We start from the raw sequence: 219,936 nt of genomic DNA, 5'->3' as shown, positions 1-219,936 counted from the left end.
TTCTTTTAATCATATCCACAGAAACAAATCCAGCCAAGATAGCTGGAAAAGAACAACCAATAAAAAAAAGATAATTACTGGGAGCAGAGAAGAGCTGATTTTAATTTAAAATTTGGCAGAGATTGTGACAGATTGTGTTTCTCACAAATTTCAAATTCTTGGTAATAAGCCTCAAGGCCAGATTATTTTTTTCTTCTTCTTTTACTTACACATGTTGAAGCAAAGAGAAAATTATGGAAGAGTTTGCCAAGATACCATGTATGATCACCACAGCAAAAAAACAAAACAAAAAAGAAAACACAGGCAAATTTAGTCCATATCTCTCAGTTTTATTAAATCCCACAAAACCTATTTATTTAATGGCAATTTTCAGTCGAACACCCTTCTTCAGAATTTGGTTCAATGAGCATTATTGAGTAATTTTGTCACCAACTGGTGATCAATGTGTTATGTACCACCAATAAATCTATCCTAAATTGTTTCAAGAAAGCATAATGGGTCCCCTTCAATAGTTTAAATGTGTTTATGCAGCTTCTATATTTAAAAGTTTTATCCTTTTCTTCCAGGATTAAAAGAGCAAATCAATCACCAAAAGTCAAGGTCTAAAGTGGTTCCAGTTTTCAGATGTGGAGTTTATTTAATATGACAGATCCATGACACATTATTTTACCATAAAGTTTAGTGCTAACAAAGAGAAGATTGTACTTCTTGGCTTTCTTGAAATGTTGAAACAGGGCCTGGCTGTTTGCCTAGAGGTGCGAGATTGAGTGATAAAAAACTAAATAGATTCCCAAGAATGTTGTCCTTGTGTAAGCCGTATCTTTTTCTCAGCCTGTAAAAGGTAATGATTGTCAACTTGCAGTCAGTCATGCACACGCCCTCTTTTGTGCAGAGACAGGCAGAGATAAGAACATGCAGGTCTTCAACTTTTTAAAAGGGGCTCTGCTAAGAAAGTTTTAAACTTCAGCACATCAAGATATCTTTCATCAATGTTGCTTGAATTAAAATGGCTTATGTTAAACATAACATTAGCACATGATCTTTGTCAAAAAATAATTAACTGAATATTTTACCCAAGGATTTGGCAAAAGAAAAAAATGAATTGGGAAATAAGAAAAAAATGAATTGGGAAATAAGACACTCTTAACACACACTGGCAATATTCTAAAGATCCTGCAGCTGAATCATAAAATTTGTCAAATCATTGCTAGAATACATAGAAATAAAAAAAAAACTGTTCTACCCATAAAATGAAAAATAGGTGAGATGCATTTATGTCAGATGCATTTATGTCAGATAGATAAATTAGACAGAGGTTTCCAAAATAAGCAATTGTCCCAAAAAACATTTGACAAAATTGTGATCATTTTGTAAATGTACACTAGGCATTGCTTAAGAGCAACATCCCTCATTTTAAGTTAAACTTAGAATATTCTTTTCTAAAAATTAAAAACCTTAGAATATATAAAACAAAGGCTGTTTCTTTATAAATATAATTTCATAATCAAAGGTCATATGCTGCTTTCAAGGGTCAACAAATCAAGTCTTGGAGCAGCAGAGAGTCAAGACCAAATTGAAAAATGGTCCAATTGTGCAATTGTTTGCACAATTGCACAGGTTCAAACAACCTAAAACATTCAAACATAAAAATCAAGATTAAATGCAAGAAAATAATGCAAGAAAACATTGTGCCTTCACAAAAATGTTTTGTGCCTGTCAAGGCTTGCTTGTTTTCCTGCAGTTTTGTTGAAAAAGAGTCTTGAATATTTGCCAACAGGGGCAAGACCGGGTGACACAGAGCTGAATAAATGTGGACTTTTCATTAACAATTAACCAAAAAAAGACTTTGCTCTTATCAATAATTAACTACATGCTTTAGTAAATGTTGTGACATCTGGTAAAGTATCTGTTTTAAGTCTCGTCATCACTTCTGCTTTATTTCCCCAACTTAGACATAGTGCAGAAAGTAAGAGAAATTAGAAGAACATGGAAAATGGATAAATGAGACAAAATAATACACATTGAAGAGTAAGAGTGAAAATTGGTAGAGTGGATGGAAAGACACATTATTGAAGAACAAAATAATTCAAAATAAGTAGAAAAACAAAATCCTGGATAATATAAGAGTCACCAGGGCAGGGGGTGAACAAGGACATGAACAAAAATAATCTCAAAGTAGTATTTAATAGTATTAGCTGTATTGTAGCTGTTCTAATGCATCATGCTTTGTTACTCAGATGACAACTGGGTAATTGTAGCTCCTCTAGTTTTGAAGATGATTCTCATTGTTTTGAGTTGCTCATTCCCTTGGTTCAAATTGTATGACCTGACTTCATTAATTGGCAACATAAAACACTTTACTTGTTTATTGAAAGTATTGCCTCCCTCTTTATTTGTTCAGTGTCTAACCTACATTCCAGAAGGACTGGCAATAATTACCAACTCCTTGAGGAAAGACTATGGTCCATTGTATTCGAAACGGCTCTTGTCCTTAAGAATAACTAGTAACTAACTCACAGTAACTAATGCTGGGTCAATTTGTAACTTTTATCCTACCTCCATGCCGCCTTTCCTCTGTGACTTAATTACAATAAGTTGCAGACACCCAGCTACGGTCCTGGTTGTGTAAGTTACAGACACCTTTAAGTTTAAGTTTGGCTTTCAAAGGCAACACTGAGATTGCGTTAGTCTATTTGATCTCAGTGGTATGAAACTGTGGATCACACTACTTTGTTAAATGAGCTGAAGATTCTAGCTGAAGACTCACATTTGGGGATTGTTGTGCATGAATTCGCTTATCTTTTGCTTATCATTTAGGAATTGACTAATTTTGCTTTAAAATTAAAAAAATGTGAAGATATGTGAATGAGGACAGCTGTTTTGGAAATTCTGCCATCATAAAATTGTTTTTGGGCAACAGCAAAGAATGGTGTACTATGAATATGCATAATTTCATTTGAATCCAGTTGAACTAAACTTAGAAATGAATAGCACAAGACTTTATCAAGCATGAAACCAGCACATTTTAAATGAAGACCATCACACTGTACCAGTAATTTCATACATTACTGCTCAAAACTATGGCTTCCAAACAATGCTACAAGTAAACTAGCGCTATTCTGCCTGCTTTTGGTGGTCAGGTCGTGCTGAACTGAAAGTGATGGCAAAAGCATATTTGTAAAAGACAACTCCATAAATAGGATTTTCTCTGTAACAACAGCATTTTGTTTCTTTCTGTATGCCATTGTTATGGTCAGTGACCTCTTGTCTGTGAGCTGACTGTTTGTGGGGACTTAAATGATTTTGCTGTGAGCATATTGGGAAGAATATGCTTACTCTACTTCTAACTGAAGTAGAGTTTCTATTCACAGTGGAGGCTGGTAGGGGGTCTCTGTTTTGTACTTTTTTCAGTTCAAGAAAGTGATTTTTAATTTATAATTAAAAGGGGGGGTGTTTTGTTTGTTTTTTCCTTGGAGACTCTGAAACTTAAAGCTTTCGTGTATTTTCTGCCTCCTGTGATTGAGGTTTTACCTGAACTGTAAAATAAACTTTCTTCTGCTACTGACATCAACTATTTAGATGAATGATTTTTGTGTTACACCCAGTGCCAGAATTTGGGGAGGGGTTGTAACAGCCATTCCTAACATTCCTAACATTTCAGTACAAAACGGACACCCTGACTTATGTGTTGGTTCCACAAATAATGGAACACATACTTGATTTAAATTTGAATTCTCTGAACATTGTCGAGATCAATTTTACAGCTATTTTGACATCCAAACTGTCTTAGATTAGCTATTGCAAAATCTCTGAATTCTGTATTTTCCAAATAAGGAGTTGAGAATACTGTTTGATTCAGAACTTGTCAAATTCTTTTATCTTCACACCCACATTGGGTGATCTGATGACTAGTTCAACCTGAATGTAAACTTGTCTAAAGTCCAAAAAGCTGTGTAACATAGCTTTTTCTCCCTTTCATTTAATAATCTGACTTATGCAGGTTGTTGACAAAAGTTTTGATAAATAAATAAAAGTTAATTAATTTAAAACTACTGGTGGGTAAAATCAACGTGCATGCAGCAAATAAAATGTAAAGACTGCAATTTAAATATAGATCAATGTAAAAACCAGTGCAGTCAGTAAAGGCTATTCACTTGTTGAACTTCAAAAATTGAAGGTGAAAAAATGGTCAGAATAATTTGAAAACCTGTCCATGACCAGATCGAAAAAATGGTTAAGGACGTTTTCTTTATGCTGTTCAACAGTTTTCTAAATTGTGTGGGGCTGAACTGAAAAATCTTGTTAAAATTTTAACCCAGAACATGGATTATTATCCAGTAATATTTGACTGCAATTAAGCCATACAAAAAATATGAATAGATTTACACCCACTCCTTAACTTGGGCATTATTGTTTGAAGAGACTTAAGAATCACATCAAAGTTATTCTGATATTTTAGTTTTTGCATTGAGAAAACATACGTCACTCTTGAGATATTACATAAGTCATCTTACTGCGTTCAGAGGAGTGGTTGGACCTGGTTCTCCTTTAAATACAGACCCACACCCTCTTAAGAGGAAGTGTTCTGAGTTACAGTTACAGTTCAAGTTCCAGTTCAAGTTCAAGGTCAAGTTCGCTTGCTCTGTGTTCATGGACTTCAGATGAAGGTATTGCAAAATGATTAAGTCATTTACATTTAATGCATGATTGCAAGTTGACATTGCCAGGCAACTGGCAACTGTCATTGCCAGATCAGCAAAGTTGTGAGGCTATCTAAAATGCAATAAAATTTTTTTAAAACTTAGCACAGCCAAATATTTGCATGTGCAAATTTACCTCATCTCATTTCAGTGCTGTGAAGTGGCTTCTCTCATCTCTCTTGTCAAACTGCACATTCATGACAGAAGATCCTCTGACTGAGCTCTGAGCCAATCCATCTGAAACTGGTAAAATTATTTACTTTGCATATTTTTTAAAATGTTAACACATGCTCACAATAAGATGAAGTTACACTGTTACTTTGTGTTTTGTCTCGTTTTTTTTTTTTTTTATGAAATATTAGCCAGCAAAGTGAAAGCATTTTTTAAAAGAAAATATTGTTACAATAATTATGCTTTGTTATCATTCTTACATTAGCAGTTTTACGAGTTTGCTTTTCATTTTAAGGTTTAGTATTCAGACCCCAGAGAGGAATTTGTTAAGCAAAATTTGCTTTTTCTCTAAACCTTGAAGCTCCAGCTGTTTTATTTTCTTGGAATAGTCCTTGCTGACTGTGTGTGTAGGATGTTAGTTTCTTCTTCCCCTTTCTTTGACTTTCTTTCACATTCCATTCTATTTTCTCCTGCTTAATAAACACAGGCTCTGCTGCTGAGTCAGAACATGTTAAGCTGTTCGAAAGAGCAGGTCTCACTTTTGCCAAAGGCTTGATAGAAAAACTAATAAACGTTGTCTGTGGTTTTCTTTTTATGTAGGTTGAGAAAATACTTATCAACTATTATCTCTGCGTTCAAAGTTTCACAACATTTTATTACTAATGTAGCAGAATAATGCCACTGACATCCCTCTGTCACTCTTAACCCAAACGAACATGAGTTCACTCTTGTGCAAAAGCTCCTAAGAGTTTGAATTCAGTCAGAAAGTGAAAACAATAAACTATCGGTCTAAACCACTTTTGAATGATTTTGTGAAAGTTTGATCTTGATCTCTATTGTGGGTTTTTCTGTTATTAACACGGAGATACCAACAATTTTGTCCAAGTGTGTGGGAGGCTTGTCTAACAATGGAAAACATTTTTTTTTTCAGTATGCAAGCTGTTACTTTCATCATAATTTATGATATTGGTCATTTTTTATCTAGTATTGCTTCATTATGTCAAGAAACTTTCTGCACTGACTAACGTACTGCACTGTCCCTTCCTGTCATGGAAAGAAAGAAAAAAAAAACAGTTTTCTATTGAAAATATAAAATAGATTTTTTTTTTCATAAAAATAAAAAACTAACTTGAACCCACTTTAATCAGCACTAACAAAACGGGTGTGATATGAACTGACACAATTGTAGTTCTTTATTTAATAGGAAAAATGTGTCTAATTATTTATTTAATTTCAAATTCAAATCGATTTAACATTACTTTAAAAATTATAAAACCCAATATTAGTTTGTTTAATGAATTAGCTGGTTTAGGAAAAGTACATTCATTATAACACAAAGTCTATTTTTGTAATAATCTACGCCAGTTGTAATTATGAGATTTTTTTATCAGAGTTTGATCTGTTTTTCTATGTTATTAACAGTAAGTTAATAAAAAATGTAATTAGACCCTGAGGAAGAGTCTTCAACAATGTTTTTTAAACCATTCAAGTGCCAAATGCCAGTATTTTGGAGACAATATAAAATTGCTGTTGCTGGTTTTTGCACAGCAAATACATGTAGATTTGTAATGTAACAGATGTTTTTTTTTCTTATCTTTCAGGTAGACACCTGTTGCACAAGCTGACTGTTACGTAAGTTGAAAATACATTTTTAAAAATGGGAAACGTGCCATCAGAAGCGAACATGGGTGACAGGCTCAGGTGCTACAAGTGTAGCAGAGTCTTGCCTCCATGTCGGTCCTTCGATAACTTAAGACAAGATGTCATCCATGGGCAGCATGTGCATGTATTCAATGGAGGGGAATACTACAGACAAGTTGGCTATAATGAGCTATACCAGTGTCCAGATTGCTTTTATAAGCCGATCAGAGACGCAGAACGCATGAGGGAAGAAGAAGAGAAAAGAAGAAGGGAGGAGGAGAGACAGAGAGAAGAGGAGAGGAGAAGAGAGGAGGAACGTAGGAGAGAGGAGGAAAGGAAAAGGGAAGAGGAAGAGAGAAAGAGAGAAGAGGAGAGAAAGAGACAAGAGGAGGAGAGGAGAAAAGAGGAGCAAAAAAAGACAGAGGCAGAGAGAAAAAGGATAGAGGAGGAGAGAAGAAGACAAGAAGAACAACAAAGGCAAGAAGAGGAGAGAAAGAAAGAGGAGTTGAGTCAAAGAATATCAGAATCAAAGGATCGAGCCAAAGAGCAGTATGAGAAACAGCAGAGAAGTAGACAAGAGCAGCAGTCCAAACATAATGTTCTGATTGGGCACATGGATGAATTTGAAGCCGATTATACATCTTACGGGGGTAAAGATGAGCTTCTAGAAATCCTCTCTCTGAAATGTAACATAGAAGCTTCTGATCTCACTCTCACTGCTCCAAAAGCTGATCTGCTGGGTAAGATCCTCTCTGCTCTGGACACACTCCTGTTTGATGAGTGGATAAATGATCCGCCATCTAGCAGCACCCTGCAGCACGCTCAGGTGTACATCACAGAGCTGTGTGCGCTGTCTGTAGAGATACCAGAAGAGGTCTCCCAAGAAAATATCTCCAATCATGTGCAGTCCTTAGTTGGGTCCTTAAGCCAATCAGCATGCAATATTTCTGAGAGTCTTGAGTTGACCCAAGCCTTGTATCTTACTCTGATGTTCTACATCGGTGACAAGGACAAATCTGATGCTGATGCTGTCATTATAGCAAAGAAATGGGTCAAAGAAGAGCTCACTATGGAGCAGCTTTTTCCTATTGAGTTCCTGAGCATCCTCATTTCATCAATGCATGGTACGGTTGGCAAAGCCTCTATATTCATCTTAAAAATGGAAATTCAATGTCTGAAACTTCTAATGTCGACTCTCGTCAACCTGAATAGTAAAGAGAGCCACTGTGCATCAACTGAGATGATACTTGAACTTGTAGAAAAAGACCAATGGACACCAATGGAAGCAGTGAATCTGCTCAAAGCACTCTCATTAAAATGCACTGAAGATGTTTCAGTTGCAAAAGTCCTAAAGTTGGTCGAGGTTTATGACATATCACCAAGCTGGACAGATGATTCTGGACACTCTCTTATTCAGGCTCTCGACAATGCTAATTCAGAAAGTTTCTATCAGGATTTCCATAAGATTCTCAAAAAGAGGGATGAAAGCAGTCTAGACGCAGCTCTAGAAAACATAAAAATGTCACAGAAGTTGGATGACTCCAGGATTAATGAGATAAAAACAGTAATCACTGGTGTTTTCCAGTTTTCAGAAAATGCAACCAAGGGATCTTTAAACTTTGAAACTTTTGACACAAAGAATTTACAGAACTGTCTGTCTCAGCTCTGCAAAGCAGTTTTTGATGCAAAGAGTTGGTGGCCCACAGTGAAACACATGGTGCAGTGGTGTGTGCTGGTGCTAACCGGGAAGAAAAACATCCCACGACTGGTTTCTTCTGAAGATCCATGTGTCATTGCCCTGTTTGCTGCAGCACAATTCTATATGGGGAACAAAATGGACATTATGCTGAACTCTGACACTGACACTGAAACTCACATTAAGGAATGGTCTGATTTCTATAAGAACCTTGGAATATCTGTCAGAACAAACATCAGAAAAGAAACTGACACAACTTTTATGTCCATCTATGAAGCTGATGTCATCTATGGCACACTTCAAGACTTTGTGTCTGACTATTTCATGTACTGGAAAGAGGTCATTGAAACCCAGATTCCTCATCTCATACGAGGATTTATCATTGAAGAAAAATATCTCATTGCATCACAAACTCTTGATCTGCCAAGGCTGAAGGATAGTGAACCCCTTGCTTGTTCTGCAGAAGCCCTACAAAACCTCACGGGAAGATTACAGTCAGAGAACATGGAAGACAGAGAGAAGTTCATCAAGGCTATTTTTCAAGCTCTACAGTCAAATTTAAAAGAAAGTTCAAGTACAGAAGCAAAAATTGTAAAAATCCTTAAGAAGATAAGCGGAAAGGAAATTCTTCCGAAAGACATGTTCTGTCTGACGTTTCTTGAGAATCTTCTCAAAGTGGTTAGCAGTGAAAATGGAGGACAAAGTATGACGTCCATTGCTGAAACATGGTGCTTAGAGAGCATTTTAGAGCAAATTAGAGCCTCAAGTAAAGAAACCACTGAAGTCTTTCAAATGGCTTCAAATCTTGCAGACAAACATCTTTGGTCACCACTGGAACTCCTCAACCTTCTTGGAGCATTAATCAATCACCATCATGGTGAGGGATGCATTTCAATCATGAAAATCTTACATCTGATGGAAACATATAGGATGTCTTCCAAGTGGACAGATGAGCAAAATCAATCTGTCATTAGTTTACTAGAGTCATATAAAACAGAAAATCTGATCCAGCATTTAGGGAAAAGCCTTGGAAATGAGCAAATTAAAGACATTGGCACCCTTATTGATGAAATACGACAGATGAAAGACATTGATGAGGAAACATTGAACAAATCACAGAAGATAGTTGCTCATGTGACAGAACTCATCGAAAAAGAAGAAATCAAGAAACATAATGACATAAAAAAGGCTAAACAACTCAGCAACAGCACAGAAACAGCTGATCTTCAGGAGGTCTTGGCAGTGTTATGCAATGCTGTTCATGATGAAAAAAAGTATTACCCCAGAGCCACTCAGATGATAAGTTGGTGCCTCTTGGCCTTGTCCAACACTGGGAAACTCCTGGAAATGGGAACTGGAGAAGGAAAGTCTTGTGTCATAGCAATGTTTGCGGCACTGCGTGTGTTCAGGGATGAAAAGGTAGATGTGGTGTCCAGCTCTTCGGTTTTGTGTCAAAGAGATGCGGCAGAATGGGAAAACTTCTACAAGAAATTTGTCATTACTGTTGACACAAACACAAATAAAACTGATGACAGCAGTCGAAAAGAGTGCTACAAAAAAGACATTATCTATGGAACAATTGAAACCTTCGCTGCTGATCATCTTCGCCAGATATTTGAGATGAAAGATGTCAGGCCTGATCGCAGCTATCAGTGCATCATCATTGATGAAGTGGATTCTCTGCTGTTGGATCAGGGAGTGCAGCTCACCTACCTGTCCAGCCCCCTGGTCTCCATGGAGCACCTGAATACTATTCTAGCAATGATCTGGGGACATGTCCAGCAGTATGGCTTCCTGACATCAGAACACCAGACATTTGTCCAGGGTCCACCTGCTTCATTCTTCAGGGCCATCTTTGACTCAATAAACACAGAAGAAAGCGAAATTAATGATCCGCTGGACATTTTACACATTGCAGAAGAAACCAACATTGTACCACAAGGATTTACAGATGACAAGAACGACATCCTCAATAAGCTGAAAATTGTGAGTCAAGATGATGTGATAAATTTTTTTGAAGAAATGGAGGAGTATGTCCCCTATGGTTTTACAGTTTACACATTAAATGAGGAAGGACTGCTTTGTCCAAGAAAACTCAGTCCTTACAACACCAATCAAATACCAGACCTAAAGTTTCTTGTCTTGGGTGAAGGATTGTGTTGTCCTCTCTACAACTCAGAAGAAGTCCTCATCAAGCCCATTGCAGAGTTAATCTCAGAGAAGATTCAGTACACTCCTTGCACAGACAATACTGACAAAATTAGCATTCCTGGATTCTTGAGGAATCTCATTGAGACCAAAATGTGTTTGTGGGTGGAGAATGCCTTTCTGGCAAAGCAATTGAAGGAAGGACGGGACTATGTTGTAGAGAATGAGAATATCTGTCCAGTAGACTTCAGATCCACTGGTATCATTGAACTGAATAAGAAATGGGGGGATGGTCTGCAGCAGTTTGTGGAGATTAAGCATCAAGTCAAATTGAGCACAATTTCAGCAGTGACAAACTACGTTTCTAACATCTCCTTTTTTCAAAAGTACCATGGCAAAATATATGGGACCACAGGAACACTCGGTACTCAAAAGGACATTCTGTTTTTGCAGGATTTATATCCAAGTCTGTCTGCATGCAGAATGCCAACATTCAACAGGAAGAAACTATATGAGGTCAAAGGAACTCTGAAAAAAACTTCTAAAGAGTGGAAATCAGAAATAAAACAAGTTGTCATGTCTCAGATTTCCTCAAATTCATACAGAGAGGGAAGAGCCGCCCTGGTGATCTGTGAAACTATCAACACAGCCAAAGAAATCTATGAAGAACTGAAAAGCAGCATTAAAGGTAAAATCATCCTCTACAGTCGAAGTGACAAAGAAAGTTTGAGCAAAATCGACAAGGAGCTGGAGCCTGGGGATGTTATTGTTGCCACAAACCTTGCTGGTCGTGGCACTGACATTAAAGTGTCCAAAAAGGTGAACAGTAATGGAGGATTATTTGTCATCCTCTCCTTCCTCTCCGAAAACACTAGAGTAGAACTCCAGGCTTTTGGTCGAACAGCACGCAAAGGGAAACCTGGCTCTGCTCAGATCATTGCATGCACTGAACACCTGCAGCACGACTTCAGGTCAGCTACGTCTCTGGAGGAAGCCAAGATCACGAGGGACAGACTTGCAGCAGAAAAGATAAGTTCCATGATGGATGACGTTTCTGAGATGAATTTGCGTGAGGACCTGTTTTCTGAGTACTGTGAGACTCTTCATGATATTTACAAGAAAACAGATGGAGATGATAGAAAAGTTATTGTTGCCATCATGAATGAGTTCTGGGGAATCTGGCTGCAAATTAAATCAGAAGACATTGAGCAGCGGAAGAAGAGTGAACTTCAGCAAAGTCTAAAGAAGGATTTATCTGTGGCAAGGCAAGAGTCTTCATCTCAAACTTCCCCATGTTCAAGCATTTATCACTACATCAATTTTGGAAACATTTTTTTGGATGACAAAAAATGGGAAAATAGTGCCAGGCTGTTCGATAAAGCTATGAAACAAGATAAAAGTTGGGCAGCCATTGCCTTTTACAGTCATGCATACTGCACTATTCAACTGTCAAAGGGAGATTACCTGACTCAAGCGAAAGAAGATCTACAAAAGGCACAAGAGTCCCTCAAGTATCTGTGTGAAGAATGCCTTGTCTGTTTGCAGTTCATTAAAATGGCCTCTGTGGACTCAGGCAAAGGTGAACCATCCAGCCTTGAAAAACAGATGACATCCAAGTGCAGCATGTACAGGTTCTTTGATAAAAACATCACTGAGGCTATCCAAAAGATTGATGAAATCAAAGAAAAGGGGAGGGATGCAATAGCCAAAAAATCCCCCGTTTTCTCCTTGGTGTCGGATGCTGATGAAGCTCTCCAGTTAGAAGCTGATAACCTCTACAGTCGCGGTCTAAAATATGTATTTTCTGTTGAGGAGAAGCCTCGTTTCTGCTGGGAGGGCCTGGTGGTTTTCTTGCTTGGAGTTTTGCAGATTGTTGCTGGAGCACTGCTCACTGTATTTACAGTTGGTACCTTGGCTCAAATCGGAATGGGTCTCATTTCAGAAGGCATATCTGACTGCATTGAAGGTATTACAGCCATGGTGACAGGAGAGTTCAGCTGGAAAGAATGGGCCATCGGAAAAGCCATTTCCATCGGTGTTTCTATCATATCATTCGGAGTTGGAAAAATAATTTCGAAGGGATTCAAGGCTGCCAAGACAGCGATCAAAGCCATAGGTAAAAAACTGAAGTCATTGCCAAAGTTTCTCTCCAAGCAGGTAAAACAGAGTTTAAGCACCGTTACAAAAACAAACATGAAAAATGCTGTAAAACATACAGCAAAAAAGATTGCTGAGGAATTACTGTTCTATGGACTTGAGAAAGCAGAAGAGAAAGCACTTGAAAAAATATTAGAAGGCATCAAAAATGAGGTAACAAAGGGAATTGTTAAAGACGTAAAAAACAACCTGGAAAAAGAACCGCTGGCTACATTGGTGGATCATGTTGTACTGTTAGATCTTCTAAATAAAGACCAACTGCGCCACGTCCTGGAAGACAAAGACATAAAGAAACACCTACTTTCCACTTACAAACAGTTGGGGAAATCTGCATTACAACCACTATATGCAGACCTTAGTTGGCAGAACAAGCTTAATTCATCAATCATCAAAGTGCTTGACAGCGCAGCAGAAGGCACAAAAGGAAAAACTCGTGCAATTTTGACAGCTATTCAAACTGCCCACCATGTTATTCTTGCAGGAGATGCCATCGGTGAAGTACTCACCCTCTCCAAAAAGTTTTTCTCAAGCTTTGAGAAAGAGCTGAACACTTTTATTGAAGAAAAACCTTTGAAAGTGAAGCGAGATGAGCTAACTTTCTCAGAAACTGACATGCTGAAAATATTCAAGCAAGACTTGGCCGAAACCCTCAGTACTTTACTGGCTGATGCCTTAGTAGAAGTGTTTCATCAGAAGTTTTTCAGTCACCTTGTTTCTCGTGCACAGAAAGAAGCACATGAGGCCATGAGACGACATGTCAAATCTGGCTTAAAGAGTGAGAGGACAGAGGAAATACTTAAAGCTGGACAACTCAACAACTACATAGTAAATATGCCAGTAAATCCAAATGCCAAACTTTCTGCTAATTCTGGTCGACTCGCAAAATCACATGCTGAAAAGATCAAGGACAACAAAGCTGCTGGTACTATTCTCGACATCAGAGTCCTGTCTGAAGCCACTGGTACTAGAGTTGTTGTTCTTACAGAAAACAAGCATGGAAAACTCACCAAAATGCAGGAAGTTAGTCCAAGCACCATATCTGCCAGTGAAACAGTGACTTTGATCTACAGGCCAAAGAGCACCCAAAACCCTAATGGTCACTATGATGCGTTCATCGACAATAAGGCAGTGAGCATAGACAGCAAACAAAAGAGTTCTCTGTTCCATGCTATGGCAAGAGGCATGAAACCAAAAGCCAGTGATTCAGAGATTGCTTCTGAGGCAAATCGCCTGAGGTCTGTGGAGGCCAACATGCTCCTCAAACAACCAGGGCAATGGGAACCTTTTATGAAGCGCAAAGAGTTAACCGAAACAATAAGAGGAGGAGACTGGTACATGGCAGAGGCAGGTAGACCAGAAAGATTTATAAAGGAAAACAAAACCCTGCTGCAGAAAATAACTGGAAAGATTGAACAATACAAAGGATATTTGAAAAAACCAGCTATTCCAACAGTAGAAAAAACTGTCAATGCAAATCAGCAGCCTTCAAACGGTACCATAGTAGAAGCTAACAAACTGAACCAGAAGAGCAAATTGGCTGTGGCAATGTTGCAAGCGAGAAAATATCTGTCTGGCTCAAACACCAGCAAAACGTCTGGTGTGGAGAAACAAGAAGACCAAAAGCTACCAACTGATCTCAACCTTAAAGATGTCGTTGATGATATATCTTCTCCAGAGCCAAGAGCTTTAAAATCATGCTTAGCTACCATGATAAGCAAAGATGATGTTGTTGGAACCTTTAAACTGATGACATTTAGTGCAAGGATCAGATGCCAGCTGACTGACACCAAGAATGTTCAAAACAAGAAGAGTAAAACCCGGGTTGCCATGTTTGAGAAGAGTTTTCAAGAAAACAGTACACAGATGGCGCAGAAATGGTACAACCTGCTTCAAGGCAAGGGTGTCATGACAAATGACCATCTAACAACAATCACACAATGGATCAACAGCCAGGGCTACAAGGACAAAAACGATCCACACAGGAAACAGGTGTCCGGCGTCCTCTCATGAAGGGGTAAGAATATTTTTTTTATGTTTTTTCAAACAATCATTTGCTCACAAAAAAGAGTAAACTAGAAATTTAGAGTAAAAGACATTCATAATTCTGCATTAATCTATTTTTTTTTTATTCCTATTTGTTTTATATTGTAGGTGGAAGAGAAACAAACTTTTTTGTAAATCATTTACTGGTAGTCTCTTTAGTGTTTTACATTATTCTTTCACATTATTGCACTATGATATTTTCTGAAACTCCATTTGAAATAAACATCTAGAAAACTGATTCAATTTCCCTGGTCAACAAACATAACAATAAACTTCAAAATAAAACACATAGATTCTTATTGCTCCATTTATAAAGGTAAAAAAAACAACAACAACTTCTTTATATAAATAATCAATCAAATTTCTGGCGTAGTTAAAATTTTATGCTTGATGGCTGTTTTTGCTGAGTTTGTGATACAGTTTAATTTGTACATTTTGAGAACTGTTAAGATTGAACATAGTTAAAATCCCTGACTGTTTTAACACTGTCAATGTCAGAAAGTTCAACTTGAGAAGCTAACCAATCCTAATCTCAGTGAACTGCCAAATAATTCACTATTGTGATAAGAAGCGTTAGTACTATTATGAATATTGTTCACTGTATTTTCTTACAATAGCAGGGCTTAAGTGGCACTACAAATTGGCTCTGGAATCAACCACAGCTCTTTAAAGAGGACGCAAAGGCACACAACATACCAAAGGATATGTGGAAATGTTGTGTTGTTTCAAAAATTACAATAAAATGCAGCAGAGGGCAACCATTTAAAAAATGGATAAAATCTTTCTTTACTCTGGATCTTCATCCTGGGAGAGATGACCACAGTCTCAAAATTCCCATCTTTAAGAAACACAACTAGAGACTTCTTTTGAGTTTTATAAAATTCACAGTTCAGACTAAAAAACAATTACATCCATAATAAGCCAATACACAATATTTCAATAATATTTTATGACCATTATTATTATAATAATGGATTTGGCTGAACAATTAAATGTTTGTATGAAAATGTATTTCATGTATCATTTAAATGATCAGTGTTTTTTTTTTTCCTGCACAGTGAAAACTCTGGATGATTCTGGTTAACGAGAAGAATTGAAACTACACATCACTTTGGTCTGCCTAATCATCAAAGAGAGACTTCGATTATTGACGATATTAAACTGTCAAGCGAATTCTACAGGCAACTTTTGATTATTTTTAATTCAGGTCTGTTGCTAATGTCCCTTTTGTCTGATTTCAATAATAGTATAGATTTGATCCATTTTTTTTTTTTTTTTTTTTTTTTACTTTCTATCAAGTTTCTCTTATTTGTCTCTTAGAAAGTTAGATTAAGCCAAGCCAAACAATTTGGCAGTAATACTACTCAGGCTGAATAATTTACTTTTGGGTATTTTCTGAAGTTAATTGTGAAATATTATCTTTGCCCTCTAGAGATTTGTTCCCATTAAGTAAAAATCAAAAATTCATTTGATTTTACTCCTCGAAATATTCACATTTTATTGTCTTATTTTGTTATGACTTTATGCAATTGAATTTTAGCAGCTGTTGAATTTTAACAAAATCTGATTGTGAAAATAGTAAATAAATAAATAAAAAATAGACATTAGGCTTAGATAAAGTAATTCTTTCTTGAAATATTTTTGTAGATTTATTGTTTTAAGTACTGAAACTCTGGTTTTTGGTGTTCAAAACAGAATCACATTCCAAATAAAGGCATGAATAGATTCTTTGTAAATCTTGACCAAAAACAGTAGATACAAAATGTAGATAAATTCACATAGCCATTGCTGATTGTAATCTTGAAAATTGTGAAAATTCAAATTTCTTGCTTGATTCCAAATCTTTTCTAGTGACAAAAAGCAGACAACCACCAGGAAAATTATGAAAGTTATGTTAGAGACAACAATATATTATACCTATGCAACATGTTTATCTTTTTTGTGTTTTATTACATTTTAGTAAAATTTTTAGTCATCTGGGGCTATGGCTACGTTTATTAATTATTTTGGGGGATGTCAAATTAATTAGTTGGGTGGCAGTCTAATATGGTAAAATTTAAGTAACCTGAGTAATTCATTGTGTTTCTTTTTTATCAAAACATCTGCTTCAAATATTCAGATTTATTATTTTGAGTGTTTTGTTTATGGTGGCGGTAATAACATGAAATCACTGATTTCAAACAAGTACTATTATGAAAATATATTTTAATTTCTATTGTCATTGTTTCATTATTAAATTTCAAAGCTTGTTTTTACTGAATTTAAGAAAATATTTAATACATTGAGGCTATAAAATGAATATGGTGATTGATATATGGTGTGCTTTGTGGACAATAATTTACACATTTAATAAATAATTCACAATGATAAAAGGATTAAAAAATCTCTACGAAAGAAGCAGAGCTTTATATCTTACCTTGCATGATAAATTCACATTTAAACTCACATAAATTGCTTATAAAGACAACATTTAAAAATTTCATGTCGGGGGTTTTATATATTTTATTAAAAACTTTTTTCTTTTTGCACCTTTTTTCATGTTGTTCCAAAATGTGGTATTAATCAAGTGATGAAGACATTCCATGTTTTCCTTGAATTGATGACAGTAATCTTGGAAAGATAGGGAGGTTGTTTGCATCTTGGAGTATTATAGAAACAAGATCTAAAAGGAATTTGTATTCAGGTTTCAAGTCGTCTTTTCAATGTTAATTTCTGACTTGAATGTGTGTGGTAAAATAAAGTTTTTTTTCCTTGAAACTGGCCATCTCTCTCCAGCTGCTTTTGAACAATATGTTCCCTCCTTGATGACTTTCTTACATAACCCAGTTAAAGAGTGAGATAGAGTTAATTAAAAAAACCTGATTTAAAGATCGCTTGGATCTGAGACCAAACACAAAAGCTGCAAACCACAGCAAGAAAACTTAACCTAGAAATCTGGAAATTTCATACTTTTTATCTTTGAATCCGTATGCTACCAGAGCAAATAAATCCAAAAATACCGCTACCAAAAATATTGATGGTGAAGATCAATATTCTGCCAGTCCGAACACACCAGCCTGCAGAACTGAGTCAGAACCAGCATAGATAGTTCAGCTTTTCTCATCTGGACTTTAAAATCAGTAATCAGAGACTTCCTGCTTCGGCTACAGGAATGGAAAGACAGCATTGATCACAGATCACATGACAGAGACTTCCTTCAGAAGTAGTTAGGAGATCGAGTGCCATCTGGTGGTAAAACAGCATATTACACACTTCAATGTGTAATTAAAAAATCTAAATTACACATTGAAGTGTGTAATATGCTGTTTCAACAAAATGCTGAAACTCTGGTTTCAGCATTTTGTGGAAGAGTTTAAGATTAAACTCTTCCATTTGAGCCCAGTGGGATTATTAGTAAAAGATTTGAGACCATCAGTTGTAAGTGCGCTGTTAAAACAATAAGGGTACCACAATTAAAAAAAAAAATTATATATATAATACTGGCACCCTGTGCATGGTACAACCCCCCTCTCACTGATAAGCCCCTGGAAGTGCGTACCAGCCAGCACAGTTATGTGCAGATTAAATAAATCAGATACCGTCTCATAATATGGAAACATAAAGTGGGTGAAAGGGTTGTTTGTTTGTTCAAACAGCCATAACGCAGGACCCCTGATCCATCTTTATATTTATTTAAGTAGTATTATTATTTCAATATTATGATGGAAGCTGATACCATTATCAGATTTATTATTGAATGTCTCACATGTATGAATATTTTTTTGAAACTTTTTAATTTTTTAAATGTGACACCTATTGCTTTTGTGCCCCACATGCTATTATGCCTTTAGATCAGTGTTTCTCAACTATTTTCTGTCATGCCCCCCCCTAGGGATTTTAAGTTTTTTTTCTCTCCCACCACCACCACCTCAGTGCCTTTCCCTCCATCCATCCATCCATTTTCTGATCACCTTCTCCCTAACGGGGTCGGGAGGTGCTGGTACCTATCTCCAGCTCCGTTCTGGGCGAGAGGCAGGGTCAGACAAAAACAGGACAAACAACCATGCACACACACTCACACCTAGGGAGAATTTGGGAAGGCCAATTTACCTGACAGTCATGTTTTTGGACTGTGGGAGGAAGCTGGAGAACCCGGAGAGAACCCACGGAGAACATGCAAACTCCGTGCAGAAAGACCCCGAGCCGGGAATCGAACCCAAGGCAACAGCGCTACCCACTGCGCCACTGTGCAGCCCTGCCTTTCCCTCCCCAGAATTTAAATACTGTTGCAAATCTGATAATATTTCACAATTTGTCTCTGTAACTAAGTAGCAAGCCTCTATTCAAGGACTTCAAACATGCCTGTTGCTGAGATTATCTGGATATGAGTTGAACTGCTCCCCAAAGCCTCACTCTGTAATTAGCAACACAGATTACGGGAAGGGAGTAGTTTGATTACATCTTATTTGGAATTTATTTTGAATCTAAAATTGATTATTGATTCGATGAAGGTGCTTAGCCCTGCTTAAAAGCTTACTTAATAAAGATACATTAAAAAATCTAAAATGAGTTGTGGACAATCAAATGATGTGGGTCATTTTCTGAGAAAAGTTCTTTTAATTTATGTAAAAATAAATGATGGGTAGTTCTAAAATTATGGAGGTTTTCACCTTAGCTGATTTTAAACAACACCATACTTATGTTAAACTACTAAAAATACTCGAGCCTAATAACAAGTGCTTGTTGTTAATTAGAGAGAAGAACTGCTATTAATAGGTGTGGCTTTTGCAGTGATGAAACAAGAGGGCAAGATTAAGTGCTGATTTATTTTGCCTACTTATGTTTAACTGAAGTTTATTGTTACACTTTTTTTGCTTTTGATTCTGTTTAAAGATTTCCTTTCTGCTATGGTTATTTCATTACCAAATAATGAAATGAACACATTTTATTACATTACAATTCATTACAATTCTTCAATAAATGGAGGGTTTGTGGTGGAGGACTGTGACATAAACTTTGAGCTTTAAGAAGTAAAAACTTTGTGGTGTGGATTCACTTCGAATGAGAAACTCTAGTGTTATTTTGGAACTATGTGCAAAACGATCTGATAATTGGACACTAACCGGAACGAGGAAATGAAGCTCAACAGCTGTGAAACTTGTTTCTTGGACTTATTTCTCTCTCATCTGAATAAGTTCAGCAGGTGGAGGATTGACAACGTTATTGTTTAAAAACTTCCTTGTACTTTTTGGTTTCACTTTCAGCCTTAGTGAGAATCTTTAAAATGCTGTTATGGCATTTTGAATAAACACAATGACAAAATGCATTTGGTTGTTCATGTTTGTTCTTGATTGACTTAGTACCTCATATTAAATAGGATTATTAATAATGTTCACAAAATAAAATGGTCATGTCCTCAGTCTTTCAGCATACACAGTTTTTGTTTTTATACAAATGAACCAATTCTCCCATAGACATATTTTCTTGTGAGACTTTGAACTTTTATAAACAGGGACCTTTGATTCTTTGCTACTATCTACCAATTACTTTGATAAAATTCTTAAGTTTTCATTGGGATCTTTATACCTTTCTAAATAGTCACGTTTGTGCTTTGTTCTTATCTGAGAATTTAGGTGTTTTGCATAGCGCATGGAGCAATATTTGTGTATTTGTTCCTTTAAGAAACTTATTTTTGTTTCATGTTTTTAAATCTTTATTCACAGTTTGAAGATTAAGTGCTGATTTATTTTGCCTACTTATGTTTAACTGAAGTTTATTGTTACACTTTTTTTGCTTTTGATTCTGTTTAAAGTTTTCCTTTCTGCTATGGTTATTTCATTACCAAATAATGAAATGAACACATTTTATTACATTAAAATTCATTACAATTCTTCAATAAATGGAGGGTTTGTGGTGGAGGACTGTGACATAAACTTTGAGCTTTAAGAAGTAAAAACTTTGTGGTGTGGATTCACTTCGAATGAGAAACTAGTGTTATTTTGGAACTATGTGCAAAACGATCTGATAATTGGACACTAACCGGAACGAGGAAATGAAGCTCAACAGCTGTGAAACTTGTTTCTTGGACTTATTTCTCTCTCATCTGAATAAGTTCAGCAGGTGGAGGATTGACAACTTTATTGTTTAAAAACTTCCTTGTACATTTTGGTTTCACTTTCAGCCTTAGTGAGAATTGCTTGCGTTTCCTCGAAAAACCTTTTGTGTTCTCTTGCAGTAATGTTCTGATTACTTCGTGCAGCATATTGTAAGCCTTTCTTATGGTGCCCTTTCTACTTTCTGTTTTAATATAGCCTAAGGCTATCGTGAGGTTTTTTCATGTATTATTCCGTTGTAAAATATATTAAGTTTATACTAAGTCTTTTTTTAAGATAGAAATGGACCCTAAGTAGGAAAGAAAGAAAAAATACATCCAAACTATGTAGTCTGTTTCAGAGTTATTATCCCAGGTAATCAGTCATCTGACAGATTTTATCTCTTTTGTGTTTGTAGTCTGAATGGTTTAAAGGGTTGTTTTCAGTGCAGTTCCGTCTCAGCCTTACACAAAAAGACATAAAATGACTTATTGCGAGCGAACGCAAAAGTTTTGCAAGGTCACGCAAAAGAAAAATATGTTCCCATATCCCCCGGGGTGCTCCCTACAACAATGACACCTTCTGATCAATTATGCTTTTATTTTGAAGAACGACCTATTTCTTTTTCATGTGCAGAGATGGTAACAAGTCAGTGTTTTGCCAGTTTCAAGTAAGTCTCCAGTCTTATCCTGATGTCCTGAGTCAAGTTTCTTGTACAAGTCAAGTCTCAAATCAAGACGGGCAAAGGCCGAGTCAAGTCCCAAGTCCTAAACTTGAGTCTTCCAGTGATGAGGATAAGATGAGGAAAGCAAAACTGCTGTATTCTACAACATGAAGATGGCTAACATCAACTGTCTCATAGCAAAAGAAAAGAATTACGTACAGTTCTTTGTACAACTTGAATTGTCAAACAAAGTTATACGTTATATTTACATCTGAGATCCTCTTCTTGCAGCTTTTGCATGTTGCCCTCTGTTTTTTGTTGGATGCTTCGTAATTGATGCACCCAAAGAAAATTTGTCACGTTTTTGCTTTAAGTGTTTTATTTTTCTTGCTTTTTTTTTTTTTTTCAATCTTGATCATTTGATTGGTGTTGGAAAACAGAGGGACAGTCTGTGTGTGTTAATACGGAATGAGTAAAATGAATTAATGGGGCCCACTTGATAATTAATTTTGGATAAAACATCAAGTGTTCTCAAGTAAACAGGCTCAAGTCCAATTCAAATCTGAAGTGACTGAGTCAAAGCCATGTGACTTGAGTCTCCACCTCTAGCTGTGTGATATGCTGCACCTCCTTGCTAACCAAGCACAATTAGATAGTGTAAGATCCCGAAGGAACCAGACGCAAAGGTTTAAAATAGCACACTTGGAAACAAGAATGAGGTAAAAATATTAACTATGGTGATTTGTGATAAGAAATATTACTTGTTTATTTAAGAAGCAGTAGAACACAGTTGTTTGTGTATTTGCTTAATGTTAACATGTTTTATTTTATATGAGAGATAGAATATCTTGTTGTATACTTGGTTTAAAAGGCTCTTGAGGATATTTATTTATATTCTTAATGATTAAGCCTTGAAAATGATTTTTACTAAACATGTCCAACAATGCTACATCATTTCATTTTATGCTACAGTCTTCACGGTGTCTATGAAAAGAAGAGACCAGATTAAACTGCACCCATTTGGAAGTCCCTGCATCTGGCTGTATCACTACAACTGGCTGCTGCAGCATTTGATGTTGTACTCTACAGAATGAGGTAGAATGAACATGTTAACAATAACTAAAAAATGGTTCCAGTGAAACCCCATCTTTAAGAAACATTTTTGTTTAACTTAAAAACAAAGATGTTTGCAACTTTGTTTGGCTAGATGAGTTTTGTTATGTTTGTCATATTCACAGTTGAGACAGTTGTGAAAAACACACTTTTTATGTTTATGTCATGATTTGCAAACATTGTAAAGTTTTCGCAATAGTGGAGAAACTTATTTTAGTCATGAGAAACTGAAGCTACTCAAAAACATCAACTTGTTTTTGCTTGATATATTATTCCTGGTAAACTAACAGAGTATAAATAATAATTTCAATTTCACCTTTAAATAATTTAAGAAAATGCAAGTTAGCATTGTGCTGGACTATAAAGCTCTAGATTACTCTGCCTTACAAAAACACAAGTAACAGAGTACATTGTCTTCTTATTCTCTGCTGTTATTTCCCATCCTGTCAGTTTTGGTAAATTACCATCTGGTAGGTTTGCAGTTGTCTTACTTTCCATATGACGCACTCAAAAGACTGTGTTAGATGTAATGTCAAAAGTACAAACACCTTGTTCTTTTAATATATGAAAGTACTTGTTATTTACTTGTTTGCACAGAAAACTGTTTGTACAACATCAAAGTATTCATAGTACTTTGATGTAGTAAGAGTAAAAGGTGAATTTATACTTAAACACACATACACTATTATAGCAAAATCATTTGACAACCATTTGGTGTCCAAAGACAATTACTTTGTTGAGTTCAGTAGAAAGTAAAAGCTGAATGAATGTGCAAATTTATCCATTTTAGAACAGGGCAACCTGAAATGTCTTCTAAACAGTGAACCTCCTCAGACAGGATGTGAGAAGATTCTGTTGTAATTCATTTTAAAGCCTAACACTGGATATGTGTAAAATTGTCACTGAAAAAGCATCTGCAAATGTTGTCCAGTAATCTTAGAATAAGCATTAAGTTGTCTTAAAATCCCACTCTTTAGTTAAATAAAGAAAATATATAAATATATTATCAAATATATAAGTAACAAAACAATTCATACAGAATCAACTCTTCAATTATGTTATAAAAGTTCAAAGTCTCACAAGAAAATATGTCTATGGGAGAATTGATTAATTTGTATAAAATAAAAACTGTGTATGCTGAAAGACTGAGGACATGACCATTTTATTTTGTGAACATTATTAATAATCCTATTTAATATGAGGTACTAAGTCAATCAAGAACAAACATGAACAACCAAATGCATTTTGTCATTGTGTTTATTCAAAATGCCATAACAGCATTTTAAAGATTCTCACTAAGGCTGAAAGTGAAACCAAAAAGTACAAGGAAGTTTTTAAACAATAAAGTTGTCAATCCTCCACCTGCTGAACTTATTCAGATGAGAGAGAAATAAGTCCAAGAAACAAGTTTCACAGATGTTGAGCTTCATTTCCTTGTTTCTGTTAGTAATTATCAGATCGTTTTGCACATATAATAACACTAGAGTTCCTCATTTGAAGTGAATCAACATCATAAGGTTTTCACACCTTAAAGATCAAGCTCAAAGCTCATTTCATAGTCCTCCAATTCCTCAATAAATTCCTCAATTTATCCAGGAATTATAAAGAAATGTTTTGTTCATTTTATTATTTTGGTAATGAAATGACACAACAGAATGGAAAACTTTAAACAGAATCAAAAGCAAAAAAAAGTGTAACAAAAAACTTCTGTAAATCATGAGAAGGCAAAGTAAAACAGCACTTAATCTTCAAACTGTGAATAAAGATTTAAAAAGACAAAACAAAAATATGTTTCTTAAAAGAGCAAATGCATACACATGAATACTGCCCCATGGGCTATGCAAAACACCTACATTCTCAAACAAGAACTAAGCACAAACGTGAATGCTAAGAAAGGTACAAAGATCCCCATTAAAACTTAATAATTACTTTGATAAAATTCTGAAGTATTTTTACAGAATCAAAAGTTCTTGTTTTAAAAGGTCAAAAAAATAAATATTTTGATCCGAGTATGAGAACTTTTGTAAGGCACTGTATATCTAGATACACATTAATATAGTGTGTTCTCTTTATTGCCTTTCCATGAATACTGTTGTTTATTTGTTGCTTATTTAGTTTATTTATTGATTTAATCAAGTATAAAATATTTCATTTCTGTTTTCAAATGTGATTTTTTTTTCTTTCCTCGTAGGACAGCTTGAGTCTGCATAAAATTTTTGTCGTGAGTCCTCCATAAATGTTTCCAAGATGGGAAACACATCACCAAAGGAAAGTAACATGGGCGACTCCCTGAAGTGCTGCAAGTGTTACAAAGTATTGCCTCCCTGTATGACCTTTGATGATTTCTACAATGATATTGTCCATGGGCGAAATGTCTACGTCTACAATAGAGGACAATATTACAAACCAGTTGGCTATGATGATCATTATGAGTGTGGAAACTGCTTCCATGAGCCAATCAGGGAAGAACAAAGGAGAGAAGAGGAAAGAAGGAGAGAAGAGGAAAGAAGGAGAGAAGAGGAAAGAAGGAGAGAGGAGAGGAAAAAAAGAAAAGAAGAAGAGTTGAATCGAAACTCCAAACATCCCTCGAATAAGCTGAAAAGCAGCATGAGAAACAGCTAAATGAATTGTCAGAAGAAAAAAGAGACCAGGCAAAATGCTCTAATTAGGCCATTGATCAGTTCAAAAACGACACTCACAGTGGCAAAGATGAGTGGCAAATTAAAAAATCTAAATTACACATTGAAGTGTGTAATATGCTGTTTCAACAAAATGCTGAAACTCTGGTTTCAGCATTTTGTGGAATAGTTTAAGATTAAACTCTTCCATTTGAGCCCAGTGGGAGTATTAGTAAAAGATTTGAGACCATCAGTTGTAAGTGCGCTGTTAAAACAATAAGGGTACCACAATTAAAAAAAAAATTATATATATAATACTGGCACCCTGTGCATGGTACAACCCCCCTCTCACTGATAAGCCCTGGAAGTGCGTACCAGCCAGCACAGTTATGTGCAGATTAAATAAATCAGATACCGTCTCATAATATGGAAACATAAGTGGGTGAAAGGGTTGTTTGTTTGTTCAAACAGCCATAACGCAGGACCCTGATCCATCTTTATATTTATTTAAGTAGTATTATTATTTCAATATTATGATGGAAGCTGATACCATTATCAGATTTATTATTGAATGTCTCACATGTATGAATATTTTTTGAAACTTTTTAATTTTTTAAATGTGACACCTATTGCTTTTGTGCCCCACATGCTATTATGCCTTTAGATCAGTGTTTCTCACTATTTTCTGTCATGCCCCCCCCCTAGGGATTTTAAGTTTTTTTTTCTCTCCCACCACCACCACCTCAGTGCCTTTCCCTCCATCCATCCATCCATTTCTGATCACCCTTCTCCCTAACGGGGTCGGGAGGTGCTGGTACCTATCTCCAGCTCCGTTCTGGGCGAGAGGCAGGTCAGACAAAAACAGGACAAACAACCATGCACACACACACTCACACCTAGGGAGAATTTGGGAAGGCCAATTTACCTGACAGTCATGTTTTTGGACTGTGGGAGGAAGCTGGAGAACCCGGAGAGAACCCACGGAGAACATGCAAACTCCGTGCAGAAAAACCCCAAGCCGGGAATCGAACCCAAGGCAACAGCGCTACCCACTGCGCCACTGTGCAGCCCTGCCTTTCCCTCCCCAGAATTTAAATACTGTTGCAAATCTGATAATATTTCACAATTTGTCTCTGTAACTAAGTAGCAAGCCTCTATTCAAGGACTTCAAACATGCCTGTTGCTGAGATCACTTACTATCTGGATATGAGTTGAACTGCTCCCAAAGCCTCACTCTGTAATTAGCAACACAGATTACGGGAAGGGAGTAGTTTGATTACATCTTATTTGGAATTTATTTTGAATCTAAAATTGATTATTGATTCGATGAAGGTGCTTAGCCCTGCTCAAAAGCTTACTTAATAAAGATACATTAAAAAATCTAAAATGAGTTGTGGACAATCAAATGATGTGGGTCATTTTCTGAGAAAAGTTCTTTTAATTTATGTAAAAATAAATGATGGGTAGTTCTAAAATTATGGAGGTTTTCACCTTAGCTGATTTTAAACAACACATACTTATGTTAAACTACTAAAATACTCGAGCCTAATAACAAGTGCTTGTTGTTAATTAGAGTAAAGAACTGCTATTAATAGGTGTGGCTTTTGCAGTGATGAAACAAGAGGGCAACTCAGTTGATTGCTTCATTAGCTGGTGCCCGCATTGTAGGTAGTTATTGGCTTGATGAGTCCCTCTTGATACCAGTTTAATTAGTAATCCCAATATCCAAATCATAGAGTAAATACAGTGAGACTGCAGGGGTTTGGCGGTTTTTCTGACCAGTTTAGAATTTTCACAAAAGTAAAATGATCGTTTTTGTGGCGCATCTGTATCTTTTTTTAAGGGATATATGTAAACGTTGCCATAACGACCAGAATCAAAGTGCTTCAGGCAGTGGTCAAGACCAAACTTATTTTTGTCAACAGCTGTCAATGTTTTTTTTTTAATCTTTATTCACAGTTTGAAGATTAGGTGCTGATTTATTTTGTCTACCAGCACTTATGCTTTACTGAAGTCTTTTGTAGCGTTTTTTTTTTTTTTTTTTTTTTTGCTTTGATTCTGTTTAAAGTTTTCCTTTCTGCTATGGTTATTTCATTACCAAATAATGAAATGAACACATTTTATTACATTACAATTCATTACAATTCTTCAATAAATGGAGGGTTTGTGGTGGAGGACTGTGAAATAAACTTTGAGCTTTAAGAAGTAAAAACTTTGTGGTGTGGATTCACTTCGAATGAGAAACTCTAGTGTTATTTTGGAACTATGTGCAAAACGATCTGATAATTGGACACTAACCGGAACGAGGAAATGAAGCTCAACAGCTGTGAAACTTGTTTCTTGGACTTATTTCTCTCTCATCTGAATAAGTTCAGCAGGTGGAGGATTGACAACGTTATTGTTTAAAAACTTCCTTGTACTTTTTGGTTTCACTTTCAGCCTTAGTGAGAATCTTTAAAATGCTGTTATGGCATTTTGAATAAACACAATGACAAAATGCATTTGGTTGTTCATGTTTGTTCTTGATTGACTTAGTACCTCATATTAAATAGGATTATTAATAATGTTCACAAAATAAAATGGTCATGTCCTCAGTCTTTCAGCATACACAGTTTTTGTTTTTATACAATGAACCAATTCTCCCATAGACATTTTCTTGTGAGACTTTGAACTTTTATAACAAGGACCTTTGATTCTTTGCTACTATCTACCAATTACTTTGATAAAATTCTTAAGTTTTCATTGGGATCTTTATACCTTTCTAAATAGTCACGTTTGTGCTTTGTTCTTATCTGAGAATTTAGGTGTTTTGCATAGCGCATGGAGCAATATTTGTGTATTTGTTCCTTTAAGAAACTTATTTTTGTTTCATGTTTTTAAATCTTTATTCACAGTTTGAAGATTAAGTGCTGATTTATTTTGCCTACTTATGTTTAACTGAAGTTTATTGTTACACTTTTTTGCTTTTGATTCTGTTTAAAGTTTTCCTTTCTGCTATAGTTATTTCATTACCAAATAATGAAATGAACACATTTTATTACATTACAATTCATTACAATTCCTCAATAAATGGAGGGTTTGTGGTGGAGGACTGTGACATAAACTTTGAGCTTTAAGAAGTAAAAACTTTGTGGTGTGGATTCACTTCGAATGAGAAACTAGTGTTATTTTGGAACTATGTGCAAAACGATCTGATAATTGGACACTAACCGGAACGAGGAAATGAAGCTCAACAGCTGTGAAACTTGTTTCTTGGACTTATTTCTCTCTCATCTGAATAAGTTCAGCAGGTGGAGGATTGACAACTTTATTGTTTAAAAACTTCCTTGTACTTTTTGGTTTCACTTTCAGCCTTAGTGAGAATTGCTTGCGTTTTCTCGAAAACCTTTTGTGTTCTCTTGCAGTAATGTTCTGATTACTTCGTGCAGCATATTGTAAGCCTTTCTTATGGTGCCCTTTCTACTTTCTGTTTTAATATAGCCTAAGGCTATCGTGAGGTTTTTTCATGTATTATTCCGTTGTAAAATATATTAAGTTTATACTAAGTCTTTTTTTAAGATAGAAATGGACCCTAAGTAGGAAAGAAAGAAAAAATACATCCAAACTATGTAGTCTGTTTCAGAGTTATTATCCCAGGTAATCAGTCATCTGACAGATTTTATCTCTTTTGTGTTTGTAGTCTGAATGGTTTAAAGGGTTGTTTTCAGTGCAGTTCCGTCTCAGCCTTACACAAAAAGACATAAAATGACTTATTGCGAGCGAACGCAAAAGTTTTGCAAGGTCACGCAAAAGAAAAATATGTTCCCATATCCCCCCGGGGTGCTCCCTACAACAATGACACCTTCTGATCAATTATGCTTTTATTTTGAAGAACGACCTATTTCTTTTTCATGTGCAGAGATGGTAACAAGTCAGTGTTTGCCAGTTTCAAGTAAGTCTCCAGTCTTTATCCTGATGTCCTGAGTCAAGTTTCTTGTACAAGTCAAGTCTCAAATCAAGACGGGCAAAGGCCGAGTCAAGTCCCAAGTCCTAAACTTGAGTCTTCCAGTGATGAGGATAAGATGAGGAAAGCAAAACTGCTGTATTCTACAACATGAAGATGGCTAACATCAACTGTCTCATAGCAAAAGAAAAGAATTACGTACAGTTCTTTGTACAACTTGAATTGTCAAACAAAGTTATACGTCATATTTACATCTGAGATCCTCTTCTTGCAGCTTTTGCATGTTGCCCTCTGTTTTTTGTTGGATGCTTCGTAATTGATGCACGAAAGAAAATTTGTCACGTTTTTGCTTTAAGTGTTTTATTTTTCTTGCTTTTTTTTTTTTCAATCTTGATCATTTGATTGGTGTTGGAAAACAGAGGGACAGTCTGTGTGTGTTAATACGGAATGAGTAAAATGAATTAATGGGGCCCACTTGATAATTAATTTTGGATAAAACATCAAGTGTTCTCAAGTAAACAGGCTCAAGTCCAATTCAAATCTGAAGTGACTGAGTCAAAGCCATGTGACTTGAGTCTCCACCTCTAGCTGTGTGATATGCTGCACCTCCTTGCTAACCAAGCACAATTAGACAGTGTAAGATCCCGAAGGAACCAGACGCAAAGGTTTAAAATAGCACACTTGGAAACAAGAATGAGGTATAAATATTAACTATGGTGATTTGTGATAAGAAATATTACTTGTTTATTTAAGAAGCAGTAGAACACAGTTGTTTGTGTATTTGCTTAATGTTAACATGTTTTATTTTATATGAGATAGAATATCTTGTTGTATACTTGGTTTAAAAGGCTCTTGAGGATATTTATTTATATTTCTTAATGATTAAGCCTTGAAAATGATTTTTACTAAACATGTCCAACAATGCTACATCATTTCATTTTATGCTACAGTCTTCACGGTGTCTATGAAAGAAGAGACCAGATTAAACTGCACCCATTTGGAAGTCCCTGCATCTGGCTGTATCACTACAACTGGCTGCTGCAGCATTTGATGTTGTACTCTACAGAATGAGGTAGAATGAACATGTTAACAATAACTAAAAAATGGTTCCAGTGAAACCCCATCTTTAAGAAACATTTTTGTTTAACTTAAAAACAAAGATGTTTGCAACTTTGTTTGGCTAGATGAGTTTTGGTATGTTTGTCATATTCACAGTTGAGACAGTTGTGAAAACACACTTTTTATGTTTATGTCATGATTTGCAAACATTGTAAAGTTTTCGCAATAGTGGAGAAACTTATTTTAGTCATGAGAAACTGAAGCTACTCAAAAACATCAACTTGTTTTTGCTTGATATATTATTCCTGGTAAACTAACAGAGTATAAATAATAATTTCAATTTCACCTTTAAATAATTTAAGAAAATGCAAGTTAGCATTGTGCTGGACTATAAAGCTCTAGATTACTCTGCCTTACAAAAACACAAGTAACAGAGTACATTGTCTTCTTATTCTCTGCTGTTATTTCCCATCCTGTCAGTTTTGGTAAATTACCATCTGGTAGGTTTGCAGTTGTCTTACTTTCCATATGACGCACTCAAAAGACTGGTGTTAGTTGTAATGTCAAAAGTACAAACCTTGTTCTTTTAATATATGAAAGTACTTGTTATTTACTTGTTTGCACAGAAAACTGTTGTACAACATCAAAGTATTCATAGTACTTTGATGTAGTAAGAGTAAAAGGTGAATTTATACTTAAACACACATACACTATTATAGCAAAATCATTTGACAACCATTGGTGTCCAAAGACAATTACTTTGTTGAGTTCAGTAGAAAGTAAAAGCTGAATGAATGTGCAAATTTATCCATTTTAGAACAGGGCAACCTGAAATGTCTTCTAAACAGTGAACCTCCTCAGACAGGATGTGAGAAGATTCTGTTGTAATTCATTAAAGCCTAACACTGGATATGTGTAAAATTGTCACTGAAAAAGCATCTGCAAATGTTGTCCAGTAATCTTAGAATAAGCATTAAGTTGTCTTAAAATCCCACTCTTTAGTTAAATAAAGAAAATATATAATATATATTATAAATATATAAGTACAAAACAATTCATACAGAATCAACTCTTCAATTATGTTATAAAAGTTCAAAGTCTCACAAGAAAATATGTCTATGGGAGAATTGATTCATTTGTATAAAATAAAAACTGTGTATGCTGAAAGACTGAGGACATGACCATTTTATTTTGTGAACATTATTAATAATCCTATTTAATATGAGGTACTAAGTCAATCAAGAACAAACATGAACCAAATGCATTTTGTCATTGTGTTTATTCAAAATGCCATAACAGCATTTTAAAGATTCTCACTAAGGCTGAAAGTGAAACCAAAAAGTACAAGGAAGTTTTTAAACAATAAAGTTGTCAATCCTCCACCTGCTGAACTTATTCAGATGAGAGAGAAATAAGTCCAAGAAACAAGTTTCACAGATGTTGAGCTTCATTTCCTTGTTTCTGTTAGTAATTATCAGATCGTTTTGCACATATAATAACACTAGAGTTCCTCATTTGAAGTGAATCAACATCATAAGGTTTTCACACCTTAAAGATCAAGCTCAAAGCTCATTTCATAGTCCTCCAATTCCTCAATAAATTCCTCAATTTATCCAGGAATTATAAAAGAAATGTTTTGTTCATTTTATTATTTTGGTAATGAAATGACACAACAGAATGGAAAACTTTAAACAGAATCAAAAGCAAAAAAGTGTAACAAAAAACTTCTGTAAATCATGAGAAGGCAAAGTAAAACAGCACTTAATCTTCAAACTGTGAATAAAGATTTAAAAAGACAAAACAAAAATATGTTTCTTAAAAGAGCAAATGCATAAACATGAATACTGCCCCATGGGCTATGCAAAACACCTACATTCTCAAACAAGAACTAAGCACAAACGTGAATGCTAAGAAAGGTACAAAGATCCCCATTAAAACTTAATAATTACTTTGATAAAATTCTGAAGTATTTTTACAGAATCAAAAGTTCTTGTTTTAAAAGGTCAAAAAAATAAATATTTTGATCCGAGTATGAGAACTTTTGTAAGGCACTGTATATCTAGATACACATTAATATAGTGTGTTCTCTTTATTGCCTTTCCATGAATACTGTTGTTTATTTGTTGCTTATTTAGTTTATTTATTGATTTAATCAAGTATAAAATATTTCATTTCTGTTTTCAAATGTGATTTTTTTTTTCTTTCCTCGTAGGACAGCTTGAGTCTGCATAAAATTTTTGTCGTGAGTCCTCCATAAATGTTTCCAAGATGGGAAACACATCACCAAAGGAAAGTAACATGGGCGACTCCCTGAAGTGCTGCAAGTGTTACAAAGTATTGCCTCCCTGTATGACCTTTGATGATTTCTACAATGATATTGTCCATGGGCGAAATGTCTACGTCTACAATAGAGGACAATATTACAAACCAGTTGGCTATGATGATCATTATGAGTGGAAACTGCTTCCATGAGCCAATCAGGGAAGAACAAAGGAGAGAAGAGGAAAGAAGGAGAGAAGAGGAAAGAAGGAGAGAAGAGGAAAGAAGGAGAGAGGAGAGGAAAAAAGAAAAGAAGAAGAGTTGAATCGAAAACTCCAAACATCCCTCGAATAAGCTGAAAAGCAGCATGAGAAACAGCTAAATGAATTGTCAGAAGAAAAGAGACCAGGCAAAATGCTCTAATTAGGAACATTGATCAGTTCAACAACGACACTCACAGTGGCAAAGATGAGTGGCAAATTAAAAAATCTAAATTACACATTGAAGTGTGTAATATGCTGTTTCAACAAAATGCTGAAACTCTGGTTTCAGCATTTTGTGGAATAGTTTAAGATTAAACTCTTCCATTTGAGCCCAGTGGGATTATTAGTAAAAGATTTGAGACCATCAGTTGTAAGTGCGCTGTTAAAACAATAAGGGTACCACAATTAAAAAAAAAAATTATATATAATACTGGCACCCTGTGCATGGTACAACCCCCCTCTCACTGATAAGCCCCTGGAAGTGCGTACCAGCCAGCACAGTTATGTGCAGATTAAATAAATCAGATACCGTCTCATAATATGGAAACATAAAGTGGGTGAAAGGGTTGTTTGTTTGTTCAAACAGCCATAACGCAGGACCCCTGATCCATCTTTATATTTATTTAAGTAGTATTATTATTTCAATATTATGATGGAAGCTGATACCATTATCAGATTTATTATTGAATGTCTCACATGTATGAATATTTTTTGAAACTTTTTAATTTTTTAAATGTGACAGCTATTGCTTTTGTGCCCCACATGCTATTATGCCTTTAGATCAGTGTTTCTCAACTATTTTCTGTCATGCCCCCCCCCTAGGGATTTTAAGTTTTTTTTTCTCTCCCACCACCACCACCTCAGTGCCTTTCCCTCCATCCATCCATCCATTTTCTGATCACCCTTCTCCCTAACGGGGTCGGGAGGTGCTGGTACCTATCTCCAGCTCCGTTCTGGGCGAGAGGCAGGGTCAGACAAAAACAGGACAAACAACCATGCACACACACACTCACACCTAGGGAGAATTTGGGAAGGCCAATTTACCTGACAGTCATGTTTTTGGACTGTGGGAGGAAGCTGGAGAACCCGGAGAGAACCCACGGAGAACATGCAAACTCCGTGCAGAAAAACCCCAAGCCGGGAATCGAACCCAAGGCAACAGCGCTACCCACTGCGCCACTGTGCAGCCCTGCCTTTCCCTCCCCAGAATTTAAATACTGTTGCAAATCTGATAATATTTCACAATTTGTCTCTGTAACTAAGTAGCAAGCCTCTATTCAAGGACTTCAAACATGCCTGTTGCTGAGATCACTTACTATCTGGATATGAGTTGAACTGCTCCCCAAAGCCTCACTCTGTAATTAGCAACACAGATTACGGGAAGGGAGTAGTTTGATTACATCTTATTTGGAATTTATTTATCTAAAATTGATTATTGATTCGATGAAGGTGCTTAGCCCTGCTCAAAAGCTTACTTAATAAAGATACATTAAAAAATCTAAAATGAGTTGTGGACAATCAAATGATGTGGGTCATTTTCTGAGAAAAGTTCTTTTAATTTATGTAAAAATAAATGATGGGTAGTTCTAAAATTATGGAGGTTTTCACCTTAGCTGATTTTAAACAACACCATACTTATGTTAAACTACTAAAAATACTCGAGCCTAATAACAAGTGCTTGTTGTTAATTAGAGTAAAGAACTGCTATTAATAGGTGTGGCTTTTGCAGTGATGAAACAAGAGGGCAACTCAGTTGATTGCTTCATTAGCTGGTGCCCGCATTGTAGGTAGTTATTGGCTTGATGAGTCCCTCTTGATACCAGTTTAATTAGGTAATCCCAATATCCAAATCATAGAGTAAATACAGTGAGACTGCAGGGGTTTGGCGGTTTTTCTGACCAGTTAGAATTTTCACAAAAGTAAAATGATCGTTTTTGTGGCGCATCTGTATCTTTTTTTAAGGGATATATGTAAACGTTGCCATAACGACCAGAATCAAAGTGCTTCAGGCAGTGGTCAAGACCAAACTTATTTTTGTCAACAGCTGTCAATGTTTTTTTTTAATCTTTATTCACAGTTTGAAGATTAGGTGCTGATTTATTTTGTCTACCAGCACTTATGCTTTACTGAAGTCTTTTGTTGCGTTTTTTTTTTTTTTTTTGCTTTTGATTCTGTTTAAAGTTTTCCTTTCTGCTATGGTTATTTCATTACCAAATAATGAAATGAACACATTTTATTACATTACAATTCATTACAATTCTTCAATAAATGGAGGGTTTGTGGTGGAGGACTGTGACATAACTTTGAGCTTTAAGAAGTAAAAACTTTGTGGTGTGGATTCACTTCGAATGAGAAACTCTAGTGTTATTTTGGAACTATGTGCAAAACGATCTGATAATTGGACACTAACCGGAACGAGGAAATGAAGCTCAACAGCTGTGAAACTTGTTTCTTGGACTTATTTCTCTCTCATCTGAATAAGTTCAGCAGGTGGAGGATTGACAACGTTATTGTTTAAAAACTTCCTTGTACTTTTTGGTTTCACTTTCAGCCTTAGTGAGAATCTTTAAAATGCTGTTATGGCATTTTGAATAAACACAATGACAAAATGCATTTGGTTGTTCATGTTTGTTCTTGATTGACTTAGTACCTCATATTAAATAGGATTATTAATAATGTTCACAAAAATAAAATGGTCATGTCCTCAGTCTTTCAGCATACACAGTTTTTGTTTTTATACAAATGAACCAATTCTCCCATAGACATATTTTCTTGTGAGACTTTGAACTTTTATAACAAGGACCTTTGATTCTTTGCTACTATCTACCAATTACTTTGATAAAATTCTTAAGTTTTCATTGGGATCTTTATACCTTTCTAAATAGTCACGTTTGTGCTTTGTTCTTATCTGAGAATTTAGGTGTTTTGCATAGCGCATGGAGCAATATTTGTGTATTTGTTCCTTTAAGAAACTTATTTTTGTTTCATGTTTTTAAATCTTTATTCACAGTTTGAAGATTAAGTGCTGATTTATTTTGCCTACTTATGTTTAACTGAAGTTTATTGTTACACTTTTTTTGCTTTTGATTCTGTTTAAAGTTTTCCTTTCTGCTATGGTTATTTCATTACCAAATAATGAAATGAACACATTTTATTACATTACAATTCATTACAATTCTTCAATAAATGGAGGGTTTGTGGTGGAGGACTGTGACATAAACTTTGAGCTTTAAGAAGTAAAAACTTTGTGGTGTGGATTCACTTCGAATGAGAAACTCTAGTGTTATTTTGGAACTATGTGCAAAACGATCTGATAATTGGACACTAACCGGAACGAGGAATGAAGCTCAACAGCTGTGAAACTTGTTTCTTGGACTTATTTCTCTCTCATCTGAATAAGTTCAGCAGGTGGAGGATTGACAACGTTATTGTTTAAAAACTTCCTTGTACTTTTTGGTTTCACTTTCAGCCTTAGTGAGAATCTTTAAAATGCTGTTATGGCATTTTGAATAAACACAATGACAAAATGCATTTGGTTGTTCATGTTTGTTCTTGATTGACTTAGTACCTCATATTAAATAGGATTATTAATAATGTTCACAAAATAAAATGGTCATGTCCTCAGTCTTTCAGCATACACAGTTTTTGTTTTTATACAAATGAACCAATTCTCCCATAGACATATTTTCTTGTGAGACTTTGAACTTTTATAACAAGGACCTTTGATTCTTTGCTACTATCTACCAATTACTTTGATAAAATTCTTAAGTTTTCATTGGGATCTTTATACCTTTCTAAATAGTCACGTTTGTGCTTTGTTCTTATCTGAGAATTTAGGTGTTTTGCATAGCGCATGGAGCAATATTTGTGTATTTGTTCCTTTAAGAAACTTATTTTTGTTTCATGTTTTTAAATCTTTATTCACAGTTTGAAGATTAAGTGCTGATTTATTTTGCCTACTTATGTTTAACTGAAGTTTATTGTTACACTTTTTTTGCTTTTGATTCTGTTTAAAGTTTTCCTTTCTGCTATGGTTATTTCATTACCAAATAATGAAATGAACACATTTTATTACATTAAAATTCATTACAATTCTTCAATAAATGGAGGGTTTGTGGTGGAGGACTGTGACATAAACTTTGAGCTTTAAGAAGTAAAAACTTTGTGGTGTGGATTCACTTCGAATGAGAAACTAGTGTTATTTTGGAACTATGTGCAAAACGATCTGATAATTGGACACTAACCGGAACGAGGAAATGAAGCTCAACAGCTGTGAAACTTGTTTCTTGGACTTATTTCTCTCTCATCTGAATAAGTTCAGCAGGTGGAGGATTGACAACTTTATTGTTTAAAAACTTCCTTGTACTTTTTGGTTTCACTTTCAGCCTTAGTGAGAATTGCTTGCGTTTTCTCGAAAAACCTTTTGTGTTCTCTTGCAGTAATGTTCTGATTACTTCGTGCAGCATATTGTAAGCCTTTCTTATGGTGCCCTTTCTACTTTCTGTTTTAATATAGCCTAAGGCTATCGTGAGGTTTTTTCATGTATTATTCCGTTGTAAAATATATTAAGTTTATACTAAGTCTTTTTTTAAGATAGAAATGGACCCTAAGTAGGAAAGAAAGAAAAAATACATCCAAACTATGTAGTCTGTTTCAGAGTTATTATCCCAGGTAATCAGTCATCTGACAGATTTTATCTCTTTTGTGTTTGTAGTCTGAATGGTTTAAAGGGTTGTTTTCAGTGCAGTTCCGTCTCAGCCTTACACAAAAAGACATAAAATGACTTATTGCGAGCGAACGCAAAAGTTTTGCAAGGTCACGCAAAAGAAAAATATGTTCCCATATCCCCCCGGGGTGCTCCCTACAACAATGACACCTTCTGATCAATTATGCTTTTATTTTGAAGAACGACCTATTTCTTTTTCATGTGCAGAGATGGTAACAAGTCAGTGTTTTGCCAGTTTCAAGTAAGTCTCCAGTCTTTATCCTGATGTCCTGAGTCAAGTTTCTTGTACAAGTCAAGTCTCAAATCAAGACGGGCAAAGGCCGAGTCAAGTCCCAAGTCCTAAACTTGAGTCTTCCAGTGATGAGGATAAGATGAGGAAAGCAAAACTGCTGTATTCTACAACATGAAGATGGCTAACATCAACTGTCTCATAGCAAAAGAAAAGAATTACGTACAGTTCTTTGTACAACTTGAATTGTCAAACAAAGTTATACGTCATATTTACATCTGAGATCCTCTTCTTGCAGCTTTTGCATGTTGCCCTCTGTTTTTTGTTGGATGCTTCGTAATTGATGCACGAAAGAAAATTTGTCACGTTTTTGCTTTAAGTGTTTTATTTTTCTTGCTTTTTTTTTTTTCAATCTTGATCATTTGATTGGTGTTGGAAAACAGAGGGACAGTCTGTGTGTGTTAATACGGAATGAGTAAAATGAATTAATGGGGCCCACTTGATAATTAATTTTGGATAAAACATCAAGTGTTCTCAAGTAAACAGGCTCAAGTCCAATTCAAATCTGAAGTGACTGAGTCAAAGCCATGTGACTTGAGTCTCCACCTCTAGCTGTGTGATATGCTGCACCTCCTTGCTAACCAAGCACAATTAGACAGTGTAAGATCCCGAAGGAACCAGACGCAAAGGTTTAAAATAGCACACTTGGAAACAAGAATGAGGTAAAAATATTAACTATGGTGATTTGTGATAAGAAATATTACTTGTTTATTTAAGAAGCAGTAGAACACAGTTGTTTGTGTATTTGCTTAATGTTAACATGTTTTATTTTATATGAGAGATAGAATATCTTGTTGTATACTTGGTTTAAAAGGCTCTTGAGGATATTTATTTATATTTCTTAATGATTAAGCCTTGAAAATGATTTTTACTAAACATGTCCAACAATGCTACATCATTTCATTTTATGCTACAGTCTTCACGGTGTCTATGAAAGAAGAGACCAGATTAAACTGCACCCATTTGGAAGTCCCTGCATCTGGCTGTATCACTACAACTGGCTGCTGCAGCATTTGATGTTGTACTCTACAGAATGAGGTAGAATGAACATGTTAACAATAACTAAAAAATAGTTCCAGTGAAACCCCATCTTTAAGAAACATTTTTGTTTAACTTAAAAACAAAGATGTTTGCAACTTTGGCTAGATGAGTTTTGTTATGTTTGTCATATTCACAGTTGAGACAGTTGTGAAAAACACACTTTTTATGTTTATGTCATGATTTGCAAACATTGTAAAGTTTTCGCAATAGTGGAGAAACTTATTTTAGTCATGAGAAACTGAAGCTACTCAAAAACATCAACTTGTTTTTGCTTGATATATTATTCCTGGTAAACTAACAGAGTATAAATAATAATTTCAATTTCACCTTTAAATAATTTAAGAAAATGCAAGTTAGCATTGTGCTGGACTAAAGCTCTAGATTACTCTGCCTTACAAAAACACAAGTAACAGAGTACATTGTCTTCTTATTCTCTGCTGTTATTTCCCATCCTGTCAGTTTTGGTAAATTACCATCTGGTAGGTTTGCAGTTGTCTTACTTTTCCATATGACGCACTCAAAAGACTGGTGTTAGATGTAATGTCAAAAGTACAAACACCTTGTTCTTTTAATATATGAAAGTACTTGTTATTTACTTGTTTGCACAGAAAACTGTTGTACAACATCAAAGTATTCATAGTACTTTGATGTAGTAAGAGTAAAAGGTGAATTTATACTTAAACACACATACACTATTATAGCAAAATCATTTGACAACCATTTGGTGTCCAAAGACAATTACTTTGTTGAGTTCAGTAGAAAGTAAAAGCTGAATGAATGTGCAAATTTATCCATTTTAGAACAGGGCAACCTGAAATGTCTTCTAAACAGTGAACCTCCTCAGACAGGATGTGAGAAGATTCTGTTGTAATTCATTTTAAAGCCTAACACTGGATATGTGTAAAATTGTCACTGAAAAAGCATCTGCAAATGTTGTCCAGTAATCTTAGAATAAGCATTAAGTTGTCTTAAAATCCCACTCTTTAGTTAAATAAAGAAAATATATAATATATATTATAAAATATATAAGTAACAAAACAATTCATACAGAATCAACTCTTCAATTATGTTATAAAAGTTCAAAGTCTCACAAGAAAATATGTCTATGGAGAATTGATTCATTTGTATAAAATAAAAACTGTGTATGCTGAAAGACTGAGGACATGACCATTTTATTTTGTGAACATTATTAATAATCCTATTTAATATGAGGTACTAAGTCAATCAAGAACAAACATGAACAACCAAATGCATTTTGTCATTGTGTTTATTCAAAATGCCATAACAGCATTTTAAAGATTCTCACTAAGGCTGAAAGTGAAACCAAAAGTACAAGGAAGTTTTTAAACAATAAAGTTGTCAATCCTCCACCTGCTGAACTTATTCAGATGAGAGAGAAATAAGTCCAAGAAACAAGTTTCACAGATGTTGAGCTTCATTTCCTTGTTTCTGTTAGTAATTATCAGATCGTTTTGCACATATAATAACACTAGAGTTCCTCATTTGAAGTGAATCAACATCATAAGGTTTTCACACCTTAAAGATCAATCTCAAAGCTCATTTCATAGTCCTCCAATTCCTCAATAAATTCCTCAATTTATCCAGGAATTATAAAGAAATGTTTTGTTCATTTTATTATTTTGGTAATGAAATGACACAACAGAATGGAAAACTTTAAACAGAATCAAAAGCAAAAAAAAGTGTAACAAAAAACTTCTGTAAATCATGAGAAGGCAAAGTAAAACAGCACTTAATCTTCAAACTGTGAATAAAGATTTAAAAAGACAAAACAAAAATATGTTTCTTAAAAGAGCAAATGCATACACATGAATACTGCCCCATGGGCTATGCAAAACACCTACATTCTCAAACAAGAACTAAGCACAAACGTGAATGCTAAGAAGGTACAAAGATCCCCATTAAAACTTAATAATTACTTTGATAAAATTCTGAAGTATTTTTACAGAATCAAAAGTTCTTGTTTTAAAAGGTCAAAAAAATAAATATTTTGATCCGAGTATGAGAACTTTTGTAAGGCACTGTATATCTAGATACACATTAATATAGTGTGTTCTCTTTATTGCCTTTCCATGAATACTGTTGTTTATTTGTTGCTTATTTAGTTTATTTATTGATTTAATCAAGTATAAAATATTTCATTTCTGTTTTCAAATGTGATTTTTTTTTCTTTCCTCGTAGGACAGCTTGAGTCTGCATAAAATTTTTGTCGTGAGTCCTCCATAAATGTTTCCAAGATGGGAAACACATCACCAAAGGAAAGTAACATGGGCGACTCCCTGAAGTGCTGCAAGTGTTACAAAGTATTGCCTCCCTGTATGACCTTTGATGATTTCTACAATGATATTGTCCATGGGCGAAATGTCTACGTCTACAATAGAGGACAATATTACAAACCAGTTGGCTATGATGATCATTATGAGTGTGGAAACTGCTTCCATGAGCCAATCAGGGAAGAACAAAGGAGAGAAGAGGAAAGAAGGAGAAGAGGAAAGAAGGAGAGAAGAGGAAAGAAGGAGAGAAGAGGAAAGAAGGAGAGAAGAGGAAAGAAGGAGAGAGGAGAGGAAAAAAAGAAAAGAAGAAGAGTTGAATCGAAAACTCCAAACATCCCTCGAATAAGCTGAAAAGCAGCATGAGAAACAGCTAAATGAATTGTCAGAAGAAAAAGAGACCAGGCAAAATGCTCTAATTAGGCACATTGATCAGTTCAACAACGACACTCACAGTGGCAAAGATGAGTGGCAAATTAAAAAATCTAAATTACACATTGAAGTGTGTAATATGCTGTTTCAACAAAATGCTGAAACTCTGGTTTCAGCATTTCGTGGAATAGTTTAAGATTAAACTCTTCCATTTGAGCCCAGTGGGATTATTAGTAAAAGATTTGAGACCATCAGTTGTAAGTGCGCTGTTAAAACAATAAGGGTACCACAATTAAAAAAAAAATTATATAATACTGGCACCCTGTGCATGGTACCCCCCCTCTCACTGATAAGCCCCTGGAAGTGCGTACCAGCCAGCACAGTTATGTGCAGATTAAATAAATCAGATACCGTCTCATAATATGGAAACATAAAGTGGGTGAAAGGGTTGTTTGTTTGTTCAAACAGCCATAACGCAGGACCCCTGATCCATCTTTATATTTATTTAAGTAGTATTATTATTTCAATATTATGATGGAAGCTGATACCATTATCAGATTTATTATTGAATGTCTCACATGTATGAATATTTTTTTGAAACTTTTTAATTTTTGAAATGTGACACCTATTGCTTTTGTGCCCCACATGCTATTATGCCTTTAGATCAGTGTTTCTCAACTATTTTCTGTCATGCCCCCCCCTAGGGATTTTAAGTTTTTTTTTCTCTCCCACCACCACCTCAGTGCCTTTCCCTCCATCCATCCATCCATTTTCTGATCACCCTTCTCCCTAACGGGGTCGGGAGGTGCTGGTACCTATCTCCAGCTCCGTTCTGGGCGAGAGGCAGGGTCAGACAAAAACAGGACAAACAACCATGCACACACACTCACACCTAGGGAGAATTTGGGAAGGCCAATTTACCTGACAGTCATGTTTTTGGACTGTGGGAGGAAGCTGGAGAACCCGGAGAGAACCCACGGAGAACATGCAAACTCCGTGCAGAAAGACCCCGAGCCGGGAATCGAACCCAAGGCAACAGCGCTACCCACTGCGCCACTGTGCAGCCCTGCCTTTCCCTCCCAAGAATTTAAATACTGTTGCAAATCTGATAATATTTCACAATTTGTCTCTGTAACTAAGTAGCAAGCCTCTATTCAAGGACTTCAAACATGCCTGTTGCTGAGATTATCTGGATATGAGTTGAACTGCTCCCCAAAGCCTCACTCTGTAATTAGCAACACAGATTACGGGAAGGGAGTAGTTTGATTACATCTTATTTGGAATTTATTTTGAATCTAAAATTGATTATTGATTCGATGAAGGTGCTTAGCCCTGCTTAAAAGCTTACTTAATAAAGATACATTAAAAAATCTAAAATGAGTTGTGGACAATCAAATGATGTGGGTCATTTTCTGAGAAAAGTTCTTTTAATTTATGTAAAAATAAATGATGGGTAGTTCTAAAATTATGGAGGTTTTCACCTTAGCTGATTTTAAACAACACCATACTTATGTTAAACTACTAAAAATACTCGAGCCTAATAACAAGTGCTTGTTGTTAATTAGAGAGAAGAACTGCTATTAATAGGTGTGGCTTTTGCAGTGATGAAACAAGATGGCAACTCAGTTGATTGCTTCATTAGCTGGTGCCCGCATTGTAGGTAGTTATTGGCTTGATGAGTCCCTCTTGATACCAGTTTAATTAGGTAATCCCAATATCCAAATCATAGAGTAAATACAGTGAGACTGCAGGGGTTTGGCGGTTTTCTGACCAGTTAGAATTTTCACAAAAGTAAAATGATCGTTTTTGTGGCGCATCTGTATCTTTTTTAAGGGATATGTAAACGTTGCCATAACGACCAGAATCAAAGTGCTTCAGGCAGTGGTCAAGACCAAACTTATTTTTGTCAACAGCTGTCAATGTTTTTTTTTTAATCTTTATTCACAGTTTGAAGATTAGGTGCTGATTTATTTTGTCTACCAGCACTTATGCTTTACTGAAGTCTTTTGTTGCGTTTTTTTTTTTTTTTTTGCTTTTGATTCTGTTTAAAGTTTTCCTTTCTGCTATGGTTATTTCATTACCAAATAATGAAATGAACACATTTTATTACATTACAATTCATTACAATTCTTCAATAAATGGAGGGTTTGTGGTGGAGGACTGTGAAATAAACTTTGAGCTTTAAGAAGTAAAAACTTTGTGTGGATTCACTTCGAATGAGAAACTCTAGTGTTATTTTGGAACTATGTGCAAAACGATCTGATAATTGGACACTAACCGGAACGAGGAAATGAAGCTCAACAGCTGTGAAACTTGTTTCTTGGACTTATTTCTCTCTCATCTGAATAAGTTCAGCAGGTGGAGGATTGACAACGTTATTGTTTAAAAACTTCCTTGTACTTTTTGGTTTCACTTTCAGCCTTAGTGAGAATCTTTAAAATGCTGTTATGGCATTTTGAATAAACACAATGACAAAATGCATTTGGTTGTTCATGTTTGTTCTTGATTGACTTAGTACCTCATATTAAATAGGATTATTAATAATGTTCACAAAATAAAATGGTCATGTCCTCAGTCTTTCAGCATACACAGTTTTTTGTTTTTATACAAATGACCAATTCTCCCATAGACATATTTTCTTGTGAGACTTTGAACTTTTATAACAAGGACCTTTGATTCTTTGCTACTATCTACCAATTACTTTGATAAAATTCTTAAGTTTTCATTGGGATCTTTATACCTTTCTAAATAGTCACGTTTGTGCTTTGTTCTTATCTGAGAATTTAGGTGTTTTGCATAGCGCATGGAGCAATATTTGTGTATTTGTTCCTTTAAGAAACTTATTTTTGTTTCATGTTTTTAAATCTTTATTCACAGTTTGAAGATTAAGTGCTGATTTATTTTGCCTACTTATGTTTAACTGAAGTTTATTGTTACACTTTTTTTGCTTTTGATTCTGTTTAAAGTTTTCCTTTCTGCTATGGTTATTTCATTACCAAATAATGAAATGAACACATTTTATTACATTACAATTCATTACAATTCTTCAATAAATGGAGGGTTTGTGGTGGAGGACTGTGACATAAACTTTGAGCTTTAAGAAGTAAAAACTTTGTGGTGTGGATTCACTTCGAATGAGAAACTAGTGTTATTTTGGAACTATGTGCAAAACGATCTGATAATTGGACACTAACCGGAACGAGGAAATGAAGCTCAACAGCTGTGAAACTTGTTTCTTGGACTTATTTCTCTCTCATCTGAATAAGTTCAGCAGGTGGAGGATTGACAACTTTATTGTTTAAAAACTTCCTTGTACTTTTTGGTTTCACTTTCAGCCTTAGTGAGAATTGCTTGCGTTTCCTCGAAAAACCTTTTGTGTTCTCTTGCAGTAATGTTCTGATTACTTCGTGCAGCATATTGTAAGCCTTTCTTATGGTGCCCTTTCTACTTTCTGTTTTAATATAGCCTAAGGCTATCGTGAGGTTTTTTCATGTATTATTCCGTTGTAAAATATATTAAGTTTATACTAAGTCTTTTTTTAAGATAGAAATGGACCCTAAGTAGGAAAGAAAGAAAAAATACATCCAAACTATGTAGTCTGTTTCAGAGTTATTATCCCAGGTAATCAGTCATCTGACAGATTTTATCTCTTTTGTGTTTGTAGTCTGAATGGTTTAAAGGGTTGTTTTCAGTGCAGTTCCGTCTCAGCCTTACACAAAAAGACATAAAATGACTTATTGCGAGCGAACGCAAAAGTTTTGCAAGGTCACGCAAAAGAAAATATGTTCCCATATCCCCCCGGGGTGCTCCCTACAACAATGACACCTTCTGATCAATTATGCTTTTATTTTGAAGAACGACCTATTTCTTTTTCATGTGCAGAGATGGTAACAAGTCAGTGTTTTGCCAGTTTCAAGTAAGTCTCCAGTCTTTATCCTGATGTCCTGAGTCAAGTTTCTTGTACAAGTCAAGTCTCAAATCAAGACGGGCAAAGGCCGAGTCAAGTCCCAAGTCCTAAACTTGAGTCTTCCAGTGATGAGGATAAGATGAGGAAAGCAAAACTGCTGTATTCTACAACATGAAGATGGCTAACATCAACTGTCTCATAGCAAAAGAAAAGTTTACAAAAAAAGTGTACAAAAAGTACAGTTCTTTGTACAACTTGAATTGTCAAACAAAGTTATACGTCATATTTACATCTGAGATCCTCTTCTTGCAGCTTTTGCATGTTGCCCTCTTTTTTGTTGGATGCTTCGTAATTGATGCACGAAAGAAAATTTGTCACGTTTTTGCTTTAAGTTTTTTATTTTTCTTGCTTTTTTTTTTCAATCTTGATCATTTGATTGGTGTTGGAAAACAGAGGGACAGTCTGTGTGTGTTAATACGGAATGAGTAAAATGAATTAATGGGGCCCACTTGATAATTAATTTTGGATAAAACATCAAGTGTTCTCAAGTAAACAGGCTCAAGTCCAATTCAAATCTGAAGTGACTGAGTCAAAGCCATGTGACTTGAGTCTCCACCTCTAGCTGTGTGATATGCTGCACCTCCTTGCTAACCAAGCACAATTAGACAGTGTAAGATCCCGAAGGAACCAGACGCAAAGGTTTAAAATAGCACACTTGGAAACAAGAATGAGGTAAAAATATTAACTATGGTGATTTGTGATAAGAAATATTACTTGTTTATTTAAGAAGCAGTAGAACACAGTTGTTTGTGTATTTGCTTAATGTTAACATGTTTTATTTTATATGAGAGATAGAATATCTTGTTGTATACTTGGTTTAAAAGGCTCTTGAGGATATTTATTTATATTTCTTAATGATTAAGCCTTGAAAATGATTTTTACTAAACATGTCCAACAATGCTACATCATTTCATTTTATGCTACAGTCTTCACGGTGTCTATGAAAAGAAGAGACCAGATTAAACTGCACCCATTTGGAAGTCCCTGCATCTGGCTGTATCACTACAACTGGCTGCTGCAGCATTTGATGTTGTACTCTACAGAATGAGGTAGAATGAACATGTTAACAATAACTAAAAAATAGTTCCAGTGAAACCCCATCTTTAAGAAACATTTTTGTTTAACTTAAAAACAAAGATGTTTGCAACTTTGGCTAGATGAGTTTTGTTATGTTTGTCATATTCACAGTTGAGACAGTTGTGAAAAAACACTTTTTATGTTTATGTCATGATTTGCAAACATTGTAAAGTTTTCGCAATAGTGGAGAAACTTATTTTAGTCATGAGAAACTGAAGCTACTCAAAAACATCAACTTGTTTTGCTTGATATATTATTCCTGGTAAACTAACAGAGTATAAATAATAATTTCAATTTCACCTTTAAATAATTTAAGAAAATGCAAGTTAGCATTGTGCTGGACTATAAAGCTCTAGATTACTCTGCCTTACAAAAACACAAGTAACAGAGTACATTGTCTTCTTATTCTCTGCTGTTATTTCCCATCCTGTCAGTTTTGGTAAATTACCATCTGGTAGGTTTGCAGTTGTCTTACTTTCCATATGACGCACTCAAAAGACTGGTGTTAGTTGTAATGTCAAAAGTACAAACACCTTGTTCTTTTAATATATGAAAGTACTTGTTATTTACTTGTTTGCACAGAAAACTGTTGTACAACATCAAAGTATTCATAGTACTTTGATGTAGTAAGAGTAAAAGGTGAATTTATACTTAAACACACATACACTATTATAGCAAAATCATTTGACAACCATTTGGTGTCCAAAGACAATTACTTTGTTGAGTTTAGTAGAAAGTAAAAGCTGAATGAATGTGCAAATTTATCCATTTAGAACAGGGCAACCTGAAATGTCTTCTAAACAGTGAACCTCCTCAGACAGGATGTGAGAAGATTCTGTTGTAATTCATTTTAAAGCCTAACTGGATATGTGTAAAATTGTCACTGAAAAAGCATCTGCAAATGTTGTCCAGTAATCTTAGAATAAGCATTAAGTTGTCTTAAAATCCCACTCTTTAGTTAAATAAAGAAAATATATAATATATATTATAAAATATATAAGTAACAAAACAATTCATACAGAATCAACTCTTCAATTATGTTATAAAAGTTCAAAGTCTCACAAGAAAATATGTCTATGGGAGAATTGATTCATTTGTATAAAACAAAAACTGTGTATGCTGAAAGACTGAGGACATGACCATTTTATTTTGTGAAACATTATAAAGATTAATAATCCTATTTAATATGAGGTACTAAGTCAATCAAGAACAAACATGAACCAAATGCATTTTGTCATTGTGTTTATTCAAAATGCCATAACAGCATTTAAAGATTCTCACTAAGGCTGAAAGTGAAACCAAAAAGTACAAGGAAGTTTTTAAACAATAAAGTTGTCAATCCTCCACCTGCTGAACTTATTCAGATGAGAGAGAAATAAGTCCAAGAAACAAGTTTCACAGATGTTGAGCTTCATTTCCTTGTTTCTGTTAGTAATTATCAGATCGTTTTGCACATATAATAACACTAGAGTTCCTCATTTGAAGTGAATCAACATCATAAGGTTTTCACACCTTAAAGATCAATCTCAAAGCTCATTTCATAGTCCTCCAATTCCTCAATAAATTCCTCAATTTATCCAGGAATTATAAAGAAATGTTTTGTTCATTTTATTATTTTGGTAATGAAATGACACAACAGAATGGAAAACTTTAAACAGAATCAAAAGCAAAAAAAAGTGTAACAAAAAACTTCTGTAAATCATGAGAAGGCAAAGTAAAACAGCACTTAATCTTCAAACTGTGAATAAAGATTTAAAAAGACAAAACAAAAATATGTTTCTTAAAAGAGCAAATGCATACACATGAATACTGCCCCATGGGCTATGCAAAACACCTACATTCTCAAACAAGAACTAAGCACAAACGTGAATGCTAAGAAAGGTACAAAGATCCCCATTAAAACTTAATAACTTTGATAAAATTCAGAAGTATTTTTACAGAATCAAAAGTTCTTGTTTTAAAAGGTCAAAGAAAATAAATATTTTGATCCGAGTATGAGAACTTTTGTAAGGCACTGTATATCTAGATACACATTAATATAGTGTGTTCTCTTTATTGCCTTTCCATGAATACTGTTGTTTATTTGTTGCTTATTTAGTTTATTTATTGATTTAATCAAGTATAAAATATTTCATTTCTGTTTTCAAATGTGATTTTTTTTTCTTTCCTCGTAGGACAGCTTGAGTCTGCATAAAATTTTTGTCGTGAGTCCTCCATAAATGTTTCCAAGATGGGAAACACATCACCAAAGGAAAGTAACATGGGCGACTCCCTGAAGTGCTGCAAGTGTTACAAAGTATTGCCTCCTGTATGACCTTTGATGATTTCTACAAGGATATTGTCCATGGGCGAAATGTCTACATCTACAATAGAGGACAATATTACAGACCAGTTGGCTATGATGATCATTATGAGTGTGGAAACTGCTTCCATGAGCCAATCAGGGAAGAACAAAGGAGAGAAGAGGAAAGAAGGAGAGAAGAGGAAAGAAGGAGAGAAGAGGAAAGAAGGAGAGAAGAGGAAAGAAGGAGAGAGGAGAGGAAAAAAAGAAAAGAAGAAGAGTTGAATCGAAAACTCCAAACATCCCTCGAACAAGCTGAAAAGCAGCATGAGAAACAGCTAAATGAATTGTCAGAAGAAAAAGAGACCAGGGTAAATGTTCTAATTAGGCACATTGATCAGTTCAACAAACGACACTCACAGTGGCAAAGATGAGTTTCTAGAAATTCTGTCACTGAAATATAATATTGAGATTTCAGATCTCAGTATCACCAAGGTAACAGATAACCAGCTACTGAAGATCGTCTTGGCGCTGGACAATCTTCTCAGTGATGAATGGAGAAATAATCCCCCATCCCTCAGCACTCTGCAGCATGTACAAGTTTACGTCACAGAGCTTTGTGCCGTGTCTCTGGAATTACCAGAGGAGGCATCGCGGGAAAATGTCTTCAATCATCTGCAGTCCTTGGTTGGGATTATCAGTGAATCAGCAAGTAATGTTTCAGAGAGTTTCCAGTTGACTCATGCGCTATATACTACCCTGATGCACTTCATCACTAAAAGTGAAATCTCTGACTGTGATGCAGTCATTGTAGCCAAAAGATGGTCAGAAGAAGAGCTCACTATGGTGCAACTTTTTCCTACACAATTTCTGAACGTCCTTGCATCATCATTTGAAGATGCTCCTGGTAGAAACTCTGTTGCAACTTCAAATGTGGAAATGCAAAGTTTTAGACTCCTCTTATCAAGGCTCACATATTCAATGACAAGAAAAACTACAGTGAAACCATTGAGATGATCCATAGACTTGTGCAGAGAGAGCAATGGACACCAACTAAGGCCTTGAATCTGCTCAAAGCAATGTCATTAAAATGGCAAGAGGATGTTTCTATAGCTAAAGTCCTTTCATTGGTAAACGTTTATGAGATATCACCAGGCTGGACAGATGATTCAGGATGTTCTCTCACACAGTTCTTCACCTTGCTGATTTTGAAAGTTACTATCACGATTTTCAAGCAGTTTTCCGAAAGAAGGAAGTTAGCAATGTAGATGCAACTCTGGCTGACATAAAGGTGTCAGAGAACTTAGATGACTCTACAATTAATGGAATGAAAAAATTGATTATTGCTGTTTTGACAGTTTTAAAAGATGGACCAAAAGAGTAATATTCATAAAAGATTCTTTAAAAAGTGAAATATTTGACATAGAATATCAACAAAATGCCTGTTTCAGATCTGCAAAGCAGTTTTTGATGCAAAAGGCTGGTGGCCCACATCAAACACATGGTGCAGTGGTGTCTGCTGCTTCCAATTAAGGAAACTGAAATACCGCAGCTGTTTTTTGCTGAACAAGACTCATGTGTCATAGCCATGATTTCAGCATTACATTTCTACCTGGGAAACAAAGTGGACATTGTGCTGAACTCTGACCCTGAAGATCAAACTAAGGAGTGGTCTGACTTCTACAAGAACCTTGGAATATCTGTCAGGACAAATATCAGGGAACAAACCGATTCATCCTTTAGGAAAATCTATGAGGCTGACATTGTGTATGGTTCCCTCGATGACTTTGTGTCTGACTACTTGTATCTGCAGGTTGCGAATAAAACTCAGATTCTTCAGCTTAACAGAGGATTTATAATTGAGGAGAATGTCTCTCTGCATTCCATCATTTTGATCTGTTAAAACTAAAGAAAAATGATTTTCTGAACATTCCCACTGACATCCTGCAAAACATCTTGAGTAAATTCTGCAGTGAAGATTTGGAACAAACAAAAATATTTACAACTGCTCTTTTTCAGACTCTTCATGCAAACCTAAACAAAGATGCATGCACTAAGAGTAGGATGTTTGGTATCCTGAAGAAAATCACAGGAAAGGAAATTTCCCTCATGAGGTCATCCTGACCTTTATTGAAAACCTTCTGAGAGTGGTTTCTCATAAAACTAAAACCACAAAGCATTGCATCAACTTGTTTGGAGAGTTTATTTGCCTACAGCCTGCAGACCTGGACCTTCAAATGGACATCATCCGAAGCGTTTCAAATCTTGAGGAACAGAAAACTTTGGTTGCCATATGAGCTCTTTATTCTCATTGCAACATTAACTGAACATCATCATGATGAGGGCTGGATATCAATCATGAAGATATTGCATTTAATAGAAACATATCAAGTTTCCGCCAAGTGGCACAATGAGGAAAATGAATCTTTAATTAAACTCTTGGAGTCAAAGAAAACAAAACATCTAATCAATCATTTACAAGAACGCTGGAAGATGAGAAAATCAAAAACATTGACACGCTTTTTGATGAAATAAGGCAGATGAATGACATTGATGAGGAAACATTGAATAAATCACAGAAGATAGTTGCTCATGTGACAGAACTCATCGAAAAAGAAGAAATCAAGAAACATAATGACATAAAAAAGGCTAAACAACTCAGCAACAGCACAGAAACAGCTGATCTTCAGGAGGTCTTGGCAGTGTTATGCAATGCTGTTCATGATGAAAAAAAGTATTACCCCAGAGCCACTCAGATGATAAGTTGGTGCCTCTTGGCCTTGTCCAACACTGGGAAACTCCTGGAAATGGGAACTGGAGAAGGAAAGTCTTGTGTCATAGCAATGTTTGCGGCACTGCGTGTGTTCAGGGATGAAAAGGTAGATGTGGTGTCCAGCTCTTCAGTTTTGTGTCAAAGAGATGCAGCAGAATGGGAAAACTTCTACAAGAAATTTGTCATTACTGTTGACACAAACACAAATAAAACTGATGACAGCAGTCGAAAAGAGTGCTACAAAAAAGACATTGTCTATGGAACAATTGAAACCTTCGCTGCTGATCATCTTCGCCAGATATTTGAGATGAAAGATGTCAGGCCTGATCGCAGCTATCAGTGCATCATCATTGATGAAGTGGATTCTCTGCTGTTGGATCAGGGAGTGCAGCTCACCTACCTGTCCAGCCCCCTGGTCTCCATGGAGCACCTGAATACTATTCTAGCAATGATCTGGGGACATGTCCAGCAGTATGGCTTCCTGACATCAGAACACCAGACATTTGTCCAGGGTCCACCTGCTTCATTCTTCAGGGCCATCTTTGACTCAATAAACACAGAAGAAAGCGAAATTAATGATCCGCTGGACATTTTACACATTGCAGAAGAAACCAACATTGTACCACAAGGATTTACAGACGACATCCATAAGGGAGACAAGAACGACATCCTCAATAAGCTGAAAATTGTGAGTCAAGATGATGTGATAAATTTTTTGGGAGAAATGGAGGAGTATGTCCCCAATGGTTTTACAGTTTACACATTAAATGAGGAAGGACTGCTTTGTCCAAGAAAACTCAGTCCTTACAACACCAATCAAATACCAGACCTAAAGTTTCTTGTCTTGGGTGAAGGATTGTGTTGTCCTCTCTACAACTCAGAAGAAGTCCTCATCAAGCCCATTGCAGAGTTAATCTCAGAGAAGATTCAGTACACTCCTTGCACAGACAATACTGACAAAATTAGCATTCCTGGATTCTTGAGGAATCTCATTGAGACCAAAATGTGTTTGTGGGTGGAGAATGCCTTTCTGGCAAAGCAGTTGAAGGAAGGACGGGACTATGTTGTAGAGAATGAGAATATCTGTCCAGTAGACTTCAGATCCACTGGTATCATTGAACTGAATAAGAAATGGGGGATGGTCTGCAGCAGTTTGTGGAGATTAAGCATCAAGTCAAATTGAGCACAATTTCAGCAGTGACAAACTACGTTTCTAACATCTCCTTTTTTCAAAAGTACCATGGCAAAATATATGGGACCACACAGGAACACTCGGTACTCAAAAGGACATTCTGTTTTTGCAGGATTTATATCCAAGTCTGTCTGCATGCAGAATGCCAACATTCAACAGGAAGAAACTATATGAGGTCAAAGGAACTCTGAAAAAAACTTCTAAAGAGTGGAAATCAGAAATAAAACAAGTTGTCATGTCTCAGATTTCCTCAAATTCATACAGAGAGGGAAGAGCCGCCCTGGTGATCTGTGAAACTATCAACACAGCCAAAGAAATCTATGAAGAACTGAAAAGCAGCATTAAAGGTGAAATCATCCTCTACAGTCGAAGTGACAAAGAAAGTTTGAGCAAAATCGACAAGGAGCTGGAGCCTGGGGATGTTATTGTTGCCACAAACCTTGCTGGTCGTGGCACTGACATTAAAGTGTCCAAAAAGGTGAACAATAATGGAGGATTATTTGTCATCCTCTCCTTCCTCTCTGAAAACACTAGAGTAGAACTCCAGGCTTTTGGTCGAACAGCACGCAAAGGGAAACCTGGCTCTGCTCAGATCATTGCATGCACTGAACACCTGCAGCACGACTTCAGGTCAGCTACGTCTCTGGAGGAAGCCAAGATCACGAGGGACAGACTTGCAGCAGAAAAGATAAGTTCCATGATGGATGACGTTTCTGAGATGAATTTGCGTGAGGACCTGTTTTCTGAGTACTGTGAGACTCTTCATGATATTTACAAGAAAACAGATGGAGATGATAGAAAAGTTATTGTTGCCATCATGAATGAGTTCTGGGAATCTGGCTGCAAATTAAATCAGAAGACATTGAGCAGCGGAAGAAGAGTGAACTTCAGCAAAGTCTAAAGAAGGATTTATCTGTGGCAAGGCAAGAGTCTTCATCTCAAACTTCCCCATGTTCAAGCATTTATCACTACATCAATTTTGGAAACATTGCTTTGCATGATGGTAAATGGGACCTTGGTGCCAAACTGTTTGAAAAAGCCATGACAAAAGATGAATGTTGGGCAGCCATTGCTTTTTACAATCATGCATACTGTACCATAAAGGAGAGGAAACCGATTACCTGGACAAGGCTATAGAAGATCTAAGAAAGGCACAGGAGTCATTAAAGTATCTCAATGAGGAATGCATGATCTGTTTGCAATTTGTAAAAATGTCTTCTATAGACACAGCAAACTCTGACCCGACCCCTCTTGATAAACAGTTAACTACCAAGTGTAACATGTATGACCTTTTTGGTAAAAACATCGATGAAGCCATCGAAAAACTTGATGAAATCCAAAAAAAGGGTAGAGATGCCTTAGCCAAAAAATCTTCAGTTTTTTCTTTCATTTCACTCGCTGATGAAGCTCTCCAAGAAGAAGCCTACATCCTCTACAATCGAGGTCTGAAATATGTGTTTGCTGTTGAGGAGAAGCCCCGTTTCTGCTGGGAGGGTCTGCTGGTTTTCTGTTTAGGAATTTTGCAGATTATTGGAGGAACTTTACTCACTGCATTTACAGTTGGTACCTTGGCTCAAATTGGAATTGGTCTCATTTCAGAAGGACTATCTGACTGCACTGAAGGTATTACAGCCATGATAAAAGGAGAGTTCAGCTGGAAAGAATGGGGTATTGGAAAAGCCATTTCCATCGGTGTTTCCATCTTATCATTTGGAGTTGGAAAAATAATTTCAAAGGGATTCAAGGCTGCCAAGGCAGCAATCAAAGCCATAGGTAAAAAACTGAAGCCATTGCCAAAGTTTCTCTCCAATCAGGCTAAAAATGGTTTAAGCACTGTCACAAAGACAAACATGAAAAATGCTCTAAAACTTACAGCAAAGAAAATTGTGGAGAAAGCAGCATCCTATGGACTTGGAAAAGCAGAGGAGAAATTACTTGAACAAATACTAAAAGGAATTAAAAATGAAGTGACGAAGGGAATTACTGAAAAAGTAAAATCCAAATTGGAAGAAGAGCCATTAGTGAACTCCATTATTCTTTCACATGTTGAGGACAGAGAACAACTTTGTGATCTACTTAACAATGAAGAGAAAAGGAAGAAACTGCAGGACATTTTTGTTAAGTATAGCAATACTTCCATAGAACCATTGAGACCAGACCTGAGGTGGGAGGACAAGTTTAATTCATCTCTTACAGAAATATTGGACTCAGCTGTAGATGAGGCTAAGAAAGCTATAAAGGTAGCTAAACTTAACAATGATTCAGCTAGAAAATGTTCTCTGAAGAAAACAAACCTAGTTCTCAAAGCAATTCAAGTAACCCACTATGCTGCACTTGCAGCAGATGCCATCCACACAGTGTCTACCATGTTAGGAAAGTTCTTTTCAAATTTTGAAAAAGAATTGGATATATATAAAAAGGAAGTTTTGTTTTCAGAGAAACAAAACTCCCTTCAATCAAGAATATTTAACTTTTTCAATAAAAAGATTACATTAACTGATCTTACTTCATCAGACACTGAGCTGCTGAGCGCTTTCAAACAGGACTTGGCTGAAACCATCAGTGGTCTTTTGGCTGATGCTTTGGTGGAAGTGTTTCACCAGAAGTTTTCCAGTCATATGGTTTCTATTGCTCACAAGAAAGTAAACCAATTTATCAGCTCAACTTTAAACACTGACAGAACAAACGCAAAACTTACCGCTGGGCAGAACAACAGTTACATTGCTCATATGCCATTGGATCCAGGTTCCACACGTTCAGCAAATCCTTGTAATCACTCAAATTTGCACGCTGTCAAAATCAAGAACCCAGAGACACCAGGTACAATTTTTGATGTCAGAGTCCTATCAGAGGCCACTGCCACAAAAGTTATTATTCATGTAGAGAACAAACATGGACAACTCACCAAATTACAGGAGATAATTCCAGGTAGCAAAGCTACCATTGACACTGTGGCACTGATCTACAGACCAAGGAGTACAAACCACCCAAATGGCCACTACGATGTTCTTATCAACAACAAGATAATAACCATAGACAGCAAAGACAAAAGTTCCCTGTTTCATGCTTTTGCCCGAGGCAACAAACCAGATGCCAATGAAACAACAATTTCTTCAGAGGCAGTCCGCCTCAGATCTGTGGAGGCCGACACACTCCTCAAAAACCCAAGCCAATGGGAGCCTTTTGCCAAGCGGAAAAAGTGGATGGAAAAGATCAGAGGAGGAGATTGGTACATGGCAGAGGCAGATGGGCCAGAAAGAAAGATAGAAGAAAATAGATCACTTCTAAGGAAAGCGGTTGATAGGTTAACAAAAAAGAAATCACCTTCACAAGAATCTTCCACTGATGTAGATGAACCAACAGATCTACAAGATCTGGAAGATTTGCTACATTTTGAAGATCATCTATATTTCGAAGATCTAGTAGAATATCTATTCTAGTAGATCCAAAGCCACAGATCTTTAGCGTACTGGTAAGAGGACATCTAATATTATTTTTTCATAGTTTAAATTGTATTTCTTGATCGTCCTTTTTTCTTATTATGCTTTGTTGTGTCAATTTTTTGTATCCGTCAATGCAAATACTTGTGCTAATAGATTTATGTATTAACAGTGATTTCATAATATTAGTACTGTTTTAAGTTTTAAGGTAGGTCTACATATTTTGCAAGAAAAAGCAAGATAGCTTTAAATATACTTAATATTTATTATGTGGTATTTTTCTCATGCTATGTTTAAACACAAACATTAGATAAGGATAAACAAATTCAATTGCAATTGTATTTTGCACACCCCTGGCACTCAGGGGTGTGTTTCTATAAGAATGTGAAACCATAATAGTTGAGGATGTTAAATCTATGATCAGTTTGGAATAAGTGAAGAAAACCAAAGTCACCTGGACTTATACTCTAGGAAATATGAATAGTAAAAGGACATATATATCTTCTGGAGGGAGACAAGATTGAAATAAATTCTGCAAAATTTTTTGGAAGGCAAAGCAATGCAAAAGGCATTTAAAAATATTTACATGTTTTAATTTGACTGAGGCTGAAGCTAAAATATTTAAGATCAGGAGACAAAGAAGCTCACCAGTTGGGAGGAGTGATAAGGACAAAGTAAAGAACAGAGACAAAGCACACAAAGAAAATCACCACTCAGAGCCTCAGTTCCTGACAAACAACAAAAACAGCCTTAATAAAACAGTGATGTCACAATACTTAAATACATGGACATCGAATAGTTCTTCAGTTCATTGAAATGATCCAGTCAAGGCCCCAGGCACAATGAAGATTGAATGAGTTGTAGAGAGACAATTATTTTCTTACTAATACATTATGAACTCTGTTGAAACTCAACCACTAACCAAAATATATGTTATGTTTTTACAGTGAGAACACAAGCATGCTGGTTCAAAAGATGAACAAAAATTTTGGCATTCTTCAGCTGATCATCATTCATGCAATGCATATATAAATTCCTTTTTGTCTTTAGTTTGATTATTTTTTTATTAAGGAAAGTCTAAAACATTGTGTTTTTTGCTTCATGCATATGTAGTTTTTTTAATCCGTCTTTGTAACATGCTTTTAACATATTTCACATTTTGTGGATTTTAGTAACACGAGTTTCAAATGTGTCTAAAATATATGTAAAATATTTATTTTATTTCTGTCAATTTAGTGAAGGGTTTCCTTATTTCTATTATTTTCAATCTATAACAAAATATTACTAAAGAAATATTCTTACCTTTTTCTCTTTTGAAAAAAAGAAAAATGTCAAATGTAAAATTTATATCAAGATTTCACTTAATTTTACAAAATATGTTACGCATGTATGTATGTTTAACTTATATTGCAATAATGGGCATTTTCATATTCTATGTTTTCAGTATAATCTAAATGAAATAATCAAATATAAATTAGTCCTTACAGCAGGGAGGCATGTCTTGTTCTCCAGGAGACAAAATAAAAAAAAATTATTAATTTTTTTCCTTGAAAGTGTAGAAGTCAAAACTGGATCCTTTGTTTTAATGATTCAGATTATCTTTCTCCTTTCTTGAATTTGTAATGGGTATCCAGCATGTGGAAACTGTATTTTTATTTTTTATTTTACTAATGAAAGTAACTTTGCAAGAACAAGGGAACATCTCAGTCCAGGTCCACTGTAGGGACTGGCTTTGCACGTGCCTTGGAACAGTTTCTTTTACTGTTCATGTCGATTCCTATACTTTTTTTCCTTTTTTTTAATTTAAAATAGATTTTGTTGTTTTAAATTACACAAAGAAGGAAGTTGTGTTTTTTGCTTAGAAAACATACACCGCAACTGTGAGAATGCAACTTGTGAAACTTATTTAATAAGTTGAGAACATGGAAAGATATCAATCCAATCATAAAAAAAGTGACACAGATTTGTTGTTTGTCTTCATTTTGCTAAATATGCTAAAGTCTCAGTACTCTTTGTAATCCATTTTGTTTCTTTTTTGTCTAAACATCTCCATCAAATGTTCAGATTTATTTTTTTGACCAGTTTACAGAATGTTTTGAGTGTTTTGTTTTTTTATGCTAAGGTAATAACATTAAATCACTTATATTTCAGTTCGGGTACTATAATGGAAATATATTTTCATTTTGATTGTCATTGTTTCATTGTGAAATTTCAAAGCTTGTTTTACTGAATTTAAGAAAACATTTAATACCTTTAGGATAAAACTAAATAATACTTATGGATATTATTCTTTGGAGACCATAATTTACACATTTAATAAATAATAAAAATTGATGAAAGGATTAAAAAATCTCTACGAAAGAAGCAGAGTTTTATATCTTACCTAGAATGATAAAGTCACATTTAAACTCACATATATTGCTTATGAAGCCAAAATTTAAAAATTGCATGATGGGGGTTTTACATATTTTATTAAAAACCTTTTTCTTTGTGCATCTTTTTTATGTTTGTTGGATAAATTGTGAGGTTATTGATCAAATATTTGTTATTCTCATGTATCTTTATAATGTATATTATAAAGATACATGCTTATATGCTTTTATTGTTTAATTTCATCTTAGAGTTAAGGATGTTTCTGTATTGTTGAATTACTCTGATTCCTTTCTCAGAAGGCCTCACTGAAGAAAAGCAGTGACAACAGATTTCTGCAGGGTTATCTCTCGGCGGGAAGCAAAACCTCTTTGACCGGCTCGATTGCTATAAAACTATGACAATTTGTATTCAGGTCACATAGTGAAGATGTACAACTTGCTGTTTAACCCTGTATCTTTAACGAGACTATCAAGTGCAAGATACCTTGTGTTTTAGTTAGTGATTGTCATTGGCGCTGTAGCTTTGTGATGAAGTGTTTTCCCCTCCCTTTAGAGTTACAGCGTTCTTTGTGATTAGGGATCCTAAAAACAATAAAAAGAAAGGAGCAGGCAAATGTGGTTTCAGAGTGGGAGGCGATTGTAACTAAAAGCACATCACTGTCTGTTCTCCTCGCACGTAAGAAAGAACCTAACTCTCTTGTCTTTCCTGTGTTTGTTTAATCTGAGGTGTTAAACCTGACAATGTTGTTTCAAAATGTGATATTAATCAAGTGATAAAGATGTTTCATGTTTTCCTTGAATTGATGACAGTAATCTTGGAAAGACAAGGGAGGTTGTTTGCATCTTGGTGGATTATCTAAGAGGAATTTGTATTCAGGTTTCAAGCTGTCTTTTCAATGTTAATGTCTGACTGGATTGTGTCTGGTAAAATAGAGAAAACTGGCTCTCTCTCTCCAGCTGCTTTTGAACAATATGTTCCCTCTTTGATGAATTTCTAACCAGTTAAAGAGTGAGACAGTTAATAAAAAGAACCTGATTTAAAGATCGCTTGAATCTGAGACCAAACACAGAAGCTGCAAACCACAGCAAGAAAACTTAACCTAGAAATCTGGAAATTTCATACTCTTCTGATCATCTTTGAGTACACAAGCTAATGAAGAACAAATAAATCCAAAAATACCGCTGCCAAAAATATTGATGGTGAAGATCAAATATTCTGCCAGTCCGAACACACCAGCCTGCAGAACTGAGGCAGAACTGAGTCAGAACCAGCATAGATAGTTCAGCTTTTCTCATCTGGACTTTAAAATCAGTAATCAGAGACTTCCTGCTTCGGCTACAGGAATGGAAAGACAGCATTGATCACAGATCACATGACAGAGACTTCCTTCAGAAGTAGTTAGGAGATCGAGTGCCATCTGGTAGTAAAACAGCATATTACACATTGAAGTATCAATGGAAGAGTTGAAAATTATTCCACTATGAGCCCAGTGGCATTATTAGTAAAAAATGTGAGACCATCAGTTGTATGTGCATTATAGGATGAGAACTTTGCACCCACTGATCTAGTTGGGAGTTCCTCATTTTGTAACAAGTGGCGCATGTAAGTTTTTTAATCCTGATTTTAAATACAATAAAATCCAACAGAGAAGCCCAGTGATTTGATTTAACTAATCATTATGTCAAATCACAATGATTAAACATAATGATTTAATGTTTAACGTTGATGTTTAAACATTATAATTTTAAACATAATGTTTATGTTTAAGACATAAACATTATTGTATACATTGTTCATACAAGATAATGTATGAACAATGTGTTCTTTATACATTTCATGGTTATTGCTGCTGAATTAGTTTTACATTTTGCAGACTGATGTTTGGTCCAGTAGGGAATGTGTGGTGATTAAAATGATCATCACACAAACAGCTTCAGAATCCATTTTCACATTTACAGTTTCCACTGTTAAAAGAATCAGTGTGAAACAATAACATTATTTTTATTTATGTAATACTGGCAACATGTGCATGGTACAACCTGTCTCTGACTGATAAGCCCCTGGAAGTAGGCATCAGCCAGCATAGGTATGTGCAGATTAAATAATTCTACCATACGGGAGATTAAATAAATCAGGAAAATGAAGAATATACAGGATAGGACAAAAAGTCCCCAAACAGACTGGACAAGATAAAGATCTTGATTCAGAGCTGGAGCTTGTTACAACACTCTTCCTGGAATGTTCCTTGGATTTATCAGTAGCCAGATGTCATGTTTGTGGCTTGATAGTGGTGGATATGAGCTGAATGATTGAAACAACATGATTCAACATGTTCAACATAACGAGTATAGTGGATAAAGCTGGGATATTCTGGACATTGTGGCTGAACTTGGTTTCACAAAAACACTAGCACAAAATTTACCATGATTTATCCTGTGCGGCATGCTAAAGACCAGGCTAACAGCCAGGCTTAGTTAATCCTAATGCTTTGTCTGTTCAGCCAAAGTCAATCAGGAACCAACATGGTTGACGTCACAGAGCTTTGTATTATGTCTCTGGAGTTACCAGAGGATGCATCGCTGGAAAATGTCTTCAATCATCTGCAGTCCTTATATTATCAGAGAATCAGTATGTAATGTTTCAGAGAGTTTTCAGTTGACTCATGCCCTATGTGTTACCCTGATACACTTCATCACTTAAAGTGAAATCTCTCATTGTGGGGCAGTCATTGTAGTCCAAAGAATGTCAGAAGAAAAGCTCACTATGGTGTGACTTTTTCCTACACAGTTTCTGAACGTCCTGTCATCATTTGAAGATGCTCCTGGTAGAAACTCTGTTGTAACTCCAAATGTTGAAACGCAAAGTTTTAGACTCCTCTTATTATGCCTCACATAGTAAATTCAATAATTCTTCAACAATGATAATTTTGGTTACTTAGTTTTTCTCAATAAATTACAAATGCAACATGAATTTTCATTGGTATATTACCATTATAAATGGTAATATATTAATGATTTCTGGTTAGCATATATTCCATATACACATATGTACTTGCACACATGCATGCAGTACACATGCATATACATGTATGTTCTTACACACATATAATCACACACTACTCACCCTTTTATCTTATGAAAATTAACTTTCATTTCATCACATTCTTCTGATTATTCTTAACACACAAACTATCATAAAAAGCTAAGAAAAAAGTGCTTAGTATTGTAGATCAAAGAAACATCAAGTTTCTTCAATTTAGTCGGTGGAAAAGAGGGAACAGGTGATTTTGGGAGAAAATGGAATTTGAGATTTTGTAGCAAAAGCAGAAATGTAAAAAACATATTTCGCAATTTGATAGGTCACAGTCTGAATAGTAAAAAGGAAAGAGGTTGAGCTGGCAAATGGTTTAGGTGACGTCCTGCAGTCAAAAGGTGATTTTGGAAGACACAGTAATGGCAGTGATATGAGGGGGATAACCAACTAAGAGTTTAACGTGAGAGAAAATCTGAAAACAACGAATGGAGCAAAGTCACACAAATTGCTGTGGAGTGTTGCCTGAATCCTTGATGACAAGGCAAGTAAATTATCCCAATATAATTTGAGGACAAAACAGAAACATTAGTAAACAACGAGGAAGGCATGTAATGTATTTAATGAAGACCCTTTTGCTCGCTGCACTGGCTGAAGCACACAGGAACAGAGCGTGAGAGTGAAAAACAGGAACTCTGCCTACATGTGGGTACAAGTTCATTGTTTGAGATTTCAAGATTTTATGAAAACTGTGAAGATAAGACATACTTTTACATGGTCCTGTTTGTAAAAATAAAAACAGCACATTCTTCTGTCCACAAGTGCAGTTGAAACACATGCACTTTTTATTTTGAGGCTGGAGTTTTCAGCAGATAAAACAGAAAAGCAAGAGAAATTTTCCACTCTTTGACAATGTTGGAATAATATGTCAAAACCACTGTGTCGAAATGTCTGACTTAAATTTCAGACAGATGGTAAATGAAAGAAGAAAACAAGTATCAGTACCCACCAGCTGGACCCGAACAGTTTAGATAGTTCTGAATACCTCACAATAGACAATCTTCACTATTGAGATTTTACTTGTAGCATTTTTGGTTGATTCTATAAAGTTGCTTAAATATACGGATGTTTATTTGATCACGTCTGATTGAATTTTTTTGTAAATTTTTTTCTCCCAAAAAGCTTTATGTAAAGAGTCTAGTCTTGGAATCTTGGAGTAAAATTTCCCTGATTCCTCAACCCTTGTGCAAAGTGTCAAACTGCATAAAATATATAATGAGAAAATAATTCACAAAACATGTTAAGTCAGTTCTTGAAAAATATTATCTTCTCATGTAACAATTTATTAAAATTTTTAAATTAAATTCTGGTTTTCCAACATATAGAGTGTAATTAGTTACATTTCAGGTTTATTTAACCAGCAACCAGTTTGTTTACATGCTGCTCCACTCCACAAGAAATGTATTTTTGGCTATTGTAATCACGTTTTAAGATGCTGTCATGAATGTGTGTTTAAAATGGACATGTTATTATTTTATCAATGGCTTGAATGATTAATAAGTGGAGATTATTTTGCTGTATTTGCAGTTTTGTGTGTTTGGTTTGCATTGTCTTAATGACTCCCTGCTATTCATTATTCATACATTCTCACCTTAACACCTCACAGAATGGAAAGGTATGACCAAACTGAAAGACATGCAGTGATTTTACACCAAACATCTGATGAGGTAAGAAAATAAATATGAGAAGCAAAAGAATAATTTTTATTAAAAAAAAAAACACTCACTGGTCGACTGAACATTTCTGAAAATATCTGATGCAAAGAAGTGATGCAAAGTAGAAAAAATGTGGAAATGTCACAAGCAAAAACTGGAAATTAATGTCATCATATTGATTCCCACACGGGTTGTGACATGAGTAGAAATTCAACTACAACAAAAGTATAAGGATAACAAACATTTGCTTTGTCCACACGATTAGATTTTATCAATACTATTGCAACTTCTGCAGATAATGATTGCTAAAATTGATTTCTAGATGGACGAACAGACAAAACAGACAGACATTGTTTTGCCCACTTATTGTTGCCTTTTGGGAAGTTGGTGGTGCAATTAGATTTCTACACCCCTTTGTGACAATATGGTCAAATACCAAGACTCATTTTGCCACAGCCCATGTCAGCACAAACATAGAAGTTGCACCATTACATGACAATCTCTCTTCCTGTTGTTTCTGCAGCAATTTTACTCCTTTCAACAACACTTTTCAACTTGAAAACGCAGTGGCGAGCTGCCATGGACTCTTTTCATAAAAGCCCCTGCGTTCTCCAAGATATAAGGAAGTAATGGTCAATTAAAAGTCTAGGCTTTTGAGGAAACTAATTTGAAAACAACTAAAGTTGTCAGCGGAAAGCTTCTCTGTGATATACCAAGTTCTAAACCCAAAATGCACGTAGAAAAACAAAAACAAAACAATAACCAGGAATCTGATACAATAAAACACTGTCAATAATAAAAAAGCTCAAAGATAACAACAACAACAATAATAATAATAATATCAATTTAATTAAAATGTGTTAAACTTTGAAGGAACACTTTCCTGCTTCATTAATAATGCACTGAAAACTAAAATATAAAACAATGTCTTCAAACAAAAACAATAACAGAATGACCGTGGTACTGTGGTAATACTGCAGTTGTTTACCATATAGATTATCTGAAAGGTAGTTTAAATGTAACGCTTTTTGGTGTTTGTTGATAATGTCCATTTAAAAAGAAAAATAGTTTCTCATTATTAATGTCTGTGATGAACAAATGTAGCATTTCTGCTTTTACCTTTACATTGACTAAAAGTCAGTTAACCAAAGTTTATATTTCAAATGTAATATTTGAACTATAATTTGTCTTTGGTCACAACATGGTTGTGACTGTAATCGGTGTAGAGATAGACACAAACTTTCTTATTTCCACATTCTGCATTGCTTCACCAAAAACATCAGATATTGTATGTCTTCAGAAGTAACAAACGTTCGATTCATGGAAAAATCTCTGACGCCTTTTGATTGAGTAAGGTTGGTTCTATCGAAACTTCCTCTTTGTTCACATGCAAGTGTTTGGCTGCTAGTGTATATAAACACCTTTACAGCCTTCAGTTTCTCAGCCATGGAGAAGTTTCTACTGTTGGGCCTGTTGTTTCTGCAGGTTTTTCTGCTCTCTACAGCATTCCCATCTTCGGAGAAACCTGCTGTCCTTCAAGATGATCAACAGCTGACTGATCTGGTAAGATGACAGGAAGTCTCACTGAAATGCTTAAGACATAAAGTGCTGTGAATTTTATTTACATTTCTGATATAACATAACTAAATGGTAGATTTCTTTTCCATTTGGTCACAGAAGGAAGAAGGCAAAGGGGTGGAGAGGATGGCATTTCCAAGAGCCATAGGCTGTGGGTGGAAGATTGGGTCCTGTAATTCTTTCAAAGTGGTAAGCTTTTCTTTCATCAAGAACAAAACAACAAAACCTAAAAAGGCTCAATTAAAGTAACTCCTAAATTCTCAATGTACTCATCAATGTGAGGCAGAACCTTTGTTGATGATCCTGTGTTGATCTAACTATCTTTCTTTTGTTATTTAGAAACCAAAAAGGAAATTCTGATCTTGACGAAAGCATGATGGATGATAGAAACAACTTGCCAACACATAAAAATCCAAAAATATTTGTCCTTATTAACTTTCTTATTTGCAATACCTCAAGTAAATCTTTGCTTTGCATCCTAATGAAATGCTTCAAGGAAATACGTCTGTTATTTTTTCATGCTTATTATATTAAAAACACATTTTAAATGATTGTTGGGTGATTATTTTTAAGGGTGCTTATCACATTTAGGAGGTTTTGGCGCAAATACCCATCTCAAGGCAGTGAGTACACATAATCAGGCATTCATCAACTTCCTCCTAAATGCAATAGTCTTAAAATCCAATAAACCAAAGTGCATTAATTTGGATTAAAGGGAACAACAGTAACAATATTTAATTTATTCCATTTTGAAAATTGATTACATTCCTCTTATCAGCTTTAGTATACTAGATTTTATTCAGTGACTACTGTCACTTTGCTGATTTTTATCTGTGAAAAGTGCTGTACAGATAATATTTTTATCAAAATTGCAAACTTAAAAGGAAGCTGGAAATTCTCTGAACTGGAAAACAAAATAAAACAGCACAGCACAGAGTAGGAAACTTGGAAACGCCTTTATGATTACAGATGGAAAAAAATCCAGACACCACAGTTTTAATAGGAGAGATGCTGTACTGTTTACTGTGACAGACAATTAGTCATGCCTTTAAAACAATAGATTACTAAAGGTAGTTAGAAAATACATCAGAATGACAGATAAAGAGATAAACTAATAAAGTAAAAATAGTTAGACTTTAGTGTATCCCACCTGGTTGGGTACAATAAAGTCGATGGGTCCCCACTTGGGTTTCTCCTGGTCACGGAAACAAAACAGAGACTTGATAAGCAAGAAAAAAAACACATTTGAAAGTTTCCACCATGTATAAATCCATGGATAAACATTGTCTATAAATGTCAGGATTAAGAATATTTACTCTTTCATCCAAGTTGGGTTTTTTGTGGTTCTTCCACCCTTTTAGGGAAAGAAAAAAAAGAACCTGAATTATGTTGTTATGTTTGCAGAAACATGAATGCTGTCAGCAGACATATAAAATGTGAATTATTTTTTTTATTGTTCAGTGAAGCCGGAATATCTGATTTCTTGTAAATATACAATCTGAGACAGAAAACCACATACTTCTTATAAATTTATTTTAATCAGGATTGTTAATGTAAAAGAAAGATGTCAGTTTGTGAATGCACTTCTTACCAGAGCAATCATGAAAATCACTGCACTGGGGGCCATAAAATCTGGGTATAGGTCTGTTCATTCCCTGAACGTTGTTCAATCTCTGTAGTAAAATCAAAATAGTCAAGACAGTCCTGTGGAGTTTATTTTGCACAGAGTTGAGCATCTGCTAATATTTATCCCCAAAAAAAAAGACTTGTTCTCAAAAAACACTGGATGACTGCCTTTAACTCAACTTTACTCTTTAAGCTCATAAAGCTGATTAATATCCTTTGAGTTTTCCTTTAGTTCAAGAGTAATTTCTAAACATTATTTTTAATGATTTGTCCAAAAAACATTGATAAACTTCTCAAACTTTAGTTCTCTACAACATTAACACGACTGCAGCTGCTTCTCCAGGCTTTTTACCTCCGGAAAAGGCCGATAACCTCATCCATCATTGTTCAGCACAGCGGCTGCATCTGCAGAGCTGAAGGCAGCGGTGAGCAGGAAGACCTGCACACCAAACAGGAGGAGCAGCACAGATCTGTCCATGATGAACTGCTGAGTCTGACGGAGCTGAGGAACGATTGAGTTTTTATACAGGTACTGATAGCTATTTCCATACTTACATAAGGAAGTTACATAACAAATCTACACAAACGGTCACGTGTAATTCTTCTCAAACGGGGGAAAAAATAGAACCCTGCTGTCGCAGAAAGACTCATCAACCTTCCAACATTGTTTGCACACAGAATAATTTCTTCTGGTCGTTCTCTGAGGAAAACTTGACAGAATACAGAAAAAATAATCCAGATGCACCAAAAGATGTTAAGAGAACATAATCAGAAATTTCTTTAAAAAAAAAAAATTATGAATCTTCCCAAACACAGAGGAACAAGCTTACAACTAAGGCCTTAATGCATTAAGTGTGTAAAAAAACAGAAGAGAAGAAGGACTAAAAACTTCCAGGAAGGGGATTTGTCCACAAATATAATCTAATGTCCCTTTTCCACTGGCTCTACTTTAGCAGCCCCATGTTTCACGTCAGAAACATAGTCCTGAAACGATTTGTCAGAATTGACAAATCGTTTAATTCCCTTTATGCTCTGTCCTTTAAGAAAGACAGAGCGTAAAGTTTAAAGTGGTTCTGTATTAAGAGGAGGTGTGTGACCTGACGTTAAGATGCGGTGCTAATTTGAGTTGACTGGATGTGCCTGGATTTCTCTGTTGGGATCTGTTGTCTTTCTCAAGATTTAAAAAATTCAGGATTAAAAATCTTACATACGCCACCGATCTTATCCCATAATGCACATATAACTGATGCTGTCAAAATGTCTGCTGATAATCCCACTGCACTCATAGTGGAATAATTTAAGATCTTCCACCTAAATTTGAAGGATGTGTGATATTTTTTTTTAACACCAGATGGCAGTAGATCTCCTAATTACTTTTGAACAAAGGTAATTAATATAAATGAAACCAAATGATTGAAATGCTCCTGTTGGTTCGATGGTCCAACAGTGACACATGGTGTTCATTTGTGGTTTTATTTTGAAGAGTTGTGTTTTTTTGTGGCATGGTGCACTTTCTGTTTTTACCAAGCACATTGACAAGCAAGAGTTACTAAAAGTACCAGAAGAAAATCTTGAAAATAGCCCATTTGGAAAGCAGAATAAGGTATAAATTTGCACAGTTGTGTTTTGTGATAACGGTAATTTGTTTATTTGAAAAGAGACTTAATCTCGTTAGTTTATTTGTTTAAAAAGGAAAACTGCATATCCTGAAAGGTTAGACACTACGTTTTCTTTTTGTGATAACTGATTGGTATAATTTTATTTGTTTGGTTTTATATTGTTTTTAAAGGCTCTCAATGAAAATGAGAGCCTTTATATTTTACCGTGACTAAACTTTGTTTAGTTTTTGTTGGATTAGACATGTCCAAGCACAGACGAGATTAAACTTCACCTGACTGGAGCTCCCTGAATTTGGCTGTATTATTCCAAGTGGTTGCTACAAAGAAAGTTTTAATAAGGAATGATTGTTGGTTTAATTTGGTCCAAAAAGCAAAGATTTTCCATTAATTATGACATGGCATTACTGATAAAAAAAAATATGTCTATATCATTATTAAAATCACTTGTTTTTACTCAGTTACATTTTTTACTTTTATGGAAGTTAAATTACATCTTTAGTCACATCTTTACATCAGTTTTGTTATTACCTCCATCTCAATCTTTAACTGGAAATGTAAGCAACTCATCAGCACAGCCTGTTCTTAAATGTTGAACACCTGCATGTTCTTTACAAATCTCTGCATGTCTCTGCACAAAAGAGAGTTTGTGTATCACTGACTACAAATCAACCATCATTAACTTTTACATGCTGAGATACAGATATGGTTTAAACAAGAACAAAATTCTTGGAAATCTATTTTTCTTGGAAATCTTTTTGTCACTCAGTCTCAACCCTCAAGGCAAACCATCGAGCTCCTGCTTCAACTTGTGATGTCAGGAAAGCTAGAGAACACAAGCTGCTCTTTGTCAGCTCTAAATGTTATGGTGAAATAATTGTGACTTCACTTTCTCCAATAATGTATCCTGGATCTGTCATATTAATCAAACTCCACATCTGAAAACTGGAACCACTTTAGGCCTTGACTTTTGGTAACTGGTTTGCTCTGTTAATCCTGGTAGAAAAGGATAAAACTTTCAAATATGGAAGCTGCATAAAAACAGTAAAACTATTGAAGGGGACCCATTATGCTTCCTTGAAACAATTTAGGATAGATTTATTGGTTATTCATAACTCATATTTTTGAGAGGAGGAAGCTGGCAACATGACAAATTTAGCAGACCAACACAGAGCTTTCCTAGCATGTACCTCACGAGGGCGCTGTACTACACAACCACTGAAACTGTAATGCGTCTTTATCTTCTCCAAATTTGTAATTACTGTCAATCCACACCCTCTGCCACTGGTAATACTTCTCCCTATTGCCGTTAGACTCAAATTCCCAGAACTAAGCGTCTGTCTGATTCACCAAACACGAATCTGAGATCAAAGCAATATTTACTTTCATGCCTTCAGGCATCACTTTAGGCCCTGATAGAAAGTAAACATCAACTGTTTACTTTCTATCTTAGAGAATTGAAAAAGTAAAATAATAAAATGTGCATCTCAAATACGTTCTTCAGTCCTATTTTGTATGCACTGAATGTTTCAGAAATAAATAAAAAAATGTGTATTTTGGAATTTCTTCTGAATTCACTGAAGCTTTGTTTTCATTGACTGTGTGTGTGTATACTGTATCAACATGAGGAAGATATGTAATCCCAGTCTGAGGCTGCAGCAGAATATCTAACACAATTTAATCTGATATGAAAATATATAACTTTGAATTTTAGTGACTACAACTTAAAATTCTAGCTTTTACATCAAGGTTTAAGAATTAAAAATCCCGCCAGATTTCAGCTTCAGGTGAAAAACTCCATTTTCTTTTCAAACAAAACCTTCTTGCACATGTCTCTGTTAGCAAGTCTGTTACATAGTGATTTACTTGGAGTTAGACTTAGCTGTCTTTCTGGAATGGAAAACTACCATTTAAGTTCAACATACTCAGAGTTTCACAGAACCCGCTTTCTGGAATGCCCTCCTGCACAAATGTTTTTTTGCTTATTTGTCGCAAGTACACATTATTGCTATAAAATTAAATCACTTGCCCATTCAAGCAGATTAAAAACATAAATGCCAAAACCTGACATGTTAAAATTTCCTCGTGTTACAAGTTTAATCCATGGCTAATACCAAATTCAACCTAAAAAAAAAAAGAGTTGCATTATAAATTGAAACATTAATTCAAACTTCATCTGCTCACTGCTGTATGAACCTCAATTGCAGCCTATCAGAATTGTTCCACGGCTCATCAATGCCAATCATCAAGCAAGTCTCCATTTATAAGGCCCTCCATCAATGGCTTTACAAGTTGGTGACAATAATACTCAATAATGCTCATCATTGAACAAAATTCTCCAAAAGATGTTTGACTAAAAATTGCCATTAAATAAATAATTTCTGTGGGATTTATAGATAAAACTGAGATATGAACTAAATTTTCCTGTTTTCTTTCTTTCTTTTTTGTTTTCGCTGTGGTGATCTGACATGGTACCTTGGCAAACTCTTCTACAATTGCAACTTTGCTTCAACATGTCTGAGTAAACAAAAAAAAAGAAAACAAAATACCTGGCCTTGAGTAATATTACCAAGAATCACAAATTCGTGGAAACACATCCTGTCACTTTATCTCTGTCAAAATGTCAATTAAAATCATTCCTTCACTGCCCTCATTCCTTCTTTCTTTTTTATGGCTTGTTCTTTCCCATCTATCTTGCCTGTTTATATCTGTTTCTGCGGGTGTAAGACCAACAATTTTTATTTGTTGGTCTGATGCAATATTCAGATCTTGAATGTCATGTTTTTATCAGTTGCAGGAATGAAATCATCAATAACAGAAATAAACGCTTTGAAACATTAGTCTGTGTGGAATGAATCTATATAATGTGTTTGATTTGTAAACTGAGATACTGAAATACATAAATTCTTCATTAATTTTCAATTTATTGAATATAACTGTAGATCTAGCTGGATCTGTAAAGCGTCTCTCAGAAAATTAGCAGTCATTAAATGTTTTCTTAAATTTGATCATCTAGAGTCTGACCTGAATACCCTCCTTAAGCAGGTCTTGCCTTTAATGCCCTGAACTCGGCGGCTACTTTGGCTTCACATCACAGAAGAACATTTAATCTCTACCTTTCAAGTTCCTGTTTTCTAACTCTTTCTTCAAGCTCTAAATAATATTGATGCTGCAACATTAATAGTTATTTCTGCTGTTAAAGCAGACTCAGTTCCTACCGCTAACATTTCTTCAAGGCCATCTTCTACAATCAACACTGTTCCATATTAGCTCTTTTTTCTTTTTACATGATTTCCATCCAAAAGTAGTAATGATTACAGCTCTATTTATAAACTTCTGAATGATCCATTGAGTGGCATTGACACAAAATCAGAAAGTGAGGGAAGGAAACACAATTTCATCATAAACAACTTATTGTTTTGGCGTCCCTTCCTGAAATGGGCGGAGCTATGGAGCTGTCAGTGAGGATAAAAAGCCTTGAATGTTCCTCAGCTTCATCAGACTCTTTACTTCACCATGAATAAATCTGTGCTGCTCCTGTTCAGTCTGCAGGTATTCCTGCTCATCACTGCCTCCAGCTCTGCAGATGCAGCCGCTGTGGTGACCAGGGACGAACAAAAGCGGGAGATTTTGGACGTGGTAAGAACATTGGAGCAGCTGCAGCAGTAATGTGTTAATGTTGGAGATTGTCTGTGTCATAAGTTGAAGCTCAGTAAGAGTAAAACACTGTTTGGTTGGGGGGAAAAAAGTTTTTTGTTTTTTATTCTTTCTGATGAGGCCATCTTTTTTCTTTTTTTCTCCTTTGGCAAAGGGAACAAGCGAGGATGTGAGAAGCCAAAGAGCCAAACGTCAAGCACCTTGGTGCGCAAAATTTATGGGAGGATGTTCGGTATGTGGTTTGGAGAGAGCAGGAGAATAATCCATGTCAATTTATTCTCTAGGCTGTGATTTTATTAATTAAGATAGTTTCTCACCATCTTACTTCTTTCTTTTGCAGTCGATCGAGACGCTGACAAAAACGGTAAAATGATATGGAATCATTCAAAAGAAAGGATAAAAGTTTCTGAAATCAATGTTTGTGCTGCAAACAAATAAAGGATGAAAGGAGCAAGCAAATTGCAGTTTAGGTCTCTGCAGGAACATTTCATGTTATTGTAGAGAGAAGAAAACTAAATCAGTTTCCTCTCTTTGCTTCTGTTGAAATTACAGAATCCACCACCCAAATATTCATGACCTGTGACAAAATAAGGTAAATCTTTTTAGATTTTGACATTATGTTCCTACAGCCAGATCTTTGTCTTTATCTTACTGAGAAACTCTCTTTTTTGTTTCAGTGAACAAAAGAAAGGGGAGGATGTTCGGTATGTGACTATTTGACCCAAAGGACAGAAGATGACAATCCGCAGCGATGAAGTCCAATTTAAAACTTCCTCTCATCAGCAAATGATCTGTGTTTTAATTTGATATAAGCAAAAAATCATCATAAATAAAGGATTTAAACATTTAAGAACAAGTTTCCAATCATTTTCTCGTTTACTGAATATGATTGTAAATGTTTCCTTGTGTGATCCTTTTTATTATGGACTCTTCTTCTGTGAGTTTAGAAATTTAACACATCAAATTAGAAAGTAAAAACTACACCATAGATTGTTCATGGGTTCCAATCTGTCTCCTCTGTCTAACTTTAATTATTTGTTTTGTTGATGTTTTGTCTCTACATCTCCAAATTGGTTTTAGGTTCCCATCTTTGAATCATGGCAACCATCGCATTGGTGTGTGTGGGGAAAAAAACTTACTAAGTTACAAAATATGATATAAATTCTGGTTTCAATAAAAAATGATCTTTTTATTTTACTGCATTCCGTCAATGAAAGACTTTTAAATTTGAAAACTACATCAAAAAGACAGATAATCCAAAGCGCTGTCATATGTAAGGAGGGATTTATCATGCATCTGCTTCTTCTGCCAACAATGACACTGCAGTTTTTATGCAAAACCATAAAACCTCTACAAGGGAAAAAAGGCATACGAAAATAAAAGGATGAAAAATATCACCTCAAACTAAATACACCAGTTTATTGGGAAACATTCTTTTCAGTCATGTGAAACACTGTAACATAACCACTATGTTTTGTTTTTCTCAGCAAATATAATAAATGTTAAAAAGGCCAAGCTGTCTAGTGGAACAGTTGTGGATTTCATTATAAATAAAAACATAAGAAAAAATGTCGAAGTTCCACTTATAAAAAAAAACTGATGTTGGGTAAATCATGTTTGGGGCCAGGTGTGTGGGAATTAGAGATAAAAAGGGGGCGTGTGCGCCGGAAGGCGCGGCGCAATTTGTAAGAAAGACGCTCGTGTCGAACTGTGCAGCGGGAGTTTTGGCCTTATCCTTAGTGTCTGTTTAATCCAAAGAAAAGTAACAAAAAGATAAAACATCGATTAAGGTTCGATTAAGGTTCGTCCCAGCGCCACAGATCGGGCCCGGAAGCCTGGACCGGAGGGTGCACCGAGGGAACGCCGCCCGGTGCAGAAGGACGACGACAGTCCATGGAGGAAACCACCGGGGGGAAAAGGGACGCTCCCGGTGAGATCTGGACTTTATTTTTCTTTTGGGGGGTTTTTGGGGTGGTACCACTCTTCTTTTTTCTCATCTTTTTGGGGTTCATTTTTGACGTTTTGGATTTTTCTTCGGGAAGAAGACGGGGATTAATACGGAGCGACGCTTTCAGGTCGTGGTTAGATTTGGATGTATGGGACTCCTTTATGGACAAAATATAAAAAAGGAACAGGACTTTTGGGATTTTCTATTTTTTAAGTGTGGTTTGTGAATCGGCTTGACAAGACAAATCAGACTCTTGATATTTTGGGTGGGTTTTGATGTTGATTTAGGTTGATTAACTATTCAAATTTTGGGTTTCTGAATAAATTATTTCTGGTGCAAACCTATTAATTTCATACTGAGTGGGTGAACCTTTGTTTTTTATCAAACTGATTCTGGTAACACTTTTAACCTTTACCTGGAACAAGATCCCCCTTGTGTGTTTCTTTGTGAGTTCTGCTTTAATCAAACCGGAATATTACAACACTGCCCTCTTGTGGCCAAATACTTCATCAAAAAAAAAGAAGCAATTTTAAGTTTCTCTGTCTCTCTTCTCTTCACAGTATCCACATGGATAACAAGGAGAGTTTAAAGCCTTAAATGTTATTTGGGTGATCTGTGCTGCTCTTCCTGTTCAGTTTGCAGTTTCTTCCTGTTCATCACTCATATTTAATTACACACAACTGGTTTATGGAAGATTCATTTATCGGCTTCTGTATTCTGGTTAATATCAATAAACATTTTGTCTCTGTTGCTCTGTCAGTCAATTCAACATCTAAATAAACGTCTTCTATTTACTTTTATACATCCTCCTATGGCTATCTTAAGACTTAAGTGAATAATTTGATCTTCATCAGTTTATCTGATTAAGGTATCATTTGAACTTACAGTTCAGGTCATCCTATGAACTGAACTGCCTAATTGTCGTTCTTTCAGGTAATTTTTTCGTTTTATTTTATTTTGAAAAGCCAAATGTTTAAGACCTTTTTTTATTTATTTTTTTTTATCTTTATGACTTCTGACAAACTTACAGCTGTAGATGCTTGGATTGCAGCCATCTTGACCCATTTATTAAACAAAATTTACTAAACAATTGCATGTTATCACAGTGTTTATATATATTAATCTCCTGTTTAAATGATTATTAGAACCTGCATAATGAACTGATAAAGAGGATCAGCTGTTTATTTTTATTGTTTTTCAGTTTGGAAACAGAAAGACTGCAGACCAGAGCAACACTGCCTCCTGGTGCCCAAAAAGAGGAACAGATTGGACAGTGTCAAAAACTGAAAGCAACCACAAAAAGAGAAAAAATAAATCCTTTGTTATATAAAATCTTTATACACTTTTATAAAATATTGCCTTTTTACAAATTGAGAACTTGGTTGCACCTCCGTTGCATGAATGAGAGCAAAAAGTAAAGTTGACAAACATGTCACATCTCTGCCCAAATTATCATTAACAAAGGAAACTTAACAAAAAACATTTATCTTCGTTCTTCCTTCATGAGAAATTTATTTTCAAATCATTCCCAAAGTCTCCCATGAACTTTGCTTCATAAACATCTCAAAATTTCCTGTCAACATTTTTATCCAACAGTTTGTCAGAAAAACATTTGTCCTTTCTATGAGTTTTCCATTAATTTTCTCAGATTCAGCAGCAGTTGCATAGTCTTCTTCTTTTCAGTGATCTTTTATGACTTCTCCTGGGTCAGCAGGAGAATGGCACTTCAAACATATCTCTCTAATAAATATACTTGATATATAACTTTAAGCTTTTTTGTTGAATTACTGAGACATAAATTATTTATCTGCATCGGTATAAATGAGCAGCGTGTGTGCAAATCACAACATTCCTGTATAATTCAGCAGTTTATTTTTGTTGCTTTGGACAGGAAATCACTAAGGAGGGACGGCAAAGGAAGGAGGTGAAGATAAACATACTTAAAGTAAATGTTAGGGTTATGTAGGGTACATCAAAATAAATTCTAGAAATTTCTTCATGAGCACACACCCAGTTTAATAGTTTCCTGGTTTACTTAAAATGCAAATGAAATCTGTTGCAGGAGAGGATATTAAGACATACATGTCTTATAGCTGATTCAGTCTCCTCAGATCATCCATTATGGACAAACGTTTGCTGCTGGCTCTGTTGTGCCTGCAGGTTTTCCTGCTCATCACAGCTACAGAGACGCAGATGGAGGCAGAGACTCCGCAGGACCCTCCAGTAATAAGTCGTACTTAAACACTTTTTAAAATAATGTTTTCTTTTCAATTTATGCAAATCTGAAAAATGTTGATTCTGCATTTTTACAGGTGGCCAAAAAAGCTGGAGCTCCCGGAGGAACCCCGTGTTTGCGGATTGGCCGTAAATGTCCACGCAAACGTGTGGTGAGACCAAACTCAATCTTTTATGGTTTTGCGTTGTGTTTGAGAAACTGTGGTACAAAAATGTATTTGTGTATTTTATCTAATAATGTTTTTTTGTGTGTGCAATCAGTCAACTTCTAAAGTTCTGTGAACTTCTTTATTCATTTGTGTTACAGAAGGGGCAAGAACCAACACGCAAACCTCCTTCATACAAGTAATCAGTTTTTTGGACACCAGCATCTAATGTTTTTAACTTAATTTGAACTGAACATGGAAAGACTCTAAATGTAAAATATGTTTTAAAATGAGCCATACATTTTTTCTGTTTTTTGTTGCAGCACTGGTGCCTTCAGTTCTATTATGACAACTTAAAGCCAAGTGGACACCGGACGAATCAGTGGTGTGAGTAAGCCAAATAAAAAATAAAAAAACATGATGATGACAAATAAACCTGGATGATGGATTTGCAGATTGATACTAGAAATATTCTATTTCCTCTTTCTTAGTCACAATCTCCCCCACTGTCTGCTTGCCATATGGAAAGAAAAGGGAGAGCTATAAGGAGCTGGCAGACGGAGACGATTTCTCAGCTTTTCTGCTAATTTTAAAAGAATTATTTTTGCACATGTCGCAAGATTATTTTCTGTATAATCTATCAGATGTATTATCTGCATTTAAAACATGTATTTTAAACAGCATTTTGTTACAAAGAATCACAGCGTTGCTCCTGTGTTGCATGCTGTGTTGCATGCTGTGCAGAGGAAGTCATAAATAAATACCTCAAAGCTTCCTGTTAAGATTTCTGCTTCTTGAATAAGTTGTTTTGTCAAAGCTTTTGTGCATGTCAAATAAAGCTTATATTTCAACTAATTTGTGTCAATATACACACATTTTATTAATTTGATCAGTTAATCAGTAACTGAGTCGACTTTTAACAAAATAGTATTTTACTCTTACTTGAGTCATTTCTTCGATGTTTACGTTTTACAAGAGTAAAACCTTTGGGTACTTTGTCCACCTCTGGATGTTCTGAGCCATCACCTGCTTAAACTTTTTCAGGGCCAGGACAATTTAACTAATTTAACAAACAGTCACCACCTGGCTTGAAATTGCCCCCACGATAACGCATATTAATATATAATGCAAACTGAAATGAAAATATTAGTCTCTTGACTCACGTATTGTTTTCTTTGTTCATCCTAATGACAACAGTGGTGCTATTTGGTGTATAACAAAGCTAGACCTACTTGGGCATTTTGAGCTATTTACAGATTCTGAAAGTGTCTAAGCTTTCCAATGATGCTCACATGGAAATAAAAGAGTTGTTCTTTACTATGTGCTTTAATAACATTTAAGACTATTTGTGATTTAGAAGCACAATTAAAGAATAGAACTGAGTTGCTTTAACAGAAACAAACCATTAAATAAAATTAACTAACTTATTTATTTCATTTTATTTATTTTTTATTAAATAAAGATCACATTGGCTATTAACCTGAAAGCAGAGCATCATTCAAAAGTCGTAAAAACACAAATAGTTCTAATAGGAGGGATTCCTATCACTAACCCTAAAGAGGAACCAATGACTAATGAACAACATTAGCAGCTATAACTGATATTCCTCTGATCATATTGTAGTCATAGTGTATTCTATCCACTGGTATTTGCAGCTTTTCTTTTCTTTTTATCCAGTTTTCCATTTTAAACACAATCTTGTGGTAAGCCAGCTGCAGCACTTTGCAGTACATGCAGTACCTCGCCGATCACTGGGGGGCGCTCGCGTTCCACAGTTTGTGAAAGTGATGTTGACAGATCTATGTTCAGATATATAAGAGGAAAACAGTATTTTATTCCACATCTGGTCAACATTTTTCCACTTTATATTGAAAACTGGAAGAAATTAAATATGTGCCACATACAAAGTTGTTTTGAACTGTAACCTAGAACATGTGGATAAATAATAGTTTGAATTCCTTTTTTCATTGAAGCTATTTTTATTCAGTGAAAAACAAAGTTGTGCTTCACTGTTACCAGACTGAATGACAGATGGACCTTCATGGAGCTAAGTGGGGCTCATAAAGTTTATTAAAAAGAAAAGAAAATGTTCAAACAGAAAAAAAAATTAAACTAAAAGTAAACCTGAAAAGTACGTTTTAATCTCTTTTTCAGTTTCAGATGATTGTTTCAGTTTCAAAAATTATTCTTCGGCTTCAATTTTTTATTTTTTTTTTAGTGTCAAACAAAAAGTTTTTGACCAAACTTTTTGGCCCCAATTTATCCTCATGGTCTCAATTTTGATTCAAAAGATAATCTGAATCAATACAAAATCCAGTTTTATATTTAAGCCTGGGCTTTGTAAAAAAAAAAAAAAAAAAAAAAACCATTGCCACATAAACTTATTATCTGGTTGTTACCTGGTCTAATTGCCCTCATCATTTTTGATAACTGTCATATTGATAACCGGCAAATTAGTCTTTCACATCTGTGGAGAAGTTTTGTCCCAGTCTTCTTTGTCGAACTGAACCACAGTACCATCCTATCTGAGGTCACACTGAAGTACCTCAGTCAGATTTAAGTCTGGACTTTGACTAGGCCCGTTTAAAGCTATCCTTTCTTTAACATCCTAATAGGTTTTTGGTTGTGTGTTTTGGATGTCTGTTCTGCTGCACAATCCTTTGTGAGCTCATTTTGTGAGCTTGAGAACCAGAGCAGCCCCAGGCCATCACACTACTGTCACTGTGTTCAACAATCTGTGAACGATATTCTTTTAAATTATGTGTTACTTTCAAGCTCGATGTACCGTCATCTAAAAACACAGCACTGTAGTTCAACCCTGCACAGTGGGAACAATGGCTAAGTAATAACACTAAAACTGTGTTTGTTTATTGAAAGTTTATCAGAGTAACATGTGACACACAGATGTGTGTTTTGGAGTTTGAACTTTCATGCACTGAATCTGTCTGCTTTCTGTTAATATTTGTTCCAGTGCGGTTTTGAAATGTTATCACCTGGCATTAAAAAAATTGCTGTGAAAGTGTAATGTTAGACATAGAGGAGGTTCATGTCTAATAAAAAACATTTTTAATGAGGCGCTCAGGTTTAGAGTGCTTGTAAATATTGTGTCATGTCTGTGAGAAACTCGGCTGGAGGAGCTTTCTCCAATCTCCGCCCACATGTTCCACGCCATAAACTGAATCAAGGCGACCCAGTTCTGCAGAGCACAGAGAGCAGACGTGTGAAAAACAGAAAACCTACAGCTAAATCCAAACGCAGTGAGTATCTTACAAATTAATATGCGTGGATTAAAACAATTGTTCATCTTTTTAGTTCTTAATAATTCATTTCAGTGACAGACTATGAGAAATCTGTCACAGTTTAGTATTTATTTAGTAAATAAAGTCCTAAATGTGGCTGTCACTATATAAACCTGTGGCTGTATTTGATTTTATTACTTCAGCATTTTCCTTTTTTGAAAATCATCAAACTTTTCATTTCCACAGTTACTTTGTGTTTTTCATCACATAACATCTCAGTTAAAACCAATTAAGTTTGAATTGTGGTAAGACAAAATATGGAAACATACAAGTGTAAATAATTATGCCAGGCACTATAAAAATCACAAAGATCGTTTTGGGAAACAAGTCGTCACTATGTTATAATAAGGCTTCCTTATTATTTTAATTCCTGTGATGAAGCAGAACATCTGACTTTGCTGAAACACTGTCATAAAAATCACTTGGTATGTTGTCAGTGTCACGTGGTCATGAGTTCAGTGATTCAGGGATTTTTCCTCCTGGTGATTGTCCTGTTGAGTATCACGTCTCATTCAGTCTCCAAGTTAAGGAACCATTTAAACTAGTATTTTTTTTTTTAAACAACCAGATAATAGGTTTATGTGGGAATGTTTTTACAAATCCCAGGTTTAAATATAAAACTGGATTTTGTATTGATTCAGATTATCTTTTGATACTGTGGCCTGAAATATTTCAGTGAAACAAAAATACAGCAAATCTCTCAGAGGAAACTCTTTTCACAGCACAATAAACTTGCCTACAAGTTAAAATGTAATCAAAATTAAGACCATGGGAATAAATTGGGGCCAAAATGTTTGGTCAAAAAACTTTTTGTATGACACTGAAAAAAAAATAAATTTGAAGCCGAAGAATAATTTTTGAAACTGAAACAATCATCTGAAACTGAAAAAGAGATTAAAACCTACTTTTCAGGTTTACTTTTAGTTTAAATTTTTTTTCTGTTTGAACACTTTCTTTTCTTTTTAATAAACTTTATGAGCCCCACTTAGCTCCACATAGGTCCATCTGTCATAATTACATCCTATACGTTTCTACCAGAAGCTGCATGTTTTCTAAGGCTATCATTTCAGCGCTGAAGTGTATGTTTGTCAGAGTTTTGTCATCCTTTTATGCCTTTCAAATTGACATTTGCTCTGTACTAAGGTCTTCAGCAGCATGCGCTATGATTGATGCTCCCTGCATTGATGAGCCTTGAACATTAATGCTGCTGTTTTTGGTGGCTCTACCACTTGTGCTTTTCATGGCAGCAATTAGCAAGTACTTGCTTCTTTTCCAGGCTCAGGAATCTCGCTGTTACCATTTGGCTTCTATCAAAGTTGTTTTGCCAGTCTATGGCATTTCCTAAACATAACTTCAAAAACTGACTCATATCCTCCAAGTCACCTTTGACAGATTTGCAGACTGTTTGTTCTTTCTGGAAGCTTCATTATGTTGAAGTCTGAAGTTCTGATGAATTGTTTTTGTTACATCTCATTTTGAGGGTGAGGTAAAGTATCACATCTTTTGATTTCTTGATAAACACGCATCACTGGATTTGAAACATCTTTTCATTCATTGTTTGTTTGAATAGTGTTTTCATTTCTGCTGAACCCAAACCAGCTTGGATGCTAATTTGCTACAGGATGTTGTGATTATCATGCAGGTTAGGTCCTGCCTGGAGCTCCAAATAAACCCCATGCATTGCAAAACCTCATACCATGCCAGCTCCTATTCAATGCTTTGCATGTGCAAACCACCAACTACAGCCATTCAACTTTTCTGCACCTTAAAAACACAAAACTGTTTTATTTGGTTATGCTCTTGCTTAATGCTTCTGGTGTTTTCTGGCCCCTCAAGTCCTCTCTTCCTTTTAATTATCAACAGCTGCAGTTCCTCAGCAGCAACGTGATCGCTGATGTTTTGCGTTTTCCTTTCCAAACTCATGTTAAGATCTACAGATTTGTACGCACCCTTAATAAAGACAGAAGAAAAGCATTAAAACAAATCAATGTTCAACTGCAGTAGCGTTAATTTTCAACAAATCCCTATAGCGTTTAAAAGTTGATCAGGATTTCCGATCAAAACCATTGGGCTTGTTTCTCTTCCAAGGTTCGGGGATCCTTACAATGGCATCATGAGGTGGCTGAAATGCCAGGATATTTTAAATGCAAGACTTCCACTTCGCCTGCAAAGAAACCTATTAACCGGTATTGAAAATTAAATGCTATCTTATTGGCAACAGGAGCTGGTCTTCAGCCGTTTGTACGGAATATCAACAGCTGCTCTCAAGATGTTTTAAATAAAGAAATCTTCAAGATAAACAGGGCAACATTTCAATAACATACTGTGTTATAAAAAATATTTCATATTATATTAGAAAATGTGCAAATTATACAAATATCTTTCTGTAAAATAATGTTTCAATAACTTTTAACTTTCCCAGTGAACCACATTTTCTGCTGATAGAAATTTTTCCCAAATAAAAAGAGTGATAAAATTTGATTAAATGCACCATAGTGTGAATAAATCGAGGATACCTAAGAGAATCTTAGGTATTTTGTTTTCAGTCTCTACATGTGGAAATGTTATCCTCTGTTCTGGACTTTACTTTTATGGAAATAGTCAGGTCTGAACAGGACAAACAGATGCTGACACAATCCTGCCAGCAGCATCGGCAGATCTCAGTTTTAATTCTTTGACAGATTTGAACTGAACCGGATGAAGTTCCTTGTGTGCATTTATATTACTGCAGGGCGTGCTCCACATTCGACTCAGACTGAAGAGCTGTATTACCTGTTATGTCTGAAATAATGCCACTAAATTATCTCTGATGTTTCACAGTTTTTAAATGTTTAAATATTCTAACCTGTCCATGCATTCCAAGACGACTGGGAAATTTGTTTCCTCTCATCATTTCTCCTGTTTTTTTCATGGATATTTCTAAAACCCCAGCTGCAGTTCTTAAACACAGCTCTTATCAAGGTTCCTAAATTCTTTTGGTATTTATTTTTTCTTAACGCCCACTGGCATCTCCTTCCTTGGACAGATGTTTTTACAGTTGTGTTTGAGCTAGGTGCGATTACTCAACTCAGTCACGTTGCATCACCAGAAGCGCTATATTTAATCCACAACCACTGCATGCTCTAACTATAAATGGTACTGTTTCTTTTGTGTCCCTCAGAAAAACAAGATAAAATAAAAATGTTTGATTAGTTTGAAGGACAAGTATTTAAAAATATTTTTTTTTTCTATGTGAGAGAAAAGTCAGCAGAGTGAAGCATTTAGATTGTTTTCAGGCTAATGGTGTCAAGCTAATAATTGAGACAGTATGTTGTTCATTTTCCAGTGGGCCAAAAAGGATAAATCTATTTATATTTATATACCTATTCAAACTGCAGATAAAAAGTTTTGTGTTTTAGAAAAAAACTTTAAATCACATCTTCGTTTTGAGTGTTTTATTGCTGATGAGAACATTGAAAACCTACATTTACACAGATCATTTGTGATCTTTATTGAATTTCCAGAATGTAGACGTCATTTTCCTCAACATTTAAATAAAAAGTTGCAGATAAAATCTTTGAAGGTGGGGACAATATATAAACAATGACATAAGCTGATGATCCAAACATGCTGCATCTGGTTTTAATGGGTCATGGAAAAGCTGAGATCCTTGAATAAAATCGTAATTAAGCTGCTTTTTACAGTTTCTGCCAAGACAATTTTGTCTTTTAGTTTTTTTTCCCCGAGTAAGTTGTAAATATGTTCAACGCACTTTGGCTCAATTGGCATATTTTAAACTGTAACAGGCCTCTCCTCCCGCCCCCAAGTCACAACACAACATGTAAATTATCTTGTCCAAATCTTGATGGAATTTCCAGTTCCAAATCCAAACTGGCCTGAATCAACACCAGCAGAATCTTATCAAATTAAGTCGCACCCAGAACATGTGGCAAAGCTTTAACACAATCAGCCCTGATGAACTAGCGACCTGCGTCATAGCCTTTTCCCCACAGGACATTTTTTGTTGTTGTTTTTCTTCTTCATCACAGAGAAATTGGCATATTTAATTGTTTCATCACTGAGGTTCTCAAAAGTTATTTAGAAAAATATTTTAAAAGATGTTTGATCTTTAAACGCAGGGGAAAACTCAGCCCAGCTTTTATCAGTGAGAATAGTTAGTCATTTAAATCTTCCTGTAGCCAAAGTAAAGCATCTTTCTTCAAATAACACATTTATTAAATGTTCTGTTTGCATGAAATAAAGGCGGTTGAATGTTAAGCATCATATTTTCTTCTAATCAAAACATTACAGAAGTTCTCATAGGGCTCAATACTGAATGTTCGTGTTAAACTTCTAAATGTGAAACAGCTATCAATCACTAGAATGGAAACAAAAATGAAACTTCTAAATAAAAAAAAACCTATAGATAAATACAGAAATTATCTGCCAAACTTTCCACTGAATCTAAAACTTGCAGCAAAATGGCCTGTTGGAGTGAAAAACTGCAATAAAGTCCCTTAAAAGGCATGTAAATTATTATTCCTTTTTTCTGCAACAACTCTCCCTTGCAGATGCGCGACAAGCCTTGTTAAAATAATGGAAATCATTCATCAGATTCAGTCATTTTAACTTGTGAATAATGGGATGGATTAAATGTTTGGGAACCAGTACGACTTATAGAGTTATGAAGTAGCTGATTGGCTACAGGAGCTAAAATGTTAATGCTACAGATTCCTGTATTTTTTCATTGACCAACAACATTTTAACTATATTGAATAAATCATGTTGCAACAAACTGTGATTGCTTCAATATCAAGGTTAATTCAAAATGTCCTTTCTTTTTCATAGCAGCCATGGATGCCTCACATGAGCTCGACTACTACTATCACGACAACACCAGCTTCAACTACAGCTATGAGGATTACCCAGCCTTGTGTGAGAAGGGCGATGTCCGGTCCTTCGCAGCCTTCTTCCTCCCCATCGTGTATACTGTGTGTTTAGTTGCGGGACTGACGGGAAACATTCTGGTCCTGGCCGTCTACGCCTACCACAAACGGCTGAAGACCATGACAGACTCTTTCCTGAGCCACTTGGCCGTGGCCGACTTGCTGCTCCTCTTCACGCTGCCTTTCTGGGCCGCTGATGCTGCCAGGGGCTGGGAGTTGGGGAACGCAGTCTGTAGGATTGTGTCGGCCTGCTACACGTTGAACTTCACCTGCTGCATGCTGCTGTTGGCCTGCATCAGCCTGGACCGCTACCTGGCGGTTCTCAGAGTGCAGGGTGGAGATGACAGAGGCAGGCTGCAGCAGCTTTTCAACAGGAGGCATTGCTGGAAGTGGTGCTCAGCTGTCTGGGGAACGGCCTTTCTGCTCGGTCTGCCTGATTTAATCTTCTCAGAAGTGGTGTGGACATCCAACCGGAACATCTGCATAGCCATTTACCCTTCATCTATGGCTCGGAGTGGTAAAGCTGTGCTGGAGGTGGCCGAGGTGCTGCTAGGATTCCTTCTTCCTCTCCTGGTCATGGTGATCTGCTATTGGTCTGTCGGCCGAGTGTTGAGAAACCTTCCCATCGAGAGCCGAGGCAAGAAGTGGAAAGCCCTTCGTGTTCTTCTAATAGTAGTGGGGGTGTTTGTTGTCACTCAGCTGCCATACAATGTGCTAAAACTGCACCGTGCCGTAGATTCAGTGTACATTTTTGTAACCCATTGCCAGACAAGCAAGGTACTGGATCAGGCAACCCAGGTGGCGGAAAGCCTGGCTCTCATTCACTGCTGCATCAACCCGATCCTTTACGCCTTCATGGGGTCCTCCTTCAGGCAGCATATGGTGAAAGTCGCTAAGAAGTTTGGACAAAAGAGGAGGAGGAGGAGCCGGAGGACACAAGAGACTCCAGCAGATGGTGAAGAGATGGATATGTCGTTTAACTCTCATAGCGCAACCCAGGAGACAAACTCATTCTCAGTCTGAGTGAATCCAATGGTTCTCCAGCTGTGGTTCAAGGGCTTTTCATGGTCTTTAGATGTCAGCCCAAAGGCTAATTATGTTTCATGTAGAGCTACTAAACCACAGCCAAGAAGAAGCATGTGTTTATGTACAATTGGAGTTTTGCTGCAAAAAGAGACTTCTTAAGAGACGTCAAAGGAGAACATATGAGAATTCAAATATTGAATTGAAGTGGAAAACAGTGAGCAAAGAACACGTAGTGGCTACTTGTTTTGGAACAGTCATAACAACAATGACTGTTGTTGTTTTGAGGGATATGATGGCCCTTTGGCCTTTTTGTACATGAATGTCAGACTTAGAGAAGCAACGAGAAAACACTTCCTAACACAGACAAGTAAAAACACTCTCAAATGGGTTGAGACTTTATTCTCAGCTCTAAAATCTGAGTTGAGAATTAATTAAGCTGTTCAAATCAAACAGCATAATTTTTGTGCTCAGTGATAAGCGAACACTATTAGTAATAGAAGTGTTAACTCTGTGTACAACTTCACAGTTTATGTATTCAATAACTACATGAACATGTTTACTGACAGAAGTACTTCCATAATCTGTGTGGAAAAAATATGAAAGCCAAACTGTCAGAAGTGCAAATAAATAATTTGATATTGCATGTATGAGCTTATTTTCAACGCACTGCAGTTATATTGGATTTTTTAATTGATTGTGGTGAGACAATCAATTGTGGTTCTCACTGGGAGCCCTTACTTAAAAGAAACTACCTGTTTATTTTTGTATCTTAGACTGGGGATCTTTTTTCCCTCTCTGTTTTTTGTAAAATAAATTTAAAAAAAAAATCTAAATCTTGTTTTGTTATTGGTTTGGTATCAGTGGCGGGATTGTTTAGGCCATCTTAAGGTTGTTTTATGTCCTTCTAACACTTTTTGTTGAAACAGAAAGTGTTTTATTACTAAAACAAAATCAAAGCAAATAGTTAAAATTGGATTCTTGCTAAAATGTCTTTTTGTTGTTTTCTTTCTCTGGTAAAGGGTGTGTCAATTTAGACACAACCTTTACCAGGTTGCTGCATTATTTATCAGAACACAGTAATCCCAATAGCATGCTAACCTGCTAAGCAGGAAGGGAATGATAACACGTTTTTATCTGAGTCTAAAGTAATGGACGAACCATGATTCTTAATCTGCACAACCTTTGTTTTTCTGTCTTCGCTGAAACACCATTTAATGAACTGATGCACTTACATTTACATTGTATTAGTCAGAGATATTTCTCCTGATTTTCACTGGAAATATTTGCCTCCCACGCAACCCACACAGTTTAAAGTATGCACAAGGTGAAATTCTTCCACTTTAGATTCTCTAACAAAACCAGGCTGTTTTTTAGAAAAGAGTTACATTCTGGTAATTAACTGCTCATTTTAATTATAGTCAGCATGAATAAATACAGCAGGTCTCCTTGATGGTGCACATATGTACTCCTGCTAACCAGACACACATGCATGCACATCTCAATCTGAGTTCAGCTCATTTGTCTTTCTGGGTTGCTGTTGTTGAAATATTTTCTCTGAGGTTGCTTCAGTTTTCAATTTGATATTTGATGCTGCAGCAAACAAAAAGAGAAATCCTTCAGGTTTCACATCCTGAGGGATTTCTGTGTCTTACGGGAAAATCTCATGTGTCATTTCCTGACCTTTTGAACATCTGAAGGAGTGCTTTCTGTACACGCCTTGAAATTCCTTCTCAGCAAACAGCAACAACACAACTAAAACCACTTCCAGTAACGTTGTTTTTGAGCAGAGCTATGGGAGTAGAAGCGTGCATTTAAACGGCAGAGCAATGAGGTTTAAATATTTACTACGCAGTTTTTCGTCCAGAAGCCGCAGCTATCGGCTGCAATCTGTTGTTTTACATTTGAGTTTGTTTGATCACGAAATCTCTTGAGACATCATTTATACAAATCGAGGCCATTAACCCCTAAATGTTTGGATTTGCAGGAAAGTGTTTTTTCTTCCTTGCTGGATTCCATCTGATTTGGGTCAAATGATGGGTTGTGCTTCAGAAGATTGTTTGTGGAAACCATCTTTCTGAAGCAAAAAAGACCCAATTTTGGGTTTGAAATGTACAAATGTAACAAACACAGTTATACATCAAAGCAGTCATTTCAAAAAGAAGTCTGTAATGACAAAAGAAGCATTTTCCTATTAAATGCCTGACAGTTCTTCTGCTTAGAACATTGCAGTGCCGTTGATCAGATCCTGTGTATTTTTAGGTCCAGTTTATTTTAGTTTTATCATTTATTCAATATGAATACACTGAGATGCTCAGAAAAAAATAACAGAATCATCAAAATTCTGACTGAAACAAAGGGTTACCTTGGTAAAGACTTAATACCTACGACCCTGTGCTCATGTTGTTTACTTCATTATCGAGCTTTTAGGTGGTTTTCCTCCTCACTCTAAGATGATTTTTAAAAATCAGAAACTGTGAAGAGCTTCGTCATCAAGTTTATGTCGTGAACATGTACATAAAAAGAAATATGAGCTTTGTAAATTATATATTTATTTTTTGATAGGCTGAAAATTTAAAGATTCTAGCTAATTGAAAATGAGCTCAAGTTATCTAACAAAGTGTATAGTTTGCTCCACTATACAGTGGTCAGAATTATATATGTAAAAAAGTCCATTTGTGATTATTTTACTAACACAAAAATTGTAGTGGTAATAGCAAAGTAAAGTGCATATAAAAAGAAATTATAAAGTGGCAGCAAACATGAGGAAGTTTGAAGTCTTTGTTTTTGCAACTTATGTGCAAAAACAAAGTTTATAAAATGTATTTTTACTTTTATTTCTCAAAAACAAAAAAACTAAAGTGATTGATAAAAGTCAAAACTGGAACAATTGGAATAGCACACTTTAGACTGGTTGCAAAGCTAATCTTCCTCCAACATAGCAACGCAATCAGTCCCACCATCAAACTTCAGTCAGAAAAAACTATTTTTAAAAATGACTATGTGCAACGAAACATGACTTTTTTTAATTAGAAAACATAAATACACAGAAATGTCATTCAAGGCTCTGAGTAGTCATCAATTTAGAAAAATGGCAAACTCAGTTATTTAAATGAAGACATTTAACCTAGTTTCAGTTACAAAACACGAGAACAAATAGCCTTTCGTTACTTAAATTAAGTATAAAATGTAGTTAAATATACAGCTGTGAAAAAGGGAGGCCTAAACTGGCAGTGTCATTAATATAGAACAGTTTCTGGCTTTTTTCCCCTCAATAATAAGGTAACAAAATAATGGTAAAACATGTCTTCCTTAAATATCAGATGTTTCTGAATCAGAACTGTAAAAAAAGAGCTTGCATTCCCAACATTGGTTGAAATAAAAAAAATAAATAAAACCAGACGCAAAAGAAGAAGAAGAAAAATAGGCAAAATAAAAGCCTGTGGATGTGGAAAAATATAATGAGGCTGTAGGATTAATCTTACTTTACTTCTAAGACACGTTACCTATCTGGAATTTTTTATTTACCCAGAAAACCATTAAAGTCTTAGTAAAGACACAACATGCGGTTTCCTTAAAAATATGTATATATCTGATGAAGAACGCATTCAGGTGCCAGGTGTCATGACAAAAGCCAGAGTATCCTGTCTGGTGCACAGCTGTGCAGTCTAAAGATGTGACTTTTTTTTTTTAAGGCAACAATATGAAGTACTGACTGTGCAATAACAACATAACGGGAAATATTTCTTGGAGGTGTGTGGAATGAGGGCGGCAGAGTTGTGGCAGGCAGCAGAGATCAGTAATTGAGGATCTGCACATCAAACAGGTCACACACTCCTGCACCATCATCCAGATTGAAGCTGTAGTCTATACCTGTTCATAGGAGTAACAGAATCTGTGAGATAATCTGGGAAGTATGTCTGTTATTACAAACACATGCAATGCATCACACACTTTCAGACATCAGAAAAAGCCCCAGGAAAGAAAATCTGGTGCCAGTTTCACACCTGCGCTGTAGACCTCCAATGTTTCTATTTATCCTTTCATCAGAAGAGTGGCATGACTCAGCATGCCTTAATTTTTAGTACTCATTTCAGATTTCTAAAAGACATTTTTGGGGTAAAAATGAAATGAAAGTAAAAATCATGTTCAAATTCTGCTGAGAATGTGGGAATCAGTTGCTGCTTTTCACTACGCTGGATTTGCTGAGATACATGTGGTATTAATAACATAATCACGATCATCTATCTTATTCAACAGAATCTCTAAGCACATGCAGTCTGCTAAAGTTCAGGCCGTCAGATTTGATCTGTGGCACAAAGTTATTTTCCTTTTAAGTGAAAGAATATTCAGCTTTAAATCGTTTCCAGAATTTAAGTATGGATAAAATAATCATAAATAACATAGATAATCAAGTTCTGAAATGATTTAAAGCTATTAGTACATTATGTCATAGAACATAAAGCAAAAATTTAAAAACTGATAGTGCACTGATAGTGCACACACCACTAAAAACGAAACCAAAGTATGTGTGTGTAAAACAAATGCATATAATCCTGGTAAAAGGGTGACTGCAAACAGACCAATCAGGTTTCTTTAAACTCTGTGAGGTATTAAGATCTAACTAAACAAATTCAGAAGTTTGTGATGCAGGTGTTAAAATCCTCACCATTAGAAGACATTAGTTCATCAATAAGGTCAACAGCTCCTATGAGAGAATAAAAAAAGAAGAGTTTAAAATAAAGATTTTACTGATTTAATGTAAATCAATCCACCCCAACCTTCCACAATAAAACAGGTTTAATAATTTCTGTAGAAGTCACAATAAGCATCTTTGTAACTTGTATTGTGTTTCCGAGTTTCAGGTGTGACTACTACTGTTGGAACAACACTTTATTGTACCTTGAGATACAGCAACTGAAACATAACTTTAAAATAATAAATGTATACCAAATTAGCAAGTTCAAGGTTCCCCAAACACTGAATGATTTACAGGATCTGATGTTATTGACCGGCAGAACTTTATCAGTTGGGTTGCTGCTTGGTTCAAATATAGCTCAGTTGGCTCCAACCACAGACCATACTGGTCTCCATTCATCCTCTTTTCTAATATTTGGTTGCCAGAAGAAGCACTTCAGCTGACTCTTCAATGCAAAGCCGATTCATCATTCATCAACTCCAACTCTTCAGAAAGAGCCTGAACCTAAAGGAAGCAATCCAACTTCATCCACTGAGAACCATGACCTCCGACTATGGCCTTGTTTACTGGTGAAAACTGAAGAGTTTTTTGTTGAGGTTGTACTGCACATTTCTGCGAAAATAGCAAAAATTTTCTCTGACAACGGCACAATTTGAAAATAGTCCTAAAACGTTCCGGTGTCTGTTGTCTTGTACAGAAAATATGTAACTGTCATCCTTGTTTTTGCTCTGGTGTATCTTTTCATCATCTGAGAAAAGATTCCCACACCAGACACCCTGCTCTGCTGAAGCGTCACCTTGAGATCAATTTAGCATAGCATTTTTAATGTGCACAAAATAAAGATGAATTTAGGACAAAAAAATATATATTTTTTTTGCCTTTTTTCTAACCAATCTAGATGGATCAGATTTGGCTCAACACATTGTTAGGTTTAAGGCCAATTTTGTAGCCGTAGTTGGAGGATAATTATCAATTATGTTCATGATAAAAACAGAGAAATTTACGCTTTTTGGAAATGAGTGCAAGATACCAGGCACAACATATTTGAAACATGGTTATGAATATAGACTAAGTTAACAATTGGATGAAAAAAATGGATAATAATTAGTTAATAATGTAATTTTGTGCTGATAAAATTTTATCCAATAACATTAGAGATGGGAGAGGTTTTCCAACCCATTAGGAGGGTTTATTGTTGGAGTGTGGTCTTATCTTATGATCACTGTAAACACTTTAAGCAACCTAGCGAAGCAAACATTAAACCACCTAGCGAAGCAAACATTAAACCACCCATGATCGTTATCTGTGCATGTGGTGTCCAGCACGGCGCCTCACCCTCTCGGTCGTCCCTCATGCTGTCAGCGCCTGTGCTGAGCCGCAGCAGGCTGCTAACATCCAGAACAGACTGGAACTCTGGATCCTCCAGGTCTATTTGATGCTGCTCCAACACTGCTGCTGCTGACTCGCTGTGACACTCTGCAGAAACGCGATAGCAGCCAGGAATGCTGTTAGAAAACTCACTTCTGTATGTGCTTAAAACCTTTTCCAACTTTCATATCCATCCTAAAACTAATTTAAAACCAGCAGGTGAAGTACTTAGTTTGGTATATACAGCAAACTAGCACCTCAGGACTTTTTACCACAATCTATAATTCGTCACAGTTTTGTTTCTTTTTTGTTTCCTTGTTGTATAACAAGGAAACAAAACTAAAAATCTTCTGTTTTTGCCATTTCCTCATTTATTCCAGTAATGAAGGTCTGCATCGGTTTCGCTTTGAGAATGGCATCAGCTGAACTTGCATGATTACAGAAACACAGGCAATCTAACAGTTATTTTCTAAATCACTTTCACAATGAAAAATAATGGTTTCTTATGACTTGTGGGGAAAAATCTGGCTGCTGCAGAACAGTAAATACAGCAATTATTAAAAGCATTACTAAATTCATGCAACTTTCTCTCCAAACAAATAAAACTGGCAAAAACAATAGCACTCCAAAGGGGAGCATTAACAACAAAAAGTTAATTAAAAAAGGCAAGATTTTTGGACTTTCTGTAGACGACTTTATTGTCTTCAGCAACTCTGTCTTAATTAAGCAGATGGTAGCTGTAACGAGTCAAACATTTATAATATAAATCTCCATTGTGAGGTCTGACCCCCAGGGTTCAGTTCACATAAGCAGATCAAACTGCACATTATGACTCTCATAGCATTTTCATTTTAGTTGCAAGACATTGTCACATATCACTTTCATGTCCTGGCATGTTGAAAAATAAAAAGCTGTGACATCTGATATTCCTGGGATGAGTTTTGTGACTTGCACCACAGGAGTCAGTCCAGTCAGGTAACAAGGCCGTGTGTGCTTTCAGTATACACAACAGGGATTGCAGAACCAAACAGGTTCTGTCCAACTCAGCAGCACGTCCCTGAATCCTCCATGTTATCATTTTACAACCACAAACTTATGTTTTACTGAGACAAAAATCTATTCATGTTTTTTCTATTTTATTGTTTAATAGAAACAAATTCAGAAGTGTTGTGTGCAACACTTCTGTAAGAGCGTAGATCATTACTTCTGAAGGACTCTAATGTGGCAACTCAAACATGAATATTCTTGGACACCAACCGGCTCTGGTGTTGTAGCTGTGGAGCTCTCTGCCAGTATTTCCTTACAGCTTCCTCTAAAGATCTTCTATCAACTCAGCTAAAGAAACATACATCTTCTCGGCATGATGCTGACATCACCATATTTCACCATAGGGGTGGTACGTTCAGTGTGTTGTAAGATTCTGTGGCTTTTTCTGCCGAGTTCTGATTTTTTTTGAGACACTTTTCCAAGAAGTGACCAACAGATCCACCATCAGCAGATTGTCTCACCTCAGCTATGAATCTCTGCAGCTCCTCCACAGACACCATGGGGTTCTGACTAATAGTCTCCTTTCCCAGCCTGTCAGTTTCGGTGGCTGGTCAGGTTATAGTAGGTTTGGACTTGTGCCATAAGATCTCCGAATCTTGGCTATTTTTAAACCAACTTATCGGCAGCTTTATCCCCGACCCGTCCACTGTCTTTGTTAAACGTTTTCCAACTAATGTCTCAGTCCTTTACAGAATAGCCAGAGTTACACTGAGTTTAAATTATACACAGGTGGACTACATAATAAGGTGATTTTAAGTCAGATTGCTATATTCGATTTTATCTAGGCATATAAGAGTAAAGGCAGCAGATTTATGCAGTACTTTGTGTTGGTTATTAAAAATCTCAATAATGTACAATAAAGTTTATGACTTATGAAAATGTGAAAAAGTTAAATTTTACAAAGGTGGTAAAGATTTTGCTAAGGTTTGTGCTGTGTGCTATATATACATCAGAGGTCATGCATTACACACAAGCTTAGTCGATAAATGTCAGTGTTCAGTAATTGTTTATACTTAACAATTGTCAAACAATAAAGAAAGAAAGTTCTAGTTGCTATCGTGGATCACACATGGAATCCACTTCAAACACTCAGTCCTTTTAAATAATTTCCTATGCTTACAGGAAGCATGTAGAGCATTAAAATTTGAAATTAATATTTAGTCACTCACCCATTTGCACGTCACCAGGGGTGGAAGATGGAGTCAGCTCTTCATCAAGGTCTGGCAGCACCATCTGCTGGTCTGAGGAGACAGAGTCCTGGCTGCAGCAGGAGGAGGAGGTGGGGTTGGGTGTAGTAGCAGCACAGTTTAGGAGGGGGAACTTCTGCAGGCTGGCGGGCGTGCTGGGCGGGGTTGGCATCAGACAAACGTCGTCGGTGGGTGGTACAGGAAAGACCACAGGGACTCTGGAGCCGGACTCTCTGTTGATGAGCATCACTTGGATGGGAGCAGAGTGACTCCGCAGGTTCACTTGGTATTTCTTCTGACCACTTTTACTCTGTGAAAACGGTCAATAGAAGCTTACTGTATCAAAGAAACTTTATCAACAGGTTTATGTAGATTTAGTTTTCAGGAAACACCGAACAGCCTGCGATGAAAGGTCTGCTTTAACACAACAAAAAGCCTGAAAGAACCGTTTATCTGTTGAACTTTCTAGTCAATGTTGCCATAAAGGAAGAAAATTTTAATTTCTATTCAAGCTGGTAAATCACTCTACCCTTTCAGGAAGTGGCACCTCCAGCTGGGTTCCAGAGGGAGCCACAACAGCCAGAAGAGTGTCTCCAGTAAAAGAATTGCAGATGTCCTCATGTGTCACAAATTTATAGGTGGAGAGATGTTAAAGAAACAGGACTAACTTCAAGAGAAAAAAGGAGACAATAAAAGGGAAAAACAAAGGCTTTAGGCATTGTGAGAGTCTGGCTGCTTTTTCGCCGAATGACAATAGTGATTATGTTTTTAATCCTCCTTTTATTGCCTCTTTCTGTTCAACAGAAAAACAAAGCTGAAAGGATCCGACAGGGGCTTCTTTCATATGACACAAATTAAATGAGCCTTGGAATAATTCAGAGTTAAAACGTTAAAACTACATAAATTTTTCTTGGAAAGAAATCAAATGAAAAGACTTTGTGACAAATGTAAACACTTGAGCTGAAAAAACCCCCCTGAAATTTCTTTTAAAAGTGTTAGAAAACATAAATGAAATGTTAGAATGTTAAAAATAAGGATTAACAATTAACAATTTTAAACAACAACATAGAAAAAAATTTTTTTTTAAAGAGCCAAAGGATATCCACGGATGTCTGGATCATGGTTGAGGTGTTTGATTGTCTCTTCCACCCAGGCCTTCTGGTCATCCAGCTCCTTCTCTTGAACCTCGAGCTCAGAGATGTGGGCTTTTAAAACTCTGATCTGCTCCAACATCTCCTTACTTTGGCTCCCGTTGTTCTGCCCCCTGATCACAGGGAGAAAAAAGGAACGTTTTAGAGAATGCAGAACCACTGCTTGTCAATTCTAACTTAAATATTCAAAGATCAAAGATTCACCAGCCTGCAGTTGCCCTTTTGAGTTTGCTCATTTTAAAAAATAAGCAAATATTTGCAAACCTCCACTGGATTATGTTCTTGTTTTTCTTCTCAATTAGCCCCACACCTTCCAGGACGTTCGTGATGTCATAAATCCTCCGCTTCTGCTTCACTGCCAAACTGTCTGCAGCCTGTTGATTCAGGGAGACAGAGACATAAGTCGCACACATATAAGAGGCCTTATCTAAAAGCAACACATGCACAACACTGAAATATTGCCCAAATCCTTCCAAGAAAAAAACAACTAATGTTTAAAAAAGAAAAAAAACTTTTAAAATAAAGTAACAATGGAGGAAGGAGGGGAGAGAGTCTAAGAAACATCCAATGTAACCATTAACCAGGTTTGGCGCACACGAAAAGAGGGAAAAATAGAAGCATGGATAGAATTGGAAGATACAATTTAATGGATTCTTTGGGAAGCATGTGCTAATACATGTTAACATTTTAACCAGGATTCCTGAAATGAAAATGCAATGCAAAAAAACCTATAGTTATTTGTGGGTCTTTCTCATTAAAAACATTTTCATACCAACTTCACTACAAAATTGTTGGCTTGTGCTACTGAAAGCAGAACAGTAAAGTAAAACATATTATATTGAAGAATTTACCTGTTAATATAAGTTTGACCCTAATGGTGTCACAAATTTTATTAAAAACGTGTAAGCCTGTATTTACCAATAAGTCACCTCATAATAAAGGTTTTTTTATTTCAAAATGTGTCATTTTGGCAAATGTTCCCTCTATTTTTATTTTTTTATTTTTTTACTTTATCATTTAAATCACAAGAACTTAAACACAAGTTTATATTTTGTTGTGAGTAATGACAACATTTTCACAAATTACATCAGCTAGTCAGGATTCACAACTTCAGTCGCCAAATACTTTGATAATTTTTTGGAATACATTTAACCTCTGTGAAAAAATATATGAAAGAAGGGATTCTTCTACAAGAGCACAAATGTTGGCTCCAGTAATCAGTCTATACGTTTCGTTAAAGTAAATTCCTGAGGGAGAAAAAATAATTTCAGCTTACTATTTAAATTTACCTTTAGAAACACTTCAATAATTTTAGACATTTTTCTATTACAGAAATAGGTAAACAACGAAGGTCTGTGGTAAGGAATTCTGGAACAAACTGACTTTTTGAAAGTTTCAGATGCTCTCAAACACAAGCATGCATAGGAATTCCTATTCCAGTGCTAAAGATGCTGAACCTGTAAACAATAGGTGTGATTAACGTTTTCATCATAGTGCAAGTTGTGTTTCTTTCATTTGTTTCTGACGGGTTTACAATGGGCCGAGCCTAATGGCGGACTCCTGGTGCACCTGTTCCATACATAAATACACCTGACGACTTGTGTCGGACAGCCCTTTGTTAAAACTAGCAGCAGAAACTGCGGGGGCAGCACAGCCCCGACCCCAACATACACTCAACATAACGTGAAAGTGTCGTCTCTCGGTGTCACTGACCACTTTTAAATCAAGAACGCCATCCTCAGCTTCTTGCAGCAGACTGACAAACTTCATCGTGAGGAGCCCCAAACTTTTTTCATGGCGACTCGAGGTCGAGCGTTCAGTCACCGTCCTTTCCAACTCCATCTTCTCTCTAGAAAGAGAAGCTCCCACTTTCTTTCTTTTATTGTCTTTTAAATCAGTTGCTTGCGTTGAACTACAGCGACCATTACTCTCAACTAACAGATTACACGTCTGTTACCGTAACAGGACCAGCATTTGCTCTGCCTCTGTGGTCTTTTTAAATGAACGGACGTTACGTTGGGTTACGGTTGCCGTGGCAACCCCTGTCCACCTCGTGCCCTCCTGCCCTTAGACTCCGCCCCCAAACAATGCGGAGCGACAGCGCCAACCAATCAGATCATTTGACCCAGTTTAAGCAACTACAGCAGAAAATACATTACACACTTGACATACTAAAAGTCTCACTAGAAATATAACATGACAGAGACACTCATGTTCATAAATGTATGTAAAAATGTTCATTTTTAACTGGTCACAACATAGCTTTGCTAAGCAATTACATATCGGACGTTTCGACATTAAACACATTTATGCTGTTTTGCTGGTAGCCTTTACCATACTTTAAATTATAAATTAGTAAAACAAACATTTGCATTTTAATGTTTGTTAGGAAAGACGTTTCAATGTCCCTTTATAATTTATTTGTAAACTGCTGGGCTTTTAACACTTTTGAACTTAAATCCCTGCTGCGTTCCAATTTATATTATACTAGAAAGCACAAATTGGGACCTGTTTATCCAACTATATAATAAAATACAATAGTTAACTGGATGAATGTAAAGGGTACTTAACTGATTTCGTTTTAGACTTTGACTAGGACACCGTAAGCCATTTAGGGTCACCATCCTGAGGTAAAGTGAACGTCGCAGCCGTAGAAGGAACACTTACCTATAGTATAATACAGCCACTGCCGTGTTTTATAGTGGAGACAGTGTATTCAGGGTTTTAATTTCTCTGTACATTTTCACCAAAGCACATTTTTAACAAGTGTATAATAATAGCTAACCTTGTTGGACCACATTACTACATTGTATTAATTGATCTGGACAAAATCACATTTGTTACATTTCAACTCATAAAACTTAATTTGTTGTAAAATAGTGCAATATTAGGCAAATGAACTGTGAGAATAAAACATTAGCTTTTCAATATAATATCTAATCTTCATAAATGTATATATTTAAAATAAAATTTATTTGATAAGACATACAAAAAATAATTTTACAAATATATGAACATTTACAACAAAAAAGAAATACAAATGTATCTGTGAAAATAAATTTAGCGTAAAAACTGTCCTGTGGTCATGTTGATATTTTATGTGTCAAAGTCTTTTAGCACATTTGTAAGGCGCTTCATTTTTTCCTCCATGACTTTCTTGTTGGCCTCTGTCTCCTTCAGGAGTTGACGCATCTCTTCCTCTACTTCATATACCTAAATGGGGAAAAAAAAAAATCACAGACAATTACAAAATAAAACTATATTACAGTTCTTCGTAAATTGAAATTATTGCACCTACTGCATCCTTATCAATTATTAGCACCATTGAAAAAATGTTAAGTATGTGTAGTTTTAATATTTTACTTTCACGGCATAATCAAAAACATTTTAATTTGAGTGTTTTATATAGAAGAAAAAAATCTTAAATTTTATAAAAAGATCAACTGCTGACAAACATATCTTTTAAAAATTATCATTGGTTTTCTAGAATATAAATATGACACTAATATGACCCAGAGAAATTGTTAAATTTAAAGAATTGTATCAGCTTGTATCTTTCACCCACAAAAATGTAGCTCTTGTTCTTCCCACCTTGACGACAATTTATGCAGAAATAAAATCCGTATTTTACCTTTAGATTAGCTTGTTCTATGTGTTTTTGCTTTTCACTAGTCAGCTGCAGCAGCTCGGCTTGATGTGCGGCCTGGACAGACTCCAGCTGCCGACGAAAAGCATCATCCACACAGCGCAACTTGTCCACAGCATCTCTGCATAAGAGGCAACAATACCAAATGAAGCAAGTTATTTATGTGGAAGACCTAATGTTTAAAATGAAACACAAGTGTTCAACTTTCTAGTTCAGTTGCAACAGATAAATTATGTTTCATGCAATAATATTCACTATCTTTTTATTCGTAATAGAATAAAAGTGATTGAGAAAATACTTTTTTAATAAATTTGTATTAACAGAAAGTTATTGCAAAGGTGAGTAACATCTGGCAACAAATGCAGAAACATTATGTAAACAGTGCTTCCGAACAACAGAACAGATATCTGCTGAAGTTACTTGTGCGCCTCTGATGCTTTCTCTCTTTCTTCCAGCAGCAGACGCTCTTTGGAATCAAAATTTTCCTTCATACGCTTCACTTGGCTTTCAAGTCGAGTTAGCAGCTCTGCCTTCTCCTGCCACTTCTTGCTTGAATCACTAATGAAGTATGAGACACATAGAAAACAGGTTTCATTAGAAAACAGATATCCCTGTATCTAACACAAGAAGCAAAAATAATCTGAAACATTTATCATGAAATATGTGTCCTATTTCAGCAGAAAACAGTAGAGAAACTACTTGCATACAGAGTTGTTTTCATCTAAATCTGATCAAATTCTTTGTATTTCACCTCACTTTTAAACATGTTATCAGACACACATTATCTTGATTTAGATTTGCCTGTAAACTCTTTTGATATCCTCCAGCTCTGCTTCCTTGTCTTCCAGCTGCTGTTTCAGTTCCTCTTTACGCAGGCTAAGATGTACCAGCTGCTCTTTCAGCTCAGCCTGCTGGCTTGTTTCACCCTCCAGCTGCTGCTGAAACTTTTTTTGGGTCTGCACAGCCTCCTCCTTCAACCTGCGGATCAGATCGTCACGCTCCTGCAATGACTGAACAGCAGGAAGGCAATGGATGACAACAGATCCAGAGTCTCTTGCTTAAGGCTATTCTGCGTCAAATACAATGTTATTTTTCTCATGCTTCCCAAAGAGATGAGATAAATAATTGCAATGTGAAAAATCTGCTAGAAGAGTAGAGATTTTAGTAAATATCAACGCACCTCTTTTAGTTTGCGAATGGTCTCAGTTTGGTCATCCACGATTTTGGCTTTGATTCTAAGGGCATCGTGGTCTCTGTCGTTCTGTTTTCTCTGAGTCTCCATCTCAGCAGTCAGCACCTCTATCCTGGCCTCCAAACGTCCACGATCCTGAGCCAACGACGCACCTGGGAGAGAGAAATAAGTACAAGCAGAAATTTAATTATATCTCTCATATTACTCATATTATTGCTTATATCGTTTTGCTTATTTGACAGTGAATTGTGATAGACTAACATAAGATGGAACATATTTGTGAGGAGTTAGGCTGAAAAGTTTTAGTCTCATTTGACCAGACACAAAGGTCCGATTTATAGCACAATCAACTAACAATATGACTTGAAAGAAAATAGACTTCCTAAGTCCATGCCTTGTTAAAAAGCTTCTGCTCTTTCCAACCATCAGCACATCTTAACAACAGTGCTCTTCTACTATATTGCACAACCGTTTGACTGAGGAATAGTTTGTATGATAAGGTCAGCAGATACACAGTTCCACCAGGTGTTTGTTAGTTGCTGCTGCTGGTAGTCTGGAGGAGATGAGAGGGGAAGGCGCGGGCGAGGGGTGTTCTGTGAAGCAGAAGCTCGTCTGGTGACAGCAGCTCCAGGAGGAGCTATAAGGGAGAAATTGTTTAGACACCCCATAATGGCTGCTATGTGAGATTCAAGGATCCCTCAAGCGTGTAGGAAAGAATCAAAACAACATTACGGGTATGTTTTTGATGAGGGAATGAACTATAATATGAGGCAAAGCTCAAAAAAGTCTATTTTACATTATGTCCCTCAAAACCCCATTTAAATTGCTTATATAAAGACCATATTTTTGGTATGCAGGCTAGTAGTTATATTGCCTTTTTAAATGCAAAATACACAAAGAACATTGCGGTATTGTAAGTAAGAAAATGCCTTAAAAGAAATTGTTCTTCTTTACTTTGTAGTTGCTAATATCAAAAATGACCACTGGATGGCAAAGTTACTCTCAAACCTTCATTTCAGCTCCACAAGCTTTTTTATTGTGGATTTACAGGTATATAAAGCCTAAATGTGCATTTCATTGTCTTCACTGCCAAGTGAAATACATTCCAGGTATTTTCCTGGATCTCCCTCACCCTGCTGAGCCAGCTCCTGGCCCCAAATCTTCCTCTCAGCCCGCAAGCCGTCAATGACCGACTCCTGAGCTGTGAGCTGAGACACAAGCCGTGCCTTTTCTTTCTTCAGCATCTCGAGCTGCAGCCCTAAACGCTGGCTTTGCTCTCCCTCTGCTTCCAGGTAATGCACACGGTTCTGGCAGAGGAACAGACACAGACTGGATTAATGATCACTATCAATCTTTTTAAGTCTGGCAGACGGTAAAACAGCAGGATCATTCAGGATTCATTGTAGCTCAAAGTACTTCATTTCCTAGATGAGACAGGTTTTGAAAAGAGGCCAGATAATACTGGCCTGCTTGTCCAACACGTAATATTTCCATTCTAATCAGGTAATGATGTTATCTGAAAATAAAAATCCAAATTTTGCTTCACACCTTGAGCTCAGCAACAGCATCTTTCTTGGCTTTGATGAGCTCAGACATTCGGGTCTTCTGTTCTTTCACCATTGCGGTGAGTTCCTGCACCAGAGCGCCTGATTTCTTCTCCTTTTGCTGGGACTGAGCAAGGCTTGTCTTGAGCTCCATCAGCTCTGCTGTCATATGATCACAAGCCTCCTTAACCTGCGGAAGAAAAAGTTGAGCGTTTAAACATCAGAGAAGTTTTTATTTAATCTTTGCCAGACTTGACATTTCATCGTAAGTCTCAACTTGTGCCCGGCAAAAGCAGTTTCTACATTCATTAATTTGCCACAAAGCTATGTTTCAGAAATGCGTCCAGCAATCTGTTTCTCATTCAGACGTTTCTTGAAGGTGAACAGCTCGAGTGACGTCAAGGACAAAATTGTGCAAGTGGTGGCAATCAGGGAAAAAATGATTGCATTTTGTTCAGAGTTTGAATTGATTCAAATGTGGTCCTTCTGTAAAGCTTCCCTCCAGTGGCAATCAAAGACTACTTTTCCTGAAACAAATGATCCCAACTGAGTCTGAGCTTTTATCTGCAGTCTTTAAAAACTGAGGTCAGTACAGTTCAATCACTTTGAAAAAGCCAAGTAATAATTTACAGTTTAAGACAGAAAATGTCTAAAATTCAGGATAGTATAAAGGCTCTAGCAATATTCCAGCTTTTTTCATTATTCCGTGCAAGTTCCCTTTTTTATATACGAGATCATTTCAAAAATGCTGCTGCAATAATTACTTTCAAATAAAACACATTTTGGGGATTAGTCTCTGCTTCAGGTGGAGTTATCACTGGTGTCTTTTTCAGCAGTGATAGTAAGGCTGTTCACCAGGACTGCAGGTTTAAATTACTGAAGACTCTTCATCCACCTCTTGTGAATAATTAGAAACATAACAAAAGGTTATTCTCTTTTTGTTACAATTTTTTAAAACCCCTATCAGTGCCGACCCACATGGTTTAATATATAAGTGGTAGAAAATCAGACAAAACTTTTCCGTTTTATGTCCGAGGCTTGATCTCATGTCTGATGTTTTTTATTTACTGATTTAGTATTTGATTAAAAACTCAGCCCCATATGTGCCTCCAACTAAAACTAAAAACTCAGAATCTTACAAAGCCAAGATAGCATCAACTGGGCTTTTCCCAAATTCTTAAACACTTGATACAGGCATATTTTTTTAAAATTTGTAGAACGTAAAAGAAAAACGCCTGTCATTATTGCATCTAACAATTGTTATCCCACTGTTGCCAACTCAGCGACTTTCTTGCAATATTTATCAATATTTCGGACTAGAAAAATTGCTATCAGCCAAATCGAAATCGGCAGGTCAGGCTTTTTAGGATTTGTGATCAGCAATCATTCAGAAAACTGCAATCAGTGCTTTGCTACTCTTTTAGAAGAAAGAATAACTTATGTCCTTCATACTTACAATGGGGCTAAGATTCCTTGAGTAAAATTAAACCAGTAAATCCACTCCATTCTCAGAAAGAATCAAAAAATTCTATTAATAATAACATTAACATAACACCTTTTCAATTAAATAAAGCAAATCGGTTGCAGGCTAATGACGGGAGAACTGCTGAAAACCAGGTCAATTTGATAAAAATGTTGGATGCATTATGGCATCTTAGTAAGACCAGACCTCGGAGAAGCGTTTTGCCTCGATGGTCAGCGCCAAACGGAACTCGTCCTCCAGAGCAGCGTACAGCTTCCTGCCCTCTGCCAGCTTCTCCTGCAGCTCCGCCTCCCTCTGCTGATGTCTCTGTTCCACTGTTGCTACTTCCTTTAACACTGCCTGCTGGAAATCTGCCCCGCCGGGCTGCAGCCGCAGCTCCAGCTGTTTTCTGATGGAAGATGAGAATCGGAAGACAACATTGACATGTATACATCACTACAAAATCCTTAACATAAGAATATTACCATGTGTTTTACTTTAAGCTAAAAGAGCCTAAAACAAAATCAAAAACAATTAAATGCATTGTTTTATCAGATATATTTCCAACTCCATCATAACCGTATTGTGTAAAAGATTATTTTTTCAATGTTGCATAATACCACAATGATCCATTTTAGGACCACTACCTTTCTCCATACATATCTGGTAATTTACTACCAGTAATTTTCTGGTAGTACCAGAAACTAAATTACCATAAAGTTGTAATAGTGTTGCAGATAATGCTGGTGTTATTATGCAGAAGCAAAAACTCTACATGAGGCTGCAAATCATTTTCTGACTGTTTCATGATCAGACATGGACAAATGGAAAAGATTTACTATAGCTTTTTATCTAGAGATATTTTTACACAAATATGAATTGTGGTCCTGTTTGCAGGATATAAACAGGAAGAATTTTGTGTGTGTTTTGAAATAAGCAATTTTCAAAGTGAGAACTAGATATAATGTTTCCATCAGGTGTACCTGTGCTCCTGCTCCCTGGATGCTAGCAGTTCATGCAGCTGCTGCAGTTTGTCTTTGTGTTGTTGGACAGAAACTCTCTGGATATCCAGCTCTCTCTTCAGAGCTGCTGCCTTGTTCTCCAGCTCCTGGTGATGTTTCATCTGAGGAACGTCAGATCGTGTTTTGTAGCATCTCACATTGTTTATGTATTTGTATTTAAATACCCCAAATAAAATCCAGTCCAACAAACTACCTTCAGAAATCAGGATTATAAATGAAACACTGTAAATCAGTATGAATCCAGCTGTTCAATTTGTTAGAGAATATAAGTGAAGAAGCCCACCAAGATGCAACAGAGCAACCAAACATTTGAGGGTGGACTGATTCAGATCACACTTTTTGTTGCCTTCAGACTGCATCTGACGCCGTGGATGGGAAATAAAAAGTCAAACATGCATGCAGCAATTTCTGTCATTACAGCTCAAGATGGATTTACAAAGTATTGATACACATGGCCTGATATTGATGCAAGCCACAGTTTTCTGATTTTTATTTTTAAAGGCTTTTTATCATTTTTCTTCCACTTCACATTTACAGTCACACAAAAAAACATCAAAATAATGCTATAGTCACTCAACAAGCAGAATGTGTACCTCCTCAGCCTGCTGGCGAGCCCTGAGAGTGTCTCCATGGGAGACGGTTTCCTCCAGTCTTTGCAGCACAGCCCTGTGTTGTTCCTCACCGCTCCGGGCCTGCTCCAGCTGCCGGCTAAGAGTCTGACACCTTGTCTCCAGCTCCTCAACACGAGCCTGCAGCTCAGAGCGTCCCGATCTCTCTTTCAGCAGCAGCTCCTTCAGTCTGGTTAGTGCAGAACATCAAGAGTTACAAGCTGAGTTTATCATTTATATGGGTTGAAATTAGGTTAGAAAAACAAACAATTTGACTCAAAATTTGGAAAAGAACAAATATATAATGCAGGTGAAATGTAAATCATAAATAACTAAGGGAAGGAAATGCGTAATGTACATGACATGCCTCTAAACTGCAAAATCTCGTGCACAGCAAATGAATCTCAGAACTGATGAGTCACTACTTGGTAATCTGTCTGCTGAAGAGTGTCGATGGTGACAGGAACAGCTGTGTTTATTGTTTCATAGTGACAGCTGAGACTGATTTGTGTAATACTGCTGACATAAACATGCCACAAACCTGTAATTACACCATCACGCAAATTTATGTAAATGGGAAACAATGCAAACAAGAAAAATGCTGCACACAGCTATACCTGTTTGTGCAGAGGAGACACAAAATAGACAGCCTCATGTGCAACAACACCTGAAATTAGAACTGGAGAATATACATTCCTGTTGAATAGTTTCTTCTCCTTTAACAATTCTTTCTATTTTTTGCTCATTTTAATTTTATATATGGAATAAACAGTTTTTATTTGATTATTTCATTCATCAAGGGAAAAATGCCACCGGTACAACCTGCCGCCCCTTGTAAGATCATAAATTAACCTTCACTCAACGTTTTTTTAGAAATCTAAACTCAGTTTCACAGCTTGATTGGTACCGCACAAACACATACAGTAAATGATTTAGATAGAACATCTCTGATGACTGAAACATACCAATGCAACACATCAGCGAAACACAATCTGAAAGTCCCTGACATCAATCAGTCAGAAAAGGGTAATGAAGCCATCTCCACTACTTTGGGACACCAGAGAACCAAACAGAGCAATAACCTATCATTGGAGAAAGCGATTTAGCAGTGATGAAGCTTCCCAGGAGAAGCCAGTCAGCCAAGAGAAGCAGGGGCACATCAGTGATTCAATCACAATGTCCCAAAACACTGCAAGCCTCATGCAGTTCAGGAGATCAAGATTTCATAAGAAAAAGGATCAGCAAAATACTGGTGACAATAAAATATGTAAAGGCCCATCTTACATTTGTCTGAAAAATATTGATGATCTCAAAGGGTTTAGCAAAATAACGAGACAAAATTTAAACCTTTTGGAAGAGGAGAATCATGAAAAAATGCCTGCCATTCCTTGTTCTAAGAATGGCAGGAGGAGTTATTAGGATTAGGGAATAATAACTTGTCCCAATAAGGCCGTTTTTTTCTCCTCATGGATAAAAACATAATTTGAAAATGTCTATTTTCAAATTATCTTTATCTGATTAGTTTTAATTAAAACCATCTATAAGGAAAAAACACTTATCACAGCAGTGAAAATAACATGGATGGATGGACAAATAAATCATCTTTGTAGGATCACAATGCAAGTTCTGCTTAGTTTTCCTCATTTCATTTCAAATCTTGTTTTTGTGCTGCTGTTTGTGTGCAGAGCCTTCATGTCCACCTGCGCTTCCCTCCTACCTGTCTGTGGTGTGCAGAGCCATACTCTGAAGGTCTTTTTCCTCGCTGACTTTTGTCTGCAGGCACTTCAGCTCCTCTGTCAGCTTCCTCACAGCTTGTTCTGCCTTCCAACGCCTCTCCATTTCCTGATCGCGCTCCTCCATGATTATCTGAGCAGCACAATTAAAGGAAAAAGGGGCTGGGTGATCTGAATAAGTGTGCACATGTATATCATTGCTTACTGCCATGCTATGTCTCTCTAACTCCCACGTTCACTTCAACCTTTGTATCTAACATATATATTTTTCATTTATTTATTTTTAACTATCTCGTGTCATCTTGCCTAAAGACATTTGGACACATAGACAGCCTCCCTGCCCCCCAACTGAGTAAAGAGGAACACCACCAATTTTAGCCCTTCAGTCTGTCACTGGGATAGGAGGAGGTTTCTATATACGTTGCTTCAGATTTCTACTGCTGTTGTTTGAGAAATGAAGACACTGAAACAAAAGGGACAATTTTGGTTTGTGAAATGCTCCTTTAAGTGACACAAAAATAAGTATATATCAATAAATTAGAACATTATAAAACCTTATTTATTTCAACATTTATTTCCATCATTTAAAAAAAAAGTGTCCATCTGTTTCAGTCACTTTGCTGTTGTGCCCTTGGGCAAGATACTGTCCCTACTCTACCTGCTGCTGCTGGTGGTCAAAGGGCCAGTGGCGCCGGTTGGGTGGCATCCTATCTTCGGTCATTCTGCCCCAGGGCAGCTGTGGTTACTGTATAGCTCACCACCTTCAGTGTGCGAGTGTGTATGCATGTGTGTAAAGCGCTTTAATGTCCCTGGTCTTAATAAGGTGCAATAAAAATGCAGACAATTCACCATTTACACATGAAATTATTTACACCATAAGCAGCATGCACTCCATTTTCTTCATGAACACATGAGTCTTAGTGGCATCTCATTCTCAGGCAATTGACTTGAATGTAATGATGGCCCACCTTTTAACACCCTTAGCTCTTCTGGGATATATGAAATACATCACTCTGAGTACTGAATTAATTAAAAATGTTATTTTTCAATTAAATTATTGAGAGAATCTACATTTTCAATGACATTCTAACTTACAGAAAAGTAGTTTGGTAACTGTAGTTTCTCTCAATTTAAAAGTTAGAAGTGAAACTATTTCTGCAGTGGCTCAGAGCAACCATCTGATAAATCAAAGCTAGAGCTCTGATGAAATCTGATCAGGATGTTTGCAATATTGTGCTCAAGACAAATAACCAAAAGATGCAGCTCCTTGGCAAAACCATAAATATGTTTGGATCATTTGTTTTTTTTTTTAAAGTGTAATAACCAAGCAGATATTGGACTTTGCTGCTAGAAATATAGCTGGGTTATTATTAGGTTTCTGAGTAAAAGTAAGAACAAAATAGGACAATTTGTTTTTGTTTTGTACAGGAGACATATTCTTCTGTCTTTATTTTCTTATTGCGTTTACAATATATTCACTTACTAAAAAATTATAGCATTCATCCAAACAGATGAAGTATGCAGAACATACCCTATAGGTTTCTTCTTCTTGAGAGGACTTGACTGTTACACCGCCAGAGGTCTTAGCTGCTCTCAGAGGTCGCTTGCAGGTTTGGGAAATGGACTGTGCAGCTCTGGCTCCAGCTGCCTTTCTTCTGGTCCCCACAGCAGACTTTGACATGTTCAGTTTATGATTCTCCTGATCGCTACAAAATAAAAACAATATAAAACACAGGAATTGAAGTGCCTCTAAAACTGAAGCAGAGCAGATCTCCAGAGAATGTCTGGAGTTAAAGCTTGAAATCCTATGTAAAATATGAGTTAAATTGGAGTGGACAGATTTTAGCCTGCAGAACATGGCGCACAAGTCATCAGCAACTGATGAAGAGAGATGAGGGAGGACAACCTTGTTATTAATGATGGAAGTAATGTGTTGAGTCATTAATATCACCATTCTCCTGGTTTAGTTATCAAGGTGACTGATTATTGAAGTCAAAACATAATAGGATAATACCCTCAGCTGCATTCTATATGGCTATTAAAGATGCAAATTTTTAAAATGACTACTCCTACATTTCCACAGACTTTCCACAGGTGATTAAAATGTTTCATATGCAAATAAAATATATCCACTACAAAAAAATGTAAGATCTATGAATCTGTTCAACCATAGCCTCACCTGTCTGATCTTGTGCTCTTGGACTCCTGGGTGGTCGTGCTTGTTGTCGTTGTGTTATGGATTTTGGAAATTCTGGTGTGTTTTTTGTTTTCTTTCCCGTCACATTCGCTTTCTGATGTCTGGTCTGTGTCCCTCTTGGCTTTGCGTACCTTCGTCTGAGCATAAGTAGAGATACCTACTCTTTCACCTGCAGGGGCCTTCCCAAATATAGAGGAAATATACATGTTAGAGAGGATTCTGATTAAGTGACAGACATTAGGACAACATATTTCAATGTATTTTATTGATATTTTATGAGATAGACCAACATAAATTAGTGCATAACTGTTACAAGCAAGGACGACATACTTTTTATCACTTTTAGCATCAAGTCTCAAAAGTTAGGCTTGCATTTATATTCTGTATTCTGTCCTTGATTATCCAAACCAACTGCCATCAAAAGACAATATGTTTGTGCTATATAATCTCAGCTGTAAACACGGACGTCATGAATACAAAGATACAAAGTAAACTGGTAAGGGATGAAGCGGTGGAGATGTCTGAGCATCCAAAATATTAAAGAGCATGGCATAACTGAAAAACTACAATCAACCTCAGAGGGCCTTGAGGGGCATTTTTAACAAGGGAAGCAGTCAGCAGACACTGGGCAGATAAGAACAAAACAGATTTTTTTGGCCTAATTTAAAAAGATTAGTTTGTGGCCTGAACTAATATTGCACATGTCCCCGAACTAATATTGCACATGTCCCCGAACACACCATCACCACATTGTAACATAGTGGTGGCAGCATCATGCTGTGGCTAAATGTTTGCTTTGCAAGGACAAGGAAGCGTGTCAGAGCTGATGACAAGACAAATGGAGCTAAAAACAGGAAAAACCTGGAAAATATTTGTTGGAGGCTAAAAAGAGACTTCACCTCCCAACAAGATAACATTAAACAAAATGCCAGACTTACAGTACAATGGAACGGTGTAAATTAAATCAGGGTTTATACACTTCTTCAATATAAAAAATCCATACTTAAGCTGACTGAGCTTCAGCTAAAAGGAGGAAGGGCAAAGATTTATGCCTCTAGATATGTGAAGCTGGCAGAGGGATACCACAGAAAACTTGTGAATGATGTTGCAATAAAAGTTGACTCTACAATGTATTGGCTCAAGGGGATTGAATATTTCAAATGCCACACTTTTCATTTTTTTATTCATAAAAATGTGAAATAATTTAGAATGTCTCCTTACTACCTTCACAATTATGCACTTTCTTGTGTTTGTCTCCAATGTAAAAATTCCAACGTTGAATGGTACGAATACTTTCGCAAAGTACCGTTTGATTTATAAGTTAATATGTGAAATCCTAAAATATTTCCACAGAACTGGATAATATATTGAGTTGGGATACCGCCTTGATAAGTCATGCCAGTGATCGAATCATCAGTAAAGTCTAATATGCAAAAATACTTCCTAATGCGTCTTAATGGTTTTTATCCGTTACCTGCTGGATGAGCTGCGACACCTGGTGCTCCAGCTTCCTGATGCGCTCTTCATTGATGGAGTCAGGTGAAACAGTAACAGTGGGACAAACTGGCTGAGAGTTCTGATGAACTGGTTGGGTAACTGAACCAGTGGCTGCGTCTGTTGTTTTTTCTGAGGCGATCTGCTCCCGAAACTGAGTTAGTGTCTTGTCGATGCGTGGCGTGGTGACATCACCCTTAACCTGCAATTATATTTTTATTTAGGATTTCAAGTTTTCTTTAGGCACAAATTAAATTTTTATGGCTTTGCACGACATGATGTGTATATTGCACCCTAGAGTGTCATCTAACAGCACTGTCAGTCCATGATATGCCTCCTCACTCAGAGCGACATCTAATCACCGGTGGCAAGAGCCAAGTATATAGATGGGGATGTCTCAAGGGTTTTGCAGACACCTCTGTTTGCTGTATGTCAAGACTTTTGAATATAAAGAACAGGTGATGGTTATGCATCCTTCAAAATAAAAACTAAAAAATACTTTTAATAATATTGTAAATGGCCTTACAGTAACCCAAAAATGTCAACCTGTGATTTTGATTAACTTTAATGTGCTAAAAAAATTTTAATATGCAAATTCCAACAGAATTAAAGTGAACTTATTTAGCTTTGTACCTGGATTGACAATTTTAGGTGAGGCAGCCACTGTAATGCTAATAAATGATCTTTTTGGAAGTACTAAAAATGATCAGTAACAGCAGAATAGGACTGCTTGATATTAGGAGCACAAACTGTGTTTTTATCTTTAAATATCATGTTAACAATAAGGGTTGTGAATAACACACAATTTTTTTCTCTTTTCCACCATCAAAACGACCCTAAAAATTGAGCTTTAGCATCTTAGTCACTGAAAACTATATAGGATCAGAAAGATGACCAAAAAAGTCAAAATCTGGCCAAATGTTTTAGTGACAACCAAAGCAAAAGTCCATGCCCCTCGGAGTAGCATAATCTAGCCTACCAAGTGTATTCAAGTGTTTGTGTGCAAATGCAATATCATGCAACAAATTGGAGAAAAATGAAGTACAAATAAGTAACAGTGGAATAAAATGACAGATTACCGCTTCACCGTGGCTTGTATCGGAGGAAAGCAAAAAATCCACATAGTCATCCAGTCCAGGGATGTCGCTGCTTATACCTGGAGACATTGGATGTCTGAGCCGGTCCAGGCCATCCAGGACAGAAATCTGTGGCAACGACTCCATAATAATTTCCCAGTATCCTGCAATAAAGCAGAAACACAGTTGTTTTGGAAAAACCTGTACAGCATTATGATAAAATTTAAAAAAAAAACATTAAACTGTTACTGTCTTAAATATATTTTATTTACTTAATATCCTCATTTGCACAACTTATGTGGCTTGAATCACAGGAGAACCTCTTGAATGAGAATATCTGTATATAAAGTAATACAAAGTAATAAAAAAATATAATTTTCATAAAAATTAAGACAGCTCATTTTATTGATGCAGGCCGCAAATTAATCGTGAGCAGAGAAAAAGATAACTGGAATATTTTGACTACTAAAAAGACAGAGCTGAAAAGAAATAGAAATAACAGATTATAGTTAATAAGGCTATCAGTTTTATAATGACAAACTCAAGATGAGCTTATTAAATAAAAAAAAGATTAATATTAATCTGTTTACAGCTATCAAACTATAGAACTAATCAACTGGTCAATTTTGTACCACATGTAAAATAGTGTTAATTTTTGCTTATATAGCACTTTTAATGCGCTGGGAAAATAAAAAATAAAATATGTATGATTAATATAGGAAATTACACAAAATGGGGTAATCTGGCAAGGTCATGTTCTTGTTTTTTAGATTGAATATTTTTTTAATAATGAGGTAAGCAAAATAAAATCCCACAATTTAGTGGAAATATCTGTTGGTCTTGCATGGATAACACAAGTTAGCCTTCAATAATGTTTACCAAAACAGCTGGGAGGGCAGAGAAGGGGAAAAAAAAGAAACAGTCTAGTCCTTAGGCTGAACTTCTCTTCTTATTTTCAGAAAACCATACACAAACCTCCAGCATGTTTACAAAAACTACTTTCTTTGAGGCTTTCAACAAAACTAACAGCAGCACAAATATTGCATAAACACCAACCTTGACTGTCCAGCTCACATCACTGGATATTTTTCCAGTACCTCGCATTAATAATTTGTACACCCTATATGATCCTCCTCATAGTCAATATTCTTATACACACTGTGAGTTGTTGCAGCAACTATGATGTGAATCATATTTTTTAAACTTCCAAACAGACTAAGAAAATTTTACCAGCTAAGTATCTGTACTTCTGTTCCACACAATGTGAATAAAACCTCAGTAAACAAAAGACTGCTGGCAATTATAGAATATCTCTGTGGATAATAATGAAATGATGCATTTTTAAATTAAACTTCAGACCATTCAAGGAGCAACTAAACCATAAGCTTTGCCATATTGCAAGATTAAAAGTGTTTCATTCTGCAATATTTGACAAAAAAATGTCTTATTTGTAGTTGCTCTTCAATCCTCCCTGGTTGAAGAGCAACTACAGTTGAGATTTTCTATTGGTTGCAACAATACAGAGTGATTGATGTGTATGACACTACCCCATGTTCAAATAAAACATGCGCCCCCATGGTGTGTTAGAAGCACGGTGAGCATTGATCAATAGCGCTTCTCAGCTTTGATTCATTTGGAATGTGGACCTGGAGTGGAATGGGTCTCTTATCTGCTCTGAAAGCACAATAACACAGATAGAAGTCACTAAATTTGTCAAAAGTCCCAAGAGGAGTCTGAAATCACCACATATTGCAATAAAGTTGCTACGTTCGCAGCAGTGCTTGCCCACAGTCTCACTTAATCCCCTCTGCTAAACCTTACACTTGACCACACCCTTTGTGTCTCAAAATAAAAAATTGTCTGTAGGTGGGCAGAGTTATCCATTCATGCAGACATTAGCTAAACTTCAACACCATTTTGTTTTTTTGTGTTTGTTTGTTGTGGTCTAAAATTGCAGAAACTGAGTCTACAGAGAGGTTAAGAAAATAGAAATTCTAAGCGGTCAAAGAAAAACCAAAAGGTCATGAAAAGACATCCTGCATGCCAATTATATCTTAAGCCTGTTAGATCTATTCTTGTAGCAGTAAATGCCCACATAGGACCCAAAATATAGTTGCTAAGGTGATAAGAGCTCACCAAGTGTCAGAAACAATGCAAAATAGCAATAATAATAATAATAATAATACAGACAAGAGAAATTTATGGCAGCCTATGCTGTTATTGCAAGATTTTTCTAACAATGCACAGGCACAGCTCTACAAAGGTCCAACTAAAACACTTTTTAGTGTGACAAAGATTTGTTTAAAAAAATAAAATCAGAACAACCGCAAAAGTTGCACAAAGTCATCCTTCATATTGGCAAAATGTAATCATGGATAACTATTTTAAAACATTTTCTTGGATTAGATCACTACATTAAATACAGACCCAAGCAGGATGAAAAGACAGCTCACTGAACAACTACTGTTTTCTTTATCTGACTTTCTTTATTAGAAATACGGTAAATACTTGTTTACTTCTTTACCTATTCAGGTTTCAGTTTTTTGTTAAGACAGAAGCTTTTATATTTCCTCTTCTGTATTTTCATCAACCTCATGGTGTACAAAGGTAGTATTTCTATTCCAACCTGGTGCAATGCAGATGGGGTTGTCTCCACCATCCTGGTTTAACGTGACGCTACGTAAGCCTTGTAACCCCAGTAGGCACTGCAGAAGATGATCGATGCTGTCTATGAGGTTGGCATGAAGACTCAGGTGCTTCAGTTTGTACTCAGTGCCATGAAGATACAGCAGACCTGAAAAAAATGAGTTAAGGAATAGTTAACATGAAATGTATTACTCAGTGCAGATAGATCAGAAATCTTCACAAGCAGTACTCAACCCACCTGTGACATTATTTATTTGATTGTAGGACAAGTTTAATTTCTTCAAGTTCACAAGGCCATTCAATCCTGAAAAAGGTGCAACGTTGAAAACTGATTTGAAGAATGAATAATTACTTCAAGAACTTGTAAGGAGCTCAAACATTTTGGTTAGTAAGGGAATATTTGAAAGAAAAACACTCACCTTCAACCTTTGTGATTAAGTTGGATGATAAATTCAGAGTCCTGAGGGAGGTGAGGGAACTCAGACCCTCAATCTTACATATGCGATTGGAAGAAAGGTCTAAGTGGTGCAAATGCCAAGCATAGGACAGGCCCTCGATCCTCGGGATGTGATTGCAGTGCAGATTAAGAGATGTAACAGCAGGAGTCAGGGGAACATCTTTTAAACTACACAGGAGGAAGCGATGTCACAGTTACAGTACGACAAAACTTTAATTCAATTACGTTCTTCAATGTATTTCTGGTTGTAGATACATTTATAATCTGTAATTGCTTTTTTGTTCAGGTTCAACATGTCCGTTTCAAATTTGACAGATTCAGTTTTTATTTTCCGGGCACTAAAACATATAATAGGAGAAAGTGTTGTTGTTTTTTTTAATAGAGATAGTTTTAAATTCAACATGAAATACGAGATTATACTTATAGGAGCATAAGTTCCAGACTTCTGTTCTTAATATATTCAAAAGTGTTTATTAAAGTACATGTTAATACCTGACACATTTAGAAACAGGAAAGGGTGGGAATTCCCATTGATCGGGGGAAATCCACATACTTATTAATAATAAACACAACATGGATTCCGATTGAAACATGTAAGAGACATATCAAGCCTAAACTGACGCCACTTAGGCAGAAATTGAATTGTTTTCCTTTTTTTAGCATGGCACTATCAACCACGTTATATTTATTCAAATGTACTAACTTTTGTTGACCTTATTACTGAACAAATTTTAAATTGGCAGTTAGGTAATACTAAAAAAAATGTGCTACGATTCAAATCTAACTGTGCTTTTAAATGCATGCTTTATTTGAAAAGCAATACTGAAATACATCGCATCAATGCAAATAAATAAATAAATAAAGTAATAAATAATGTAATGATGTTTTCTATTGTTATTCAACGTTACCTGGTCAACTGCTTGTCAATAAGGCTGAGCTCTTTATCTCCCATGGTAACAGTATCTAGCCAGTTCAGTTTGTCGGACTCCTCATTATGAAGTTAGCTCAGAGGAATAACAGCCAACCGCTGTCAAACTCCGCGAACTGTGCAGAAAACTGTATTGAAATCAGCGAAAACATCCCCAACGTCTTCAGGCCAGAAATCAAGTAGCCTAGCATAGCCGAAATGTAGCTTCCACCAGTAGCTGGGGGCTAAAAGAAGTCAAAGTATTACCAACTCATCCACAGACAGCAGTCAAAACTACTGGAACAATCCAATAGCTCACGGATACGTTCATTTAAATATACTGAAACGACACGCTGTGAGTTTATGACCATATTTAATGTACCTGTACGGCTGAGCAAAATTAAACTCGCCGCGTCTGAGTTCGCACTTCCTGTTTACATGACGTTGCTAACGGCAACATCCGGGTAAGTTTTCTGTTCTCCACCCACAAGCCATAGTTCTAAAACAGCGTCAAGGCCGAGAGGAAGTTCTTATGTTAATTTTAGTGGTAGACAGGAAAGATATTTTAGATTTTAAAAAATGCCATTGATAATTGGTGGTTGATCGTAATCATTATAGAGGTGCTTACTTGACTTCACAAGTTTTTCCATTGTGTTAATGCCCTTCAAAGAAATTAACTTTCTGGTATCAAAAGTAACTCACTTATAACAAAAAATTTCCTGGTGTGTTTTAGACAGTAATAAATCTGATTGCACTATTTTAACTTGTACATTGTATTTTTTTTTTTACATATTTTTGGAGTAAAAATAAAAAAGAGCAGGAAACCAAGAGCAGGACGTGAGCCGAGGATAATCCTTTGCAACAATCATTGCAAAGAATTTTACAGAATCCCAACTTTAAATTTTTTAAAAGAGAAAACAAGAGTGAAAAGGACAAAACAAAAGAGAAACTCACATATAATGTAATGTGAAGCATCTTTTTTCCTTCCTGTCAGGATGATGCATGACTAAATTGTTTTGCAGACATAACAAATGTGTAACAAAAGCACATGACAGAATAAAACAAATCTAACAAAATAAAATAAAAACAAGAGCATGAAAAACGCGTTGTTTCCTTTCACTTTAAACACACCTCCCTGATCAACAGCATGTTGCTGGTATCCATTCTCACAACGCCTTTGCAGATGGAAAAAGAAAATAAAATTAACAAAGTGCTTTAAAATGTAGCATTTTAGTAACAGGAGAAATTTGAAATGATTAGCAGAGCTTTGATGAATTAAACATTGATGCATTGTTTTTGCTTTATTCTCCTCTGATAATATTCATAGCACTGAAAGTTTAGAGCTATTGGACAAAGCTTGGAGCATGCTTTGCTTTCTTTGTATGACCTTCAGTTAATCACAGCTGAATCATAAAGGTCCTGACCCCTATTATGCTCATAATTCCTCCAGCAGCTTTGCAGCCTGGTGAGAGATTTAGTGCATCACATCTGAACATCTTCCATATTATAGGAGCTGAATGACTGATCACTGTACTCACTGGCTCCTGGCCAGCTGTGATTGAACCAATTAAACCTGCAAACCAGCCCGTGGCCCACTTTGACCTGTGAAAATGATGATGTGGTGCTAATGAAGTGACTGAATTAGAAATGCCATCTGTTGCTGCCAGGCCACCACATTTCTCAACGACTACGATTCATAAGGGCTCTTTGTTAAAAATAAAGTGACCTCTCAATTCCAATTAGGTACCAGGTCTAATGTGAATGAGTAATCTAAGTCATCCATAGAAAATTTGTTCCTTTAGCGCAGCAATGTGTCTTTTTAAACATTGCTTTTCCCTGTAGTTTGTTGAAAAATGGTTACAATAAATCCTGCAGTAAAATTGTGATTTAGGGACACCTCTGCAAATGCCTGCTAAATAAGATCCAATTTAAATCTATAAACCTTTAAACCTTTTGTTTGTATATTTGTGACATAACTAATTTATAACATTATGCAATATTTTACTATGGCATTACATTTTTCTCATCAAATCTGAATTTTGACATTCACATTCAGTTATGTTTTTCATGACGTATTTCTGATCTGGAGAGCAGTAGCATTTGCAGACTCAGTAATGGTGGCTGCAGTTTAGATTTTGTATCTCTATTGTCATTTACTGACCTAATATTAAGATATTAGGTGGATATATCTGATACAGCAGTGGATTGGTTTTCTTATTTTCTGTCTAGAAATACTTTTGATGCTAAATCTAAAGGTGAACCATTGTTTAAGCATAGTGTGTTTCAAGATTCTGTCTTGGATTTATGCTTTTGTTATTTACTTCCCTTGTATTGTCTTTTAAGAATGTTTAGTGTTAACTCCTTTTAGAAATGCCATTTCTACACAGATGATATTCAGAAATGTTCCCTTTAATTTTCTGACATGTCAGTCTAAATGAGTCCATGGAAATAAACATTTCTTTCAGTTGGATGATGATAAAAGAAAGAGTTTCCAATTTGTGTTCCAGGTCTTTTCTCAAAAACTTGTTTGCTTTTGACCCAAAAAGAACAGTGGAAATGTCTAGCAAGACCAAAGACAAAGGTAAATAAGTGTACTGTCACCACTTAAACACTATGAACGGCCAACATTGTTTAATATAGTTGTAAGTACTGTTTCTCTATCTGTTCTGTTTGTAGATATTTGTAAATATTTCTGTACCATTGCTACTTATTTTAATTTCTGAATATAATTAAATACCCAATGTGTGATCCTGTCCACATCTATGGGAGCCATTGCCTGGACTGCTGGAGATCAAGGTTTGTCTTCTATTTAAGCTGTTTAAAAAGTGGATGTGCTTTTGTGTTTCAATATACTGCACCATAGTAACATTATACTTCCTATGAAATCGCTGGGTTGCATTTTTTTATGGAATGTGTCTCCAGTTTAGTGAAGAAAAACAGAAAAAAGTATTATTTTTTTCACTAAATACATAAATTTCTCCAACAGTTTCAGTGCCACATTATTTTATTTTATGGCTTTTGATACTATCTGTGCTAATGGTGAAAATAAGTATGGAAGATGTCAGTAAATGCTGCAACCTTTAGCAAAAAAATAATTGTTTTTTAAGCTTATGATGTGTGAAATATTTTAAAATAAGACTCCAAAATCTATCCTAAATATAACTGTCACAAAGTGCGGAGTAGCTCTGTCAAAACAAAATCAGTGATCCCAGTTTGAGTCTATTTCCTCTGTAATTTGCTGTTTTCAGAGAATAATACCAACACAGTTGTTCCAAACACAAGAGAAACTCTACAATGTGAAAAATAAGCACATTTTCAAGGATGGGAGGCAGATTTATTTCAAAAATTCTTATCATCCATGACTGTACAAATTGTCTGTAATAGTCACACCTTGAACATGCTGAAAACAATTAGTCATCTTCAGATCACTATGAGAAGAATATAAATAAATTTTTAAAAGCTCCTTATTGTGAACAACAAATGAGAAACATGGTATGCGTCCAATACAGCGTGAAACACAGCATAAATCATGTGTAGATTTCACCCAAATGAACAATTAAAACAAATCACATCGTCATCAGGTGCCAAAAAATACAAGTTTAACTTACATTCATATTCATCTCTCCCTGCAGTGTGGCTGACTCACAGAAACATGAACATACAGCAAAGTACAACAAAAAGAGACCATTTTATGTTCTTCAGTTCACATAACTGAACTTATATGCACAATACAGAACAATAGATGATAAGCACACAATATACTGCGTTTGTCTGCATTTTTTAGAAAAGCAACCGTTCTGACTTGAGAATATTCAATGCTCTTTGCATCTTGCAGTAGTCTGGAGAATATTTATATCCTGCATTTTGATAAAGCACACATCAGGAGTGTGATGTTTGGATGAGGCAAACAAGCTGCAACACGTCTGAAAACATCTTCCTCTGCTGTCAGTCACTTCCCGCGTTGTTTCCTTTCACTTTAAACACACCTCCCTGATCAACAGGATGTTGCTGGTATCCACTGTCACAATGCCTTTGCTGATGGAAAAAGAAAATAAAATTAACAAAGTGCTTTGAAATGTGTTATTTTAGTGACATATAAATGGTGGCTAACTTGTGAGACTCTCTTGTCTCAAACCTTTTACTATTCAAGGTTTTTACCAATAAAGGATGCCCCTGGTCATTCTGACCATTCTCCCAGATAAAGTCTGGTTTTAAAAGCGATGAGCTGCTCCTGCATGACTTTAAACAAGAAAATATGCAAAGTACAAAAGGCCAAAGTCTGTCTATATCTACGTACGTATGAATATTTAAAATGCATTCACATTTAATTAATAACTTCATATCAGTTTGGAAAACTGAAGAAAGTAACTTTCAATTTGATTTGTAAAACATTTTAAAAAGCAGTTTCTGGGAAGAAGTTAAATTTGGACACTCCCACATTTATTCACACTTTCAAGTGACTTCAATCAGCTGCTCAAAATGACTTTTCATAGCCATTTTGAGGGGGGATTTCCCTTTTTAAGCTTTTAAATATTTAGTTTGGTGTGACTGCTGAAGTGAGAGTGAATTTAATGGTAACATTCAGAGAGATCACTGTGGCCATTAGAAAGAAGATTTCACAAGTTTAGAAGTGTTGTGGAAAAAATTATTTTACCAAGCACTGTCAGGTGAAATCACACACTCAGGTTTATTGTGTATTGTGCACAATACAGAGTTATAGCTCAATCAATAATGAAGCAGGTCTGGATGAAAAAATCACCCAGAGACAACACATGAGTTTTATACCAAAGATAAGGAATTCAAAACAAGGGGTGAAACAGTCTGGTTCTGATGCAGTTGTAGAAAACAAAGCCCAGCTTTGTACATGTAACCCAAGTAGTTCTTTTGGTGAGAGTTCACAAGCATTTCATGTAACTTGATCAGCAGATGTTAAATTTTAGCAATTTTACACCACATAAGCTTTTAAGGGATTAAAAGTGGCCTCAATTGTTTCTTAAATCACCCATTTCACTATATTTCATATATATTTGTAAATCTAGAAATCAAGATCAAAACTTCCAACTAAAAAAGCTAAACTGATCCGAGCGTCTAAACCTGTGGAAAGAGAATCCTAAGATAAAAGATTTCTGTTCTCAGGCACTTGAGTATAAGAGGAACAAAATGTCAGGCAAGCGTTAGATTGACTCTGATCCCCATTTGTTCCCATAAAGAAAATCAGTGTAAATTTAAATCTCATTTGATGAAAAGTGCAGATGTTAGAGGGTCATATTCATCCTTATTCCCAGACAGCCATCAGTGATAGCTGGAGAAAAATGGGCCTTACATTTTCTCCCATATGAATAAAACATACACTGAGCAAAGACTCAAGATATTTAATTCAAATTCTCCGTCTCCTTTAAGATAGATTTAAACCTTTAAAAGCTTGAATTGTTTCTGTGACTGACATTATCTGTAGTCACCTACAGGCACTTTTCAAAAGAAATTTCAAAAGAAATAAGTGAGAGTTATGTTGATAAAAAGGATGTAAATACTGACCTTATTCAGTTGTCAATGTCCGATATGTGATTCTCTATCTGCAATACAAGCAATTGAGGCATCAGTGCAATAATCTATAGAAATAGACATTCTGATATATAACATTTTATTTAGCTATAATTTTACTGTTTTATATGATCAGGCTGCAGATGTAAAATTAACTGAAAATACAATGAGAGACTCCTTTATGAAACAAATTCATCATTTTTGTTTAGGAAGCAGACAGGCATCCTCACTGTACCAACATCTATTACTTCTCAATTTGACGTAATGCTTTTACAAGGTCATCAAGAATTTCAAAACTTCCTGAAGACATGGAGCATTTGACATGACCAGGTCGAAATTCACAAATATGTGCTTTGTCAAACTATGTGAGGAGTTGTTTTATTGGTAAATATTATCATAAAAAATAACTGGTAAAGAAACCACTGCTTAACATTTATGCAACTGGATGGCTTCAGGTTGTGCCTCCGATCAAACAGTTTTTATCTTGTCTTAGTTTGAGGATGTATTAATATCAAAAAAGCATTGAAATCACTTCCTCTTTGTGTTTTCAGAAATTCAATAAAAGGTTTCATGATCTCAAATTGTGTCTATAAGAATATATATTTTAAACTGTACAAAGAAAAGCATCAGATCACACAAAAGCATAAAATAATTCTGTTTTAGTTACAATTTTTTATGATCGGCCTTTGTCCCACTTGGTATAGCTTTGATATGAGTGACTGGGCACAGACTCAACTCAGTCGACAATTTCTGCTCATAGCCAAAGACGGTGCATTGCTTTCATTTGAGAAAGTGAACAACCCACTCACTCCTCGCAGAGAGAGAGAGACTGCCTGCTTCGGCTCCTCACCATGTCGCTGGTTCCTTCATCTTCAAAGTCATCCTCTCCTCCGTCCGTCATCTCTCCTGCCTCTACCTCCACTGTTCCCTCCACCTCCTCTCCCCCGGAGTGGTCTTCGGCATCACCATGGAGACGATCACACACCTCCTCCTGTTTCCTCTGCATCTCTGGCAAAAGACAACGCCGACAGTGAGAGACCGATGCCAGAACAAAACAGTTTGTTTTGTTTTGTCTCAGTTTTATAGAAGCACACATCTCCAAATTAGTTTGCCTCTTTTGTTTGTGTGTCTTTGTTCAATACTTTAAATTATGCAAACACTTATTGTCTCTTTCGGTTGATATATTATTCACAGGCGCTCCCACAGCAGACAGGTTCTGCCCTCCCTCTCTGTTGCTTCTTACCGGTCTCGGAGCGATGTTGCCTCTCAATCTTGTCCAGCCTTCCCAGCAGTGAGTCGATCTTTGTCTTGATCTGCGACAGCTCCTTCTTGATGGTTAGGAGCTGGTCTGTCTTCACTGTGAGCACACAGACATAAAGTTACAAAACATAGTTAATGTGAGACATTAACTTCACCAAATGCACATCAAAGACCTTTTAAAACCCTTTAAGACCTAAGTTTCAAATCTCTGCAAATCAAACATTTGATTTGATGTGTGACTGTTTTTGAATATTTGATTTCTTTATTGCAGGTTAACGGTTTACCAGCAGTAAAAAAGAATTTTGAACAACCTTATTGTGAAAAAATAGAAAGAAGTGGAGCAAAGAGAATGTAAGTCTGGTCTTTTTCTAAGTGAATTTAACTCAGTTTTGACATGAAGTGAACGTTACCACCAATATACTGTATTTACAATAACACACTATAACTTTAACAAACAGCATTTCAAAGAAGTGTTTAAATCTAGCCATTTTTTATCACCACACAACAGTAGAAATTAGAAAGATAGAGAGCAGAACCGCTAGTTTCAGCAAGTCACCGAAGTCAAGAATCCATGAATCCACATAAAATGGGAGCTGGACGGTTGCACCAGAGTATCAGGTCATAGAGAGAGAATATGATTCATGGCCTGTGAATTATTGCAGTAAAGTCATATAGTTTGAACTGGAGCAGAAAACAACTACTGAAAATACTGTGCGGCGTGTGCATATCTAAAGACACAGCAGCCCAGAAGGCCACCATTACACTTGACTTGTGCAAATGTTGTTCTGCTAGTTTTATGTCAGATGCAACAAATTTTATCATAAAACTAACAGACAACTTTGAGAGAGTTTCCCTTTTGTTTCATCAGACTACGGAATATTTCCTCCAAATTCGTGTGGATTATCAAGATGTTTCTTGAGAAAAGTGTTCACACAAGCAAACAGAAAAAATGCTAAGTGAATGCTATATTACATAACGAATACCTCATAGTTACTAACATATACCATTAAGCCTGATTAAATTCTTGTTTATTGCATTTTTTTACGTAGCTTCTGTGACTTATCATTCAAAAATATTTTTTTATCTTTATATCACTATGTAGATAAAAGTTATTTCAAGGAAAACAGATCAAAATAACTGGGAAAGAGTTTATGAAAATGGTCAAATACTGCTATAAATATTAGTAATTTTCTTCACCTTAGTATTTTACTCAAATTTACTTACTTTTTTTCATTTGCAAAGCCTTTGTTCCCTGGTCACAGCTTTTACTTTGGCGAGTACATTCTTTTAAGGAAAACAACACAAACAACACCAAAGTTGTAGCAAGCCATAATAATTAACTCTCTCCAAGCAAAGCAGAAAAAATTAATTAGTGGAATGAAAAAGGGGGAGAAAAAGCAAACATACGTTTGGGACCAGTGATGGACGAGCCAATGTTGATTGCTCGGGAGGATGTAGAGGAGGAGGAAGAGGAAGAAGAACAGGCTCTGACCGGAAAGGAGGATTTGGCTCTGCGATTGGACGGAACAACTAGCCGAGAACGTTTAATGGGGATGACGGCTCGGGTCGGGGGCACAACGCGGCCGTGGTACTCGAAAAGTCTGAAGGCACAAGAAACCATCAAGCTGGGAAACCGAAATGTTTAAACAATTCTAAAATGTAAAAAAAAAAAGATGTCTAACATGGAGAAAAGTAACTCATGGTTGACTATAAACAAAAAAATGCTGTTTATTGCCTCATTCACTAAGACTGAACAGAATGAAAGACTCACAAAGTGTCACGATAGACTTTAAAACTGCCACATTTTTCAATAAAATCCACCTCAGCTTGTTAAAACAAGCCAAATTCCCATTAATTTTCATGGAAAGCTGCAGATTTCAACTCTCCTATAAATAAGAAACCAGGGAGGAAGTAAGCAATCTGCTTAAAATGTCAAAAGTAGGGAACAGTCTCTGCCTTGCTGCCGCAAATGACCAGCCAGGGGACTATCTGACATTCTACAGATAAAAGCATCATTAGCAAGCCCAACGGAGAGGAGGAAAAAAAACCCCTCCTCAATATGACATTCATTAAGGCTATGATAATGCATTTACTTCTCAGATGGAAATGAGGGTTATTCTGCACAAAAAACAGAAAATTGGCAGGAAGGATTTGTTCACTAAAGGGCAAAAATATCACAAGAGAGGCACTTGCTGACAAAGAAGTGATAGGTTGAAGCTTTTTACATACCTGCTGTAGAAATCATCTCTGTAGTAGTCATAGTCAAACTCATAGCCACTGTGGACAAAAATAAAACAAGCATTGTTTTCATTGTGTTCTGTGCACACAAGAAAAAAAGAGAAAAAAAAACATAAAAATGGAGGTAAAATCTGGAACATTGACATTTACGCTGAATAATGTATTCAGTGGTGTTTTTAAAGTAAGAGGCTGACATTTTGGAAAAATATCATCGTCTTATTAAAGGTTTCATTAGAGAAGATGCTTGATTTGAGTATACCTGGGGTGTACTGTCACTCAAAAGGGTTTTCAAAGAATATGTTATTTTATTCATGTAGACCACTTCTTTTGTTACTATGATTAATATAGCATTAATAATATTTGAAAAACTTGAGGAAGACTATTGGTTACTGAAGTGACAAAGGGCCTAATGGTGGTCACAAAGACACAGCTCCAGGTTTAACATGTGAAATAATCAAGAATGTGGCCAGACAGACACGGTAGTCTGGTTGAATTTAACAGAAATACAACCGAGAGATTGTAGGATTGTGAGAAACAAAGTTTTAGGCTGAACGCCAAACATCATTCTAGGAGAAAAACACACAAAACTCACCACCTGGCTAACACCATTTCTACTGTGAAGCATGGTGGTGGCAGCATCATGCTGAGATTGTGGAGGATTTTTGTACAGAAACTGATAAATCAGTCTGCATACAAGGCAAGATGACAGCAGCCATATAAATATATAGAGACACAGAGAGAACCTGCTTTACAGTGCTCTGGACCTCCAGCGAACACCATATTTCAGCAGAGAAATGACCTGAGGCAAACAGTCAAAATATCAGAGGAAGGATTCAGGAGTCGTCTGTCAATGTCTTTTAGTGGCAGAGCCAAAACTTGGGCTTAAATCAGACATCTGTGTGCTGAGGCTGTCCATCCAACCTGACTGAAGTCGAGAAAAAATGTACACAGAAGAATTGTAGAAAATACCCCGAAACAGGTCTGCCACCCAAGAAACATACCATATACCAAGAAACGCTTGAGGCTGTGATTGCTGCCAAAAGTACCTCAAATGAGAACTAAGCCGTTGCTGTGAATACTGATGTGACTATTTGAATTGTTTACATGAAAAAAATCCAGATGTATCTGAAAATATCTTTCCAGTTTGCCATTATGGGCTAGTTTGCACTGGATCCCTGAATTGACCGCTGTGTTGCTTAGTATTCATGATGCTGTGTGTTCACTAACATTGTCTAACAAACCCCTGAGGCCTTCAAAGCACAACTGTCATACTGTTTGATTTTTTATTTTGTTCATCAATATTTTTGGCTACTAATATATGCCACGTTTTTTACATTTTTATTTCCATAGCTGCATTTAAAAATCCTGCATCAGTTTCTTTCCATTTTACATTCTATGTTGATCACAATAAAACTGCAATAAAGAAACTTTTAGCTGTTATGGGACAAATTGTGAAAAAAAAAATCTGATGGCTAGCATCAGACATTTGCAACATTCAGAAGGTGATTGGTGATTTTTTATTTAGACTGCAATTTAAATATTGATAAGTGCAAATATTTTGTTGCCAGCTTTTGAGACAACCAGGCATTAGGTTGCAATATATATTAATCCACATAATATAAGTGGATTAAGCTATATTGCATATTAATAAAATATATAACTTTGCAGATACAATTAGCAGTATGTTGCTTTGAGGTGTTGGAGTAAACAAACAAAAAAGTTTAATTTCTTCGAATAATTTCTTTTGGTCTTTTTCCAGATTAATGTTTTGTTATTGTTCTATCTGCTTGATTTTGGATTCAAACAGGTAGGATTTACAGAATATGAAAAGACCTTTTAATTGTTTGGATTGCTTCACAATCCAAACCTCAACTGTTTGGATTGCAGTAAATTATTATCCACACTGTTCTGTTTTCATAGAAACACCAAAAAGTCCAAAAGATTCCCTGTGTCTTCTGCATCAATTAAGATAGATTAAGATAAGTCAACAAAATTGTGGCTTCATTCAACATTTCTACAATAAAAACGAAAAAGACAAAATCATTACTAAAAAGCTATGACAAAAGATGACTTGTATTTTTGTGTTTGCTGTTTGTTGTGTAACATACGCAAAGAGAACATTAAAAAGCACCAACTTAGACTTTCCCATTTCCTTCTGTTTGACTGCAGACAATGAAAAGATGGTACAAGTTGACAATGAAAAATATGAAGTGAAACACTGAATAATATAAAACCCGTCACACACACCTGTAAATGGATGAAAGAGGTCTCTTGGAGAGCATCTTCGGTCTGTATGGTTTTGGTTCTCCTGCCATGTTGATATCTGGAAGTGAACACATGGTTAACATTTATTAGTGCCATCCTATAATTCAGACAACACAACACAAGGTCCAGAAGAATGGTATTACTGAGCTGGTGCTACAAAGTATTCTGCTTCCAATATGCTGAGTGATAGTGACAAAACAAAAAGCCATTTTTAAAGCTTTTGAACTCCATGTATTGGGAAAAAAATGTTTTATTTCTTTTAGATTTTTCTGTATGTGCTATAAATCTGACAGTTAGTCAGTGTGGACCATATTATAGCAAAGAAATAGGAAATTAAATAATGAAAAGGCAGGATAGAGAAATGTTGTGTTGGTATTTTGAACATATAGAATTATTTAAAGTGTAACTAACTCCAAAATTAACTAATTGAATATAAACTGTTTAAATAGATCATATACAGTCCCATCTTTATGTTTCTGTGTGAAATTTGACATTTTTGTGTACATTTGTTTAATTCTGCATTATTTTGCCTAAAACTGTCTCTGTGCTGCCCTCCTTAGGACAAACGACAATCTGTATAATTTGATTTCTCCAAATGGTACAGATTTACTTCACCCAGCCCAAAGTCCAGTATAATACCAAACAACACAGTATCTAGAGATGTCTGGAAAGCCAGTATCAGTGCTTTTCTCGTCCTGACCACATCAGTTTGTGACCTTACAATTTAAGTTATGCAAAAGGACGATGATTAAAGCGCACAGTCTGGTCCACATCCAAATTGTTTGGCTTTATACAGGCGTAGTCAAAGTCTGGATGTAAAACTGATTGAAATGCTGACCTTGAATAGGTCATTAATGATAAAAAAAAAACCTTCCAAATATGGCTCAGCTAAAACAATTCAGTAAGGAAGAATTGGATTGTGATGTAAAAGACAACAGCCAGTTTTCTCAAATGCTTGAAGGCATTTGTTGTTGGCAAGCGTGAGACAACCAGGCATTAGGTTGCATTTCAAATTTCTTGAAAGGATAATTTAATGTTTTCAACAAGTACACTGTTTTATATTAAATTCAGAAATGCTATCTTGGATTTATATAGTTTTAACTTTCTTGAATAGCAACTCAAATCCTGAACATTTTCTATTTACAAAGTTGTATTGTCACAACAGGAAAGAAGCCAAACTTTTAGATGACAATGAATTTCATTAGTGGAAAGAACCAAATTATGCAAGACAGAAAGAAAGCTCAAAGTCAGTATTAGGACAGAGCGGAAAAAAAACAACAACAAAGAAATCTCCTCTAAGTGCATTAGTGAGAGTACTGTGACTGATCTGTACGCTGCTCACGGCTCCCATCATGACTGACATCCCCTCTCTACCTGCCAAGAACTGTGCTGCATTAAAGCCAGCGCGTATCATTGCGTTCAGTCTGTCAAGCTTGCTGTCAGCGCCTCTGCTCAAAATCAGCTCAATATTCCCTGAGTGCTGCTCAAGGACATATACAAAAACACAAACAACCCTTTTTAAAAATCTCACTGATGATAAAGCATCTGCAGCTCTAGGGATTTGGCTGTAGAAACATGTCACAACAAGGTCTGAAGTTAAGTCAATGTACCCGAAGATAAAGCAAGTGCAAAAGATGATAATAAGTCCTCAGCTGCAATGTTAACATTCTGAACTTATGAATTAGAAAGAAAGCCTCTAAGATATGTTTCTATTTTCCTTCGGTGTTTCTTTTCTTTCAGGCTCACATCAAAACAACATCAAGATCTTTCCAAACACTTTTCGCAGACTCGCCACAGTGCATCCATCCTCATCTGCTCTTTTTCTTTAGATTGCCTTTTATTTCCTCTTCTCATTCCTAATGGACTAATGGAGTGGGGATGTTTCAGCAGATCAGAGGTTCTTGAGGACAGCTGTACCATTATCATTAGGACAGAGGAAGACATGAGCAAGCTTCACATTGTTAAAGCGTCTTCTCCTCTGGTTCCCCACTAAGATTATCAAAGAGCGAACGGAGGACTAAAAAGCACTCTAAAACAACCACCTCCGTCCCTCCACCTCCTGGCAGACACACACACACACACACACACACACACACCCCCACACACACACCCACACACACACACACACACACACACACACACACAGAGCTTCTGATTAATTACAGTCATTATTCTAATCATAGACAAAAGTGGCATGAATATGGGTGTGTGTGCTTGCAGACAGACTTGTTTGCCCAAGCATCCATAAAAGTTGAAACCAGATGAAGAGCACAATGAGACCGTGTCGCTAAGCAATAGCCACTTAGGACCTGATGGATACTGTAAACTATGAGCAGCATCACATTGAAGGAGGAATTAACTGGCAATGATTGGACCATTATGAACTGGTTGGCTGCAGCAGGAGTCGGCAGATACCAGCTCAAGGTGTGACAGAGAAGCATGAGAAAGTTTAATATTGCCAAAGCGACGGACTATTGAGGGGTTCTCTTGCTCAGGACAAATTGCTGTAAAAACAGATTTAAGAAATCACTTTTAGACTCTTATATCGGAAAGACAAAACTGCAGAATGTTAGTCCTTTTAAGATTTAAGAAGTTGTTCATTCAAACTGGAAAAGATTACGACACCCATTAAACACTGAATTCTTTCTTGTGAAATGTTCACATAATGAAGTCTACGCTTATTTTTTTTATGTATCTTGGGAAGACAAAGTGATTAAGTTGTACTTCAGAAAAAATAAGAAGTACCTGGAGAGAATCCACACACAAACTTTATCCAGAAAGACTAGGATGGGATTTGAACCCAGGACCTTCCTGTTGCGAAGCAATATCACGACCAGTTGTTCCACCATGCAGCCCATCTTATTATTAGCTGAAATAATTTGATTGTGACACTTCAGCTAATGGCTAATAGTGAGAAAAATATGCTAATATCCTCAGTTTAATCTCTTAGACGTTTAAAGAGTTTCTTGCTTTTCAGACATTTTAAGGTCACCAAACAATAACTGTGGAAGATAAAATATGATTAGGAAAATAAGGAAATCACTCAATCAGAATATCTTGCACAAAGGTTTGCAAAAACTGTAATTCGGCACACCTGCAATACAAATTTTAAGATCTGACCTGCAGATTTTAGTACAAAGGAGTGCAAAAATATTTACAAGAAAGACTGTGAGAGCCAGCTTCTCTACAGGTTGCTGTGAGAACTAAGCTCTTTATCTTTTGTCTCTTGCAGCTGCAGACTGAGCTCTGACAGATGACCTGCAGAGTGGCAAGGCAGAGAAAGCTTATTCCACACAGTGTTCGTAGGTATGATCAAATAGCTTATAAATACCACAAAGTTCAACAGTTATGAGACTTTAGCAAGATACAAAACATCCCCTTAAAACCTCAGTAAAATTAAAAGCTAGGCTTTGCTTCAGCTCAGTTTTTCAATCTCTGAGATTTTTATTCAGTCTTTGGTGAATTTTCTGGTAATTGTTTTGTTTTTGTAGTAGCTTTTATGTTCCTTTTTTTTAAATATAGTCTCTCATAATCCTAAAGCACATGTTAGAACAGTTCAAATATGTAAAGATTATCAGTCCCTTTCTTACTGCAGTCACATCCTTTCAGATCATATAATAAGAAAGGATGATGCCTATTTCATTGTGACATTTATTATTAAGATTTCTTTTAGTGTCCTGATTGAGGTCTGAGCTAAACTGCTTGGAAAGCCAGACCAGACTATGTTAGTTATGCTGTCAATATCTTCCACTTGCAGACTCATAAATTATTTTGAAACATCTTCAATGATTTTACCAGGTTTGATTGAGTTTGGTCAATTTTACAAATTGAGGAGCACAGCAAACTAAACATCTTATGTCTAAAGAGTTAAGAAGGAATGCTCTCATCACATGTAGAAACCAAAGCTACACACTTGGCGTTATGTGGGAGAGCCTGCGAGGTTGAAGAGTCTGCCGTTTACAGACACAGAGGCCTGTATTCAGGTCTGAAATCTCCTTCCTTTGAGAGGACATGGTATTGTCAATCATTTTAATGAGACCAACCAGTTAATAATGATGTTTGGTTTTTTTTTCACTTATGCACTCTCATTTATTTCTTATCGTTTGATTCTTGAACAGAAAACGGCAGAATTTCCACTTGGGATGAGACAGAAGTTTAAAATCTTCATTACATTAATTGGCTGGTCATTAGACTACTAAACTTTGTTTATAAAAAGGAGCATTAAACTTTAAATAGAGAAGTAAAAGGACAGAAGGCTTGGATGAAAAACACAACGGATTCCATTTTGCACTTAATATTTAATTGAAGATGCTGTGTTCCCTTGTTGGTCTCACTATAATGCAGGATTATGTCCAAATGGAAAACTGCTCAAATGAAAAAAATGCTGTTCAAAATGTCTTTGGCTATTGATTTGCAGTAATTATTTTTCTATAAACATGCAATTGTTTTGTTTTTAAATCCAGGCTTTCTGAAAGTACAAAACCTTTTACCATATTCTACATGCTGTGCAGGAAACGTTGACATTCTCTAACGCTACATTTCTACTAGCAGGGATAATTGAAGGTCACTTTTACTTATTTATCTCAGATTTTGTTTATCTTGGTTCTTTTTCTGTTCATTTCTATTGGCATTCATTTGAATTCTCAATGTTTTCATTATAAACTCTCAAATTATTTAAAAAATAGCAGGAATTACTGACAAATAAGGTACTGGGTTCACATTCTGGTCTACATAAAGTTTAAATGTTTGGTACTCTGGCGTCCTCCCAGTCCAAAAGCATTGACTGTAGTTTGTCCTGAGTGTGTGTGTGCCTGTGTCTATAACCACCAGCCCTCTCTGGAATCAAGGACAAGCAGATGTAAACAATAAACTGATGAGAAGTAATTATGGGGCCATTCAGCCTAACTGTGGCATTAACATCTTTTGTATCAATGTCAGTTTAATTTTTTTTCTCTCCCGTTATAATTTTATGTACTGGTTGAAAGAAAGTCCCAGCTGGGTTATCAATTTTGTTTCCATTTAAATTTTATTCTCAAACAGTCTGTTTTTAAATGAGTCATAGTGTTTTTATCGGACTAGCTCCAGGTTTACGAGACCCCAGTGTAACTTTATCCTCCTCCAGCAGAAAAGATGAGTTTTTAATCCATCCAACCTGGATCTCTATGGAAGACAGCCATCTCCACCTCAGGGCCCCTGACTCACTTAAGACTCATTTATATTAATGAAGCAGAGCCTGTGAGTACATTGCTCTGTTAGTGAGGGCGTGTTTGTCTGTTTCAACTTACCTCTGTGCGCCACAGAGTGGTGATTATGAGATGGACTGGGCAAATGGGAACACATTAACCTCAATGCCTCCAACTGGTAATTCAGATTGTTTTGAACCAAATATCCACAAAAGTGTCAGAGGTTCAATGGTATACAAACTGTTTAAAATGTTGTGACATTATAACCATAAACTTTTATGTAACTTCTTAGAATTTTATCTAAAAGACCAACACAAAGTAGTGCAGGAATTGGGACGATAGCCTTTAGATGTTTTGCAAATAAATATCTGCTAAGTTTGGTATGCATTCGTATTGATGCCCCTTGAGGAAATACTTTTGTAGAACCACATTTTGTTTCGGCTACAGCGACAAAGCTTTTACACATCGAGAGACTGAATTTTTTAAATAATTCTTCTTTCTTTTAAAATAGCTGGAGACCATCCAAGAACTTCAATCTTCAAGATTTAGGTTTGAACTTTAATGGGTTAGAATGGTCTGCTGCATTAGACCATTCTAATAAATTAATCTGTTGCATGTTCACAGTACTGCTGGAAAGTGATACCCCGCCCTAATCTCATGACTTTTTCAAACGCTTAAACTCGGCACACGGTGTGCGGTTTCAAATAGCACACAGTATCAGAACACGTTGCGTTAATAGAGCTCAGCATCATTAAATTGTAATGTTAACTCACACCAAGTGATTCTGGTTACATGCCAGACTGATGGACTTGTTGCTGCATCCCCACAGCATCCCAGTCCAACAATAAATATCTGGGAATTGATGAGCTTTTTATTGGAGTCAAATGCTGAAAAAAGGGAGGAGGAGGACAGAAAAGAAACAGCTGAGAAAACTCATGAATGTGTAAAAAATGGAAGAATTAAATGTCACTCCCAGCAGCAGTCAGACGGTAAAATGTTGCCAAAAAACATCAGAGGCTTCTTCATGTGTATCTCAGGTCATCTTCGAAGGTGGGTACAGTTGAGGCAACTTGAGTAACTGTAAAAACTGCAGTTTTTTTGCTGCACCAAATTTATTTTAACTTCTTATTTTTGGAATAAAGCTTCTCTTATTAATGACCACTGATCTAAGCTCACTACTAGAGATAAACAATATTGGCCAAGATGTGAAGCTGGTTTGCACCAAATATGTCTTTCAGCAGTTTGGTGGACAGAAGAAACACATCCACATAGCATCATGCCGCCACCACCATGTTTCAGGGTGAAGCTGTGTTAACAATGGAGCTTTTCCATTTTTAGGTGGATGAGAATATAAGTTTGCAGTTGTGCCACACTTAAATGAAATTACACATATGTGGATGGTTTTTAATAAGGTGACTTCTGGAAGTGGGTTGGCAGCACTGGATTGTATTTAGTGGTTTTAGAGTGAAGTGGCATAAATGCAAACGCATGTCACACTTTCCAGATTTTTATTTATAAAACAATTGGAAGACTGTGAATCACTTTGCTACATAAAACAGTGTTTTGTTCAATGTTCAATGTTTTGTACATAAAATACAAAACAGTAGATGGAGGCTCAAGGAATACAAATAGCTGTTTTCCGAGACTTCATTTTTTTATTTGTATGAACTTTATATTTATTTATTGTTGCTACTGGTGTTGCTAGTTTTGTTATTTTATGTATTTTGTTGCAGCGCAACATAAAATTTGACCTGTGGGAGAAATAAAAAAAACCTTGAAAGCACTGCAGTTGTTTCTGTTGAGCCAAACACGACTTCCAGAGAAGTTACTTTAACATTGATCATTAGACTTTAGGCCTTCTGCTACTATTTTGTGTCATTCAGCCAAAGTGATGTCTAAGCGTTTAACACATAAGCGACCTTGAGTGTTGTGGTAAATGTTGTTTGTGAAATAAAACAGGGGAGGCTGTTTTCCTTCCTCCTGTTTGGGCTGAACAGAATTGTTGGCAGAAAATGGATCACTCCTCGCACAGAGGAAGCGCCATCGCCTCAATGATACATATCCTGAGAGAAGATGAGATGTGTTTGATTAAGAGATCATCCAGGGTACCTGCATGAATGCAAATGTGCCCCTGAGAGACGCCCGGCATGACACCGCTCCACAGATTCCATCTACAGCCTGTAAATCCGACAGCTGGGAGTTGTATTAATCTCCTATCATGGTTCAAGGGCAGAGGTCTCTTTTATTGCACTTGTGAGTGTCAGAGACCGACAGCTCCAATCGAGGAGGAGGCACAATGAGTGGGAATGGGCTGCAGTTTTAGGTATACTTTTATGTGTATTCAAGCATGGGCACTTGCATATTTATGTAGCTGTCAAAGCAAATCAGGATGAAATCAGAGTTTGACATACACAATTATACCATAAGTCAGGCACACTTTCTCACATACACACTTACATAGTCAATATATCAATTTGTCTAAGCATGTAAGGTTCTTGAGTGATCTAAAAGATCATTTGAAACAAAATTTGCATTTTTATTTAAACTAAAACTAGAATAAATACACCAGGCAAACCAATTTGCTGCTCTACAGCCCATTTGAGGTAGAATTTACCAACCTAAAATCTAAATGCCGCGCCGAGTCTGTTAAGTTTTTTTGTTTTTATTCAAAGCAAGTAGGGCTATGTTTCTGCTCACTCATTCTTGGACATGCTATACAGCACACTTCCATATAAATACTGCAGTTACTTTGCCTTACCTTGGCTGCATCATATTTTAATAAAGCTGAATTCTTAAGCCGTATTAATTACTTTGTTAGTTTAGTTACTGTATTCCTGATTATACAATTGAAGTCATATTTAAAAAATATTCTATCATCTTTACAACCAACTCATTTGTGAGACTGAGCTACTTTTTATCATTTTTGTGCAGCGGCGACTTTCCTTTATGCCTGGTTGAGTTTTTCTAAGGTAATTTTGATGTATGGAAAGTTAAACTTTCCACACGTCAATGAAAACTCAAAACTCTGCAGAGGTGGAATCTGATGACAGCACTCAAACCTTAGTGATTGACTGGAATCGACTTGTTTCAGCTTCCAGTCTTTCCAGGTGGATGTTCTTGTTTTTTTTAAAAAACACACTTACAGAACAAATACATTCATGCTACCTAACAGTATTATTTATTTTTTTAATTAGCCCATAATAAGCATATTGTCATAACCTGAAGATTCAGGTCATAACCTGAAGATTCAGTTCATCTTTCCTAAACTGCTAAGGGATTTCTATCTTTTTCCATTTTGGTATCTTTTTATTATGATGCAATAACTTGGCTTTTATGTGCAATGCTGTGAAACATGTGAAGCTGGTCCGGTACTTCCACCTGTCCACACGCTCATTAATCTCTGCAAGCAGCTGGAAAACAACCTGCCAGCTGCTTGAAACCACTTGTACATCTGCTCCAAAAAGTCAGCTGAATCCCTCATGAGGTGACTGTAGAAACATGGATCTTTAAAAAATATCTTTGGAGCGCAACATCGTCCATGTTCCATACACCCAGCGTTCATGCACATGTTTTATTCCAAACTTCCAGACTCAAATTTATAGAGTTGTCAGTCCTCGTTATCCATGAATTATGAATTTGTGGAAGATATTTTTGCAGTGACCAGGCTTTAAATACCGAACCTCTACAAACCAGAGATAGACAGAAAGAAGAACATGGAAGGAAGGAGCATATTTCACCTAAATATACCTGGATGTCACTGTTTTACAGATTGCTTAGAAATTATGTGAATTATTAACATGCACTTCAATGCATGTTAATACTTCTTAAATAAAAAGTATTGCCATTACCCACAGCATTATGCTGTGGGAATTCTTTTTTTCCCAATAGGAACAAGAAAACATGTTGAGGAAGAAACTTTACTGAGTTGGAGTTTCACCTTCCAGCGGGACAACAATCCTAAACATACAAGCAGAGGAACGGCTTAGATCAAAGTCTCCTTTTGTGGCAGAAGAAGCCAATCCACGTAAATCCAACGGAAAACATGCTGTGAAACTTTAAATTGTTGTTGGCAGACTCTCCATTTCATCTAAGTAAATTTGAGCTTTGACAAAGAATACGATTTCAGTCTGTAGATGTGCAAAACTGGCAGAAATGTAACTTGGATGCCAGCTCCTTTCGGTGTTTATTTGCAAAACATATTCAAATGTGTTCATTTTCCAGACTTCACAATTACCATATTCTTAGCGTCAGTGTATCAAATAAAATACATCACATAATTTTGCATGACACTGAACTGTTGAGCTGAGTCTTCAATTTGCAATAAATAACCAAACAGGGAGTCTTCTCCTGCAGCAATTACAATGGAATATCCTGCATTGTAATTATAGTACATCCACCTATATCTATTTCATGAATAAGTGATTACTATTAATAATCAGGATGCTGCAAAAATACAGCATCCTGTCCCTGCTTATATTAGGCCAGAGGCCAGGTACACCCTGAATAGACTGACTGTTGAATGCAGGACACATGAGGTTCATTAATACTATGCATTATTCATTTAATCATAGCTTTATTACCCATGCAAAAAGAGTCTGTCACCACTGGCACGCACAGCAGCACACACACCTGGAGCTCCCATGTGCATCCAACCCTCTGAACAACTCCCCCTTCCTGAAAGGGTGACAACCTGAATGCTCATCTCACTCACAAAACAAGCAGTCAGAGAACTACTGTATTATATAATATAATATAATACAGGCAGCAGTCTCACTGACTATCAACGTAACATCTGTATTCACAGGAAAAGAAAGCATATGGGTTTTCTATGTTGGATAAAGCGCTGCTTGTGTTGATGCAAGATTTACATCATTGCTTGTTCTTCTTGTGACAAAAGAATAAAGAGCTCCTGAATCACTGAAAACAAACCAAAAACATTGTTTTGGCACGTTAGAATAATAATATTAAGACTTAATGGCAGAGCTGAGGCTCTTCAATTCGGAGATTATTATCAGAATTAGAGGAAAATCCGACTTTAACAAACATAAAACGTGGTCCAATTAACTTCTCGTCTTTTTTATAAAACTTAAAAATTGAGCAGCAAAACAAAAATGTACCCACGTAAACTTGAGCGACCTTAAATTGACTAATTAGAAAAAACAACAACAACAACTCACATATCTGGTTGCGACGCCTGCCTTTGTACGCGGTCATGTCGATGCGAATAAAACCTCGACGCTTCTGCGCTGCTGCCGAGCCGCTTCCTCTGCCTGCGGACCGTCTGCTGGCGGCGGAACCCCAGAACCTCCAGAACCTCCAGACCCCCAGCAGAGCCGCTGCGGACCGAACCATCTGACCGGCTGCTCCGGGGGGGAGCAGCCGGTCCCCCCCGGAGCGCTCAGTACAGCGGCCCAAAATTCATCTAAACGCCTTTTAGTCTCTTCCTGGTTGGCCGACGAACCGAATAAAATGTTGCACAGGTTGTACAAGAACCTTAAATTCACTAATTAGATACGGAAAGAAAGAATTGAAGATGGATAGAAGGAATAAAGAAAGAAAGAAAGAAAGAAAGAAAGAAAGAAAGAAAGAAAGAAAGAAAGAAAGAAAGAAAGAAAGAAAGAAAGAAAGAAAGAAAGAAAGAAAGAAAGAAAGAAAGAAGTTTGTATTTCAAATAAAAATAGTTAGTTAGTTAGTTAGTTAGTTAGTTAGTTAGTTAGTTAGTTAGTTAGTTAGTTAGTTAGTTAGTTAGTTAGTTAGTTAGTTAGTTAGTTAGTTAGTAGAAATAATATAAGGATAATCTCAAATCAGATTTCCAACAGAGTGACCAACCTCAATCTCAAACTCCAACATGGCTGCTAAACTGTATCTTTCACACTTGTTAGATCCCTATTTATGAACTTTTTGTGTTTGTTTTTCTGCTGGACCTCAGGATATTTCCAGATCAAAGTTCTGATGCCCCTGAAAAAGTACTTTTCCCTTCTTCACTGTTGCTTGATTTTACGCCAGTAGCTCTATGGCATCATGATGACATGCTGCAGTAACTGCCATGTTCACATACAAGCACCATTTTATGCTAATATTTATTTTAAAACATTTTCTTGAAGGCAGATTTTCAAACAACTTTAGGTGCATACCACCACCTACTGTACACAATTGTGTAGTAATATTACTTTACATCCATTAAAGTCTATTAATGCATTGAGTTCCCCAGCTCTGCCATTATAACACTGTTTGTTTGCTATATTTCTGCAAGTGGGTAGAAACGATGTCATGCTAACATCTTGTGTAATTCAGGAGATGCACATCTTCAGAAACATGTTAAATCTTTCCTGTTATTATATTTTCTTTTCTCAAGAACTTAAGATGATTGTAATCTTTTTTTTATTACATTTGAGTCCAAATGTATTCTACTTTTAACGGTTTATTCTTGAGTTGTTTCTTTATTTTTTTATTCATTCTTTTTTATTATTATTTTATCTGCACTAAATTATTTACTATGGCACAAATCACATGAAGTAGTTGAACAAAGACTTCCTTTCCCAAAAAGTTAAATATGTAAAATATATAGATAATAAAATAACAAATTTAAATTTGTTATTTGGCCTTATACAATGAATCGATACAATGTGATGGAGTTACTGAAATTAATGAGCCTTTACATATTATTGTAATTTATTGAATGCACACATCTATCTGCCAAATTAAAAGAGCTGTTGCTGGCTCCTCTTCACCTGAGTTTCACCAGGAGCGGTCGTATTTCAGACAGTCTTTCATGCAATGCCTTCTGAGACCTTCTGGTTTCAAAAGAGAAGCTTTCTTCTCCTGGTTTTAGAAAAGAAGAAAGCTTTTCTTATCAGATCAAACTCTTCTCTCTGTAACCCACATGTGTCAAACTCAAGGCCCGCGAGCTAAAGCTGACTCAACAGAAGCTTTTATGTGGCCCTCAAGGTTCTACAAATATACGCTAACAGCTGTGTGTTTAAATATTATTTTATCAAACAGCCTAAAGTCCATCGGTGTGAAAAGATTCTTAACATCATTTGATATCCAGATGTTGTCATCTGGAGACAGCTATTTATTCATATTTTAACAGTTTATTGGCAGCTTTATCTATACTTTCTGATTCAAACAACAAGTTCTGCGCAGATTCAATCTCCAATGCTCCACACAAGCCTCTTCCTGTTGGCCACTGGCTTTTTCCCAACATAAAGGTCACCAACAACATAAGGACTGCGAACATTGCCAGAATCGCTAAAACTCTGCCAGAGATTCATCAGTTTAACTGTAAAAGTAAAACCTGTAATCTTTCATCGCACCAAAGATAAAAAACACATTGGAATCCACAGGAACTTGCTTGAGAGACTCTTTTTCTCTCTATATAAATATACTTTGTCACCTTATGACGACTTAGAAAGCGTTCCTGAGAAGAACGATATCTGGGTTTCCCTCCTCAATCAGTTGTGACTCAATCTTGGACAACAAGACATCGATAACGAATGAGTGAATTAATGGATGAATAATTAAGGTGTTTGGATTCTCTCGCCTCCAACATTTTGACATGCATGCAGCTAAAGACAAATCTAATAGAAACCATGGAGCTTCTGATTCTGAAACTATCCAGCGGATTTCACATCAGAATTCTGTCTTCAAAGATCAACTCTCAGAGAAAAATATTTAAACACTGAACATTTAATGGAAATGGAGTTAAAATGAATTACATGCATTCTGACATGAATAATTTCATTTATTCAGACTCTTTCATAAAATGCTGGTATTTTCTTTGCAGTTAGTGCGTTTTAAAATCCAGTTTTTACTCTGCCTTTATGCTCAGATCTCTTCATTATTTCAGGAGCAGCGTAATTCTTTATGAAGGATGAGATGTTTTGCTCTCTGCAGTACTTCATCAGAGTGATGTTTTGATGATAAAAAGCAACAAACACACAGAAAAGGAATACATGAATACACGAAGAGTAATAAACATATGTTTGTTTTTCCTGTTGGCATAAAAAAAATTAAAGAAAGGAAATAAAGGTGGGGAAAAAACTACATTACAAGAAAAGTGAAGGAGAAGCATATGGAGCTTTTTATGCATTTGATTGAATGTGGACACTTCAAATGCAACTCAGCTACTTTATAGGAAATAAAACCATGAGCTTCATACGAAGATGAGCTATTCAATATTCACAGTTCAACTCTGAAAATCCTTTTATTCATGACCTTTATGCTTTCAGCAATATTCTCAAATCATCAGGCAGTTCATCTCTCCATAGCCACAGTCCTTCTATACGCAATTTTTAAAGTCTTTTCCACATGATTGGCTTTGGACTGAAGAGACACATTAACAAAGAGGCAAAGCTATTCCAGCTGCTGCGGTGTTTAGTCTCCATGGAAGATGGAGTCTTCTAATTGTGATATCTAATTACGGCAATAAGGAGGCTACAGTTGCTGTGTTTCTGTCTGATGTTTTCAAAAGCCCATCTGCATATTTTTTTCATCCAAACACAAAAGAAGAAAAACTGAAAGAGAATGAATGCTGAATATGACAAACACATGGCGTCAAGGCCGGACTCCTGGATCAAACGCAAATGTCATCAACAGTAAAGGTTCTTTCACAGATGCAGAAATTAAATAAGAAATTTTCAGCTCTTCAACATATTTAGCCAAGGTTTATTTTCAAATCATGTATTTGGAAGCTGTGCATTATTTAAATATCTTTAGGCAAAAGTAAGGTCACTTCTCATGCAGTGATCCATGAATTTTAGAAGTTGATTGAGTTAGAAAGGTCTAGTCAAACTGGTGAGCTTATAGCTCCCTCTAGTGTTCATTCTCATAGCAAGCAAAAAGATCCATCAAGTTTATAATTGAAGCTGATCTCTATTTTACCATGAGGCGTGTGAAAATGCTTTACGAAGCATTGTTCTGTTTTGCTTTAGAAATTTAATGAAAACGAAATTCTGTTAAATTTATTTTCTTGTTTTGATTCAGAACAGGTTACACCACCACACTGCTGCACACATAAATAAAATCAAAAAGTATTTTCTAATTTTAAAAGCGAAAAAAAGTCAGTAAAAATGTCCAATAAAAATCATATGTACATACTCTTACTTTTAATAGCTAAAATCTTCTTCAGCTTAAAAAAAAAAACTATCAAGGTTTTTCTTAAGTGCATTTGTTATGCTATTTTATCAACTAAACCTTACAAAATCAGCATTCATATTCATCTGCAACACTCTAAATGTAAGACAATTCTTAAGGAGGACTTGTGTGGTTTATCTGGACAATCTTGTGTTGCAATAATGTATTTTATTTTAATGCGAAAATGCAACAAAATACAACCGAAAATATTGTTTTATTGGGGATCAATGGAGTATTAATATGTGAAGGTGTGATGAAAAATGAGTTGGCCATTTTCCAAAAATATTGACCATTAAAAATTAAAAAGTGGTTAAAAGGTCTCAGTGTCTCCACAGCCTTATCATAGTATTTATTTAATTCTTAATTAATTGAATTAATACAATGAGACAATGACAATAAAACTTTTAGAATAAATATTATTGAAAATAATTATTTTTTTCAATTTATTGAAAAAAAATCTTCAAAAATGAATGAAAGAATAAAATATATAGTAATATGTTTTACTAATTTAGTATAAATACAGTGAAAGGCACAGGTGTATGCATCCTTCTTCTTATGCCATGTTTTTATTATTTAAAAAAATTAAATAAAGATGAATCCTTTCTTAACTTTTTCACCCTTAATTTAGCTTAAACTGGTTGCATTAGACTTAATATTTTGTTTCATTTGATCCATTGTTACCGTCTTGGATTGGCATGTACCATAGATCATGAAGAATGTGATTTAGACGGTTTTAAATGTTAACTGTTTCAGCGTCAAACCCTTTACTTTTCTGTCAGAAAGCTGAAGATGAAAAGAGATTTCTTTTTTCATGAGCACCGTGAATCAAAATCAACAAAAAGCATGAGTTCATGTGAGAAAATATAAGTTTTGGTATGACATAGACCCAAATCTGAGATGAGATATTGCAATGTTTAAGATTATTAGGCCTTTTTAATGTATTCAATTAAAAAAAATATGTTTCTTTTTGAGTGGATTGTGCATGCTAAATGTTAAGTTATTATTTAACATTTAGCATGCACTGTGATTATTTACCATGATCTCATTTTATCACATTAAAAACTTGCCAGTTTTACACTATATTTTAGGATGATTTTAATTTCAGGTTAAAACTAGCTTTGTTTATTGTCATTAATGCATATTTAACTTTTTTATCATCTGTAATCCAAAAAAGTCCAGTTTACTTTTAACTAAGCTAATTACCTTCTCCAAATTCAATAGCGACCTTCTTCTGATCTAATTATGGAGAGTTTTTTTAAGTTGCCCTTCTTTTATAAACACAAACTTTTTCCAGGATGATATGCAGTACGCATCTTAACCACCGAGTGGCGCTCACACACTACCAAAGAGATGACAAACACTCTCTGACCCCAGCTAACCCTAAAGCAGATAAAATCAAACAGATGCTTGATTATAAAAACATTAGTGTGGTTATACTGATACATCAATGTCCAAACTGAGGCTGCAGAAGGAGGAACAAGATGGAGGAACGCCGGGTTGCTGACATACGGAGTTAAGTAGCTGCTGGGTGAGAACAGCCACCAGCCACCATGAGTGAATGCTTCTTCTTTACCCAAAAGTCATTGTAATCCAGTCATTTCCGGAAAAGTTAAAGTGTGTAAAAAACGTTGATGAAGCTTCAGCGTCTTTTGGCTTTTAAATCCACTCAACCACGAGGTGCATATACCTCAGAGGGCCGAGCGAGTTCAGGGCGCCACAGGTTTGACCTTCCTGTCACATGTCATGCCATCAAGCAGCTGGGTGTAATTTAAAAGTCCTGAAGAAAATATCAAGGAATCTCATAGGGTCCAGGTTGCGCACGCTGCTGGAGCCTAATCAGATATCAAGTTCATGTATAAAAGATAAGGCGAGGAGGGTTAAATTTCACTGAGGCAGCAGAATGAAAGCAGTAGAGATCATTTCCAGAGCATAGGGAGGCATTACTGAAGGCACGTGCAATATACCTCTGGCACTTACGGTGCATTGTTAATATTGTGGATTTATTGTGAGGGTTTGTGTCTGTGTGTTTACAAGGACTGTGGAAGCAGCATGCCACGTTAAGCAAAGGAACATTTGTCTTTGGCTGCTACAAGAAAACATTTGCTCACCCAAGATGTGTTGGATCATTTACTATATTTTGATTTTTCTCTGGACAAACACAAGCAAAGCTTTGTTCAGAGGACATATGGTTTGTCAGCATGTGTAACAATGAGGTTGGGGCTCTTAAAGTGCATGCAGATTGTGCTTGTGAATTTATGCTGACATTAGAGTGATTATTTATCTGCGACTAGTTTTTCTTGCAGCTCATTAAGTGAAAGCCTGAGGAGGCTACACATTTTCTTTCAGGGGTCATTTTATAGCTCCACTCTCATCATATATTACTGAAATATTTATTTCCACTGGAGCAGAACTTCAACTGGCTTCATTTATGAGAAATGGTAGAAGTAGCAGCCGGAAAGCTATCACATTAAGCTGCTGCATAGATTTAGCCTTATCTAATAATTACTGTATGCTGACAAGATTTATCAAGTGCATCTACCAACATTGTACCTTAAATTGAAAAAAATTAAAATAAAAAAAACAGTATCGTATCAAGTGTTTAGCCTAGTTTTCTGTGCAAATATCTTTGTACAAATGCAGCAAGACAAATTGAACTTACAAGTAATTTTTTAGGAAGACATAGAAGCTTATTTTGTGTCAATAATCCGTTAACATTGATGAAATAACATTAGTTCCACTGGACGATTATGTCGTAACATGGAAAAATGTCCAGTTAGAAGTGAATAAGTACATTTTATTAATAGTAAGAAATTATTTACTTATAATAAGCTGCTAAATGTTGCAGGAAAGTTAGTTTTTCTTATTTCAAGAATACTAAGATATTTGCACAAGAAACTAGACAAAATATTTAGTGTTTTTGCAAAAATAGCTCCAGCTCAGTCAAAGTGGATTGAGGACATTAATGTTCACATCTGGCCAGATTTTCAATTGTATTCAGGTAGGAACTTTGAGTAGGCCATTCTAACTGCTGTACATTGTAGTTCTGGCTTTATGTTTAAGATTTCTGTCAAACTGAACCTCCAGCATTGCATAATTATAACTAAGCACAAAATAATTTTCAGAAAAGACTTTCAGTCTGCTTGTTTAAAGACCAGAAGTAACTTGGAGTATATACATGTTCAAACGTCCAGACTTGAATTCAATAAGAGATGCTTTCAAGGGAGCTGAAGATTAATTTAATGTCAATGAAGACGTCCAATCTAGAAGTTCATCACATCAAGATAAATGATCAAATACCACAGAAAACCTGCAAAAAGGTGTCCAATTGTTATGTAACAGGTTTCGCTGCTGTATTACCAATAAAGACTTTACCACTGATCATTGAGAATCATATAAATAATGTTCAAAATGCAATCTTTAGTAACATATATAAAATCAGTCTTTTCTTTTGGATGTTTTATTGGGATGAATGAATAATAAAGTTTCAGTAAAACTCTAAATATTAGGCACCAGGCACCCTGACTGTGTGTGAACTTTGTGGCCATCCATTAAGTGAGATCGATCAGATTCCTCAGTTTGGATCAAGCTTCACTAGTTTTGAAACAGCGAGGCAGACGTGGGCCAGTTCTCAGATCGCCTGCTGCCATCGTAAACTTGATTGATTTTCTAAACGCTTGGGACTCATTTGCTGCAAGGAGGATCATTTGTCACCATCACCAGACAGCTTCTCTGTCCTTATTTTTAAAGGTACCCTGGATGTCTTGCAGATTGAAATAGTTTCAGCTCTGACAGAAAATGCAAAAATGTCTCTAGAAAATGAAAAAGTGAAAATTCTGCATTCAAATTAATGGTAGGAACACAGATTGTGTGTCATATTAATGTCAGTCTAACTTTTTCCTTGCCGTCACTTGGTACAATGGGCTGCTTATTTGGGTCCACCCTTACATGCTTCCACCAGTTACAGTACCTCACACCTCAAGAAATTTCACATTTTCTCACATTGCCACCATGAACCTCAAATTAATTTGACAATTATCAGGCTGCACTGCAAAATCACAAAAGATTACCAAGAATTTTTGGTCTAGATTTAAATGTCTTAATACTCTTGAAATGAGACAAAACTTACATACAAGTAACTTTGGAGCAAAATATAGAGACTTGTTTTAAATAAATAATTCCTTAATATAGGTTTTAAGTCAAATCTGAAACTGAAATATGTACTGTGTCATTCAGATAGCTTGTAGCAAACGGATAACAGGAACTGTAATGACTAATAACTAATTATCAAGTGGAAGAAAAGTGACAAAAATCTAATGCATCTCTCTTTAACCCGATACTTCAAACTAAAATCCAGTGCAACCATTAACTCTTCAAAAAGACATGATTTGTAGTTTTTCTCTCAACAGTTTCTCCCACCTAAGCTGTGGATTTCTGCAGCTCCTCCAGAGTTTCTGTAGGCCTTTTTGTAGGCCATTATTCTGCTAATTCTCTAATAACGTCTTGGTAGGTTTGTAGTTGTGCTATACTCATACTGCTTGTGGTTGTAATGTGACAAAATTTGAAAACCCCTGTTGGGTAGTAATACATCTGCATGAAACTGCCTAAAACACAGAGGGGAACTATTAGCCAGACTCTGTTTCATTTATAAAACCATTACCTTTTAATGCTCACTAATTAATACATTATATCTTATTCAGGTTTTACAAACAGAGAAGTGAAGACAGCGATCCTCTTTTTGCTTATAGCTGTAAGACAAACTGAGTCCCTTGAGGCACATCTGTTTCCCTGCTAACCCCACAGCTGCCCCTTTTAAGAAACCGAAACAGTTCATAGACACAACATTTCCATTAGCTGCCTTAAAACCAGCAACAGCAGACATATTTTTAAACCACCTTCACTGAACACGCTAGCTCCTGCCATTATTTATGCTATGCTTAGTGAATCACTTGCTGGCTCCAGCCCCAGACTAAAGAGTGTTGGCGAAAAAGCCCTGCTAAATGGCATATCATTCCTTTCAAGCCAAAGTTTGTGTTATGTACTGCACTTATTTCAATAAATAGTTTGAACATGACGATGCTGCTTCATCAAGACCTGCAGACCCGGAGCCACTCGTTTTGAAAGCTTCATTTGTTGGTAAAACTGACATGAATTCAGTCTGATGAAATATCAGAAATCTTTCACCTGACTTACTATTAGCAGTAAATGCAACATAAGGATGAGGAAAGGGTTATGCAATGTCACTGTAATGTGTTTCACATATGTTGCAGCAAACAAGCCTGAAAATGGATAAAAAATCAGTTCTCATTCTTGTGCCATAATATTAAATCAAACTGGAAAAAAAAGACCCAAAAGTTCTCAAATACAAAAAAAACAGTATTATTAGATTGAAAGGTTGCAGATCATTTTCCTCCTATATCCTTTTTTCAGTTCTTTAAAAGTACCAGCTGTTGACTATGATAATTCAGGTAATGCATCATTTTAATTATTTCATTTCTTAAAATGTTCTCCAAATTCCTAACATACGTTACAGGTTAGAAAGCCACTTTATTACTACCCTAATCTCCACACAATGTGGTTTTATGTATTTTCTAGGCACAAAGTGTGATCCTGAAGTAATCAAATAACTATGTTGCCTTCGGTTGTGTTTAAAATATTAAATATATCAAATATGAGAAATTCGACTTTAAAATTTGATGCCTTGAATTTGACCTTTGTCTCTTCAAGAAGCTTTCCGACACCTTCAACATGTCATAATACGTCTCCCACCATTATTAAGAGTGTTGGACTAACAAATGGCTTGTATTGTGGAGATTAGGTATTGGTACCACAGAGGGACGAGGGAATTATCACTGCAGCACTCCAGGTATGTTCTAGACGAGGAAATAACATTATGACATGAGAAAAAGCTCAAATAAGTCAAATACTCTCCCTTTAATACTACAGGGAAAACAAGTTAGTAAAATACAAAATCTTTATCTTCCACAGGCATGAATAATTTTGTACTTAACTCCATGAACATTCACTGGCCCCTTTATTAGGTAAGCTGCACACTATTGATTTGATATTGTTACACAATTGCTGCAGATTTATCAGCTGCAGATCCACAATGCAAATCTCCTGTTTCAAGTCGTCCCAAAGTGCTCAGCTGGATTGAGATTACCGGAGTACCGTGATCTCATTGTTATGCTCAGGAAACCACCCTGAAGTGATTTAAGGTTTGTGACACAGTGCAGTAACCCGCTGGAAGCAGCCATTAGAGAAACGGTACACTGTGTTCATAAAGAGTTGCACGTGGTCAGCAACAATAGTCAGTCAGTCAGTTTGTGGCATATAAACAACATTCAATTGGCACTAAGAGGCCCAAAGCAAACCAGCCAAACATTCCCTGCAGTATTGCACCACTACCAGCAGCCTGAGGCGTCAATACCAGGCAGAACGGATCCATGTTTGATTATTTTTATGATAAATTCTCATAATGCTGAATGAATGTTGCACGTTAAATTCAAAACAATCAAACAAGCAGCAGGATGAGTGCATCTGTTCTCATCAGATTTTAACCAGCCCAGTTCGCCTGTGAATTTTATAATTAGCTCACTGCTGTGACTTTATACCTCTTTTCATTTCACATTAGACTTAATATTTTAACAGATTGTATACAGCACAGCTTGTTTAGAATAAATGGTTACTTTAGCAGCTGTTTTTCTTTCTGTCATTTCAAACTAGTCTGCAGATTCTCAGCTGATCTCTGATACCAACTACGCATTTTTGTCCACACAGCTGCTGCACTCTGGGTAAATGCTTTTTTATCCATTATCTGTAAAATGGAGAAAATGATTTGGTTTAAAACCTCCACAGACTATGAGTTTCTGACATCTGACATCCACAGCCAGGCACCATGAAAAGCCACTTAATTTCTATTAGCACCACATTGGGATGCTGGGTTTGAATCTCAGCAACTCTATTACTTTTGTTTAACAAGAAATTAGATTGAATAGAATGAGTGGGTAAATCTGCGATTCTGAAGTTTGTCATAATTAGTCATTACTGGGTTTTAAGCAGAAATTATTGGGTTATAGTTTCAATGAACTGTAGTCAACAATTATTTTTAAGAGGTTGAAATTTAAAGTGGTATGATGCAAGGAGGTAACTGTCAGCTGGGATGTAACTGTTACATCTTATATTTATCAATATGTCTGTGTGCAATGTTAGCATGATATGTAGTTTCACAGAAAAAAACCACGTGAAACTGGGCAAAGTGAGGTCACAGACGTGACCCAGCGGCACTTTTTTTAATTTTTAAAGAGGAAGCAGAAAAGACTTTTATTTTCCATGGATTACGCTGTGAACAAATCAATAAGTAATATGGGAAAGCTTTACAGGGATTTACCAAACTCCCATATGGATTACGCTGTGAATGCCCTCTCTCCCTCACTTTCTTTTCATCTCCTCGCTTTTATGTGTTGCTGCTTTTTCCTTTAAGGATTTCATACCTTCACAGTAAATACGTCCAATTTTATGAAATGGTTTCTAAGATTTAACTGTCCAATTTAATATCGGCAAGCAAATATATTGCTTTCTTTATTTTTGCCATAACAGTATGAGGCAGATCAAAATATTAAAACTCCGACTGGAGCGATTGTTTGTCGTTCTGCGTTTCAATAATGAAGCTCAAAGATCTCAGACTCACAGAATACGAACTGAATCTTCGACTTTAAAGTTTATTTTTTTACGGATTTATGAAATTTACTTTGCTTATTTGTATTGACCCCGCTTTTATGACTCTTGCCTCGTTTTTATTTGAACTCACATATTATTGCTTTTGTATAAAATTTGATTTGTTATCTGTAATAAAGTATTGAACAAAGCTATTGAAAAAGATGCTCTCACAAGAACATGTAAAGAATGTACTACAGTTTGAAATGCCTTTTTTAATTGGAGATATATGTTTCGTTGAAATAACAACCTATAAGTGCATGTTTATTTGAAGCAGTAGATGTTATTCACTCTCTTATTTTTTAAATTACGAATAACATATAACATCATTGTAGCATTATTTTCAAATATTTTATATATATATATATATATATATGTGTGTGTGTGTACATAGATATATTTAATGCAAAAGGTTTTATCTGAGACAAGATAGCTAGTATAAAGTACTGATATACACTGAAGTGAACAGAAACTATGTAAAATTAGCAGGGCCGGACCTACAAGGATGTTATGGGCTGTTTTTATTTTTGGTTTTTTTTCTGTGTCCCTTGGCAAATATCTCCTTGTTGTCCCCCAAAAGATGTGTTAGAACTTGTTTATATCCATAAATATCACTAAATATTGATAAAACCCACCTGAAATGGGGGGGAAAGGAAAGAGAAATATTTGTTGCCGCCCAAACACTAGTTTTCTCACACTGTCCCGCAGCTCTTAGATTCAAACTGAAACAGGGATTTTCTTACCTAGAGACTGTCCAGCGATGACTCTGCTGTTCTCCCCAGCCACAGCCGCCCGGGCGTTCCTCTCGCTGGCGTACTGAACAAAGGCGTAGCCCTTGTGAACGGAGCACCCCACTATCTTCCCGTATTTAGCGAAGATGGCCTCGATGTCGGCCTTGGTGACGACGGCCGTGTTGAGGTTGCCGATGAAGACGCGGGAGTTGAGGGAGCGTGGGTCATTCTTGTTGGTCACGTTGCTGGTCTGGGTCTTCCCAGTCATCCTAGTCCTGGAGCTCTGCCTGCTGGGAGACACATGTGAGCGAGCCGGTTAGAGACAAAGCAGAGACCAGGCTCAGAAAGACCAACAGCAGGATGTAAATACTGGACAGACCTGTAATAACTACCAGACCTGTCATGAGAACTAACTTTCCTGCATGATAAATCACCCTGAAGTTAGTGCAATAAACAATAGTGTTGTTGTTTTGAGAAAATTTCAAAGTAATGTAATGGTAATGGCACAATAATGCAATTGCACCCTCTCAGGGATGAATAAATGTTATTCTTTTAGCAAACATCTAATACTAGAACAAGAAGACGTTTTAGATTTCCAAGATGAATTAACAAAATAACTAAAACAACAAATAAGATGGATACTGAAGTCCAAAATTGTATTTCAAATAGATTAGAGACAAATCCACCAGACTGAAGACTTCTGTCTGGTAGAAAGAAAGAAAGAAAGAAAGAAAGAAAGAAAGAAAGAAAGAAAGAAAGAAAGAAAGAAAGAAAGAAAGAAAGAAAGAAAGAAAGAAAGAAAGAAAGAAAGAAAGAAAGAAAGAAAGAAAGAAAGAAAGAAAGAAACAAAGAAAGAAAGAAAGAAAGAAAGAAAGAAACAAAAAAAAACAAAGAAAGACGCATGCAAAACAAACAATCTGGCAACTGTAAATTATCACTGCTCATTATTTGTCATGTGATTAATTAGTATATTGTTTGTATCCATAGGTAAAAGAGAAACACCTGACCTCTTCAGGTGCATCAAATAAAATTAAATATGGTCTTCTTGGGAGGGATTCTACTTCATCTTTCAGATCAATAAACTGAAAAGCCAGATTTCATTTAACTGATTTATTTCATTAATTTGTCACTAATCTTGTGCCTCCACTCAAGCCTTTGGCAGAAGTACTTAATATTTACATATCCAAATAAAAAAGGAAAAGTGCAAGCTGCACAATCCTGCTACACCTGAAATTCATAAATACATACACATTTGGATTTATTTGATACATTTTTGCTGCAGTGGTGCTTTTGTTAAAATGTGCTTTGTAATGTTGTTTGTTTCCCTTATTAAATGAATGCAAAGAAACAAGAACCCTAACATAAATATGCAAGAATGACCTTACAGGAGTCTTTCAGCCTCTCACCCAAAAGGTTTTTTCAGCTCTTAATGTTCGCTTGGAAGCATAAGGCTTATTAAGCTGTAATCAGAAACAATCAACCTGACATGGCAATATCAATCTAATGGGTCAATATAATGATGTAGCACACATCATTTGTGGTTTAAGTAGCAGATACTCTAAATATATACATAATAAACTAGTTATATCTGTGTAAGGTATTATTCTGACTCCATTTACAGATGGAGAGACAAGACATTTCCTTCCACTTGCGCAGGTCTAAACACATAACCAGTCGTCTCGTTAGGTGACACCGATAGAGTTAAGAGGACTCAACATACTCTATTACTTTAATTGCATTCGACGGCCAAAGCAACACTTTTAGAGCAGCAACTGTTGCCAGGGCTGACAATGAAGTGCGGTGGACAATGTGGTAAGTAATTTGTTTTGTGAAATATCTCGGTAACAAAGCACATTGCTCTGCATCTAAGCCGTTTTGTTGCCTGTGCCAGTTTTTTTTTTTTTTTTGTAACTGCGCTCATGCCTGTGCAGAAGGCGACAGTTTTCTGTCGGCGGGAGGTGAGGGGAACTGTGACATGGAGGTGATTCAGACGTGCGGGTCTGATGAGCCTTTCTGTGCATGTGAACTGAGTTCACGTGTTTGAAAATAGCTCAGCACACCGATATCACAACAATGTTCTCTCTTATTTTCATTCTGAGTCCTTCTGAGTCCTCTTCGCTTTTTGGTGTTCATTTTTACATCTTTTCAGATGACTGAACACAGAGAGAATAAACTGCTTACTATGATTGTCGACCTTGACCTTCTCATACTGTGCTACCCAGATTTTTTCATCCGCCTAAAATCTTGAGAAATATAACTAAATATTTAGCAAAAAGCTAATATAACTGTCTGTTCTTTAATATGTAGATATTTTTGATCACTTGAATTTTAAGGTAGATTATTTCCAGATGCAGAACAAAGTTAGATACTGTAAGGCTTTAAGCTGTTTCCAGGCATCCAGTCAATCCGTCTGCTGCTGTTTTTACCTGCTGGAAAAACTTAACAAGGAGAGCATGATGATGATGATGATGATGATGATGATCATGATATAAACTGAGGAAATAGCTTAACACTCAGCTAATACATCTGTCTGAGCTACTCTGAAGACTGTAGATACAGGAGACCTTATATAAAAAAAATTTGTTCCATCAAATCACAAAAAAAAAATATCCAAAAGTGCTATTAGAAAATACAAGTAAAACTCAACAGATCAGAATATCATTCAAAAGTTGATTTCAGTCATTTATTTCAAAAAGTGAAACATATTCATTCATGATACAGAGATTATTAGGAGGTTGAAAACATAGAAGTTACATGATCGTCATTATGGCCTAAAAAATCATGAAGACTGCTGAGTGAGCAGTCAGTGACAAGGAGAGTAAATCACCGAAAGGTTAATGCTCAAGACACTTTGACGTTCACAGTGTGATGTATGAAAGCAGCATGAGGAGGAAAGGAAAACTGTGCTAGTAAACAGTCTATTTCACATCCTTCTGAAATAGAAACATCATACATGTTTTACATGGTCTATGGAGAAAACAGAGTGTTATTGCTAAAAACAGATTTTTTGTCTTTTACTCACATTCCTGTGATTGTCAGAACTAACAAAAATTAAAATCATCACTGTAATACATTTCAAATGTGAATCTATATGATATAAAAGTTTCACTTTTTGAATGAAATTACAGTAATAAATTAACTTGTTAATGATATTCTAATTTCCAGGAATGCACATTGTTTTTGAGTTGAAAAACTACTTTGGAAGATTTTTTTTCCACTTATTGTTTAGACACATAATCTCTGATGTCGCATCAGGATAGAATATTCCGGTCTTATGTTGTTAGTTTCAGACACTCATGAGGAAAAGCCGCTGGAGTATCCGACACTACAGCAAGCAGTCGCTGGATTTGGCTTCATGTTGACACACTGTGTGACACTAAAGGTTCCTGATCGAGTGTTTGGATCCGAGGCGTTAGAGATGAAAAAGAACTGGACGTAGCATCTTATATGAATCCTGAAGCAGTCCGTTTGTCACATCAGCAGTTCTTCGTGAGCTTTTCACACCCTCTGAGGACTGCGCCCTCTCCTCTCGTCATGTCTCAGTCCCCCGGGGACGATCGTCGAGTCTCACCGCAGGAATGTGGCTCATGAAGATGAAAGCAGAAACTCTGAGGACAGTCGCTTCTTGGAATTCCCTGTTGGTCGTAGTCTTTGTGTTTTTGTTTGGCTCTGAGTATGAGGACACTTTTATAACGAGGCTTCTGTACAACCAGACATCCGGCAACCACTGGATTTAGAAGAGAAGGCATCAAAAAGCAGCTGCCGAATAGACGCACATCCTCTATGAAACCAGGTGATTTGGAAATGCAGGTTTGTCATTTTACACAATGTCAAGACATGAACAAGAACCATTATTTCTTCCCAGCAACGCACCAAAACAGAAACACAGCTGATTTAATTAAGGAAAGGAAACAATCTATTAACAAAACCTAAACCGACTCAAACAACCCAGGATCCTGACAGGAGTAACACCAAAAATAACCAAATTAGAAAAAAGGTCAAGTCCTAATTGAATCCCTGATTACATATTTTAAGCAAAAAAATGTAATTACTTAAACTCCTGTTTGAGATGCAATAAAAACACCCCAGTCAAAATCAAGGATTGAGTAAGTTTATTGTTTTATGGGAAAACGATATAAAGTGAGATTTTCTATTTTATCGTTAAGCTGGATAAAGGTTCTCAGTTGCCATACATTTCTAAAAAAATTCAAAGATCTCTTGCTTGTTCATCTACTTAAAGAACATATAAGGACCAATCTAAATGCTGTAAGTCCAAAGCTTATGAGGCGCCATCAACAGAGCATGTAGAAAAGGAGTTTATAGTCAAAATTATATCAAAGTATTTTCTAAAAATACGTCTCCACATTGTTTCTTCTGAAGATGAAGGAGAAAGCGTGCAGAATCGTATTTACCTTTAGCGTCATCTCACACACACATTAACACACTCTCTCTGCAGTCAGTCTCCTCCGGGGCTCCATTCACGTCACAATTTTCCCCATCCTACCTCTTCTTTACCTCCATCCTTTGCCTCCACCCACACGTAATCCGCCCTAAATCCCCGCATTGCTATAAAAAAAACCCAAAAAATTTCTTTTTTCCAGGCCTTAAAAGGAAGATAATTTGACTCGACTGATAGTCTCATAATGCAGCAATGCTGTTATTAAGTTTTCAGAAGTTAATTGTCTTAATTAGCAGCAGAGCAAAGCAAGGAAACCTGCATTTAAAAGGGTTACCAGTCAATCCAATCAAACCTCCACTGCATTCGCTCTGTCTCTGTCTCTGAACAGCCTCAACATGCCGTCCCACCCTCTAAGTGACTGATGGATGAGAAGTGAACTGAGTGTGCATGAGTGAGGCCATTAGATGGTAGACGGCAGATTAAGCAGGCAAGAGAAAGGTTTAAGTAGATCTAATGGGAGATAATATAAGTTTCCTTCCATTCAAATGTGTGCAGAGCTGTGCTACATGGCAGACTGAAAAAAAAAACACTGGCTTGAATTCATTAAATACGATTTACAATGTGCTTGAAAGTGATGTCATCCAGTGGCTGCTGGCTTAAATATCTTTTTGGGGCTTTGTGGTTTTTTAATCCTTGAGACAATTGATGTTTCACAAAGTTAAACTTCAGTGGACCATCAGGATTTTATATAAAAGACTACAGGTCATAATGTTAAATAAAAAGAAACATCTGAAAAGTGTGGTGGGCATGTGTTCACCTTCCTCTAGTTCGATTCCCCTAAATCAATTAAAGGGAAAGTTAATATTCTTGAGAAGTCATCCAATTAGTAAAAGTAGCATAGCATTGTAGTTTTTAAGGGTTAATGTGCTTTTGTTTCTCATGCAAATAATTTAATAGTACACTTTAAATAGGACAAAACTAACTTACAGGTAACTTTTCAGCAAGACATAGGAGCTTGTTTTAAGTATATAATTCCTTCATGTTGATTTAAAAAGTACTAGCTCCCCTGGCAATTTTTTTCACTTATGAGATAGTAAAATCATTCTATTTTAATTCAAAATATCTACCAATCTGTAATTGTCAACATGTATTCACAGTATATTCATAAAACACTGGAAATAAATTCCTATTCTCTTGCAGTGTTTCTCTGACATCCACCTTCACTTGGAGATGGAAACTGTGACACTGCAGCCATCTCTCCAAGATGAAAGTTTCTAAGTAGAAATAGCGCATCAATTTTTAAACACAGCTACTCTCTTCATTGTAGGCTGCTGTGCTTCACTTTAATTTTTTAAGCAACACAACGTGCACATATATCCCCTGGTGTATCGTGTCATAAAAATAATTATGGTGGCTCGCCAAGATATAAACTGACAGGTTTGGCTCAGAAAGAATTATTTAGAGAAGCAGCCATGGCTGCATGGTACCAGCTCAGGTTGGAGAATATGTCCATAAGAACAATATACGTTCTCAACTTAACAAATTTGGCTTTTTTCAATGAGTTTCCAAAGACGTGCATGAGATGTTCATATCACAACTCTTTGGCCTTTATCCAAGTTTTATGGTGGAGAACCAAGACAATATGTCACCCTTACCACACAATCCCCGCAAGTCAAGTTTGTCTGTATTTCAGAAACAAGGCAGTTCAGTCCTTTACATGATAATCAAACACTTAGACATGGCAGTGGCGGTTTTGTGTTGTTTCTCCAGCGAGGGGAAATGGTTAGAGTTCATGGGAAGATGGATGGTGTAACTGAAAGAAACCCGACTGGACGCAGTGAAATACATGAAACTGGGGCAGAGGTTGACCTCTAAATTAAATTTATAATCTGTGGCAGGACTTTATGATGTTTGGTGATATGGCTGAATAATATAATGGTTTCAAATCAGCCAGTATCGATAATTGCTGATTATTATTTTTTTTGCTTTAACTATCTGATATGCTACCAAAGTGACGAAGTGACATTTATTGCTTTTCTACTTCACAGTTTTGATGTTTGTTTTATTTTATGAGGCATATTTGTGAAATCTGAAACTGCTGCTGCAGCATTTACTCACCAACTACCTAGCAAGTTGTTGGTAGGTAACCAATGAATGAGTGAGTTAGTTGAGCCACCAATCTTGCTTTAACTAGGCTGTGAAAGGTAGAGTGACTAAAGTCTTTCCTCTGCCTACATCCCCCAGAATGCAGTGTGGTTTTGGATCGGAGGTCAGTGAAATTGTAGGATATTCTGACATATTTTCTACCGATATCAATCACGTCTCTGTCTCCATAAATATTGTTATTGATGTGTTTCCCAGACCTAGTTAAAAGACAGACATCCTCTAATCTGTGTTTCAGCTTGGAGAAGAAAAAGGGGAAACTCTCAGTCTCAGCACGTACAAAAGCTTGCACCCCAAAAGACTTGCTGCTGTAATTGCACCATAGGGTGTTTGGACAAAGTGTTGACTCATGTGGGTTCAACAGAAATACTCAGCACACACACACACACACAACTTTATGTTGCTCTCTCCTGTAAAATCCAAATTAAATAAATTTCAGTTTGTGGCTGCAATGTGACAAAATGGATTAAAAAAAACATCAAGGGTGTGAATACTTTTGCAATACTCTGTGGGAGCACAAAGTGTGGAGAAAAAAAATAAGCTGTTAAAGACAGCAATAAAACGTTATGCAGATAATTTCACACCCATCTTCTGTTCCCAGCATCAGTTTGAAAGCAGACGTTACGTTTTTCCATCTGCTGGTTCTGTTCTTTAAAGTGAAACCTTAATAATCTATTATCACTGCGCATGACTACCATGCAGGGTACCTTTAAAGAAAAGGACAGAGAGGCTGGCTGGTGATGGTGACAAATGATCCTTGTTGCAGCAAATAAGTCCCAAGACTCCAGAAAATCAATCAAGTGTATGACAAGAGCGAGTGAACAGAGAACTGAGCCACATCTGCCTCGCTGTTCATTCATAACGTCACAAAAACTACTCAGTCTGATCCAAACCTTAAGCATCTCATCAGCATCACTGAATAGATGGTCGTGAAGTTTACACACACAGTCAGGGTACCTCGTCCTTGATATTTTGGGTAATAAATGAACGCGTTTGTTCCAGACATTTAGCTGCTCAGGAAGAATCTGAACTAGCACTTCCTCCTCCACATGCAGCCATTATGCTTCTTTATTCCCCTGCCAGCACATGTGCTCACTGTTTTCTGTTCATTTACCTCTCGGATTGTGTGAAAAAGATCAAAATGAAGCAATTTTGCCTAATCAGAAGAATCTCAAGATATTAAAGATAAATATAACAGGCTTTTTGTGAAATCACATTAGAAAATAGTATGCTAGCCATTTTTGCCATCTTCTACCACAATGAAAATACTTTCAATAGATTTAAATAAGACCTATTATGCTTTGAACAGGTTGAGATAACTCTACAGGCTATACAAAACATGTTCAGTGTTTTATTTTTTTTGCACAAAATCATTCTCAGATCATGATATTTTATTTTACTCAGTTCTTCCTATTTGGAGTTCCTTTTAGAAAGTAATGCTGGTCTCTTTACAAACAATAAAGCTCCAACACCATGTCAACACGCTCGCTTTATGCGTGTGAAAATGGCTGCAAACAGATGTGCAACTGTTCAGCAGTAATAAACCTGAGTCAGACCCAGAAGCAGAGGAAGTTGAGCCCCGTTCACAAACATCGAGAACGGAGCAAGTGGTTTCTGAATGGACAGTCAACAACAAAACACTTTCCAGCAGCCATTGTACAGCAGTAAAACCAGATTTTTTATGTTATTTTCATACGTTTTTTTTTAAACAACTCGTTTTCTAGTCACCTAAATACTTAAGTTATTGCCAAAACAACACAATGCTGGATGTTTCTTTAAATGCCAAGGTTGCTTCTAGAAACAGTAGATACCAAAATGGAAGCATAAAAATGTATAAAAAGTACATTTTGCATTATAAATTCCCCTTAAAATGTTTCCAAGATGTAAAAGTCAGAAAGTCAAAATCAGAAATGAAAGTGTGGACAAAGGGGAAAGCAAAGGAAATGACACGTAAGCATAGTTTACCATAAAATAACCGAATCTGGGTTTTTGGTTTCTAAAACCTTTGCACACTGAACACTGAAAAAAGATAATAAACTTTAAAGAGCAAGTACTCTCCCAACATAACAAATTACAACGTACAAACCAGAGTCTTTTTATTGAGCAGAGAACTGCTAGCCAGTGTAGCCATCTGTATTCATGTAGGAGATCAAATTAAACCTTCAACAGAGTTGAGGCCTTATGCATAAAAGAGTGCAAGGTTTTCACACTGAAAAATGTCGAAAAAATCGAAAACATATATGCTGCACACCTTTCCTTTATAAATCCTAAGTCCGCCCTGTCGCTATCCTTAAATACATATTTAAATTAATATCTGCCAACACGTGAAGCAATGACCATGGCAACGTCCTTGTTTGAAGCAGTATAAGTATTTATAATAATAATAGTTATATATTTTATTTAAAAGGTGCTTTGAGGACACATAATGTCACCTCACAAAAATAAAAATACATTTTAAAGAAAAAAAAATCAAAATTCAAAAAGATAAAGAGATCCTGGAAATGCCTGTTTGAACAGTGGCGCGTTCAGCTGTGATTTAAGGACAGACTGCGTGTCATAGAGTCATCCATAAACTGGATGTCAGAAAGTTCCTTCCAAATCAACCAGAAAGGAAACTGAATGTGGCTCAGACATTTCAGTATTTCAGAAACTGCAAATCTATAAGTTTTTTTTTTACCAATAACTACTGCAAAAAACAAAATCCCACCACGTTTTAGTCTAGTTTCTAGTACCAATATCTTGAAATAAGACAAAGCTAACTTACAAGTAACTTTTCAGCAAAATATAGGTGCTGGTTTTAAGTAAATACCTTAATATTGATTTTAAAAAAGTACTAATTCCACTGACAGATTGTCACTGATAACATGACAAAACTTAAATAGTCTGTCAGTGAAACCAATACTTTTCTTTACCAATATTAAGGAATTATTGACTTAAAACAAGCTCCTATGTCTTGCTGAAAAGTTTTTATTATTTCAAGCATACTTTTATCCAGCTTTCAGAATAAAAGTATGAATTTCGGCAAGAATTAATTTTTCTGCAGTGTTTTTTCTGACCTTGTTGGCGTCAGAGGTCAGAGGAGAAAGGACAAAGGTGAAGTTGTCACATAAAAGGCAATTCCCGAAGGTAAAAAAGAACAAATTATAAATCATAGTAAAAATGATTTTTTTTTTAATCTGTAATAATAACTATAATTAACATGGTTTCTTCAAACAGAGAAGAACTGGAACGTTATACTTTGTACATTTCCACCCTTTTCACTGGTTTCCTGTGACACTTGAGTCACCACATCCTTACAATCTGAAAGAAATCCTCAACACAAAAGGCTTCAGAACATCTGATGTGAGTTTGTAAGAAGCCCCTTTGTGTCCCTCTCTTTCCTGCGCTCATTTCTACATGCAGCTCTCAGCCTTAACATCTATTTGAAGTAGAGAATAGAAAAATGTATTACTAAGTGTAATAAGGCTTCTTTGAGAGGCGATGGCAAAGTCCTCACAATGTGTCTGCTGAAAATGTTCAGGTATCTGAGTGAAAAGGAGAATAAAAAAATCCAGAGAACAGTATTCAGAAAACCCAGAGATCAGCTGATCAAAACCACTTTAAGAGATAACAAGGAAGCTCGGCTCCTGTGAAGTTAAGTAAAAAGAGATTAGAGGTGGTTTAACTTTTTCCACAATATGGTAATGCCAGAACTGAGCTTCAGCCCAATTCCACTGCAGATCAGAGGTTTGCAGAACTAAACAAATAGGGACGGAGCAAATCGATGAGTCTTGAGCTGACGAGCAAAAGTATTCACACTAAGTTTTCTCACATTGTTTTCATGGACCAACGAGAAACGTCGATGTATTTAATGAGGATTTTATGTGGCAGACCTACAGTAAAGCGGAAGGGGTGCAACGGACGGCTTTCAAAATGTTCAACCACTTTTACTTTGATACCCTAATTAAATATAGTTGTTTTATGTTGCCTGAAGCTCTGGAAAAAATGAAGAGCACTGAACTCCATTGAAAACCTCGTGGTTCTTCCTCCAAATATTGAATTCTGAACTCTTCCTGAGTTAAAACATTAATATTGTTGATTCTAAATTGATATGAACTTGTCTTTGCGTTATTTGAAGTCTGACAGCACTGCATCTTTTTTTGTTATTCTGGCCATTTCTCATTTTCTGAAAATAAATCCTAAATTTTGCTTGGAATGTCAGAGACATGTTGTCAGTAGTTTATGTAATAAATGAACAATGTTCATTTTACTCAAACATATACCTGTAAAAAGTAAAAATAGAGAAACTGATCATTTTAAGTTTTTTCTTTGAGCTGTAGATTTTAATATAAAACAGTCATGCTGCTAATTTGACCAAGCAAAAAAAAGGGTTAAATTAGCAAATTATAAAAAAAAAAAACAATAATAATAATAATAAAAACTTATGTTCCCAGGCTCTGATCCACTCTGCTTGAGCTTGAGCAATTTTGCAAAGAAGAATGGGCAATAATTAGTTTTTGACTTCAATTTTCAAGACATGAAAGCTATAACTGCAGTGAAAGCTGAATTTACAAAATATTGACTCAGAAGTGACTTTGTTTTGGTCTGTTACATAGGTATATTGCCATGTGACAAAAAGTCAACAACAAAAAGTGCTGTTAATATTTTATAAAGATACAAATGTGGACAGGTAGTGCATTTATTTTACTGTAAGATATCATTTCCTCTGCATCCTGTAGCCCTTTGTATGCTGAGCAAGCAAATCTAGTGTTGCAGATGAGATCTGTGAGGATTACTGGATAAAGGACACAAAAGATGTTTGTTGGGACTTTTTGTGAACTTCAAGCTGGTTTCTACTCACATGTGGACACAGAACATTAGCTCAACAAATGGTTTGTTGTCCCTAAAGTCTGAGAAAAATGTCAAACGTCTTCAAGCAGCAGACTCTAAATAACCTCAGGCTGCATGTGTTAGAATAACTCGAGAATATAATGAGAAGGTGTTTATAAATCTTCACTCTCTTTTCAGAGAAATGATGTAGATTACTTTGTTAATTATCATTAATTACTCTGCCTAAATGATTAAATGAATGACTAAATGATTAAAGCAAAACAAACTGTTTCTCAAGTCGATTCAAGCAAACTTCAAAGATTATTCTTTTACAATATTCATGAGTCTTTAAGACCCTCAAAGCCTTTCATGACTGCCAGCCAAGGCTTGGCAGAAACGACCCAGGCCAGAAAACCCAGAATTCAAAGCAGCCTGATAGGAAAGGCAGCAGCGTACGTGGAGATGGTGCAGGATTCGTCTTGGCACGCTTAATTCTCAGAAATGAATGCTAAATAACATCTTTATGCATCAGTGGAGCTGGGAGTGCATCCTCGCTCTTCCCTGGCATGTTGTCTGTTCCTGCCTCATAAAAGTCTTTCTTACAACCAAGGGAGAGCTCTTGACAGTGTTTTTTTTTTTTTCCTTTCTCTCTCTCTCTGGTACTTCTACAACATCCTCCAAGCGCCGCAAAGGTTCCAAGTTTAGGCATTTCACGAATCCTCTTTGGTTCTCTCACACCGACTGTCAGAGGCTTCAGAGCGGGTATCCTTGGGAGACAAAAAAGCAAAGAACTGGTGCAAGTAATCATTTTAGTGTTTCCTCTCTCCTTGATCAATCCTGACTGACTCGTGCTGCTGTCTGAGGAAGAAAACAGGAAGATGAGAGCGGCTCATTCACGCTGACAAACACTTGAGAAGGAAGCATTCAGGCTACACTCACCCTCTGCCACTGAAATGTTGCAGTGCAGCAATTTTTTCTGGAGAAAACAGCAACAGACTTCTAATGCACATTAGAGGGAAAGTCATTATTTCATATTTGTCTTTTCGCTCTTGTTGTCTTAACTTCACCTGAACTTCCTTGACTATATGTCTCAACTTTGGAGGATTCCTGAAAACATTTCTTCTTCTTCTATTGCCTGCTTCTTTTGATTGATTCTATACATCTTGAATTAAGCATGATTATGCTTAAAGTTATGTAAATGTGCGGTCAGATTAATATTACAATATAAAGAAATGTACTATTTTGTTACCTGTAATTTTTAAGAGAGACTCAAAGATATCAGAAGAATGTTTTTTTTATTTTAAGAACTTATTTTTAACAGTTCAAGATGTCATTTAACATTATTCAAGTCTGGAATAATGTAAAGCAACACATGAGAATAAAACAAAAATTTACATATTCTTTCATTGATGTAAAAAAAAATCCATTCAAATATAAATTTCCAAAATTTCTCCATTTATAGTTTATTATAAGTATTGCTTTTTCAAGAATGAGCCATGCAGAGAAAACTATATAAAGACGGAAAAAAAACTATAAAAAAACAAAAGCAATAGCTTGGTGCAAATTTTAGACGCATTCAAGGGCGAAAAGTTAAAACAAAAAAAATAGACGTCAATGATGTGAAGAAAAGAAATTTCAACTTTTTATCCCCTCAGTGCAAACTTCAGCAGTTTTCAAAGACAGCAAATAAATAAATAAGCCAGACAAAGTCTCTGCTCTGCTCAATCTGTGCTGGGTCAAATATCACGCTTTATAAGCATGTTTTTTTCTACTATCTTTGTTTTTTGGAGGGTGTGGGGGTACACTCAGCACTTGTTCCCATCTAGGATTGTGATGATATGTTCCTGGTTTAGGTGGAAGAAGACAATTTGTTTAGCGATATATATCGCTAGCATTTTGTCACCCAGTGTCCTTCAACCCCATTCCTTCAGTTTATAGAGACACTGCTCTCTTAAAGATCTCCCCACAGCATTTTAATCAATTTGAAATCTGGACTTTGACTATACTTTTGCAACGCCTTGATTTTTTTTTCTGTTGTAGATTTATTGCTGCATCTGAGATCTTTCAGCTTTCCTACTTGTGGCCTCACATTTGTCATTAGAAAAGGCTGAAAAACAGACGACTTCATGGTTTGTTCATGACTCTAAGCTCCAAATCATCACGACTCTATCACCATCCATCATGAGATGAAAAAATAAATGAATAAAAAATTAACAACAGACCAATATAAAGATATAAATCTGAAAAAGAAAAACAGCAGTAAATCTCCAAAGAAGCAAATGAAATGCTACTGATTGGAAATAAACTTTCTGCTTGAACTTTTTTACAAACTGTAAATTAAAACTTTTCTTACTGCAAAGCTGAATAAACAGATTAAATGTCACAAGTTTAATTTATTTCTTATTTGAGCCAGTTACGGAAGAGAAACACAAAAACATGCAGGTGTCACATGACGGCTTTTAAACGGCAGCACTGTGTATTGGCACAACATCGTGCACCTCCTGTGATTTCTTATTCCAGATTTTCCCCGGATTTTAGTTTTCTGCATGTTTTTAGTTTTCTCTTTCAATAAACACGGCTTATTCTCACCTGCCTGCCTCCTTTCTGCATTTGGTCTCTCCACTTCCATCATTGCATGACCTTCAGACCTTCAGATTTGCATTACACTTCACATTGCCAGCAAAATGATCCAGTCCCACCATCTTTATCTGCACTCAGCTTCTTCTTCCCATCATGCTGCTCTCACTCAAACTTGGATGATGGCGGTTAAAAATTGGACAGCAGTTTTCACAGCAACTATAGTTTACTTTGTTTCTAACTCTCATGTTCAGATTTAGTTAAGTGCAGCACACACTACGTTCAGAAGAAGCTTTCTGGTTGACTCAGGGAAAAAGCACAAACAACAAAGATGAGACCTTTCACCTATAGAGTTGCCTTTTTACAGGCAATCCTGGACATCTGTTAATGCAGAGACTTTTTAACCAACTTTTAACATAATTTGTATTTTTAAAAATAAAAAAACAAACAGATTTAAATACATGTTTTTGGTTGACGTCCTTATAGACTGGAAATCACGTAGTTTCGATTCATTACACAAATAGGTTTGAAAGAAATAAAGTAGATATCCAGTATCTGACCTATCAGATTACTGGTCAGAACCAATCAAGGGATTATTGGTTAATTCCAATCCCTGGTAGAATACACTGCTTGTGTACCTAAAGTGCTCTTAAGTTTTTTTCAGCTTTCGCTTCATACCTCACAGATGTAGAAGTATTTTTTATAATAAGCACATTTACTTGTTCCTTTTGAAGCAGGAGAGAATATACAAGCTAAACTACATTTATAAAACATGGCTGAGTCCAGGTAGAGATTTTTTCTTTTTTTTCCAGTATTTTTGCTCCTTTGGGAGAACACACCCAGCAGGAGGTGTGAGGACTTAAAATTATAGCTGAAAACAGGGCTAAAAAAAATCCCCTCCAGCTTTTATTACTGGGAGAATTTGGTGCAGAAATAATGATTTCAGCTGAGATGACTGCTTTGATTTTCTAGCTGCCACTCAAAAAAGAAAAAGAAATATTATTATTGAAAATGAAGAACTGACACAATCACCACATAATGTGCTTAATCAAAAAAGATTAATTTAGAAAGTGGAGTGTACAGTCTAATTGAAGCAGCGCCAAATTAAATATAATTATAAAGCATGATGAATTGAACTCAGACAGATGGAGGGAATTGGCTATAAAGAGAGCAATGTACAGATTCTGAGATATGTGTAATAACAGCGCCATGCAGGAACCGGTGCCACCTTTTTAAATAGCGCTCTTTTACCCTTGCTCTTTTTTTCCAGCCTTCTCACTGCCATAAATTACTCAGCTAATACCCCAACAGCAGCAGCTAGTGCTGAATCATTCAAAGACCCCAATTAGCAATTAAGGACTTAATGAATAGTGGTCTGTGCAGGGCAATTTTGCTTCCAGCCCAGGGGAGCCCGCTGGAATCTAATCTCTCTTGCAGGACATGAGCAGTAACAACTGCTTATCAGCGTGGAGAACACACAGAAAAGCCAATTGTAAGAACATAATGAGAAGCCAGAGTGTTGCAGCAGTGTTGAAGCAGCTGTTTACTGGGTATCAGGAATCATTTTGCTTTGGATCTAAACAAGGAAATGCGACTGTTAAGACTGTTACGTCCCATTACCTCAAAAATAGCAAGAGGGGAACGAGATGGAAATGCTGGACTCCTCAAAACTGAGATAATTTCTTTTAAAATCCTCACTGAGTTTGGAAATATTGCTTAATGAAGTTAATTCTGTAAAAATTTAGTTTTTACAGATTTTTTTTTCAACATTTTACCAATTTTTCTTCACCTTAAGGTGTCCCAGCAGCAAAAAGATTATATACAGACAGGAAACTGCAGCGACCAATACGGTCCAACCATCAATGTGGCCGACACTAACACCCAGTCACACTGTTGCCTCTTTCATTATGAAAAATCTGCAAAATGTGTTAACTTCTATAGTCCGATTAACTGTTATAGAAATCCATAGAATGATTGATTACTAAAATAATTATTTGCAGTCTGATAGGAGACATATAATTGTGCTACTATTGAGGAACAATAGTAGCTAAATCTTCCTAACCCTTTTCTAACCCTTTCTTTGTCATGATAGCGTCATTGTACACATCGATATTGCCATAACAATTTTAATTTGATTTCATTCTGCAGACCTCCAGCAGCTGCACTGTATTTCTGCGATTGTTTTCCACATTACATAAGTCAAAGGTGACGCAGAATGCAGTAAAATCAGCTACAATGTTTTCGTTACAGTTTGAAGGCAATTCCAAAATGAAATACTAATAGGATTAATTACAAAACCCCAGGGAAATCTCATAAAGACTGAGGGAATGAGCAACCTCTGAGGAAAAAAATCAAGACATTTGTATTGCCAGTTATCTTTCAAGCAACAACTGGGCTTCAGAGCAGAATATCAAAGATTGAATATGCAGGCATACATGATGCGGTGGGTAGTGTGCTGCCTTATAAATTATTACTGTCACTCTGTCCTTTTATATTGCCATTCCACGGTCCTGTAATCATTTACATATTTCTCATACATTTAATGAAGGGACTTTTCTGAACTTAGAGGCCTCTCTTGTGCAGGGGCACAAAAAGCTTCTGTAGGGAAAATACACTCCAATTTCCATCATCTTTATCTCCCCTGCCTCCTCGTGCTCTCCTTCCCTCTCCCTGCTTGCGGAGGGGGAAAAAAAAATATATGGAGGCTCTCTGAAGCATGAAGACTGAGGACAGACGATCAGTCGCCTAAAACTATTGCTGCACCATAATCGGATTGGGGCGACCTATAGCCCCGGCCAGCGCCGACGACGGCAGGGAGATAAAACACTGCGTGACCTGCACGGGCGCAGCGGGATGAAGTCATATCTCTGCAAGATGTTTTATCTCGCATTGCACAATAATAGAAAGGCCGGTTATCTTTGAAATCAGAGTGCTTTGACTGCATACCTAAGGTCAGTTTGCAATCTTTTCGCAGCATTAGCTCACTGTTTTTTCCAAGGAGGTGTCTTTGATACCAGGAGGATCATTACGTTGTTTTTAAAGCAATATTGGGTTCCCAGAAGTTTGGCTCCAAAAAACTCTGGAATGCACCACACTGTTGACCTCTGAAAGTACTCAAAGTTATATTTCTATTTCTACTGAAGAAATAGCTGCTCTGACTCTGAGGAATTCACTTAAAATAAATGATTGCTCCCACACCTCCAAATCTTTCTATAAAAGAGACTCCCCGCTTTGCTTTCCCAGATCCCCTGGCATGGACACATTTCTTCATTTCCCTAATTTCCCTTTTTGTGTACCTGCCAAATATAGCCTTTGCCTCGCCATGTTAAACTAACTGGGTCACTGGAGCTGTGATTAATTAGCTGATAATAAAACATGTTTTCTGTATGAAACCAGGCTGAGAAGTCTCGGCAATGATAAGCAGTGGGAGCTAAAAGGTCAGAGGTGAAACCAGGTAAATCTGTAGAGAAAAATCTGGACAATCTGTGGAAAATATATCAAATGAATTAAAAAATATGTGAGAGGGTGAAATGCTTGTGTGTAAAAATGCAGCCTCGACAGTGTGAATAAGAAAAACAACATGACAAAGAGCTGATTATAATTTAATTCGAAGAACAATTTGCAATTTAAATGGGAAAATGGGCCCCAGTCTGCTGTTAAATATTACAGGCTTCCTCTGTTTTCAGTTTATTCTATAAAAAAAAAAGATTTTTGAGCATCAACAGCAACACGAAGCGCTAAATAATGTTGATTTTAATGCCTTCTGAGATTAAGCCAATAAAGACAAACAAAAACTTAAAGGAATGGCAGGCAGTTTTTGTTCCAGGTGATACACTGGCTTTCTCCTTTCATAAACAACTGAAATAGGCCGTTCAAACTAAATTATTAAGTAATAAATGATCTACTTGTTGAGCTCATTGCGTTTGTTTTTGCTGGAGTTTTTTGAGCTAGAATAAAGGACAAAGTGCTAAATGAAAAGAAAAAGAAGAGGATTTTGAGGTAACGTTTGCTATATAATTAGTTTTTTTAGAGTTTTAAGCACTAGGAGAACCTCAAGATCAGTCAAATTAGATCGAAAGTGTCTGTGAACATACATTTTTAAGTAAACTACTCAACTGTAGTGCCTGGTACATATCTTTCTTCCCACTGAGGTTCGGTACATCACAGTCACTAATGACCTTTTAGAGACCAATTAACGTAAAACCCACGTTTTTGGACCGAGGGAGGAAGTCAAAGTTCCTAGAGAAAACCCATACATGCACAGGGAGAAACATACCTATGCAGAAACATGCCAGGCCGGGATTTGAACCTATGACCTTCTGGACGCAGTCATGCGCACTTGGAAAGCGACGTAAACATATTCTCTCACAACAATACTTTTAGTATCAAAGGGACAATTTTAAGAGTGAGAACAAATCATAGCTGTAGGATCTTCTGTTATTATAATGAACAAATGTTTGTTTTAGATTTAATAGAAGTGTAGATAATTTTTTACAGCATTAAACAGATGGTGCATGAAAATAAAGATAAACAAACATCAAGTAACCCAATAGGCAAATAAAGTGGTACAAATAAATTTGCTATAGATAAAATTTGCTATAGACAACAAAAAGTGCATTAAAAGATTTATTTTAAAAAATGTTAAAAGAAACTGTAAATTATCAAATCAGCAGAAAAACATCTTCAGGAGAAATGCCTGAAACAAAATTCTAGTTTACATATTCAGCAGAGAGTCCTAAATTTAAATGAGTATTTTCAAGGTATGGACCAGTTTACCTGTCTCAAGGTAAACGGAGGTTTGACAACGATTTTCTGGCATACTGTCCTTGCAGTTTAATGAGATGCCAAAAATCACTGCAGTGTTCAAAGCACCTTTTGGTGTTCACTGCTGGTCAGCTGGCTAAAAGGAAGATACAACTCTTTTCCCTTGCTTATGGCCCTGACTCATTGCAAATATTTCTCTCTGCAAAAAACAACACATCACCCGTATCTCCTACTGAGGTAAAGATGATATTAATTAACAGAATGCCATCGATAACTTTAACACTGCTTTTCAATTTTGCAATTTTAAGTCTAGTATCTAAACATGGTTTAGATAACGTTAAAATTTTTTATGACTTTAGAGGCAATTGTTTAAAAAAAAAAACAATTGCTTTAAGTTATCCCATTTTGTTGGATTTTCTTGCATAAGAAACGTCATTTTGCCATTTTTACTTGAAGTGGTCATATCGTCAGAGTAATTGTTTCAGTGCAGTAGTTCAGCTCCTTCCTATTTGAAAGTAATGCCAGCATAAAAGGCCATTACAGTTTGTTTTTATTCCCCAGTGCAGCAGAAGGTGACCTTCTCCACCTCCTCCAGGAGGCCCAGTTGGTTGAAATATGTCATTAGACAACAGCAGCAAAATCTTTTCTTCAGGGAACAACAGTTTGTCTTCCTTGCATTTAAGACTTTAAGATTATAACAACAAGAAAAGTGTTTTGTTTTTAAAGTTTGGCTTCACAAAGAGACATACAAAAAAACTGTGATGACGTAAAACCCCTGACCTGGGCTTATTGCTGAGGGCTTTGAGTTTCTGTTGTTTTCTGTTAATCTTGTTTTTTTTTTTGTTTTTTTTACCACTTAACCGCCAAGAGGCTACAAAGGGGCACTTATGACCAAACCCACAAGGGTGCTAAAATTAGAACAACTCATATTTATTAGGCTAATTACATTCACAGTAGGAGTGGGCCATTAATTATTTTTTAACAGAACATAAAAGCAGCTTTATTGTTTGATAAAAGCATGTACGCTTGCAGTTTGGTTGAGGAATGAAAACTGTCCTGTGCATTGGGATTGTAACCTGTTGAATCAAATAATTTATTCCCTGATGTCTTTTTGTTATTAAGATGAAGCAGGACACTTTTACAGATCAGAGGCCAGAAAGCAGATATGATCCATCAAGTAAATGTGGCCAAACACAGAATATATTGAGCACAAAGTGTTTGAATTTTACTCAAAAATCATCTCCAAATCATATTAATTATTTAAAGTGCTTTCTGCTTTAAACAGTACGGCAGTAAACGGCTAACTTTCAGAAAGAAAATTAAGTTGTTTCATATTTAAATTGGTGTGTTCACTGTAATACAATTAACTTCAGGACGATATTAATACAAGGTTTCCCCGAGAAAACTTGCTAAGCCTCGAGGTAGAGCGTGAGCACAGTCATTCATCCAGCAGCCTGTTGAGATTTTTGAGTTAAAAAATGTTTAAAGTTGACAGAAAATTAGAAAATATCCCTTGATAATTGTGTTGTTGAAAGATTGGAAGATTAGTACCTGCACACCAACTACAAAGACTTAAAAATGCAAACATTTTAAAAAGACTTAAATAAATAAGCAATGCTTAGCCTGGCGGGGACACAAGTAAAGCCAAGTAAATGCACTGAGGAAAACCCAATTAATAGTGAAAGCAATTTACAAACATTTACTTTCAGTACTTTAACACCACGTGAGGTTAAAATACTACAAATAAATATATGTATTTTCTCTTATTTACATATTCACTGGATAAAAAATAAAATTGAGATTTTTAAAAACTTTTATTAAACTCTGCTTTCAGAAAAGGAATTCAAGCACAAGACATAGGAGAGTTGTTTTCACTTTTATTTTTTTATATTCTGTTCATGAAGGAGCATAAAATTACATCCTAATATCATAACATTTTAGGATATTTGGTGTCAGCTCATTAACTATAATATGCTACAGTCTGTTTGCTATTTTTGTGTTCAGTCACAGTCACTACTTTCAGTCTTAATTATTTGTAGAATGTGAACTAAAAAGTTTAATTATCTTTTTTGGCATTAATAGCTAAAACGATGAGTTCTTTCGGACATTCTGATCTTTCCCTCATCAAAAACTTCTTCAAAGAAAGGTGTAGAGGAGAAAATCTCAAGGACTTCCTGTGAAAAATTTAAGCAGATGACAGTGAACCAAGAGAAAGTCCTGGTGGTTTATTATACTCTTTTCTTTTTACCTTAAGTCAGAGCCTGCCTGCGAATGACATCAAACTCAACTTATCCATGTCACAGATAAACTCTGTGACCAAACCACTGATAAATGTTTAAGAACAGAGCTGCACTATTGCGAATATGTTGTAATTGTAATATTAGTGTGAGTGATATTCATATTGCAAAGGACTGAGTGTAATAATTGTACATTCCAAGCGTTATGAACTTGCATGCCACGTTTTAATGTAACATTTGGCCAGTTGGACAGAGACTCACAGCAAGAGACATTCAAATGACACAAGTTCATCAGAGTGATGAGAGGAAAGATGAAAATTGCATGTAGAGTAACTCATATAATCCTCTCAATATTTACCATTTTCTGTAATTGTGCAGCCTCACAGAGGGGAATATATTTCATATTACATGTTTAGTGTGGGAGACTTGCAGTACAGTGGGTGTAATGAGGTACAACTAAGGTTTTATAAAGAGAGGAGACATTTTATTTTGTGACAGCAAGGTTGGGGGGAAAGTTCCAACTTTTGCACGTTCTCATGACTTAATTGGCTTGTCTGTTCATTTTTTCAACCTAAATTTTGAGGTTTTTCTTTGTTTTTTGATGTCATAAAACAACCAACTAAAATACTCAAACCTTTTTCACTACTTTACAGACATATTTATGTATCTTATTGCAATACTAAATATTGAGAAATCCTGAAATGAGATGAAAACAATGCAGTTATCAACATATTTCATAAATGAAGATCTAAAAAGCGTGGTGTAAATTTGAACTCAATCCCACGAGTCAATATTTTTGCAGCTCTACATTGTGTTGCAAGTGTAGAAATCTATAAATGTAGATGTCTACATTTACAGTGTGAAATTCTCACCTGATCCTTTTCGTAAAACAACTAGAGAGCAATTATTTTGGATGGAGAGTATTACAATTTCCAATTCTCAACTAAAATGTAGACTTTGGTCCATTCAAACAAGTGAGTATGTTTCATTGTAACTCTGACTTCGTATAGCAGAAAAAGTTTTGGTCTCATGTGACCAGATCACTGTCTGCTGCATGTTTGTTATAGATTTTGGCATTTGTATTTCTGAAAGCTGACAGGCTGAGAATGAAAAAAAAAAGATTTCTGTTAAACTTTTTGCATTAAGGTGACTGCAGATCAGCCCTCCATTAAGCTTTTCTTTAGAAACCTCAGTCCAATCTGAAATTATATAAAAAGTTCAAAGGAAATGTGTTGTTTCTGAAAACATCTAAATCCTTTTTCACTTCTGCTTCACTGTAATAGTTTTAAAACAATTAATTATTTAATTTCATCAGCGCTCTGTTTTCCCACGTTTCCCAGTATTTCACAACCTTAAAACTTTTATTAAGGTGCTAAGTCTTAAATGCTTACTTGGAAAAAGCTCCACTAATTGGTCGCACGTGGGCGTTGCTTCTACACGCTTCCTGTCAGATTTAGGATTTTGAGTCTGAAAAAGAAAATAAACTCCAGCATTCGTAAACCCCGTTTGAACTCATCCTGGATGAGTATTGTCATTCTGCCTCTTATCTTGGGTGAGACCTCATCCCGGCTTTTGTGAATGGGAGGTGGAATAGCTCAGAGAGAGACATGTGCGGCGGCGAGGGCGCGGGGTTAGTGACTATAACCACTCCAGACTTTCAGGCAGGAATCAGCTAGCTCCAGCTGCCAGAGTAATGAAGTGCTGGCAGCTGTCCCTGGTGCTGAAATCAGCCTCCATCTCTTTGAGCGGGGGAATATAAAGCGACTGGCCACCGAGCTGAGATACCGACACTGCAAGGCAAATGGCACTCAGAACAAAACCCAAGTATCAGATGGATGCATAGGCACATGCGCTGGCATAAACTGCTGTCTCCCGGTAGCAAAACACACAGGCCATGTCCTGAAATGGGTGAAAATAGGCATTCAGTAGCAGAGGATGTAATAAGAAGCAGAGGGTGTTGCCTCATTGTGTATTATATCTCATACACATGTGAAACACCTACACCGGCATCATTTCTCTTTTCTCTTGTCTGAGTCCTTCATCTGTTTTCTCTTTGCTTATCTCTCCCAGGCAGGGACATAAAAGAGACAAGAGGAAGCTGCTCCTCTAATCCGTTCCTTGACCTCTCTGGGGCTGCTCAAAAATGATTTTCGTCTGTATTTGCACCTGCTAAGGGTCAGCGATCAACCTGCGGGCGCAGCAGGACGTGCCTGAACTGGACAGTGACAGATTACTGACTCGGTCTACTGCCGGCTGGATACACTTCCTCCCGCCGTTCCGAGCTCATATAGGGATTCAGTGCATGTGCATTCCAGAGCCAGCCTCCCACTTCATCCCCGGCGAGAGATAAGTATTGTTTGCGTAGCAGCATATTTCATGCTCGGCTTCCCCCACCTGTTTCCTCCGACCTGCAAAGTCTGAAGGCGGGAGAAGCTGTCGAATGTCCCCTGCTCGGGTATCTCTGGAGCGTGATTGAAAAGGTCCTCGTCTCCAGCTGCTTTCAGGAACAAAACTTCTGTCAAGGATTTTAAAGAAGCAATCCCAGTGGTCACTTCAAGGACTTTCTGTCCGCAAATTCTAGGACATTTTGTGTGTGTTTTATTTTGGGTCGGACGAGGGGTTGTCGCCTGCAGGTTTTATGGGTGAGTTCAGGCACCAAGTGGAGGTCAAGCTATTAATCAAATCCGTCAGCAAAATTTGCATAATGAATTGCTGCAGAATTTGCCTTGAAGATCCCCCTCCCCTGTTGCCATATCAGCTGGTGGGTGCAGACACTTTTAAGTGCATCAGTGTTACTTAAAAGACAGGAGCCAGTCAGATTTCCATAGCAGGATGAATGTGGGTAATAAATCTGTGTTGGGTTGATTAATTAGCTAATCAAGTAGCAATTTCTGACAGTAACAATACATTTTTCACATCAAATGCAATTTGATTGACAGACAAATCAACAAACATATATTCTTGAGCTTGTATTGGCCTTGAATCTGCATCACTTAAAGCTAAGTCCACTGTCTGTACTTAAGCAGCATGTTTTAAGAGTTGAGGTGAAACCTTAAACCTGAAGTGTTCTGGTTTTCAATACATCTTCTGAATCTTTCTCATACCTGGACAATCTTTTTCCATGGCTGTTTGTTTTTTGTTTTGTAGTTTTGAGTGGAAATATTTGAAAGAGCAAAATCTGCCTTTCAGTTAACTAATGAAAAAGCAAATTAGCCTTTTTCAGCTAGCTAGACCGCACCATGTAACAACAAGTGGGGGAGGGGCACTCCAAAAATCCAGAGAAAACTTAAAGGTCCTTCCTGAACTTTATTTGGCCTCACATTAAAGGATATTTAATTCATAGGAACTGAGCTGTATGACAGCAGTTTAAATTTTAAATAGAGACTTTAAGACCTTGATGAACAATAACACGTAGTTTCTTCACCTTGATTCTGTAACAACTTGGTATATTTCCAAACCATTGAAATTGTTCTACAGGTATTTCTGAAAAGATTATAATAGCCCCCCCTCAGACAGCTGCAGGCATTGTGCAGTAACAGGCAGGGGAGGGGCACTATCACCGTATTCTATGGTTAATAGAGAATGGAACAACCTTGCAAAAGGATATATACTAAGAATGTCTTGATCATGAGTTTTCCTTTTCTTAATATCAAGTCATTTACAAGTAACCATCTCATACTGACGTTTATAGCATAAGAGTAAGATCATTATTAATCATGTTTAAAAATTATCCCTACAAGAGTAAGTAGGAGAGTCAGAGACTTTCAATATTGATCTTAAATTTTATACGGACACCAAATAACCTGGAAAAATTTCTACTTTAAACTATTGATACAGCATTGAGGAACAACTTAAGCAGGTTTGAGACCATTACTTTCTAAAACTTTGGAATATCTTAATGCCATTTATTGGCCCATGACTGCAGTAGAGTATTTGATCAAGCTATTTCTTAAGGATGTGCTATAATTGTTGTTATATTGTAAGTAGAAAAGCTGAAACAAAGAGAGGATTAAGAAGTGCACGACTCCACTTCACGACAATTAAAACATAACTGAGAGTTTGATTACATTGCACTTTTTTAAAAAGGCATCGTAAATTTCCTAAATATTGATTTGCTAACTTCCTCATGAGGATAAGCCAAGTTAACGGCATATTTGGAAAATTCTTTCAGGCATGTTTAATAATGATCATCAAAGTTCATGTCAATTTACCCAATATCTATCATTTTATCCCTTCCTATTTACATTTCCTACCTGTAAACAAACCACATCTGTGCCATTTTGTCCCGTCATTTTTACAGTTTTACCACACATACCACGTCAACTGGAAATAAAAAGAAATTAAAAAGAAACAAATAATTTATAACCATGTGTGCACTTATTCTGCCTGATGCTAAATTAAGCTTTTTCTCTAATTATTTATAAAGTATTAGATAACTAGAAAAATGTGTAAAAATTGTTTAAAAGTTTTTGGATTATTAATTCAAAATGTCCTATTTTTTGTAAATTTAGTTCTAGGTTTGGGCAGGCAGAAGGAAGAGGGATCATATACTTCTTGAGGGTCTTTAGTTGTGGAGCAACAAGATGCTGCAGATCTTCTACAAGCCTGTTGTGGTGCATGAGATCTCTTCTAGCACCATACATTTTTTCTCACACTAACAGAAAAGGCAAATTTTGATTGTTTGGAAACATCCCTGACCCCCAAAAAATGCATAAAGCAAAACTCCACTCATAACCTCAATTATGATAATATTGTTTGCGAAGCAGCAGACTGCAGGCTAGGTACCTAAGCAGGAACCCTGACTAATTAAACAGCTAATATCATCTTGTCCTGTTTTGGGAGGCGATGAGGAGAAAAAACAGCAAAAAGGTTTGATGTTCAGCTCTGCAGTCGCTTGGCAATCACCATGAATTCAGATGATGTGGAAACTAAAAGGTGATAATCCATCACATGTTTAACTGCATGCCGTTGTGTTGTTTATTGACATGTATTTATCGGTGTACATTTTGTGAAGTTTGAAGTTTTATATGAAGAGAAACAAAAAAGAAATTTCCTTTAATTTTTCAACAAATTCTCTAAAAAAAGACACAACGCGGAATGAAGATCAAAATGTTTCTAACTATTGAAGGATAAGCAATGCAATCCTCTGCGTTTTTCTTCAACGAGAAGATCTGAAACCTCTCGCCAGTCGAGTGCAAATTCGGCTCAGTCAAAAAGCAAACAGAAGCACAATGAAAACACCAAAACAAACTCTGGCAAAAGTTAAAATCCTCACCTATTAGAAAAGCAAAATCCTTAAACGTGAAAATCAAAAGAGTCATTTTTGCCACCTGGCACAGGTACAGCCTCCAACAGCAGAGAAACAAATCAAAATCTGATAAAATCGCACCAAAATAAGCCATGATGAGAAAGGTGAGTGAGGGGCAAAAGGCAGAAAATAAGCAAAATGTTGGAATTACATCAACACGTTTTAGGAAGCTGCATTTAAAAAAAAGAAGAAGAAGAAGAAGAAGAGGGAGAATAGAGAAGAGGGGCAAAAATATCAAGAGCGTGTGCGAGCACGTAGAGCTTATATTTCTCATCGGATGTTGCCGGAGCAGCAACACTCAGCATCCAAGATCTCAATGACTGCATGCAGGGAGCCAGAAAACATTGTTTCTCTCTCTCTCTCTTTCTCTCTTCGCCACAGTGTTGGCGAAACACCGAGGCAAGGAAGGAGGAGGAGGAGGAGGAGGAGGAGGACAAAAATTAGGTAAAAATGTGCTTAATAAAAAGGTCAGCGGAAAATGTACTCACCGGGAGGGAGTAAAAGGGTTGAGTTAAAAAGAAACTGGGCGGTGAAGGGCTGCTGGTGTGAGCAGGCGTGTGAGCACCGAGGATCTGCGGCGCTCCGGCTGCGCTCTCGCTCCTCGCTGCCGGTGGCGGAGTCACGTGACTCGGGCTTGGCTCGGAGTTTCTCAGTCCGAGTGTGGAGAGATGGGGGGGCTTCCTCTTCCTCTTCCTCTTCTGCTTCTGCTTCTTCGCTGTGTTGTCACTCATTAAGCCATTTCCTCTTCAGAGCCCGGGGGGGAGTGGGATTTGTGGAAAGACATTGTTTTGTTCCTGATGTCGCCCCCAAACCCATCGAGGTTTTTTTTCTTTTTCGCAGTCATAAACTTTAATGCACCTATAATTTGAATGCAACACCACATCATGCATAAACTAAAAGTGTGGCGTGCAAAGGATTCAGTGCAAACAAAGCTTTAGCTATTTTTTAAAAAATAATAAAACCCAATAAATACCTTGATGTGTCTAAATATTGTTTATTTTTTCTGGATATTTAAGTTTTTAAGCGTTTCTTTTTACTTGCCAGTAAAAAGAAATAAAATACTTGCAGGTTTTCTGGAAGTATTTTATTTTATAAGCAAGAGTTTTGAAGAAATGCAAAATTATTGAAGGAATAACAAACAGTACCTAACAGGCGAAAGTGTGGATATGTAATTCAGACTTTCATTTATTTATTCATTCTTTCCCCCCCTAAAAGGAAGATTGTGCAGCTCAGTAGACTTTTTTTGTTTGTTTAATTTCTGCTTCTTCTGCTCTCACTTTTTAAGATAAAACTCACAGTCAATATTTTTAGGTGTAAAACAGACAAGAGATCGATAAATTCTCCAACCATTTTTTATTAAAAGACAAAGGCGCAGCTCTTCAGTATATAAATTGTGATGGGAGGGATGTGGAGAGATCATCGGACGGCCAGATTAAAAACCCTGAGTTCAGGTATGCAGTTCAAAGTCTCATTAAAGCTCTTATTAAAGTTTGATCATCTTGGAAGTCACTACGGTATTCATTTCAGACAGTGAGAGGAGAAATTTTATCACTGAATGCGAAGAAGCACATCTTTGATCAGTTGCATCAAAAGTGAGGTCCAGCCGGCCTAATTTAGTTCATACCTGAGCGCAGATTGATCACACTCAGGAATAGCTGCTCCTGCAGAAGTGAATGCAAGCAACAAAATATCATTAGTTTTACCTGCTTATGAGAAGTTCCTCTCTAAAGAAGAAGACCAACACAGAAGGCATTTCTTGCCTGTAAAAATGTTTAATCGCCTGCTGGTTTTCGTAGTAGCAATCTCAGCAGTGCTGTTAAAAAGTATCAAATTTTAAAACTATTGATAATAAAAGAGAATAGTTTCCAAATGATGATTTTGTCTATGAAAGCAAAAAGCTATTTAAACTCTCCTGACCCTAAATAAAAAAAGTAATTCCTCTACACCTAATAAAAGACTGAGCAACCTCAATGGCAGCAACAACTGGTGAATAGTTTTTCACTTTCTTGTGGAGAAATTTTGTCCCGCTTTTCTTTGCCGGATTGTTTTAACTTTGCCAAATTGGAGGTTTCTGAAGGACGAGTGCTTCAAGTTAAACATCTCAATTGAATTAAAGTCCAGACTTTAAATTTGTTGTTTTGTTTTGTTTTTTGCATCATATTCCTGCTGCACAGACCTGAGTTTCTGCTTCAGGATTTTGTGATGTAGAGTGAAATTCAACATTCACAGCGAGTCGTCCAAGTCCTGAAGAAGCAAAGCAACCCTACACCATCACACTGCTACTACTGTAGTGTAAATGTAGGTGTGACGTTCTTTTTCTGCTGGTTTTAGTCCTGATGGAACTTGGCACAACGTCCAAAAAGTTTTTCTTTTCTGTTCTGTTGCCATCAATCGACATATTATTTTCCAATAAAATGTTTTAAGCAAAATGACATTTTTATTCATTTATTTATTTATTGTACATATTGGTTATGAAACTCTTAAAACAAATGCCATTTTACCCAGTCTCTTCCTATTGTTGAACAGTGAACACTGAATTTGATTGAGGCCAATGAGGCCAGCAGCACTTTAGATGTTCCTTTGTTATCTCTTGGATGAATCATCAATATCCAATTAGACTAATTGTGTTTAGCCTAATTGCTCTCATTGTGGTTAACCAGAGTGCCAGGGACCAGAACATGATGTGTTGCTTTAAGATCTTTTATTGTACTTCACGTCGCCAGGCAGGTTCTGTTTAAGTAACATCTTGATTCTGTGATTCTGGCAGTGGTAAAGTCTAAATGTGACTTGATTTGGATAGATTCTTACCTTTTTAATAAATATCTTCATTTGAAAACTTCATTTTGCAGTTATCAGTTTATATTCTTAACTTCTTTTTGTGATTTGAAACATTCAAGTATAACAAAAAGGGAAAGACAGGATATCTTTAGGGGGAACAGAGTTGTATGCTACCAGTAAAAGTCAGTGCCGTTATTTGTCTCAACAGACTTTAAAGACATGTTAGTGATTGTTAAAGAATTATAAAAGTTTGTTTTATGTGTTACCACTCATTTCAAATTGAAATGTGTGGTTTTATTTTAAATTTCACCAAAAACAGCATTGCAATCCAGCAACATTAAATGCACATGTATGTAGAATCAGAGAGGAACATTTATAAAAAAGACATATTCTTTTTTATTGGCATCCCCGTAAAGAAACGTAAAACATTAAAATATTATTCTTTACTGAAGTATCATAACGCTGCACATTTTACAAAAAAACTCACCCTTTGCTTTGAGTTGTTTGGTGAAGGACAAAAATCCATCTTAAAGGTTTTGCTTATCTATATTCATGCAGCATTTTACTGAGCTGCTTCAGAAACAAGCGCATGCATGTACTTTCACTCATGCCAAGATTTTATCAACATCCAAAATCCAACAGCCCAAACACATTCCCACACAAAACTGTCTGATGAAGGATGTTCTTGTGTATTGTGGAAAAATCTATCACATAATGTGTCTTTGTGAGAGCCAAACGCAGATCTTACTGCCTCTGCATGTGCACGCTTCTGCCTATCAGCCCCTCGAGAAGTCATTGATCCACAAAGACCCTTTACTCTCACAACCGACAGACGATTCGGCAACAACAAGGACTTCTGCTCCTCCCTGACAGCATGACCAGTTGCGTTTCCGTCAAGAAGAAGCACAAACCCGGGAGCTGTCAACTCTACAGAACAAGATCAAATGAAACACGATGACAAAATGGAAAAAAAAATTTTTTTTTTCATTTTTTCTTTTTTCACAGTTTACACTAAAGACGCACCTTTTCATGTCCTGGAGCTGCCTTAATGATCTGGAAAATGCTCAATCAATATTGTGTCTCACCTGAGGGTTGCAGACATTAACTAGGCTTTAAACTCTGTTAGAGAACGGCAGGTGTTGACATCTTCATTGATCATCAATAGTCTCATAAGACCCAATGTGGGCTCACTTGATTAATCCTTAAAGTAGTTTTTAATGAGAAACTGCAAGGATCTTATTAAGGAATCTTCTTCTGCAGACCAAATGTTTGCCTGGGATTAAGTTACAAATAGTTAAAGCTGCAGGTTTCATCTAAAAAAAAAAACTTACTTGGAACTACAGTGATCTACAAAAGTATTCACACTCTTTAAACTTTTTCACACTGCTTCAACTATGAACTGTTACAACTGCAAACTTTATTGTGTTTAATTGAGATTTGAAGTGATGTCCTAATGTAAAGCATTGCATAAGTATGAACTAGAAGATAAATGATCAAGTGTGGCATGCATTAGCATTGAGCTCCCCTTTGTCCGATCCCCCTAAATAAAATCCAGTTGAGAATCTGCTGGACTGCAGATGTTTCATAGGATCTGAATAATTTCCAGTTACCTGGAAATGATCTCATCTCTGATTCATCCATCACCTACCTGTCTGCATGTGATACTGTGGTGACAACTCTGTTGTCAGTGACTAAAAAGCTGTCGACACAACACTGGAATAAATCTTCAAGTCGAAGTCACAGTGTTATAGGCATGGATAATGTTTACCCAACAAAGTTAACAGAAGAATGAACAATGTCTGGGGTGGTCGCCTAGTATACGGAGGCTATAATCCTCGATGTGTCTGTCCTGCATTTGATTCCTGACCTGGAGACTTTGCTGCAGGGTTTACCTACTTCTCTCTTTGCCCATTTCCTGCCTGGTACCTGTCAATAAAGCCCACACGTGCTAATAACTTAAGAAAGAAACAAAGAAGGAAAGAAGGAAAAAGAGAAAAATAAAGAAGTTTTAAACACTTTTATATTTACATCCTCCATCACTGTATCTACTTTGGATTTCAATGGCGTAAACAATATTCTAAGAAGTAACATCACCTGATACCCAAAGCATATAAGTGCAACTACAGCAAAATTGACCAAAATTGTCTGCATGCCATAAGTTTGATCCATGCAGAATCGGTCTATATTTATAAAGATAAACTCACTTCAATAATACCAGCAGAATTGTTATCTAAGACAATTTTCAATTGATAATTATTTGTCCGCTTGAGTATGCACATAGTCTTAGTATAAAGCACTAAACCTTTAGCCAAGAAAGTCATTCAATTTGGAAAAAAAAAAAAAAAAACACAGGTGATGAAATCATAGCCAAAAAATAAATAAATCATACTTGTCCTCAATGAGCATTTAGGCTTGTCAATCTTGAAAGATTAAGAATAGGACATTGTATTAGGATTGAACCAATAACAATACATATCTCAACAGCCCTGTAATCAATATTAATAGAAAAAATAGAATGTTCAATAGTTTCACTGAACTCCCATCTAGAGCCGCACAGCATTCTGGGAGATGCAGCAAGGCATTTCAAAGTGCTTTACATCATAAACACAAAAACACAAAGTCATGCAACATAGAATAAACAATACATTGTTACATATTACATTTCAAATGCGATTCTAAACAGGTGTGTTTTTAGTTGAGATTTAAAGGAAGTCAGTGTTTCTGCTGTTTTACAGTTTTCTGAAAGTTTGTCCCAAACTTTTGGTGCATAGAAGCTGAAAGCTGCTTCTCCTCTCTTGGTTCTGGTTCTGGGGATGCAAAGCAGACCAGAACCAGAAGACCTGAGAGGTCTGGAAGGTTGATACAACAACAGCAGATCTTTGATGTATTGTGGTGCTAAACCATTCACTGATTTATAAACTAACAACAGTATTTTAATCTATTCTTGAGCTACAGGGAGCCAGTGGAGGGACTTTAAATGTGTTATGTGCTCTATCTTCCTGGTTTTAGTGAGAACGCGAGCAGCAGCATTCTGGATCAGCTGCAGCTATTTGATTGATTTGTGGACAGACCTGTGAAGACGCTGTTACAATAATCAATGCGACTAAAGATAAACGCATGAATGAGTTTCTCTAGATCTGGCTGAGACATTAGTCCTCTAATCCTGGAGATGTTCTTCAGGTGATAGAAGGCTGACTTTGTAATTGTCTTTATGTGGCTCTGAAGGTTCAGGTCCGAGTCCATCACTACTCCCAGGTTTCAGGCCTGATTGCTAGTTTTTAGTTGTAATACCTGAAGCTGTGCATTGACTTTAGATCGTTCCTCTTTAGGTCCAAAAATAATGACTTCAGTTTTGTTTCTGTTCAGCTGGAGAAAGTTTTGACACATCCACACATTTATCTGTTCTAAACATTTATTCAGTGATAGGATGGGTTCAGAGTCACCTGGTGACATCGTAATGTAGAGCTGTGTGTCATCCGCATTGTTATGGTAGCTAATATTATTTTCTGTTATAACCTGAGCTAGTGGGAGAATATAAATATTGAATAAAAGGGGTCCTATGAAAGAAAAACTAAATTGATATCTGTAATCCAGCTATTTTCTACCTGTCCTATTTTATTAGAAGCAGGATTTATTCCAGGATGCCATTAAACATTTTAAAAGGGGAAACAGATTGTTAAAGGTTCATTGGTTCAATAAACCCCTGCGTCGCTTTTTTTATGACCTCAGTCCTGAGGTTTCATACATGTCAGCAATAATAGGTGAGGCTGATTTCATCCTCCTCCAGTTGTAGAAACAAGTTGTCTCCCTTTCCCAGAACAGCACATTTGACTGCTCCGAGTAGTCACCACAAAGGAAACTGCTCCCCATTCTCCTCTGCTAAGTGCCACACATGAACCTCAGAGCAAATGCCACTCCTGCACAGTTTGACCAAACGGCTCTGCCTCCCATTCATCTGCCTCCGCTCTCTTCCACCCCACGATGCATGGTAATTCTCTGGCTGGCATCCCAGGCCCTGAGCCGATGGTTCAACAATATCTGGCACGCAGCTCGTCTTCTGCAGCTGATACATTGGCTGCCTCTCCCATCCTGCACAGGGAAGAGAGGATGGCTGGACAGTTGTTGTTTTCTTTCTCTCTTTCTCTCTTGCTCCAAACACCTGGTAGACTACATTTGTTCCTGGCGTCAGGTTGAGACATGAGTCTGGGCTCTGGCAGAGCTGAGCTGTAATTATAATGGGGGGAAAGTACATATAATGCAACGTTAATGGCAAAGGGACTGATGGTTCACCCACGATGTCCCCTCTTCAAACACAAATAGTGCATTAGCAGCAGGGATTCTTTCTCCTCACTCTGATTGAAGCTATTAAATACAATTTAGGATATGCAGAAATGGAAGTGGAAGCGGGTGGCTGAGTGATGCATCTTTGTGCACCACATAAGCTTTGTTCTGTTGTAATACAGCCCACATTACTCGGGATTCTTTAGAGGGGAGAAAAGCATTTTAATGGAGTTAAAATTACAGCTCTGAGAGGGAGAAAAAACGAGTGCTTTCCTCGCTTTTTTTCTCTCTTGCTCTGTTTTTGTTATGTTGGACTCACACCTCATTTATGCAGCCTTGCTTCGCATTTGCTGCCATTTCCAACAGAAATTATGATGCATAGAAAGTAATTTAGTTGTCTGCTGTGGGAATCAGGAAGACAACACAGTTTACAACAGAGCAATGATTAAAGAAAAGGTCATTTACTAGTTCAGCTTGTGTGTGTGTGTGCGTGCGTGCGTGTGTGTGTGCGTGTGCGTGTGTGTGTGTGAATTGTGAGTTTCTTTTTCATTTGTATGTCTGCAAGCGAACATCAGATCATACGTCCCATGCACTTGTCAACGGCATGTGACTGATGAAGCATAACCTTTTAATGTGTTTACAGAGTGACATTTCCAAAGATCTGCTGTGTTCTGTGCTGAAACTAAAACCCTTGACATTCTTCAGACTCACATTTCCCCGAGCTGACGGCTCTGTCAGCGCTCATGCCAAGCGAGGCCAGCGTCAACGACATAATTACATCAGTGCCTCATCTCCCTCTGTCAAATTCTGCATTAATATTTGTGCTTGGAAACAAATTGTTCCTCTGCTTTTATGCATGTTTGAACTCTTTTTTCTTTCTCAAAGACTTTGTGGGAAGTTGAAGATTTCGCTTTGAAAAATGAATCAAACTCCTCCAGCTGCATCCTATGAAACCTTAAAAGCAGCATCCATCACTTTTGATACTGACTTATAAATGAGCTCTGAGATCCAAAAGGCTGTGGCTTTAATCCATCTGTTTCATTTGGATTCTGAAGATGGTCAACTTGATGCTACGGGTCTCGGTCTCACACTATGGATTGACCTGGAAAGCTCACCAATTCACTTTGAGGTATTATTAATCTGTGCAATACATAATTAGTAATGAAATATTAACTGAAGGGAAGTCATCTTGTTTAGTGTTGTAGTGTAACCAATTCTGATGCAATTGAAATGAAATTGTGATGAAAAAGAAAACCAGTGTAGCCAGTTTAAAGGCAGCAGAAACAGATGCTTGTCTTTGGGGGGGATAAAAACATTTTTAGGTTGAAGATGAACTTTAAAATCTCCAGTCCTATAAATAAAATTTATATAGCTCTGGAAATAATTAAGAAACCATTTAAAATTATTTATTTTTCTGATTTTACTTTTTATAGGTAAATGTTTAAGTAAAATTGTTCTTTTACTCTATGAACTACTGACAGCATGTCTCCGAAATTCCAAGCAAAAATTTTGTATTTATTTGCAGAAAAGGAGAAATGGTCAAAATAACAAAAGATGCAGTGCTTTCAAACCTCAAATGACGTAAAAAAAAAAAAAATAGTTAATAATCAGTTAGAAACAACAATATTAATGTTTTAACTCAGGAAGAGTTCTGAAACCAATATTTGGTGGAATAATTGAGGTTTTCAATGGGATTCAGTGCAGTAGGCTCTTTTTTTCTGGATTTGCATGTACTTTGATTTAAACTACACAACGAATAGATCAGGTCAAATATCAGTTATGTAAAAAAAAAAAAAAAAAAAGCAACTATGACCTTAATAAATAATATCTGTACATTTCTGCCATTCATGTGATGCATAACCTGTGTTATCCAAATGAAAAAAAACAAATGTCTTAAATTGTCAAAGCAGTACAGTTGCATCAACTAAGCTTCACAATTTTATGCATTCTGTCTTTTTGGGGAAGAGAATCTGACGGCTCAGCTGTCCTTTCTGGATTTTAAGCACCTCTCCATCTTTAGCTAAAGTCATAGTTTGCAGAGAAGTTTAAAAAAAATGTGCAAAGGAATCAATCATAAAAAGGGCCTGAGAAGGAATTAATTATAGTAAGAGAAGTTACTACGAAAAGAGTAACTGCTCTTTTCATAGATACTCTAACTACAAAAAGAGTAAATACAGTCATCAATATGTCAGTAAAATGTGACAAAAACAGCAACATTACGAGAACTGGATGCTTCTTCCTCATGGATAAAATAAAATAAAACAGAAATTGTTAGCAATGCTGCTTACAGCCCTTCAGCAACACTGAAGGACCTACAGGTGTCTCTGTCAACTGGCAACAATTTACCTTTTTCTCCAGATCTTGCCTGAGGAGTATGCTTGAAAAAAAAAAAAGCTTTTTCTTTCAGAGAAAAAGTTTATTCCTAACTAAATTCCCCTAAACACTTGCTTGAGATTGTGTTTCTTTGTTTTGAAACATTGTTGGATATCATCCTCAAAAGATGATCTACATTATTTACTTGTTTGTCAGATCAGACAGATGCTGCACAAAACAACTTCATTGCATTGTTCCAACCTTTATTGATCTCCTGCAGTTTCTTGCACTGCCAGCAGGGGGAAGTTTTCTTCAGCAACACATAGACAATCTGAACTGACAGTACAGTTCAATCCTGCCCAAAAAAACAAAAAACACACCAATGAAAAATTGTATTACCAACTTTAAGAGCTACAAAAAAAGCCTGTAAGTCTAATACTATGTCATGTCCAGCGAATATTTATTAGTTTAGGTATTTAAACCTTAAAGGCTCAACTTTGCAATGAAGTAAAACAAGAATTGTTTGCAGATGTAGAATATAAGATGCCCCTTGGAAAACAAACGCACAATGAATGAGCAGATATTTAAGTGGCCAACAAAAGCAGCTCAGTCAGCTGTCTTCTCCAGCGTTCAATCCATACATCACTGTTTACCTTCTGCCTGTTTGAGGAGCGATGTTGCCCTTGTGTTTCCAACTTGGAAAACATGCTTACTTTCATTTGGGCCCCAATGCTCGTGTCGATGTAAATCAGGTCGGACTCCCAGGCCAATCAATAAAGACGTGGTAGAGGATTCACTCTGTGCACTTCAGGGACTCATCAGTGACAGGAGTCTATTACTCTGCAGCGGACGTGTGAGCGAAGCCGCTTTGAATTGCAAATGCAGACCTATAGACTTGCCTGCTATGCAAACTGTGTGAAGTGTGAAAGGCCACCTGGGAATAACTGGCAGCTGCACAAAGCAAGGCCCTACTGCGCAGTGACAAAGTTCATATGGAAGAATAAACTCCAAGCCTTGCAAATGAATTCAAAACACAATATGGTCTGTGGATCCCGGGCATTTATCCTGACTCTTGTTTCAGCGAAAAACTGTATTTGCAACTTTAGCTCCGGTGGGAGCTCATCTCTTTGTAAGACTTCAGCCTGAACTTTCGCTCAAGAGTAATGGGTACACTGTGTTATTTTTCCTTCCCTCTCTCCTTCTGTTTTTCAAGTGTTTAAAGTTCAAGCAGAGACACAGTGTGCTCTAACTCTCACTCATTAGATATTATGCTAGCCTGCATGCTGAAGAGCGCTATAATGCTCCTGATTAATTCAGGTGAGGGAGAAGTTGGATGCCCACGCTCGTTATCCTCCCATGTCCGTTTAGAAGCGGCAGGGGGATTATTAAACCTCCTGGAGGTTTTTGAAATGTTCAAAGGTTGCGGTAACCTTTTACCACATACTCATGAGCACTTGCATTAAGAATTATTAGGAGAAGATTTTGCTAAATATCCTCAGCAGCAATGCTTGTTTACTGTGAGCACAGGAGAACAAAGTAGTTAAATGAAAGGATAGGTCATGAGTTTGGATGGGTCAAAATGTTTTGACACCAAAAATAAAGTGTTTTATGGTTCTACAAGGCCATCTGAAGAGACTTCCAAAACCATAGTAATGTAGGTCAAAGTTCAAATCAGAGCGTGCTTTGTTACATTTGCAAAAGTATGAGTTTGTGTTTTTTCCATGAACGCATTGTGTCTTCTTTAAAAAACATGCAGCCATTTATATGGATTGTATCGGAATAAAATGCTTTCAAAAGTTGTGTTTTAGGAATTGCACAATCCTCTGAAAATGTGCTATTATGTTTTAATAATGTTTTGGTAGGATCTTGTCTTGCAGGCATTTCTTGATTTTCAATAAAGGACAAAAACAGTAAAATAAAACAGCCTTGATAGAAACGAGGATTATTTTCCCGTCAACAGCAGTGTGTGTTTGTGCATGTGGCCTGCATGCAGCGCTCAGCAGAATGATTAAAGAAAGTGTACTGCTGTGTATGAAAGTGCTGGGCCCCATAATGAGCAGTGAAGTGTTTCTCGCAGCAAGTGCGGCCTTTAGACTATTATTTATTTACTTTTTGCTAACATCATTTATTTCAAACCCACAAAAAGATTACAAGTGAAACAGTGGGTGTAGCAATACTTCTCATCTTTCTCAACTTTTCCTTTGAATATTGGAACAATGCATAAACATTAGACAAAAATACATTTGCCATCTTGAACCTGACTGTCTTCTGTTCTCACCCCCCTCTTCCTTGGACCTAATTTATCTCTCTTAGCTCAAGTCAGGTCATTTAGGTTCATGATGCGTCAGCGGCTGATGATGATTTGTGAGCACCCAGCTGGAGCTTAGTGTCATGCGCTCTCTCATTGTGCGCGACATGTTGGTCCCAGGCCTACAGTGCCGCTCTTGTATTATTAAAGAGGTTCTGTTGAACTGACCTGACGGCGACCCAAAGTAGCAGGAAGTTGATGCAGTGTGACTGAAGCTTTCTCCCTGCAGACCAGATGATACAGGACATGACTGCAGGGTATTAGCCAGAGCACATTATTAATTAATCGTTGTATCTAACTGCTAGCAGAGCAGTGTGTGCAAATGGCTAGACCTAAGAGTAAAAAAAAGGCTATTGTTTGCATATATTTTCTTTTTTATCAAGAGGCATATGTTTCCAAGTCTGATTGTTCCTGCAGCTGATTATCAAATGCCAAATGAGCAGAGAAACAAACGCTTTGTGTGTGCCGTGTTCAGCAAGGTAATTTTCTACTCACTCCAGCTTCTCCATAACAAAGAGGCAACCTTGTTAACTTTCCGATAGCAGCCTCAAGTATGCACCAGAATCAAACTACATGAGATGCAGAGAATAATTTAAAAAGCCAGCTTTCACTTAGAGGTGCAGCGCGAACCTCAACAGACATGCCTGCTCTCCCCCAAATAGACTGGTATGCACATGCGAGAATAGCTGTGAGGCAGTGGATGGCCTCACTCTAATGGGAGGACTGTTCTGCTGAGAAGCTGTTACTGTCAAATATGAAAAAGCAGCTGCTGCTTCCTCTTCGTCTCCTCACTGCCATAAAACTTCAAGCATCACTCAGAATCCTCCGAAAGAGAATTTCCTTCAAGCACGTCCGGCCTTTTCCTCATGATTACCCGGAATATCACTCAGATCCCCTCTGATGAACGTCATTCCCAAATAAAAGTGACAAAGGTATATCTTAAGTCCTGATTTTAAAGATTGCTGCAGAGAAAATAATTTACATAGATTTCTGACGTCTTCAACCCAGCAATCTGCTTTTCCTTTACTGCCTTTTCTCTCCAGCATGCTTCCAGTAAAAAAGAAGGAGCCTGGTCTTTTTTTATAAGCCTCAAAAGTCATCACAGCTCCCTCTTCAACTATATCTGGAGAAATGATTTCCTTCATGGATGGCAGCTGCCTTCAATCTGAACTGAAGAGAGCATCAATCGTCATCTTGGTTCTTGATCCTGTGTACTTTGTCACTGTTTCCTCAAGACATTTTTCTATGAATCCCAACCTAAAACCCATAAAAATATGGAGCTTTGACTGCAAGGATCGAAAGTCTACAGTATAATACAGAGACAGAGATTTCCAAAGGCAGCGGCTCCGAGGCATGTTCCCAACAGCTTGTTAAACAAAAAGTGAATTCCTCTTTGCACGTGTTAACCTTGACATCTGTGAAGCATCTGTTTCATTGGAGCATGCCTCCAAGCCGCATGCTGGTCAGATATCTGCTTTAGAGGTGGAGTACGAGAGACCACATAAACTCCAAGATAAAAAGCTGCGCTGCAGTGACGATGATTAATTTATTTTTGTTATGTCTTTCATACAGTTGCACACCTTTAGATGTCATGAAGCGTTAACATTTTTAAGAATAAATACAGCAATCCAGAGAAAAGGGAAGAGAAGAAAGCTTCAGCATCAGCATGGAGATACATTTGAAAAACTGTCAAGGTTTTTCTCTGCTGGAGAGAAAAGATGGAGAGTTTTTATGACTTGTTAGGTCATCCCCACTGGACTCAAAAGAACATTTTTGACCAGATGGGAAACCTTTCAAAACATAGGAAGACTGATAACACTGCAGATATAAACTATTTTACTGAAGGAACTGAGCTGATGCTGAATTGTACAAATTAGAGGAAACATCAGAAGACAAAACAATTAGTTGAAATGATGTAAAAGAAGTTGAAAACATGACTAAAACAGTTACATATATTTGAATCCCTGGAGAAGCTTTCATTAAGTAATTTACTGAGATGTTTTTTCTGAAACTTTCCTCAAATTTAGTAGCTCACAAGATTACAGAATCTTCACACAATTTGGGAAAGACAAAAGAAGATGGACTGAAAAACTCAAAATATAAATTAGAGAGCTATAAACTGGCTAAGAGGGTGTTAGTATCTACTCTGAAATGAGTCCTGTATTGATATGAACTGAAAAATCATTTCTTCAAGAGACATAAACACACAAACATGTTTAGAATTTCATTCAGGGACTTTAATTGTTGAAAATATGACCCGCGGAGTACGGAAACTAACATGTTTTGGTAAAATTAGCATCCTGTTGCGTTAGTGCTTTGCTGTACGTTGCTGTATGCAGATGTGAACCATCCAATCAGAGTGAACCTGAGCTATTTCACAAAACAAACAATGGGTAATGCAGTCAAAAGATATACCTAAAATACTTGAAGCTGTAACTGCATGAAAATTTACTTTTGTTTGTTTTCTTTTACACAATAGTTCCAGTAAAATACATTTGTAACGTGACATGCTGTTCAATGCATGGACACTTTTGCAGAGCACTGTATCACCAATGATTCATCTCTTGCCTCCAAAATCACTGAGCATATTTTCTTGCATTTTTGTCAAATATAAGAAGAAAAAAAAAGATACCTGAATGAGAAAAAAACCTCTTTCTATGTAGGTTTAAGGGCAGCGACAAAGACCTATTATAACCTCATGTCCTTTACTCCTGCTTTGTGACATTAGCAGCATATTTACTGAAGGTCAGGCGTTTGCTTCAGCAGACTGGAAGAGAAAGCAGGATGACACATTCTTTGTCTGTGAAAGCAACACACTATCAGCTTTGTGAAGGAAGGATAACCGGCCAAGTCATCCAGACTTGCCTTCCACATCTCTATGGCAGTAGCCTTGCAGGAACAGACTTCTGGTGCGTCTCATTCTCTTTCACTCGCAGCTGGATGACTTATTCAGTTCCCCCCTGAGCTACCCGCATGCTTTATCTTTTGTTCTTCGCTGACGAGAGGCATAATGTAATATATTCTTGAATGGCAGCATACATTATGCGCAGTTCTAGGATTTTCCATTTTGTTCTTTCACAAAAGGGGTTCTGATGTATTTGTGAAAAAAATGAAAATGAAAATAATGAGTGTTCTTGTTTCTTAATGAAAAGTTTATCTGCATGTTTTTGTTTTTGAAAATCTTCCACAAAAAAAAAAATAAAATAATTCAACTGTTTGAAAAGTCTCACACTGGAAACTTTGGGCTGTGAGTTATGGAAGTCTTAAACGGACATTGTTGTTTTGCTCGTGTTGCCAAGGATAATTCTATATGTTGTCAATGTGATGCAAACAGTCATGTCTTTATCCAAACTTCCAAAGCCTGAAAAATGTATAACTGCTGTACCTACAGTCAAATAATTGTAAAATAAATAAATAAATACATTTTTGAAAAATAATTTCATGTCTCAAAAGAACGTTCTGTACCTCAATAGTTGATTGTGGGTTTTATTAACTTTTCTCCTGCTTTTCTTCTGCGGGATTCGTGCTGCATGCAGGAATCACACCAAAACACCAATTCACCAAAGCATTAATTCACAGCAGCTGTATGTGGTTCAAGTTCTGTGGACTGTGTATCTGAACTGCGTAGAAAACTATAGGTAGAACAGATTATAAATAAACTACACCAATATCGACTCATGTCTGTGAGAGCGAACTTCAAAGTTTTATCTTGGCTTTCTGTGGATGATGTTGTTTTCTTTAATACACATACCGGTAATTACCACCAACTTTGTACACCTTCAGAGTCCTGGGAAGTTAATAAAGTAAATATTTGCGGATAAATAATATTTTACATTTCCCAAGCACACCATCCCATGATTTAATCTGAAATAAATATGGATCTAGGAATGCACGTGAACTATTTCTGAAGAAAAAAGTTATTCAGTTTTAGTGCTACATCACAAACATTTGGGATTAAAACAATCAGGCCGGACTGAATGCTTTAACTTGACAAAACTCTCTCGCTAAAGCGTGAACAATTCCTTGAAACATATCATTAAACTTTTGTGCATTTTTTTTTACATTCTTCTAAATATATTTGTTTAGCAATATAATTGACAAAAGTGTGATGCCATTGCAAATAAATGAATGAATTTGTAACACCATCTCTGAGTCATTCTGAGCTCAACCCATGAAGCTTGCTTCCGCTGCACTTCAAGAGTTTAAGATTCAGCAAGTAAAGAGATATTCGTACTCAGAGGAATAATCTTGGCGGCAAATGCTTCAAAGCAAATCCAAACATTGTATATCTGAGTGAATCTGAGTGTGTGTAGTTTTTTCATCCATAATATGGTCAGTGCCATTCATCTTCGAGGGGCTCCAAGGCCGCTGGGGTCTTCAAATGCTTTTAAAATGCTTGAAGCTCAAAATGAAAAGGAGAAAAACAAAAAGTTATAAGACGAGTATTAAAAGTCAGAGAAAAAGCACACCCAGCTAAAACCAAGAGAGAACTGAACATTTGTTTTTGCAATGTAATTTCAATTTTTCGCCTCTCATAACTATCTCTGGCTTTTGTGTTTATTTTGTGTCTGTAAAGAAGTTCAGCTTCCATTGTTAAAAGTGGGGAAAGTATTGAATAATGAATAAACTGCCAGGCAGAGGAGCACACTGGCAGTATGTTCTTTCAACACAAATAAACATTTGTTTTCAATGTGATAATACAACAGAAATCATTCAACAGACTTGAAAGAGGTGCCCCATATTTTCATAAAGTATTTGAAGTTGCCATGTTATGCTCATCTGTATTATGTTTAAAACTTTAACAGACTGAGTTTGATGTCTTTCACTGAGGGAATATTCCCTTCAACTACCTCTGAAAATTATGACAGCCTGCTCTCAATAGATGGAGAATCATTCTTTCTCCACAGTCTTGTTCTCTTTAGTAATGTGGAGAGGTTTCTGCAAAGTCTGACTTATGATAAAATATAACTTTTTCTATCTTTTTAATGTGAGTTTGCCAGGCAACAAACTCTCTGCTGCTGCCGATGACTCAGTATCAGAAAATCAATGAAGTGGTGATATTCTGCAGCAACTTTGTTTACTGTCTTGTCTGTCTTCTTTGCAGAAAATGTTACTGCATTTAAAATTGATTGGTTAAATCTCTGCTTTAAAATGTAGACATAGCAGCTTGACACCTTTCATATTTTCTCTCAGTCCAACCACAAAGGGCGTGATTGCAAATTGGAATTGAAAAACTTTTACTAATTCAAATCTGAAAGGTGTGGCTTGTATTTACTGAAGTCACCTGCTGTTTTGTAACGGCCTCATAGGTTTGTTGCAGAACATTCATCAGACTGCGTCATGAATACCAAGAAACGCAGCAGAAAGGTCAAGGAGAAAAGTGATGAGAAGTTTCCCTCAGTGTCAAGTTATTGCTCTGATCAAAATTATGCTGTGGGAAAATGTACCTTCAATCAATCAATCAATCAATCAAGTTTATTTGCATTGCATATTTCAGCAACAAGGCAGATCAAAGTGCTAAAAAAAACACACAAATAAAAAACAAAATTGTCAAGTGCCATCATTACACATCAAAATGTTGATTAATGTTTCATTGATTATGTTTCAAAAGAAATGCTAAACAGGTGAGGTTTTAGTCTAGACTTAAAGGCACTCAGTGCTTCGGTTGTTTTGCAGTTTTCTGGGAGTTTGTTCCAGATTGTGGTTCATAGAAGCTGGGATAGGGACATGTGTCTCCACCCAGGAGGAAATCCTGTGAAAATCCAGAGGCTGCAAAACATTTAAACACTTAAAAACCATGGTGGAGATTCAGCTTCCAACAATACAGCAGCCTAAATATACAGTCTGATCAAAGAACATTTGTGTGTCACAGTGGTCTCATTTAAGCCCAAAATAAATCCAATTTTGAATCTGTGACAAAATTTTACATACTCTGTCCATCCAACATGACTGAGCTGGAGACGTTTTTCAAAGAAGGATGAGCAACAATTCTAGTATGTAGATCTGCAAAGCTGGTAGATCTTTCTCCCCCCTGTGATTACAGCGAAGTTGACTTGACAGAGATCTAACTCAACTAAAGACAAATTCACACTGTGGTTCTCTGACTTTTACAGGCATAAAAAGTCTTTTGTTTTTCCACTTGGATTTTTATTTTTTTGGTTGCTGGTTGTTATCACTGATGGTGCCAGTTAATTTGTTTCTTGTGTTCTCATTCTTACATGTTGGTGTTATTTTTAATTAAATTTGATCTTTTTCTGCTCTGTTCAGCTTCTTCTGTGTTCATTTCTTCCTTTATGAGTCACTTTTCTTCAGTTTGTTTCGGATTGGTTTCCTCACATGTTCAGCTGATTCTTACTGTCTATTTTCTTTATAGATTAAATATTTTAGATACATACTTCTTATTGTAGTATTTATTTTATTTTTAATTTACTTATCATACCATGCATTTGTATTGTTTTTTTTATTATTATTATTATTATTTGTATTGCCTGTTTGCTAATATTTAGCTATTTGAATGGAGTAGCTTGTCATCAAATAAGCATCATTATAGTATCTGATTCTGCTATTTGCCATCCCAGTTGCCAATCATCAAGTTTTCATTGTGTTCCTGCCTTAGTTGTATGTTTTTGAAATAGATTATAATTTGGACCACCACTGGGTGTAACTCCATCACAAATCTTGACAAAAAAAAAAGATACATTTGTATTTATCCTTTTGCATCCACTTTGCAATCATGCACTTCTTTGTGTTGGTCAACAATATCAAAATCACAAATCAAATACATAAAAAAATTTGTAAGTGGCATTAAAACACTTTTGATTGGGTTTATTTTGAAATTTTCCAACTACTTCCCCCTCCTGCCATCCTGTATATTCCTGCTGTACTCAGTGTATACATGGCCAATTTTAGTTGCCACAGTTACTGGTCAAAACACTGTTCTTTTCCTGCTAATTTTCATTTGGGGGCTGCGTCTTGATTGAAGGCAATGATCTTCTCCTGCTCCCAGGAGGAGGAGGGTGTTGTGGAGACTTCGCCAAGGCCCCGTCAGCAAACACCCAGACCCTGCTGATTCAGGCAGTACAGAAAACTCCCACCGTGTCCTCCAAGGCTAGGACTTAGCACGAAGCCGTGTTAGTATCCAGTCAGCTAAAATCCCTGTCTACGAGTCCCGCAGAAATGCCAGCTGAATTATGAGAGCAGAGCAGCCCTCCCAAAGCTGCCTCTGACTTCTGTCAGGCCAACTCCAGTTTGTTTGTCTGTGCGTCTGCTAGCTTCCATCTCCTGGTTTCTGTTTCATTCCTGTCAGCCTTTCTTTAAGTCTCCATCTGTCCGTGTGTGTTTGTCTGGCTGTGTCCCTGGTGTCCAGACCGAATGCATCTGAGTGCAAATACCACACATAAACCTCAGCTTCCCCCCGATCTCCTCCCGTCTATGTTCTTCTCGGTGTGAGTCAACGCCGCCCAGCAGAAGGCGTCTCCAGGTTTATCCACAGATTCGATTTCTCCTGGCAGGGCCGGCGAGCTGCAACAGATCGATGACAAAGCCTGTCAGTGAAGCTCACCGTTAATCAAAGCTAGATTGCCCCTGAAAGCCCATGCACCATGTGGTTAATGAATTAAAGAAGCAGCCAGCCAACATTGATCAGAGCAGCCGACAACCGTCTATATCTTCCTTTTTTATGAGTATTCTTGAGTGGACCAACTGATTGTTGAGAGATTTAATCACTGCCTAGTTGCAATTATGTTGACCTCTTTACTCTGATTTCATTTATATCATTTTTCTTTGCCTCAACACCTGAGGAGCGGAAAAAATTAGATCTAACAGATGCTGTCTTTTATGTTTTATTCTTCATGTTTAAGAAACAGCTTGAAAACATCCATCTTCATAAAAACATCCATCTTCATAAGTGTTTCAAACACTTTTTTTTGTCCTTGGAATACTTTTAAAAGTAAAAGCTTTATGCAGGGGTCTACATGAAGCCTTTGCCACACAGAGACTTCAAATGCTGAACATCAAAGTTGACTTTACTACTCCTGGGTAATGCTAGGTATAAATAGTTCAGCAAACATTACAGCCAAGTTGTCTGTTATCATTTTATTGAACTAGGAAGTGTCTTATTGTGTGAAGCGTTGTCGGATCTAGTGTAATATTTTTTCTGTTATAGACGCCCTAAAGTGCTGTCCAATGTGAAAAATACCAAATGTAGGTGACAAGTTATAAGTAAAGAAAAATAATAAGTTTAAATATAGGACCGCAAATGAGAAATTATTAAAATTTCTCATTGTAGTAAGTTTTTCGTTTTATTTCAGTTATTCGGTGCGTTTCCAAATATAACCGCTAGTGGGCGACTACCATATTGGTGGCATAGAGAAGGTCGGACACACAGAAGAAGAATAAACTTTCTCGTTAGATGCTAATGGAAGCTCAAAATCAGCGTCTCATCTTTTCTAAATCACAGGTAAATAAAAATTTATTTTGATCCGTATATATTGGTATCCTTTAAGAGTTTAATTTATTATTGAATCGAGAGTCGACTAGTGAGTAAAGTTATGCAGTTTGTAATTAGTGTTTAGAAAAACGGGACATATTTCTCGAGGCTAATTATTGGTAATGCTAACGGACTTTGTACTTGTGTTGAGCTAGCTGAGAACTAAATTTAATTTTAACGTATTGTTGTTGCCCTTTTTATGGTTTTCACACAAAGGGAATTCATTTTGTGTTTTTAATTGTAAAATAGACATTTATTTGTGGGTTATTATATGATAAAGGCACAAATGGTCAGAGAAAAAGGGACAAAGTATTTGAGTTAAAACATTAACTATAAAATGTATATGGTTTAAAGAATTAAAAGCCATCTGTGAATAGGTTTTGCCATTTGATAAAAGCCATAATGTTAAATGGAGCATGTTAAAATATTTCTCGTTCAGTTTAAAGAAATATCATAGTCATTGGTGATGTACTCAATCTAAGGGCTAAATATTGCAGATACCTGAAGTACTTGATACCTTAAGTATTGAAGTTTTGTGGCGTATGTGTAACGGGTATTAAGATGAAATTCTTGCTAAAATATGTTTTGTAATTACCATGTGATGAATGGTTTTTGGCGCCCCCTACTGGTTGTCTATAAATACAAAGCTAAACCGTAAATTCCACGCAGTCTGTTGAGCGCTCTACTGTGGTAAGTCACCAATCCAGTTCTTTTCTGAATAGTCATAGTAGGTGTGCTCAAAGACTGACGTGGAGTTTTATTGCAGTATGCGGAGAGCTGATGGACCAGTAGTGGAGCTCACTGTACTAATTTGTGTTGACCATTTATTACAGGTAATTATATTATATTATTTATTAGTAAATTATTTTGTCAGTTATGTTTGTCAGTTTTTCTTCAGTTGAGTTGTCGGTTTGTCTGTTGTATTGTCGGTTTGCTGTATTTACCAGCTTGTCAGTTTGTTTGTTCCCTGTTTCAGTTAGAAGTTACTGTTAATTAGTTTATTAGTTAAATTTGATTGTTGTCTGTCTATTTTTTTTCTTTATTTATAGGAAATAGACCAGATTGTGTTAAATTAATTTTAAAGAAGTATTAATAATCAAATATCACTATACGATCATTTGTTAGAAAAATATGTTGTTAAGCCAGATTGTAATGATTGTTTGTGACGCAGTCTGTTGAGCGCTCTACTGTATATGCGGAGAGCTGATGGACCAGTAGTGGAGCTCACTGTACTAATTTGTGTTGACCATTTATTACAGTTATTACAGAAAATTCAACCAACTGGCCTCCTCTGTGTGTATGACGGGACGGGCATAAAGGGGAAGCTGTTACATTGGTGCCGTGACCTTGGACTACAATCAAGCTCGTCGAACCTGTGACCGTCCTGTCTGCCACATCGGGTTTTGAATACATTTATTCACATTGTGTATAGTTTCATGTTCACAGTAACATTTCAGGACAGTGAAAAGACGTTGCTGTACACTTAAACCTTTATGGAGCATTAGAGTAATATACTATGCAAATTGTTCTGACTTATTTTGTTTATTATTTGTTTATTCCAAATTGATGATTTTATTTCCTATTGTGTTTTGGATTTTGAATATCTTTCCACTTGTTAAACTCCTTGAACAATGTCTAATCAAAGTAACCACTTCTGGTTCAGCACACCCATTAGTTTTGGAAGAGGAAGAGGTGTGCTTGCTCCCATTCCTTTTTCTGTTGATAGTCCTGCTCCTGGTGGTCTTATGCCCTCATTAGATGAAATTCCTAGTGCTAGAGTCCATAATCCTACTAGTGACAGTTCTGAATGTGTAACTGCACAGATGAAATCTGTTTTACAAGAGATAGGACATCAGCTGGCTGACAGCATCATTTCACGCATATATCCACATATAGCCACATATCACAGTTTCTCCCAGTTCTACAGCCACACACACTGCAGGGAGTACTGTGGGCCAGTCTGGTTGTGTATCTGATGTATCCCAGGTTCAGGTTGTCATGCAGAGAAAGGTCAAAGAACCTCCATGTTTTGCAGGTAATGGCTCAGACTCCATTACAGTGCATGATTGGGAAGATCAGATGAGAACATTCATTAGGAAAACTGATGTTAAGATTGAAGAGCAGGCTGAGGAAATCCTTATGCATCTAAGGGGAAAGGCTAAGGATGTAGTTAAGTTTGGGATTAGAAATAGTAACATTAACATCACTGCTCATCCTGACATGATTTATAGTCTCCTCAGAAAACACTTCAGCTCTTCTAAATACTCTGCTGTTCCCTTAGCTGACTTTTACTCGACCTTGCCCAAAGACCACGAAGACCCATATGACTACTGGCTGAGACTAAACAGAGCAGCTGACCTTGCTTCTGACTGCCTGAGAGAGCAGGGCAAATCATTTGAAAATCCTGAGATGGAGGTGACACGTATGTTTATTAGGAATTGTCCCTGTAAAGACCTGGCTCTCACTTTCAGATCCAAAACTATTGACAGGTGGTCAGCATGTGAAGTCCTGGAGGTGCTGAATCAGTACCATGCTGAGATGAGCTGTAAAGAAACTTTCCCAGTGCGCCACGAGAAGACAGTAGACATTAAAGTGCACAAAGCAGAAGTGGGCCATGGCTTGATCCCTACACATAACAGTCAGGAGTACCCCCAGACACACAGCGCTCAGTATGTCTCCCTGACAGATGTAATGTCGATGTTAGAGAAGGTTCTGCTACATGGAGCCTCTAATCAGCCACATGAAAGAAGGCGAATTCCACCACCTAGGCGACCTGTAGACAATGCAGACATAATAAATGGTTTCACTATTAAACCATGCATTATTTGCAAAGCTGACGACCACAGTGCCTTGTCACATTGCAGAGAAATAGGCTTTGTTTCAAGTGTTATGCTCCAGGTCATTCACGCCACAACTGCCCAACTAAAAGAGCTGCCCCAGAGCATCAGGAAAACTGACTGGTCTGCACACAAGGGAGGACAGTGCAGATGAACCCAATAAGCCTCCCACTAAAAATGAGTCTCCAGAAATCCAAGATAATGCATCCCTCTTTGAGTTATACAGTAGTACATTGACCTCATCCAAGAAACCGATATTCCAGGGATCCCAAAGAATAGCAGAAACTAGAAGAAGAAGAAGAGAAGAATAGCATTTATTGTCATTGAACAGGATTCAACGAAATTTCTATTGCAACTCCCGTGCAAAAAGTCAAAAAATACAATATTAAATAAACAAATACACAATAATAATAATATATACAACTATATATATATATAAACTAACAACCTGTTCTACACACCTGTGTCTGTACAGAATGGCCCCACCCTCAAAGCACTATTAGACAGTGGTTCAATGGCTTGTACAATAAGTGAGTCCTCTGTTCAATCCCTTTTACAGCAGTGTCCTGATATAACGAAAGGCACAGCTGAAGACTATGTGATTATAGGCTGTGGTGGACAGCAGATTTTCCCCAAAGACATGTATGACCTTGATGTCATGGTTTATGGATGCAGGATGATAATTCCAACAATGGTTGTTCCAGGACAGACAGAACAGATGATTCTTGGCAGGCAATGCATTCTCCCCCAACTAAAGAGCACTGACAGTTACTGGAGACTAGTTTCTTCACCCAACAATGGCCAAACACCTGACCACTGCCAATTTCTGTCACTGTTATCCAACACAGAACGTTGGAGGGGTGATTGCATTCCAGATAAAGTAGGGACAGTGAAAGTAAAAAGTTGTGTGACCCTGAAACCACAGAGTGAGCACCTTGTCTGGAGCAAGTTACCTGAGTCGGCGGTGATGTCAGCAGGCAGTACAGTGATTGTTGAGCCAACACGATCTAAAGCTGGACCAAAACACATCCTTGTTGGCAGAGTTGTCACTCCTCTTTGGGGAGATCGATGGGTACCTGTTAGGGTCATCAATCCTACAGACAGGGTTATAGTACTGAAGAGAAATGCCAAATTAGCAGATGTGTCTCCATGTATTGCAGTTGAAGACCTGCCAAAAGCTGACAAAATTGAGTGTAATGTGCAATGTATACAGAGTACAGTTGTGCAACCAAGGTCAGAGGAGGACATGATGAATACGCTGAAAGTTCTGGGTCTGCAAGACATTGACCTGAAATCATGTGAAGTGCCACTGCAGTGGAAAGACAAGCTCCTTGACCTCATTGTGCAGCATGAGTCAATCTTCTCCCGTCACAAGATGGATTGTGGAGAAGCTAAGGGGTTCGTTCACCGCATCCATCTTGTTGATGACAAGCCATTTCGTTTACCCTACAGGCGCATACCACCAAGCCAATATGAGAAACTGAGAATGACTCTGAATGAGATGGAAGAGAGAGGCATTATCCAGAAGTCAAACAGCGAGTATGCATCTGCACTTGTTCTGGTATGGAAACCAAATGGTGACCTCAGAGTCTGCACTGACTTCAGATGGCTCAATGCGAGAACTGTGAAAGATGCTTACCCACTACCGCATCAAGCTGATGCTTTGGCTGCCCTTGGTGGTAATGCATTCTTCTCAACAATGGACCTGACATCAGGCTTTTATAATGTCCCTCTGCACCCTGATGACAAAAAATATACAGCATTCTCGTCTCCTTTTGGATTACATGAATACAACCGCCTCCCTCAAGGCCTGTGCAATAGTCCGGCTACATTCATGAGGATGATGATGTCGATATTCGGGGATGAGAACTTCACAAGCCTATTGTGCTACCTTGATGATCTGATGGTATTTGCACCTACAGAGGAAACCGCACTCCATCGCCTACAAATGGTTTTCTCCCGTCTCAAAGAACACAATCTTAAACTCGTACCCAAGAAGTGCTTCTTCCTAAGGCGGACTGTGAAGTTTCTTGGACATGTCATCAATGACCATGGTGTCCGAACAGATCCTGAGAAAGTGAAGGCCATAAATGAAGTCCAAGTCACTGACCTAATGGAGTCTGATGGAAAAACACCTTGCCCTAGCAAAATCAGGACTTATCTAGGCATGGTGATGTACTATCAAAGCTTCATTGAGGCATGTTCTGCAAAGGCAAAACCACTATTTAAGCTCACAGCTGGACTGGATGCTCAAAACAAGCACAAACAAGGTCGCAAACTTGTCAAAAAGAGAGGTCATGTGAAACTGACACCTGCTGATTGGACAGATGCATGCCAGATTGCTTTTGAGACACTGAAACATGACCTCATGACAAGTGTTACTCTAGCCCATCCAGATTTCAAGGCACCATTTATTCTAGCTGTCGACGCATCATTTGATGGGATTGGCGCTGTCCTGTCACAACTGCCACCTGGTGGAAAAGTGGCCAGACCAGTCGCCTTTGCAAGTAGAACTCTTTCACGTTCCCATACAACTCCCTATCACCCCATGGGGAATGGTGTTGCAGAGAGATTCAACAGGACTCTGGGAGAAATGATCAGATCCCTTCCTCCTCAGCCAAAAGCAAAGTGGCCACAAATGCTGCAACAGTTCCACTAAACACAAAAGGCTCAGTCTCAGCAGAGGAGGTTGCTGCCATCTTCAATGTTCAGTCCAGCGGAGGTGTGAGCCAAATGATGGGAACTAGTATTGACCCCAATTTTCTTCTGGATGAAAACCAGTCATCTGCATTCCCACAGAGCCAGCTTGTCAATTGGCAGGAAGCTGACGACACAATCAACAGAGCCATGTACTTTGTACGGAGACATAGAAGACCTACCAAACGTGAAAGGACTAATGAATCACAGAGCGTGATTAAGCTGCTGAAACACTGGACCAGACTCACCATACAGAATGGCATGCTGTACAAGGCAAGGAGAGATCCTCACATGAACAAGAAAATCCTCCAGTTCATAGTACCTGACTCAATGAAGCAAAAAGTTCTCCATGGTCTCCATGATGCAGCAGGTCACCAAGGCCAGCACCGTACCTTGTCTCTGGTGAGACAAAGATTTTTCTGGAGTGGCATGGGCCGTGATGTAATGAACTATGTTCGGTGCTGTCAGCGCTGCATTGTAGGAAAGACAGCGGAACCGCACAGCCGTGCACCACTCCAAAACATAGTCACTACTGAGCCTATGGAATTAGTCTGCATAGACTTTTGGACTGCTGAGCAAGGGAACAAGTCTGTGGATGTTCTAGTTGTGACTGATCATTTTTCCAAGATGGCACATGCCTTCCCCTGTAAGAATCAGACTGCCAAGGAAGTTGCTCGTCGTCTCTGGAACAACTTCTTTCTCATTTATGGGTTTCCTCGTCGTATACATTCTGACCAAGGGGCCAACTTTGAGAGCAAACTAATCAAAGAGCTTCTAGAAATGGCTGGAATACAGAAATCCCATACAACTCCCTATCACCCCATGGGGAATGGTGTTGCAGAGAGATTCAACAGGACTCTGGGAGACATGATCAGATCCCTTCCTCCTCAGCCAAAAGCAAAGTGGCCACAAATGCTGCAACTACTAACCTTCTGCTATAACTGCACAGAGCATGAGACAACAGGGTTCGCACCATTCTACCTGCTATTTGGAAGGATCCCTCGTCTACCTGTTGACGTGATGTTTCAACATACCCTTACCGACAACACTGTTGTCAACCACTCAGACTTTGTTTCCCATCTAAAAAAAGATCTACACAAGGCTGCTCAAATTGTGCAGAAAAACAGTCTCAAGGAACAGACTCGCCATGCCAACCTGTACAACCGTAAAATCAAAGGCTCACCTCTCGTCATTGGAGACAGAGTCCTGATTGCCAACAGAGGAGTGCAAGGAAAACGCAAGATTGCAGACAAGTGGGAATCTACCCCTTATGAGGTCATATCAGTCAGGCCTGATATCAATGTCTACAGAGTTAAAGATGTCCTAACAGGCAGAGAGAGAGTTGTCCACAGAAACCTGCTACTCTCTGTTAGCTTCTTGCCATGTGAGAATGCTGAGGACCACGAATCTGACAGTACTACTGCTGCGCATGGAAGTGGTCTACGTCCAGACACACCTGATGAGCCGGAGAACAGTGACAGTGACAGTGACATTCTACCCTCAGACATGATGACAGCCCCTTCCACAGACATGTTCGCTCCTGACAAATACCTCACAGACGTTGACGCTCCTGTGACGGCTGCTCCAAACAATGACTGTTCAGACATTCCAGGCTCCTCACCTCAAATTGTTTCTACAAAGTTTGACCGTCGTATTCTTAGGGACCGTAGTTCCATCAGGCCTCCCAGACGTCTTATTTGTGAGATAAATAATCAAGAAGTAGATGAAACTTCTTTATCTGCAGTGTCTGTTAGTTCCCTAATTTCGTTTTTTTCAAATGCATTTTCAGTTTAAGTAGCAGAGTTAAAACCGTGTTAACCATAGAGGTGCTTGAGTAGTGCTTTTAGGGTCATAGGAACAGTGTTACATTTCAAAGGTGTAATGGGCACTTTTGAGTCTGTGTTTAGTTAGGAATTTGATCAACTCCTTTCTTTACATACTCCCTTTTGGCAGAGTTTTTGCACTGACAAGTATACCCACTTTCGTTCCTAGTGTTGCACTTTTTTTTTTCTTTTTTTTTTGCTTTTCCCTTAGTACACCCACTTTATTTGATTGTTTTGTTTTGTTTGATCATATTTTTCATATTTAGCAGAATTTCAGGGGGGTGTATGTAACGGGTATTAAGATGAAATTCTTGCTAAAATATGTTTTGTAATTACCATGTGATGAATGGTTTTTGGCGCCCCCTACTGGTTGCCTATAAATACAAAGCTAAACCGTAAATTCCACGCAGTCTGTTGAGCGCTCTACTGTGGTAAGTCACCAAATCCAGTTCTTTTCTGAATAGTCATAGTAGGTGTGCTCAAAGACTGACGTGGAGTTTTATTGCAGTATGCGGAGAGCTGATGGACCAGTAGTGGAGCTCACTGTACTAATTTGTGTTGAACATTTATTACAGGTAATTATATTATATTATTTATTAGTAAATTATTTTGTCAGTTATGTTTGTCAGTTTTTCTTCAGTTGAGTTGTCGGTTTGTCTGTTGTATTGTCGGTTTGCTGTATTTACCAGCTTGTCAGTTTGTTTGTTCCCTGTTTCAGTTAGAAGTTACTGTTAATTAGTTTATTAGTTAAATTTGATTGTTGTCTGTCTATTTTTTTTTCTTTATTTATAAGAAATAGACCAGATTGTGTTAAATTAATTTTAAAGAAGTATTAATAATCAAATATCACTATACGATCATTTGTTAGAAAAATATGTTGTTAAGCCAGATTGTAATGATTGTTTGTGACGCAGTCTGTTGAGCGCTCTACTGTGTATGCGGAGAGCTGATGGACCAGTAGTGGAGCTCACTGTACTAATTTGTGTTGACCATTTATTACAGTTATTACAGAAAATTCAACCAACTGGCCTCCTCTGTGTGTATGACGGGACGGGCATAAAGGGGAAGCTGTTACATATGTTCACTATACAAAATAAGAAAAACAAAATTACCATATGTCACCAAGTTTGTTGTGTAACAGTGGCATGCTTTCTCCTTTTTGCCTCTCAGATTGAACAAAAACTGTTACTAAAATATTCTTTTAGGAATTCTTTTCATAGTAAGTACAATATTGGATTTTCTATGTTGAAGTTTGTTTTACAACTTACTGTGAAAGATCTGAAGTGTGCTGGCTCTTGTTTGTCTCTCCCTCATTATGTAGAAACAGAAAAGAAACTAGTTAGTTGTACCACAAAAAATGACCTTTTTTCAAATTCTTAAAAAATAAACCAGACTTGAGAACCTTGACTCAGAAAGCTCTGCAAGATTTTAGTTTTTGTAAAAAGTTGTTTCCTTTTCCTGTGAAAACCCATAAATTTGTAAGCTATGTGGTTTTGTTGTAGTTATAAAACAGAAGCAGCACAATATAGTCTCAGTGGGTTTTTTCCTCCTTGCTTGTTTTCCTTATAAGACCTACCGCAGACTTGAAGTGGCAGAAACGCTCGTATGTTGAAAACAATTAGGCTCTTTTTCCACACATAGCTGCATATGAGGCTTTTACTGTTAAACAACATAATAGTCAAAACAAGCACAGACATACTTTTCATTTAAATAAACTAGGAGTCATAAATTAACCAGAATTGGACAAATGAAATAATTGCAGACGGTTTTCTCACACATCTGGTTGCTGATTTGAATTAGACGGCAGCATGAAGCACATCTAAATGCAGGAAGTTCATCTATTCAAAAACACACCGAGAGCTGTAGCAGCGCTGACCTCTTAAATGACTCACTCCTCCTGCTTGTCACAATCATTTTCTCACATGCGGTTTTAGTCTCTCTCACTGCAAAACGTCTGATTTTTCCATTGCCATCTCACTGCAGAAAACAGAGAGAACCGCAAAACGCAATCCCAATGTGCAGAACTATTGTGGCGGCCCCAACAGACTGCTGAATGCAAGGCCCTGTCAGTTCATTGCCATACTGTACCTTTTCATTTCATTGTCCCCCTTCAATCAAGAAGCAATAGCAGCAAACAAAATAAAATGAAATTCCATTTTACATACTTCGCTCAGACCTATTCAGGTGAAAAAGGAGTTTTTTTTATTTTTTATTCATCTTAAAAAAGGCCACCAACTTCAAACGCTTGCAGCAAAGCCAGCAACACTCTGCTTCAGCTCAGGAGTCCACTTAAAGCAGCACTTCAGGTCTGGTCAGCTGAAAAGTGCATTTGCCTGTGAGTTATTAATAAATATGTCCATTAGGTCAGTCAGGGTACCTCTGAATGAAGGATGGTTTCAGAATATAAATCTCAGGTAAAATTGAGACAGAACAGAAGATGAACTGTTGGCTTTGTGACAGCAAAGCTTCTTTGCAGAACAAAAACTGAGAGTTTTATTTTAAATCTGAGTTTTTATCTAAAGCTGCCATGATTTTGAGTGGAGTCTAATGAAAAGGTTTGAGTGGAGTCTAATGAAAAAGTTGGAGTTACGTGATGGCGTGACGGTAAGTTAGGCAATTTATTTATTTATTTTTTGGACATTGAAAAACTAGCATGATCATCAGTATTACGTTTGTTTCCTAATTTAGCAATATTTAATCAGCTATTATGTTGTAATTGGGCAAAAAAATCTAACTTTTTTGTTTCTTCCTTAGCGTATCTTTTATTTGGCTCAAAGTTGACCGTAGGGGCTGAGATTGATTTTTATCTAATGCAGTATTTATATTTTCTTTGGTGAAGAGTATTCCAGACCAATCTTTTAACAGGTGTTTCTAGAGAAATATTTTTAGAAAATGTCCTTTCTGACTTACAAATGTAATTATTTTTGCTTAATTTTCTGTCTCTTGATAATGAAACCCCACTTTCATTGAAAATCCTACTGATTTTTCTTGAAATTGTTAAATTTAAAAGGAAAACATATGTTTTGAACATTAAAAACCAAATCCTCCTTGCCAATGCCAGATAGTTTATTCTGTTAATGACTATTGGTTGATGTTGTTTAGTGACAGATGAAGAAACAAGACATATTGGCAAGATAACTGAGTTAAATTAACAAACAAAGGCCTCAGTAGTATCTAAAACAATGCACAACCAGTGATGCCTAGAGGCTCCTCTTATTGATGTTCACCAGCTTGGTCTCAGTCCTGAGACATGGGATTATGTTCACTAACCATTTCTTCAAAACAAAATTCATCTGATGCTGTAAAACCTACTTGAGCCTTTCAAATATAGGAAAAACACATTTATTAAAGTTTTAAAATATATTTTGGTGTTTCACTGTAAAATTAAAACCCACCACTAATTTTATTTCTATTCTGTTTTGCCTGCAACTTATTAGCTTGTTACTTCCAACCATGTTCAGAGCTGGAGAAGTGTTTTGGATGAGAAACAAGAGAAGCAGTCTAATTGATTTCCACTCAAACAACACTTAGCATTATTGGAGAAAAATCAACAGAAGTCCAAATCCAGCTACCCTGCTACAATAAACCAGTCTAAAACACTGCATAACCATAAAGGCTAGGGATGTTACGATACACAAGGACATGCTGAATATTTTAGAAATTGTTCTTTTGGCTGTACCAAAAGCTTATGTAGAGATAAAAACAAATTACATAATTAATAAACTCTTTCTCTGAGACAACAAGATGAGCAAGTTTTTTAAAAGATCTTTATTCGTTTTGCTATCTATCTCTCTGAATAACAACAAACAGTTGCAGGGTGTGTTCATGGCAGATGAGTTCATCATTTATTCAGTAATTAACACAAAGCAGACAGCCGTGATAAACCACTAGACTAAATGCGTTCCACTGCGACACACTAAAAGCTGCTTATCTTAATATCATAACGCTTACAATCCAACGCAATTATTCTTCACAGGGGCGTGAAATTGATTCCAAACATTTTCTTTTTCTCCTCCGCACACGGTTTGATCTTTGCTCCCCAGGACGACCTTCAATAAAAATTCAATTTCTCACCTAAAGATATCAGAGTTTCATCTTCAATAATACTATTGTGTGCAGCTCGGATTATTTCTCTCGTATCGCTGAGGAGGCGTTCTGGTGATCCAACCAGCGCTGTGTAAAATGCTTGATTAAAGGAAAGATGTTTACTGATTGAGTTTCTTTTTTTTTTTTTTTATTGAAACAGACGTGAGAATCAGAGTGTGAAGGTGTGCCAGATTTAGTCACACAAATGGAAGACAAGAGAACATGAACTCTGAGATCACCATCTGGTGGAAGCTGCATGAAAACATTAGGTCTCTTGTTCCAAAATTATCTGAAAACAAAAATATAATCACCTATTGAACGTTGTCTTCTTTAAGAAATTATTGAAAACGTCTTTTTTGGCTTCATTTCCAAAATAACGGCTCTCAGGTGGAAAGATTATCAGTTTTTCATCGTTTCATTGACAAGGTTACTCCTCACCTCCAGGACAATTGTCCTCAAAGGAGATTTCTAATGAATGTTCATTAGAACAATGTTCCAACACCAATGGCTAATACAATTGTTTCAAGCAATACAATAAGTAATTTCCAAGCACTTTGTCAAACTTATTAATTTTGCAAATAGCTTTCCCAGGACTTTTTTTTTTTTCATTCTATGGCTATCATTGCAGGATTTCCTATATTTTAATTATTATATCGGGTTATTAAATCCCCATTATTAATTTTTCAGATACTCAGATATCTAACTGCTCCCATTGTGCCAGAGTGTTGGTAAAATTGTGAATAAAATTAGATTTGAGGTTAGATGTCCTGTTTGTTTACCTTAGGAAACCGACTCGTAGGTTTTGTCCTTGAAGACTGTTTATAGCATATAAAATTGATAAAGTATGAAAAATGTATTCAAAAAATGTTATGGGGAAGAAGCAACTAAAAAGCTGAATTGTAAAAATCACAAGCTCAGATGTAGCTTATAGCTGGAAGACTTCTGCATGACAATGACTGTTTTCATGCACAATTTTATCATTGGAATTTTGTTTTCAGATGGTGAAACATTCAAAAAGCATGGATTCTGATTTATAGTACCTTGCAAAGGTAATTCTCCTGGAAGTTCTTTAATAAAGGCAACCTAGTAAAGGTTATGATTAACCTTCACTACTGTACTCAAATGGGTACACTGGACTTTCTTAAAGGATTTTAAAATCTTTCCAGACATGTACTATTTTGTGTTGGCCTATCACAAAATTCCACCAAGATATATGCATGTATGTACAGCAGATAATACAACACATTTAAATGAATTATGTTAGCACTTTTATAACTCATTAGAGGCTATAATATAGTAAATGTACATAAACATTTTGCTTAACTTCACAGATGCAACAATGAGCTATTTTATTAGTTATTTGGAATATAAAATGGTGAAACCCCAACAGGGTGTGCCATCTGCTACAGGAATATAATGGCATTATCCACAACAGCTGGCAGTCACTGCTTTGAAACGACAGTCACCAAATAAACTCTGTGCGACAGAGTCAAATAAGTAAAATATTGGCTCATACCTAAACATTGTCACAATTATGCTTAGGTATGTCACGCTTCTGAATAGATGTTTCTGTGACACGATTATTTAATTTCGAGACATTAAATCCAATCATTTTTTAGTCAATCTTTTTTATTAAGAACGTAATAGAAACTGAAGAGATGAGGTTTAATGAGTTTTTACGTAACTGAAGACTGAAGAAACATTAAATACATTGTGGACAATGTACAACAACATCTTTCCCACTAACACGATTTGACTAATTCTACTGCTCTATTACACATCTATACATACATGTCTTTTCTACAAAGATCCAAACACGAACAATTTAATGCACAATTTCCTCATAAGGCCACTATGCGCTGTTTGGCTCAATCTTTGACATATAGTAAAACAACTTGAGACTCCTTTGCAGTTTGAAGCTGAATTGTTTTGGGATTTGTTTTTGAATCTTGCTAAGATCTTAATGATAATATGAACTTAATTCCCACCTGTCAGACTGCCTAGCTAGTGGTGAAATTTATTTGTGCTTGCTCAAAACACCCCGGAGGAAGTCCTCAAAGCGTGGGATAGCATATTGGTGGACAATGGCTTCCTTTGCGCCATTTTCTTCATCACCTATTGGCTCATCGGCAGAGGCGGCGGGTTCAGCATGGCGCAATCTGCAGTTGTAGTCATACTCGGGGTCGCAGTCAGGATCTGGAAGAATAATGCCGTCCTTTCCAGGCTTTGGGGCCTCGATGCCGCCAGGTGGCGCAAACTTTGCACAATTAGGATCGTAAGGGTGGCAGAAGGGTTCATCAGGAGCCTCAGAGCCAGACTTGACTGGGCTGCAGTCCTTGTCATAGTGCACATAGCAGTCGTAGCCTTCCTTGGTCTTGCCACGGACGCCAAGCTGGTAGCGGACCTGGTAGATTGTTTGGTTTGTGTGTGTGTTTCAAAACAAATGCAAAGCAGATTCATGACTAAAAGAAATTAAAGCATTATTCAACACCCATTTCATTTCACTACATACTTTAATAAGTCATATATTAGCATGACTATAGAGAACTAGTCAAAAAGAAGCAATTCAAACCTAAGAAGAGGACTTTGGGTTCAGACCTGGTGCTCGGGAAGCTGTGGAGGGGGCCTGCGCAGGGCGGCAGCAGCTGCCAGTATGCAGTACGGGTTGGTTCGTGGGTCACAAGTCAGAGGAGCCGCAGGATGTGCATGTTTGGGAGAGTACTCCAGGACGGGTTTGGTGAGGCTAGCAAGCCTTGTGGCGCTCAGAGGGTTGCAGCCCGCATCAAAGAGAGGGTTGCAGTGCTGCTCTGTGGGTGCCTCACCAGCTGCAAGGGGCGCAGGAGCAGCTTTACTGACACAAAGAGGATCCACTGATGGGTCACAGCTAGAGTACATCAGGTGGTAGAAGCCACTGGGGGCCTTTTGCACCAAAGGGGGCTTGCAGTAAGGGTCCTGGGGGTCACAATTGAGGGCAGAATAGGATGGAGCCGGACCCATCACAGGGCGGTATCCAAAAGCTGCTCTCAGGTGGTACTGCAGGCATTCTACGTCTTCAGGCTGGCAGATCCTGAGTAGCTCAGACTGCTGCTCATGGCTCAGGAAAGGCTCCAAGACTGGACCATAATGGTAGTAACCAGTGGGGCTCTTCATGGGCAGCACAGGGGCGAGGATGGGAGCTGGTACCTTAGCTGGAGCCGGTTCAGGAGCCTTAGAGGAAAGGGGGTAGAGACAGTAGGGGTCAAGGTAGGGGTCGCACGTCCTGATGGGAGCACCCTTGAAAGGGGCAGGCATAACCACTGCAGCTTTGGGCTTGCTGGTATACTCGGCAATGCATTCTGGGTCATCGGAATCAGCACAGGTTCTGTATATTTCACTGAGGTGTTTGAGGTAGTGGTTGAAGGTGGGCCCCTCCTCGGACCTGTGTTTGTTTTGCAAATAGGCCAGATACAGACGATCCAGGTCCTCCACCTGAACAACGGGGGTGAAAGCAGCTAAAATTAGCATAATAATATTTCAAACAATTTATAAGCCACAGACATTTGATTTAAAATAATTAATACATGATCAAAAGCTTAAAAGCCAAAGGCCTTTTTTTTTTTTAGCAAGTTTTGTATTTGAAGCAGGAAATGAGCCTGACTTGAACAATATAAATGTCGTGGACATAAAGCACTGAAAAATATCTAAATATTTAAAGAAGGTAAAGGCATATGAATACTTTTATGCAACCAAGATCTGAGCAATAAATCATTCATTGTTGTCATCTGAAGTGGAAGAGGATCTTTGAGAAAAACAGTCCAATGTTCTTACTGCCTGAAATTATTTATTTAATGCAGTCAATGGGGAAAAGGCATTTTAATACAACAGTATAATGCAATCTGATGGATTGTTTTCAGAAAAAAATAAGGAGTTTTGTAATCGTGACTGGGATAAAAATGAATAAATGATATGAAACATGCTCCACTCACCCCCTCCTGGTTGTGGGTGTCCATAAAGTATTTGTACCATCCCCAGAAGTCAGGCGTACGTTTGAACTGGGGCACAGCCACGACGGGGACATTCCTTCTGTTGCGAACCAGCTTTTTCAAGTTGGTCATGGCCTCTGCTTTTACATTATCAGATACTGCAGCTGCTGCTGGGAGAACCAACAAAGAAAATAAACTAGTCTTAGCTCAGACAGTTTGACCTGAAAGTCACTCAAAATCAAGACAATCTGTGGGTACTTGCTGCCAAAACAACTTTGCATAATCTTGTTGAACTTGTTGAGGATATGTTTTTTATGTGTCATTTTATAGTCATACTATCTTCATTTAGCTGCTCATATATTTATGTTTTCATGTAAGATACAACAAGCACAGATCAGCACTAAACACAAAATCCCAGTTGCTTGTTCTGCTTTGTCTTCAGTATCTTCATTTCTTTGTTTTCTGCTTTTATATTTCAAAGCCAACATACACAGTGCATAGAAGTACTGGAGTTTGTTGTGTTCATTGCCAAAGCTTGTCTCTGTCGACACCCTAAAAGCTTGAGTTGTTGAAAAGGGAACTGAAACTTTCTTTTTTTCTTTTTTAAACAAAAACAATTAAATCTCATAACATGTCTGAGTAAATGTAGAAAAAAATTGTTGTGTTAGATATGGAGATAAGTGCTTTGAGAATTAAATGTTTTTATATTTATAGTGGCGCACTATTTTAGGTAAGTTAATAATAAATCAGTGTTGTCAAACATAACTTTAATTGTTGTGCTGTTAATTCTTTTGAGCATTTTGTGTGTTGTAAATATCACTATTTTACACTTTGTTTAGCTCAGACAGTTTGACCTTTTCACTTTGTTTACACCAATGGATCAACAGGTCAAATTGTTCCTATTGTGAAGGTCAACTTTTTCTTTTTTTAACTAAATTTACTCGCATCAAATCCAATCTTCAAGTAATACTGAAATGAATCTTAGAATATATGAAACCTAAATCCAAACTTTTCATTGCAAACAGAAAAAGGAAACTAGAATTTAGAATCAACTGTTTCTACATTTTTCCAAAACTTTAAAAGAAGTTTCTTTTAGTTTTAAATTAAAGAGTATGAACATCAGCTTCTCATAGTAAGGAATATATTTCAGATTAGTTCATGTTAATCTCGAACTAAGACATTTTTGATTGTTGTTTTTATTAAATAACAAATACAAAGCTCACCAAATAAAAACCTAATTTGAATACAATTACCTATATTATGGCTTCACCTATACTATGCATGAGGTTTATGCGTGCTGAGAAGTGAATTTAATGCTTTTTTTCTTATGATACATTTACTAATTGAACATTTTGAAACCCTTGAGTTTTCCATGCCACGTCAGACAAACCCTCACCTTCCTCCTGCTTGTCCTGCCCCACTGGAACGGCCCCCAGAAACTCTGTAAAAACACAAACAGGAGCCACATTAGCAGCAGCAGCAACGCTCGCTAACTCTAAACAGATGTTGGGCTTTCTCTCAACATCAGGGAAAATGCTGAGCTGCTAATAAGCCGGCGGGTGAAAAGCGGCAGGTGCTGGAGCGCTGGCGCCCCGATGCAGGCAGCATCCTGCAAATTAAACACCCCTCCTCCTCCTCCACCTCCATCCAGCCTGCAGCACGTTGTCACTTAGCTTTGAACTAAAATGGTGGTGTTTATGCCCCTGCTGGAGGCCTCCTCAAAGTTTACCTGTAAAACTACAAAGAGTTGGCCCCCACACAAACCAATTATTCATTCACTGTAAATGCAGCTAGTCTGGGTGTCTTCTGATCTGCTGGGATTTATGGAGACATTTATGGTGATGAGAAAAACAGCCAAGTCAGCTGATTATTACACAATGACCAGTTGTCTGTGGATATTTTTATCTCTAAAAGCTACCAAAAAACACCATCTTAAGGAGATGTTTTACTTTCCAAAAAAACATATCCTTGTTCAGAAATAAATTTCTCCAATTGCCTCTCAACAGTAAAGTCACTGTAAAGCAACAAATCATATTAAATCACACCAAAAGCAATTTATCAGTTAAATGGAGATATTTTAAATGAGGCACAGGCGTTTTTGTGTTGCTGAACAAACAATCTCAAACATTGACATCAATGCTCTATTGTTGGAATCAACTATTATGCTTTATAATAAGACGAAGTGCATTTTTACCGTTATCTAAAGAACTTCTAAAGGATCTAAAGATTTAGAAATCTAAAAGATAAAAGAGGCTGAATCCCATTTCTGAAGGTCATCACTACCCTTAGGACTCATCTTTCCTCCATCTTTCATTATTTAATCTTTAAAATATGTCACTGTCAAATGGGACACTCATGTCAAGTCATCAGTCTTTTTTACTGGTTACATGCACATGTCCATATTCAACATACTTGAATAAAAATCCTGAACCTTAAATCATAAATATCATGCTAACAATTATGAGTTCTCCATCATGTATTGTTTATTATGCTTCTTAAACATGAATATAATCCTACTTATTACTATGTCATAAAGTAATTAAAATGTATTTGAATTTTCTTTACATTACCAAAATACTGACAGAAATGGAGTATATTGTAGTTACAAAGTAGCAGATTTTGAGAAGAATGCTAATTTGCCACAATGCTACATGTTCAGTACATTACTTAAGGTCTTCTTAGTTATTATAGCTTTGCTTTTAATTGTCTGTATCATTTAATAACTTTTTAGTATTTTTCAAAGTAGTTTGTTTCCATATTTTACTTTACAGACAAAATAGTTGAAAGCTATGATAAATAATAGAAACTAGAAAAAATGGCATTTCAAACTTGTAATTTACATCTCACCTGGTAATAAGACAATTGCTAACAGGAGTCCTGTGAGGATGAGTGATGGTCGTGCCATTTTCTGTTTTTGTGCTTCCTGTAGGAACAGACGGGGAACAATACTCAAGAGTTGCCACAGGATCAACATTAGGCAGTGCTATATGTAACACATTACAATGCAACTCTACTTGGATTGATCTTCTCATTTTCTTTCTTTTCTGTGTTTTTTTTTTTTCATCTGCCTGCTAGGAATGGAAATCCTTGATTATACAATGCTTTCAGAACAAAATGAAGAGTTTTATTTAACCGGCTGATGCAGAGACAATAGAGAGGATTGAGGACATGCACTAATAGAGCTTTAGAGGGATTATGGAAGATAATCAGAATATCAAATACAGCGACTGAACTCAACAATCAAACCACCAAAAGCTTGTTATGCCATCTTCTGTTGCTGCACAGATGGCTCTTGAATTACAGCTGCTACTCTCATTAAGATGAATAGTTTTACTGTGGCTTGTGAATCTTTTTAAGTTTTGCCCTTTTTAAAATTGCAAAAGTTGCCAGCAGCCTCTCCAAGAAGACAGAAATAACTACTTACCTGTAAAGGTGCAGTGGATTTGGCCTCCTAGGATCACCACGAGATCCAGCGCGTCTCTCTGGAGGGAGGGGTTGCTTCTCCAAGCTGTCTGAACCTTAAATCTCTCTGCTCCCCCGTATGAGCCGTACAAGCAGGGAAACATTTTTAAGGAGCCTCCTTTGGTCATTAAAAGACACAAAAAGGCATGTCATAAGGCTAAAACATGCTGCCAGGCTCTACAGGATTGGCTCCTGTGCTGACATACATCCAATCAGCAGCGATCCTGTAATTAGGAAAGGTGAGCAGCTCGACTGTCTTCCTGGACAAGCTGAAGCTCACAGTTTTCATCTTCACTGGGGTCAAATTTGGGGTGATTTTTCCAGTTAATTTGACATAATGTTTTCAGATATGTCAAGTTATTAAGCTTCAGCTTGAATTGCTGTGAGGAAAAAAAAAAGCAAGAATGTATTTCAGGTATTCTTGCTATGCTTCCATACATACACAAACGGCAGTAAAAAAGAGAAAATATTGTTTGTACTAGAGATTCTTATTTTTTAACACAGCTGTTTTGCAGAAACTCACAGCAAAGAATAAAAATATTTCTTTAACAACTTCAGTCTTGCATCAGATCTCTGAATAAATGAGAGACAAATATTAAAACAAGAATATCCAAGTAGTTCTGGCACCACCATGTTTGAAACTTTCAAACTTGGTGTAATGAGTCTGCAGCTGAATCATTCAATTGTTACCCTCTTCTGTGGATTTGAAAGCTAAGTAATTCCTTCACAAAGATACAAAAAAAAATTTGCACCGATAACTCCTGCCTTGAAATTTTATTTTTTTCTGCATGCATATTTTATATGGCACAACATGAAGGAAAGTTGAGTCGGTAGGCGAAGTACACCTCACACAGGGAGCCAATAAAGGCAACAAACTGCTGCTACAGTAAGAGGCAGCGCCTTCAGGACCAGCATACAAACAGCTCTACTTGTTGGGTTTACAGTACAATCCTGAAGGCTGGGCTCTGCCACGTAGCCTTCACAGCCTGCAGTCTGTGTTAGAGGAACGTACAGAGTACCGTGGGAGCAGAGAAACTGATGAAAACAAGCTTGAAAAGATCAAACCATGCAGCCAACCTCTGAGGGTGCAGCAACTCCTTGAAACATTCAAAGACTGACGTTTATTTTTAATTTGTTGTACTTTGTATTTAGGTTTATGTATTTAAAAGGGATTAGATTGACGATTTCAATCCAGTTGAAACCAGACATTTACTACATACAAAGCAAAAATAAAATTTCTTTGTTTGAGATCAGTTAGAATTGAAAAGAATAGTTTTCTATCATCATTTGAATTCAGAAGTTTGCATACTTTTCCCTATTTGGAATTGGTTTTCTTCTGCACATATTTTCCAAAGCTTCTTACAACAGTTTTCTGGATTTTTGACCCATCCCCAGTGAAAGCACTGCTGTTCCTGAGTTTATACACACTGATCACCACTTCAGACTGACTTTGTTGTCATTAAACTAATTTGGGGAAATGCTCTGGGTCATTTTCTGTTTGTAGGACCCATTTGGGCTCAAGCTTTAACCTTCTTCCTGATATGTCTTTTTCTTAATGCACAAAATATTTAAGGATCAGTACAATACATATGTAAATATCTTATAATTACTGTCATTTTCATGATTTTTCATCCTCAACTTAGAACATTTTTGGCACATTTAAAATATTATACCAAAACCACATTAATTTATTAAATTGGCTTTGAAAGCTTCGTTACTTCAAGCTGTGTTTGAGTTTTTGTTTGTATTTTCTCACATTTTTGCAATGCTTACAGACTTTTTTCTGACTATGAATTTATCATTTCAAATCCAAGCTAACACAACGTTGAGGTCAGACAATTTTGCTTAGTCTAAATCAAGGTGAACCATCTACATAAATAATTATATTGGACTTTTATATAAGTAAGTATGTAGCAACTTTAGAGATTAAATCAATTATATTTTGTCAGCTTTTCTACCAGACTAGCATTATGCAGAGCAAGTTGTTCTTTATGCTGAAAAAATTAGTGAAGGATACTAAAGCATTTAAAAGCTGAATAATTGGAAGAAGCTTAATGTCTTGTGGTTTTAATTTGAAAGTTTTCTTATTGTTTGTAGCTGAAAATAAGGTGGATAGTTCGATCTCAAAAGCTCAAGTTTCCGCAAAGGTTACCACTAAATGTAATATATAGCATTTATCAACATGCATGCTAGGACTTTCTTCTACAGGCTCTTTTTTTATCTGTCTTCCAGATCTCAAATCTACTATTAACCTCCAGTACACTAACCAATTATTTCATTGATGTACCTTTTTCTTCCAATTTACTGCATTTATTGCTCTTCCAGACAGAGTCTGAATGTGACTTGCATGTCTGAACAGGAATTTTAGTGCTAGGGCACTCCATTAATTATATTTTCTCCACTTTTCTATCTGTAAAATTAATGTCCTAATTTTACAAATATTGTCTGATTTTCATTCATAATAGCATCTGTAATTTCTGCTATTTTTGACTGAGTCAGTGCTGGGTTGGATTTTCAGACAAATGAACAGCCAAGATAAATTTCAATGCTACTTATTTCTTATGGCAATAAAAAATATATAGCTTTTTCAGCAGGCAATCCTCGAACAAACATGTGCCTATTGATGGCAGAATTAGTTTTTACATCTACTGGTAACAGAAAAACATTGAACTTATATTTAAAATTCAAATTGAAAAAACTAAACATTGTCCACCAGTTCCGGCAGCTGTTCCTTATTGATGCCGACCGTCATCTCTGTGGACACGTGTCTCTCAGGAACCGTCTGACTACTGGTGACTCAGCCCTGGCAATTTTCACAGTTTTAAATTAACACAACTGTCACTGAGGGAAACATACTGTTGTGTTCTTTGGCTGGAAGTCAATATCTGCCTGTGCTTGGAAATCAGACAGCGACAGATGTCAGCCAGAAACAACCATGAAAAGTGTAACTCATAGGAGATTAAGGGTGAATAAAACGCAGGTGTTTGGTAGAAGAATAATCCTGTCGTAATCTGATGGTCAAAACAGATTAAGCAGAGTCAAAGAGCATGCAAAAACTCAAGATTTGATTGTGAAAACTGGCAACTTGTAGCCAATTTGAGCTTGGTTTTTTTTTTTTTCATTTTTGTCTTTACTAATAAATATTTATTCTAAAAATGTGGATTTTTCTTTGGAGGTTGGTCCAGACAAATGATTTAAGTTAGTTTGGCTGTGATTTTCAGCCCGACTAGACTGGAAATCTGCTCACTAAAATATACAACATATCAAAAAAAAATTAGAAGAACAAATATGTTCATTTAGATTTGCTGAATGAAGAGGAACTAAATTTGATTTAATTCACACGTGTGTTTTCGACATAATTTCAGTCAAAAAGGCAGGATTTAGTTGAAAGAGTGAAGAATTCATGGCTCCATTAACTACAATTATTACAAAAATTAATACAGTTATTGATGTATAAATTTCTAATTTAATACATTGTTTATAATTATAATCAAACTGCTCCCACCATGTCTGTCATTATGATGCAGTTTTTCTAAAATGGTATTGACTACAGAAGTAATAGAACATGCAGTTTTTAACAAGTTTTTTCTCCAAGTTTCTCCCCGTTTCTTACTTAATCCTGAATCAAGGAAACTGACCTCAACTACTGGTTAATTAATTTACACCCATCTAACCACAACAGCAACCTAAAGCTACATCAACTGTGACTGCAAAAAAACTGAATTAGGAAAATCACCACTGTTGTTCCTCTGCCAAAACCTTTGAGCCTTGACTCAATATCACTCTTTTCTTTGCCTCTTGCTCAGATCTTTGATGTTCTGTTTAGGTTTTTAGATAATCGAGTCAGAAGATGTTGCACTGGTTACTGTGCAACAACGCAGCTGTTCGGTAATTCATACTAATCTTTTTCATACATCTGTTGGACATTGCTGACAGCTTTGTTTTTAGTTTTGCTGAGCCTGAACAAACCACTTTGAAAATCTTGTTTGCAATTTTATGTTTTCCATAAGCTTCGATTTGCTTATAAAATCTACCAGAATAGTAATAAAGGTTCATAACCACATAGCTGTGCATGTGACCTTCAGAAAATTTCTCGATATGAAGTCACTTATCGGATATCGTCACATTTAAATGCCATCTACACACAAAAAAACATAAAAAATTCATTTCTTCTGGGCTACAGAAACTATTCCACTTCTCTTACGACTTAAGTAGAAATGTCATTTTTTGCCTGGCTGATGTAATCCACAGAAACGCCGTTCTGTTATGTTTTGATTTCTGGTTGAGGTCCGGAGAACCTCAAGAAAGGTGAGAGCATGTTTCTGTTTGTGATGCTCACCCTGCAGTCCGAGCTTACTGTGTTTAATGAGCATCGCTGCAGCTTTTCCTCATCGTCGGTGCAGCTTCAACCCACAGTCTGCTAAATCATTACCTAAGCTATACTCATGGGATTCTTTGATGACATTGCAGTAGTTGCAGATAAATTTATGTTAAAGGTATTAGTTGAAAGATACTTAGCTTTAGCTTAAAAATACTTAAAATATATATTTTTAAACATCTAAAAAAGTAAATTATATGATAATATTCAGAGCTGGAGCTTCAACATTAAAGTTTCCCTCTTTCCAGATTTCATAATACCTGCATGTTTTCCAATCATCACAAAAAATGTAATATAAGACTGATAAAATGGTTTTAAATATTAAATTCTTTGATTCATTAGGTGAAGTTCTATAAACTTGTTGAATCAAGAACCAGATAAACTCATTAAAACGATTAACATAATGAGCCACCATAACATACACAACACAAAACTTTTTATGTTTAACATATTGGAACAATCTCTGAACTTTACAGGCCTGCAAGCAAAATAGTGATTTTAAACCCAACTGCTCAGCTTTTATTGCACTCCAGAAGTCTTAATTTACATTTCTGAGCACTTCAAGGAGAGAAAGATTTGAAATTTTAAGATGATGAATAAATAAATCAATTATTTTTTTATTAAAATTTTATTTTTCTCTAAATGGTGACACGTTTAAGAATTTTAAAATAATCAAACAGACAGAAACTCATTTTGCTCAGAAAGGGTTATTTTTCACCAGAACATGTGAAGTCAGACAGAATGCATGTGGCCATAATTCTCTGATGTAGAAATCATTTAAGCCGTTAGAGAGAACAGTCGTTTATTACACGCCATCTGCAGAATTTCCAGGGGTGACAGCACATGGAGTCTGTGTGCAGAACATGTAGCTACAGTATAATTAAACCCTGAACAGGTGTTTCCAAGCGCACTAAAACCCTCAATCCAGCCCCAGGAGTAGCAGAAAACACAAGCAGGAGACAAACCCATAATGTTAGCATACTGTATCCCTGGGTTGTTAGGAGTTTCACAACATCTGGAGGAGTTTGGGTTACTTTTAAAAAACAATTCTGAAACTTCTGCCACTAACAAAGAAAATTATATATTATTAGACTGTAAATCACTATATTGCTTCACACAAAGTATGTAGAAAGGGGAGGAAAGTACAGACTTCTTTCATCGTTCTCATGGGTACTGAATGTGGTCATCTGTGGAAAAAACAATGGATCCATTACAACGAACTCATAAAATAGAAAACAAAGATTTCCAAAAGTGGGAAATGATTACACTTGTGATGGTTTTGAGGTTGCTGGGCCCTAGGGAATGCCCTTCCTGTGGGTGTGACAGTGTATGACACTAAAGGTTAGCAGGAAAACTAAGAATCTGTATCAACAGTAGCAGAAAATGTGCAACATCCTCTGCATTTGCAGATGGTTGACATTTAACTTTTATTATAAACCAGCACCAAGAAAAACTAGTTGTATTTTCTTCCAGTGAATTTAGTGGTATTAGAAATTCACTCCCTGTATAAAGAAAAAAAAAAAGAGGTCCTGTTCATAGGTTTGGGACTTATTTTGAAAACCTAATTCAAGTATTTTTGTTAAGATTTCATGTGACTTAAA

At 36.5% G+C, this 219,936-nt stretch overlaps 8 protein-coding genes and 2 long non-coding RNA genes across 17 annotated transcripts; 5 read left to right on the top strand and 5 right to left on the bottom strand.

Moving 5' to 3' along the window:
* The first annotated feature begins 4,582 nt into the window (after positions 1 to 4,582).
* LOC129377989 (uncharacterized) lies at positions 4,583 to 17,318 on the top strand. Its single transcript, XM_055058217.1, has 4 exons — positions 4,583 to 4,667; positions 4,852 to 4,946; positions 6,473 to 14,527; positions 15,615 to 17,318. The coding sequence occupies exon 3, from the start codon at positions 6,529 to 6,531 to the stop codon at positions 14,521 to 14,523; it is 7,995 nt and encodes a 2,664-aa protein (XP_054914192.1). The 5' UTR covers positions 4,583 to 4,667; positions 4,852 to 4,946; positions 6,473 to 6,528; the 3' UTR covers positions 14,524 to 14,527; positions 15,615 to 17,318.
* A 4,628-nt stretch (positions 17,319 to 21,946) lies between these two features.
* Positions 21,947 to 24,993, top strand: LOC129378040 (uncharacterized). Its single transcript, XR_008608017.1, has 3 exons — positions 21,947 to 22,010; positions 22,264 to 22,386; positions 24,596 to 24,993. It is a non-coding gene; the product is annotated as an uncharacterized LOC129378040 (long non-coding RNA).
* Positions 24,994 to 45,825: 20,832 nt separating this feature from the next.
* On the top strand, positions 45,826 to 52,543 carry LOC129377948 (protein translocase subunit SecA-like). Its single transcript, XM_055058170.1, has 3 exons — positions 45,826 to 45,901; positions 46,156 to 46,278; positions 48,481 to 52,543. Exon 3 carries the CDS (start codon positions 51,128 to 51,130, stop codon positions 52,541 to 52,543), a length of 1,416 nt encoding a protein of 471 aa, XP_054914145.1. The 5' UTR covers positions 45,826 to 45,901; positions 46,156 to 46,278; positions 48,481 to 51,127.
* LOC129378078 (uncharacterized) lies at positions 52,499 to 59,028 on the top strand. The gene is made up of 2 exons (XM_055058356.1): positions 52,499 to 56,024; positions 56,940 to 59,028. Exon 1 carries the CDS (start codon positions 53,608 to 53,610, stop codon positions 55,990 to 55,992), a length of 2,385 nt encoding a protein of 794 aa, XP_054914331.1. The 5' UTR covers positions 52,499 to 53,607; the 3' UTR covers positions 55,993 to 56,024; positions 56,940 to 59,028.
* Positions 59,029 to 66,029: 7,001 nt separating this feature from the next.
* Positions 66,030 to 66,789, bottom strand: LOC129378112 (uncharacterized). Its single transcript, XR_008608026.1, has 3 exons — positions 66,667 to 66,789; positions 66,280 to 66,361; positions 66,030 to 66,042 (listed from the first exon to the last, which is right to left on the bottom strand). It is a non-coding gene; the product is annotated as an uncharacterized LOC129378112 (long non-coding RNA).
* A 12,293-nt stretch (positions 66,790 to 79,082) lies between these two features.
* ackr4a (atypical chemokine receptor 4a) lies at positions 79,083 to 85,981 on the top strand. Of its 2 annotated transcripts, none has more exons than XM_055058231.1 (2): positions 79,083 to 79,173; positions 84,043 to 85,981. In XM_055058231.1, exon 2 carries the CDS (start codon positions 84,048 to 84,050, stop codon positions 85,161 to 85,163), a length of 1,116 nt encoding a protein of 371 aa, XP_054914206.1. In that variant the 5' UTR covers positions 79,083 to 79,173; positions 84,043 to 84,047; the 3' UTR covers positions 85,164 to 85,981. The 2 variants fall into 2 exon arrangements, with proteins under 2 accessions (XP_054914206.1, XP_054914205.1); XM_055058230.1 differs by having other exon boundaries at positions 79,143 to 79,173; positions 84,046 to 85,981.
* Positions 85,982 to 88,188: 2,207 nt separating this feature from the next.
* On the bottom strand, positions 88,189 to 96,620 carry e2f5 (E2F transcription factor 5). The gene is made up of 8 exons (XM_055058348.1): positions 96,329 to 96,620; positions 94,880 to 94,989; positions 94,567 to 94,728; positions 93,994 to 94,102; positions 93,447 to 93,774; positions 91,198 to 91,338; positions 89,833 to 89,871; positions 88,189 to 89,036 (listed from the first exon to the last, which is right to left on the bottom strand). Exons 1-8 carry the CDS (start codon positions 96,455 to 96,457, stop codon positions 88,960 to 88,962), a joined length of 1,095 nt encoding a protein of 364 aa, XP_054914323.1. The 5' UTR covers positions 96,458 to 96,620; the 3' UTR covers positions 88,189 to 88,959.
* Positions 96,621 to 97,309: 689 nt separating this feature from the next.
* On the bottom strand, positions 97,310 to 115,032 carry lrrcc1 (leucine rich repeat and coiled-coil centrosomal protein 1). 3 transcript variants are annotated; one of them, XM_055058347.1, is made up of 20 exons: positions 114,982 to 115,032; positions 114,601 to 114,736; positions 113,655 to 113,860; positions 113,474 to 113,539; positions 113,216 to 113,383; positions 110,593 to 110,753; positions 109,494 to 109,715; positions 108,002 to 108,198; positions 107,354 to 107,528; positions 105,807 to 105,955; positions 104,075 to 104,279; positions 103,443 to 103,582; positions 102,667 to 102,868; positions 101,002 to 101,187; positions 100,586 to 100,760; positions 99,442 to 99,605; positions 99,063 to 99,271; positions 98,682 to 98,819; positions 98,247 to 98,382; positions 97,310 to 97,828 (listed from the first exon to the last, which is right to left on the bottom strand). In XM_055058347.1, the coding sequence occupies exons 2-20, from the start codon at positions 114,642 to 114,644 to the stop codon at positions 97,712 to 97,714; spliced, it is 3,060 nt and encodes a 1,019-aa protein (XP_054914322.1). In that variant the 5' UTR covers positions 114,645 to 114,736; positions 114,982 to 115,032; the 3' UTR covers positions 97,310 to 97,711. The 3 variants fall into 3 exon arrangements, with proteins under 3 accessions (XP_054914322.1, XP_054914321.1, XP_054914320.1); XM_055058346.1 differs by having other exon boundaries at positions 114,601 to 114,844; positions 114,982 to 115,029; XM_055058345.1 differs by having other exon boundaries at positions 114,601 to 115,020.
* Positions 115,033 to 115,759: 727 nt separating this feature from the next.
* LOC129378097 (RNA-binding Raly-like protein) lies at positions 115,760 to 175,575 on the bottom strand. 4 transcript variants are annotated; one of them, XM_055058389.1, is made up of 10 exons: positions 175,411 to 175,575; positions 148,678 to 148,955; positions 125,886 to 125,961; positions 123,630 to 123,677; positions 122,808 to 123,001; positions 122,625 to 122,684; positions 121,384 to 121,497; positions 120,991 to 121,148; positions 120,136 to 120,172; positions 115,760 to 115,780 (listed from the first exon to the last, which is right to left on the bottom strand). In XM_055058389.1, the coding sequence occupies exons 2-9, from the start codon at positions 148,931 to 148,933 to the stop codon at positions 120,140 to 120,142; spliced, it is 939 nt and encodes a 312-aa protein (XP_054914364.1). In that variant the 5' UTR covers positions 148,934 to 148,955; positions 175,411 to 175,575; the 3' UTR covers positions 115,760 to 115,780; positions 120,136 to 120,139. The 4 variants fall into 4 exon arrangements, with proteins under 4 accessions (XP_054914364.1, XP_054914362.1, XP_054914363.1 ...); XM_055058387.1 differs by lacking the exon at positions 115,760 to 115,780 and adding an exon at positions 117,918 to 118,634 and having other exon boundaries at positions 120,135 to 120,172; positions 175,411 to 175,574; XM_055058388.1 differs by lacking the exon at positions 115,760 to 115,780 and adding an exon at positions 117,918 to 118,634 and having other exon boundaries at positions 120,135 to 120,172; positions 148,678 to 148,952; positions 175,411 to 175,574.
* Positions 175,576 to 208,141: 32,566 nt separating this feature from the next.
* and2 (actinodin2) lies at positions 208,142 to 214,025 on the bottom strand. Of its 2 annotated transcripts, none has more exons than XM_055058391.1 (6): positions 213,920 to 214,025; positions 213,343 to 213,418; positions 211,892 to 211,936; positions 210,499 to 210,665; positions 209,132 to 210,001; positions 208,142 to 208,937 (listed from the first exon to the last, which is right to left on the bottom strand). In XM_055058391.1, the coding sequence occupies exons 2-6, from the start codon at positions 213,398 to 213,400 to the stop codon at positions 208,551 to 208,553; spliced, it is 1,527 nt and encodes a 508-aa protein (XP_054914366.1). In that variant the 5' UTR covers positions 213,401 to 213,418; positions 213,920 to 214,025; the 3' UTR covers positions 208,142 to 208,550. The 2 variants fall into 2 exon arrangements, with proteins under 2 accessions (XP_054914366.1, XP_054914367.1); XM_055058392.1 differs by having other exon boundaries at positions 210,499 to 210,662.
* Between the last annotated feature and the right edge of the window lie 5,911 nt (positions 214,026 to 219,936).

This window comes from Poeciliopsis prolifica, unplaced genomic scaffold, assembly GCF_027474105.1.
Source record: "Poeciliopsis prolifica strain line A6 unplaced genomic scaffold, Auburn_PproV2 SCAFFOLD050, whole genome shotgun sequence".
In the NCBI taxonomy this organism is placed as follows: domain Eukaryota; kingdom Metazoa; phylum Chordata; class Actinopteri; order Cyprinodontiformes; family Poeciliidae; genus Poeciliopsis; species Poeciliopsis prolifica.
This window is presented reverse-complemented; position numbering and strand designations above follow the sequence as displayed.

Excerpts from the sequence above, each read along its gene's own strand:
- LOC129377989 (XM_055058217.1), top strand. The coding sequence starts at position 6,529 with ATGGGAAACGTGCCATCAGAAGCGAACATGGGTGACAGGCTCAGGTGC.
- LOC129377948 (XM_055058170.1), top strand. The coding sequence starts at position 51,128 with ATGAATGACATTGATGAGGAAACATTGAATAAATCACAGAAGATAGTT.
- LOC129378078 (XM_055058356.1), top strand. The coding sequence starts at position 53,608 with ATGTTGGGCAGCCATTGCTTTTTACAATCATGCATACTGTACCATAAA.
- ackr4a (XM_055058231.1), top strand. The coding sequence starts at position 84,048 with ATGGATGCCTCACATGAGCTCGACTACTACTATCACGACAACACCAGC.
- e2f5 (XM_055058348.1), bottom strand. The coding sequence starts at position 96,457 with ATGGAGTTGGAAAGGACGGTGACTGAACGCTCGACCTCGAGTCGCCAT. Across the intron at positions 94,729-94,879 it reads AAGAACATAATCCAGTGGAG|GGGGCAGAACAACGGGAGCC; the intron begins GTTTGCAAATAT and ends CCCTGTGATCAG. Across the intron at positions 94,103-94,566 it reads CATGATCCAGACATCCGTGG|CTATAAATTTGTGACACATG; the intron begins ATATCCTTTGGC and ends ACATCTCTCCAC.
- lrrcc1 (XM_055058347.1), bottom strand. The coding sequence starts at position 114,644 with ATGGGAGATAAAGAGCTCAGCCTTATTGACAAGCAGTTGACCAG. Across the intron at positions 110,754-113,215 it reads CCCCATCTGCATTGCACCAG|GATACTGGGAAATTATTATG; the intron begins GTTGGAATAGAA and ends GCTTTATTGCAG. Across the intron at positions 107,529-108,001 it reads AAGAGCACAAGATCAGACAG|CGATCAGGAGAATCATAAAC; the intron begins GTGAGGCTATGG and ends TTTATTTTGTAG.
- LOC129378097 (XM_055058389.1), bottom strand. The coding sequence starts at position 148,933 with ATGACTGGGAAGACCCAGACCAGCAACGTGACCAACAAGAATGACCCA. Across the intron at positions 122,685-122,807 it reads GTCCATCACTGGTCCCAAAC|AATGTACTCGCCAAAGTAAA; the intron begins GTATGTTTGCTT and ends TTTCCTTAAAAG. Across the intron at positions 121,498-122,624 it reads GGCTTTGCAAATGAAAAAAA|TGAAGACAGACCAGCTCCTA; the intron begins GTAAGTAAATTT and ends GTGTGCTCACAG.
- and2 (XM_055058391.1), bottom strand. The coding sequence starts at position 213,400 with ATGGCACGACCATCACTCATCCTCACAGGACTCCTGTTAGCAATTGTC. Across the intron at positions 211,937-213,342 it reads AGCAATTGTCTTATTACCAG|AGTTTCTGGGGGCCGTTCCA; the intron begins GTGAGATGTAAA and ends GTGTTTTTACAG. Across the intron at positions 210,002-210,498 it reads ACACCCACAACCAGGAGGGG|GTGGAGGACCTGGATCGTCT; the intron begins GTGAGTGGAGCA and ends CCCGTTGTTCAG.